This window comes from Lactuca virosa, chromosome 1, assembly GCF_052849685.1.
Source record: "Lactuca virosa cultivar CGN04683 chromosome 1, Lactuca_virosa_CGN04683_v6, whole genome shotgun sequence".
Lineage (NCBI taxonomy): Eukaryota > Viridiplantae > Streptophyta > Magnoliopsida > Asterales > Asteraceae > Lactuca > Lactuca virosa.
This window is the reverse complement of record NC_136426.1, coordinates 172,538,855-172,827,212: the sequence shown is the minus strand read 5'-3', so window position 1 is coordinate 172,827,212 and position 288,358 is coordinate 172,538,855. Positions and strand designations below refer to the sequence as shown.

At 37.7% G+C, this 288,358-nt stretch overlaps 4 protein-coding genes, 2 long non-coding RNA genes, 1 other non-coding gene and 1 pseudogene across 7 annotated transcripts; 5 read left to right on the top strand and 3 right to left on the bottom strand.

The window, feature by feature from the left end:
* Positions 1-53,016: 53,016 nt before the first annotated feature.
* LOC145151793 (small nucleolar RNA R71) lies at positions 53,017-53,123 on the top strand. Its single transcript, XR_013732347.1, has one exon. It is a non-coding gene; the product is annotated as a small nucleolar RNA R71 (small nucleolar RNA).
* Positions 53,124-58,040: 4,917 nt separating this feature from the next.
* On the bottom strand, positions 58,041-62,005 carry LOC145161382 (putative receptor-like protein kinase At5g61350). The gene is made up of 3 exons (XM_079080895.1): positions 61,041-62,005; positions 59,337-60,290; positions 58,041-58,211 (listed from the first exon to the last, which is right to left on the bottom strand). The coding sequence occupies exons 1-3, from the start codon at positions 61,971-61,973 to the stop codon at positions 58,206-58,208; spliced, it is 1,893 nt and encodes a 630-aa protein (XP_078937021.1). The 5' UTR covers positions 61,974-62,005; the 3' UTR covers positions 58,041-58,205.
* Positions 62,006-121,425: 59,420 nt separating this feature from the next.
* On the top strand, positions 121,426-121,930 carry LOC145107430 (uncharacterized). Its single transcript, XR_013707860.1, has 3 exons — positions 121,426-121,528; positions 121,622-121,746; positions 121,838-121,930. It is a non-coding gene; the product is annotated as an uncharacterized LOC145107430 (long non-coding RNA).
* Positions 121,931-137,080: 15,150 nt separating this feature from the next.
* On the top strand, positions 137,081-139,035 carry LOC145124076 (putative receptor-like protein kinase At5g59700). Its single transcript, XM_079059301.1, has 2 exons — positions 137,081-137,998; positions 138,748-139,035. Exons 1-2 carry the CDS (start codon positions 137,081-137,083, stop codon positions 139,033-139,035), a joined length of 1,206 nt encoding a protein of 401 aa, XP_078915427.1.
* A 468-nt stretch (positions 139,036-139,503) lies between these two features.
* Positions 139,504-250,808, top strand: LOC145124065 (respiratory burst oxidase homolog protein C-like; annotated as a pseudogene).
* On the top strand, positions 145,912-148,847 carry LOC145161374 (uncharacterized). Its single transcript, XR_013738485.1, has 3 exons — positions 145,912-146,059; positions 146,144-146,196; positions 148,229-148,847. It is a non-coding gene; the product is annotated as an uncharacterized LOC145161374 (long non-coding RNA).
* Positions 250,809-274,279: 23,471 nt separating the features above from the next.
* LOC145124057 (uncharacterized) lies at positions 274,280-275,984 on the bottom strand. Its single transcript, XM_079059282.1, has 3 exons — positions 275,388-275,984; positions 274,745-275,015; positions 274,280-274,632 (listed from the first exon to the last, which is right to left on the bottom strand). The coding sequence occupies exons 1-3, from the start codon at positions 275,982-275,984 to the stop codon at positions 274,280-274,282; spliced, it is 1,221 nt and encodes a 406-aa protein (XP_078915408.1).
* A 1,616-nt stretch (positions 275,985-277,600) lies between these two features.
* LOC145124042 (uncharacterized) lies at positions 277,601-284,297 on the bottom strand. The gene is made up of 3 exons (XM_079059260.1): positions 283,853-284,297; positions 278,774-279,231; positions 277,601-278,452 (listed from the first exon to the last, which is right to left on the bottom strand). Exons 1-3 carry the CDS (start codon positions 284,295-284,297, stop codon positions 277,601-277,603), a joined length of 1,755 nt encoding a protein of 584 aa, XP_078915386.1.
* Between the last annotated feature and the right edge of the window lie 4,061 nt (positions 284,298-288,358).

Below are 288,358 nucleotides of genomic sequence, written 5' to 3'. Positions count from 1 at the left end.
TTCATTGTGTATATCATTTTGTCGTGAGGGAGCATGCTAATTATTTATCCATTCAAGATCATTCTCTTGACCATTTGAAGGCTTTATAATCACTTTTTTTTATTATAAATCGGGAGAGAATTTGGTATGGTCATTCGAAATTGGATTTGTGACTTTTTCAAATTTGAATATTTTTATAAAGTTTGTGGTAGAATTATGAAGGTAGCTTTTACAGTAGCAGTTCTTCATCGAGCTCTTCTAAAGCTTTTACAGATAAGTATCCTTTACAGTAGCAGTTCTTCATCAATCTCTTCTAAGGATTTGTTATATCTCTGACTTCTAGTATTTTCTCGATCAAGTGGTGTTATGAATCTTAAATTTTGGGTTGTTACATGATAATTTTTGATGGCTTATATCATTAGCTTATTTGAAGATCATTGTGACTTAGAGGGGGAGCTCTTCAAAGACGAGAAGTGATTTGGTTTGTTTGTTCTCAACTGGGTTTTTATGGCGGGTTTGGCTTTATTGAAGATCTTTGGGATTATATTCGAAAATGAAGTGTAAAGACATTACTTCAGTGCTTGGTTTATAAATCCTAGAACCCGTGGTTGAAGACTATCGAAGAATCAAGATTCGTGGATTGCTACAAATATTTCTCGTTGCAAGATCTTTTCTTATTTGCTAGATGCTTGTTTTGGAAGTTAAAGCATTTTCATCAATTCCATACTTTGAGGGGGAGATTGTAGGTTTTCAAAGTACTCTATGGATGATGGCAATGGGCCCCCTTGATGAAGTGTAGGTTAAAAGCCCAAGACTTGTCTTTTCCCTATAAATAGTCATGTATTATTCATAATTAGGGTTAAGAGTGAGGCAAAATGTAGCCGCCACGTTGTGAGGTTTCTTTTAGAGTTCTATTCTTATTCTTAAAGTGTAATATGTTCCTCATAATTGAATAAATCGAGTGATCATTCGACATATCATCATATTTGTGTTTGTTCTTATTTTCCGCATCTTGTTCATCAAATCTCAATTAGGGTTTTAATCCTAACACCTGGCGTCCAGCTTGCATCAGTTCCTGAATCGAATGACACCTTTCCAAGGTGACACCTTCAGGAGAACCATGTCCCTAAACTTAAACTCTAGGTCTAATCGGCGCTTGTCGGAATAGCTCTTATGCCGACTCTGAGTTGTCTGAAGCCTACTTCGAACCTGCTGAATCATCTCGGTGGTCTTGAGTACCACTTCGGTACTCCCTATGACTCGTTGGCCGACCTCGCCCTAGCATATCAGGGTCCTGCATTTCCTCTCGTAGAGCATCTCAAAAGGAGGTCGATCAATACTGGAGTGGTAGCTGTTGTTTTATGAAAATTCTGCTAATGGAAGTTACATATCCCAACTACCGTCAAAGTCCAGAACACACGCCTGCAGCATATGCTCCAATGTCTGGATGGTCTGCTCACTTTGACCATCCACCTGCGGGTGAAAGGCCGTGCTGAAATGCAAACAAGTACCCACCTCCTCGTGAAACCTCTTCCAAAACGTGGAAATAAACCTGCCATCCCTGTCTGAAACCACCAAAATTGGCACCCCATGTCGTGCCTCAACCTCCCTAATATAAATGTCAACCAACTTCTCTACAAAAATACTCTACTGGATCAGAATAAAGGACATGCTCTTGGTCAATCGATCCAGGATGACCTAAATCGAATCCACTTTGCGCGTTGTCCGAGGCAACTTCGTAATCAAGTCCATGGTAATCTCTTCCTATTTCCAAACCTGAATGCCTAACGGCTGAATCTTGCCCCACAAAATGCATCTCGTGCAACAAGAACTCACACTTGGAGAACTTCGAATATACTCTCTCCCTCCTGAGGGTCTCCAACACCTCCCCCAAGTGCTCCTCATGCAACTCCTAGGTCCTGGCATAGATCAGGATGTCATCGATGAATACAATCACAAACTGATCCAACATCAGTCGGTAGACGCAGTTCATGAGGTCCATGAACACGACTGGAGCATTGGTGAGCACGAGGAGCATCACTATGAACTAATGACCATGATAATTCCTGAAGGCCATATTCTGCACTTCGTCCTCTCTGGCCCTCATCTAATGATAACCGGAATGAAGATTAATCTTAGAAAACCAAGATGCAGCCTGAAGTTGGTCAAACATATCATCAATCCTCGGGAGTGGATAACGCTTCTTCACCGTTAGCTTATTCAGCTCCCGGTAATCAATACACATCCGATGAGTCCCATCCTTCTTCTTCGAAAATAGGATTGGTGCACCCCAAGGCGAATTACTCGGTCAGAAGAACCCCTTGTCTAATAGCTCATGTAGCTGTGTAGACAACTCCTACATCTCTGGTGGAGCTAACCGATATGGTGCTTTGGTTGTCGGAGCTGCACCAAGAACCAAGTTAATCTGTAACTCCACCTGCCTCTCCGGAGGCACTTCAAGAAAATCCTCCGAAAACACATACGAGTACTCCCGCACAATCAGCACTTCCTCAAGAGACACCTTACCCTTCTCCCGGGTATCCATAACATATGTGATGAAACTGGAACAACCCTGATGAACATAACGTCTGGCCCTAGCGGCTGAGCATATGACTGGTCCGCGCTGAGCGCTATCTCCATGGATCACCTACTCTCCCCCACTTGGTGTCCGAATATGCACCATCTGATTCTCACAATCAAACAAATCCTCATTAGGGCTCAGCCAATCCATCCCCACTACTCGATGAACATCTCTAGAACACAATCCCAATGAACCCTCGATACCCGAATGGATCGATCATCCATAATCTCAACCTCTAATGGATGATCCAGCTCTCCTGGTGCTCCAACAAAACTCTTTATGAGCATAAGAGACACGAACGATCGGGTAGCACCCAAATCAAATAATATCAAAGCAGAGATTTCATTCATAAGGAACGATCCTAAAACAAAACACACAAATATAAGTAGAGAAATCAACATAAATAAAGAGTTAAGGAGAAGAGACGTACCCGTCACCACATCTCGTGCATCACGCGCCTCCTTGGTAGTTAGTTGAAAAGCCCTGCTCCTCACCACGGCCGCATCTGCCATGCCCCGGCGGCCATCAGTAATTCATGGGGTCACTGGAGCAGGTGCTACTGTTGCCCCTCTTGATGCTAAACATAGGCAATTGGCTATCTTGTGGCCCCTCTGATTTCAACGAAAGCAAATTAGATCCGATGTCTGGGAGGTGGCGATAACAGCAGTGCAATCCTTGCTAAAGTGCCCCGTCTTGCTACACTTATAGTAGCCCAAACCACCTGATCTACAAACCCCATCATGTGACCTGCCGCATTTGCCACAGCAGCTCCGACCTTGTTCGCCCTTCGACCTTAGAGTCAAACCCCTCGGGTTTCTTCGCCAAAACCCTAATGGTTTGTCCATGCTCCGCCTTCCTCTTTCCTATGTGCTCCAAATAAATCTCTCGCTCCCGTGGCTTGGATATCATGTCATCCAAAGTCGGACAGGTAGAGAAAATAATGAACTCCCTGATGTCTGATCTCAGCATATCATGGTACCGGGTCTTCATCATCTCCTCATCAACCGCGTACTGGGGTACCAACAAAGCCCTCTCCCTGAACTTGTCGGTAATCTCCATCACAGTCTTAGTCGCCCTCCTCATGTCAAGAAACTCCCTAGCCAACTGTTTCACCTCGACAACTGGTGCAAACTCTACTCGAAAATGGGTCATAAAATTTGGCCAGGTCATGTCCTCAATGATTGGGGCTCCCAAAGCATAGCCAACAACCTCCCACCAATCTTGAGCTTGCTCCCTCAAATATTTTGCAACAAACCACTCCTTCGACCCCTCGGGGAAGAACTCATCATCTGAGCACACTCAAAGTCAGGTATCCAACGCCTGGCTGCGATGGGATCCTTCACCCCAAAGAAGTCTGGTGCCCCACATCCCTTGAAATCCTTGAAGGAGAGAGTGTGGGCCCCAGACTGCCTAGCGGCCAAATCAGCCCTGAAGACCCGAAGGCAATCCTCCATCTGCTCGATGATACCCTCCTTAATTGACCCGAACATCACCGGGGTCGCATCAAGGATGCCTCTTGTAACATCAGATGCAATGAACTCACGTAGCCTCTCATAAATTGGTTTGGTGCTCGTGCCCGAACTAGATTCAGATCCCAAACCCCTTGCTCCGTGACGTGTCACCAACATACTGAAACATAACCACATAAACGATTAACATACACACAAGAAGGTTCACACTCTTGAGTTCCTTAGATTCATTTTTGTCTTCCATGTCGCAGGTATAAATCCTATGCTTTCAGTAGTACGGACCCAATACTACCTTCCACACCTATTTATACCCTCCTCAAGGACTACACCGACTCCTCCATATCGCTCTTCCCAACTAGTACATTCCTCAAACTATAAGGCATCCTACACACCAAAGCATCTCTTAGGGACTCCATAATACTCCCTTCCTCACCCTCCCTGCTATCAGCTACTGAAGGAACTTCCACAAAGACGACCTAACTACTGCATGAACACTATTACATATTACTAGTACTAGATAATATTTCGAATGACATGTCCCACCGTATAATGGTTGGACTCAAACAAGAGTTGCACAATAGAGTTAAACCTATGCTTCTAAAATTATACAATCACAATAATGTGTAATCCAATGCATTCATCCATTAGTTAGCTAGTACCAACATAATTTCCTAAAGCACATACATGAAGCATTCAATCATCATGCAATTCAATTGAAAACATACCCTATACAAGCCATCCTAATAAGTATTGATATGATACTAGCATGCAAATCTAAAAAGCTTAACAAGTAGGCACATAGAGGCATCTCTGCTAGTATTCTATCATGCAATTCTGAGCAGATCCCTAACCCCTAATCTAGCATGCAATTCTCACATCATATCATAGAACATATAACTTGTATGGGTATTTTATGAAGACTTACTTAAGCTCGGCTGATTGCACGCATCGCACCCCTTTTTCTTTTATTAAAATCCTTAGATTAAAATGTTTCTTTTTATGGAAAAAATCTACCAAAGCCTCGATTTGAGTCCAGGCACACCTGAGAGTATGCCTAAATTCCTCAAACCAAGTCTTTGATACTACCTTGTAACGTCCCAAAATGCTGGTAAATTTTTTGTTTTTAAGTTCATTAAAAACATATGATACTCATATCTAATCAGTCAAAAGTGTATCATGGTAACATATTATCATAGTACAAAATCCCAAAATCTGGAAATACAGGAATCACAGGGTGATGCGGTGCGATCAGGTCGGGCCCTTCCCCTTCGAAGTGGAAGTACCTGAAACATAAACTGAAAACTATAAACACAAAGCTTATTGTGTTCATAAAAATACCTCATACCATACAAACATACAACCAAGCATATATGGGTGCTTGCACTACACTTCTTTCTATTTCAACCTGATACTATCCAACATATCTGGGTGCTTGCATTCCCCTTTGGTGTATTTCAACCGGATATTATCAATCATATCTCGGTGCTTGCAATCCCCTTCCGTCTATTTCAACCGGATATTGGGTCTATTTCACCTCTACCACTACCATATAGTATCATAACAAATAATCTCAAATTCATCAAGTAAACACATGCATAACAGATAGTTGTCACGAAGTCAACCATTATACTACAACATAAACTAGTGGGCCGACATTGGTGCCTTCGCCCCACGAATACAGTGAATGAAATTCACCTCGGACTAAAGGTATCAAATCGCACTCAGTAGATTCCTCACGAAATCTGCTCCCAAAGGCACAAGTATAGAACCCTAATTAGAAATAAGGCCAATATTCTAAACCGACAGTCCAAACCCTCGTTCTTGACGTTAAGGCAAAAAGGGTTTCTTTACCCTTGCCTCATTGGGCCTTTCTCCGACCAAGGTCCAAATCCATACAAGTCCAAGAAGGCATCCAAGCCCAACTACAAGGCCTTTAAGGCCCAATATGGTCCAAGAGTACCCAACATGGCCTAAAGCCCATAAATGCCTTCCTACAATAGGTGGGCCCGAGGCCCATACCTAACCAAGTCAAAAGCCCAACAATACTCGATACCAAAAGTGTTCTAAGTACACACACTGCGTACGCACGACTTACATGGCTCGTACGCCCAACAAACGTTGATGCCTATCTGGAACCAGGGCACCGCCCCAGTACGTGCAACGTACTCTAGAGTACGTCGGACATACTGGCCAGTCAGCCCAAACTTCCACGCATTACTTAATCCATTAATCCTTAACGTCTAAGATTAAGATCCATGTTCATAATAGTGTGTTAAGCCATAAAGTTGCAAACTTTATGCACTTGCATGCCTTAATGGGACTCAAACCATGAATTAAGCCCTCTAACTCTCTTAGGTGGTCACTAACACATGCATGATTAAGTCTTAACCTCCAATATACATTTTTTTTATGAATCCATGCACTCTAAAGAGTCTAAAAGGCTATCTCATATGGCCTGGAGTAGCCCATACTCCAAAAGAGAAAGGTATGGGACCAAAAGATTCTAAAATCATCTCTAAGTCTAGATCTAAGCTTATAATACACAAACTCTGGATCTACAAGCTCGTTTTTCTCCTTAGCTTCTTCTCAAACTTCATTCTTCTTGAAAAACACCAAAGAACACCCAAACACTCAAAGTAAGCTCAAAATTTCACTCAAGATGGCTAGCGGTTCGAGATTAGGACAAAAAGGAAATAGAGGCTGAAAGGGTGACAGACTTGAGGGACTTAAGCACCTTAAATAGGGTGAAAGCGCTAAAAAGTAGGGTTTTCCCTTGGCTTGAGTATGCCCAACGTATATTGGGATCACCCCGATGGCACGCATGCAAATATTACGCCGTGCATACCTAATGTATACCCAACATACTCACAAACCCCTTCACCACCTTTTATTTTAATAACATAGGATAATAGTTTAATCCATACTTGGCACCTCAGGCGCTACAAAGAAGGAGTGGGCAGGGAATATTCCAGACATGGGCTGAGGCCCGGGAAGGGCATTCGAGACTCATGTTGTGGGTTCGGAGGCAATACACACCTATGTTGAGGACCTTGGAGGGGTATTCCAGACATAGGATGTAGGCCCTGTGATCATGATTGTTTACTTCTTCTGCATGTGGTACTTTCGGTGTTGGCGTATCGTTGGAAGTCGGGAGACTCACGAACCAGTTGGTTTGGATAAAGTGAGCAGTTAAGGGTTGTTCGGAGTATCATTCATGCATCAGAAAATATATTGTGGAGTATTTGCAATGTAAATCCCATTTGTTCGAGTATACTTATTAGGGATTCGGCAACCAATAATGGGTATCGGTTATGGAGTCTCGAGTGATGAATTTCATTTTGAATGCCTCGAGTGATTTGCCAGGTGGGTGTACACCTGAGCGGATAAGGGTTGGATGCAATGTGAGAATTATTGGATTGATCATCTTTGCTCGTAGGAGCAGTTGTAACAGCGCAAAAACAAGATAAAACTTCTCATTTTTAATTAGGAATTAAAATCATAATTTATTTCTAAAAATCCATTACATCATATCATGTCAAAATATCAGAGTATAAATATCAAAATATCAGAGTATAAATATCAAAATATCCATAATTTTAATTAGGAATTGAAACGCTAGAGAGTGTATACTCTGCCATCAAGTCGGGCCCTTCCCTTTAGTACCGGAAGTACCTAAAAACACCTAAATAAACTGTAAGCAAAAGCTTAGTGAGTTCCCAAAATATTGTTGGATTAGGTGTCTAAGCCCATAACTATAATTGGTATGTACTTGAATTGATAGTGGCATGGTCCTTTTAGGTTGCCTTCACACTTGCAACTAGATAAGGTAATTAATTCAGGAAAAGGAAGAATTTGTTAATTTGATTAATAAATTGGAATAAATGATTTATTAATATGTTATGGAAATAATATATTAATTAGTCATCATATTATTAATTAATATTTAATCAGAAATTAATTTGGAATTAATTTTGGGATTAAAGGAATTAATTAAAAGTGTAGGGACTAAAAGTGAAATTGTTCAATAGTTGAGCAAAAGGGTCGAGAACCTTCTTATGGAAGGTGGTGGACGAAATTATATATATATATATATATATATATACATATATATATATATATATATATATATATATATATATATATATATATATATATATATATATATATATATATATAAGATTATTCTAGAATTTTTATAATATCTTATCATATATGGATAATCAATGGAGGTGGATGACTACCATATTTGAGATAATGATAACAATAAAGATTAGGGTTATCCATAGAATCCTTTGTGCACTATATAAAGGGTTCTAGACCCTATGACTTTCGGCCAATCATTCCAAGAAGAAGAAACCGAAATATTGTCCTCCTTCCTCCTCTCTCATATCATTCTCTTGGATTGTATGTTTGTGAGCCATGAAAGGTGTTACACTTATGACAATAAGTTCTCAAGCATGAAGATCTACAAGGGAATCATTATTATTGCAATATAAAAGCCAAGGTATGTAACCTAACCTTAGTTTTATGTTGATTTCAAAATTTATAGTTAGATCCTCGGGTTTCTCTTTTTTATATTCAAAGATTGCATGTTCAATTAGAGAAAACCTATATCCAAAGCATTAGAGTGGCATGAACGCATAGGAATTGTTGTTATGATCAAAACCCATCAAATATTACATAACATACAACCACATAATACCGTGCGAAAACCATATAGTTTCCATGGGCTACACCCATGGTCTTTACTTAGAATGTCATGGGCTACCCCCATGGTCTTTACCAGGAATTCAATGGGCTACCCCAAGGTCTGATATCCATGTGGCATCGGCTACCCTCATGGTCTTGATACAATTGCCACGGGATACTCCCGGGGTCTTTAGACAATTAAATCCATAAACAATTGCCAATCCACGTGTCAGGTAAAGGGTCGACATTGGTGCCTTCAACCCATTGATATAGTGAGAAGACTCACCTCAGACTTCTCATAAATAATAACTGACTGGCTACCGGTCTAGAAATCTCACATTGTAAATATACAATTTACCCTAATTAGCATTATGATACAAACCCACTCATGGTCCCAAAATCCCTAAGTCCAACTCTTCAAATAAGACCCACAGGCCTTTCTCCTTTAATGGGCCCAACTGTGACAACCGTCAAAATTCGAGTCGGTTCTAGATTTGACTAAACATAGGTGCACATATAGGCACGACACATACTAGACTTAGTAACTAGATGCTAATTTATAACCCACTAAAACTAGGAAACAATTATAAACGATGGACAGTGTACTTAGATTTCACATTAATATGTGAATTCTACAACTACTTAACTGTAGTGACTATACATATTCGGGTCGCTCTTTGACTCGAACACCTTTTCATGAATCATATACACACATCATGGACTTGACCTAGTAGTAGAAATTAGGTCCGAGTCTCGTAGGAACTTAAGTTAAAGTTGAAAACTATGACTAGTATACTTGGTTCCTCCGTTTCACTTGAATCTCAGAATCACTACATAGAATGCCAATAAACCAATAAAAATAAATTAAAACCATTATTTCTAACTTGAATAAGAGTTATGAAACTCTAAAATAGTTTGAAGTCTCAAAATTTAATTAATTTTGATATCTAAAGACTTACAAACTCCTCAAAACCCTAAAAAGCCCTAAAAACTCAAATTTATAAATTTTAACACCCAAAATTCCATAACATTTGTTATGAACCAGATAATATCAATTTAATATAACTAAATTCAGGAAAAATGAAATCAAGGAAAATAAATTTTTAAGTGATTAACATTCACCCTTAATTTAAAAGTCAAAAATCAAGGTTTCATTAATAAAAAGTAGGTTAGGGTGTATATTTTATAAAAAATTAAATAATTTTATAAAAGAATGGAACTTTTTTATAAAAGTAAAAGAGAAAGAGGGTATTATACCTCAAAAATTTCGGACCTCTCTCCTCTCTCTCTTACTTGAAAACCCTAATACTCTATTTCCCCAAAAATATAAATCATTTCTCCTTTTCTCCACACTTCATTTCTCTCTCACACTCTCACACACATTTTCTCTCTTCCTCCCCCTAAGAACCACGAACTTTTCCAGGAAACAAACCCAAGAACACTCCCCAAACTTGAAATCTTCATCATATTGTGGTGTTCTTGAAGGTACAATCGATTTCTACTTCACTATTCCTTCAGGTTTTACTATTTCTTCTTCTCCATAAACACTTTTCTTTGAGATTATTCACAAGCATGTTCATAACCACGATTTTTATGATTATGGTGATATTATTTCACCCAAAAACCAACATGCATGTGATGATTTTCAAGCTTAGAGGCTTGATCATCAAAGTTTGTTGTTAAAAAGCATTCAAATGGGTTCATAAAGGATTTATTCCCAAATAAATATCTAAAATTTATTTTCTGATCAAATCTGATTTTTCCCAGAATTCCATCAACAAAATGAGATGTTCTACAAATTTGCATAAAATAATTCAGTTCGCTCAAGTTATTATAGTTATTGCAAGAAAATAGGGCAATAATTCATATAAAATACTTTTTGAGGCCTATAGATCCTAGGTAAATTTGTGGATGACCTCTAAGGTGAACGATGACATTTCAGTGAGTTTCATCTATTTTTGTTACTGTTTGCTGTGGTTTTAAATTTTCTTTTTGTTTAATTGAAATAAATCATAAAGCCACTTTAAGTAATGTGAAAAGGATAAATACGATTTATCGCAGATCCTACCTGCTTTGGAGTACTCAGAAAAATATTTGCAGAATTTTTCATAATGAATTCCTATTTTTCCCCGATTTATGTATTTATAATGGACTAATAATGGTAAAAATATTTGTACTCATCCAAAATTCATGAAAATTTACCAAAAGACCTTAAACTGCATTATAACTCTAAATAAAATATTTTGATGATTTTTCTATTCAGTATACTATTTTTCTCTTATTTTCTAAGATTAAATACACTTAAATCCACAAAATCAGATTCCAGTAGATAAAAACCACCTTTGGTATTTTTCCCAGATTATTTACACTGTAGATGGAGTTTACAAAAATTTTGGTAATTTACTTTCACTATTTGGTAATTATTCACCATTTAATGATTATTCAAGAGCATAAAACAAAGAAAACTAGCAAAACTAATCAAAAAATATTTTTTATCTTTTTCACAGCTTCTATATGTATAATAACAGTGTTACAAAAAGTTTGGGAAATTTTGAAAACTATTTTATATTTATTTCAATTTTTTTTGGAATAAATGCACAAAAATCATAAAAATGGGTTAAACAGTTCAGAAATCCATTTTTACATTTTTCCCAGCTTAAGTATGTTCAATAGCAGTAATATAAAAAGTTTGAGAGTTTTTATCATCTGGATACTATTTTTCACGAATTTATATTGTTATGAAGGCTTAAAATTTTGGAAAAATAGTTAATCACATAAAAAATTCAAGGAAAAATTTCTGGATGACCTATACTTTATTTGGAATGAAAATGCAAAGTTTGACAATTTTTGGAAACAGTTTGATAATATTTTGGAAGTTTAGGAGCTAAAGACACATTTAAATATGTTGAAATGCCCTCAATTAATATTATAAAAATCTGGAAATTAATATCCAAAAATTGTCTTAATCACATGAGTTATAAATTTTCACCATTTCAGAAAAATGTTTGTAACTTATCAATATTAAATTTTGACACAATATTGACATAATTCTATTGTAGTAATAAGTATATTAGCATTAGATTTCGACTAGAGACTTACTAGCGTATAACATTGTTGTAGGATCCGGTAGCGGTACAAGTGGAACTTAGATCAAGGCATCATTTGCATCATCTCAATGCATTGTGAGTATTCACGACTCCCCTATTTTCGTTTTTTTAAATGTTTTGGGGTGGAAAAGCATGTCCTAAACTATTTATGTTCATTGTAATTTTTTTGACTCGTATAAACTTGGTTGCTATAATTTGCATATTGTGAGTGTTCACAGCCCCTATTTTACATTTTTAATGTTTTGGGGTGGAAAGCAAGCTACAATTTCTATGAACATTATTTTATGAACTTGTGCTATGAACTATATGATATGAACTTTGTTGTATGAACCTTGTATTATGAACTTGTACTATGAATTTGGTGTTATGAAGTTGTATGATTAAGTCCCCGGAGAACCGATACAACCTATTAACTCATATTCGAGCCGATGGTCTTATGGATAGCGCTATTTGGGGTCGACAACCCCCACTCGCCCGGAACCGCGAGTGCATATTTCCATGAACTGACATCATGGGAACCATGGACATGATGGAATGGGGCAGGAACGGTCATTAGGCTTGGGTTGTGAACTCATGAATGGAAACTTGATGCACATACGAATCTTATATCGTATTTTAGTAACGAAACTTGTATACTCATTTTAGCAACGAAACCTATATACCTATTTTAGCAATGACACATGCATATTTATTTTAGCAACGAAACTTTTATGCTTATTATAGCAATGAACTTTGTTTCTCATTATAGCAAAGGACTTTTATTACTGGAAACTTATATACTTGCTTTAGCAATGAAATTGTTTGCTCCTTGTAATAACGAACTTGTTTGCTCATTGTTTCAACGAAACTTGTTTACTCTTTTTAGTAACGAACTTTATTTCCCCGTGAGAATATGAATGTTGCATCTTATTTGGGCAACATACTTTATCTCTCATGATGACAATGAACTTTGTTTATGTAAACTTATTTACTTATTTTGGCAATATATTTTTGTTCGTGGAAACTTTTATCAAATTTTTTATTTCGATTTATGAAACCAATATTTTTTAAATATGTGAGTACTCACTAACTATTTTTATAGTTGACGCTCGTTTTACATGCTTTTTTAGGAATCATCTAGTAAGAGGCCCGTAGAGACACAACACTTGTAGGAGCATTTGCATGTGTTGACTTTTAAATACATTATAATCTCTTTTAAAAAGTTGTTCAAACTCATTGTAAATTTGTAATGATTTTTAATACTATGGTTGGTGTTGTCTTTAACTTTTGCCATGAGACCATTTATACTGTCACGCCCCATATTTCTGCTTTAGCGGGGTGTGACAGAAATGGTATCAGAGCCGAAGGTTATAGAGAATACCGGTTTTCCTTTGGAGAACCACAACTTTAGCCAAAAATTTTCAAAATGTTTTAAAATACTTCTAACGCCCGCAGATCCGGGCCAGTCAATTTAGAGACAATAAGCATCAAAAATGAGTTTTTGATGGAAGATTATTTAGAAGGATTAATTTTTTTCCAAGTGGTAGTATATGTTACATGGGTTCCGTACATATAAAGAACGTCAAAATCCGAGTTATAACGAAGAAGTTATGGTCCGTCGAAGTTTTACGGTAAAACCGGCACGACACCGGGTAGCGTAAACAGTGAATTTACGATAGAAGACTTTTTGGCCTTAGTGATCTAAACGAAAATCGTAGAATATGTGAAACCGAGAAAATCCATAAAAAGAACGCCCAAATCTGACTACGTATAAGGAAGTTATGAATTTTCTAAGATTCGGCATAGCAATGCACGACCCGAAACTCGAATTTTAGTTCGAGCGGTTTTTGGCCTACGCGACCTAAATAAGAGTTGAATATCTCATTAATAGGAACTCGACGGTAAATATACAGACGAAAACGGAGTCCGTATGAAGGAGTTACGAATTCTTCGCGGTCATTTAACAGTCTAATCTCCTCCTACTGTTAAATTTAAGATCAGTCGAGAATTAGCCGACAAAGTCAAAAGGAAAGTTGTAGATGTTATTTTTACATACGCGTGGATATAAAGAACGTCAAAAACGGAGCTCGTATGCGAAAGTTATGAATTTTTGAAAATCGGCTGATTTCCACCCTATGTGCGATGCCACGTGTCAGCACCAGGCGAAGCCTTGGAGCCTACACAGGTACCACGACGTGGTGGGAGGCACCACGAAGTGGTAACACCCCAGGCAGCCTCTAAATAGAGGTGTCGGGTGAAGCTCATTCCTCACACCTTTACCCACTTCTTTCTCTCTCTAGAACCTCTCTCTAACCCCCCAAACCCCCCCAAAAAGCCTAGGGAACCCCCTAGCACGAGGCAGAATCCCCGGAGCGCCCGACGGCTCCGAAAAGAAGAGCCTTCGGCTCAAAAACTCTGCTTCGGCGAAGCACGATTTTGAGAAAACCCCGCTGTAAGTGAGCTACGCCTACCCTATCTTTAGTATAACTTATGTTTTAATATAGTAATATTATTAGGACCATAAAATAATTATTTGGGCTATTATTATGAGTTATATAGAGTGTTGTTTAATGCTTATATAATAGTAATAATAGCTAGACTATTAATTAGTCGCGGTTAACGTTAGACTAAACCCTAGTGATATTGATACTAGGTTTTGTCAAGGGAAAAATTGTTTTGAGATAACGAAGCGCTGTTCGAGTACCGACTCACCACCTTATCAAGTGAGTGCATAGTTACTTTCATCTTACACATAGATATGAAGTATTTTAATATAAATTACGTGCTATGTGTGCATATTGTCTGATTACTTGCTGTCCATGCTGAATGAAAGATTTTATACATGTTTTAAATGATTTAAACTATATATATATATATTTTATATCTACATAATATGTTGGGTAAAACATGGGTAGATGAAATATGAGTTGGATGATGAGTTGAGAGGTGATATAGACCATGAGGTAAGGGTGAGAGGTGGACGATGTGAGAAGCCTTGTTCCCAAATGCTGGCCCCATCATCTAGCAGAGTATGGATGACAACCACGGACTATTCTAGACAGTCCAGTGGAACACTAGCAGGCTCGCAACCTGTAGGTGTTGTGAACGATGTTCACCGGTGTACTCTAAAAACCCATTGACCTGTATTGCGAGTGGACTCTCGAAAACGATATTGTCAATAAATGAGATAACCCTGGCAGATGTGCCTAAAGGACTCTACCGGCAGAAGCGCCTAATAGAGAACCTCATAACCCCGACAGATGCGCCTAAAGAACTATATCGGCAGGTGCACCCCATAAAGAATGTTACAATTCTGGCAGATGCGCCTAAGTGATAATATTAGCAATTGTGCTTGATAGATGTGTCATTAGCAATGATGGATTTCGTGCCTATTCCTTAGGATAATTCTTAGGAATGAATGAACCAAGAATAGCTGATTCTTAGGGTAGATCCTTAAGAGTAAAGAAGATAATGGGGATGGGTAATTGGGTTGATTGTTTGATGTTTAAACATAATAATTATATTATTGTGGGTTGAAAACCCTATGTACTCACCAGGTTTCCCAACCTGACCCACTCAAGCTTATTTGTATCACAGGTGTCGATATGAAGCTACTTTACACTGAGAGGTTTAAAAGAGATGTAGATCACTAGTGTAAATGAATGTAAGTTTTGTTTATGCTTATGTTTCTGTATTGACGATGACATCCCAAATGTTTTAAAATGAATAAAAATACTTTTCTTCGAAAATGCCTTGATAACGTATTTATCATTTTACTGGGAACAAATTCCGCAACATTTTTATTAAAAGACGTACTCTGATTTTTATAAAGCTCAAACATAATCAGATTTTTCTGGCCGTGAAAATGGGGATGTCACAGTTGGTATCAGAGCATTAGTTTAAGCGAACTAGGAATAAGGATTTATTTCTAGACTTAAACTTAGAATGCTAAGCAATGATTGTGAGGAGTGTATCTAATATATTTTAGGTAGTACACCTAAATAGACACAAGCACTAGCTAATTTAGGGAAAATGCCCAACATGCTTTTATGTGCTAAATGATTTATGATGCTTTATGATGCTAAATGTATGATCGGATGTATGGTCTGTTGCCGACCAGATCTGGAAACTTTATGTGTTCAGATTTCTAAACGTTTAAATACGGTATTAGAACTGGCATGTAACTTTTCGAAGTAATAAGGAGGATTATGCGTCTAAATCTTCTCTATCTATTTTCTCTTCTCGATGCGCTGAACGCATGCTTCCGTGAACGTAACATCATGGTGAAGGCTCGTAGAAAATTGAGTAAATGGAGGAAATGAAAAGGCTTATGATAGTGAATGACACCTATCGGAAGATATCGTAAGAGTGGTATCTTGCCTTTAGAATATGTATGGTAAAATAACAGTGTGTTTAGAATAGTACGGTACGTCCGAAGTACATATTCGATTAGCGGGATGATGGAACGATTGGCATAATTCCTGAAGTTGTCCCATCGTATGGCATTTTCACCACCAACCAAGTTGAAGTAGAATTGATGATTGAAGATACACGTGGAAGACGTCCTAGTAGAGTCTAGGGAAAAAAAATTTGGACACACTTGTATATGTTAAAATGTTTTGTGATTTTAGGACTTGGGGACTGCGAGACAATACTTGGGACGAGTATGAGTAGGTGTGAAAGGTAGTAGATGCATATACTACCAGAAGCACTGGACTCGCACTTGGATCAGGGAAAGTCACAAGGTTACCAAGAAGCTAGTAATTGATTCCATTTTATTCAAGTATGTCGTTACCATCGTTTTGGTAATGACTAAGAAGATGATTGTTATTCCGACCCTATTGGTCATATTAAGTTGAGTCTGACTACGATGAGTATGTTACGTGGTTCAGAGAACCAAGTTCGATGTAGCATCTGACTTAAGCCGGACGATTGAAATAAAAGATAATTAAAGCGATCAGTAGAGGTATCGTGATAGTTGCTTGTAGCTAGAAATTTTACCTTTTAAGATGTGATCAGAACATGAAGGAAAGTATATTCCATTCCGGAATTTGACTCTAAGAGACCTAAGTCTGAGCGTTGCAACATACGATGATAGGTCATTATAATAAGACACATCATTCCATTGTAGTAATAAAAGAACTTATCTTAAGTTCGTATCCAGTGAGGATCGAGATTTTGACTTGAAGGTCATAATTTGGAGTCTAACGTGAGATAGGGAGCAAGTGCAAGATCGAGCACCGCCTGTAGTCAAGGAGTCCAAGAGTTAGATACTCATTCGAAGGAACAAAAGAAGTTACGATTATTACCTAGGGTGAAGAGATAATGTATGGAGTCATTATACTACCCTGTTTCGTTGATGATTCCGGGACGTAATCATCCTAAGGGGTAGATAATTGTAATGCGCGCAGATCCGGGCTAGTCAATTTAGAGATAATAAACATCAAAAATGAGTTTTTGATGGAAGATTATTTAGAAGAATTAATCTTTTCCAAGTGGTAGTATATGTTACAAGGGTTCCGTACATATAAAGAAAGCCGAAATCCGAGTTATAACAAAGAAGTTATGGCCCGTCGAAGTTTTACGGCAAAACCGACACGGCACCAGGAAGCGTAAATAGTAAATTTACGATAGAAGACTTTTTGGCCTTAGTGATCTAAACGAAAGTCGTAGAATATTTTAAACCTAGAACATCCATAAAAAGAACGCCCAAATCTGACTTCGTATGAGGAAGTTATGAATTTTCTAAGATTCGGCATAGCAGGTCTCGACCCGAAACTCGAATTTTAGTTCGAGCAGGTTTTGGCCTAAGCGACCTAAATGAGAGTTGAAGATCTCATTAATAGGAACTCAATGGTAAAAACATAGACGAAAACGGAGTCCGTATGAAGGAGTTACGGATTCTTCGCGGTCATTTAACAGTCTAATCTCCTCCTGCTGTAAAATTTAAGATCGGTCGAGAATTAGCGGACAAAGTCAAAATCAAAGTTGTAGATCTTATTTTTACCTACGCGTGTATATAAAGAACGTCCAAAACGGAGCTCGTATGCGAAAGTTATAAATTTTTGAAAATCGGTTGATTTCCACCCTGTGTGCGATGCCACGTGTCAGCGCCAGGCGAAGCCTTGGAGCCTACGCAGGTACCACGACGTGGTGGGAGGCAGCCTATAAATAGAGGTGCCAGGTGAAGCTCATTCCTCACACCTTTACCCACTTCTTTCTCTCTCTAGAACCTCTCTCTAACCCCACCCCCCCCCCCCCCAAAACCCCCAAAAAGCGTAGGGAACCCCCTAGCATAAGGCGGAAGCCCCGGAGCGCCCGACGGCTCCGACAAGAAGAGCCTTCGGCTCAGAAAATCTGCTTTGGCGGAGCCCGATTTTGAGAAAAACCCGCTGTAAGTGAGCTACGCCTACCCTATCTTTGGTATAACTTATTTTTCAATATAGTAATATTATTAGGACCTTAAAATAATTATTTGGGCTATTATTATGAGTTATATAGAGTGTTGTTTAACGCTTATATAATAGTAATAATAGCTAGAAGATTAATTAGTCGCGGTTAACGTTAGACTAAACCGTAGTGGTATTGATACTAGGTTTTATCAAGGGAAAAATTGTTTTGAGATAACGAAGCGTTGTTCGAGTACCGACTCACCACCTTATCAAGTGAGTGCATAGTTACTTTCATCTTACATATAGATATGAAGTATTTTAATATAAATTACGTGCTATGTGTGCATATTGTTTGAATACTTGCTGTCCATGCTGAATGAAAGATTTTATACATGTTTTAAATGATTTAAACTGTATATGTATTTTATATCTACATAATATGTTGGGTAAAACATGGGTAGATGAAGTATGAGTTAGATGATGAGTTGAGAGGTGATATAGACCATGAGGTAAGGGTCAGAGGTGGACGATGTGAGAAGCCTTGTTCCCAAATGTTGGCCCCGTCATCTAGCAGAGTATGGATGGAACACTAGCAGGCTCGCAACCTGTAGGTGTTGTGAACGATGTGTTCACCGGTGTACTCTAAAAACCCATTGACCTTTATTGCGAGTGGACTCTCGAAAACGATACTGTCAATCAACGAGATAACCCTGGCAGATGCGCTTAAAGGACTCTACCGGCAGAAGCGCCTAATAGAGAACCTCATAACCCCGGCAGATGCGCCTAAAGAACTATATCGGCAGGTGTACCCCATAAAGAATGTCACAATTCTGGCAGATGCGCCTAAGTGATAATATTAGCAGTTGTGCTTGACAGATGTGTCATTAGCAACGATGGATTTCGTGCCTATTCCTTAGGATAATTCTTAGGAATGAATGAACCAGGAATAGCTGATTCTTAGGATAGATCGTTAAAAGTAAAGAATATAATGAGGATGGGTAATTGGGTTGATTGTTTGATGTTTAAACATAATAATTATATTATTGTGGGTTGAAAACCCTATGTACTTACCAGGTTTCCCAACCTGACCCACTCAAGCTTATTTGTATTACAGGTGTTGATATGAAGCTACTTTACATTGAGAGGTTTAAAAGAGATGTAGATCGCTAGTGTAAATGAATGTAAGTTCTGTTTATGCTTATGTTTCTGTATTGACGATGACATCCCAAATATTTTAAAATGAAAAAAAATACTTTTCTTCGAAAATGCCTTGATAACGTATTTATCATGTTTTACTGGGAACAAATTCCGCAACATTTTTAATAAAAGACGTACTCTGATTTTTATAAAGCATAAACATAATCGGTCTTTTCTGGCAGTGAAAATGGGGATGTCACAATACTGTACATACCACTGCTATAACTAATTCGAGTACGGATTATTGGACTTTAATTAAGTGTAGCCTGGCTAACTATGCTTAATTAAGGAAAGGTAATGCGAGGCTGGAAACGGTTATAGTAGAATTATGTTCAAAACAATTTTCAACTTGAACTTTTGAAAAACAAAATTTTTCGGTGTGCGTACGGGCATTGCATATTATAGGCATTCATCTAGGTATACTTAGAAACTATGTGCACTTTTACCGAAATGTCTTAAATATTCTTATCCCTTATCAATTTCTAGGTTAACCAGTAAGGTTATATCACTAGCCACTCTAGGAGCAATCCACTTAGTACTGAGAATGAGTATTCCTCTGTAGCTATTGACTTTAGATGTAAGGTTAGTAGCTAGATAGACACCAGTAACAATCTTATGTCAAAACCTATACCAATTATTCCTCAATACCTCTTCATCGTCTTCGTACTAGAGTTACAAATAGGAAAAGCGTTCCGATACCGACACAGATGAGAATTGGAGCCTCGCGTAAGGAGGTAGACGAGTTGCCACTAAATAATCACTTGGATATCATTGGCGGGCATACCCAATCCGACTCACAAGTAGACACAAAGGTTTAACCCATTGCTACTGATACGCAATGCTTCTCTTCTATGCTACGATTTAGCTCTAGGTTGTTTCCATCTTGAGCTTAAAACTTAACATAGGAAATCCCTTTGACCTCTATAAAAGGGCATAAATTGTAATGACACCAAAAAACATTTTACAAACAATTTTTCTTATCCTTTATCTTGGGGAAAAGACATAGAGACTCACCTTATACTCGCTTTGTACTCGCCTTAGTATTTAGGTACGATCAGTTACACTAATCTACCTATTCCTTACTTCTTAATCTTCCATCGAAAAGTTATTTCGCTTCATCGGTTTTATTAATCATCAATAAAATACTTTGTAACCGCTTCATATAACTTACTAGACCATTCCTAACCATATAAGTCATATTTCTCGCTAAAAACAACCAACTTTACTTTTGACAACTTGCTTTAACTTAACACATTTCTTCGAAACTCAATTTAACCAATGTTGGTTTTAACCTTGCTATTTCAATTTCATTTCAAACTCATTTCAACGGAAAGATGTGCTTTTTAAGGGTATATAAACTATTTTAAACCTTGCTTACCGTTTTGGCACGATCTTGAAAAACTTAGAAACATTTTCTTTTATAAAAGTGTTTAGACTCTATGCTATAAAACTTAAATATATGACATTGAAAGTTCATATTACGTGTAAAAGCTTCACTGGATCTTTAAAACCACTATTGTTTTGGCTCTTTTGACTACTTTCTCATGTAGGCATTGTACTTTACTTAAATGTGTTTTTTTGAAACCCAATATGATATTTCTGCAACTTTCTACTTCACACATGTTTATAAGACATCTGTAATGTTTACATTTCAAAACACACCTTATTTTTTTATTTTATTTCAAATTAGTTTTATAATTTATAAAGTTTCTAGATTTTATTGCATTGTAAACCATGGCGTTCACTTTTAAATTTGCAGTGATACACTCTCAACAATGTATGATTACTCTTCTAACTATACTTATTCTTTACCTTATCCATTTTAACCATTATTGGACTCCAGTCAAAAAGGTATAAATTGTCATATTTTTAATTACCAGTTGTAGTGGTTCTTCTTTTTTCACAAATCGAGTTTAACTTAATAGATCACTCATGATTTTTAGCAAACACTTTAAAAATTCCTCATATCTATTTAATCATCAACATACATCAAAGATTTAAGATTGAAATATATCTAGACCTAGTTTTAAATCTACCTATATGTATTGTTTAAAAAATTTTAACAATAGCAATCATTGCTGCTACCTTCCTTTTCTTTCCACCAAACTTGATTTTTGCTCTCACTCTGATATGAGATCTCGTAAACCCATAATAATAACATAATACATTGTCTAAGTTTGTTCTGTCTATTTTGCTTCTCTTGGTACCATGTTCGTATACATACAGACTAGAAGTCTACCGTTTCGTTTTGAGCGATTAATACATGTATAGTCGTCAGGAGAATTTTTAACTTGGCCAACTTTGAAATGTTCAATTTCGTCTTTTATCATATACATTTTGTGTTTATTCTGAATTCTATTGTAAACAAGTAATCCTTATTTACATTTGCTCTTTCGTTCTAAATTCGGAAACTTGATTTAAAGTGCAATTTTCATTGTATTTTTCCTTATAGATAATACACAAGATGAATACCCTTATGCTTATCATTTTTCTAAAACCGGAAAGTATATATGAAGGATAAATTTTCTTATTTTCTTCTTCTTAAAAACATAAATATATATTTTTATAAAATATTACGATTATCTATCATTCATATGATTGTTTTTGATACAATCACTGAATTGAGAATGCAATATTTTCGATGATCGGTATTCTTACTCACTTCTTAAAATAGCATTCTACTTTTCAATTTTCAATGAGTTCCTAAACTTTCAACCTTGTTTTCATAAATATTCTGACTCGTAAGCTTGAATTTGTCTTGACTTAGACAATTAGACAGTTTTTCAAAAGAGTAATCAAAATATTTATGTATAAATTCCCTTATTGATGACTTAAATCTGTAACCTTAATTAATCTTCATATTATGTTACTACTTCGTTTGATCGCCACACATGTATCTTCATTATCTTGGAATTACTACACATTTTGATCACAATGAGATTAGTTATTATTTCTAAACGCTCAAAATGCTATCTACACAATGTGATTTAATTTATCACAAACTTTCACCGCCTTCATTAGAAACAATGACTCTCTAAATATATATATTCTTTGAATACAATTTTATTGTAGAGAGAGTACTAGTAGTACTAAATATAGCTTTAGAAATCTTTGGCCATTTCGTAATTTCTTTGGTAGACGACACATAAATAGTCTTTACATTTGAGATGTACCAAAACTTCGTTGCCTGCCCTTAGTACGTATCTTTAGGAACTTACCCTCGATCGCTTCCCTTTTATCCGTGCTACCCCTTCTTATTTTAGAATATATCTTTTCCAGATTTAGTAGCCAACCCGGAAGCGAACAAATTGTTCCTAATCTCTTCGTTATTAGGCAGAAAATATGCACGTAGTGATGATTTAGAATGCGACTTAAGGATCACTGCGGATTTAACGCTCAATGCAGTTGGTGCTTCAGCAAAACTTATAACGTTCTTTTAAGTTAGATAATATCTAACTAGATAATCTTTTCAACTAGGTCGCCATGGTCGGATCATGATTTCCATGATCCTAATTTCTCGCAATCTAGACTGTAGAACTCAAATAAAGGAAACATTACTTTGATTATGCTAAAGAATTGGGCTCTTCCCTTGGGGAATTAACCCAAAATAATCAAAGAGCTTTTCAAGTCACCACCTCTCCAACTATACAATTGTATTCAATTTAGTTCTAATAGAATGTGTCACGAAGTGAATTTCAGGACGAAATTCTTTCAATCGGGGGAGACTATGACAACCGTCAAAATTCGAGTCGGTTGTAGATTTGACTAAACTTAGGTGCACATATAGGCGCGACACATACTAGACTTAGTAACTAAATGCTAATTTATAACCTACTAAAAACTAGGAAACAATTATAAACGATGGACAGTGTACTTAGATGTCACATTGATATGTGAATTCTACAACTACTTAACTGTAGTGACTACACATATTCAGGTCGCTATTTGACTCGAACACCTTTTCATGAATCATATACACACATCATGCACTTGACCTAGTAGTAGAAATTAGGTCCGAGTCTCGTAGGAACTTAAGTTAAAGTTGAAAACTATGACTAGTATACGTGGTTCCTCCATTTCACTTGAATCTCAGAATCACTATATAGAATGCCAATAAACCAATAAAAATAAATTACAAACATTATTTCTAACTTGAATAATAGTTATGAAACTCTAAAATAGTTTGAAGCCTAAAAAATTAATTAATTTGATATCTAAAGACTTATAAACTACTCAAAACCCTAAAAAGCCCTAAAAACTCAAATTTATAAATTTTAACACCCAAAATTCCATAAAATTTCTTATGAACCACATATTATCAATTTAATATAACTAAATTCAGGAAAAATGAAATCAAGGAAAATAAAATTTTAAGTCATTAACATTCACCCTTAACTTAAAAGTCAAAAATCAAGGTTTCATGAACAAAAAGTAGGTTAGGGTGTATATTTTATAAAATTTTTAATAATTTTATAAAAGAATGAAATTTTTTATAAAAGTAAAAGAGAAAGAGGGTATTATACCTCAAAAATTTCGGACCTCTCTCCTCTCTCTCTTACTTGAAAACCCTAATACTCTATTTCCCCAAAAAGTATAAATCTTTTCTCCTTTTCTCCACACTTCATTTCTCTCTCACACTCTCACACACATTTTCTCTCTTCCTCCCCATAAGAACCATGAAATTTTCCAGAAAACAAACCCAAGAACACTCCTCAAACTTGAAATCTTCATCATATTGTGGTGTTCTTGAAGGTAAAATCGATTTCTACTTTACTATTCCTTCAAATTTTACTATTTCTTCTTCTCCATAAACACTTTTCTTTGAGATTATTCACAAGCATGTTCATAACCACGATTTTTATGATTATGGTGATATTATTTCACCCAAAAACCAACATGCATGTGATGATCTTCAAGTTCGGAGGGTTGATCATCAAAGTTTGTTGTTAAAAAGCATTCAAATGGGTTCATAAAGGATTTATTCCCAAATAAATATCTACAACTTATTTTATGATCAAATCCGATTTTTCCCAGAATTCCATCAACAAAATGAGATGTTCTACAAATGTTCAGAAAATAATTCAGTTTGCTCGTGGATGACCCTAAGGTGAATGATGACATTACAGTGAGTTTCATCGATTTTTGTTACTGTTTGCTATGATTTTGAATTTACTTTTTATGTAGTTCAAATAAATCATAAAACCACTTTATGTAATGTGAAAAGGCTATATACGATTTTTCACAGATCCTAGCTACTGTGGAGTACTCAGAAAAATATTTGCAGAATTTTTCATAATGAATTCCTATTTTTCCCCGATTTTTGTATTTATAATGGACTAATAATGGTAAAAATAGTTGTACTCATCCAAAATTCATGAAAATTTACCAGTAGACCTTAAATTATATTATAACTATAAATAAAAATTTTGATGATTTTTCTGTTCAGTATACTATTTTTCTCCTATTTTCTAAGATTAAATATACTTAAATCCACAAAATCGGATTCCAGTAGATAAAAACCACCTTTGGTATTCTTCCCAGATTATTTACACTATAGATGGAGTTTAATTTTTTTTTGGTAATTTACTTTAACTATTTGGTAATTATTCACCATTTAATGATTATTCAAGAGCATAAAACAAAGAAAAATAGCAAAACTAATTAAAAAATACATTTTATCTTTTTCACAGCTTCTATATGCATAATAACAGTATTACAAAAAGTTTAGGAAATTTTGTAAACTGTTTTATATTTATTTCAAATTTTATTAGAATAAATGCACAAAAATCATAGAAATGGGTTAAACAGTTCAGAAATCCATTTTTAGATTTTTCCCAGCTTAAGTGTGTTCAATGGCAGTAATATTAAAAGGTTGAGAATTTTTATCATTTGGATACTATTTTTCACGAATTTATATTTTTATGAATGCTTAAAAATTTAGAAAAGTAGTTAATCACATAAAAAATTCAAGGGAAAATTTCTAGAAGACCTATACTTTATTTGGAATGAAAATGCAAAGTTTGACAATTTTTGGAAACAGTTTGATGATATTTTGGATTTTTAGGAGCTAAAAACACCTTTAAATATGTTGAAATGCCCTCAATTAATATTATAAAAATCTGGAAATTAATATCCAAAAATTGTCTTAATCACATGAGTTATAAATTTTAACCATTTCAGAAAAATGTTTGTAACTTATCAATATTAAATTTTGACACAATATTGACATAATTCTATTGTAGTAATAAATATATTAGCATTAGATTTCGACTAGAGACTCACTAGCGTATAACATTGTTGTAGGATCCGGTAGCGGTACAAGTGGAACTTAAATCAAGGCATCATTTACATCATCTCAATGCATTGTGAGTATTCACGACTCCCCTATTTTCGGTTTTTTAAATGTTTTGGGGTGGAAAAGCATGTCCTAAACTATTTATGTTCATTGTAATTTTTTTGACTCGTATAAACTTGGTTGCTATATTTTGCATATTGTGAGTGTTCACAGCCCCTATTTTACGTTTTTAATGTTTTGGGGTGGAAAGGAAGCTACAATTTCTATGAACATTATTTTATGAACTTGTGCTATGAACTATATGATATGAACTTTGTTGTATGAACCTTGTATTATGAACTTGTACTATGAATTTGGTGTTATGAAGTTGTATGATTAAGTCCCCGGAGAACCGATACAACCTATTAACTCATATTCGAGTTGATGGTCTTATTAATAGCGTTATTTGGGGTCGACAACCCCCACTCGCCCGGAACCGCGAGTGCATATTTCCATGAACTGACAAGATGGGAACCATGGACATGATGGAATGGGGCAGGAACGGTCATTAGGCTTGGGTTGTGAAGTAATGAATGGAAACTTGATGCACATACGAATCTTATATCGTATTTTAGTAACGAAACTTGTTTACTCATTTTAGTAACGAAACCTATATACCTATTTTAGCAATGACACTTGCATATTTATTTTAGCAACGAAACTTTTATGCTTATTATAGCAATGAACGTTGTTTCTCATTATAGCAAAGGACTTTTATTACTGGAAACTTATATACTTGCTTTAGCAATGAAATTGTTTGCGCTCCTTGTAACAACAAACTTGTTTGCTCATTGTAGCAACGAAACTTGTTTACTCGTTTTAGTAACGAACTTTATTTCCCCATGAGAATATGAACGTTGCATCTTATTTGGGCAACATACTTTATCTCTCATGATGACAATGAACTTTGTTTATGCAAACTTATTTACTTATTTTGGCAATATATTTTTATTCGTGGAAACTTTTATCAAATTTTTTATTTCGATTTATGAAACCAATATTTTTTTAATATGTGAGTACTCACCAACTACTTTTATAGTTGACGCTCGTTTTGCATGCTTTTTGAGGAATCATCTAGTAAGAGGAACATAGAGACACAACACTTGTAGGAGCATTTGCGTGTGTTGACTTTTTAATACATTATAATCTCTTTTAAAAAGTTGTTCAAACTCATTGTAAATTTGTAATGATTTTTAATACTATGGTTGGTGTTGTCTTTTAACTTTTTCCATGAGACCCTTTGTACTGCTACGCCCCGTGTTTCCGCTTTAGCGGTGTGTGACACCAACTACCCTTGGTCCAAAATAAATTATGGGTCATAAGGCCCAAATGGTCCAACAATGCTCCCTAAGGCGCATTCCATGACACACTAGGCCCACAAAGGAAAACTGAGCCCACCTATCCTAAACGAGCTATGGCCCAACACTAGATAAGGCCCAAGAGACCCAAAAGCCTAAAACTCGCCCCATTAGCCCGTAACACGTACACACAACGTACACCATTAGTACACTTAGCGTACTTGGTCTTAAAGCACTACGCGCAACGTACATCCTAGTATGCCCTGCGTACATGGTTGCGAAGCATAACCAACCATTAAGAGGTTAATCCATGCAACCACTTCATCAAATTCCAGATCTAGGTCATTTTAAAGGTCCTAGGGCGTAAAGTTGGCAACTTTACGCCTTTGCATGCTTCATGGGATCCCAACATCCATTATTAAGATTCACTTTAAGAATTCAAACCCATGCATGGTACCAAAATAACCATCAAGATAGCATTTTTTATGCTTCTAACATGCCAAACGAACTCAGATCTAACATTTCTAACCTCTGGAGTTGCTTAAACTCACAAAAGAGGAACCATGGACCAAAAATGAAGTCACTATCAAACCCTAACTCATACTAGCAAAAGGATTCGCAAGGTCTGAACTTTTTACATCCGAAAGCTGTCTAAGATGATGTAGATGTAGGATCTAGAAGCTCAACCACATCCAAGGCTTGCAGAAAAAAGCTCTTCTTCTTTTCAACTCACTAAAATGGCCACCAAAGACACAATAAAGCTAAAGGATCACACTCACAAGTAAAGTACAATTTAAGGGACGATAACAAGCAATGGAGGCTGATAAGTGTGAGGTACAAACGCCATAAGTGAGCTTTAATTGGGCTCATGCCCTAAGATTAGGGTTTTTTTCTCTGGCCACGTACGCCTTGCGTACCCTTAGTACGTCGAGCGTATGTGGTTGAAGTCCGCGTCCATAACACCCATGTACGCTAAGCGTACACATATGTACGCCCAACGTACGGAGGGGCCTCTCATGCAAAATAAATTTTAACACAAGGGCTAAAAGGTAACATACCATAATTTCGAATGTTACAAATCTCCCCCACTTGAATTAGACTTCTTCCTCGAAGTCTTTTATCGCAAATAATTATGGGTAGTCCTCTCTCATCTTGTCTTCCGGCTGTCACGTCCACTCGGAGCCCCTTTGGTGGTGCCATTGCACCTTCACCAGACTCACCACCTTGTTACACAGAGTCTTAATCTTCATATCAATAAGCACGATGGGCTTCTCCACATAATTCAGGCGCTCATCCACCTGAATATTATCTAATGAGATCACTATAGAATCATCGACTACACATTTCTGCAGCTGAGATACATGGAAAGTGTTATGGATCTGACTGGGCTCATATGGAAAATCCAGCCGATATGCAACCCTGCTAACCCGGGTAGAAATCCTGAATGAACCAATGAAGCGGGGGCCCAACTTGAACCTCTTCCGAAATCGGATGACACCTTTAGCAACACCACGTCTCCCATCTGAAACTCGAGATCCGAACGACGTCGGTCAGCATAACTCTTCTTGTGACTCTAAGCGACCTGTAGCCTGTTGTACATCTGCTAAATCAACTTAGTGGTCTTAAGAACTACCTCTGTGCTCCCCATGACCCGATGCCCGACCTCTCCCCAACAAATTGGGGTCCTACGCCTCCTTCCATACTACACATCGAATGGAGATCGATCAATACTAGCATGATAACTATTATTTTAAGAGAATTCTGCCAATGGATGGTAAGTATCCCAACTCCGTGCAAAATCCAGTACACAAGCCCTAAGCATTTCCTCAAGTGTTTGGATCGTCCGCTCACTGTGACCATCTGTTTGGGGGTGGTATGTTATACTGAAATGCAACTAAGTGCCTAACTCCTCATGGAACTTCCTCTAAAATTTTGAGGTAAAACGAACAACATGATCCGAGACCACAGATATTGGCACCCTATGCCTGACTACCACCTCCCAAACATAAATATCCTCTAACTTTTTTGTGGATATGCTCCCTGTAATCAGATTAAAATGCGTACTCCTGGTCAGTCTATCCATAATAACCCATATAGAATCAACACCCCGCTCCGTCTTTGGTAACTTGGTGATGAAGTCCATATTGATATCCTCCCATTTCCACATAGGGATGGGTAATGGCTGCACCTTGCTGTGAGGTCTCTGATGTTCGGCTTTGACCTTCCTGTAAGTCAAACACCACTCAACAAACCAAGCAACCTACCTCTTCATACAGGGCCACCAATAGCTCAACCTCAAATATCAATACATCTTCGTGGCCCCCGGATGGATATAAGACTTGGAATTGTGCTCCTCTTCCAAAATCGTATGTCTCACACCAACTGATGCCGAGACCCAAACCCTACCACACTAGGTCAATAATCCTTGACTGTCTCTAACAGACAATGAAATATGCCCCTAATCCGCTCAGTCTTTCAATTTTCTTCTTCAATCCTTCTACCCGAGCCTCCTTGATCAAATCCATCAAGAGTGAAGTAATATTCATTCTCAAACAAATATCCTGAAGTGGTGAGCACACTGCCTTATAAATTAAAGCATCGGTCACCACATTGCCCTTCCCGGGATGATACAAAATCTCACAGTCGTAGTCTTTCACCACATCTAACCACCTCCGCTTCCTCATATTCAAATTTGGATGATCCATCAAATACTTCAAGCTTTTGTGATTGGTGTTGATAGTGCATCGGACCCCGTCCAAGTAATGCCTCCAGATTTTGAGGGCAAACACCATCGCCCCCAATTCCAAATCATGTGTGGGATAATTCCCCTCATGAGGATTCAGTTGCCTCAAGGCTTAAGCAATCACATTCCCTCTCCTCATAAGGACAACTCCAATACCCAAAATAGAAGCGTCGCAATAAACCACAAAATCGTCCAATCCCTCGGGTAACGCAAGAATTGGGGCCTCACACAATTTCTGCTTCAAAGTCTTGAAACCCAACTACTTATCCGAACCCAATCGAAAGGTCACATTCTTCTTGGTCAGGCGGGTCAAAGGTACTGCAATCTTGGAGAACTCCTGAATAAATCTACGATTATAGCATGCAATACCCAAGAAAATCCAAATCTCGGATGCATTTTTCGGGACCTCCCAACGCATCACAACCTTGATCTTGGCCGGATCCACCAATATACCACCCTGATTGATAATGTGCCCCAAAAACTACACCTCACGCAACCAAAAATCGCATTTGGAGAATTTGGCATAAAGCCTCTCCCTCCTCAAGGTCTCCAACACCTCTCACAAATGCTGCTCATGTTGCTCCTTGGTCTTGGAGTAGAGCAAAATATCATCAATGAAAATAATCACAAACTTGACTGGTCTATCCAGGCTTGACTAGAACATTTATTAGCAAGCAGACATTGATCTTAAGCATTCACTCAAGGTTTGAGTTTTCAAACCATGTCCCTACGCATCAGTTCTATTTGTTCTCTCAATTGGTATCAGTGCTTGAGTGGTTGTCCTTTGAATCCATAAAATCAGATTATAGTTGGTTTGAAATTACCTTGCTATTTCAACCATTTTTGTGTTAAGGATAAAAGTTCTTCTATATACCACTTTTTCTTGAAGTTATCTTAACTTCAATGGCTGCTTCTAATCCTCAAAAAATGAATTCAATGCAAATCGCCAATAGTTTGGGTGGCCCTACACGTGCCCCATTGCTAGTTGTGGAAGAATATGATCACTGGAAAGTTAGAATGGAAAGATTTTTACTAGCTAAAGAGAAAGGTGAAGATATTTGGAGATCCGTCAAAGAAGGTCCTCATGTTCCATTAAGAACGGTTGTGAGAGATGTTGCTGCTTAGCTTATGGTTCAAGATGAAGTTCGTCCAGCTCCTCTAACTGCAGATGATATTGAGAAGTTGGATGTTGATCAAGTTGCTTTCTTAGAAATGGTGTTTGATGTTCCTCCTTCACTCTTTGAGCACATCAAGTTGTGCAAATCATCTAAATAGATTTGGGACACTCTTTAAGACCTGATTGCAAGTTCAGAAAATATGGAAGACAAGGGTCTCACCTCAGTTGTAAATGATTTTGACACCTTCACTACCACTCCTAGTGAATCAGTAGCCTCATCCTCTAACCGTTACCGAATCGTGGTCAACAACATGACTGATCATGTGATTGTCCGAACTCCTTTGGAGTACAATCTCAAATTCATAAACAGTCTTGGCAAAGGATGGGGAAATGTGAAATCTTGTCTCCAAACTAATGGTTCTTTGAAAAAGTTAAAACTCTATCAACTTTTTGATGAACTTCAAGGACACGATTCTAATGTTGCCTAGACCATAAGGGAGCTCTCCGGAGGTCCTCTTTCTCTTGTCAGTTCCTTTGAACCAAGCATTCTGAACTCATCTATTTCCGACATTTTCAAACCCATTGTTCCATCTGTTCAATCCTCCTTATCTCTCTTACCCATACAAAACTACCCTGCTGATGACTCCGATGCCATGGACTGTGAACTCCGTTTCCAATAGGAGTTTGCTCTACTCTCCATGAAATACAAACATCCTTTCAATCCTTCTTACAAACCATACCAAAATCGATTCAATGCTCCTCACCAAAATAATCCTCAACCGTACTCTGCTCCAGAACCACAACTAACTTCGGAAAATCCTCCCGCATACAAACCAAACGTCACAAAGCCAAACTCTACTCCGGAACCACCGCAAAATCCAAAATCCGACAAACCAAAAATTGTGTGTCACAAGTGTGGACATGGAAACCACTTCGCCAAAGATTGCCTGGCCGAAGCTCTGCAAAAACCAAAGATCAAGGACTCTGCTTACTACGTCCGAAAAGCCCAAGATATGGCATAAAGTGAAAAAGCCTTCGTAACAACTATATCAAGGGATGTTGAAGGATATTGGTCATCCAGAGATAATGATGACATGGTAACTGGAAGAAACATATGCTTCATGGCAAGACAAACTGTTGAATGTGATGAAGGGTATTGGTCATCTAGGTCAGAAGATGAAGATGATGTTGCCGAACCACACTACTGCTACATGGCCACCAATGATCCACCTGGTCGAAGCATCGTTCAGAAGGTAAAATCTATGATTACTGATAATATTTTTGATTTGTCTCTTTGTGAAACTTATCTAACCCAGATCCAAATAGATACGAGCAACATTTATAAAGCCTATGAGTCTGCCATAGAAGCCAGTGAGAAGAAGGAGTGTGAATTAAGTCGTCTTAGGTTACGTTTTGAGGATAAAAAATTGAAAATCGAGTCTTTAGTGCATGAGCTTGTAATGTCAAAAGATGAATGTATCATTTTAAAAGACAAATGTGAAATCACCTATTCTGAAAGAAATGTTTTGATTTCTGATAACAAACGTCTCAATGCTAAGATAGATTCTTTGCATAATGCTATAGATATGCTTGAAGCAAAAGAACGGATGACTCATAATTTTCATCATCCATGGTCTAAAGCACATGGTCTCGGAAGCGAGTTTCTGAAACCAATTGCTCGTCCCTTGAAGGGATTGCAAAATTTGACATTCATGGGAGAGGTTCCGAACATCAAACATTCGGACACCCCTATTTCTCCCTTGTCACCTCTTCATGGGACCATAGACCACTTTGCGTCCTTAATTCCTGAGTTTGAACCAATTGTTGTCAAGTGTCCCGATTTCATGCCTCTTCTGCCTTTGATAAACCTGGACCTTCATCGGACCACAAAATTTCATCACAGTGTTTCAAATTGCGTAGATTACGTTCCTAAGCGTAATCCTCCTAAAAACTGTGTTGTTGAAGAAATCATTTCGGTGACAACTGAAATTGTTACCTCTGAGTTTGTATGGGCATCCTTAGATGATAAAGTTGAAAATTGAAGTTGTTTCTACTCTGATTCTTGCGAACCGGATTCCTTAGTAATCTCAAAAACAAAATTGGTTTCCATTAATCCTAGGTTTAGTAATCTATCTGCAGGACAAACTTCAAAATCTTCATCTCACCCTAAGAGAAAATAAAAAGGAAGTTAAGACTAGACAAAATTCCAGGTTCCTAAAGTACAAGCTCGAAATGAAAATAAAAAGGAAGTTAAGACTAGACAAAATTCCAGGTTCCTTGAAAACTCTAAAAAGAGTGTATCTCAGAATTCTTATTCATTAACCCATAGTCAAAACTCCTTCACACCCACTAAGATCCTCAAGAGACCTTCTGAAAAGTAGTCAGTACTACTCAGCCTAAATCTAGTGTGAATGCCATGACTTTCCAAAACACTTCTTCTCGGACTGTTTCATCTGTTTTCATTGCTAAATCTGATGGCACAATTTTTAAACCCAATCTTTTGAAAGAAAATGTGTCATCAAGCAAATCAAATATTACTGAGAAAACAAATTTTTCAAAATCTTCAAAGCAAAATGTTGTGTGGAAAGTCAAATCTCACATTGATGAAACAACAGTTCTGGAGATTACAACTGTTTCCAACGCTCCGGAAGTCAATGGTCCGAAGAAAATTATTCGCATCCCCCAAGTCATTGAATATGACTATTAGATAGATGAAAAGACATTAACCTTCTGTCTGTTTCCGAAGAACTCAAAAAGCACCACCAGGAAACACAAAGTTGTTCCAAAGTCACAATCAAAGTCCAAAGCCCGTTCCTATGTCCCAAAACCTAACTCGGAGCCTAAAAACTCCATCACTCACTAATTTTGCAGGCACTTTGTGCTTCGGATCAAGAAACAATATGGTATATTGATAGTGCTTTCTCAATGCACATGATGGGGCAGAAAGACTTTCAACGAAATCTCAAGCTTTCTCCAAACGCTGGTTACGTGACGTATGACAACAACTCCAACTCTCAAATTCGTGGTTACGGAATTCTCACTGATTCAAATCGACGTGTGGAATTTTGCAAGAAGTATTGTAATGACTAAAGACCGGAAAGAGTGTTTAATCAAGTCACTTCGCAATAAGAACATGTACCCACTCGACATCAACATGATTATTGGAAAACCGCAACTCTGCCTTCTCTCCAAAGTCGTTCCTGACGTCAGTTGGTTACGGAACTGAAGGCTCTCTCATCTGAACTTTCGGTACATGAATGATCTCGTATCCGGTGAAATGGTGAGAGGTTTACCTCTTCTCAATTTTGAAAATGATCATTTATGTGTTGCTTGTGAGTGTGGAAAGCAATCGTAGAAGGGTCATCATGTTATCATCGAAAAATCAATATCGGAATCATTGGAGCTTCTACATATTGATCTGTGTGGACATCCACTGTAGAAAGTCTTCATCATAATAAATACATTCTTGTGATTGTTGATGACTTTACAAGGTTCACGTGGGTCTTCTTCCTAAGGCTGAAATCCGAAACAGCCTTTGAGCTCATCAATTTCATCAAAGGAATAAAAGTTCTTATCAAACTCCCAGTTAGGAGAATCCCAAGTGACAATGGATCGGAATTCACTAATTCCACCATTGAGAAATTCCTTACCGAGAAAGGAATTGACCACAACTTCTCAGCTCCTTACACTCCACAACAGAACGGTGTAGTTGAAAGACGCAATAGAACTCTTGTTGAAGCTGCTCGATCCATGCTAAACTTCGCAAATCTACCACTCTACCTCTGGGCTGAAACCATATTAACTACCTGCTTCACTCACAATCGGAGTATCATCAATCAACGCCTCAACAGGAATAACTGCGACGCAATAGAACTCTTGTCGGAAGCCAACAATCTCGTTTCTTCATGTTTTCGGATGCAGATGCTTCATCAAGAATAATTGTGATCAGCTTACCAAGTTCTAACCTAAGGCGTATGAAGCCATCTTCCTTGCGTACTCTTCTAAATCAAAGGCTTACAGAGTTCTTAATTGGAGAACTCGTGTTCTGGAAGAAAGCTTTGATGTTACATTCTCTAACAACTTATTTTCAGAATTTTGGCCCAACCCATGTTACAAGTCACATTATGGAGTCCGATGCTCCACCGCCAGGATGTCCGAACCAGCAACAAACTCTTGAAGTCGACTTTGATACTCTCTTTGGACCTTCCGAAACCGCCCTTGATTCCTAATCTCGAAAAAGGCAAATCTCTCCTTCGGAAGCTCTTGTCTCTCAAAATGTCTCCGGTCCTCTCCCCAATCTCTCTCCATTTGATTTTGAACCGTTTCAACCTTCACAGGTTGAGGGGAGAATGATCATCCCTCTCTTGAATCAAACGTGGATGGCTTTCTAGATGCTGCTGCTGATTTTGATGACTTCAATCCTATCAACATTGACGACAACAAAAATTTATTTGAGTTCCCTTCTGACGATGACGTCAACCTCTGTGGTTCAGAAGTGCAAGGGGAGCATCATCCTCATATTCAAACCATTAAAGGGGAGCAACTCAATCCTACTGTTGATATTGGATCGACTGCTGCAGAAAAACTCCCAAGGTTACACGTCTGGACAAAGGTTCATCCTCCGAACTAAGTAATCGGAAACCCAAAAGCTGGTGTACAGACTCGTTCTGCTGCAAGTGTTCAAAATGAATGTCATTTCTCAGCATTTATCTCTATGGTTGAACCCAAATCCATCAAGGAAGCATTAGAGCATGTTGACTGAATTACAACCATGCAAGAAGAATTGGATGAATTCGATAGAAATGAAGTGTGGACTCTCGTGCCTCCTCCTCATAATCATCCCATTGTCGGTACGAGATTGGTATTTCGCAACAAGTTAGATGACGCAGGAGTTATTATTCGAAATAAATAAAGATTGGTGGCAAAAGGATTTACATAGATTGAAGGGCTCGATTATGATGAGACCTTTGCTCCTGTTTCACGTCTTGAAGCCATCAGAATCTTTCTTGCTTATGGTGCTCACAAAGGCTTCAAAGTTTACCAAATGGATGTTAAGAGTGCTTTTATTAATGTTGAACTTGACACTGAAGTATATCTTCAACAGCCCCCCGGTTTTGTTAATCTTTCTTTTCCGAACTACTGTTACAAACTTCGGAAGGCAGTCTATGGCCTTAAGCAAGCTCATCGCGCATAGTACGAGACCCTCACTGACTTTCTCAAGCGCCCCGGTTTCCAAAGAGGTATTCTAGATCCTACCTTGTTCCAAAGATCAAATGGAAATCATTTCACACTGGTTCAAATCTATGTGGATTACATCATTTTTGGATCTACGGATACATCTATGGTTGCTGACTTTACTAAACTAATGATCAATCAATTCCAAATGAGCATGAATCAGGAGTTAAGGTTCTTTCTTGGTCTCCAAGTCAAACAGACTAATAGAGGAATTTTCATTCACCAATAGAAGTACATTTCAGAACTCCTCAAAAAGTACTCAATGGACACCTGTGCCTCAGCCAAGGTACCATTGGGCTTCGGACACAAGATCTTTGCCAACGCTTCGGGTGTAGTAGTTGATGAAAAGAAGTACAGAGGAATGATTGGATCCCTGCTCTATCTCACGGCAAGTCGTCCGGATATCATGTTTTCCACATGTTTGTGTGCTAGATTTCAAGTCAACCGAAAGATGTCTCATCTCTTGGCTGTGAAACAAATTTTCCGATACCTCAAAGGTACAAAGAGTCTCGGAATTTGGTACCCAGCAAATGAGAGCTTCCTACTTCAAGCATATTCAGATTCAAACTATGGTGGTCTTCAACTTGATAGAAAAAGCACATCAGGTGGCTGTTAATTCTTAGGTGGTCGTTTGGTTAGTTGGTCATCCAAGAAACAGAACTGCATTGCACTCTCTACAGCCGAAACCGAATACATTGCTGCTGCCAGCTGTACATCTCAGGTTCTATAGATGAAATCTCAACTTTTGGATTATGGTTACCGCTTTCGACGCATTCCTATCTATTGTGATTCTCAAAGTGCCATTGCAATTTCAAACAATCCAATTCAGCACTCCATGACTAAGTACATTGATATAAGGTACCATTTTATAAAAGATCATGTTTTAAATGGTAACATTGAACTCATTTTTGTTCCATCTAACGATGTGATTGCTGATATCTTTACTAAGGCGTTAGACGAAACCAAATTCAATGGTTTTCTGAACAAGATGGGCATGATGATGCCAGATCCTCATTTCTTTCAAGAGACTTGCTCTTTTTGATAGAAGTATTCAAAAGAAAATTGGTTCTGATATCAAAAGAATTTTTCATCTTGGAACTATTCTCTCCCTGAATACATAGGATCATTTTACTTGTCTTTATTTCTGACCATCACTCGAGTTAAAGCTGTACAGTTCATTCTGATCATTTGTTGTTCTAAGTCCACATAGTCATCTTGATCACATTTTTCATCTTGGAATATACTTCATAATGGCATCCCGGAATTCCATTCCGGAAACGTATTGCATTCTATACTTTGGAACTTTCAAAATTAACTCTGCAAGTTCTCTCAAATCTTGTTCCGGAATGTTTTACAAATCCTTTTCCGAAAATTCTTTCAATCTTTCACTCCGGAACTTAAAATCATCCCTTCAGAATTTTACTCCGGAATCGCAAAATCTTTTTGACTCCGAAATCTTAAGCTTTACTCCTAACTGATCATATTTCGGACCATTTCTTAAAATTTTCATAATCCGGAACTCAACTTTTTACTCTCCGGTTTTCAAACTATCCGGAATCAATCATTCGGAAACCGAAGAGTCAATAAGGTGAAATGTTTTCTTTGTAACGGTAACTTATAAGGATCCTTATCTTCTTTGAAATTTGTGCCACGGTCGCAGGTCTCCAAAAGCAACCATTAAATCGCTGTTTGGGTTTTCCATTTCTAGCTACAAACCACCCTACCTTTCCCTTCCCACGTCAATTCAACCCCCAAACAATGGTTACTCATTTAATGCTACCCAATTTGACTTCGGATCCTCATCATTACCTTTTCTAACCCGAACCGCTTCACTTACCTATATAAACCTTTCTAAAAACCCCTTTACCTCTTTACACACTCAAACCCTCAAAACCTTCAAAATCTCTCTGTGTTCATCGTGTTCTTGAAGCTTTCATACCAACTCATCAATGGCGTCCCAATCTTCAACTCAACAACCTCCCGCCACTGATTCATCACCAAAGAAGGCTGCCACCAAGAAGAAATCATCGAAAGGATCATCATCTTCTCAATCTGCTGAACCATTTCTTAGGGATACAACACAATTGTTTTCGATTGATCCCATGGATTTTGACGAACCAATTCGGAGATTCCGGAATGATTGGAGTGACAGAAGGCTCGGGTTTGTTGGTGATAAGGAGATCGAGAGTGAAGGCATTCCGGAATGGATGTTTATGTCCGGAATGTTTGCTGTTCCGAGATCAAGATTTTGTCTTAGTGCATTTAATGTAATTTGTCTTTTGTTTGATTTAACATGTCATAGGACTTAGATTTATTTGTCAAACACCGTCATTAATTTATTTGTCAAACACCGATATTCAGAGTGTCAGATGTGTAACATGACATAGGAGATTTCAATGTTAAATTAACGACGGATCACTTTCACTCACTTTTAGATATATCCAAGTTACTTATCTTTATGAATATTCTTTCAAACATTCTTCTTGTTCTTCATTTATTAACTTTACTTTGATATTTATTCTCATTCTTCATTTATGGCTTGATCATTTGTTGAATGCATTGACTCAGACTTGACTGGTCTATCCAGGCTTGACTAGAACATTTATTAGCAAGCAGACATTGATCTTAAGCATTCACTTGGGAGCGGGAGGATCAAATGAAACTTAAGTATCCTCATATTTTCCCTTAGTCCATGTGTATTTCTTAGACTCAATTTCGGGACGAAATTCCCTCTAACGGGGGGATGATGTGACAACCCGTAATTTCAATCTTGTAAAAGTCAAACTTGGTCAACTAAAGTCAAACTTATACAATAAAAGTCAAACTTGTGCTTTGTTGTAGCTTAAGGTTAGATTAATAGCCTTTACATGTTAAAACACTTAGTTAAAAGTGTTGTAGAAATTTCAAATTTTGAAACACTTAAAATCCGAGGAGCCTCGTAGGAACCGAAAACCCTTGGCAACCGTAAACGCCTCGCAATCGAGAACCTCGTTCTAGGCTGTGAACTCGCTTCCGACCATAAACCTTTGGTTTGCGGCCGTGAAGTCCTTCGGACCGCAAACTCTACCATATATATATATATATATATATATATATATATATATATATATATATATATATATATATATATATATATATATATATATATATGTTTGACTGAAATATTCCTCACTTCTACACTTCTAGCCGAAAACTCAAGATTTTTCTCTCAAGATCTTCAACCGAAAACCCCTAGTTTTCTATCACCCATCATCCGAAGATCATTTGTTTCACCTTCGGATCTTGATAAGAACATCAAGTGTTCTTCTTTTCATCAATCAAAGACCCTTCATTTCTGGGATTACAACCGTAAACCCTTGAATCTCCTTGGTTTCACCAAGAACACCAAGATCACACACTTGATTTACAGCCGAAAACACTTGAATCTTCAAGTGGCCGTGAACTGTTTACGAACGTAAACACTGAAGCCCAGCCGTGAACTCCAAGCAGTCACTCGATTTCGCTTCTAACACTTCTTTTGTAAGTAATTCATACATCCTAGGTTGTTTCCTTAACACCTTTGAGGTTATATTCACTAATTTCATGTCGATATATCGCGTGAAATGTATTTTACGACTTGTTTTGTCTCGGGATCTAACATACGGAAACAATCATCCTATATCGAACATCCAAACGAATCACTCACACAAGGTGAGTTCATACCCCTGCAATTTACCCTTTTCAATCTTTTTAGGGGGGGGGGGGGGAATACAAGTAGAACACAATAGAATTGTGTTAACATTTACATCTGAAAACAAACAAAGGATTTCTTATGCTTTTATAAGTTGTTAAAATCATTTCAAAAAACTCTTTTAAACTATTTTAGATTTTTGTTTATTATCAAAATCATATTCATTTATATATATTTATGTATAAGTATGTTTAACAGACTTAGGACTATTGCTAAATACCTTGACTCCTGTTCCTTGTCTGGTTGTGGGTTTAGGGTAGGATCACTAGTCCAATTGTCGGCTAAATCATAGTTATGCTTGCTAAATATATACATGAATATTAAAACTCCATTTTCAAAGTACATACTTAACTCAGTTGCAGACATTAGGCAATTGAGTCTATTCTCCAAATCAGTTACAGTTCTAACAAACATACTAGTTAACTATAATAGGTAAAGTTCAGAGGATCAATACATACTATTTACTAGAACAGAGGAACAATACATGAATCAATACATACATACTATTACTATTCATTATTGAGTATACTATTCATTTATAAGAAACTTAAAGGAACTTACATACTATACATGAACAAGATAACTAAAATGTGAGATACTATTTCATGGCATAACAATATTCTTGCTATGTTATGTTTTATAACCAGAGTCTCCTGGAGGGAGAGCGTGAGTTTATGTATAGATCTATACGGGATTGACAATCTCACCCCTTGCTGCTAGCTACAGTGGGACCTGCAGGTCTGCAGGTGACAATTGTCATATCATTTTCGACGCCTGAAGAATGTCGTGTTTTATACTAGTCAATCAAGCATGGTTATAACCTAATCACATTTTAAGCTTAATTAACCAATTCGGTTACAAGGTAGTTAATGCATCAGTAGTGTTTTACATACAATTCTACTGTAAATCTTCATTTTCCGTTACATTCATACAATGATATTCTCACATGTGAAATGCATACTATCTTTCTAGTAAAGATGGTATACAAATATGGAAAACATACATTTTATACTATTTCAATTACAAACATACAATTTACAATATTACAAGAGAACAAACATACAAAACAGTCGGGTCTTGGGTAGAAAACTACTTTTCATTTTTAGAAGAAAATATAGGATTTTCTGGGAAGCATACCAACATGTCACTAAACAAATACAAAATTTTCATGATACAACTACAAACATTTGACACTAAATGCTTATGAACTCACCAACTTAAATGTTGATACTCTCTTTCAAACTAACTTGTATTCTTAGGGAACCAGTAGACAGGTACATTGGATCAGGTTTTGAGAAGACGGAGCATGTTCAAGACTTGTCTTTTATTTTGATGTTACATTTTTGGTGTCTTACAACTATACAAAGAACACACATGTATTAACTATTCTATCAATCAAATGGATATTGTTGCTTGTTTTACTATTGTGCATTGTTATGATACTATACACGACGTCCTCCGCCCCCGAATGTTTCCGCCATCTCGGTTTGGGGGTGCGACATGATTTCAGCTACTAACGATTTAAAAACGAAATTCAATAGCATAGTCATGATTAAACTAAAGAGAAAATCGTAATGAGAAGTTTTATTGCTTTAATGCCTTCAATTTCCAAGCTTCAATTAGTATCTTCACTCCTAAACCTTAGTTCCGCACTTTGGTTTTCAAAATTCGTCAGAAACTTCAGCCAAAACGTACTCCATTCGTAGAAGAATGACTTATATTTATACTTTTCCTGAAATCAGGGCACCACGACGTGTTGAGGCCACCACGTCGTGGTCTTTGTGGATATCTCGTATTCCACAACTCTTCAAAACCAATCGGGAAGCTTTAAAACACCACGTCGTATTAGGGTCACCACGACGTGTTGAATATATTTTTTCATTTTATAAGTCTCTAATCAAATTCCTTAGCTTCCAACTTCTAGCTTCCTGCTTCCAAGCATGTCTTTTATAATTTTGTGTATAAATATGTACATATCAGCTACACCATATCCTTTACCTGGAATGCCATGGTCTGATATCCAAGTGCCATTAGCTGTCCCCCATGGTCATTACATGGAATGCCATGGGCTACCCCCATACTCTGGTATGTAGGTGACATGGGCTACTTCCATCGTCTTCATGTCATTACCATGGGGTATGCCCAAGGTCTTCAGGCAATTAAATCCATAAAGAACTGTCAATCCACATGTCAGGTAATGGGCTGACATTGGTGTCTTCGACCCATTGATATAGTGAGAAGACTCACCTCAGACTTCTGAAAAATAATAACTGCTCGGCTACTGGTACAGAAATCTCAAATTATAAATATACAATTTACCCTAATTAGGATTATGATACAAACTCACTCATTGGCCCAATATCCTTAAGTACAAACTCTTCAAATAAGGCCCAAAGGCCTTTCTCCTTTTAGTTGGTCCAAAATCTGAAATGGGTTATAAGGTCCAAATGGCCCAACAACGCCACATAAGGCCCATTCCATGACACATAAGGCCCACGAAAGAAAAAATGAGCCCACATGTCCTAAACGGCCCATGACCCAACACTAGATAAGGCCCAAGAATCCCAAAAAGCTCAAAACTCGCCCCATTAGCCTAGAGGACGTATGCGTAGCATACACCATCAGTGTAACATCCCAAATTTCAAGACCAAAAATTTCATTTTTAACTTAATAACTATAAAACCATTTGGGGTCTAACCCACCCCTCCTACCACTATCACATAATATCATAACATACTAACACATAAAGCATAACATATAGCTACATACCAGACAATTATCACAAAGACAATCATCTCTACTATAATAAGCTACTAATGGGCAGGCATTGGTGCCTTCGACACACTTCTACTGGAAGGTAACTCACCTCAAATGTTGTAAAGTAGCTGAACGGTCCTCGGTTCTGAAATCAACCCCACTCAAACTCCTACACACAAAATATTTCCTTTAATTACCCTTTTCATACTCATAACCCCTTAAGGGTCAATTTTGGTCAAAGTCAAAGTTAAAGTCAACTTTCTCGTCAAAGTCAACTTTCCTAGTTGACTCAACTAGCCAAGTTGACCCCTTCAATTCGCCGAGCTCCATAAATTATAAAACCCTGAAATCGTCATCCAACTTGTCGAGTTCTTTCATGAACTCGTCGAGTTCCTCCCTATCAACAGAATCGGGACTTCTTCAATCAACCCGTCGAGTCCATCCTTGAACTCGTCGAGTTCTTCCTTTTAAAGAATCGGGACACATCGACCCAACTCGTCGAGTTCCTCTATGAACTCGTCAATTTCTTCAGTCTGTTAAGCTTTCTTAATGTAATAAGCCAATATTCTTCGAATCTAAGTCTCATATTCCGACTTTACCCATTAAGACCCATCCTAGAAGAAATGAGCTCTAACCCTAACCCATAATGGCTTAGATCCAACTCTAAAAGCCATCAAACTTCAAGATAAGCCAAGGGGTCATAGATCTGGACTCTACGGACAGTTTGGTCATGTAGTTCCTGTCTTTACTTGCATGCATGACCTTCCTAGCTCAAAAGACCAAAAAGATGGTCTAAAAGTTGCATGGGACTTCCATGGCCATAAAGTTGGCACCTTTATGCCATGAAGTCCCCTCAAGATGCTAGATCTGAAGGGTTTTCCCATAAGGGACATCCAAATCCCAAAAGCCAACATACATGGACCAAAACATGAAGAAATCATCCTGAAACTAGATATAAGCATGCTATAGACAAGGTAGGAGGTTTATACCTTACATGAACCAGAAATGAAGCCCAACTTCTGGATCTACTCTCCTCCTACACGTCCTTGCTCCTTCTTCAAGCACCTTGTTCTTCAAAATCACAAAGAATGCACAAAAAGTTGGCTCAAAACTCTCAAAAGTGAGTTAAGGTTTCGTTGCTAGGGTTTGGGATAATGGAGGCTGGTAATGAGGCCAACTTATGGGGCTTAATGTGTTTAAATAGGGTGCAAAACCCTGAAAATTAGGGTTTCATTTTTCCAGCCTACTCGTCGAGTTGAGGCTTCTCAACTCGTCGAGTAGACTTCTTAACCCGTGTCCCAATCCATCTCTACTCGACGAGTTTGGGACCTCCAACTCCTCGAGGTTCTATACAAAAATGAATAAATTATGAATTAAATACATACCACGAACCAGGTGTTACAAATCTCCCCCACTTATCTTAGACTTCGTCCTTGAAGTTTGATGCGGCTAGAAATAGCTCTGGGTAGTGCTCCCTCATCTCATCCTCCGGATCCCATGCCATTCTTAGCCCTTCTGGTGTTGACACTGCACCTTCAAAAACTCTACCCTCTTGTTCGTCAGATCCTTCATTTTCCTATCGAGAATGGCTACTGGTCTCTCGATGTAGTTCAGGCTGTCATCCACCTGAATATCATCTAAAGGCACCACTGCAGTGTCGTCCACTAAGCACTTCCGCAAGTGGGAGACATGAAAAGTGTTGTGGATCTAACTAAGCTCGGCTTGTAGATCCTGTCGATACGCAACTCGGCCCACCCGAGCCAAGACCCTAAATGGACCTATGTATTTGGGACCCAACTTGCCCCATTGCCTGAACTGAATGACACCTTTCCAAGGTGACACCTTCAGGAGGACCATATCTCCTACCTGAAACACTAGGTCTGATCGGTGCTTGTTAGCATAGCTTTTCTACCGACTCTGAGCAGTCTGGAGCCTGCTCTAGACCTGCTAGATCCTCTTTGTGGTCTTTAGCACCACCTCAGCGCTCCACACGACTCTCTGCCAACCTCACCCCATCAAATTGGGGTCCTGCACTTCCTCCTGTAAAGCATCTCGCAGGGAGGATGGTCGATGTTGGTGTGGTAGCTGTTATTATAGGAAAACTCTACCAAGGGAAGGTAGGTATCCCAACTACCACCAAACTCTAGTACGCATGCCCGCAACATATCCTCCAAGGTCTGGATGGTCTGCTCGCACTGACCATTCGTTTGCGGGTGAAAATTTGTGCTCAAGTGCAAACGAGTACCCAACTCGTCATGGAATTTCTTCCAGAACCTGGAAGTGAACCGCACATCTCGGTCAGAAAACAAGGAAACTGGCACTCCGTGTCGAGCTACTACCTCGTCGATGTAGATGTCAGCTAGCTTCTCGGCGGAAATTCTCTTCTGAATCGGAATGAAATGGGCACTCTTGGTCAACCGATCCACGATGACCCAAATCGAATCCACTCCCTGCGCAGTTCTGGGAAGCTTCGTGATGAAATCCATAGCAATATCCTCTCATGTACACACAGGGATATCCAACGGTTGCGTCTTGCTGTGAGGCCTCTGGTGCTCGGCCTTGACCTTCCTGTAGGTCAAGCACCTCTCAACGTACAAGACTACATCCCGCTTTGTGACATCCCCTAATTTCTCGGCCAGAAAAGACCGATTTATTTTATGCTTTTTAAAATAAAATCAGAGTAATCCTTTTAAAATATGTTGCAGAATTTGTTCCCAAAACAAAACATGATAAAAATTTATCAATACCTTCCTTTAAGAAATATATATTTTCATTTCATATCAAAACCTCGGGATGTCATGTTCCGATACAGATCAAAAGCATAAACAAGACATTATAAGCCTTACAACAGTTATTTACAACTACTGGCCTATAATCCAAAAATCACTCATCATCATCATCCGACTATGCTCGGGGTCCACTACCTGTAATATAAAAAGCTGAGTGGGTCAGGCTTGGAAGCCTGGTGAGCATATAGGGTTTTCAACCCACAATAAATAAATTTATTATACTTAAACATCAATCAATCAACCAAATTACCCCAACCCCATTATCATATTTATTTCTTAAGGATTTAGCCTAAGATTCAACTATCACTCATTCCTAAGGATTCATCCTAAGGAATAGGCACGAAGTCACATCTTCGCCGGGGTTTATACAACAGGCACTAAGTCCATAGCTGCCAGGGTTTATACAACATGTGCTAAGTCCATAGCTCTTATTTATCGACAATATTATTCACGGGAATCCCCCCTGCATTACATGTCAATGGGTTTTTAGAGTACAACTGATGAACATATAGTTCACACACTTACAGGTTACGAGCCTGCTAGTGTTCCACAAATCATCTAGAATAGTCCATGGTTGTCATCCATACACTACTGAATGAAGGGGGCCACGTTTGGGTAAGTGATTCTCTCATATTTCACCACTCACCCTCATCTCATGATCTATATCACTGATCATCTCATTTATCCAACTCACTTTCATCACACACCCACTATTTCATCTACTCATGTTTTACCCAACATTTTTGTAGATAAAAATACATATACAGTTTAAATTATTTAAAAACCTGTATAAATCATTCCTTTAACATCCATCTCAAATAAACAAACAATATATATTCACACAGCACGTATTTTATGTAAAATATTTCATATCTATGTGTAAGGTGAAAGTAACTACACACTCACTTGATTTAATGATAATCGGGCAGCACTTCGTTTCCTAAAACGATCGTTTCTAATAAAATCGAGAGTTTTATTGAGAAACCGGGTTCTGCGAGGGTCGGGCTTCGAAACCGAAAAGATAAAAATTTTCGGGTCTTCGGGCACTTCGGGGCGTGTTCTGGGCGTTGAAATTAATCTCGGGGCTTTGGGGGAAGTGGAAATAGTGAAAATATTGAAAAAGGGGTGAAAGATGGCAATTTCTTAAAATTACCCGAGAAGGCTCGCAACCTTCTATTTATAGGGCGAGGTCCGAAGTCGGCTAAGAAGGATGAGTCAGCGGCGAGGACACGCGGCAGCAGCAGAGCGAAGGCGCGCAGATGGCTGGCACGTACGAGGGTCCTGGTGTCACCTTCTGATTGGACCGAGGTGTAGGGGGTTCGTGGCACACCTGCGAGGTTCGGACACGTTAGAAGAGGGTACGCGTCGCACTCCCATTGGACCGAACTTCGGATGCGAGGGTAGGCGACACACCTCGCCAGGTGGCTTCGGTGACTCATCAAATTTCGGACACGTGGCACGTTTTGAGCGAGGTTGACGTGGCCGAAGTTGGGCCATGCGAAATTTCTCGAATTATGGTATTTTTCTCGATTTTTGTGCCCCAAACTTCTAAAATCCATAACTTTTGCATACGGGCTCCGTTTTTGACGTTCTTTATATGCATGCGTAGGTAAAATTACGCTCTACAACTTTCGTTTAGACTTCGTCGGTTGATTTTGACTTTAATTTTTATATTATTATTTTTAACAGACCGGGACAGGAAATCCGTTAAAAATTCATAACTTCTTCATCCGACGTCCGTTTTCGTCTGTCTTTTTAGCGTTGTACTACTATTGACGAGACCTTCGATTCTCGTTTAGGTTGTGTCGGCTAAAAATCACTCGATCTAAAATTCGAGTTTTTAGCTGTCTACTGCTAAGCTGAAACTTAGAAAAATCATAAATTCCTCATACGAAGTCAGATTTGGGCGTTCTTTTTATACATACTCTCGGTTTAATGAACACTACGACTTTTGTTTAGATCACTAAGGCTAAAAAGTAGTTTATCAAAAACTCCCTTTTTACGTCATTCGGTACCGTGCCGGTTTTTTTGCGAAACTTCGACATGTCATAACTTCTTCGGTATAACTCGGATTTCGGTATTCTTTATATATCTGTAATCCTTGTCACGACCACTACAACTTTCTTAATAGATATCGGCTTTATCTAATATTTATTTTCGACGCTCATTTTTTATTTTTAATTAATTAACCCTAATAATTAAGCATAAACACATAATTCACATAATATTCACATAATTCCTTTTCATTTCTTCAAAATGAGTTACAAAGGTTAACCTAGACTATCATGTCAATATTAATGCCTAGACTAGAAACACGGGCGTTACACGCTTCATGCAGTGCCACCAGTAATCAGGACGAAGATCTTTATACATATTCGTCGCCTCGGGATGGATGGAAAATATGGATTTGTGCACCTCCTCTATCAGGATTTGGTGCACACCGCTCACATACAGAACCCACACTCTGCGATGGAGTGTCAAAAGCTCGCGACTATCATAGTCGAAGGAGGAAATCTGACCCACAATACGCTCACTCTTTCGGTGCTCCTCCTTCATAGCCTCCAGCTGAGCCTACCGGATCCGTTCCAAAAGCGAAGTCACTACTATCATCCTCAAGCATATGTATCTGATCGGGGATGCGAATACCTTGCAGCTAAGTGCATCGGCCACAACATTAGCCTTCCTCGGGTGGTAGACGATCTCACAGTCATAATCCTTCACCACATCCAACCACCGTCATTGTCTCATGTTTAGATTTGGTTGGTCCATCAGATACCTCAGGCTCTTGTGGTCCGTGTAAATGGTACAACGGACCCCATATAGGTAGTGTCACCAAATCTGAGGGCGAAAATAACCGCCCACAACTCCAGGTCGTGCGTCGGGTAATTCGCCTCGTGAGGCTTCAACTGCCTTGAAGCATAAGAGATGACGTGCCCTCTCTCCCTCGAACTCTCGAACGGTGCATGCTGCTCAGCCCCCAACGAAATACAAAATCCTTCTTTGTCAGCCTAGTCAGGGGTACCGCTATCTTGAAGAAATCCTAAATGAACCTCCGATAATAGCCTGCTAAACCGAGGAAGCTCCGAATCTCAGATGGAGACTTCGGAACCTCCCTTCTAATCACGGCCTCCACCTTGGCCGGTTCGACAAGAATACCGTTCTAGTTGACAATGTGCCCCAGGAACTGCACCTCACGCAACCAGAACTCACACTTGGAGAATTTGGCGTACGTGTTAAGACTTTGACTAGGATCAAGTCTGAGAAGTGGACTTAGTGGCTTAACCATTTAAGCACATAATAAGGAGAATGGGTTGCTGAGGAGTACGTTGGGTGTACCCCACTTGTACAAAGCACATACTGGTCAAGGGTAGCATACGTTGGGCGTACATTGAGTACGCACGACGTACTCAGTCGTTTGACTTCCATCGACTTTTGTTGACTTTCGTGTAGAGGGCTATATTTTGGACTATTAGGCTTTGGGACTTGTTGGGCTAATATTCTTTTGATATTAGGGAATTATAAGTCTTTGGGCCTTCTTGGATTAGGCCCGTGATGGGTTTTGGGCCCAATTAGGAGGTTGAGCCTTATTGGGCCTTTTGACTTGGATTTTGGGGCACATGAGGAGAGGGTAAAATGGAATTTTACCCCGAGGGTTGGACATCGGACATGGATTTCAGTTATGGGTTGTGGAAAATTTATTAATTGGATATTATTTGATGGTGTTAGCATGGGGATTTTTTCAGATCTGCGGACCGAGATTTTATCCAAGAGATTTAGCCGCTTAAGGTGAGTTTTCCTCACCGTACCCATGGATCGAAGGCACCAATGCTGGCCCACTAGATTATATATCCTGGTTAGAGGATAGTTTTATGCTGGTATGTGGCTGAGTAGTAGATATGCATGATTATCTGTATTTGCTGGTTCTATGTGTATGTTTATCTGTCACACATGTCGACATATTGTGTTGGGTTGAGGTTGTACTGCTTTGTAAGGTAGCCAACATACCCAGAGCAAACCAGACATAAGTTGTGCCAACTGAGTACATTCCAGACTTATGTTATGGGCTCGGGAGCAATCCAGACAAAAGTTGTGGGCCCAAGGGCATGCCAAACTTATGATGTGGGCTCAGGAGCAATTCAGATATGACTTGAGGGCCCGATAGGCATGAAACACTCGTACTGTAGGGTCAGGGGTAATCTAGTATTTTTAAGTTGTGGACCCCGTATATGTTGTTATATGTATGCGTGTGTGTGTTGGTACTTTGAGGGAGCTCACTAAGCTTTGACTTACATTTTTAGTTTATTGTTTCAGGTACTTCTAAGGATCATAGGAAAGCAAAGGCGTAACCATGCATATCTTCCTGTTTTATGTCACTCGGTCTTGGGAAAAACTCTGATTTTGAAATAATGTTTTCGAAACAATGACTCCTTTTGTAAACAATATTGGTTAATGGTTGATTTTGAAAATTTTAAATTTCTTTGATTTTGGGGTGTTATATTATTATCATTATATCAAGACTTTAGCTACCAACATCAGACAAGATAATCCATTTTGAGCCTTTTCATTACCAGAAGACTACAATGCATGTATTTGTGTCTAAATTTTCCTAAGAACTTCCCCAATCCTAAATACTGATAATCTTCTTACACACTTGCCTACTTCTTTTGAATAACAGTCGTTTTATGCATCCCCCCCCCAAAAAAAAATCCATCATCATAAAACTTTTTTAACCTCAAGGTATTTTTGTCTAAATCATCGTCCCACACAACGCTAGCAACCTAGATCTCAACATAACAATTTTTTTAAACTAGGTACAATTTTAGATTATTATTTCAAAATATTGTAATAAGTTTTATATCTTAGTCATTTTTAAATTTTATGAAAAAGCTTGCATTCCTATATTCAACCCCTGCCCCACACTTAATTGATGCAATATCCCCATTTCATACTTAAACAATTAAAGAACATAAAAATAAAGAGGAAGAATTGAAACAGACTCCCCTTGGGTAGTAGTAGCGAGATCGAATTCTGAAAATGTGTGGAAAGCTTGGACTTCTCGTACTATTGTTGGAAATAGTACTTATGCACTTTCTTCTTGTTAATTCAAATGTTTTGGATGAGAATAAATTAAAAAACCAAACTTCAAAAGTATGCAAAACCCCTTCCACGTCCTGGGAAAGCACCGTCACGACTTGGTGCAAAGCTGGGAACCGATATAGTCGCAAAAAATAATGTCGCCACGACGTGGTGTAAGGCAGCCACGTCGTGGTGTCTTCTTAGAGAATATTCTAAAATTGAAAAAAGGGCATCAACTCTTTCTGACGTGTAAGACCTTTCCTATCTTCTTTTCAGTAAATATTCTTCACAATGCTCTTCTCTTCGTCGTATGGGAACCCTACGGTTATCAAAAAACTTGTTCTTCAATTATGATCTTTAAAAATTAGCACGAATTCTTATCAATTAAGTTAAAACTAAAAACTAAAAACAAAAAGAAATCAAAATGGAAAGAAAATGAAAACTAGAAATCGGGTTGCCTCCTAAAAAGCGCTTCATTTTGAGGAGTAGTGAGTCGGACTCCTTCCTACTCTACGTTGTTGTGGATGGGGGTGGGATCCCCCTTTGCTCCTTTCGTTTATAAGTTTGAACCCGTATCTTGTAAGCCTTCTTCAAATTCTCCCCTTCTTCTTCTTGTTAGCAATTTCATCATGCTTACGCTGCACCCCTTTTCCTTGCTTCTTTACATTGTTCACCTTTTTGAGATGTTCCCTAGGACCTTCCTCTTCTTTTTCCATTTTCACCAACGTTAGCTCTTTAAATTCTCCATCCATTCCTTCGTCAAGTATTTCCAATTCTTTATATATATCATCATCCATTTCATCAACTTCTTCTTCCACTTGAACCTTTGGTGTAGTAAATGCAATCACCTCACATGTCATGGGAATCGAGGCTCTTGGCTTCAAACGTTTTACTTTTTCGACATTGGGCTCCTTCTAAACTTTCAATTCTTCCATAATCTTCTCAATTGCAACTAGTTCATCAGAATCTTCTTCCATGTCATCCATTTTTGACACTTCATCTTTATGCTCTTCATGATTTTCTTTAGGATTCATCTCAAAGGTAATAACATCATCTTCCACACAAAGTGTGAGATTTGAATCATGGATGTCAACTAGTGCTCTTGCGGTACTCCAAAATGGTCTTCCTAAAATAATTAGCAGTTCTTCGTCCCCCTTCATGTCGAGAACCACAAAATCGACCGGAAAAATAAATTTTCCCACCTTAACTAGTTAGTTTTCAATTATTCCTCGTCGGTATGTTGTTGAGTGATCCGCTATCCGAATGGTCATCCTTTTGTCATGGAGTTTTGAGAATTCGAGCTATTGATATTAAGAGTATAGCATGAGATTAGCTCTTGCCCCCGAATCGGCTAGAGCATTAATAGAAGTCGAATTACCAAATTCACAAGGTAACGTGAGTTGATCTGGATCTCCCATATTTATTGGTAATCTCTTAATAATTGAGGTTGAACACAACTCATTAAGAACTATAGTTGAAGCCTTTTCAAACTCTTTTCAATTATTGATTACATCCTTTGCAAAATTTGAGGAATGGGCGTTTATTGAAAGTGAAAGCACTTGTTACATATATTTTCTTGGTTCGGGCTCTAGAGAATGTTTGATTGCTCGAGATGGGAATGGTAATGATGGATGAAATGCTCGAAGAAGAGAAAAAATTTCTTCTGATCGAGACCACAACGTGGTGAGCTCAACACGATGTGGTGAAGCTTCAGAGAATACTTCAATTTTTGATCTTTTGACTTCGATCTTCTCTTCTTCCACACAAGACTTGGGATGACTTGTAGCTGCTTCATGGGTCACTTTTTGCTCATAATGAACCACTTCTTCGGTGTAGATTGTCATGACATGAGATTGTAGTTTTTGATCTTGGTTTTTAGGTGGTAACCTTTCATTGAAAAGTGTGGTCAATTGCCCAAGTTGAGTTTCTATATTCTTTATGGAAGCTTGATGATTTCTCACATTGTCAACAATAGTATCATGCCTCTTTTCAGATGCTTCCATAAATCTATGGAGGAGCATCTCGAAATCTATCTTCTTTTCGGGTGATCATTGCTCTTTTTGATAAAAACCTCTTCCGATTTGTCTATAATTTTCATCTTTCTGTTTCTTGTGCTCTTCATAAGGTAACCGCTCCTTAGGCTTTCTCCAATCTTCATCAAACTTGGCACCTCTTAAATAGAACACTTACGCCTTCTTATTCCCATTTTCATCTAAATCACAATCCTTTCTCAAGTGTGGACCACCACAATTATCATAACCAACACTTATGGCATGGATTGATTGATCTAACTTTTTCATTTTCTTATCCATATAGCCTAGCTTAGCTATGACTACATCCATATTCTCATTCCCTCCATCTCTGTTTCCTCTTGTAACATCATCTGGTGGATTGTGGTACTCTCGTGAGTGCTTTGCAAACTCTTCAATCAATTATTTAATAGTTATCGGCTCCTTCTTTTTCATGGGCCCTTGTGAGGCAAGAAGTTGTCTAGTAGTTACATTCACTCCATCGTAAAAGATAGAAACTTCATGTTGAACATTCAAATCATGTTGAAGGCAACTTCTTAGCAAGCCCTTGTATCTCTCTTAAGCTCCATACAATGACTCTCCCACATCTTGTTGCAAATTAGTTATCTTATTTTTTAGCTTTAAGATCTTCGAAGGTGGAATAAATTGCTCAATGAAAGCATCAGGAAGATTAGCCCATGTAGTGATGGATCCGGGTGCAAGAGATTTCAACCACACCTTAGCTTCATCGGTAACTGTGACTGGAAGCATCGTTAGTAAAACGGATTTCCTTGGCATGTTAGGAACATGAAAGTAATTGGAAATGTTTTTAATTTCATCAATGTGCTTGAAAGCATCTTCACACTCTTTCCCGAAGAAAGGTATGTCCTTGAGCATAGATAGAATGTGCCCTTTGAGCTCAAAAATTATCTCGGGTGGAGCTAGACCGGGTACATGTCCTCTGAGCTCAAAAATTCTCTTCTTGTAGTCTCCCATCGTCATTTTCATAATATCCTCCATCTCTTCATCCTCAACTTTTATCTCTTCTTCTTCTTATCTCTCTTTAGTAAGTATTGCTCGTATCATAGCCCCTACTTATCAAGTGTCTTCTCAAAAAGCTCTAATTTTTCTGATTTGGAAGTATTGCTCGATTCGCCAATTTTGTCTTTCTTCAAGTGAAAATCGGATTATGGATCTTCTAGTGGAGGAACAATTGGATTTTTAGATCCTCAGGTCATAAATCAATAAACTAAAACTTATCTGAAGCGAGACCACAACGTGGTGGATATAACCACGCCATGGTTGCGTCTCAGAGAAAAATTAAAATAAACAAACACAACCAAAGTAACTTATTTTGGTTTTTTACCCTACAAAATGGATCGAATAACCAAAAGCAATTAAAATATAAATCAAATAAGTCGTTCCCCGGCAACGGCGCCAAATACTTTGATGTGCGCAAAAGTACCTATTTAGTTTTAAATTTATAACCTAATAAACTTTTACTAACTATGAACCTATAGGTAGTGTACCTAGTTAGATTATAGCATTGTTCAGGTAAGTCGGGTGTCGATCACAGGGAACGAAATTCAATTAATGAAGTTAACTACCTCTTATTAAACTATGAAACAAGCTATAATTAGGGGGGGTACTGATTTTGCAAAATCAGAATAACTTACTATCAACAAGAAAAAAAGTAACAATGATAACAAAGCAACTTCAAGAATTAAAGAATACTTCTATATAGATTCGATTTCACTTTCTCCTATGGTTGATTTCTAGTGGATAGATTATATTGATTACCAATTATCTAGCTCTTATGGTCAAATTACTAGGCCTATCGATTTATGTATGACAAGGCAATGGTCTTGCTCGAATTAAACACTAAATTGATAATAGCACAATTGGACTATGAATGATATTAGTTACTCTTCCGTGGTCAAGTTGAGCAACCAATCACAAAATTAATACTAATTATGCTTTCTAACACAATTAAAGTTAATAACTTTAATTACTTTTAACTAAGATGATTAATACTATTTAATGGTCATAAACAATTTGGAGATACATTAATACAATTAATATGGTTAATTAACACACAAAATCTGATTTATAAGTAATATAAACTAAAACCAAAACATGCTAGGGTTTATCTATATCAAACACAAGTAAAACCAATAACAATCATCCAATATTGAAATCAACACATATGTATCAAGCCCATCTTCACCAAACAAAAGTAAAAGGTTATTAGCCTCTCATTATAGCATGAAAAAACATTAAATCTAAGTAGAATAAGCTACACATAAGTTCAAATAGCAAACCAACTAGATCAATGTTGAATATCTTCAAAATCTTCTTTAGTCCTAGAGCTTCTCTTGAATTTCGACTCCCTCTGGATTTTTAAGGGTTAATTACTCGCAAATAACCTCAGAGAACCGAATGCAACCTCTCAAATTCGAACTAATGACCGGGATTTTATATTTGTGAAAATCTGACCACCACGTCATCGTTGACCGCCACCACGACATGGTCTTCGAGTAAATCCCATAATTGCCACGTCAGCATCAAGGTCGCTATTCTTCCAATCACCACGTCACTTTTAAGTCACCAGAACGTGGTCTTCGGACCTTTTCTTCTCTTCTTTTGTGTTTTACTCTCATTTCCTGCTTCCAGCTCCTCGTATGCTTCCTTTTTGTCCTGAACAAGTCTTTGCAGCTAAAAACCACAATTTAAAGCATATTAAGTGTCTTTTGTTCCATATAAAGCATAATTATAGCTAAAAGTATTACAAATATGCATTAGATATATAATTAATTAGGCACATATCATCCAAATAAAAGAAAAATAAGAATAAAAATATTCCAATTAAAATTTCATATAGATTTATACAATTTTAGGCGATTCCAAACATATTTACACAAAATCATTCCAATTCCAATTTCATATAGATTCATATAGATTTAAACAAATACAAGTTTCATAAATATTATAGAATCAAAACACCCAACAACTACACATATTAATCACTTTCAAACAAAAAAATTAAACATCCAAAAATTAACATATTTCAAACACATATCAATTAGTAAAGTAGCATATGAATATGAGTTTAAGCATCATTAGAAGCACAATTTTCCTTTTGGCAGAATATAAATGCATAAACCATCACCAAACTAGATTAAAATCATAACAAAGCAACCACTCAACATAAATAATTAACCTAATCAAAGACATAAGTAATACAAAGGCTAGAAAACATACCTGGTGGTCCTATTGTCGTGGCCGAAATTTGGTGGTTTCTAGAATCAACTATAGAGGTTGGTGGTCCTCCGATAGTTGCTGGTAGTCACCAGAAAGGTAACCCAAAATTAGAAAAAAAAAGGAGAACAGAAATTAGAAAACAAGACACCAACTGGCGTCATCCCTATGGTGGCGTGGTTACGGGGAAAAAGAAACAAAATAAACTGGAAAATGGTGATTGGGCTGAAAAATCAGAAAAGAAAAAGGGGCCTCGAAGCTTACCGAATATCGATGGTGAATGTGGTAGTCGCAATAGAGTTATTCGTTGAATTCAAAGTGGCCTAGTGAACCATTGATCGAGACAGAGCAAAATATATGAGATGAGGAGCTGTGAAAAAAGGAGGTTGAGACCTGATATTGAAGTGATATTGAAGATACAACCTTATAGCAACGACATATCTTTGCTATAACCCATACCATAACATTATTGTTTCTTTTATTTAATATAAATATGAAAATAAATATAATTAAATTCGACATGTACCGGCGACATGTTGTCGCTATAGCCATCCCATGATCAATGCGTCTCTATAACGACGTTGCTATAACATACCCAATGACCGATGCATCACGACAAGTCATTAACATATATTTTAGAAACCCGGATAAAAGGTTTTCGTATCCCGCCTTACCTATTGCGAACACATGTCATCGGTGAAGACTTTGAGGCCAAAAGATTATGGTCACCCTGTAGCGATGACATGTCGTTGTCAATATAGCCCGATATGTAATGAAGACACCTGTCGATGTAGGTGTCGACTACAGAGGGATAAATGCATGTAGGGTTTATAGGTAAGATACAATTAGTGCCAGTGCCATCAGTGCCATCGCTGAGGAGATAGGTGGCTAAAAATTTGTTTAAGTACATAAGAATTAGGTGCTGTTTGATTTTCTGAAGCAAAAATTCATTAAGTCTGCGGACCACCTCTGCAACCTCTGCGGTGCGGTAGAAGAGGTGGACCAAACGGCTGCAAACTATAATAAAAAGCGTGTTTGTTTTTTTAACATCTGCATACTGCTGCATATATTAAAAAATTAAAATAAACTAATTTTATAAACCGAAAAAAAAAAATTTAATACGTAAAACATAATAATGTATAACATTTCGACAAGAATTAATGATATTTCAGTAAAAAATAATGATATTTCAACAAAAAAATAATGATATTTCATCAAGAAATTATAATTATTGAATATAAAAAAACGAAAAAAAAATCAACAACAATAAACAAAAAAAAACGAAATAAAATGTGATAAAATTTCAACATTTAATCAAAATTTCAGAAAGAAAAAAAAGAAGAAAAAAATGTTGGAAGAGACAGTACAAGTGCTGCGCCAAACAGAGCACACGCATAAGTTTTTGATTCCGAAGACTTCTAAAAAACAAACAGCTGCGAGATGAAAGTGTTGTGCGCGTGCTGCGCAGCAATAAGAGGTCTGAACAGGTTTTTTCCAAAAAACAAACAGCACCTTACTAAAGGAAGTTAATTTTCGTACAAATCAGTTGCTAATGGCCGATAGCAACAAACTAGCGATTAATTAGCAAGGTACTTAGCCACTGAATTAACGATGTATAGATTTCTGCAAAAGACCTTGTAATCAGGTTCTGTCGCTAATTACTCGCTTCTGTCGCTAATTACTGGTATTGATTATTTTTAAATGAACAATTTTTTTTGTTTTCAATCATAGTTAATAATATAGTTAGAAACTATTAGGTATCGAATCGTATTGTATTATTAATTAGTTTTGCATATAAATAAAATATTACATTTAAGTGTATATTTTTGTTTTGGCACAAAGCTAAGGTCAATAAGTCAATAGACCGACCTGACTAGAATTAAAAACTTTCATTATTACTCTTCTTTGGTTTGGGTTTTCATTATGATGCTGGCTTTGTGGTATACTTGACACAACTCAACATATGGTTTCATCACCATAATATTATTAACTCTCATTTCACATGAATCACGGATATAATAACCACGAATCCAAAATTCTTAGTTTTTCTTTTCTTTAAACGCACCCTTGTTTAATTTTTTTGGATAAACTGCATAATGGATTACACATCAATGTGACTTCTATGGATGTAGTTTTCAAAATAATTGAATTTACCATACAAAAAGGCTTAGCGGCGCAACTTTTTGCTCATTGTCATGTTAGTCGTTGTATGATGATAACTAAGTTGTGATTTGAAATATCATATACTCGACAGTCCTGATTTGAATTAAAAAAAAAAAAGATATCATACAAATCACACGGTCAAAAGAATTATTTTTTTCTTTAATCATACATTTTTTTGACATGTCCAATTGTTCATAGAGAAGCAAACAAGGTTTATGTAGTTTTTTTAAAATTCATATACCCTTTGCATAAACAACCACTTGCCATATCTTTCCTTGGGAATATTTTTATGATGATAGGCTTCTAGTACTGCAGAACACAAAAAAAAAAAGAATTATATTAGAATAATAAAAAAAGAGAATAATGAAATAGATAAAATCATCAACATGTTTGGGATATAATCGTATAAAATTTTCCTGTAACAGAGAAAAATAATATGATACAGTTTACATTTTCATATGACTAAAAATCTGGTTAAGACCTTCAAAGCAACATCAATATTGAATACTCAACATAATTTTATTTTTTCATTATAATTCTCATGAATAAGTGAACTAATTTTTAATTCATAGATTGATAAGAAATCAAATAACTCATAATATATTGTGTAAAGCAACTTATATTTTACTAGTTTATAATCCTGTGAAAACCACGAGTTATAAAATTAATTAAACTTTCATAATAATTTTTTTTAATTATTAATGAACTATTTTAAATAAGTTATTAATTAAGAGATATATCAAAATTTTAAAGTTATTATAACTTCAAATCCCTATTCTAATAAATGAACAATTTTAATCTTCTTTTTCCAAATTTCACTCTAATATAACTCGTCATTAATATAATGTCATGTGTCATGTATATATATTATTCAACTAATTTCAAAATTCAAATTTACATCTTCTAATTATATGTTAAATTTGAAGTTATAATAGCTTTAAATTTTTCATATATCTCTTAATTAATAATTTATTTAAAATGGTTTATTTAAAGTAATTGATTAATAATTATAAATTTTTATTATAAATGTTTAATTAATTTTATAACCCGTGGTTACCACGGGATTAAACTAGTTTAAAATATAATTAGAAAATGTAAATTTGAATTTTGAAATGAATTGTCTAATATATCTACATAACACGTATCATAATATTAATAATTAGTTGTATTAGAGTAACACTTGTCAAAATAAGATGAAAACTATTTATTAATTAGAATACACAAAATATTAAAAATATATATGTAACCCTTTTTTAAAAATTAAAAAACATGATCATAATTTGAAAATTAACCATAATATATGTCATGAAAAATGAGCGTCTGAAATATATATATATATATATATATATATATATATATATATATATATATATATATATATATATATAATCGATGATAGTTTTCATTAATAATTATATAATTAAGAGGACTTACTTGAAAGTGTATTGCATCCTCAATCATCTTGATAATTGTATCCATAGTAGGGCGTTCCTTTGAATTGTATCTTATGCACTTATAAGCAAGTTCTTTATACACTTGTAAAGAACGGTCATCAATTTGATAACGTATAGTCGAATCAATTATTTTTTCGAGTCCATCGCTTTTGACGAGACTTATTAGAGGTTGTGGATTAGTACTATCTCCGAATCTACTTAACTTATCAACCAGCATTCCAGTCAACATTTCTAATAGCACCACGCCAAATGAATACACGTCCGAATTTTCATCAAGGATACCACTATCATGGTAAACGGGATCCAAGTACAAGTTTGTACCTGCAATTTCTGTACTTATTTGCGTATAATGCTGATTTCTAGGACCTTGTTGAGACATACCAAAATCACAAATTTTGGCTTCTAGATTTTGATCTAGCAATATTTTTGTACTCCTGATGTTTCCATGTATAACTCTGTGATCATTCCCTCGACCTGAATGAAGGTATTTGAGTCCTTTTGCTGTCCCTAAGCAAATCTTAAGGCGTTGTCCCCAAGTAAGGCTACGCCTCGTATTCAAGTCTTCGAAATGACGATCAAGGCTATGATTGCTAGCATACTCATAAACAATAATCATCTCATTACCTTCATCACAGTAACCAATGAAATGGATGATATTTTCATGGTGGAAGCTGGAAACTAACTTAAGCTGGTTATGAAATTGGTTCTCTCCTTCGTATTCTCTCGGATCATGGCGTTTTATGGCAACTTTGCGGTTTTGCCAGCTTTGAGAAAGATGTCCTTTGAAGACTGCACCATTTCCATCACCTTTGATTCGGGAATCAGGACTGAAGTCTCCTGTTGCCAATTTGATCTCCTTAAGTGGAATTCGAAAACTTTCAAGGTTTTGGGGCTGGATGCTTCGTATGGTTACAGTTGAAGCAGCTTTGTTGTTCTGTAAATATAATAAAAAACAGAAGCAAGTTTTCTTAATTAGAGGCGTCTACTAATTCTGCTATCGACATAACCAATTGATTAAAAAAGTCCTTAAAGACTTTCCGCTATTTCTTGCTTATGTTAATGGAAGTCGTATGTCTAGAATAATGCAGGGCATTTAAATAATTTAATATAATAGTTTTGATGTTTAAGTTATCTTAAGACATTGTTTTAACACGTAACCGAATCTTATTAGAAAAGGAAGCATTAATTAAGCAAAAAAAAAAAAAAATACAAAATAAGTTTGGACACGCAATCATATTAGTATTTTTATTCCATACTCTATTTTTTTTTTTATATATATTGTTCTGATTTAGCCATATAATCTTTAAATAATAATCAAATAATTTGATGATATGAAAAAAAACTTTACACTTTTTTCGTCCGTTTTATCGGTAACATGACTACATATTTTTAGATTCACAAACAAATTTAAGAGTTTAATTACTAAAAAAAATTCAAAAAAGTAATTGATAATTTAAAAAAAGTAAACTAGCTTTCTGGTTCTACCTTTATAAACGTACACAGTTTCAATATCTCCAGATCTTATTGCAATTTTGACAAATTAATGGTTCGGTTTTGAACGAAGGAATCGACATATTAATGTTATAATGTTTGTGGTACAAGCGAACCATGCATGCGCATTGGCAAAAACAACATTGAAATAGTTTTAAATTTCCTCAGAAACGTTAAAAAGAAAAAAACTTACTTGAATATTCAATGCTTCTTCGATGCTACCGATGATCCTATCCGTTGTAGGACGTTCCTTTAACTTGAAGCTAATGCACTGATGTGCAATTTTGTTAAACGTATGAAAAGATCTCATATCAATATCACCTCTTATATCGGGATCAATTAACTTGTTGACTCCATCAACCAGTTCTTGGTCATCATAGTGGCTTCGGACTAGATCCATCAGATATTGTTCGTTAGCATCTCCAAAGAACCTTGGCTGGTAAGCCAGCATCCCACTCGAAATTTCAAATAGCACCACTCCAAATGAGTATATGTCTGACTCTTTCGCAAGCCTGCCTCTTTCATTGTAGAGGGGATCGATGTAAAATCTTGTACCCGAAGCCTTTGTAATAACGTGCGTTTCTGCTTGATTTCTTGGACCAAATCTTGACAAACCAAAATCACAAATTTTGGCTTCCATATTGTCATCCAACAATATATTCGCGCTCTTCACGTCTCTATGAATTACTCTGAGCTTATGACCAAGTCCCGAGTGAAGGTACTTGAGTCCTCTTGCTGCCCCTAAACAAATCTTCAGTCGTTGTGCCCAGGTTATTAAACGCCTCTTCTCTGGGTTGTGAAGATGACGATCAAGGCTTGTATTGATAGCATATTCATAAACTATGATCATCTCATTGTCATCATCACAGTATCCTATGAATGGAATGATGTTTGGATGCTGGAAACTGGAAACCATATGGAGTTCGTTACGAAACTCATCATTTCCTTGATAATTATTCCTATTGAGGCGTTTGATGGCTACTGTGTGATCACCGAGTTCTGCTTTGTGGACCATACCAAATCCACCATCTCCCACGAGAGTTTCTGAACCGAAGTTATTTGTTGCCCGAATGATCTCCTCCAGTGGAATTCGATATTTTTCTAAGTTTAGCCCTGAAGAAGACATTGTTTTTGATATTGGTATTATCTGTGGTCGTGGTGGACGCACCTCTGATTCTGTAAATATAAATAGAACCTAGTTCGTTTTTTGGCGCCTACCTGGATTGCCCTTGGTTTAAAGAATATTATTATGTTGACTGGAATGAAGTTTTCATAAATTAAATACCCACTACACATCATACACTAAATCGTTTCTTTTTTAATTTATAAAAAATAAAACAAATGCAAGTGTGGCAATAAAACAAATAACAAAATTGGGGCAAGAATTGTCTTTGGAGCAAAATTATAATAAGAGTGTACCTATGAATTATATCCGTGAATATATTGATAGATAATAACATATAGAGAATAAATATGCCCTAAGGGCCTTGGGCCTACAATGTAGTTAACCTTACTAACTAACATCCCCACAGTTTAATAGTTTAATCGGAAGGAGACGATTAACTTATTTGAAAACCAAAACATAAAACATAAAGTAGAGATGAAGATAAAAAGCAGAAACTAGATGCAATTGTGGTGGAGAAGAACTTATGCTTTGGCGAAGTCAACGTCAAAAGTAGTACAGTTTTCTTTAGGAGGAGAAGCAGAAGATTTGAGACGGGGGTGGGGTGAGGGGGTGACGTGATTGGATAAAGAATGCACCTAGTTCTAACCACTAAAGAAGGTTATCGGAGTTGGAGGCTGATAACCAAGGGTTGTTGTTAACAGCAGAGGGTTTAATCTAAAGCTCCGACCTGCAAGATTACACACATGATTACACAAATGACAATTACATAAGAATATATAAATAAAATACCTAAACCTTAAGGGACTTCAACTTAAACCCTAACCTTACAAACTAACATATATGACATTCATGTCATAAAGAGCTAAATAATTAATACACTTAGTGTATGTGTAACATCCTAAAATTTAAGACAGGGTTCTTCAATTAACAAAGTAAATAAATGAAAGATGGTTTATGAAGATAAATCACCAAAGGATAATTATATATTTAATTCATATAAAGTTTAGAAAATTATAAATGAAAATAATAACATGTTAAAAGTTAAAGGGCCAACCGTGCTAATCAAGTGAAACTTAGGTTTGAATAGATATTTGACCAACTTACTAACTTGAACTAATTTTGTGAAGATTAGGATGGAGAGGGACCATTTTTGAAGTTAGTTGAAGCTTCTAAGTTAGTTGGGAGTTACTTTGAAAGAGTTTTTGCAAGGAGGGACCAAAAGTGGTAAGTTGGAAAAGTTTAAAGCTAGTAATAGGTCTTCTCTCCTATTTTCTTGAGAAAAACGTGATCAGGAGAAAGGGGGAGAGAAATGGTGATTTCTTCACTCTTGGGTATATAGGGTTTGATTCAAGTGGAGCTGTGAAGCATTCAAGCAAAGATGAGAAGTAATTCAAGGGTAACAATGTATAAATCCTTCCCCTCTAGCTCTATTTTTGAGTTCATTGTTTAGGTTTGCACCCTAATGTCGAATTTAACTTTAATAAATGATGAGGGTTGGGTTTTCTAACCTCCCTTGAGTGGTTTCCATGGTTCTAATCTCAATCCAATCATTCTAATGATGGATTTAATGATTTGGGTAAAAAGCTCCATGAACCCTAGAAAACCCAAATTAAGGATAGTGCAAGTGATGAGGAAACTGGTTTGTATTCTATGACCTAGGTGATGTTTAGAAGCAATAAATCCAATTGGAATGTTCAAATTCATCCATGATGGTAGAATCAAGTATAAACATTTGTTTTAGATGATTTTGGGGTAAGTGGTGATGAAATCCATGGAACCCTTGGAATGTGAGCATTTGATGAGTATATGATGCTCATAAACATGATTTGATACTAATAACATGATTTGAATGCAAGAACATGAAGGCTTGAGTGATCTATAGTAGAATTTATGGAATAATTGGCCATAAGGGCATTTTGGGAAATCTAAGGATAAGTACATGTTGATTGACATCTAAGAAGTGAATGACATTCATGAACATGAATTGACACTATAAAGATGATAGTGAAACATAAATATGAAGGAATGTTAGCAAAGATCTAACTCTAGTGATTGTTATGGCCCAAGGGAAAATTTTAGAACATGGAATGGAATTGAGGAATCCATAGTTAGATTAGGCATTTACAATAAGATTAATGGTGATTTTACATGCTTGACAACTTACATAGGAGTGTTCAAGAAGTTGGGAATAAACTGTGATAACCCGAAATTTCTATCTGGTAAAGCCAATCAACCCAATCAAATGTCAGACTTGTTTCTGCTATCTTTTAGCATTGTTAGGGGTCTGTTTCATTGGGTTGCAATCGAGCCGGAAACTCCATCACAAGGAGTTTACGGCCGTAAACTCTAGGTAGCCGTGAACCACTTCCCTTAAGTATTAATTTCCTTCATTTCTTCAACACTTCTCACATCTTCAAGGCTGAAGCTCGATTCTCTCTCAAGTATCATCAAGAACACTTCATTTTCTTCAATATTGTAAGTGTTTCTTCCGTTTGTTTCTTGATATCCTTCTTGATCTTGTGAAACCCTATGATTTCATCAATGAATTCAACTTTTTTGGGTTAGATCTTCAAATCATCAACCTTTTCATCAAGAACACCAAGAACACCAATAACACCTACTTGTTCTTGCGCTATAAACACCCTAAAGACCTCCAAAGTGTGAGTATCTCTTCTATCATCTAGTTATCCATAAGAAACACTTGATTCCTAGCCATGAAACAAACCATAAGTACCTGATCTTCAAGAGTTTACGGCCGTAAACTCTTCCTATGGCCATAAACCCTTCATAAGATCATGATTTTGGCCGTAAACCCTTCTTAGATCAAGTTTTGGCCGTAAACACTTAAGCATCTTTGGCCGTAAACTCTTCCTTGGCCGTAAACACACTTTGTGTGGCCGTGAACTCCCTTTTATCAATCACATTTGATTGTAACACTTCATTTCAAGTGTTTCCTAGTCCCTAAGGTTGTTTCCCTTCATATTAGTGGTGTTAAACACTAATAATATACATATATGTTTCAATATATGTCATTTAGGACTCGTTTGTGCCTCGGGACTTCATTCGTGGAACTTCTCATCCTTACGCGAATCTTCAATTGAATCACCCACATAAGGTGAGTTCATACCCCTATAATCAATATTTTCAATGTTTTAAATGATTTTAAGGGGGAAATACAAGTTGAACATAATGAATATTGTATAAATATTTACATGTGATAATCATCATATTAAAAGATTTCTTATGCTTTTGTAAGTGATCAAAGCGATTCAAATTTTTTTTTAAAGTATTAGTTTGATTGTTTGTAAAACTTCATTCTTAAAGTACATGCTTAAGTCAGTAGATAAATGAGTCTTTTCTTCAAATCAGTAACAGTTCAAGTAAACATACTAGTAACTATAATAGGTATAGTTTAGGGGTTCAGTTCATACTATAACTAGTACGGGGAGGAGCATACTATAACTAGTACAGGGAGGAACATACTATAATTAGAACAGAAGAACAAATCATGATTTACATACTTATACCTTACACACCTAGTAACCTAGGAAGGGAACGTATCATTAACTCATTGTTCTAAACAAAAGATGATAATAAACATGGTATAAGGTTATATATATGTGGTGCATCTACAAATGTGTCAGGTTATATATATGGGGTACATCTACAAAGTACCGGAGTTAGATATTGAGTACATGTACACATTACCAGACTTTATTTAAAAAGGGTACATCTACAAAGTACCAAACAATAATAAATAAAACATGTTAATATATACAAAACTCACAACAGTATCGACTGAGGCGTTAAGAGTGCATGATTTCATTACTTCTAGTAGTTGTCCTAACAATAGAACAACGCCACATAACTTACTCGTAACATGAACATTTAGTTAAAAGGGGGCCTATAATGTTAACTTTATGATTCCCCGGTAGATACACCAGGGATATATATTAATCGGATCCGACAAGCAGTAGGATGTGTGCTTTCCGCTTCATTTCATGTTCCTTGTTTGGTTGTGAGCTTAGAGCAGATTCACACAATCTACTATCTATTCGATCTTATATATATATATATACATATATATATATATATATATATATATATATATATATATATATATATATATATATATATATATATATATTCTGTATACAGCAAGTAATCATAGGGAGTAACAGGTATGGGTCAGGTCATAGCATACAAATTCAGTAAACCGTTTTCTAGTACAAAACATACTTTTCAGATAGAACATTAGGTTGGCTAAACTATAAACTTATTTATAAAAGGTTTAAATCATTTTATTAAACCAGTATAACTTAAAGGACCTTTAGTGGTTAATTCTATATTACCTTAGTTTATACATTAGGGTTACATATAATTAATATTCGATAGGCAGTTTAATGTGTGACTTCCGCCTTACTTCATGTTCCTTGTTTGGTTGTGGGCTTAGGGCAGATTCACACAATTAACTATCTGTTCGATATTAGATTATATATAGCTAGTATAAACTAAGTGATTATAGAAGAAACTATTGTGGTTACCATTTTTACTAAAGGAAATATATGATTTTCTTAAAGAATGCTTTCATCAAATAACGGAATTATTACAGTTAACTCCGTGAGTACCGAATGAATACGTCAGGGTTATATACAATGAAGATCTAACAAACAATGGGATGTGTGACTTCCGCCTCATTTCATGTTCCTTGTTTAGTTGTGGGCTTAGGGGATATTCACATAATCGATTGTCTGTTTACTCTAGGTTTTATATAGCTTGTATCCATTTAGTACTCATAGAAGGGATTGTAGAGTCATTTTTACTTATCTTAATCATATCAGAAAATATAGGATTTTCTGGAGGAACAGGCAAACTTTTCTAAAAGAACTTGCAACCTACTTTTCATCACTAAAATACTTATGAACTCACGAGCTTAAATGCTGATTTACTCTTTCAAAATAACTTGTATTTTCAGGAAACTAGTAGACAGGTACGCGCACTGGGATTCAGTCGATGGAGCATAGTAGCTTCATGTCTTGTTTTGTTATTTACTTTTGGAGTCTATCTTTTGTGAAGAACATACTTTGTAAACAATTTCATATTAATGAAATGGTTGTTTGTTACTTTGATTACTATGATGCATGTGTTGTTATACTAAACATGACGTCCTCCGCCCCCGAACGTTTCTATCGTTCCGGTTTGAGGGTGTGACAGATTGGTATCGGAGCATTGTTTATAGTGAACTAAGTATATAAACCTATAAAAGATATACAACTATAAATGCAATGGGGCCTTAGTGCTCTGAATAAAAGTATATTTTAAAAATATAGAAATATTCTTATAAAAAGATACATATCTTGATACCTATATACCTACTAGAACAAGTATCCCAAGAAGAACAAAACATAAGTATTTAAAGGTTGAACACTGCGGTCAAACCTGGACAGTTATGTAATCATACATGGGATCAATATAGCCTGATCAACTATATTCATTTGATATATGACCGACATGATGGGTTTTGAGCATTCTAACACTTCCTAAGTGTACATGCAACCCTAATAACCTTGGATCTATGTTTGTCTAATTATCATGCAAAGTTGAATCCCAAGGTTATATTCTTATCTAGCATACATGGGGAACATTTTTAACTTGAATGAAAGATAGAATGACTTACCTTGTTGTTGATTATGATCCTTGAAACCTTGTGAGCCGAGCACCCCAAGTGTGATGCCTCAAATGCTTCACACAACACCAAATGCAAAGAAGTAAACTTTGAGAGAATCTTACACTTGCAAAATCGGCTCTAGCCCTCTTGATTCTTCTGTGCCACCGATTTTGGTGGAGCATGGGTTCTTTATTTGGTGTTGACACATCTAGGGTTGCACCATGTAAACCCTAATGTGTCATGACTCTTCATTTCCATGACCCATGGGTTTGTAACTCCCATGGAGCATCCATGGAGCATCCTATGAGTTTAACCCAACTTGATAATCCATGGAGCCTCTTAGCCCACTATACAAGTTATGCATAATTTACATAATCAACCCATATATTTAATTAGTTATCTTTTGATCACTTAATTAATTCTTGATCAAACTAATTAAATAATATTATTAATATATTAGAACTTATAATATATTAATAAACCATAAGTGTTATTTCTCTCATTTTAGTTTATCCAATTGCATGGTGCCAAGTAACCCAAATGGACCATGCCGGGTCGGTTCAAGTACATACCAAAAATAGTTATGGACTTAGACACCTTATCCAACAGTCTCCCACTTGGATAAGTCAAATAACTATAACTGCAAGTATGACTTCAGGAACCGATCAGCAATCGTAGCTCTTTCAAGGTCTCTCGGAACTGAGAAGATGATGATACGCCATTTAAGATAAGTGATCATATAATCCTCTGTTCTAGATATCAGCCGGACAAATACATGGAACAATGTCTTACTTATTGTCCAGCTGTTTGTTTCCCGATTTCCGATTTGTTTGACAAAGAACTTAATTGAACACATCAACTTAGTTCTGACCGGGCCCGGTACATAGGTCAAAACAAAATCAACGAGGGGCCCAGATATCAGCTTCTAATCCAAGAAGGAACAGATAAACTTCGACTCATATGTTTGTTCTACTACTCATTGAATTATACACAAGTGCACGTTTTATAACATCGAGTTACCAATGTGTTTTCGTACAATCAATGCATAACCAACTCATAAGTAACAAATCATATATCTAGGTTTGAAGACTTATATGATATTACCGTCTCACGATCACTCGAGATAAATTCCATGAAGTGATTCCAGTGAGCGTGGGTTGAGTCCAATGCTCAGAACTTATGAGCACTCATGAGTGTTGTAGCCATGTCCAACAACTTAGACCTCTGCAACCAATCATGACAGTCTTGATTCATACCTACTTCCGACATATGACCGACTGTGGAGGTTCGAATAATATGATATACCAAACATAATTATTCTGGAAGTCAAAACATGCAAAAGAAATATAGTAAACGATCGACAAGAGATAGCAACACTTTACTCATAAATAAAACACCTTTTATTCATCATCTAATGTCAATTACACTTTACAAATTTCAAGGTTATCTAACTACTAAATCTAATATCATCCTTCAGCCCTATGCTCCGAGCATGCTGGAGATGCTTAACTCGAGTCAGTCCCTTCGTGAGGGGATCTGCTGGATTCTCATCCGATGATACCCTCTTTGCCACGAGGAGTCCTTCTTCTATTCGATGTCTGATGAAATGGTATTTTCTGTCGATGTGTCTGGATCTCCCGTGATCCCTTGGTTCCTTGGCTAAGGCAACTGCACTTTCACTATCACAGAAAATTTCCATTGGCTCTTTAATAGCTGGTACAACTCCAAGGTCTCCAATGAAGTTCTTCAGCCATATCGCCTCCTTTGCTGCCTCGCTAGCTGCTATATACTCTGATTCGCAAGTTGAATCAGCCACTGTCTCTTGCTTGGAACTCTTCCAAGAAATTGCTCCTCCGTTTAAGGTAAAGACCCAGCCTGACTGAGAGTGGAAATTATCCCTATCAGTCTGAAAGCTAGCATCACTATACCCTACAACTCTCAAGTCTTCACTCCCACCGAGGGTAAGGACCCAGTCCTTAGTCCTCCGTAGGTACTTGAGGATATTCTTTACCGCAGTCCAGTGTGCCTTGCCAGGGTTCCCCTGATACCTGCTAACCATGCTCAAAGCAAAGGCTACATCAGGTCGAGTACACGTCATAGCATACATGATCGATCCTACAGCCGAAGCATAAGGTATTCGACTCATTTCTGCTATCTCAGCCTCAGTACTAGGGCTCTGTGTCTTACTCAATCTGGTGTTACTCTGGATGGGTAACTCTCCTTTCTTGGAGGCCTGCATGCCGAATCTCTTCAGCACCTTATCCAAGTAGGTACTCTGACTAAGTCCAATTAGTCTTTTACTCCGGTCTCTCAAGATCCTTATCCCTAGAATGTAGGCAGCTTCTCCTAGGTCCTTCATAGAGAAACACTTCCCAAGCCAGGACTTAACTTCCTGCAGAGTTGGGATGTCATTTCCTATGAGTAGTATGTCATCCACATACAATACCAAAAAACTAACTATACTCCCACTAGCCTTGACATATACACAAGATTCATCTTCACTCCTAGAAAAGCCAAATTCTTTGACTTTCTCATCAAAGCAAACATTCCATCTGCGAGGTGCTTGCTTTAACCCATAAATGGATTTCTCAAGCTTACACACTCTATTAGGGTACTCTGTATTGACAAAACCCTCTGGCTGACTCATGTAAACATCCTCAGCCAACTTTCCATTAAGGAAAGCGGTTTTGAAATCCATTTGCCATATTTCATAGTCATGAAATGTAGCTATGGCTAGCAGAACCCTAATAGACTTAATCTTGGCCACTGGAGAAAAGGTCTCATCATAATCAACTCCCGGAGTTTGTGAGAAACCCTTTGCAACCAGTCGTGCCTTATAAGTGTGTACATTACCATCCATGTCGGTCTTCTTCTTGAAGATCCATTTGCACCCTACAGTCTTACGACCTGGTACATTCTCAACCAAGTTCCAAACTTGATTGTCATACATGGACTGTATCTCGCTATCCATTGCCTCTTTCCACTTGGCTGACTCAGGGCCTGCCATGGCTTCCGCGTAACTGTTAGGTTCATCCAGACCTATCAGTGTCTCATCACTGATAAGTGTATCACCTTCCGCAGTAATATGGAATCCATAGTAATGCTCAGGTGCATTCCTCACCCTTGTGGAACGCCTCAGAGGTACAGACTTGTCAATTGGCTCAACAGGAGTTTCCTCCTCAAGTTGAGTGCTAGGGTTTGAAGTTCCTTCACCACTTGACTCTTAAATTTCTTCAAGGTTAACTTGCCTCCCACTGTCTCCTTGGCTTATGAACTCTCTCTCTAGAAAGAAAGCCCTCCTAGCTACAAAGACCACATTCTCACTAGGTCTGTAGAAGAGGTAACCAAAGGATTTCTGTGGGTAGCCGATGAAAATACACCTCTCACTTCGAGGTTCGAGCTTATCATGAGTCTCGCGTCTCACGGAAGCCTCGCAACCCCAAATCTTAATGTGGTCTAGTTTGGGTACTTTACCAGTCCACATCTCATGAGGAGTTTTGGCAACTTTCTTTGTAGGGACTAGATTAAGGATATGGGCGGCAGTCTCTAAGGCATACCCCAAAAATGAGATTGGTAGCGAAGCTCGACTCATCATGGAACGAACCATATCCAACAAGGTTCGATTACGCCTTTCAGCTACACCGTTCAACTGCGGTGTCCTGGGAGGTGTCAATTGTGAGACAATCCCACATTCCCTAAGATAGTCGAGGAACTCTGAACTAAGATACTCACCACCTCGATCGGATCGAAGCATCTTAATGTTCCTGCCCAATTGATTCTCGACTTCCTGTTTAAATTCTTTAAACCTTTCAAAAGTCTCTGACTTATGCTTGATTAAGTAGACATATCCATATCTACTGTAATCATCAGTAAAAGTCAAATAATAACGATTAGCATCCCTTATGGCATGTTTGAAGGGCCCACACACATCCATGTGTATAAGATCCAACAAACCTTCACCCCTCTCACAAGAACCTGTGAAGGGTGACTTTGTCATTTTTCCAAGTAAGCATGATTCGCAACTATCATCTGACTTTAGGTCAAATGACTCCAAGACTCCATTCTTTTGGAGTTGGCCTATGCGTTTCTTGCTTATATGTCCAAGACGACAATGCCATAATGATGCTTTATCCAAGTTATTATCATTAACAGAATCAATACACAATACATTATTTCCTAAGTTATCAACCACAGATACAGTTTCATATACACCATCACAAGGTAATGCTTTAAAATAAAGAACATTATTAAAGAAAGCATTAATCGAACCAACTTCATTATCAAATGAAAAGGTGAAACCTTGTTTATACAATGCATGAAAGGAAATAATATTTCTTGGCATTTCTAGCGAATAACAACATTTATTCAAATCTAAACTAAACCCACTACTTAGTGATAAAGTATAAACTCCAATCTTGGTGACAGGTAAAGCTTTCCTATTCCCCATGATTAAGTTTATTCTTCCATGCTCCACATTCTCACTTCTTCTTAGTCCCTGCAAATCAGAACAGATATGAATACCACAACCGGTATTAAGGACCCAAGAGTTAGAATGGGGTGAGTTATTAGATAAGATAGTGTAAATACCTGCATGGTTGGGTTTAACTTTCCCATCCTTCACATCTTGCTGGTACTTTGGGCAGTTCCGCTTCCAATGTGACTTTTCATGGCAATAGAAGCATTCAGCCTCTTCAGGGTCAGAAGAAGGAGTGACGAAACCTTTCTTGGTTCCACTTGAAGAAGAGCCATCAAGCGTCCTAGCCTTGGTACCCTTCGAAGAGCTCTTACTCTTCTTCCCTCGACCTTTCCCGATAGACAAAACCGGGGTGGAGTTTGGAGTAGGAGTGTTAACAACCGACTTACCCTTAAGACCTGTTTCTGTGGTCTTGAGGAGTCCCTGAAGTTTGCTGAGTGTGACCTCTTCCTTATTCATGTGATATGTCATGCGGAACTGATCATAGCACGATGGTAAGGAGTGCAAAATGATATCTATTGCAAGCTCCTCATGGAAGTTCACATTAAGCTTCAGCAACCGATCCACATACCTTTGCATTTTCTGCATGTGGCTCCTGACGGATTCCCCGTCCTTCATCATGGTTGTTATGATAGAGCATATGATTTCATACCTCTCTTGTCGTGCACTTTGATGGTATCTTTCCATCAGATCTTGGTGCATTTCAAAAGGGTAGAAGTCCTCATAGGACTTTTGGAGTTCCGCTGTCATGGTGGCCAACATGATGCATGCCACTTTTGTAGCATCCCTTTCATGTGCCCGGAAGTCAGCGATCTCCTGGGGAGTTGTAGTGGTCTCATCAATCTCCTTAAGCTCCTTGTCAAGGACATATTCTTTGTCCTCGTAGCGGGTAGTCATCCTGATGTTTCTGATCCATTCATTGAAGTTGGATCCATCAAAAGTGACTTTCCCACACAAGTTCATAAGGGTAAAGGAGCCATTAGGATTAGAGCCAGAAGCAGCATTGTTTGAAGACATCTGAAAGAAGAGGACAAGATTAGTTTAGATATTAAGAGAGTCCTTAATAAAACACCTAAATGTAATATTAAGGCTAGGATCCAATCACAATATATTATAACTTAGAAGAGGTATGCCGTAATCCAAGCTATAACATATTTGAAAGGTAGGTGAATGATGATTCACCAATTTCCACCATGAAAAACGAAATATAAATATTAGGTTTTTAATTGGTTCTTAGAAATTCCTAGATTCTTTTGAGATTCAATGAACTTTTCAAAGGCTTGTTTCAATCTCGAGTGTGCCCTCCAAGTTTTGTGACTGGGATACCGAGGATCACAAAACGAGGTGTGAAGTAACCATGCAAATCACTTGGTACCCTCAAAGTTTATCACTCAATGGATGTGCCGGTAAACCACACACGCTCCACCGATGCTATGGTAAACCTTAAGTCACCCTTTACCTACCTTGTTAAGTCCAAGTTAGTGTGCCGGTTAACCACACACGCTCCACCAACGACTTAAACAAAGTGTAAAGTGTAATTTCATGGATTAGCACCTTATTCACATTTTTCCTAAAGTAACTAAAATTGGGAATTTAATAAAAGCATTTAGTTACTTTATAATATTCAACATACTTTTAATGAGAATTTATAAGTCCTTGTCCTACCCGTTCGGCTAACGACCCTCCACCGATCAAGGAAGCGGTGGGTGAGAGTGGACACCCATTAAGTTGCCATTTTATAGGCAACAACCTTATACCCCCCTTATAGACCGGCTTCGTGAATGAGGCGTACTAGCGGTAAGACGACTTGATCTTATACATATATATATTAGTAACTTATAATATTATAAAGTATAAGGGTTGAATTTTAACTTTTTAAAATTCTAAGGGTTAGAACTAAAGTTTTAATCAAGACTTTACTTGTTCCAAAACTTGAGGGCAAGTTTTGTAAACTTCAAAAGCTTTTCATTTCTTATAACTTATGAATTAATTGAGTAATAAAAATGAAGACTCTTCATTTTTATAACTCTTGTGTTCTTTTAATGGCTTTAATAAAAGTGAGACTTTTGGTTTTCCATAACTTGAGAACAAGTTATGGACTCCATTAAAACACATTATGATCATGAATTAAACTACCATGAAAGTTACAAACAATTCCTATGATCATCTAATCTTCATAAGTTCAAGAACATGAATATGAACACTTTCAAGAATCAAAAATTACACTTAAAAAAAACTTGTAATTTTGATAATTGCCATTGTAAATGGATTAGCATAAACATTACACCATCTAAAACAAGTTTTAAAACATCAAAACAGTTTAGGGTAATGTTTCTAGTCTATTTCCAGCAACAAATGTGCAAACTTTCATACGAGCAGAAAACAGAAAAACAATTTTTTTCAAGCAGTTTGCACAAAAAAAAAACAACAAACAAACCTAGGCTCTGATACCACTGATGGGTTTTGAGCATTCTAACACTTCCTAAGTGTACATGCAACCCTAATAACCTTGGATCTATGTTTGTCTAATTATCATGCAAAGTTGAATTCCAAGGTTATATTCCTATCTAGCATACATGGGGAACATTTTTAACTTGAATGAAAGATAGAATAACTTACCTTGTTGTTGATTATGATCCTTGAAACCTTGTGAGCCTAGCACCCCAAGTGTGATGCCTCAAATGCTTCACACAACACCAAATGCAAAGAAGTAAACTTTGAGAGAATCTTACACTTGCAAAATCGGCTCTAGCCCTCTTGATTCTTGTGTGCCACCGATTTTGGTGGAGCATGGGTTCTTTATATAGTGTTGACACATCTAGGGTTACACCATGTAAACCCTAATGTGTCATGACTCTTCATTTCCATGACCCATGGGTTTGTAACTCCCATGGAGCATCCATGAAGCATCCTATGGGTTTAACCCAACTTGATAATCCATGGAGCCTCTTAGCCCACTATACAGGTTATGCATAATTTACATAATCAACCCATATATTTAATTAGTTATCTTTTGATCACTTAATTAATTCTAACTTAATTCTTGATCAAACTAATTAAATAATATTATTAATATATTAGAACTTATAATATATTAATAAACCATAAGTGTTATTTCTCTCATTTTAGTTTATCCAGTTGCATGGTGCCATGCAACCCAAATGGACAATGTCGGGTCGGTTCAAGTACATACCAGAAATAGTTATGGACTTAGACACCTTATCCAACACGACATGTGTTTGGGAGTGATGTGGTGTTGCAACAGTCTTAAAACTTACCTAACTCTATACACAACGAATTTCTAGATCAGAACATAAAGTTAAAATACTATAGAAGTATTTTATGATACTATAAGACAACAACAAGTTTAAAACATACCAAGCTCATTACATTAAAAAACTATAGGAGTATTTTAGGCACTATAAATAACTTATGTAAAAATTTAAAAGAACCTTCTAGTAGGTCTATAATTCTGGAGTGTATACTCCCAAGATTTTATATAATTGAGATTTTATAGACTTAGAATTTGTGATCTATGCTCCACTTCCTGTTCCTTGTTTGGTTGTGGTTTTGGAGTAGGATCACTTATTTGAAGGTCTATTTAACCTTAAATTATATACAACTTGTATACATTGCGCAATTATAGGAGGACCTAGTAAGGATCACCCCATAATGTTTCACTTAATCTCATAGATTCTTTCGGCACTTCCATGCTCGCACGACAAACCCAGATAGTGTTGGATTAGTGTCTAAGCCCATAACTATATTTGGTATGTACTTAACCCGACTTGGCATGGTCCATTTGGGTTGCACTTCACCGGAACAATTATTTATGGATAGTCTTTTGAGAATAGTATGTTTGTGATTTATATTAATATATTATCAGTTCTAATATATTAATATGGAACCATATTATTTAATTATTATTGATCAAGAATTAATTTAGAATTAATTTAGTGATCAAAAGGAACTAATTAAATATGGACTCTTGTATATAGTATGGGCCAAGTTCATTTAGGTTGGGCTAAGCTTGCATGGATAGTCCATGGAGTTTTTAACCCATGGATCCTATGGAAATGAAAGGTCATGGGTATTAGGGTTTACATGGATGAAACACTAATCTTGCATACTATATAAAGAGGTCCTTGGCACTTGAAATTGGCACTAGTGTGTGAGAACAAAGGGTGGACCGATTTGTAGAAGTGCTAGCTATTCTCTCAAGTTTTCGAAGGTGTTTTTGGTGATTTGTGATTCCACTTGAGGCTTCTACACTATTGGGGCTAAGCTCTTAAAGACCAAGACTTCAAGCTCCAACAGAATGTTTGTCATCTAACTAGGCTTTTGTAGTATAGTTGCTTCCTATCATGCTAATTAGGATGAAACCTTGGAATATTGAATATTTTCACGTATAATAGAGAAAACATAGATCCAAGGTTTATAGGGTTTCCTGTACACCATAGGAGTGTTAGAATGCTCAAAACCCTTCAGTGGTATCAGATCCTAGGCTTGTTTTCTTTTATACTTGATGCAAATTGCTGAAAATCGAAGTTTATATGTTGTCTGGTCAACTAACTCGACGAGTCCAGTAAGGGACTCGACGAGTCCAGTAAGGGACTCGACGAGTCCATGCCTAAATTCATTCAACTCGGCGAGTTGGTTCATGCACTCGACGAGTTGGACCCCCTGATAGCATATATTCAAGTTTTAAGGCTGGAATTTGTCTAGAATCATTACCTTAAACTGTTTTGGACCTATAAAACCTGTTTTTGATGTGGTAATGATTATGGCAAACCAATTTCAAAGTTGTTATCAAAATTTCAAGCTTTATGTGTGTTTATGTAATTCTTGAAATTGTTGATATGATTGTTCATACACTTATGAGTTTTCGTAGATCATAGGAATTATTTGCAAAAATTGTTTGTTAGTTAATTCTTGATATAAATGTGTTTTAATGGAGACCATAATTTGTCCTCAAGTTATGGATTACCAAAATTCATTTCTTTTAAAGATCCATTAAAATGCATAGGTTACAAAATTGAAGAGTCTTTTTGTTTTATGAACTCCATAACTTGTCCTCAAGTTATGGATGTTCAAGAGTCTCTTCATTAAAGTTTTTAAAAACCTTAATTAAACTCATAAGTTATAAAAACCAAAAGTTTTTGAATAGTTCAAAACTTGCCCTCAAGTTTTGGAATTTGTAAAGTCTCACACACACTTTAATTCCAAACCCTAGAGTTTTAAATGTTAAAATTCAACCCTTATACTTTATAATATTATAAGTTAATAATCTATATATATATATATATATATATATATATATATATATATATATATATATATATAAGAGCAAGTCAGTGTTACCATTATAGTATTATAAGTTAATAATATATATATATATATATATATATATATATATATATATATATATATATATATATATAAGAGCAAGTCAGTCTTACCGTTAGTAGGCCTCATTCACGAAGCCGGTCTATAAGGGGGGTATAAGGTTGTTGCCTATAAAATGGCAGCTTAATGGGTGTCCACTCTCACCTACCGCTTTCTTGACTGGTGGAGGGTCGTTAGCCGAACGGGTAGGAGAAGGACTATGATTGTCCCTTCATTAAAAGTATTAGTGATAGATACTAAGTAATTAAACTCTTATATATTACCACTCTTAGTTACTTAGGAAAATGTGAATTTGGTGCTAGCCCATGAAATTACACTTTGCACTTTGCTTAAGTCGTTAATGGAGCGCGTGTGGTTAACCGGCACAATAACCTGGATTTAACAAGGTGGGGAAAGGGTAACTTAATGTTTATCATAGGATCGGTGGAGCGCGTGTGGTTAACCGGCACATCGATTAAGTGATAAATATTAAGGGTACCAAGTATATTTGCATGGTTATTCACACCTTGTTTTGTGATCCTTGGCATCCCAGTCATAAAACTTGAGAGGGCACAATCGATATTAAAACATGCCATTAAAAAGTTCAATGAAACTCAAAAGATCTAGGAGTTTCAAATCCAATTAAAACCTAATATTTATATTTTGTTTTTCATGGTGGAAACTGGTGAATCGTCATTCGCCTACCTTCAAATATTTTATAGCTTGGATTACGGCATCCCTCTTCCAAGTTCTAAAAGTATTGTGTTGGGTCCTAGCCTTAATATTTCATATTGGGTGTTATATTAAGAACTTAAATCAACTAACTTGAATATCTTCCATTGTAGATGTTTGGTTCAGACAACTATGATATTCCCAAATCTCTAGGAACAAGTTTCCTAATGAAGATGATGTCCCGTGGTTGGCTCATGGAAATGATACTTCACTTCGTCCACCTCCTCCAATTATTCTCCCTAACCTACAAGTTCTTGAATAGTTCAAGGTCACTCAAGCCCTATTGGCAAGCAAGGTCTATGTGTGCTCACATCTTGGAGATGAAGTCACATATTGACAAGCCAGGAGAGTTGGGTGTCAAAGTCTTGAGAAAGTTGGTTGTTTAATCACTTTCTAAGTCATATAGTGAGTTTCCTTTGGGACTACTATGAAACAGACTATAACATGACCTTTAATGATCTTATCTATTTTTTAGGTACTTCTGAATCAAAAATGATTTGGAGCACTGGTAAATCAGATTTGATTAGAAGAACAACTTCCCAAACTTCCATGGACATTGACAATGGTAACATTGAAAATCCAGAAAAGCTTTCTCTTCCCAATGGAAGGGGATCATCCATAGTCAACTCGGTTGACCAAATGGTAAAGAGATAGGCTAAGTATGAGACAGTCTCGTGTACCATTCCCAAAGAGTCCATATGTTTATATGGTCAAAGGAAGGGGCAGTGGTTGCAAAGCTGCCCTATTACCTAAAAGATCATAAGGTTGGTCAAGTCAAAAAGTTTGACTTTACTTCAGGTAAGTCCACTATCTAACTCTATTAAGTTCCTATTTGGAGATTCTTATTATATGATGTGACTGGGTCACATGTTGAAGTTTTAAGAATCAAAGAAAGAAGAGGAAGCTTAAAGAAGAGTAAGCTGATTCTGATCGCGTAGATGGATTTCGATCGCAGAGTTCGGTGATCAGAATTTTTGAGCTGCTGCTTAAGAGTTGTGATAGATTGCATAGGAATAGATAACAACATAGTTTTTCATACGCATTTGCATTGTAAGGATAAGTTTTTCCGTAAGTTTTAAATAAAAGAAAAGTTTTGTTTTTATTTATTTTAAGTATCCTTACAAGGGCATTTGTGAAAAATTATTGTTTATATGATTCCATTGATAGCAACATTGGAAAATTGATTTGATTATGTCGTTTGTGGAAGTGTCATAATTTACCAAATAAGGAAAGATTCTCATCACCCAAGTTTCAGTTGGATAGAAACTTGGAATTATGCAAGTTGTATTGTATATTGAATGAGAATTTTCATCTTTGGAAAATTAAGACTAGTTCCTTGTTCACATGTATATGTGAGTCAAGTGAAGGACTAAGGGATCGAGTACACATTCTTCTGCACTAGTCAAGTCCACCACAAAGATCGATAAGACTATTCGTCATGATTTACAAAACTTTAGTAAATATGGTTATACTTACAAGTTTATGTATAATTCTGTTACATTGGAAAAGTTTCAGTGTATGGCAGAACGAATGAGAAGAATCAAATTAGGCAGAAAGATAAAAAATTTCTCAAATCTGAAAAGATGGGATAGTATTTTAGTATCATGTTTTACGATCATCTTAATGATTGTGAGACCATATCACAATTCATCCTCTAGGGACATCTTAGTGCATTCTTATGGCTAAGAAGAGGAGTCATGAATTGTTGAAGTGGTTAAATAAAGAAGATGAGTCATACTTCGTTCAAAAACAAGTCTTAGAGTCATACTCCAAGATTGTAACTTGAGTGACATAATCTTAAGAAGGTTTATAACACTTGTCAAATGTAAGAGTAAAATGTGTTCTACTCTTGTACATTTGAAATTGGTAAGTTCTGATGTTTTGGATAAAACAAAGACCAACTAAGGCCAATTGTGTGAAGTGTTTGTCTTGATAAGAATTCGCACTATCTCTTGAATATTTGTTTTGTCAAGGAATGGTTTTTGGCAAGAGAGTCTTATATGTCAAGAGGACAGTGGGAGTCTAGAAGATCCTGAAAGAGTTTCAAGATCTAATCAAGAATAAAATATGTAGTTTATCACTAGTGCGCAACTTGAGGTTTATAACCTAACATGTTGACATATTCCATTTCTATGCCCATTCTAGTTAAAGTTGGCTTTGCATATGAGTTCTGAGAGTTCTCAATCGGGTGCATAACAACTTGGAAGCAATGACAGGCCCTTGTGCTGCCAGGTGGCAAGAATTTAAGATTGCACAAGTTCAATCCATATGAGTTTAGATTTGTCACTAACCTTGTCGTGTGATTATGGTTTTGACAAATTCACATGGATAGGAACACATACACCATAAAATCTAAGTTTCATAAGGTTTCTCTCCGATTCATGATAATGATGGTGAGGAAACACTTTCACTAAGTAGATTTTAAGTAGATAGAAATTGAGATATTTGCATTCTCAAAGTCGTTAGTGGAGCGTGTGTGGTTAACCGGCACACTAACATGGACTTGTGAGAAGTGACAAAGGTCTAAACAATTGAGACTATGATTACAGCATCTATTTTCATAGTTCTGAAATTGTTTAGACACACATGTGTGCTATCTAAGGAAAGGTGTATGATTTTGATGAAGTTTTATCAAAGCATCTCATATCAGAAATCTGAACTTTGGTAAGAAAGTCAATAAAGTATTGATTTCTAGAAGTCCAACTGATTTCTGAGTACATGTCAAAGCTAGGGGGAGCATAAGTGTTATGCAAATAATCGTCATGTTAGTGGGAGCATGATAATTATGATAAGTGTTGCAAGTTAGCAATGTTAATTATAGAAAAACAAAAGTTCAATTGGGAAAAGTTGTTTTGCTATAATTAAGGGAGAAGAAATTATACTTCATTTCAATTCTAAAAGCTTAGATTGAGATTTTAATCAAATTTAGTCAAGTATATATATGAATGTTATGTTGGAATGGTTCAACATAAGGAACTTCTATATATGGGAACAATATTTGCGTTCTAAAATTCGATTATAATTACGACATCCCTTTTCATAATCTGAATTGTGAGAACATGGCAAATAGAAATAGAAATATTATAGCAAAAGACTGGTCCAGTATCATGTCTTTATGTGAGACATCATGAATCGTGTCCCATATGCTTCAGATATAGGGTCAATTGCATGTGCTATAATATTTATCATTTCTAAATTTTTCCAAATGCTTAGGGCATTAAGAGGGGAAAAGTCTAGAATTGGATATGACTAAAATGATTAAGCAATGGTAGAGGACAATCTAAGGTTTACCAAATATTGGTTGCTCAGGGACAGTTAGAAGTATGGTGTAAATTTTTGAGAGGACCATATTGACATATTCTGAAAAGAGACAACTATTATTCAGTAGTGATAGTCAAAATGAGAATATGAAAATATTCTCATATATGGAAGTCATTCATTAAATCTGTGTAAGATTAGGAAACTTAATTCAAGAAGGATGTTCAAAGCAATGTACTTTGAATTTGAGACTTCGTTTCCATGGAATGATCTCCATTGGAATACTCTATAATGATTGTTGACAAGTCTTTGTGACTTTGTGCATAATCATTACAAGAGGATCAGTACATATAAGTTTAAAATCTAACAAGATTTCGGTAAATGGCAGGAATTTAGAATTCTTGCATGTGATGTAAGGATTTGGGATTGTGAAATGAGAATCATTGGAATTATGTTCAATCGATCTATTTCACAAAGTAAAAGATCATAGACAAAGTTAGTGTGCATACTTGGTGTATGGTATAACTAATGTTTGGACAAACATAGTGTGCATATTTGGTGTATGGCGTGACTATTGTTTGGATAAACATAATGTGCATGCTTGGAGCATGGCATGACTATTGTTTTGATTCAAGTATAAAGTTGATAATTTGAAACAGTATGCAATGAATAATGTGTAATCAATATGGTGATAAATAAAAGGTGTTCTATTTATATTCATAAGTTCTAAGACCATATTGGATTCTATTACTGTTGTGTTTCACTTTGCATGTTTTGACTTCCAGAATAACTAGGTCGTTCTTCCTGAATGACTAAGTTATTCAAACCATCCACAGTCGATAATACGTTGGAAGTAGGTATTAAGGAAAGACTATCATGAAGCTGGTTTGTAGATGTCCAAGGTAGTGCACATAGCAAGAGTTACTACAACATTCATGAGTGCTCATAAGTTCTGAGTATTGGATTAAACCCATGCTCATTTGACTCACTTCATGGATTTTATCACGAGTGTTCATGAGACGATAATATCTTATATTCTTCAAACCTAGAGATATGATTTGTTGCCTATGACTTGGTTATATATTGATTGCACGAAAACGCATTGGTAACTCGATGTTATAAAACGTGCCTTTGTGTATGATTCAACAAGTAGTAGAACAAGCATATGAGTCGAATTTTATCAATTCCTTTTACGCTTAAAGGGATAAAAGTGATATATGTGGGCCCCTCGATGATTTAGTGATGACACCCCGAAGTGCTTCGCCAAGCCTAGACTGATTTGATTTGTTCAATTAGTCGGTCGTCATAAATCGGAAATCGGGAAACAACAAATTGACAGAGAGAATGATTATAATCCATGTCTCAGTCCATATGATATCCATAATGGAGGAATATATTATCCCTTATCTAATGGAAGCGTCATTGATTTGTTCAGAGTTTGACAACGACTTTAAGAGCTACGATTGTTAGTCGGGTTTTGGAGTCATACGCAATAATAGTTTTAGACTTATCCAAGTGGGATACTGTTGCATTAGTGTCTAAGCCCATAACTATATTTGGTATGTAATTGACTCGACTTGGCATGGTCCATTTGGGTTGCACTTCACCGGAACAATTATTTATGGATAGTCTTTTGAGAATAGTATGTTTGTGATTTATATTAATATATTATAAGTTATAATATATTAATATGGAACCATGTTATTTAATTATTATTGATCAAGAATTAATTTAGAATTAATTTAGTGATCAAAAGGAACTAATTAAATATGGACTCTTATATATAGTATGGGCCAAGTTCATTTAGGTTGGGCTAAGCTTGCATGGATAGTCCATGGAGTTTTTAACCCATGGATCCTATGGAAATGAAAGGTCATGGGTATTAGGGTTTACATGGATGAAACCCTAATCCTCCATACTATATAAAGATGTCCTTGGCACTTGAAATTGGCACTAGTGTGTGAGAACAAAGGGTGGGCCGATTTCTAGAAGTGCTAGCTATTCTCTCAAGTTTTCCAATGTGTTTTTGGTGATTTGTGATTCCACTTGAGGCTTCCACACTATTGGGGCTAAGCACTTAAAGACCAAGACTTCAAGCTCCAACAAAAGGTATGTCATCTAACTAGGCTTTAGTAGTATAGTTGCTTCCTATCATACTAGTTAGGATGAAACCTTGGAATATTGAATATTTGCATGTATAATAGAGAAAACATAGATCCAAGGTTTATAGGATTGCATGTACACCATACGAGTGTTAGAATGCTCAAAACCCTTCCGATAGATGTAACCACTTCCTCATAGCACTCAGCAGAAGAGTCAAGGAGGAACACGAAGAAGTTCATGTAGAGTTTTTCAAAGGAGGAATTAGCCGAAGAAACAAAACGTCTTATGTGTCACACTAATAAATAATAACCTCGATTGACTTAGTGAGTTAGTGATTTCACTACTCACACTATGTGTTAGGATTATTTCTTTTCATGCAACCAATATCGGATATTCAATTCATAGAAATTCAATTGAGGATAGCCACTTCTGATTCATAAAGTTTATTTTATATAGACTCCTTTATGAATTGTTTCCAGAACCCTATGAAAGTCAGAACCAGATACACTCAGAAATAACTGTCACAACCCAAAACCGGAACGGCGGAAACGTTCGGGGGTGGAGGACGTCATGTTCAGTATCACAACAATGCAAAGTAGTAAACAAGCAACAACATCATCCATTGCATTAATAATATAATTTCATACAAGTGTGTTCTGTCAAGTTACATAGACACCAAAAATATACATCAAATATAAAAGATGAGTCTTGAACGAGCTCCATCTTCTAAAAACCTGGCACCGGTACCTGTCTACTGATGACCTGAGAATACAAGTTATTTTGAAAGAGTTTATCAGCTTTAAAGCTGGTGAGATCATAAGTATATTAGTGTCTGTGTTTGTATGAAAGCGTTTGTAAGCCTGTAATTGTATAAGTTTGTAAAAGTTTGTAATTGTTTGAACTCCCCTAGAAAACCCTATGTTTCCTACTAAAAGTAGCCTTCTACCAAGGCATCTAGTATCTGCGTGTGTCTCTTGTAAGAGTGTGTATTTTCCCAAATCCGACTATCATTAACCAAAAATATAGTTTTTACATTATTGTTTATTGTGTGAATATCACAAAGTAAATGTAATGGGAAAATGAAATAGTACTGTAGTGTTGTATTAAGTAACTACTGCTGTACTAACTACTTTAAACCAATTGTTATTTAAAGTACCATGTGATCGGCCTGTATCCTGCTACCGACTCTAGTAAAACGACGATGTAAGACGTCGTAAGAAGTAAAGTTTGGCACCCGTAGACTTGCAAGTCCCACTGTAGCGAGCAGCAAGGTGTAGGAAAGTCAATGCAGTTTAGATCTATACACAAACTCATACGCTCCCCAATTAAGGAGATCCTGCATACAAAACGGTCATGACAGGTAGTGCCATGCCCCGTTACGTGGCTCACATAACTGTAGTAATGTTCTAGTATATGTATGTGCTAGCTGTATTGTGTGGTCTCTCCCTGTCTAGCATGTATGTATGTTCTAGTGTATGTATGTGCTAGCTGTATTGTGTGTTCTCTCCCTGCCTAGCATGTATGTATGTTCTAGTATATGTATGTGCTAGTTGTATTGTGTGTTCTCTCCTTGCCTAGCATGTATTGTTTGTTTCTCATCATAGTATTCTATTGTTTGTTATTGACTCATGTATGAACTGACTCATTGTATGTCTCATTGTTCTAGTAATAGTATTAGTATCTCCCTAAACTATACCTATTATAGTTTACTAGTAATGTTGTTTGTGTATATGAACATGTGTGTATACCTCTGCTACCCAAAGGTATTGAACTAAATGAAAGAAGTAACCTTTTATATCTATATACATATACATGATATATAACTAGGATTCAAACGACCTTCGGACAAATAACCTTGATACCCTAAGTCCACAACCAAACAAGGAACAGGAAGTAAGGTAGGCTATCAGTCCTAAGTCCTTTCAATCATACTTAGATAACTATATCTATATAGATACACATTTAACAGAATATAAGTTTAAAAGAGTTTAAGTATAAGCATTTGGTATATAAAAGAGTTTGTAAAACAGTTTGAAGTAAAACAGTTTGGTAACACAGTTTGAAAAGTAAGAAATCCACTTGTTTAGTAGTTATTAATCACATGTGATTGATATAATAACTATAATAGTTCAACTTGTATCCCCCCCCCCTAATAAAAGCATTTAAAAACATTTAAAAGGTTAATTAAGAGGTATGAACTCAGCTGTAGTGAGTGGTTTGGATGAACGGAATGTATAGGATGCTAGGTGTCAAGTGAAGACTTGTACACACACAATGATCCTAGTTAACATATAATAACACATATATGTATCCAGTTAGTCTTTAAACAACTAATTAACAAAGTTAAGACATCCTAGGACATGTAAAACACCTTATTTAAGTGCCATAAGTGTTGAGGATTGCATCTAAGTGTTGTAGGACATTGCTATTGAGTTTAGGGTTCAAGGGTAAACTCCCTTGGAGTTTACGGTTTTGTGACCATAACTCATTGAGTTTACGGTCGTAAACCCATGATTTTACGGCCGTAAACTCATGGTACATTGACCATTTTGTGTTTTGAAGCCTTAAAGATCATAAGAAGCATTCACACTTCATGTTTAAGCCTTAGGAAGTGTTTAGGGCACCATTTCACTCCTTTGTGGAGTTTACGGTCCTTGGACCATTTGTCTTTGGGTTTACGGCCGTAAACCCAAATGGTTTATGGTCTTTTTGATGTTTTCAAGTACTAAGCACATCAAGGAAGGGGTCTAGGCTAGTTTCCAAGGCTTGGTAAGGGACTAGGGCCACTTTGGCCCCTTTGTTAGGGTTTACGGTCCAAGGTGTTCTTGGACCGTAAACACCTTTGATCTTGTGTTTCTTTGGTGTTTTCTTGATGTTTAGAAGTGTAACAAGTCTTATAATACACTAGGGTAAGATTACTTACTAGGTAGAAGCTTGAAAAGGTGCTAAAAGTCCAAGAACACTAGTGTGTGTTCTTGGTGTTCTTGGTGAAACTTGAAGATCTACACTTTTGGAATGATTTCACGGATGGAATCATGTAAGATCACTAGATTAAGTAAGATATCAACTTTTTACGGATAGAAACACTTACAAAGTTGAAGATCAAGAAGAAAAGTTGGATGATACTTGAGAGGATTTGAGTTTGGATCTTGAAAATGTGAAAAAGTGGTAAATAATGACTAAGTGTCATATTTATACCCCCTTTTAGGGTTTATGGCCGTAAACACCTTTGTTTAGGCCGTAAACTCCAAACTCTTGGAGTTTTGGGACATTATTGCTACAAAATAAACCCTAGGGCATCCCCTCTCCTGATATCTCCTGAAGTACTAACTTTAAAACACTCAAACTTATTCCAAAATGCTTGAAAGTTAGCAGAAACTATTCTGACTTCTATTGAATTGAATGGTTGTACAGAATAGAAATTTCGGGTTGTCACATCATCCCCCCGTTAGAAGGAATTTCGTCCCGAAATTAGAGTTTAAGCAAATAAGTAGTTACAAATAACTAAGTAAAAAGACGAGGATATTTCAGTTTCATCTGATCCTCTCGTTCCCAAGTGAATTCAGGTCCTCGCTTAGCGTTCCAGCAAACCTTCACTATCGGGATACGGCTTTGTTTCGTTTGCTTGACATCCCGGTCCATGATCTCTACTGGTTCTTCCACGAAGTTGAGGCTCTCGTTGATCTCGATCTCGTCGAGTGGGATTACAAGAGTCTCGTCGGACAGACACTTTTTCAAGTTCGAGATGTGGAAAGTAGAATGTAAGTTACCGAGTTCGCGTGGTAAGTTAAGTTTGTAAGCTACAGGGCCGATTCTTGCGAGAATCTCGAAAGGCCCTATGTACCTTGGATTTAGCTTTCCATGCTTTCCGAAGCGTATCAAGCCCTTCCAGGGTGAGACCTTCAATAGAACACGGTCGCCCACCTGGAATTCCAACGGTTTCCTTCGTTTATCAGCGTAGCTTTTCTGTCGGTCTCTAGAGGCTTTCAATCGTTCACGAATCTGAACGATCTTCTCCGTCGTTTCCCGAATGATCTCCGGACCCGTGACAGTGCTTTCAGGAACTCGTCCTTTAGCTAACTGGGTATCACCCACCTCAGCCCAGCACAGAGGGGATCTGCACTTTCGGCCATAGAGGGCCTCGAATGGAGCAGCCTTTATGCTCGTGTGATAACTGTTGTTGTAGGAAAATTCTACAAGGGGTAAATGAGTATCCCATGCTTTCCCAAAGTCGATCACACAGACTCGCAACATATCTTCCAAGGTTTGGACAGTCCTCTCACTTTGCCCGTCTGTCTGTGGATGGTAGGCTGTACTCATGTCCAGCCTAGTTCCTAAGGAACTTTGTAGCGACTGCCAGAACCTCGAAGTGAATCTACTATCTCTGTCCGAGATAATGGATATGGGAACACCATGCAGTCGTACTATCTCCCGAATGTAAGTTCTTGTAAGCTTCTCCATCTTGTCTGTTTCCTTGATAGGTAGGAAGTGTGCGGACTTGGTCAAGCTATCGACGATGACCCATATGGTATCAAGTCCACCCGTTGTCTTGGGCAACTTGGTTATGAAGTCCATAGTGATCCGCTCCCACTTCCATTCAGGTATCTCCGGTTGCTGGAGTAATCCTGACGGTTTCTGGTATTCGACCTTGACCTTGGCGTAAGTAAGGCATTTACTCACGAAGGTAGCAATCTCTGCTTTCATGTTAGGCCACCAGTATAGCTTTTTAAGATCCATATACATCTTATCTGAACCTGGGTGGACGGAATAACGAGTGTTGTGCGCCTCATTCATGACCAAGTCTCTGAAACCACCGAGTTTCGGGGTCCAGATCTGATCCATGAAATAATAATCTCTGCCACCCTTGACCTCCAAGTTCTTATCCATCCCTCTCAGGGATTCACCCGCCACATTTTCAGGTTTCACAGCGTCAAGCTGAGCCTCCTTAATTTGTGTGGACAAGTGTGAATGGATAGTCATAGTCAATGATTTGACTCTACGACCAGAATATTCTTTCCGACTTAGGGCGTCAGCTACTACGTTGGCTTTACCCGGATGATAACGAATTTCGCATTCGTAATCACTGAGTAGTTCGACCCACCGTCGTTGTCTCATGTTGAGCTCCTTCTGGTCGAATATATGTTGTAGGCTTTTGTGGTCTGTAAAGATAGTGCTTTTTGTTCCATACAGGTAGTGTCTCCAGATCTTCAGAGCAAACATAACTGCTCCTAGCTCAAGATCGTGTGTGGTGTAGTTGACCTCGTGTGTCTTTAGCTGTCTCGAGGCATAGGCGATGACCTTACCTCGTTGTATCAGAACACATCCGAGCCCTTGATTCGACGCATCACAATAGACAACGAAGTCTTCTATCCCTTCGGGGAGGGATAGTATTGGTGCGGTGCACAAGGCTCGCTTGAGCGTTTGGAACACTCTCTCCTGCTTCTCTTCCCAGTCAAAGGCCACGCCTATCTGGGTCAGTGTTGTAAGAGGTTTCGCAATGCGGGAGAAGTTCTGAATGAACCTGCGATAGTAGCCAGCGAGGCCTAGAAATTGACGAATTTCTATAGGCGTCTTCGGTGCTGACCAGTTCTCAATGGCTTTAATTTTGGAAGGGTCCACGTGTATTCCCTCTTCGCTAACCACGTGCCCTAAGAATTCGACTCTTCGGATCCAAAATTTGCATTTCGAGAACTTCGCATAGAGCTTCTCCGAACGCAATGTTTCTAAGACTAGTCGAAGATGTTGACTATGTTCTTCCTTACTACGAGAGTAGATAAGTATGTCATCGATGAAGACGATGACGAACTGATCCAAGTAAGGATGACACACCCTATTCATTAAATCCATGAATACTGCGGGCGCGTTTGTTAATCTGAACGGCATCACTACGAATTCGTAGTGCCCATAACTAGTTCGGAAGGCTGTATTCGGAACATCCTCCCCTAGCACTCGTAGTTGGTGATATCCGGATCTTAAGTCGATTTTTGAAAAGAAATTCGCCCCTTGAAGTTGGTCAAATAAATCGTCAATACGAGGCAGAGGGTAACGATTCTTGACGGTCAGTTTGTTGAGCTCCCTGTAGTCGATGCACATACGAAACGATCCGTCTTTCTTCTTGACGAACAAGACTGGAGCTCCCCAGGGTGAGAGGCTTGGTCTTATAAAGCCCTTGCTGAGCAGTTCGTTAAGTTGACAGGATAGTTCTTGCATCTCTGCAGGTGCTAGACGATAGGGCGATTTGGCTATGGGAGTAGCCCCTGGGACTAAGTCGATTCTGAACTCGACTTGACGTTGCAGAGGTAATCCTGGGAGTTCTTCTGGAAAGATATCGGGAAAGTCGCGTGCTACTGGAATGTTCTGAATGTCTTTCGTTTCTTGGCTCACATCGACCACATGAGCAAGGAATGCGCGACATTCCTTTCGCAAGAATTTCTGAGCTTGAATGCTCGAGATGATACGAAGGTTCGTGTCGGGTTTGTCGCCATATACTACTAGAGTTTCGCCAGACGACAGATTAAGGCGTACAGCCTTTTCGTAACACATGATGTCGGCATGATGAAGACTCAACCAATCCATGCCGATAATGACGTCGAAACTTTTAATTGAGACCGGCATGAGGTCGATCGAAAATGAATGGCTATCTAATGTTAGGGTACACCCTATGAATATACTGCTAGTGCTCTCCGTCTTCCCATTAGCCATTTTTACAGTGAACGATTCTTTAAGTGCTCGTGATTTTTTCTTAAGTAAATGAGCAAACTTTTGGTTCACAAAACTCCTCTCCGCTCCACTATGAAATAGTATGCATGCATAAGAGTTATCGAGGAGAAACGTACCAGTGACCACAGTGGGGTCGGCAACCACTTCCTCGTGGCCTATGGCCAGAACTCTTCCCACTTTACCGGCATTCCCTGCCTTTGGGCAGTCCCTCTTGTAGTGGCCCACCTCGCCACAACCGTAGCAAGCTTGGCCCACACCAGCGCCGGGGACTTGGGTGATTGGCCTCGCTGGAGCTTTGCAGAAACGGGCAGTGTGCCGCTTCCTGTTGCAGTTCAAACACTGCATTTCTCGGTAGGCTCATGCGTGATGGAAGTTGCACTTGTTGCACTTGGGCAAACTTCCAGCGTACTGCTTTACCGGAGCAGCAGCAGTGGTAGGTGCTATCGCAGCATGTACTGCCACGATCTGCTGTATTTTAGCAGCCTTCTTCTTTTTCTTGTCATCCCAGAACTTCCGCTTGGAATCAGCGGTTCTGGCGGGTTCTGAGATGGCCAGGGTTGTTGTTGCGGCCGGGGTACGAACCCCGTGATCTATAAGCCGCTGTGCCAATCGCTTGGCACTATCGAATGTAGTGGGGTTTGAAGCCAAAACATTTCCCTGGAATAGAGGCACCTGCCCCCATATGTATCTTTGAATCTTCTTTCCCTCTGTATGAACCATGTTGGGATAGAGGGCCACCAATTCACAGAACCTGGCGGTGTAGGAGACTATGTCGGAGCCCTTCATGGTTAGGCTCCACAGTTCCTTTTCCAGCTTTTGGATCTCGCCCCTCGGGCAGTACTCCTCAATCATGAGGTCTTTCAAAGTTTCCCAGCCCATAGCATTAGCCACTATTATAGATAGTGACTTGACATGGCTATTCCACCATGTTAGGGCTTTATCCTCAAAGGTGCAAGCAGCGAACTTGACCTTGCTCCCTTCAGGACTGGAGCAGATTTCGAAAACTGAATTCGGTTTTCTCGAACCATTGCGAGAGGCCAATGACTCCGCCAGTCCCTCTAAAGGACTTGGGCTTGCAGTTAGTGAAGTCCTTGTAGGAGCACTCTCTCAAGTGCACAGGGATTTCACCATGAGTAGATAGGACAGGGTTTCCTCCTCCAGTGGAACCAGAAAAAATGATATTGAGCCATGGCTGTAGCCACAACCGCAGCTACAACAGCATTTAGAGTTGTCGTATCGATTTGAGGAGCAGGTGGTGTCGGTGCAGGAGGATCGCATCTTGTTGATTTACGAGGAGGCATCTTTCAACTATAAGTTTACAAATATGAACATATTGATAAGAATTTAATAGGAAAATTGATGAAAATGACTCATGGACTAACTCTCCATAGCCCAACAGCACAATTGAATAATACGATTGAAGGATGATCTAGTACTAACAGATGATAGCATTTGGATAATAATTTCCATCAGATTAGATATTTGTCAATAATACTGGAATTACAGATGTAATGAGTTCGGGAAAAATGACCTAGATGTAGGTCTTACATCAACCAAGATGGGAAAATTTTGACAGAACTACGACCTAATCAAGACCTATCGGGTCTAAGATTTACCAAGATAGGAAATTAGACTAGAGTTTTTACACAAACTAGGTTATATCCAAAAGAGAAATCGATGAGACTCTAACGGCGACGAGAACTACTAGAGTGAGTTCTTGAATCCGACAGAAGACGTTCTATGTCCCTCACGCGCCTATCTGATCTTGCTTGTTGAGCTCGAAGTTCCCTGACTTCAGCTTGGGTTTCAGCAAGTTCTCTTTGCAGAACTGTATTTCGGACCTGAGTCCTTTCATGAGCAGACTCTAGTTGGCGAATGCGGACTGTGTTAACGCCAGAGTTGGCGTCAATCTCCACGACTCGATCGATAGTCGCTCGACCCTGTACAGTGTTCCGAGAAATCCTACGAACCATGATGGGTAGGACCCTATCAGCTGAACCTCCCTCGGAGAGGTTGTAGAAGCTTCTGTCTCCATTGTAGGGAATGGGTTAACCCTGTTCCTGACTCCATCTATTCAAGTTTGTGGCCCACAGAGGTGTGGGTCCTTGAAATGCTGGACGAGGATTCAGGTTTGGGTCTTGAGCAGCTGGGGGTAGGTTGTTGACTTCTGGCTCTGAGTCAGAACCATCAGAAAAACCTTCAGCTTCGTGATCATCCAAAGGGATTGGGTGATCATCTTCTGGCTCATCTCCCATCCATCCTGCATTGCCGTTGTTGAGGTAGTATGGGTCTCCGGGGATATGGAATCCAGCCATGATATCTACGCGAGAAAAGGGATAAAGAAATAACTAAATAGACGAACTAATTAGATAATTATAAAATGATCTTTATCAGTTACTTCAACATTTGTGTAGTGCATACCAGTCATATGTAACCAAGACAGGATAGACCTTCAAATAAGTGACCCTAACTCTAAGCCCACAACCCAACAAGGAACATGAAGTAAAGCAAAGATCACAGATTCTAAGTCAATGATATCCTAGATACATATAACTTTAGCGTATCCACTCAACAACTATTGACATACTAATAAAGACCTTTAATTCTCAGATAAGTAATTAATAGTAACACAAAATACTCCTATAGTATTTTAAGTTTATGTTTTGTTCTACTGTTCTCATTGTAGTAGTGTTGGTAAGTTTTTAGACTTGTTGCAACCTCACAACCACACTTAGGCACATGCTAGTCAACCCTCGGATAATATAGTTGATCAGGCTATATCTTCCCAGCTTTGACTATATGTCTCTAAGTCTACTTGTGCTGTCCAACAATCGTAATACTTTTGTTCTGTCCTAGTGACACTGATTTTAGTATGAATACAGGTATGTATACTTGGTTAAATATTTTATTATTTAAAAGTATAAACTCTTTATCAGCGTATTTTAATCCCGCTGTGTTTATAGTTCGTATATCTTTTATGGGTTGATACACTCGATTCACTATAAACAATGCTCTGATACCAATCTGTCACACCGCAAAACCGGAACGACGGAAACGTTCGGGGGTGGAGGACGTCATGTTCAGTATCACAACAATGCAAAGTAGTAAACAAGCAACAACATCATCCATTGCATTAATAATATAATTTCATACAAGTGTGTTCTGCCAAGTTATATAGACACCAAAAATATACATCAAATATAAAAGATGAGTCTTGAAGGAGCTCCATCTTCTCAAAACCTGGCACCGGTACCTGTCTACTGGTGACCTGAGAATACAAGTTATTTTGAAAGAGTTTATCAGCTTTAAAGCTGGTGAGATCATAAGTATATTAGTGTCTGTGTTTGTATGAAAGCGTTTGTAAGCCTGTAATTGTATAAGTTTGTAAAAGTTTTTAATTGTTTGAACTCCCCTAGAAAACCCTATGTTTCCTACTAAAAGTAGCCTTCTACCAAGGCATCTAGTATCTGTGTGTGTCTCTTGTAAGAGTGTGTATTTTCCCAAATCCGACTATCATTAACCAAAAATATAGTTTTTACATTATTGTTTATTGTGTGAATATCACAAAGTAAATGTAATGGGAAAATGAAATAGTACTGTAGTGTTGTATTAAGTAACTACTGCTGTACTAACTACTTTAAACCAATTGTTATTTAAAGTACCATCTGATCGGCCTGTATCCTGCTACCGACTCTAGTAAAACGACGATGTAAGACGTCGTAAGAAATGACGTTTGGCACCCGTAGACTTGCAAGTCCCACTGTAGCGAGCATCAAGGTGTAGGATAGTCAATCCAGTATAGATCTATACACAAACTCATACGCTCCCCAATTAAGGAGATTCTGCATACAAAACGGTCATGACAGGTAGTGCCATGCCCCGTTACATGGCTCACATAACTGTAGTAATGTTCTAGTATATATATGTGCTAGCTGTATTGTGTGTTCTCTCCCTGTCTAGCATGTATGTATGTTCTAGTATATGTATGTGCTAGCTGTATTGTGTGTTCTCTCCCTGCCTAGCATGTATGTATGTTCTAGTATATGTATGTGCTAGTTGTATTGTGTGTTCTCTCCTTGCCTAGCATGTATTGTTTGTTTCTCATCATAGTATTCTATTGTTTGTTATTGACTCATGTATGAACTGACTCATTGTATGTCTCATTGTTCTAGTAAAAGTATTAGTATCTCCCTAAACTATACATATTATAGTTTACTAGTAATGTTGTTTGTGTATATGAACATGTGTGTATACCTCTGCTACCCAAAGGTATTGAACTGAATAAAAGAAGTAACCTTTTATATCTATATACATATACATGATATATAACTAGGATTCAAACGACCTTCGGACAAATAACCTTGATACCCTAAGTCCACAACCAAACAAGGAACAGGAAGTAAGGTAGGTTATCAGTCCTAAGTCCTTTCACTCCTACTTATATAACTATATCTATATAGATACACATTTAACAGAATATAAGTTTAAAAGAGTTTAAGTATAAGCATTTGGTATATAAAAGAGTTTGTAAAACCGTTTGGTAACACAGTTTGAAAAGTAAGAAATCCACTTGTTTGGTAGTTATTAATCACATGTGATTGATATAATAACTATAATAGTTCAACTTGTATCCCCCCCCCCCCCCCCCCCCGTAAAAGCATTTAAAAACATTTAAAAGGTTAATTAAGGGGTATGAACTCACCTGTAGTGAGTGGTTTGGATGAACGGAATGTATAGGATGCTAGGTGTCAAGTGAAGACTTGTACACACACAATGATCCTAGTTAACATATAATAACACATATATGTATCCAATTAGTCTTTAAACAACTAATTAACAAAGTTAAGACATCCTAGGACATGTAAAACACCTTATTTAAGTGCTATAAGTGCTAAGGATTGCATCTAAGTGTTGTAGGACATTGCTATTGAGTTTAGGGTTCAAGGGTAAACTCCCTTGGAGTTTACGGTTTTGTGACCATAACTCATTGAGTTTACGGTCGTAAACCCATGAGTTTACGGCCGTAAACTCATGTTACTTTGACCATTTTGTGTTTTGAAGCCTTAAAGATCATAAGAAGCATTCCCACTTCATGTTTAAGCCTTAGGAAGTGTTTAGGGCACCATTTCACTCCTTTGTGGAGTTTACGGTCCTTGAACCATTTGTCTTTGGGTTTACGGCCGTAAACCCAAATGGTTTATGGTCTTTTTGATGTTTTCAAGTACTAAGCACATCAAGGAAGGGGTCTAGGCTAGTTTCCAAGGCTTGGTAAGGGACTAGGGCCACTTTGGCCCTTTTGTTAGGGTTTACGGTCCAAGGTGTTCTTGGACCGTAAACACCTTTGATCTTGTGTTTCTTTGGTGTTTTCTTGATGTTTAGAAGTGTAACAAGTCTTATAATACACTAGGGTAAGAGTACTTACTAGGTAGAAGCTTGAAAAGGTGCTAAAAGTCCAAGAACACTAGTGTGTGTTCTTGGTGTTCTTGGTGAAACTTGAAGATCTACACTTTTGGAATGATTTCACGGATGGAATCATGTAAGATCACTAGATTAAGTAAGATATAAACTTTTTAGGGATAGAAACACTTACAAAGTTGAAGATCAAGAAGAAAAGTTGGATGATACTTGAGAGGATTTGAGTTTGGATCTTGAAAATGTGAAAAAGTGGTAAATAATGACTAAGTGTCATATTTATACGCCCTTTTTAGTGTTTACGGCCGTAAACACCTTTGTTTAGGCCGTAAACTCCAAACTCTTGGAGTTTTGGGACATTATTGCTACACAATAAACCCTAGGGCATCCCCTCTCCTGATATCTCCCAAAGTACTAACTTTAAAACACTCAAACTTATTCCAAAAAGCTTCAAAGTTAGCAGAAACTGTTTTGACTTCTATTGAATTGAAAGGTTGTACAGAATAGAAATTTCGGGTTGTCACAATAACTTTGTCATTCAGCTTTCGGCTTATAACCACTGTTATAGACTTATTTCCATCTCATCTTTTTATTCTTTTTAGAAAGATGCTTCCTCGTAGATCAAACAGACGCACTACTCCGATAACTCCAGCTCAAACACCACTACCTCCTCCATAATTCGATCCGACAGCTATTCACACTGCAGTGGCTGCGGCTGTTACGGCAGCCCAAGCTCCATTCAACAAGACCGGTACTAGCGGGAGTGGATCGGGTGTTAACTACACCCAAGGTGGTAGTCACGGACACCCTAGGGAGTGTTCGTATAAGGACTTCATGAATTGCAAACCCAAATCCTTTAATGGAAATGGGGGAGTCATTGCTCTGATGCGATGGTTCGAGAAAATAGATTCGGTCTTTCAAATCTGTCTGTGCCCAGAAGGGAGCAAGGTGAAGTTTGTTGCCTGCAATTTCTCCTGCAGAGCCCTAACATGGTGGAATAGCCATGTTAAGTCACTGACCCTATCAGTGGCTAACTCAATAGGTTGGGAGAACCAAAAAGAGATGATGTTGGAAGAATACTGTCACAACTAGCATTTTTAGCTAGGTAATTCTATTCTCATGTAAACATCATCTATTGTAAGGCTTGTACTCTAAGTGAAAATCATACTATATGCTAAAATGAAATCATCTATTTAAAACTAAACTCCTGAGTGAAGTTCAAAATCTAATACAATACATCTCACATGTTCAACAATGGGTTGAAAACCCTAAAAACCCTGATTCAAGTTCATTATGGACTAGGATCCTCATTTGGGCCCTAATTGGACCCACATTCACTAAGTAATTGATTTTGGGCCACAAAACTCTCCATGGGCCTTATTGGGCCATAAACATTATTGTGAACCTTAGTGGGCCGAAAACCCATATCTTTGCCCTTTTTTGGCCGTAAACACATATGTGGGCCCACAATGATCAAAAATCCCTAATGGACCAATGCAATATCAAGCCCAAAAACCATATTTTTCTTTCTTTCCTTCTCATTCTCGGTTATATATATATATATATATATATATATATATATATATATATATATATATATATATATATATATATATATATATATATATAATAATAATAATAATAATAATAATAATAATAATAATAAAATAAAAATAAATGAAGGGTGGACAAGGGATTGACACATCATTTTTATATAATGGTAATTTATGCATTAACCACCATGTAATAGCCACACTAATCCTTCCCTCCTCCCCCATAAACTCTCGGCCCTTCCACCCCTCCTCACTTCATCCATTTTTCAAACCCTAAATCCTCTCCAAACTTCCAAGAAGTCTTTCACTTTTCCTCCTAAAAATCATGAATTGGTGTGTGCTTCAAGGGATCCACTTCAAGCTTCTCATCAACTTGGTAAGTTATTGTAAAGCCCTATAGCTTTTAATCCAAGTTTACACAAGAAATCCTCCTCAAATCACTCTATTTTTGTGTTCATGCTCCTAGTACCATATTGGATTCGAAAACTCTCCTCAAGAAGCAAACTAGGCCGAAATCTTCTTCAATCTTCTCACCAAAACCGATCCATCAACCAAAGTGAGTTCATACACCCCTATTTTCGATTTTTTACATTGTTTTGGGGGAGAATACAAGTTGTGTTGTGTAGATCTATCTGTGTATGCATGATTTTGTGTGTTTTCATGATCTATGTTGTTATATGTGTCTTACTTTTGGGAGTTTTACATGAGCTTGAAGTTTAGCATTTGGATCTTCATAAAAACCTTGAGAAAAGTATGTGTTATTACATATATTACATGTAAACTTGTAGATCTGTGAGTTATACACTTAAAATAGCAAAAATAAGTGTTGTGTACAAAAATGGATAACTTAAACTCAAAAATCATCCTTTGACAGAAACGTTTTGGTCTAATCTCGGACTGTTTTGACCACCTTAATGATAATATTTTTAAAAACTATTTTACATAAAAAAAAGGTTCAGGTTCATACCTTTAAAATGACTACTCTCACGTTTTCATACGATTTTTCTACAATTTTTGGCTAATTTTACAAAACTGCCTATCATATTTGAAATAATCTCGGACCAGTCTGTGAAGGTGAGCAATTCCACAGTGGTTTGAGGCCATTAAAGATTTTGAGAAAAATTGTGAAAAAAGTAGACAAAATTTCCAAACTTCCAGAGTTTACGGAACCAAATTTCGACTTACGATGATTTTTCTACAAATTTTCCAACAATCGGGTCAGAAAAGTCGAAAACCAGAAAAATTGTTTTTAACTTACTAAAACTGTTTAAACTTGTGTTGGATGCCAGACTTCGCCTTTAAAAGGCCCTAAAATGTTCTTCTTACTGAAATTGGACCTTAAGTGTAAATTTTTGGCTCAATCGGCCAAGAGTAACATTTTTACAAAAAGTGGACCTTTTATATAATTTTAGTAAATAATTGAGCTAAAACTAGCAATATAATAACAAATGGGCTAATTAGGTCACTTTTATGTTTATTGGCCTTAGTAACCCATTAATATGTTTGATAGGTCCTGAATACTATTTATATGTTTATTGGGCCTTATTGACCCATTAACATGCGCGAGGGACCTTGGATACTATTTGCGTGGTATTTGGGCCTGTAAATACCTTTCATATGAAATTGGCCTTAGTTGTCATTTTACATGTATTTTGGGCCCATGTTATATAATCTCATTTCTTTCGGACCTGAAAATGACTTACGTGTTCAGTGAGACTCAGTGGTCCGCAGACATTGTTCATTGGGCCCGGAATGAGTTTATATGTTTCTCTTCGCGTAAAATTTGATTAAGGATCTAGTGAGATTTGTCGGTTGACACCTATTGAGTGTACGATCGTAGCCTGTAGTTATAACCAGAGTATATTGGAGGGAGAGCGGGGTTTTGTGTATAGATCTATACAGGGATGACACCCCACACCTGAGTTGTTCGCTACAGTTAGACTACATCAGTCTAGGGTGACGATAACCTTATTCTATTTTTCCATCGGCGTTCACAAATGCCAAGACAGGCGAATTTGTCATTAATTAGTATGGTTATGACGGCTCACTTAGAGTAATTAACGTTATAAATTTACGGGAGACCATTCTTTTCTTTTCTTCTTTGGATTACTCAGGAACATACTCGTACTGGTACTCAACCTCGGGGGTTGGTATGGCAGCATTCTCTTTTACAGACAACATAGGGTTGTCTGAGGGCATTCTCTTTACATTCCCTTTACCATTTCTACATTATCTTTATACATTCTAATAAACAATAACACACATGCATTAATAAAAGATCTGACAAAAACATACTAAACTGTTTTCAGAAAATATAGGATTTTCTGGTGGTTTCGAAGTTGAACAAATCATTTTTCACAAACATACTAATCTGTTTTCAGAAAATATAGGATTTTCTGGTGGTTTCAAAGTTGTACAAATCATTTTCACAACCATGCTTATGAACTCACCAACATTTTTATTTTGACATTTTTAAATTAACTTGTATTCTCAGGAAACCGTTGAAGGAGGTTGAGCGGAACTAACTAATGGATATTTTGTTATATTTTGTTTCATCATACGCTGACTATTTTGGCATGTAATATTCAAATACAATACTCGATGTAAACAATTAATGTTGTTATATTACATGTGTGATGATGATGATGTTATGTTTCAATTATATACTCTGTGATGATACTACAACAATGGAGTCATGCTCAAGCCCCCGGACGTTTCCGCCGTCTGGTTCGGGGATGTGACAGATTGGTATCAGAGCATTGTTTATAGTGAACTAGCATATCTAATCATACAAGATATGCAACTATAAATACAATAGGACTAAATAACTTTGAACATAATAATTAAAATACATACCTATGTGTGCATTTTAGAGTAATAACACAACAAGAACAGTAAAAGTCTTTGGAGGATTTGAACATCGCGATCAAACTCGGGCAGTCATGTAGTCGTATTGGGGGTGAATGTAGCCTGGTCAACTACATTCATTCAAAATACGACCAACATGTGTTCAGGAGTAATCGTGATTGACAATGAATCAAAAACTTACGATCTAATTATCCAAAGAGCTTATAGAACCAAGCGTAAACAATATTAAAATACTATAGGAGTATTTGGTGTGCTATTTGTTCCTAGTATTTATACATTTTCGTGCAGACACCATGGCCGGGTATCATTAGCCAGGAGACCCCTATTTCCCTAATCAGGGGAATGCAAGGTGGCTTAATCCAGAGGAAGACCCAGAAGAAGACTCAGAGGAAGAACCAGAGGCGGAACATGAAGTAGAACTTGAAGATGGACCCGCCGAGCCAGTGGTGGACCTCGAAGAAGAAGAGATCGAGGGCATTGGCGATGATGACTCAGATGCAGAGTCTGAGGTCATCAATCCTCCATACATGGCCAAAGTACCGACTTATCATATGGGCCCCGATGGCCCCATGCCCCCATGGGCACATGATATTTGGAGATGGAGTCACCAGAAGGGGATACGACCACCCTACGGTATGAACCGAGGTTTCTTCGATCTCAGTCATGGAGGACCAGTTGACCGGGCCCTCCCAGTCACGGTTCGACGCACCCGTGACTTTCGCAACCAAGCACAGGACACCCCAAATCAAATGGACCAAATGGGGGCTGCGGTTGAGGGAGATGAGAGACAAACACACGAAGTGACCGGAGACTTCCAAGCGAGACAGTCAGTTTGAGAGGCACGACTACGAGACACCGAGCGACAAGTGGCTCATCTCCAGGGTGCATCCACTTCATCAGCACCACCACCAGACACTTTCTGCCACGGTTAGGATCAGCTTTTTCCCCCACTACTATCCGTTATGACTCTTTTTTATGTGCTAAGATGGTACTCACTAATGAAACAACTAATTGTTATTCTTATTTCGTGTTATTGCATGAGTTAACTTATATGCACAACCGAACCCTCGAAACCGCTAGATACTCAAGGATCTCGAAACCAAAATCACTTATATACTCTAGGGATAGACTTAACATTCATGCAAAAATCTACGATCTCTTACCACCATAATTACATCTTAGGGATGTAGGTTGAAACAATGAGAATCATACAACAAAACGCGAAATGAACAATCGTTACTTACAAGCTTGCTTATCATCATGCAGCAGAAAATGTCATCCCGCAGAAATAACAAGCACACCCGTGAGACACCAATCCTGCAGATGGACTTTGCTACATTCCAAGCTACTGTAACGGCTTCCGTAACTGCTTCTATGGCGCAACTCAATGCAAACAACACCAACAGAGATGAAGATAACCTCGACAACTCCGGCCGAAGTAACGACCGCGGAAACCAAGGAGTGACAGCTTATCAAGGCACTCCAAAACTCAAACTTAAGGGCAGGAAGCGAGAGTCTAGGAGTAAGAGGAAGGGACAACTAACTCAAGGGTCCTCGAAGAAACAACATGTCGTTGCTATCTATGCGGCCATGACACCTATTACATCAACACCAGCAAGACCATATGCTGGAAGTCTTCCAAAATGAAACAAGTGCAATTTCCATCATAAATGAGCCTGTCGGAAGCCGTATTGCAATATATGCACCAAGAAAGGACACACCACCCGATACTGCAGATCTCAACCACAACAGAACCAACAGCCAATCTACAACAACAACAACAACAACAACAACCACAACAACAATAACGTTGAGGCTAGTTATACTTGTAACAGATGTGGAGGAACCGGCCATTTCAGACGTAATTGACCCAAAGCCAACAACCAAGGGGCTGGGGGAAATCAGGAGGGATCTTGATTTTGGGTCAAGGTGAGACAAATCAAGACCCGACGGTTGTTACTGGTACGTTCCCATATAACAACACTTACGTATGTATCTTATTCGATAGTGGAGCTGAGCGAAGCTTCGTTAGTAACAAGTTCAAACACTTACTAAATCAACAACTCCAGAAGCTCAACGAAGCCTTCATGGTGGAAATGGCTAATGGGAAAACCGAAAAAACCAAAGATGTTCATGTAGGATTCTCGTTAACACTAAACAATCATTCGTTTCAAATAGATATGATGCCAGTAAATATTAGGGGTTTTGATGTGATAATCGGCATGGATTGGTTAAGCCCCCATCATGCTGATATTATGTGTCGTGAGAAGGCCATTCGCCTTCATCTCCCCAATCACGAAACCCTAATAATCTATGGTGATAAAACTGGAGCCAATCTTCGTCTTATCTCGTGCATTAAGGCACAAAAGTGCCTGCATAAGAAAAACTACGCTTTCCTCGCTCACATTGTGGATAAAACCAGAGAAGGAGTAAACATTAAAGACATCCCAGTGGAATGTGACTTCCCAGATGTATTTCCAGAAGACCTTCCGGGAATACCCCCAAAAAGACAGGTTGAATTTCGAATCGACCTCATACCATGAGCCACATCAATTGCCAACTCACCCTATAGGTTAGCTTCAGCCGTAATGCAGAAGTTATCCAATCAATTAAGCGAATCGTGGAGCAAAGGATTCACCAGACCAAGCTTCTCACCCTGGGGAGCTCCAGTCTTGTTCGTCAAGAAGAAAGACGGATCCTTCAGAATGTTCATCGATTATAGAGAATTGAATAAGCTCACCGTCAAAAACCGATACCCACTTCCTCGGATTGATGACCTATTTAACCAGCTCCAAGGGGCTAGTTACTTCTTCAAAAATAGATCTAAGATCCGGTTATCATCAGCTCCGAGTCAGAGAAGAGGACATTCCAAAAATTTCTTTCCAAACTCGATACGATCACTTTGAATTCGTTATTATGCTCTTTTGTCTGACGAATACCCCCGCGGTATTCATGGACCCCACGAATCGAGTTTTCCGCCCATTCCTAGTCAACTTTGTAACTATTTTCATCAATAACATACTCGCCTGCTCTTGAAACAAGGACAAATGTAGTCAACACCTACGATCGCCTCGGAGGCATCAAAGCAGGAGAATACCACAAAGGAAGCACTGCGTGAAATGGATAAAAATCTCGAAGCCAAAAAGACGAAGCTTATTACTGCATAAGATGGATCTAGACCCCCAAGATTTGGAGGATTCGGAGACATAATCATGAACGAGGCTCATAAGACGCGATAATCTGTCCGTCCAGGTTCGGATAAGATGTAGCTGGACATATGGGGGCAAGTGTCTCACTTGCGCCAAGGTTAAAGTGGAAAAAGCAGAAGCCCTCGGGAATGCTACAACAACCTAAAATTCCCAAGTGGAAATGGGAAAAGATTATTATGGACTTCATAACCAAATTACCTAAGACAACAGATGGTTTGGATGCTATTTGCGTGATTGTCGATAGATTAACTAAATCTGCCCATTTCCTACCAATAAAAGAATCGTACAAGATAGAAAGATTAACACGAATCTATATAAAAGAGACCGTGAGACTTCATGGTGGTACCAGTGTCTATTATCTCGGACCGAGATAGTAGATTTACTTCACGATTTTGGCAGTAGCTTCAGAAGGCAGTGGGAACACAACTAGACGTAATCACTGCTTACCCCCCCCCCCCTCAAACCGATGGCCAGAATGAGCAAACTATCCAAACAATTTAAGACATACTCCGAGCCTGTGTAATCGATTTTGGCAAGTCATGGGATACCCACTTGCCTTTGATTGATTTCTCTTACAACAACAGCTATCATAAGAGCATAAAGGTTGCTCCTTTTGAGGCTTTTTATGGTCGCAAAATCAGATCGCCTCTCTGTTGGGCTGAGGTGGGTGACACCCAGCTGGCAAAAAGGGCAAACATCAAATGGCACTCTTACAGGACCAGAGATCATTCGGGAAATGACATAGAAAATAATCCAAATCAAGGCACGACTCCAAGCATCGCGTGACTGACAAAAGAGCTATGTTGATAAACGGCGAAAGCCTCTGGAATTCCAAGTCGGGGACCGGGTGCTATTGAATGTCTCTCCCTGGAAAGGAATGATCCGTTTTGGGAAACAGGGAAAATTGAACCCGCGATACATCAGACCGTTCGAGATCCTTGACTGAATTGGTTCGGTAACTTATAAGTTATAGCTACCTTCAGAGCTCAGCAACGTACACCCCGTGTTCCACATCTGGAATTTGAAAAAGTGCTTATCATTACTCTAGAAGAAATCGAAATAAACGAGAATATCATGTTCGTCGAAGAACCAGTCGAGGTTATGAACCGAGAAGTGAAGCGTACGAAGCAGAGCCGCATTCCGATTGTGAAGGTTCGTTGGAACGCAAAGCGTGGACCGGAATTCACATGGGAACGCGAAGGCGAAATGAAGCAGAAGTACCCTCACTTATTCTCTCATTTATAATCCTATCTTTCGAAAGAATTTCGGGACGAAATTCCCTCTAACGGGGGGATTATATCACAACTAGCATTCTTAGCTAGGAAATTCTATTCTCATGTAAACATCATCTACTGTAAGGCTTGTACTCTAAGTGAAAATCATACTATATGCTAAAATGAAATCGTCTATTTAAAACTAAACTCGTGAGTGAAGTTCAAAACCTAATACAATACATCTCACATGTTCAACTATGGGTTGAAAACCCTAAAAACCCCGATTCAAGTTCATTATGGACTAGGATCCTCATTTGGGCCCTAATTGGACCCACCTTCACTAAGTAATTGATTTTGGGCCACAAAACTCTCCATGGGCCTTATTGGGACATACACATTATTGTGAACATCAGTGGGCCGAAAACCCATATCTTTGCTCTTGCCGTAAACACATATGCGGGCCCACATGGATTAAAAAATCCCTAATGGGCCAATGCAATATCAAGCCCAAAAACCATATTTTTCTTTCCTTCCTTCTCATTCTCGGTTATATATATATATATATATATATATATATATATATATATATATATATATATATATATATATATATATATATATATAATAGAAAAAATAAAAATAAATGAAGGGTGGACAAGGGAATGACACATCATTTTTATATAATGGTAATCTATGCATTAACCACCATGTAATAACCACACTAATCCTTCCCTCCCCCCCCCCCCCCCCCTCTAAACTCTCGGCCCTTCCACCCCTCCTCACTTCATCCATTTTTCAAACCCTAAATCCTCTCTAAACTTCCAAGAAGTCTTTCACTTTTCCTCCTAAAAATTGTGAATTGGTGTGTACTTCAAGGCTTCTCATCAACTTGGTAACTTATTGGAAAGCCCTATAGCTTTTAATCCAAGTTTACACAAGAAATCCTCCTCAAATCACTCTATTTTTGAGTTCATGCTCCTAGTACCATATTGGATTCGAAAACTCTCCTCAAGAAGCAAACTAGGCCGAAATCTCCTTCAATCTTCTCACCAAAACCGATCCAATAACCAAAGTGAGTTCATACCCCCCCTATTTTCGATTTTTACTTTGTTTTGGGGGAGAATACAATTTGTGTTGTGTAGATCTATATGTGTATGCATGATTTTGTGTGTTTTCATGATATATGTTGTGATATGTGTCTTACTTTTGGGAGTTTTACTTGAGCTTGAAATTTAGCATTTGGATCTTCATAGAAACCTTGAGAAAAGTATGTGTTATCACATATACTACATGTAAACTTGTATATCTGGGAGTTATACACTTAAAATAGCAAAAGAAAAAGTGTTTTGTACACACATGGATAACTTAAACTAAAAAATCAGCCTTTAACAGAAACGTTTTGGTCTAATCTCGGACTGTTTTGACCACCTTAATGGTAATATTTTTTAAAACTGTTTTACACGCAAAATGTTCATGTTTATACCTTTAAAATGACTACTCTCACGTTTTCATACGATTTTTCTACAATTTTTGACGAATTTTACAAAACTGCCTATCATATTTGAAATAATCTCGGACCAATCTGTGCAGGTGAGCAATTCCACACTGGTTTAAGGCCATTAAAGATTTTGAAAAACATTGTGAACAAAGTAGACACAATTTCCAAACTTTTAGAGTTTACGGATCCAAATTTCGACTTACGATGATTTTTCTACAAATTTTCCAACAAACGGGTCAGAACAGTCAAAAACCAGAAAAATTGTTTTTAACTTACTAAAAGTGTTTAAACTTGTGTTGGATGCAAGACTTGGCCTTTAAAAGGCCCTAAAATGTTATTCTTACTAAAATTGGACCTTAAGTGTAAATTTTTGGCTTAATGGGCGAAGAGTGTCATTTTTAAAAAATTGGGCCTTTTATAACATTTTAGTAAATAATTGAGCTAAAACTAGCAATATAATAACAAATGGGCTAATTAGGTCACTTTTATGTTTATTGGACCTTAGCAACCCATTAATATGTTTGATAGGTCCTGAATACTATTCATATGTTTATTGGGCCTTATTGACCCATTAACATGCGCGAGAGACCTTGGATACTGTTTGCGTGCTATTTGGGCCTGTAAATACATTTCATGTGAAATGGGCCTTAGTTGTCCTTTTACATGTATTTTGGGCCCATGTTATATAATCTCATTTCTTTCGGACCTGAAAATGACTTACGTGTTCAGTAAGACTCAGTGGTCCGCATACATTGTTCATTGGGCCTGGAATGAGTTTATATGTTTCTCTTCGCGTAAAATTCGATTAAGGATCTAATGAGATTTGTCGGTTGACACCTATTGAGTGTACGATCGTAGCATGTAGTTATAACCAGAGTCTCTTACAGGGAGAGCGGGGTTTTGTGTATATATCTATACGGGGATGACACCCCACACCTGAGTTGTTCGCTACAGTTAGACTACATCAGTCTAGGGTGACGATAACCTTATTCTATTTTTCCATCGGCGTTCACAATTTCCAAGACAGGCGAATTTGTCATTAATTAGTATGGTTATGACGACTCACTTAGAGGATTTAACGTTATAAATTTACGGGAGACCATTCTTTTCTTTTCTTCTTTGAATTACTCAGAAACATACTTGTACTGGTACTCAACCTCGGGGGTTGTTATGGCAGCAGTCTCTTTTACAGACAACATAGGGTTGTCTGGGGGCATTCTCTTTGCATTCTCTTTATCATTTCTACATTATCTTCATACATTATAATAAACAATAACACACATGCATTAATACAAGATCTGACACAAACATACTAAACTGTTGAGAGAGATGAGAGACAAACACAGGACGTGATTGGAGACTTCCAAACGAGACAGTAAGTTTGGGAGGCATGACTACGAGACACCGAGCGACAAGTAGCTCATCTCCAGGGTGCATCCACTTCATCAGCATCACCACCAGACACTTTCTGCCACGATTAGGATCAGATTTTTCCCCCACTACTATCCGTTATGACTCTCTTTCGTGTTCTAAGATGGTACTCACTAATGAAACAACTAATTGTTCTTCTTATTTCGTGTTATTCCATGAGTTCACTTATATGCACAGCCGAACCCCCGAAACCGCTAGATACTCAAGGATCTCGAAACCAAAATCACTTATATACTCTAGGGATAGACTTAACATTCGTGCAAAAATCTACGATCTCTTACCACCATAATTACATCTTAGGGATGTAGGTTGAAACAATGAGAATCATACAACAAAACACGAAATGACCAATCGTTACTTACAAGCTTGCTTATCATCATGCAACAGAAAATGTCATCCCACAGAAATAACAAGCACACCCGTGAGATACCAATCCTGAAGATGGACTTTGCTACATTCCAAGCTGCTGTAACGGCTGCCGTAACTGCTTCTATGGCACAACTCAATGCAAACAACACCAACAGAGATGGAGATAACCTCGAAAACTCCGGCTGAAGTAATGACCGTGGAAACCAAGGAGTGACAGCTTATCAAGGCACTCCAAAACTCAAACTTAAGGGCAGGAAGCGAGAGTCAGGGAGTAAGAGGAAGGGACATCTAACTCAAGGGTCCTCGAAGAAACAACATGTCGTTGCTGTCCATGCGGCCATGGCACCTATTACATCAACACCAGCAAGACCATATGCTGGAAGTCTTCTAAAATGAAACAAGTGCAATTTCCATCATAAAGGAGCCTGCCGGAAGCCGTATTGAAATAGATGAAACAAGAAAGGATACACCACCCGATACTGCAGATCTCAACCACAGCAGAACCAACAGCCAAACTACAACAACAACAACAACAACAACAACCACAACAACAATAACAACAACAATAACGTTGAGGCTAGTTATACTTGTCACAGATGTGGAGGAACCGGCCATTTCAGACGTAATTGACCCAAAGCCAACAACCAAGAGGCAGGGGGAAATCAGGAGGGATCTTGATTTTGGGTCAAGGTGAGACAAATCAAGACCCGACGGTTGTTACTGGTATGTTCCCATATAACAACACTTACGCATGTATCTTATTCGATAGTGGAGCTGAGCGAAGCTTCGTTAGTAACAAGTTGAAACACTTACTAAATCTACAACCCCAGAAGCTCAACGAAGCCTTCACGGTGGAAATGGCTAATGTGAAAACCGAAAAAACCAAAGATATTTATGTAGGATGCTCATTAACACTAAACAATCATTCGTTTCAAATAGATATGATGCCAGTAATTATTAGGGGTTTTGATGTGATAATCGGCATGGATTGGTTAAGCCCCCATCATGCTAATATTATGTGTCGCGAGAAGGTCATTCGCCTTCATCTCCCCAATCAAGAAACCCTAATAATCTATGGTTATAAAACTGGAGCCAATCTTCGTCTTATCTCGTGCATTAAGGCACAAAAGTGCCTGCATAAGAAAAACTACGCTTTCCTCGCTCATATTATGGATAAAACCAGAGAAGGAGTAAACATTAAAGACATCCCAGTGGCATGTGACTTCCCGGATGTATTTCCAGAAGACCTTCTGGGAATACGCCCAGAAAGACAGGTTGAATTTCGAATCGACCTCATACCAGGAGCCACATCAATTGCCAACTCACCCTACATGTTAACTTCAGCTATAATGCAGGAGTTATCCAATTAATTAAGCGAATCGTTGACCTTTTTAAATTAACTTGTATTATCATGAAATCGTTGAAGCAGGTTGAGCGGAACAAACTAATGGATATTTTGTTATATTTTGTTTCATCATACTATGACTATTTTGGCATGTAATATTCAAATACAATACTCGATGTAAACAATGAATGCTGTTATATTACATGTGTGATGATGATGATGTTATGTTGCAATTATATACTCGGTGATGATACTACAACAATTGAGTCACGCTCAAGCCCCTGGACGTTTCCGCCGTCTGGTTCGGGGGTGTGACAAATACTGCCCGAGGGGCGAAGTTCAAAGGCTGGAACAAGAACTATGGGAGCACACCATGGTCGGCTCGGACATAGTGACCTACACTGACAAGTTTAGCGACATGGCATCACTGTGCCCCGGGATGGTTACCCCGGAGAGTAAGAAGATCGAAAGGTACATCTGGGGTTTAACTACCCCGATTCAAGGGGACGTACTGTCTTCATAAGAGAACTAAAGATCCGTACAGGTGAGCTATGATGGCTTAGTATGTACATCAGAGTTGTGCATAGCTAAGATTTTTGCAGACTTAGAGTGAGTGATTCCGCCTTAACTCCTGTTCCTTGTTTGGTTGTGGATTTGGGGCAGAGTCACTCAGTCGACCGTCTTATTCATCTTAATTATACATAACTTGTATATGCCAGGCGATCATAGAGATACCGAGGAGGATCATAATATAAAGTATCGACACTACTTATCAAAGCACTTTTACTGTTACTACTCGCTCATCGCGGTATGATTTGTGGCAGTGGTAATATCAAGGAGGAATCTGAAAGCACTAGAAAGTCTACCCAAAGTACATTGTCGAGAACACTCGGAATACACCATCGTATAACAAACGCTTCTTTCAAATCGGCCTAACTTTTGTTTCTGTAAAGAGTCTGTTGTTATCATTCGTCATGGATTGGCATGGTCCTCACCATACTAAGTTCATATGTTTTGAAAATTCTATCGCCTTAACCGACAAATTCACGAAACCCTCGTCATTCATAATGACAACCCGACCAAGACCTCAGTTTTGTCTCTTGTATTCTAGACCCCGAAGTACTCATGCGAGGAATACCTTTCCCTCCGAAACCTTGCCACCGTATACTCAACAGACCTTCCCGAACTACCACTCGTCCAATATATCAAGTTCAAGCACAAAGGCTAAGGACGAATACAACCCACCTATCACTATTAAGTGTATACGCGAGAGTGGTATATAATTATGATTATGCAGATTTAGTATGTGTGTTTCCGCCCTCTCTCCTATTCCTTGTTTGGTTGTGAACCTGGGGCAGAGTCGCACATCTGACTGTCTTACTAATCTTAATTATATACGACTTGTATACACGAGGTGATGATAGATGGAACAAGTATGAGCCTTATCATGAGCGTCAGGGCAAAGTTGCTCGGGTCTACAAGTGGGTATTCTGCCATTCAAAGAAGCACAACCCCAGGAGTACTCATAGGAAAGCTAATTTCGGGACGAAATTCCATCTAACGGGGGGATGATGTGACAACCCGAAATTTCTATCTGGTAAAGCGAATTAACCCATTCAAATGTCATACTTGTTTTTGCTATCTTTTAGCATTATTAGGGGTCTGTTTGAGGGTTCTAAGCCTAGTGCACTTAAGGATTGTGTGTAGGGATGTGTTAGCTAAATTTCATTGGGTTGCAATCGAGCCGGACACTCCATCACAAGGAGTTTACGACCGCAAAATAGAGTTACGGCCGTAAACTCTAGGCAGCCGTGAAACCCTTCTCTTAAGTATCAATTTCCTTCATTTCTTCAACACTTCTCACATCTTCAAGGCTGAAACTCGATTATCTCTCAAGTATCATCAAGAACACTTCATTTTCTTCAATATTGTAAGTGTTTCTTCCGTTTGCTTCTTGATCTTGTGAAACCCTATGATTTCATCCATGAATTCAACTCTTTTGGGTTAGATCTTCAAATCATCATAATTTTCATCAAAAACACCAAGAACACCAAGAACACCTACTTGTTCTTGGGCCGTAAACACCCTAAAGACCTCCAAAGTGTGAGAATCTCTTCTATCATCTATTTATCCATAAGAAACACGTGATTCCTAGCCATGAAACAAACCATAAGTGCCTGATCTTGAAGAGTTTACGGCCGTAAACCCTTCATAAGATCATGATTTTGGCCGTAAACCCTTCTTAGATCAAGCTTTGGCCGTAAACACTTAAGCATCTTTGGCCATAAACACACTTTGTGTGGCCGTGAACTTCGTTTTATCAATCACATGTGATTGTAACACTTCATTTCAAGTGTTTCCTAGTCCCTAAGGTTGTTTCCCTTCATATTAGTGGTGTTAAACACTAATAATATACATATATGTATCAATATACGCCAATTAGGACTCGTTTGTGCCTCGGGACTTCATTCGTGGAACTTCTCATCCTTACGTGAATCTTCAATTAAATCACCCATGTAAGGTGAGTTCATACCCCTATAATCAATCTTTTAAATGTTTTAAATGCTTTTAAGGGGGGAATACAAGTTGAACATAATGAATATTGTGTAAATATTTACATGTGATAATCATCACATTAAAAGATTTCTTATGCTTTTGTTAGTGATCAAAGCGATTCAAAAACTCTTTTTAAAGTATTAGTTTGATTGTTTGTAAAACTTCATTCTTAAAGTACATGCTTAACTCAGTAGATAAATGAGTCTTTTCTTCAAGTCAGTAACAGTTCAAGTAAACATACTAGTAAACTATAATAGGTGTAGTTTAGGGGTTCAGTTCATAGTATAACTAGTACAGGGAGGAACATACTATAACTAGAACAGAAGAACAAATCATGATTTACTTACTTATACCTTACACATCTACTAACCTAGTAAGGGAACGTATCATTAACTCATTGTTCTAAACAAAAGATGATAATAAACATGGTATAAGGGTATATATATATATATATATATATATATATATATATATATATATATATATATATATATATATATATATGGTGCGTCTACAAATGTGCCAGGTTATATATATGGGGTACATCTACAAAGTACCAGACAATAATAAATAAAACATGTTAATATATACAAAACTCACAACAGTATCGACTGAGGCGTTAAGAATGCAGGATTTCATTACTTCTAGTAGTCGTCCTAACAATAGAACAACGCCAAATAACTTACTCGTAACATGAACATTTAGTTAGAAGGGGGCCTATAATGTTAATTTACGATTCCCCGGTAGATACATCAGGGATATATATTAATCGGATCCGACAGGCAGTAGGATGTGTGCTTTCCGCTTCATTTCTTGTTCCTTGTTTGCTTGTGGGCTTAGAGCAGATTCACACAATCTACTATCTATTCGATCTTAGCTATATATATATATATATATATATATATATATATATATATATATATATATATATATATATATGCTGTATACACCAAGTAATCATAGGGAGTAACAGGTATGGGTCAGGTCATAGCATACAAATTCAGTAAACCGTTTTCTAGTACAAAACATACTTTTCAGATAGAACATTAAGTTGGATAAACTAGAAACTTATCTATAAAAGGTTTAAATCATTTTATTAAACCAGTATAACTTAAACGACCTTTAGTGGTTAATTCTATAATACCTTAGTTTATACATCAGGGTTACATATAATTAATATCCGATAGGCAGTTAATGTGTGACTTCCGCCTTACTTCCTGTTCCTTGTTTGGTTGTGGGCTTAGGGCAGATTCACACAATTAACTATTCGTTCGATATTAGATTATATATAGCTAGTATAAACTAAGTAATTATAGAAGGAACTATTGTGATTACCATTTTTACTAAAGGAAATATATGATTTTCTTAAAGAATGTTTTCATCAAATAAATGAACTATTACAGTTAACTCCGTGATTATCGAATGAATACGCCAGGGTTATATACAATGAAGATCTAACAGACAATGGGATGTATGACTTCCGCGTCATTTCCTGTTCCTTGTTTGGTTGTGGGCTTAAGGCAGATTCACACAATCGATTGTCTGTTTACTCTGGGTTTTATATAACTTATATCTATTTAGCACTCATAGAAGGGATTGTAGAATTATTTTTACTTATCTTCATCATATCAGAAAATATAGGATTTTCTGGAGGAACAGGCAAACTTTTCTAAAAGAACTTGCAACTTACTTTTCATCACTAAAATACTTATGAACTCGCCAGCTTAAATGCTGATCTACTCTTTCAAAATAACTTGTATTCTCAGGAAACTAGTAGACAGGTACGCGCACTAGGATTCAGAAGATGGAGCATAGTAGCTTCATGTCTTGTTTTGTTATTTACTTTTGGAGTCTATCTTTTGTGAACCACATACTTTGTAAACACTTTCATATTAATGAAATGGTTGTTTGTTACTTTGATTACTATGATGCATGTGTTGTGATACTAAACATGACGTCCTCCGCCCCCGAACATTTCCGCCGTTCCGGTTTGGGGGTGTGACATAAACCTTATGATTTTTGGAATGCTCAATTGAAAAATTAGATACTTAACCTTTCTTATGGAATTTGAGAACCAATATGTTCTTAAATTGTTTCAATTAGCACTTAATGGATTAAGTGGGGTGTGTTTGTAGGATAAAACACCTTCTAATCATGCGTGAGAACCTAAATAAATGGTACAAAGTGATTTAAAAAAGGGTCTTCAACAACTATGCAAAGAAGGGTGTTATTTTGAGAAAAATCGAGTTTTGGCTGTGTCCAGACATGAAAACACAGCCCATAGAAGTCCCTGATTGAAGATTATCTTGTTTTCTTCATAGCTTTTGCATACGGATTCGGTTAACGCGCGGTTTTCTCCTACATTCATATTTTTCATGAGGAATAGTTTAAACAATAAAATTTAGTAATGGAACCCTTGAGGGGTATTTTGGTCATTTTAATGACTTATGTCCATATATGGTGTAGGTAGTATTTGAAGAGGATTGTTCTAGGGAAAGGAACTAGAAGAGGATTAGATAACCTTCGTGTGACTAAGGTGAGTACGTGTTGGAATTTTACCACTTTAGGATACATGGCAAAATTATTTTACGATAAATGAAATGCAATGCTTTGATATATGAAATGTTTTGATATTGAAAGTGTTAAATGGTTTGGAAAGAATGTTTTGAAAGAATGTCTTGAAAGAAAGGATGTTTTTGATTGAAAAGAATGTTTTGATAACGTGTTTGAAATGTTTTGAAATATAAATGCTTTACTTTTGAAATAAGTATTTTGATACTATTGTATGAAATACATAAAGCATGGAAAGAATGTAAAGAAATAGAATGTAATGAACAGATCGGAAAGAATTGGAAAGTAATGAAAAGAATATATTGCCCGAGCCATGATACCTCGTAAGAGGCACTAGAGCAATTTATCAGGGTGGCGCATCCCCTTCACGAGATAGATGTCCTAATGGAAATGATGCCTTGGTGGATTGATTTGTTCTTTCCACCTTGGTCTAGACTTGTGAGTGGTTCCTTTATTGGACGTAGACCCTAAGTACAAAAATAGGAACGATTTAATACCGGAATGAGCCCTTAATGATAAAATAAAATGGAATATGGAAATATGTCTTTTGGAATGAAATGATAAGATATGAAATGAAAGGAAATGAAATGAAATGATATTTATGATGTGTACGAAACGAGTGTTTCTTGAAAATGTTTGAAACTGATTTATGGTCTAAAACTATGTTTTGTAAAGATGAAACGTTTTTGATGAAAATGTGATAAACGTTTTGGGTCTCAAACCCACGTAGCTAACGACACATTCTTATCTTACGTATCTATTTTTAATTTCATGTATCTCAGGTTACACTTAAGGGGAGAGGATGATAGATGAAAGTTAGAAGTGTTACGTCGTAATTTCTTAATCAATATTTTCATTTCAAAACACAATAAAACTCATTTTTCAATCTCAAATTCACAAGTGTCTAAAATGTCAACAATCCACAATATAAATCACAATCCCAGAATCATAAAATTTTATCTCGCCAGTGTGTACAATCATGCCGGTGCCTTCCCGCGATCCTCAGAACTACCTGAAACACATAACACATAACATGGTAAGCACAAAGCTTAGTGAGTTCCCCAAAATACCACACACAACTTGTTAGACATTCGAGGCTCAAACTCAATAAGACCCTCTGGTCAATGTGTCTCAGTGGGGCCCTCCGGTCCCACAACACAGTTGGACCCACTGGTCCCTCAACTCAACAACTCGATACAAAACACATTATGCATATCAGAAAACATATTGCATGATAGCTCAATACACAGATAAACACATAAGATATCTCAGTCACACGAAATTACCACTCATGGTAAAGCATAGTGAGAAGACTCACCTCGTAAGCTAGCAAGTGAAAATCTCGTACTCGGAAATCTCGAAGTTTAACCACCGGTCTAGCCTCGTAAGCTAGACTAACCCTTCTACATACTCACATAAGGGTAAAAGACTATTTTACCCCTCCATAGGCTTAATAGTCCAACTCTCTACGCTGGGCGTACTCGGCTGCCATGCAGGCATCGGGGATGCTCGACCCCTACGTTGCGCGTACTCGGATTACACCCATCGTACGTCCTAGTTTCACTCTACTCATATATTTGGTCTTAATCAGTTAAGAACCTTGGCTCATATCACAGATCTGGACTCCCTAATATCTCTTAATCCATAAAGTCAGTGACTTTAAACCTTTGCATGGCTGATTAGGTCACAACCGCTCAAAACACTCATCATCTTTCCTCATCAAGATCATATCTCATGCATGGCTCACTTCTCACGTCCAAGATTAGATTTTTATGACTTTACTCCACAAAATACACTAAAAGGGGGTAGATCAAGGTCTCTGGAGCTCATTGACTCATAAAGTCTCCATCTTTTGGGACAAAACCCTAAAATACTCCATAAATATGCACAAATCAAAAGAGTGAGAAAGCTTGAAGCTTTATACCTCTATGTGAAGCTTTCCACACAACTAATCTCAGATCCAAAAGCCTGGACTCTCACTCCTTCTCCAAGGCTTCTTCTCCACTTCAAGAACACAAGATCACACTCACAACCTCTCAAATGCACTGACAGGCTATAAGAACAAAGATTTAGGGTTAAGAGGGTTTGGTGTCTGGGAATGGTGGCCAAGAATGAGGCCATCATATCCTTTATATAGGGTCACACCCCAAATTAGGGTTTCCACTCTGGGCCTAGTATGCCCAGCGTACTCTCCGGTACGCCCAGCGTACTAGGTGGTCTCCGCGTCAAAAGCACGCTCATGAGTACGATGAGCGTACACTCTAGTACGCCCCGCGTACTCATTTACCACCTTTTCTCCAAAAGGGGCCAAAATGGACAAATGCTCAAAAGACCAAAGTTTTCAAGGTATACCTGGACTCGGGATGTTACAAGAAGTCAGGTGATAGAGAATGGAGTGGAACTTGATAAGTTCCTTGTTAATTGTATTGATGTAATTTTTATTTGATTGCTATGATTGTATTGATGGTTAATGGTAACATTCAATGTTTTAAATTTGTAAATGTTTTTGTGGAACAGATTTTTGTTAAATATGTGTTATCATCGGAATGTTTTTAAAACCATAACATTTTAAAGTTTAAAAAATTTTGAAATTTTTTTTGAGGTGTTACATATCTTTCTCAAACTAGCCTAAAGCTGAAATCAACTAACATAATTACATAAAATTTCAAAAGTTAACGGAATCTCAAACCCCACTCTAAATCGTGTTTCTACGCCAAAATTATGTAGAAACTCCACTTGCACCATTTTAATATATCAATACAATAATATAACATCAAATTTGGTTTTGTATTATTTATTTGAATGTAATGATTGTTTCTTACAATATTAACTTATATAATAAATTGATATTTAATATAGTCATAATATAAAAATTAATTTTTATGTTTTCAATTTATGTAATAGTTATAACACATTAGATTAAAAAAAACAAAACAAAAAAAACCATAGCATATTTTACAAAAGAAAAAGGTTATAGTCATTAAAACCCCCAAAATTTCACAAAATATATGATTATGTACGATATCAGTTTTTTGGTGCATTAGTGTCTCAAAGGACACGAAAATTTGTTCATTTTCGTCATTTAGCCAAATTTTACATTCTAAGGCTAGCCATCTTAGATGACTTGGACGAAGTGGGAGCTGAAATGCACATGGCTGGCTTCCTTCAATAGAAAAAACGCAATGGGTGACAAAATAAGGCTGGCGAATTTCAAACCAGGGTCTCTCAATCTTGAGGCAAGTAGGGTGAGCAAAAAACCGCACCGCAACTAAAATTAAATGTAAAAACCGCATAAACCATAACCGATTAACTGTAACCACAATAAAAACCAATGATGAGGTTTTCTGTTTTTCAAAAACCGCAAATTTGCGGTGCGGTGCGGTTATTAGTTTTTGAAAACCGCACAACACCGCATATATTATATATAATTTTTTTTTATTAATTATTAATATATTAAATATTAAAAATAAAACAAGTTTAATGGATGAAAGAAAGATAAAATTCTAGAAGACAAAAGTGTCTTTAACTTTGAAAAATGATGAAATTTGTCAATTTTAAGATATTTGTTGTTAATTACTAGTGATTTAACGTTTTTAAGATATTAGTTGTTTGTAATTTAAGTTAATTGTCTTATATTTTATGGTTTTTTATTATTACAAGTAATATGTTTAAACTTTTAAAGTTGTTTGAACTCTAAAGTGCGGTTAAAAACCACACAAAATAACCGCACCAAATTTATGCAGTTAATAACCGAAACACAAAAAAACAAAATCGCACCGCAAAAATAACCGCCTAACGGCACCGCAAAAATAACCGCACCAAGCGGTTTTGAAAATGGATAAACCGCATTTGCGGTTAGTAGTGAGGTTTTGGCCAATAACCGCACCGAACCGCACCGCGCTCACCCCTACAGGCAAGTGCTTCAACGACTAATCTCGACGGAGTTTTGTATTTTAATGCCTAACTTAATATATTTTATGTATATTAAGTTGGAACATTTAAATATTATGTGTCGTCGTCGTTGTCGTCGTCCTTATTATTACTATTATTATTATTATTATTATTATTATTATTATTATTTTATAAATTTATACATACATATTTATACGTATAAAAACCGTATTTATATACTTAAAATTGTACGTATAATTTTAAAAATATATAAAGAAGTTTCAAAATGCATAAATAAGTTTGCAAATTCATATAAATATGTATAAAATCCATATATATATATATATATATATATATATATATATATATATATATATATATATATATATATATATACTATTTTATAATGAATGTATAATAAGAAGCATAAAAGTTTTAATACCAAGTCTTAAACTAAGGAGCTTAAATCTTGATCATTAATTTTATATCAAATACTTTTAATGATCTAAAATGATGATCCTTATTAAATAAAAATAATCAATCAAAAACAACATTTAAAGCAATGACCACTTTTACCGCAATATAAAAGACGGCACTTGGTTATTTACCCAAATGTGCAAAACACTTTTTTCTTTTACAACCTTCATTTGAAAACTATCACCAGACTATCATTGTGACACCGAGAAAAGAACAATGCACCCCCAACTCACCTATTGCTGCACCATCGGAGGCTCCTCTTTGCTACTTTAATCTTTTATGCTTGCCTTCGATCTGGAATCGACAATGCCACCGCCACCATCGCCTTCATTACTAACGTTCAGATCTACCACCACTGTCTTTATCCTTTTTTTTTACTGTGTTTTTATTTTTAATATTTTTTATCTCGTATATGTTGTTTTTATCATTACAAATCTATTCATCTTCATTTTTTTGTAGACCATGTGTATCTTTTTTGGTTTTAAATGATTGACCCACAAAAAATGGTGTAACATGAACTACCCCATAAGAACAAGAACCTTCTTGTTCAAGTTTTTTAACATTCTCTTACTTAGGTCTTCCTCATATCCTGCACTTTCAAACTCATCATTGTTGATCACACCTAATCATCATCTTGGTTTAAATCTAATTCTATGTTTAGTCCTTGTCCAAACCATTCAACCTCATCCATGCAACTGCTAAACTCTCTCATATCAACCTCCAAGTAATCTAAAATAGCCTTTGGGTCAACAATGTAGTCAGAATCATCCTCTTCTTCTATATGCTCTTCTGAATCATCTTTTGAATCCTCTGCATGCCCTTGTTCATCCTCTTCATCCTGTAATTCTTCAACTTCAACCTCTCTTTCAAACCCACCCACATTATGATATCCATCACTGCTAAAAGGCTCAAAATCATCTAGTATTTCCCTATGATCCTGGTAATTAATATCCACTATAATTTCTTGCATTGTATGAGTTTCTTTTGGTACAAGGAAATACAAATCATCCTTAAACTCATTAACCACATCTTGTTTGTTTGGCTTAAAAGGAACTAGGGACATGGAAAAATCATACACACCATCTTCTATCTGTGCTTGATTAGCCAATTCTTTAAGTAGGACATTTATGTCTAATTTCTTGCTACAAGAACGAATTCCCTTCTTCTTAGGCCTAATCCTATTAAGTTTAGGAGAAAGATCATCATCCAGTTGCTCAATAACAACTTTACTTGGAGACATGAAGTAAGTGTGAAGTCTTGTAGAACCATGTTCAACGTACACATTAAGCACTCTGTTTTGAGGGACGTATTGAGCCATAGATAAAACATCTTGATCATTTCCTAGAGCCTTTAATCTAAAATCTAAGTCTAGATTAGGAATTCTATAATGATAGTACATTGTGTCATCCGCAGAATACCCTATCTCACGAATCATGTCATTTAGATCATGAACTGAAAAAAAGATCAGTATCAACAAAGTCAAAGAATGCCAACCTTCCTTCAACATACTTTCTTCCTGAGAACCTTGTAAAAAATCAACCACGATGTATCTTTAAAGTGAAGAAATTTGCGTGACCATCTGAAAAGGAAAAATCAATGAGCTTTGAATATAAAACCAAGAAACACCAAACAAAAAATTAAACAACTTACTGTAATTTTATCAAGGTCGGGTGCAATCGTACGAGGACCACGTAAATTCCACATACACAGTACCATTTTTTAGTTGATAAAAACTAAAATCGGATGCGAGGGATGAAGGATGAAGATCGTGAAGATGATCAGTAAGATAAGGTGAAGTGGAGATGAATGAGAGTTTCTTGGACTCTGGTTAATCAGAGGATAGGTTAATGACGTATCACTGCCTAATCACATCTTAAATGAGCGCCAAACATGAAAAGACGAATATACCCCCACATTAATGACCCCAAACAGCTATAAACTGACGGAGTTTTGAAAAAGGACCTCCAGTGCAATTTTTGCATACCACAAAGGTCAAACGCATCAAAAAAAATTAGTAGGGATTAACTTTGTTATTTTTGGCAAACCACAGAGACCATTTCTATAATTTTGTATAAAAAATATGAAATCTAAATGGCTTTGGATATTTTTAAATGTTTATAATAAATTTACCCTTTCGGTGTATGTAATTCAATAATAATATTTGGTGTAAAATACAAATTTATATGACAATGATATATATCATCTAAAAAGCTTAAAAGTTAAATTTTAAAGATAAAAAAAAAAGTTTGATCATTGTTAGATAGTTTATTTTGTTGCTAATAACTAATGGAATATTATCATCGTTAGAACTAATTATTATTATATATATATATATATATATATATATATATATATATATATATATATATATATATATATTAAAATTGTGGAGGAAAAGAACAGTAAAATTGGCATAGTTTGTCCACCTTTGGTCCCTTGAATTACATATATGGTCCTTGTACTTCTTTAATTAATTTATTCATACCCTTTTGTTTGTGGGCCTCGATCTTCCAGATCATTCCCACCGCCAGGGTGGGTTTAATTCCTTAACCATGGTCACCGCTTCATTTGGATCCTTCCAAATATCGGTTTGCCGGTCATTAGGGAATCGATCCTTCCACTTTCTTCTTTCCACCGTCCTTATCCAAACCTTCTGCTTAAAACCACCGTTTTTTCCACATGTTTTCGCCGTTGCTTTCTTTCGCTCCTCTGCAAATCCACCGCCTCCATAAATGGACTTCTGCCTTCCAGTTCCTTCCACGGTTTGATGCTCTTCCAAGCGACGGCTTTCCCCACCCGACCTCCACCTCCACCTGGTAAGGTAATTTCTTTCATCTACGGCTTAACGATTCTCGATGTTTAATTTAGTTTTCGCTCCCCAAGGTCTTCTGCTCAAGTTCTGTCTTCTTCACAGATCTTCCCAACATCACCACCGTTCATGGCTATAATCGCCACCTCACCTAAAACCCTTCCGCTCCAGTTTATCTCCAACTCAGGTGACCGCCATAGAAGACACCACCATCGCCTTCTGCTTCTCAGGTATCGAATCAATTTTGTAATACCTCAAATCGATTTCATTCTCAGACGTACAGAGGTTATAAGGTATTGATGCATCATCGGTGCCGTCCAGGAAGATTCCGCCGGCTTCTTCGATGTTGTGGGCCCGTAACCTCCGTAATTTCGTCGAATCTGGTGTTTGTCTTGGCTCTGAAGCTTTAATGGGTAAAATTAATTAGTTTCCCCCAAATCTGTCTCTTCTATTACTGTTCACTTATGAATACGTTTATGTGCTAAGATCTTTGTTCGGGTTCCCTATCTTCTTTTATCTATTCCAACTGCTTCCCACAGTCTGTAAATTGATTTCAGCCTCCGTTTTGACAAATTTGTTTTCGCATTGATCTTAGGAATGTTTTCAGGATTTTGAAATCCCCAGCGTTGGTGGGTAGAGCACAACACACCGCCTCCCTTCTTCCAATCAGGTGGTGTTCTGCTGCTCGCTTCCTTTTCTTCTGCCTCCGGTTTTTTGATCTCGGATCAGGTAACTAATAATGTCTAATTCTTTGTGATTTTTGTGACAACCCGAAATTTCCAATTGTTTTAACTCCGCAGTCAAGCACTTCAAAAATTAGCCAAATTCATCTCAAAAACATTTTTGGCCGGTTTTAAGTCCATTTGAGTATTTTATTTTAATTTTTCGTCAAACGAGCAAATAAATGGATGTGTCCGTTAGGTGTGTTCTGTAACGAGATAAACAATAAACACCTTGACTAGGTGTTTATGGCCAAACAAGGGGTTTGCACCGTAAACTCCTTTTGACATGAACTCATGCATATAGCATGAGTTTACACTCCATTTCCCACTTTTCCACTTCCCACTAAAGAACACCAAGCCTTTTTCCTCTCAAGTATCATCACACACTTCTTCCAAATCCACCAAAAATGTAAGTTTTCCTTCCTAAATGCGTTCATACAACACTTAATCTAGTGTTTGTGCATCATTTCATCCATGAATTCTTCATTTTTAACTCGATCTTCAAGTGTTCTTCAAAACACCAACAACACCAAGAACACACACTAGTGTTTTTGGGTCCTAAACACTCCTACAAGCTTCATATAAGTAAGTACACTCCTCCTAGCTAGTTGATAGCTTGGTGTACTTGTTAATCCATGGAATGAACACCAAAAATCCCCAAGAACATGTGTTTACGGTTTGGGGATCTCCCAAAACCGTAAACACCTCCAAAAGGTGTTTAGATGCCCCTAATGCCTTCTAATGTTTGTTTAAAGGAGTAGAACCTTGCATGCATGAACTAGAAACCCCAAAAACATGAAAGGAATAGACAAACATGAAATTACGATTTGGGAATGTCTCCCAAAACCGTAACCACCTTCCAAGGGTGTTTAACTGCCCTTAACACCTCCTATGGCTTGTATAAGTGACTAGAACCTTGCATGCATAAGATAGAAACACCAAAACACGAAAGAAGAGGATAAACATGAGTTTACGGCCGTAAACCCATGTGTTTACGACCTTAAACTCCCAAGGAGTGGTCCAAGGACCGTAAACTCCACCAAGGGTCCATTTGGAGCCCTAGTCACTTCCTAAGCCCTTGATTCGAGCCTAGCTCACTTCCTTGAGTAGTATAAGACCTTAAAACATCCAATGGCACCATTCCCATGAGTTTACGGCCGTAAACTCATGGGGGAAGTGGTCCAGAAACCGTAAACACCCCTAAGGGGCACCATTTGAAGTGTAAACTCCATAGTGAGGTCATACACTCCTTATATACAACCCTGAGTACTCTTAGCACTTGTAGCAAAGTGTTTTCATGTATTAGGGTGTCCTAACTCACTTAATTAGTTATTAAATGACTAATTAGATACATAAATGTATCATTGCATGATCAATAGGATCCGAGTGTGCGGTCAAGTCCTCACTTGACACATAGCATCCTATACCATCCGTCCATCCGAATCACCCACGACAGGTGAGTTCATACCCCTATACGTTTCCGAGTTTTTCATGTTTTCAGGGGGGGGAATACAAGCAAAAGTACAAGGAAACTTGTGCTCCATTTATCTCTTTTTGTATAAAATGATTTCATGTTCAGCATGCTTTTAACTCAGAAAATTGTTTTACAAATCAATTAAGAAATCAACTCGTAGTAATAATTTCCAAATCTAAAGCAAGGAACTCGTGAACCTTATCATAATATGTATTATTTCATAAAGGATTCATGAAAATCATAAAAGGATTTTTGTATTATCACTTGTAAATTCGTTAGGCTAAGTTTGAGACATGTCCTCGGCAACACTCCCCCGGATTCGTGAGTGGAGGGACATGACTTATAACCATAATCTCTTGGAGGGAGAGCGTGACTATTGTGTATAGATCTATATGAGACTGACTATCTCACACCCTCGCTGCTAGCTACAGTGGAACTCTTTGGTTCAGGGGTGACAAAGTCATAAATGATACTGGCCCATTTATGTGCCTTATCCAGTCGTAGTAGGGTTATGGCACTCACAACTTAGGTAGCGAGAATTTACTCTTCTAATATAATCCTCTGGGTGTAACCAGAACTTCTAATATAATCCTCTAGGTGTAACCAGAGCTTCTAATATAATCCTCTGGGTGTAACCAGAACTTCGAATATAATCCTCTGGGTGTGACCAGAGCTTCTAATATAATCCTCTGGGTGTAACCAGAGCTTCAAAAAAGAAAACTGCCGTCCAAGTATGATAAATACTCGCGTATAGATAACCAACTTTCAACCTTTAAGAAAATATGGGATTTTCTGGGATAACCAAATCTTTCATAAATAGTCTGCTTTATGTGTAACTAATGGATAATCAAAACCTCTTTCATAAGAAAATATAGGATTTTCTTGGGAAAACAACTTTTCAAAGAATCAAAGAAACATGTCTTTTACCAGAATTAACAGCTTATATACTCACCAGCTTTATGCTGATATTTTAAAACTGCTTGTATTCTCAGGGCATCAATAGACAGGTACTCCTGCCAACTTTTTTAGAAGACGGAGCTTATCGGATTCACGTCTTTTACTTTTGCTATATACTGATATGTATAATCTTTGTATTAAGACAATGTAAATCTTTTCACGTATGTATTCAATGTTTGGATTGTGTTTACTATGCTTACTATGATACAACTGTTGTGATACTACGCATGACGTCGCTCCGCCCCGGAACGTTTCCGCCTTCGGTTTCGGGGTGTGACAGATTGGTATCAGAGCTATTGTTTATAGTGAACTAAGTATACCGAACCTTACATGGTATACAACTATAAACACTAAGGGGCCTAAGTGCTCTAAACTAAAAATATACTTTCGAAATATAAGTATTTTTACAAAAAAAAGTATACAAGTATACCCGTATTCCAGGAACCGTGCCATAAGTAGAACAAAACAAAAGTATTTTGGATGTTGAACACTGCGGTTAAACCTGGGCAGTTATGTAATCATGTCTAGGGTCAATATAGCCTGATCAACTATATTTATTCGAGACATGACCAACATGTGCTTGGGAGTGACTTTGGTGTTGCAACAGGCCTAAAACTTACCCCGTATCCATATAACTTAAAATATTATAGGAGTATTTTAGTCAGAGCCGAATACTTCGTAGAAATTCATTCCAAGTGTTGCTACTCATTCCTGTTAGCGATAGCTTACTTGCATCAGTAATCTTTCTTTGCTTATCGCTTAGTAGAACACTCTAATCATCATATTGAGATACATCTTGATTTATATCTCTTGATTCAATTCAGAGGACTTACCATCCTCTTCTTCCCGATTGTTTCTAGAACAAGATGCCTCCCCGTAAAAGACCTAGCAGAAGGAATGAAGACACTCCACCACCACCACCTCCCTCTCAGTTCGATCCCGTTATGTTCCAAGCAGCTGTTACTGCTGCTGTGGCAGCCGCGATGTCACAAATGAATTCTGGCGGATCTGGTGGACAGGGAAGTGGTACGCATCCCTAAAATCATGAAGGTAGTCAGGGACACCAGAAGGAGTGTTCCTATAAGGACTTCATGAGCGCGAAACCCACATCTTTCGACGGCACTGGAGGTGTCATTGTCCTGACTCAATGGATCGAGAAAATTGAGTCCATTTTCGAAATTTGTTCCTGTTCGGAGGTCAACAAAGTAAAGTTCGCCGCTTGCACTTTCGCCAACAGGGCGTTGACCTGGTGGAATGGTCGGGTCAAATCCCTAACCCTACCAGTGGCAAACGCTATGGGTTGGAAAAGCTTAAAGGAACTCATGATAGCTGAATACTGCCCACGGGGCGAAATGCAGAAGCTAGAACACGAACTCTGGAATCTAAAGATGAAGGAATCCGACATTGCTGCTTACACATCTAGGTTTGAAGACCTAGCGCTCCTCTGTCCGGGGATGGTCACCCCGGAAAGCAAAAAGATCAAAAGATACATTTGGGGACTGACCCAGCCGACCAAAGGAAATGTCCTGGCTGCTAGGCCAAACACTTTCGACAGCGCTAAGTGTCTGGCGCAGACTCTCATAGATCATGGAGTCGATCTCGACGAAGTGACAGCCACTCCTGAACCGGCTAAGGAGAGTGGTGAGAAAAGAAAGTCCTGGAAACAGAAAAAGGGCCAGTCTTTGCAGGAGCCCTCAAAGAAGCAACACACGGTAGCAGTCCACGCTGCTACTACTCCTGCTGCTACTCCTGCAACTTAAGCACCTACCAGTAGGTATACTGGTAATTTTCCTTGGTGCGGTAAGTGCAGTTATCATCATCGCATCCCTGGCCCATGTCGTGAAATGCTCTGCAACAACTGTGGCAAGAAGGGCCACCTGACTCGAGACTGCAGAACACCAGTTCAACCAACCCATCAGGCCCCTGGAGCAGGTATTGGTCAAGCCTGCTATGGATGTGGAGAAGTCGAGAACTACAAGAGAAACTGCCCCAAGGCAACAACAACTGGAGGCACAGGGAGAGTACTAGCAATGAACCAGGGGGAAGCAGTTGTTGATCCTACAGTTGTTCCAGGTACGTTCCTCCTCGACAACTCTTATGCATGCATTCTTTTCGATTCTGGTGCTAAAAGAAATTTTGTTAGCCATGTATTCAAACATCTTCTTAAGCATAAACCTCAACCATTGACTGAAATATTTACCGTCGAGATGGCTAACGGTGAGAAAGAGAGCACTAATGATATTTAGGTAGGTTGTACTCTCACCTTAAACGATCATTCTTTTCCCATCAACCTTACGCCAATTTCCATAAAAAGCTTCGATGTCATTTTTTACATGGATTAAATGAGTCCCAATCATGTTGATATCCTTTGTTACTAAAAAGCTATCCGTCTTAACCTTTCCTCCGATGAAACTCTCGTAATTTACGGCGATAAACCCAGTTCGAACCTCCGTATCATGTCATGCATCCAAGCCCAGAAACTCCTGTGAAGGGAGTGTTATGCATTTCTAGCCCATGTTATTAACGAGAAGCAGGAAGTTAAAGACCTCGAGAGCATCCCTGAAGTCTGCAACTTTCCCGATGTTTAGTCCGAAGATCTCCCGAGAATCCCTCCCGAACGCCAAGTCGAGTTTCGCATCAACTTAATCCCCGGAGCTACCCTCATAGCTAAATCCCCATATCGCCTAGCTCCAGCAGAAATGCAGGAGTTATCTAGTCAGCTCAATGAGCTGCTCAACAAAGGATTCATCAGACCATGTCCCTCGCCCTGGGGAGCCCCGATCTTGATAATGAAAAAGAAGGATGGATCCTTTTGGATGTGCATTGACTATCGAGAGCTGAACAAGCTCACAGTCAAAAACCGTTACCCTCTTCCTCAAATCGACGATCTCTTCGATCAACTTCAAGGAGCCCGTTACTTTTCTAAAATAGACCTAAGATCATGGTACAATCAGCTGCAAGTCCATGAGAGGGATGTTCCTAAGACAGCCTTTCGGACTCGATATGGTCACTACGAGTTCGTAGTGATGCCCTTTGGTCTAACCTACGCACCGGCAGTGTTCATGGACTTCATGAACCGAGTGTGCCATCCTTCCCTAGACAAGTTCGTCATCGTGTTCATCGACAATATGCTTGTCTATTCTAGAAGCGAGGAAGGCATACACGTGGACCCCTCCAAAATCAAAGCAATAGAGAATTAGTCAGCACCGAAGACGACCTGAGCCTTCTAAGAACCAAACCGGGGAATACACCCCCCCCCCCCCAGTGAGAAAGAACTTTTGGAACTTCAGAATGGCAATCACGCCAAGTGATGATCTAACCATGGAAATACATTATGTTCTAAGTACCGAAACATTCTATTTTATCAAAAGCTTAGGACCATCAGGAATTCTTGTTAAGAATTAGTCCAATCCCCGTCAGACCTCAACTACTTTTGGAATTCCATAAATTCCACCCAAATCTATCCCTGTCTTAGACTCGAAAGAGTGCTTGTCCGACGCGACTCTCGAAATCCCACTCGCCAAGATCGAAATCAATGAGAGCCCCAACTTCGTGTAGGAACCTGTAAAGGTCATGGACCGAAGAGTCAAGTGAAACGAAACAAATCCGCATCCTAACTGTGGAGGTCAGCTGGAGCGCCAAGCAAGTACCGGAGTTCACTTGGGAGTGCGAAGAGAATTTGAAACCTGAACGTCCCCATCTCTTTGCTTAGTTATTTCGCGATAACTAGGTGGCTCGAACTCTAATTTCGGGACGAAATTCCCTCTAACGGGGGGATGATGTTTTTGGATTAATGTCTAAGTCCATAACCATAATTGGTAAGAGTTGACCCGACCCGGCATGGTCCATTTGGGTTGCATGGCATCGGGACAATTGGATAGACAAGATGAGGAAAAAGGATACTAGTGATTTATATTAATATATTATAAGTTCTAATATATTAATATATAATCATATTATTTAATTTGTATTGATCAAGAATTAATTTATAATTAATTAAGTGATCAAAAGGAACTAATTAAATATGGACTCTAAGATATATGTGTGTGATGGGCCAAGTTCATTTAGGTTGGGCTAAGCTTTCATGGATAGTCCATGGAGTGTTTAACCCATGGATCATATGAAATGAAAGGTCATGGGTATTAGGGTTTAACCCTAATCTCCACACTATATAAAGATGTCCTTGGTTGGTGAAATGGGCACTAGTGTGTGTACACAAAAGGGCAAGGCCGATTTCACTAGAGAGAACCAAAGTATCCTTATTCTCAAGGTTATTCCAAGTGTTCATGGTGTTGTGTGAACCATTTGAGTTGTCACACTTGGGGCACTAGGCACTCAAGCTTCATGAAGACAAGTTACATAAAAAAAAAGGTATGTATTCTATCTATTTTATTACCCAAGTATATGATATTTGTATGCTAGTATAGGGTAATATCTTGGAAACTTCATATTTGCATGACCTTGGATTTGTGCCAGCCATAAAGGATCCTATGGAGATTTTCTGCGATAATGAAGGAGTGGTTGCCTTGACTAAGGAACCGAGGTATCATGGTAGATCTCGACATATTGATAGGAAAAATTACTTTATTAGACATTGGGTGGAAGAGGGACTCCTCGTAGTGAAGAGGGTATCGTCAAAGGATAACCCAGCAGATCCCCTTACGAAGGGACTCAGTAGCGTTAAGCACTTGCAGCACGCTAGGAGCATTGGGCTGAAGGACGATATTAGTTTAGATTAGATAGCTTCGAAACGTGTAATAGATAAATTGTATTAACATTTGATGATTAAATAAAAGAGTATTATTTATAAGTAAAGTTATTGTCTTGTGTTAATCATTTACCTATTGTTTCACTTTGCATGTTTTGACTTCCTGAATAAAAAGATTATTCGAACAGTCCACAGTCGCTCATACTTTGGAAGTAGGTATGAAAGAAGACTGTCATGCATTGGTTGTAGACTGTCTAAAGTGTATTAGACATACCAAAAGTTTGCTACAACGTTCATGAGTGCTTATGAATTAAGAGTTGCGCATTGGATTAAACCCACACTTGCTGGTATCACTTCATGGAATTTATCACGAGCGATCGCAAGACGATAATATCATATAGTCTTTAAACCTAGATATATGGTTTATTGTTTGCTAGTTGGTTGTGCATTGATAATGCGTAAACGCATAGTAACTTGATGTTATAAAACGCATTGTTGTGCATGATTTGATGAGTGAATAGTAAATGCATATCAGTCGAAGTTTATCTGTTCCTTTTATCCTAAGAGGGTAAAATAGATATATGGGCCCCTCGATGATTTGGTTTGACTTATGTGTCGGGCCCGGTCAGGACTAAATTGATGTGTTCAATTAAGTTCTATGTCAGACAAATCCGATATCGAGAAACAAACAGCTGGACAATAAGTATGACTATGTTCCATGTATTTGAACCCACGATATCTTGAGAACGGAGGATTATACGATCCCTTGTCTAGAGGACGAGTCAGAGTTCGACAGCGGCTTTTGAGAGCTACGATTGTTAATCGGATCCTGAAGTCGTACTTGCATTAATAGTTATTAGACTTATCTAAGTGGGAAACTGTTGGATTAGTGTCTAAGTCCATAACTATATTTGGTATGTACTTGACCCGGTTGTAGCATGGTCCTTTTGGTTTGCCTTCACCAAAGCATTTGGACAGGACGATTTATGGAGAGAGAGGATATTATGGTTTATTAATATATTATATGAATAATATATTAAAGGAGAAATCATATTGTTTAATTAATATTTGTCAAGAATTAATTAATAATTAGATTTGTGGCTGAAAGAGATTAATTAAATAAAGGGGACTAGAATTGTCAATTATAAGATAAATGAATTTGGGTTGTGGATCTTGTGGATTAAGGGAGTGGACGATTTTAAGGTGGGAGCCCACTTAGAAATCGTCCAAGGGACCTATTCCAGAAGGTTCTTGGAGCTGCTTAGGGCCTAAGCTATCCAATCAGGGTTTTGACTGAAACCCTAGCAGCTCAGCTATTTAAGGACCCCTAGGGCTGCATATTTTGGTTACCAGAATAAACCCTAGAGTTCCTATAGCCGAAATTGTGCCTCCATTCCCTCTCTTCTAGATCATCTTCTTGCCTTGGTGTTTGTAAGCCATTATAGGTATTACACTTGTGATACTAGGCCCTCAAAGCTTGAAGATTCTTGCAACAATCAAAAGGTAAACATCTAAACCTGTTTTTATGTTATTTTGATTTTTCTATGCTAGATCTAGGGTTTGTAAGCTTTGGTTAAATTTGCATGTACAATAGAGAAACCTAGATCCAAAGCTTTAGGGTTTTGCATGTGCACATAGGAATGTTCTTTTGCTCAAAACCCATCAAGATCTTGCGATATTTGGCCCTTTTTCTCATGACTACTATAGAGTTTATAAAACTGTATAAGCTACAAAGCTCTTTCATTTACCATACTCAAGTGCTGTCGGATCTTTGATGTATTCTATGATTTGCACGCGCGCTGATTTGGCTTATGTTGTTAGCATGGTTAGTAGATATATGGCGAACCCGGGAAAAGAACATTGCAAAGCAATGTAGTGGATCTTTTGTTATTTGCGTGGTACATCTTCTATGTGTTTACACTTTGGTAAATCTGGCACCAGGTTGCATGGATATGTTGATTCAAATTATGGAAAAGACTTGGATAGAAGAACATCGATTATAGGGTATATGTTTACTTTTCATGGTTGTGCTATTAGTTGGAAAGCCCAGTTGCAGTCTACAGTTGCTTTGTCATTTACTAAGGCAGAGTATATGGTGATTACAGAAGCAGTTAAGGAAGTCATCTGGTTGAGGGGTTTATTTAGTGAACTCGATTATAGATTGAAGTTTCCCACGATATTCTGTGACAATCAAAGTGCAATCTTCCGAGTAAAGATCCAATGTTTCATGACCAAACAAAGCACATTGATATCCGTTTATATTTAAGTAAATTACACGAATGGTCCTTAGGATCTGGGATAATTTGCTTGTTTGGTCTCTAACTTATATTTTTAAATCGGACGGTCCCTACTATTTCTTTTTATTACGCGCTTGGTCCCTGTCTTACCTAAAAAGACTATGTTTCCCTTCATTTTTTAATTTATTTAAATAAACACACCCCCAACCTCACTTCCGTCTCACATTACCTTACCTTACCTACCCTACATTATTTTAAAAAATTAAAAAACCAAGAGAAAAATAGTCTTTTTAGGTAAGATATGGACCAAGCGCACAACAAAAACAAACTGTAGGGACCTTTCTAGTTAAAAAAAATAAGTTAGGGACCAAACGTGCAAATTGCCTCAAACCATAGGGACCGTTAGTGTAATAAACTCTTTTTATTTTGTGCGAAATATCATTAAAAAAAGGTGATTGTTTCGCAGACAAGAATCATACAGATTATAATCCCAGTGATATGTTCATTAAGAGTCTTCCTATAACCAAGTTCAAATTATGTTTGGAATTGATCAGTGTTTTTGATCGCAATTGAGCCTTATAGGCTCGTTGGTGGAGGAAGTATTTTATCTTTTCGGAATAAATTTTTCCATAAATGGTGATTGCAGGTTCTTATGGAGTTTTGGGGTTTGATGAGCTATTAGTGTTTAATGTTCTTGGGTGATTGTTGGGCAAGTTGCAATTTTCATTGTCTATTTTGAAGTCAAGGTGGAGATTGTGGAAATATGTCTTCCAAAATTTACAAGTTCTGTTTATTTCAAGGGCTATTTTATATTTTCAGCAATTCAGGTCTAATCAATGTTTTAAAAACCGGTTTTTTAGTTGAACCGGTATGGTGACAGATTCCCGGTTTAACCGGTTCGACCGCCAGGTCAACCGGTTTCTATAATTTTCATATTTTTTCGTATTTTTCTACACATACATACATATATAAATCATGAATTTGACGTTTACTAGTTCAAACATTAAAAATATACATAGAAAATAAGTTGTAGATTAATCTAAATACATTAAAATAACACATAACCATAAGTTTTAGTATTTTACATCAATCCATATTCGTCAAAAAGAAAATATAATATAATACCGAAACAAAATATAGTTTTAGAGGAATACAAACACATCAAAAAACATTATAACATTTACCATACGTTTTTATTTAGAGAAAACTAAATAGATTTGAAAAAAATCATCAAAGTTTATTATGCAAATAGTTTTTTTCCATGTGTTTTATTCGGTTTAACTGGTTTATTTTGACCGGTTGAACCGGGGTTTCCTAAAAACCGGCCGGTTCAATCCGGTTCAGAAATCGACATAAAACCGGTGATAGTTGAATCGCTCTCTCCCCGGTTCCCGGTCCAACCGGTTCGACCGGCCGATTCAAACCGGTTTTTAAAACATTGGGTCTAATTTGGTTGTTGTGGGTCTAAAAATGGAACAAGGTCTAAAATGGTTGTTTCAGGTCTAAAAGGGGCGCCATAGTCTAAAAAGGGTGTTTTCAGGTCTAAAAAGGGCTTCTTCCTGAAATGCAAATATTCCATTCTTGAAGGACCAAATTTTTCCAAATTGGTCAAACCCTTTTCTCCTTTAATCTCAATGAACACAAATTTCTTTTAAGAGATAGAGTTTTGAAGACATCTTCTTGTACATCCTTTCTTGAACGACATTTTTTTTAGCATTTTTCTCTTTTGTCAGCAAATCATTATAGCTCATTGTAATATCTTTGATCAAGCTTTTTAAACACTTTAATATTTTAGTGGATTGCTTCTCGTCTTCCTCCGCTCGTGGTTTTTCTTGATTTGGGTTTTCCACGTAAATCTCTGTGTCTCTTTTGATTTACTTTTTCTTGGTATTTTTTATTGCATGTGATTGATTCTGGTTTGATATCTTAGTCCTATTCCGCTTGAACAAATATTGTTCTCATGATTCAGCTTTCTGGGTTGTTTGATTCATTAGGGCTATTTCGTTTTAGTGAATCTTGGCTTCTTTGTTTACTACATGTACCTCCCCCAAGCAAGAACACCGAACTAGTTGTTGAGGAATGGTCCTCCTTGTTGGCTATCCAACTTGCATCCTAATGACCTTCTAAGAACGAAGGACTTCCCAATAACTCAACCCCTAATGCATGGGACCCTTGAGATACATAAATACTCTAGTAACTATTTGACAATGTTGACCACTAGGATTACTAGTGTACCTGCTCAACTTTCCCACTATATAAGCAATATTAGGTATGGTACTTTTCATTGCATACATCAAGCTACAGATAGCCTTAAAGTATTCTAATTATGAAATAGGAATGCTAGTGTTAGGCATTATTTTCACACTTGAATCCATATGAGTGCTCACAGGAGAACAATTACTAAAAATGACCCGTCTGAGAATTTTCTCAACATTATGACTTTGAGTCATTACTAATCCTTTGTTCGTCATCTTAATCCTTATACAAAGAATTACATCAGCCTCTCTAAGTTTTTGATGGAGAATTTAGATAACAATAGTTGCCTTGTTTGATCGATTTAATCTTGGTCAGTACCAAAAATCAACATGTCATCTATATATAAGCAAATGAGCACTCCTAAACTAGTAGCATCATTAAATATATTATAAGCACATTTGTCACATTGGTTTAACTTGAAATTAAAGGAAAAAATAACTTCATCAAACTTTTTATGCCATTGTTTAGGAGCTTGTTTCACGTGATAAAGAGATTTTACAAGTTTACATACAATATTCTCTTTACCGGGCATAACGAAACCTTTTGATTGTTTCATTTAAACATCTTCATCAGGTTCACCATTTAAAAGTTGTTTTAACATCCATTTAATGAACAATTAGAAGGGAAAAATCAAAAAACGTCTTTATTAAGAGGTAAATTAAAATATATTTAATTTTATTAGAAGGAAAATCAAAATCAATTAACATATTTTATATCAAATGAAAATTTAGTTAAATAATCATAGGTAAATCAAGTATTTATCGGAAACAAAAACAGATTATTTATCATAATTATTTCTCTTCATATTATATTTCAATATTTTGTATTTTAAGAAATTTTAATAAAAAAGTTTATGTTCTTCTCTATAATATATAATTTGTGCAGATAATAAAAATTACATGTGTGTAAAACCTAATTGTACGTATTAGTGGCACATAACTAATAAGAATTAATTAAATGAAAGTTTAATAATAAAAAAATAGGCACCTATTTAACTTTTATATAGTGGGAGAATATAAATAAATTTGTATTAAAATAATATATAATTATGCAACCTTCAAAAATAAAGGTTGCTTTTTAAATTTTAACAATGCAACCCTTCTAGCAAAAGTTGCCGTTTTCACAAAAATTTGCAACTTTTCAAGAAAAATGTAGCATCAAATCTTTTAATGCAACCATTATGTTGAACAAAGTTGTTTTATAACCAAATGCAACTAATGCTAAAAGGGTTGCTAGTGAAAGGTTGCATTCGGCTTATTTTGTAGTAGTGTACGTTTCGTTACATCGCTAGTTTGGGACAATTTTACTCGTTTACGTTTAATTTGTACAGATTTATGTAAGCAGGTAATGAAATTATTGAGCACCAATAAAAGTCACATGGAAGGCCTTACAACCACGACTGAAGTCCAGGAACAACATCCACAATAAAACAATAAAACGAAGCAATTTGAAGATGTTTTGGAAATTTGGCAGCAATGTGCAGTCTTCATAAAGTGGCCGGATCAAAGGGTAAATGTGGTCGGAGAGAGCTGAAATTTTACACAGGTCTTCCTAACTTGTACATCTTTAAAGTAAATGGTGGAGATTGGATTTGGATTACGTTTGATGCACTATAGAATCTGTCAAAAATCTGATTTAGCAGCCAACCTTATGCCTATTAAAAAGCAAGCATTTAATCTGATTTTGTTGATATTTTCACGAAAGCACTTCCAAAATAACTATTTAATGCTTGCAAGCAGAAATGGGAATGAAGGATGCAAGAGATCTAAGCTTAAGGTTAGTTTTGGTCCATATGGGCCTCAGACCAGTTGCCACTTGAGTGCAGATAAATTAGCAGCAGTTAATTATTTAATGTTGTTGTATGTGTTTATCATGTTTTTAGGACCCTAGCAGTAATGCAACATCTGTAAACCTTATCTTTCATTTTGGTGTTTTTAGGCGTGTAATCAGACAAGTAGTAGGGGTGAAAGAAGTACAATCAAGTTTTATGCCCAAGAAAAGTCTATGTTTCCTCTGTTTTGCACACACACACACACAATTAAATTTATGTAATCTTAGCTAATACATCTAATATAAAAGGAAAAATAAATACAGTGCCCAAGAAGTACCCGACATTATTAACAAAATAAATATCTTCTATACAAAGTAAAAAGAATATAACATGTAGTGCCCAAGAAGTACCCGACATTATTAACAAAATAAAGATCTTCTATACAAAGCAAAAAGAATCGAACATGTGATTCAGTGTATTGATACCTAAAGTCAATGGTTCGGGTTCCCTTAAAATTTTACAAATAACAGCTTGCATACATAATTTAAAATAAATCTGGTGATTATTTTGGTGTAGCTGTTTGCAGGCACCTCTGTCGTTGACTTTTTGCATGGCACATTATTTATATATTCGAATTGTATGACTAAATTGTGCAATTTCTTTATTGGGTTAATTTCTTTTGATAATATTTGTGGCAATACTTGTTAATAGATAATGTATTCATTTATGCTGCCCATCTGGAACTATACAAGTATATTAGTTTGCAACATTATTTTGAATAAAAATTCTGAAAAACCCATTCACACATTCTATTACATATTACATTCCCTATTACCGTATATGGAAGAAGATAACCATGTGTAAATAGACCTCACTATCACATGGAGTGCTCCTTCCTTTGTGCCAACAAGAAAGAACAATACGCCCATGTAAATTGTGGAAAGACATTTATAAGAAAATCCCAAAAGAAGTTGAGTGTGAATAAAAATAAACATAAATTTATTTTGTATGGAAATATATATTATTAACTGAAGTCGATTTGTACAAATAATTAAAATACAATACCTACAAAGTTATTGACATCTCTATAATTTGATTCAATATATTATATTTTGTTTCTATCTATACTGTAATCTGATCATAATTTAACATAGAAATATGATAAAAGCCAGTTGGCTGATTCTTCGTGTTGATATATAGATTTTTATATATGTTTTCTTTCTTAGATGAGAGTATATATTTTCACTCTAAACCTCAGCAATACGGTTTACCTTCTGCCACCACCTACAGAAACTGGCATCTGCTACTGCCCTCCTATCATCACATTGGTGACACTCTCTGTGTGCCAAGAACCACCAAGAACAGCCCAGCCCCTGCGCTGTTAATCTGTACACCCAGAAATTATCATATCCATAGAACTTCAGCAATATCAAATGACAATGTCCTCCTCAGGGGTAAACCTTCAAAATTATCTAATTCCACTCGAGGAGATTATCCGTGCCACCGATAATTTCAGTCAGCAAAGATTTATTGGGAGTGGCGGATTTGGTGCAGTCTATAAAGGACAACTCTCTGAACATTGGAAAAACCTAACAGTTGCTATCAAACGACTGGGTAAGGATAGCCATCAAGGAGAGCGTGAGTTCCGCAACGAGGTTGAGATGATATCACAATTCCACCATGAAAATATCATCTGTTTCATTGGGTATTGTGATGAAGGCGAAGAGATGATTATAGTTTATGAGTATCCCATAAATGGAAGCCTTGATCATCATCTACAAGACCCATACAAGATGCGTTGCATGTCATGGATACAACGCCTGATGATTTGTGTTGGGGCTGCAAGAGGACTGAATTACCTTCACTCGGGTCTTTTGGAGCACCACAGAGACGTGAAGAGTTCTAACATATTGTTAGATGACAATTTGGTTGCAAAAGTTTGTGATTTTGGCTTGTCAAAATTGGGACCTAGAAATCTGCCAGATACCCAACTCCATACAAGGGTTGCGGGTACCCAATTTTACTTGGATCCTACTTACCATGAAAGTCGTATCCTCAGAAAAGAATCTGATGTATATTCGTTTGGCGCTGTACTTTTTGAAATCCTGAGTGGAATGTTGGTTTATCATGAGATGATCACCAGAGACGATGAGCGGCAATTTCTCATGACTTCAGTCCGACGATACTGTAAGAAGGAGCCACACAACATAATTGATCCCCATATAAGTGATCAAATTGATAGTAGTTCTTATCATATATTCCAAGAAATTGCATATCAATGCATTAGTTTCAATTTAAGGGAACGCCCTAGGATGGACAAGGTCATTGAGAGGATTGAGGGAGCATTAACTATTCAAGTAAGTCTTTTCAAATGATTATTTTGAAGAAAAATTAGTTTCATATGCAAAAAGAAAGTACTTTTGGATGATACAACATTTGGATGATACAACATGATAAATTTTCGTAAAATTATTTTAATCAATTACGTTTTTCTCCAAAATTAGAGAGTTATTTTTGCTTACTTAATGTTGCACCATTGTCCTTTGAGGCATTAATGTTCAAAACGAACAAAAATACACCGACGGATCACATATCTACATCTCAGCTTTTGTATGGGAACAATTAGTAACTGAACTTACAAAACCGTTGATCGGTAAAAAAGAATATATCTTTACATATCATAGGGATCAGATGAATTATAATCAAACCATCGTGATTGAAAATGTTTCTCGTGTGTATTTTCATATAGATATGACAAGTTTTATTTGGTCAAAAAGATTAAATTTTGTTGTGTTTTTTACCTACCATATTGAACTAGTGGGAAGCCTAAAATAGAAAACTACATGGTTGATTAATATTTTTTAGAAAATTATCTATAAAAATTCAAAAAATTTATGGATAAAGTTGGTCCCTAAAAAAATTCTATAGGACTTTTAGATAAACTGAAAAATTAGGTGGGTCCCATGACCCACCTTGCTTATAGCTAACCTTGCCTTGCCCCTGTATTCGAACCATATCTAATATTATCTGTCTAACGAGTTTCCAACATGATAGTTTAATTTCGGTCACCTTTCCCTATATATTAAATAGTTTTGCATTTTTGTAGATACAAAGTGTTCTTGATAAACTAAACACCACCAGTCCTGACGGCCTATCCGCTGCTGAAATCCAACTCCTAAGAAAAATAATGGAGGATAACCGTGTCGCCATCCGTATTTACACATACCAACTTATGATGCCGAATTCCCAGACAGAGGAACAGGCAATCCATAATGTAAAGGTTTGCAGATTTTCTAACTCCTCGGATGACCACAGAACCTTCCTTGAAAATATGGAGTTTCCCGTCTTTGCCAACAAACTCGTAACCTTTCTTCTCGAAAGTACCGAGACTTAGTAAATTTCGCCTAAGACCGGATACGTGCTTCACATCTTGAATCGTTCGAACAACGCCATCGAACATGCGGAACCTGAGTGTACCCCGTCCAATAATACGACACGAAGTGTCGTTACCCATTAGAACGTGGCCTTCGTTAACCTTTTCATATGAATGAAAAACGCTTCGGTTGGAGCTCATATGAAAGTACACGCTGAATCAAGTACCCACTCACTCGTGGTCATTAAACCGTAGTCTGAAACGAATAGAAGCTCGCCATCGGAACCAGTTTCGGCAACATCGGCTTCAACGGTGTTATTGGTTGTTTTTCCCTTTGCGATTGCCTTTGCTTTTTCCTTGTTCTTTAATTTGAAACATTCATCGATCAGATGTCCCTTCTTGTGGCAATAATTGCAATACTTGCGATTGGCTTTGGACTTAGATCTAGATCGGTTTTGTGAAGAGCTACTTCTCTCGTTAGGTCTCCCTCTGATGTTGAGACCTTCGGCTTTAGAATCGCTGCTACTGTTCCCAACTATCTGCTTCATCTTTTCCTTTGAATCAAGAGCAGTCATTACCTCTCAAGGACAAGAGTGTCCCGAGAATAGATAATGGTGTCACGAAAGTGATCGTAGGAGTCTGGGAGAGAAGATAATAAAAATAACGCCAAGTCTTCATCTTCGTATTTGACGTCCATATTCTCCAGATTTCCTACAAGCTCTTTAAAGGTAGAGAGGTGATCAGACAAAGAACTACCTTCACCCATCTTTAGGTTAAAAAGTCGTTGCTTCAAGTGTAGCTTGTTGGGCAAGCTTTTCGTCATAAGTAGCTGCTCGAGTTTTAGCCAGAGAGCCGCTGCGGATGTCTATTTCAACACATCTTGGAGAACGTCGTTAGAAAGATGCAGACGGATCTGCGACGATGCCTTCAGATCTTTCATCTCCTTTTCCTCAGTCGACCAAGTTGCCGGCATTTTCTCCATTCCTAATAGTGCTTTGTGGAGATCCATTTGGATCAACACATCTTTCATCTTTACTTGCCAGAGAGGGAATCTTGTGTTTCTGTCAAGTAAAGGAATATCGTACTTCATCGATGACATGGTTGAAAATAGTTTTTACGAATCGTTATCGGAAAACCCGGATAGCTCTGATACCAATTGTAGACAAATCGACTACAATAAATAATCGATAACTTCAAGATCGAAGTATAAAACCCAAATATCACGATAGCGATTCAACGGAATATAAAACTATTTGAATAATCAACCAAGAATAAATCGAACGATAAAAAGAAAAAACACGCGATATTTACGTGGAAACCCAAATCGGGAAAAACCACGGGCGGAGGAAGCCGAGAACCAATTTACTATAATATTCAGTGTTTACAGAGATAGAGGAAAGAAAAACAAATATATCAAATATATATTTGTATGAATATGAGAGAAAGATGAAGATGTAATTTGAGGTGTGGTGTTTTTAATAAGCTTGGTTTCATTTCCTTTTATAGGCAAATGAATGTATGAATTCAATTGTCTATTACCATCCAAGCTTGACAAACATGCTACCATCCATTCTTGACAAACATGCTACCACCCATTCTTGACAAATTAAAACCACATGTGTAGAATGGTATTCTAGAAATCATCCAATGTTGAAGAAAACAAAGGCTTCATAGTCTCTTGCGGGGCTGTCCCAGGAATTGTTCTTGTGCTGAAGGTAGGTAGAATGGAAGCGTGTGAGAATGCAGCTGATACCATTTCAAGCGTCTGTGTAACTGACGAAAACAGGGCAATCATTGGTGCTGAAGGAGCTATCCCACCTCTGGTATTACTGTTGAGTACAGGTACTCAGAAAGGGAAGAAGGTCGCAATTATTGCTTTGTTTAATTTATGTTTAGATCGGGATAACAAAGGAAGGGCGGTGAAGGCGGGTGTAGTCCCCATTTTGATGGAGCTTCTGACCGAACCACAGGGTGTGTTGAAGGAGGAAGCATTATCCATTCTAGCCATACTCTCAAGCCACGAAGAAGGGAAGTTGGCTATTGGTACGGCAGAGGTTGTGCCTGTTCTGGTTGAGGTTATTGGGAGTGGATCGCCGACAAACAAAGAGTATGCAGCTGCAGTTTTGGAGGAACTGAAGGATTTACTACAACATGGAGTCGTGGAGAAATTGATGGATTTACTACAACATGGTACGGATATGGAAAAAAGAAAAGCCAAACAGTTACTAGAAAAGATAGAAGACCACCGCCGCACTACTGTGAAGTCGAACGATGATGAGTATGTTGAAATCACTTTGGACGTCCGTGACGACTCGATGTCTGTGTTCAGTGTGAAAACGGGTGACAAAGCTGACGTGGAAGATCCACAACTGAATTTGTTACCTAAAGGGTTGGAAAAGAGGTCTCATGTGGGTCAAAATATGTCGACGAGGATGCGGCAGGTGTCTAAAGAATTGAAACCGTTTGCCAACCGCAGGCAGTTTTAATTATTGGACTAAATCCGCTGCAACTTATGTTCTTGGAGACGCGTTTTGATGATTTTCCCAATTCCCCCAATTGGTTGCTTCAAGGGCCGGACTTCTTGGAATGCATTTCCAATTAATCCAAAGCTCTAGGTTAGTAGGTTTCACGTTTATTAATTTATTTTACATATTTTATTTAACCGGAGATAAATTGAGCATCCAGAAAAATATGTCCATATGAATTCTAGGAAGGTTATTTATAAGAAAGCCAAACTATGTCGATTGTGCACAAAAAAACACATAATTCTCTATTGTATGCAAAGATATATTAATAATCTACCTACCCATGTCAAATGGTGACATGTGTCACATTTAATCAAACTAAAAATATTTTAATATGTATGTCACAGTTTCAGTATGAGTAGAAGGATACGTAGGAAGAAAATATAGGAGTATTATCGTTCAGACTCTAGATCACGATTTCTTCAATTGTGAGGTGGTGAAGGGTTTATGGATTGGCTTCTGGGGTGGGCTGCGGTATTCAAGAAACCTTCTGATTTGTGGAAGGATCTTTTGGAGATGTTGAATTCTAAGGCTAGTGACAAAAAAGTTCAAAAGCTTAAGTTGAAGATCACGTTTTCCACCTTAAGTTGGTGTTGATATTTCCATTAGCACATATAATTGAATTTAATTTAGTTCCAATATATGTTATCTTGATTGGTCGATTTGGTGTACGTCTCCTTTTACGAATGTTCTCCTATATCCGGTTAGACTCTTTGTTTTTAGCTTAAGCTTCTTGCCTGAGTCTTTTTGATTTGTGCTAAAAATGTTATTCGCCATTCGAAAAAAAGGATATTTAATTTCTCATTAATAATTGAAGTCCCTTTCTATCAATTTCTAAAAATTACAATACCCGATCCGATGATAATTTATGATAGAAATGTGATAAATGTTGTTCTAAGTTATTGACTCCTTTATAATGTAATTCAATATATTATATTCAGTTTGTTTCTATATTGCAATCTCCTGATCTACTTTATTAAAAAAGATTGAAACATGCACACTCTTTATCATTTTTCTACATGTCATTTTGTGATTATTTTAAATAAAATTTTTTCTATATTTCATTTTATGGTTTTTTTTCCCATTTTATTAAATTTCACATTGTAATTAAATGTAATAATTGTAATAAATGTAATAATAAATAGATATCAATATCATTAGTGCAACTTTCCTTCTCATTTCAAATTTCTTAAATTAAAACCCAATTATTTCTTTAGTTTATTTGTTTTACTTTAAAAGTGAAATGAACACTTTAATTTCAATAATTTAATATTTTTCTTATTTTCTTCATAAATTCAAACTCTTAAATTTGTAAACCCTCATATTTGACCTATGTTTTTTTTAATAAACTCATATAGTATACGGGTCTCACAACTACTAATTTAACAAATAACCTACAGTCTGTGTTGACCCTTTTGACTTTTTGACTTTTAACCTTTCACCCTTGACCTTTGACCTTTGACCAAGTTTGACTTAAGGCCATTTTGGATAATTTGAGTAGTAGTTTGAATTTAGGTCACTATTTATTGTATGGTGACCGATAGAGATAGCTTTTGGGGCAGTGATCTGCCTAGCTAAATTTCAAACTGTGAGGTGAGTTTTCGTCACTGTACTTATCGGTCGATGATACCAATGTCGGCCTACTAGATTATGTATCCTAGTAAATTGGATGATATTATGTTGCTTATTGGATAGAATGGTACATTTGTATGATTACTTGTATTTTTTGGCTATTAAATGTTACTGTATATGTCGACGTGTTATTGTCATTGTTGGATTGAGGTGGTCGTGCTTCGTGTTGAAGGCCAAGATACTCGGGGAAGTCTTGCTTTGTGCTGAAGGCCAAGATACCAAGAGTGGTCTGAATAGACTATAGCCCTGTTAGGCGGTCCACTTAGGCAGTAGGCCGGATAGCGTTCCGGATAAGTTGTAGGCCCTACGATGTAACAACCCAAAAATCAATGGTAGAAATTTTATTTTTAATATAGCTAAAACATTGATACCATTTATTTCAAACACCTCAAGTCATCATTAAGTAAAACATTTATCAGAGTTCATCCCAAAATCAATAATTGCGGAAATCATAGGTGTGTGCACTGCGATCAATCCGAGCCCTTCTTTTCCAAATCGATGATACCTGGGACCATAAACAAACTTTAAGCACGAAGCTTAGTGAGTTTCCCAGAGCATACCACACACACAATCCACATATCACATATCCTGTTAGCTATAAAAGCTACCTATATCACATAAGCCATGCATACATAAACCTAGGAATGTCATGGGCTACCCCGCATGGTCTTACATCCAACGTGTCATGGGCTGCTCCACATGGTCTTCACCTAGGAATGTCGTGGGCTACCCCACATGGTCTTACATCCAATTGCCATGGGCTCCCCCCGGAGTCTTCCATGCAAGTATCACAAAGACATTTAGCATATCACATAGCATATAATCATTAGCATACCATTTAGCATACAACTATCTATCATACCACATATCCCTACTACAGCTAGTGTACCACATAACATAACATGGGCCGGCCTTGGTGCCTTAGACTCATTGGTATGGTGAGAAGACTCACCTCGCACTGCTGAAGTCCCGTGGTTGCCACTCCAGTGGTTGGTTGACTGATTCCCGAACTGCCAACATCAAACAATACCCAATTAATAATTGGGTACCAAGCCCAAGGTCCAAATCACACTCCAAAGGCCCAAAAGCCAAGTAATGGGCCAAAGCCCAACATATGGCCCAATTTTCCAAAATAGGCCCACACCTCTACATGGACTCATTTTAAGGCCCAACCAATCATTCTAGTCCAAACATTGGGCATTCCCACAGCCCAAACTCTCATAATCCTCAAGTCCCAGTTGTGGCCCACTTATGGCCTAATTTTCCAAATTGGGCCTAAGCCTCTCTAACGGGTCCTATCCTAAGGCCCAATGATTTCCTCAGTCCATAACATGTTCCCAATTGGCCCAATAAGAACCCAAATCCAATTTAGGGTTTCTCACATAAAATATCGATTAGGGTTAAGTGTTCCTACTTAACCCATTAAGGACTTAATCTATTAAGTCCAATATTGTCTTTAGGTTAATTTGCCACTTATTGTTAATTAATAATTTAAGTTTATTACATAATTCCCGAGCATGTCCCGATCAACCCCAAAATTAGGGTTTCATGACATTAGGGTTTTTCAAACCCTAATTAGGGTTTCCAACCCATCTTAGCCCAATAGGCCCAATAGCTAGGTCATTTGATCAATTAGAGTTCATTAGGCCCATTAGGGTTTAGTCCCTTATCCAAACATCCCATACGAGTCTCAATACCAACGAGGCAGACCGCCACCCGACACATCGGCCGGTGGCGGCAGCCACCACCTCACGGTGGTGGTTAGGGTTCCTTTCTTTCATTATTCCATTTTCTATTACATTTTACAAGGCTTTAGTCCTAAAATGACACACACACACACACATATAACCACCTGGTGGTGGCCGACGGTGGCGAGTGGTGGCAGTGTGGTCTTTCATTCGGGTTTCCGGCCAAGCGTCAATCCAGCAGCCTCATACTTACATCACGATCGAACATAACCACCACAATCACTTCGGGCCGTGAACGAGTCCGGCCGTGAACAGGAACGGAGGGGCGTTTATGGTGGGAGAACGGTGGCAATCCACCCCAAAAATAATAATCACAGCAACAGCGCAAGACGGCGGTTCACCTCGGAGGCGTCATCTCAATTGGCGGTACTGGTGATATGGCTGACGATGCACAGAAAAGGAAGGAGAGGTTGATTACGGCGGGGAGGCAGTGAGGGTACACAACCGTAAATGAACGCCGCGACAGTCGGGACGCTTCCTTGGCGTCTTTCTTCGTCGGTAATTTGAATCAACAACAACGTCGGATGATCCGGTGCTTCCCGGTGGCTGGTGACTTGCACTCCGGCTTCAACAGGCAAGGGAACACAACTGGTGGTGGGGGTCGGGAGGCTTGCGGCCGCAAACGGGAGAGCGGCAGCCAATCACCCTTAGGTTTAGGGTTTCATACGCTTATATACCTGGTACACAAACATATTGCCATAATGGCAGAATCGGTCCCTCCCCGTAAACACTTTTGCAACCAAGGCCCAAAATTTACTCTTTATACCCCCGCTCCCCCAATTCCTTTGATTTTAAGTCCGAAATTTCCCTTTTTAATCCAGGCTCCTGAAATCCTTTACAATTTAAGTCTAATACTTACCAAATAGTCCCTTGGCCTCCAAAATATTTTCAAAATAAATTCCAAAATTACTTTTTAGCCCCTGAATGATCCGATTTATAACATTTGGCTTCTTAAAACCCATTCCCCATTAAATAATACGGATTTAGGGCAACTATTCGTTCATCAATTTTATCTATTTATTTATTAATTAAACAAAATTTTACATACGAGGTGGTTCGGTTAGGCCGAAGGCTTGGAGAGCAGTCCAAATAGAAGGCAGTCCCTGTGAGGCAGTCTAGTAATGCTGAAGGCTCATAAATGTATGTTGTTATCTGTTTGCACAAGCGTGGTACTTTGGGCGAACTCACAAAGCTTTATCTTACTATTTGATTTTATGGTTTTAGGTACTTAAGTGGATAGGGAAAGGTGAAGGCGCGATCGTACTCATCCTTCAGTGGTATGTTTTCGAGATTTTATCATACTCCGATTTTGGCATAATTTTATCTGATACTTGGCTTGATGACTTAGGTTCTTATTGAAACAATGATATTTACTTAAATTGAAAATGAAAATTTTAACGTGATTTTTTGTATGATACAAGTTGCTATAAGAGCCATGGTTTGAGAGAATTGGATGAGCATTTGTTGTAATCCAGACTCAAAATAAGGATTTTTTTTTTCAAAATTGTTTTCAAAAGTAACCAAGGAAGGATGAGATGTGTACGATCAGTCGGAGCAAGAAAGTATACCCCAAGTTAGCCCCACTTTTATTTGTTTATGATGATTATGGTAGGAAAACATGTTAGTAGTAGGCTAGGATCTTCAGGAAATGCATGATAAAATTGTCTTATATATGATGCATGATAGCCTAGAAGAACTTCTTGTATGTTAGAGGAAACTGACATCATTACTGTAGTTGTTTAGTTTGTGCATCATAGTTGTACATAACCAAGATTTTATAGCCAAAGAATGTTTGATTTAGCCTTATTTCCTGTTCCTTGTCTCATTGTTGGCTTAGTATAGAATCAAGTATTTGGTTGTCTATAGAATCCAACGTTATGTAGAATTAGTATGTGCGTGTGGTTATAGGGTTGGTGGAAGTTCTATGAGTGTATGTGATGGTAATAGGCCAACTTGAGGGATGATTAGCCACTCTCGACAGAGTGTGTATAGGATGTATGTGTATCCTAGTCATGGGGTTTTGTATTCGAGTGGTCTGTGACGATCTATTGAAACAAATATAGGTAGATGTGGAAGATAGTATGGGCACGTACTACTTGAAGCACAAGACATATAATGACATTCGCGAGTTAATCTCCACTGAGGTAGTTGCGGTTGTTCGGGTGCCATCCCAGAGGTTTTTGGGTCTATCTTGACAACGATGATTGAGCTGTTTGATGAGCAGTAATCTGTTGTGGCGGCTGAGTCTATTTTTGTTGTGGCTACTATAGTTATGGTTGTTGTGGTGGTACAGGGGAGAGGATCATTCCATTATCAGGACTTCAGGAACAAAATAAATATATTCTATAAAAAGTTAAAAGAATCCAACATGTGACTCGGTGTATTGGTACCTAAAGTCAATGGTTCGGGTTCCATTAAAATAGGGATAATGAATTGACAGGGTAACAAACTTTCAACTTTGGTCACATTTAGTCACTGAATTTTGTTTCGTGCTTGATTTACCCTTGAGTTATTTGAAATTGTTCACATTTTACCTTAATGACCGATAACAACCGGTCATAAACATAAAATGTGAACAGTTTCAAATAATTCAGGGGTAAATCAAGCACAAAAAAAAAATCAGTGACTAAATATAAACAAAGTAGAAAGTTTGGTACCCTTTTAAGTCATTTTCCATTTTTGTAATAAAATGTTAATTTAATTTGCCTACCGATCGCAAATAGTTAAATTAATAATTTTGATTTTAGTCACTACGATTTGCTTTGTGTTATGTTTGTAAAGAGTATTACAGAATAGAATACGTGCCCACATAACCATGTTTTAGTTCATGACTTTAAATCCCAGTTCATAAGATAAACGTTTAACTAGAGTTTTTTTATTCACCTATAAGTGAAAAACCAACCCACCAAGAAGAAATATTCAGTAGAGTTTCACAAAGACAAAAAGACACATATAGGAACAATAAACTTGAAAATAAGATCGAAAATCAAAAGGAGTACAAATGAGAAGTAAATATAGAACCAACATACAAATAGAAAAGGTAGATACAAGTAATAACTAGGAAGATAAGTATCGATCTATAACTATTATCTCTACCATCTGGAGTGAAAGTCGTTGCTTATGTCCTAACTATATGTCTGAAACCACCATAATTTTTTCCTTCAGTTTCTATGTGACTGAAGTCGATTCTGTTGTTGATAGATGCCATTTTATGCATCTTTTGGGTAGTATTTATTAGGATTTAGCATCATATTTTGCACATTTGCAAGTAATTTGTTTAAATAATGTTCAACTCATTTCTTTTATCAGAATTCTCGTACTGCAAGCATTTTGTGTGAATTTCAGATAGTTCGAGTGGAGTAGTACTTTGGGAGCAGCTAGTTACATATTTGGAGCCTAAATCGAGTTGGAACTGAAGGAGGATGTTGAGGAATGCTTAGAAGATGGTTTGGCCAAGAAAATTTTGATCAAATTAATCATACAAAGACAAATTGCTACAATTTGAAGTTAAAAGATATTGCTGGCAGCTTTGACCCTAGTCAGTATTTTGACCATATCTCATTAACCGTAACTCCGATTAACAAGATTCAAAATGTTCTGGAAACTAGACGAAATTTCAGACCACATAGGCCAAAAATGCGACCGCAGGTTGGGATTATGTGATCGCAGGTTGTGATTGCAGGTTGTCTTCGAGGTTTTTTCGTGCCAAAAATTCATCTGAGGAAAAAAAATCAAAAAGATACGATCGTATAAACAAAAACCTGCAATCGCAGGATTGCCAAAAAGTCCCAAAAGAGCAATGTACATCATTAAATCGGACCGATACGCGTTTTTATGAAAATATGTGATCGCATATAACCAACCTCCGATTAAATTTTTCATTTTTTTTCTCCGGAAGTTTCCGTCAAGCATATAAATACTACCCTCATTATCTTATTCAGGGTTTAGACGATTCCAGACGGCATAATACTCTTCTGAAGACGATTTATGATACCTTTCAACGATTTCTGAAGATCTGAAGGCTGCTAATCATCTATTTCGGTTAGCTTAGAAGAATTATTTGGTTAATGTTTCTTTTATCTAGTTTAGTTTCATTTTTAGCCATATCTGGCTATACTTTAGTTTACAGTTATGCATACACTAGTACATTTCAAGTGATTAGTTTTTAGATCTTGTTTTAGTTTCGTGTTTCTATCTAGATTTTTCCGTTTTGAACTTAATGAATGTTTGGTTTTAATTCTTATTAGTCTCATCACCTAGCTAGGTTTTTATCATTCCAGTTAATCAGTTAATAGAATCCATAATTGTTCTTGTCAACTGGTAAAAGTAACAAGTATCAGATTGGTTCCGTGTTGGGATTTAACTCTGGTATAAACAGTAAAAATCATACTTTTACGCTTCCGAGCTTGTGTGAAGTATTGGGTATTGTTGGGAATTTTACATAGAACTTAAAGTAACTTTTCTGATTTAATTAAGAGCTAGTTTAATTGAACAATAAAAAGTTTGGGTTAATTCAAAAAGCTTGTTTTGATTAACTAATTTAGGTAAAAGATATTTTACTAGAGCTTGTTAGGTTTTCTCAGTATTAGCTTAGATAGAATGCATTCTGAATAACTAGTCATGAACTAATTGCATGATTAGGAAAGTTGCAGCAGAACTGAAATCGTTTTTATTATTGATTTTCGTTTAATTTAATATCACTGCAATTTTAGTTTTTAGTTTAATTCAAAAACCCCCTTTTTAATAATATATGTTTTAAATAGAATGTGCCTGATGAAAAAATGCATTGACCGTTAGGCTGTGTCCTTGAAGATTCGACCATGCTTCCCTGTGTTATACTTTTAGTGCAACCAACAGTGATAAATTTATTTTTTTAAATTGGATGTGACTATCGGTTTAACGGTTGTATTTCTAAGTGTTATTTTTGGTACCTTATACAATAAATGCATATCACACAATTACTATAACATCCCCACTTTTATGACCTTCATATTCTGCTTAAGCTTATTCTTCATAACATTTAGAATCATTTACGGGATAATGACTTGAAAGGGTAACAAACTTTCAATTTTTTTCATATTTAATCGTTGAACATTTCGTACTCGATTTACCCCTGAATTATTTGAAATTGTTCATATATTACCCTTGTGACCGGTAATAACCGGTCATAAGGGTAAAATGTGAACAATTCAAATAATTTAAGACTAAATCAAGCATAAAAAAAATCAATGGCTAAATGTAACCAAAGTTGAAAGTTCGTTATGCTCTGAGGTCATTATTCCGTTAAAATATTACAAATAACAGCTTGCATACATAATTTTAAAAAAATCTAGTGATTATTTTGGTGCAGTTGTTTGCCGGCATCTCTCTCGTTGACTTTTTGGCACATTATTTATATATTCGAATTGTATGATTAAATTGTGAAATTTCTGTATTAGGTTAATATTTTTTGAATTATAATATTTGTGGCAATACTTGTTAATAGATAATGTATTCATTTATGCTGCCCACGTGGAACTATACGAGTATATTAGTTTGCAACATTATTTTGAATAAAAATTCTGAAAAACCGAATCACATATTCTATTACATATTAGCTTCCCTGTTACCGCATGGAAGAAAATAACCATGTGTAAATAGACCTCACTATATACCCATGTAAATTGTGGAAAGAAATTTATAAGAAAACACCAAAAGAAGTAGAGTGTGAAAAAAATAAACATAAATTTTGTATGGAAATATATATTAATAACTGAAGTCGCTTTGTACAAATAATTAATACAATACCCAACTTGGACAATAGTATAATGTAAATTTGATGATAATTTGACATAGAAGTGGGATAAAAGTCCTACAAAGTTATTGACATCCCTATAATGTGATTCAATATATTATATTTAGTTTGTTTCTATAATGTAATCTGATCATAATTTAACATAGAAATATGATAAAAGCCAGTTGGCTGATTCTTCGTGTTGGTATATAGATTTTTATTTATGTTTTCTTTCTTAGATGAGAGTATATATTTTCACTCTAGACCTTAGCAATACGGTTTACCTTCTGCCGCCACCTACAGAAACTGGCAGCTGCTACCACTACTAGAAACTGGCAATACAGTTTACCTTCTGCCGCCACCTACAGAAACTGCATCTGCTACCACTACTAGAAACAGATGTATCAGTGACGGAAAATTCCGTCGCTAAAGACTATGAACGATGAATTAGCGACGGAGCTTGACGGTCAAAAAAAACCCTTGTCGCTAGTTATCAGCGACGGATTCCTGACGACAAAAATTGTTCAAGGAACCTCTGGATTCCGTTGGTAATCCGTCACAGATTAGCTTAGGGTAGCCACAGATTATGTTGTTTATTTTGCATTAGCAACATAATATTTGTTGCTAGGTGTGGTTGGTAGTCATTTGTAGATTTGTCAGTTGGCTACAATCAAATCTTCGATATTCTGTAACCAAATGCACATATGAAATTGAAATCATATATTGCAAAACCAAAATTCATTGTGTTATGTTCTATTCATGTACAAAAACTACAAAAACTAAAATACAAAATAACAAAATCAAAGGACATATGTTAAAAGTATCAAAATTGGTGGATTGTTTAAAATATTAAAGTCTGAGGTGGATGGGTTGCTTTTTAGGCAAATTAACTTCTATATTTTTTATACAACTTCTCGATTTCTTATCTTTTGGCCTCCATTTCTTTATGATAAACTGCAAATATGAAAACAATAGTATAATTATCAAACAATAGATATAAAATTCTATAATGGGTGGTATGACATAATAAACAAAGTAAAGCAAAAAGTAAAAAAGATATGGAATACAAACCAAGATTAATTTTGCATTTAAGACGTTATTAAGTACCTTATATGTCTCTTATATGTTTTGCCACCTCAAGCTCGAAAATTTACACATTCCTTACGGTTACATTGCTCATTAACTGTCCCTATGAAAATATAATACCAATGTTTTTCATATAACATGGACTATTTGACAACCCGAAATTTCTATCTTGTACAACTATTCAACTCAATCAAAGGCAGACTTGTTTCTGCTATCTATTAGCACTGTTTAGAGTCTGTTTGAGCATTCTGAGCCTAGTGCGTCAAAGGATTAAGTGTTAGGATATGTCAACTGAAGTTCAAAACCAACAAACAAGCCATAAACCCCTTTATGAGGAGTTCACGGCCAGGGCACATGAGTTTACGGCCGTAAACTCATGGTGGCCGTAAACTCTTGGCTATATAGGTAAAACTTGGCCATTTTCCAACACTTTTACCATTTTCAAGTCTAGAAACCGATTTCTCTCTCAAGTATCATTGGATCTTCATTTTATTCTTCAAAAATGTAAGTGTTTCATCCCTTGATTTGTTGATACATCTTCTTATCTAGCATAACCCATTGATTCCATCCATTAACATCATCTTTAGGGTTAGATCTTCAAGAACACCAAGAACACACACTAGTGTTTTGGTCCAAAATCAACCTTTTTAGCTTCTATATCGTAAGTATAACTTCCCTATACTCGATATCTAGTTGAAACACATGTTAAACACCTTGAAAACGTCCATTTTCCCCAAGAACAAGAGGTGTTTACGGCCAAGAGCATCTCCCTTGGCCGTAAACCCTAGTTAGAGGTGCATTTGAACCATAAATCCATCCTAAAGACTTCTAAACTCTTGAGTACCTTCCTATGTGTAGTAATTACTAGTTATGCTACTTGAAATCATCCAATATCCAAGATCAAAGAGAGTTTACGGCCAAGAGCATCTCCCTTGGCCGTAAACCCTTATTAATGGTGCAAATGTGGTCATAACTCTTCCTAAGGCTTGGATTTAGGGCTAGAACACTTCCTTGTGGATTGTAAGACCTTAAAACACCTTTTGACACAAATCATCATGAGTTTACGACCGTAAACTCATCAGGCCGTGAACACATGGCCGTGAACTCTTGTGGCCGTGAACACATGGCTGTAAACACCATACTGTGGCCTTAAACTCCTTAGATGCAACCCTTTGTACTTCTAGCACTTGAATCTAAGTGTTTACTAAGTTCTAGGGTATTTTCCTTGAATAATTAGTTGTTTAAACACTAATTATATACATATATGTGTCATTATATGGTAAATAGGATCCGTGTGTGTGTGCTCAAGTCTTCACTTGACACTTAGCATCCTATACCACTCTTTCATCGGAACTACTCACTGCAGGTGAGTTCATACCCCTTAACTTATCTTTTAAATGATTTTAAATGCTTTTATGGGGGGGGGGGGGGGAATACAAGTTGAACTATTATAGTTATTATATCAATCACATGTGATTAATAACTATCAGACATATGGATTTTGTTACATTTCAAACTGTGTTATCAAACGAACTGCTTCAAATCGTTTTATACACTCTTTTACATGTTAAATTCTTTCTATTAAACTCTTTTAAGCTTATATTTTGTCAAAAGCATATCTATATAGATATAGTTCTATAACTAAGATTGAAAGGACTTAGGACTGATAGCTCGCCTTACTTCCTGTTCCTTGTTTGGTTGTGGACTTAGGGTATCAGTTATTTGTCTGAAGGTCGTTTAAACCTTAGTTATATATTATGTGTATGTATATAGATATAAAAGTTATTCTATTAGTTCAAGACCTTTGGGTAGCAAAGGTATGCAAACATGTTTATTCATACAAACAACATTGCTAGTAAACTATAATAGGTATAGTTTAGGAAGTCACTAATACTATTGCTAGAACAACGAAACATACTAAAGAGTCAGTTCATACATGAGTTAGAGAACACTATAACGAGAAAAAATACATACTACACACTATACACTAGAGAACATACTACATACTAGAAGGAGAGAACATACACTACACTAGTACATACTATACAAATACAAGAATACTATAACATTAATGTGAGATACTACTTCATGGCTCGGCATATACTGCTGTGTCACATTTTGTACCCAGAGTCTCCAAGAGGGAGAGTGTGAATTTGTGTATAGATCTATACGGGACTGACCGTCCTACACCTTGCTGCTACCTACAGTGGGACCTGCAGGTCTGCGGGTGACGAATGTCATATCATTTCGACGTCTCAAACGTGTGTTATACTGGTCAATCGAGTATGGTTACAATCATATCACATTTTACCTTAATTAACTAACAAGTTTAAAGGTAGTTAGTACATTAGTAGTTACCTAGATAAAACTATAGTACATCTTTATTTTTCCCAATTCATTCACATTGTGATCTTCTCACATAAACGGTAATGAGAAACTATATTTTGGTAATGATAGTCATACTTTGGGAAAACTCACACTTTTACAAAAGAACAAAAATAGAGAACAGTTGGGTCTTGGTAGAAGACCACTTTAGTAGAAAATATAGGATTTTCTAGGAAGTTTACAAAGAATTACATCAAATACTTACAAACTTTTACATCAAACATTTACAAGTACATTCTTCAAACTTATACAAACAATGACACTAAAATACTTATGAACTCACCAGCTTTAATGCTGATCTACGCTTTCAAAATAACTTGTATTCTCAGGTCACCAGTAGACAGGTACCGATGGCCAGGTTTTTGAGAAGATGGAGCACATTCAAGACTCATCTTTTATTTTGATTATACTTTTTTGTGTCTTATAAACTTCAGAACACATTTGTATTAAAATTATTACTATTAATGTAATGGATGATGTTGTTGCTTGTTTACTATTGTGCATTGTTGTGATACTGTACATGACGTCCTCCGCCCCCGAACGTTTCCGCCGTTCAGGTTTTGGGGTGTGACAGATTGGTATCAGAGCTCCGTTTATAGTGAATTGAGTATATCAACCCATAAAAGATATACAACTATAAACACAACGGGATTAAAATACTCTGACCAAGAGTTTATACTTTTAAATAATAAAACATTTAACCAAAGTATACATACCTGCATTCATACTAAAATCAGTGTCACTAGGACAGAACAAAAGTATTACGATTGTTGGACAGCACAAGTAGACTTGGGGACATATAATCAGATCTGGGAGTGATATAGCCTGATCAACTATATCTTTCCGAGAAGTGATTGCACGTGCCTAGGAATGGTTGTGATGTTGCAGCAAGTCTAAAAACTTACCAACACTACTACAATGAAAACATTAGAACATAACATAAGCTTAAAATACTATAGGAGTATTTTGTGTTACTATAATTACTTATGTGCAAACTAAAAAGGTCTTTAGTAGTATGCCAATACTTTCTGAGTGGATACACTAAGGTTATATGTGAATAGGGTGCTATCGACTTAGAATTTGTGATCTTTGCTTTACTCCCTGTTCCTTGTTTGGTTGTGGGCTTAGAGTTAGGACCACTTATTCGAAGGTCTATCCTGTTTTGGTTGCATATGACTGGTATACACTACACAATTGTTGGAGTAACTAGTAAGGATCATCTTATAATTATATTAATTAGTACGTCTATTAATTATTTCTTTACCCCTTTTCTCGCTTAGATAACATGGCTGGATTCCATATCCCCGGAGACCCGTACTTCCCCAACCAAAATAACGGAGGATGGCTCGATGTCGAGCCGGAAGAAGAACCTGCAATCCTATTGGACGATGACTTTGCTGAGAACTTCCCGGAGGATTCTAACTCCGAGCCAGAAGTCAATGACCTACCTCTGGTGGCTCAAAACCCAAATCCAAAACCAACGTCCGACTTTTCAAGGCCCGACGCCTCTGTGGGTGGAGAGTCTGGAGACATGGAGCCAAGAACAAGGTCAACCCATCTCGTTCAATGGAGACTGAAGTTTCTACAACGTGAGCGAAAGAGGCTCAGCGGACAGGGTCCTGCCTATCTTGGTTCACCGGGTTGCTCGTAACGAAATTCAGGGAAGGACAACCGTCCAAAGTATTGCGGAACTTGATGCCAATACAGGGATCAACAATGTTCACATTCGTCGGCTGGAAAATGCTAGTGAGAGAGCTGAAAGGGACCGTGAGTCTCTACTTCAAGCGCTAACTGAGACTAGGGTTGAGGTCATAGAGCATCACGTGCGCCAGCCAGTGTACGAGCGATGCCTTCTGGAAATGGAACGTTTGATGGATGATTTAAGGGTTCGCCCAAGGGGTTCTCGTCGTCAATACGGGATACTCTGCTCATCCCTTTTCTTTTGGATATAACTTAGGCCTATGTAAAAACTATAGTTTTAGTTTCCTGTCTATGATAAGACCTTAAACTTTTGGTCGATAGGTCTTTATTCTGTCAAAATTTTCTCATCTTGGTTTGATGTAAGACCTACTCTTAGGTCATTTTCTTGAACTTGTTACATATGTAATACCAGTATTATTGGCAGATATCTAATCTCACGGAAATTATTATCCAAATGCTTACATCTTTCTAGTACTAGATTTCTATTCAATCATACTCTCATTTGTGTTGTTGGACTATGGAGAGTCAGTTCATGAGTCACTCTCATCATACTCACTATTAAATTCTTACCAATACCTTCAACTCTGTGATCTTATAGCTACAAGATGCCTCCACGCCGAGTAACGAGACGCACTGCTCAGAATCAAACACCTCCTCCTCCTCCTCCTCAATACAACCCAGTAGCTATCCAAGCTGCTGTGAATGCGGCTGTTACGGCAGCTCTAGCACAATTCACCACTACCGGTACTAGCGAGAGTGGAACTAATGTGCCTCCCTCTGTTGCTGAAGCTCCAGTGCGCTCTAGGGAGTGCTCATATAAAGACTTCACTAGCTGCAAACCCAGGGCCTTCAATGGAACTGGCGGAATCATTGCCCTCTCGCAACGGTTAGAGAAGACGTAGTCGATCTTTGAGATCTGATCCTGTCTGGAAGGGAGCAAAGTAAAATTTGCCGCTTGCACCTTCGCGGACCGAGCTCTGACGTGGTGGAACAACCATGTCAAGTCACTATCTCTTATAGTGGCAAATGTCATCGGCTGGGAAGCTCTTAAAGAGCTTATGATCGAGGAATACTGCCCGAGGGGCGAAGTTCAAAAGTTAGAGCAGGAGCTCTGTAGCCTAACCATGAAGGGCTCCGACATAGTCTCCTACACTGCCAGATTCAGCGATCTGGTAGCGCCATGTCCGGGAATGGTCCTTTTTGAAGGAAAGAAGGTGGAAAGGTATATCTGGGGGCTGGTGCCTCCATTTCAGGGGAATATCCTAGCTTCCAACCCCACTACCTTCGATTGTGCCAAGCGATTGGCAGAAAGGCTCATTGACCATGGGGTCCGAACCCCATCAATAACAACCCTAGCCATCTCAGAACCCTCCAAAGCCGCTGATAACAAGCAGAAATTCTGGGATGACAAGAAGAAGAAAGCTTCCAAAAAGCAGCAGGTCGTAGCAGTTCATGCTGCGATAGCACCTACCGCTGCTGCTCCGGTAAAGCAGTACGCGGGAAACTTGCCGAAGTGCAATAAATGCAGCTTCCACCACAATGGACCCTGCCGGGAAATGTAGTGCTCTAATTGCAACAGGAAGGGGCACTGAAAGAACCCCTTTCTATACTTTCATATTTCTGAAAGACCCAAACTTTCATATTTGACAATTGTTATTCCGAAACATGCTACATGCATATTCATAAAACAATATTTTATATTGATAAAACGGTTACAAACTACTGGATACAAACCCACTATCTCATAGTGTTATATAGTACATAACTTCCCAGGATTCTATAGATTTATACATATGGGAGTGCAAAATACAATAGTTTCAAACTATTCGAAAATTTGCTACCAGTATATAACTATACTGGATGCTTATCTCCTGCAAATTAGTTAAACATTGAGAGGGGTAAGCGGTGGCGCTTAGTGAGTTCAATAATAGATACAATATAACGTTATGCCATATATATACTGTAATATGCCAGAAGCAAAGAGGAACAAGGAACAACAAATGCATAATGCGAAAAGCTTTCCATATTAATCAATGAGACATAACAAATTCCATACTTGATATAAAATCAATAAAGTTTCAGCACAAATGGCACAGTAAATACTCAAGAATATCATTTTGCTAGAATATTTAGGCTTTCAACCTTATCTTAGCATACTACCGAAACCAAAGTGATGCCTATGTCATACACTTCATGGTCAACGGTTCATACCAATACCCAAGTGATGCTTATGTCATACACTTCAAGTCAGAGGTACAGCCTTGCTATAAAGTAGCAGATACAGCAACTCGAGATGATAACATGGAAAAGCACATAGCACATATAACACATAACATACAATTGTTCCTATATATTAAACTCACCGAGAAATAACCGGGGGTCAAAATAGTAATTTGGGCAGCACTTCGGCTTTAAATATGACTTTCTTCGTTGAAAACCGGGAGTTTTCTTGAAAACCGGGCTCTGCGAAGGTAGAGCTTCGAAACCGAAAAGATAAATTTTTCGGGCTTCTCGGGAATCTCGGGAATCTCGGGGTGCGCTTCGGGGTTTGGAATAAGTATCGGGGCTTCGGGGAAAGTCGGAATGTAAGAAAATGTTGAAAAGGGGTGAAAAAGACCAAAATTCAAACATGTAACCGGGAGGTCTCGCACCCTTTATATAGGTGCGAGCCTTGGATCCGAAGCGAGGAGAGGAGGGCATGTGTGCGAGGCTCGGAACACGCGGCAGCAGGGCGAAGCTTCGGCCGGAGAGCTGGCTGCTTCGAATTGGGTCGGCTGCTTCGGTCCAATGGGAGGAGGACACGAGGGTCGGATCACGTGTTGCATGCGAGGATCACGTGTGGCATGCGAGGATCACGTGCTTCTTCGGACACCTGTGCGACACGCGTCGCTTCTCGGACATGCCACGCAGCAGCTTCGGACACGTGGCCAACTCCGAGCGAGGGTGACGTGGCAATCACTATTCATGTGAAATTTCTCGAAAAATGTGCCCAATCTTGTAAAATCCATAACTTTCTCATACGGACTCCGTTTTTGACGTTCTTTATATGCACGCGTAGAGAAAATTATGCTCTACAACTTTCGTTTAGACATCGTCGGAAAATTTTGACTTTATTTTTATATTATTATTTTTAACAGACCGGGACTGGTAAATCCGTTAAAAATTCATAACTTCTTCATCCGACGTCCGTTTTCGTCAGACTTTTTACCGTTGTACTACTAATGACGAGACCTTCGATTCTCGTTTAGGTTGTGTCGGCTAAAAATCACTCGATCTAAAATTCGAGTTTTTAGCTGTCTAGTATTAAGCTGAAACTTGTAAAAATCATAACTTCCTCATACGAAGTCAGATTTTGGCGTTCTTTTTATCGAACTTCTCGGTTTAACGAATACTACGACTTTCATTTAGATCACTAAGGCTAAAAAGTAGTTTATCAAAAACTTACTTTTTACGTCATTCGGCACCGTGTCAGTTTTATCGCGGATCTTCGATTGGTCATAACTTCTTCGTTATAAGTCGGATTTCGACGAGGTTTTCGCCTACGTGTTTCTAACAAGATTATCTACAACTTTCAACAATAAATTTTTACTTATTTCAAGTTTTATATTTTCGCTAAATTTCACTATTTAGCTTTTAATTGGAATCTCATAAGACTTCCAATAATTTATGAGTGATTCTAAACATAGTTTTACCTTATTTCTAGTAAAAACTATCTGTTAGAACTCAGTACTCAATATCACATAATATTTCATAATATTATTTATATAAAACACGATCTCAAAACGTGTATGTTACAGGCACACTACCCGTTTCTGCAAGGCTCCGGCAAGGCCAATCACCCAAGTCCCTGGCGCTGGTGTGGGCTAGACTTGCTATGGATGTGGTGAGGCGGGCCACTACAAGAGGAACTGCCCGAAGGCAGGGAATGTCGACGGAGTGGGAAGAGTTTTGGCTATAGGCCAGGAGGAAGCGGTTGCCGACCCTACAATGGTCACTGGTACGTTTCTCCTTAATAACTCATATGCATGCATTCTGTTTGGTAGTGGAGCGGAGAGGAGTTTCGTGAACCAAAAATTTGCTCACTTGCTTAAGCATAAGTCGCATGCACTTAGAGAACCGTTCAGCGTAGAAATGGCTAAGGGAAAGACAGAGAGCACTAGCTGCATATACATAGGTTGTACACTAACACTAGATAGCCATTCATTTCCAATCGACCTCATGCCTGTCTCAATTAAAAGTTTCGACATCATAATCGGCATGGATTGGTTGAATCCTCATCGTGCCGACATTATGTGTTACGAAAAGGTTGTTCGCCTTAAACTGCCTTCTAGCGAAACTCTAGTGATCTACGGCGACAAACCCGACACGAACCTTTGCATCATCTCGAGCATCCAAGGCCAGAAATTCTTGCGAAAGGAATGTTGCGCATTCCTTGCTCATGTTGTCGATGTGAGCCAAGAGTCCAAAGACATAAAGAACATTCCAGTAGTACGCGATTTTCCCGACATCTTTCCAGAAGAACTCCCAGGATTAACTCCGCAACGTCAAGTCGAGTTCAGAATCGACTTAGTTCATGGGGCCACCCCCGTAGCCAAATCGCCCTATCGTCTAGCACCAGCTGGGATGCAGGAGCTATCCAGTCAACTTAATGAACTGCTCAGTAAGGGCTTTATTAGACCAAGCTTCTCAGCCTGGGGAGCATCGGTCTTGTTCGCCAAGAAGAAAGACGGATCGTTCCGTATGTGCATCGACTATAGAGAACTTAACAAGCTAACCGTAAAAAATCGTTACCGTTTGCCTCGCATTGACGATTTGTTTGATCAACTTCAAGGGGCGAACTTCTTTTCAAAGATAGACCTGAGGTCCGGGTATCACCAATTACGAGTGCTTGGGGAGAATGTTCCGAAGACAGCCTTCCGAACTCGTTATGGACACTACAAGTTTGTAGTGATGTCGTTCGGATTGACCAATGCGCCCGCAGTATTCATGGATTTAATGAATCGGGTTTGCCGTCCTTACTTGGATCAGTTTGTCATCGTCTTCATCGATGACATACTTATCTACTCTCGTAGTAAGGAGGAGCATTGTCAACATCTGCGACAGGTCTTAGAAACACTGCGATCAGAGAAGCTTTATGCAAAGTTCTCAAAATGCGAATTTTGGATCCGAAGAGTCGAATTCTTAGGGCACGTGGTTAGCGAAGATGGAATACACGTGGACCCTTCCAAAATCAAATCCATTGAGAACTAGTCAGCACTGAAGACGCCTACAGAAAGTCCACAATTTCTAGGCCTCGCTGGCTAGTACCGCAGGTTCATTCAGAACTTCTCTCGAATTGCGAAACCTCTTACAACATTGACCCAGAAGGGTGTGGCCTTTAACTGGGAAGAGAAGCAAGAGAAAGCGTTCCAAACGCTAAAGCGATGCGTCCCTCCCAGAAGGGATAGAAGACTTCGTGGTCTATTGCGATGCGTCCAATCAAGGGCTCGACTGTGTTCTGATACAACGAGGTAAGGTTATCGCCTATGCCTCAAGGCACTTGAAGACACATGAGGTCAACTACACCGCGCATAATCTTGAATTAGGAGCAATAATGTTTGCTCTGAAGATCTGGAGACACTACCTGTATCGTACAAAAAGCACTATCTTTACTGACCACAAAATACTACAACACATATTCAACCAGAAGGAGCTCAACATGAGACAACGACGGTGGGTCGAGCTACTCAGTGATTACGAATGCAAAATTCATTATCATCCCGGCAAGGCCAACGTAGTAGCTGACGCCCTGAGTCGGAAAGAATATTTTGGTCGTAGAGTCAAATCATTGACTATGATTATCGATTCACACTTATCCACACAAATTAAGGACGCTCAGCTTGAAGCTTTGAAACCTGAAAATGTGGCGGGTGAATCCCTAAGAGGAATGGATAAGAACTTGGTGGTCAAGGGTGGTGGAGCCTTATATCTCATGGATTGGATCTGGACACCGAAACACGGTGGTTTCAGAGACTTGGTCATGACCGAAGCTCACAACACTCGATATGCCGTCCACCCGGGTTCGGATAAGATGTATCTGGATCTTAAAAAGTTATACTGGTGGCCTAACATGAAAGCAGAGATTGCTACCTTCGTGAGTAAATGCCTTACTTGCGCCAATGTTAAGGTCGAATACCAGAACCATCAGGTTTACTTCAGCAACCGGAGATACCTGAATGGAAGTGGGAGCGGATCACGATGGACTTCATAACCAAATTGCCCAAGACATCGGGTGGTCTCAATACCATATGGGTGATCGTAGACAGGCTAACAAAGTCCGCACACTTCCTACCGATCAAAGAGACTGACAAGATGGAGAAACTAACAAGAACATACATTAGGGATATCGTACGACTGCATGGTGTTCCCATATCCATTATCTCTGATAGAGATAGTAGGTTCACTTCGAGGTTCTGGCAGTCGCTACAAAGTTCCTTAGGAACTAGGCTGGACATGAGTATAGTCTACCATCCACAAACCGATGGACAAAGTGAGAGGACTATTCAGACTTTGGAAGATATGTTGCTAGCCTGCGTGATAGACTTTGGGAAGGCATGGGATACTCATGTACCCCTTGTCGAGTTTTCCTACAACAATAGTTATCACACGAGCATAAAGGCTGCTCCATTTGAAGCCCTCTATGGCTGTAAGTACAGATCCCCTCTGTGTTAGGCTGAGGTGGGCGACACGCAGTTAGCTAAAGGATGAGTTCCTGACAGCATTCTCACAGTTTCGGAAATCATTTGGGAAACGACAGAGAAGATCGTTCATATTCGTGATCGATTGAAAGCCTCTAGAGACCGACAGAAAAGCTATGCAGACTGGAGAAGGAAACCGTTGGAATTCCAGGTGCACGACCGTGTTCTATTGAAGGTCTCACCCTGGAAGGGCTTGATACGCTTCGGAAAGCGTGGCAAGCTAAATCCAAGATATGTAGGGCCTTTTGATATTCTCGCTAGAATCGGTCCTGTAGCTTACAAACTCAAACTACCTCATGAACTCAGTAACGTACATTCGACTTTCCACGTCTCGAACTTGAAAATGTGTCTGTCCGACGAGACTCTTGTAATCCCACTCGACGAGATCGAGATCAACAAGAGCCTCAACTTTGTGGAAGAACCTGTAGAGATCATGGACTGAGAGGTCAAGCAAATGAAGCAAAGCCGTATCCTGATAGTGAAGGTTCGCTGGAATGCCAAGCGAGGACCTGAGTTCACTTGGGAGCGCAAGGATCAAATGAAACTGAATTATCCTCATCTTTTCTCTTAGTTATTTGTAACTTCTTATTTGCTTAAACTCTAATTTCGGGACGAAATTCTCTCTAACGGGGGGATGATGTGACAACTCGAAATTTCTATCTTGTACAACTATTCAACTCAATCAAAGTCAGACTTGTTTCCGCTATCTATTAGCACTGTTTAGAGTCTGTTTGAGCATTCTGAGCCTAGTGCATCAAGGGATTAAGTGTCAGGATATGTCAACTGAAGTTCAAAACCAACAAACAAGCCATAAACCCCTTTATGAGGAGCTCACGGCCAGGGCACATGAGTTTACGGTCGTAAACTCATGGTGGCCATAAACTCTTGGCTATATAGGTAAAACTTGGCCATTTTCCAACACTTTTACCATTTTCAAGTCTAGAAACCGATTTTTCCCTCAAGTATCATTAGATCTTCATTTTATTCTTCCAAAATGTAAGTGTTTCATCCCTTGATTTGTTGATACATCTTCTTATCTAGCATAACCCATTGATTCAATCCATTAACATCATCTTTTGGGTTAGATCTTCAAGAACACCAAGAACACCAAGAACACACACTAGTGTTTTAGTGCAAAGTCAACCTTTTTAGCTTCTATATCGTAAGTATTACTTCCCTATACTCAATATCTAGTTGAAACACATGTTAAACACCTTGAAAACGTCCATTTCCCCCAAGAACAAGAGGTGTTTACGGCCAAGAGCATCTCCCTTGGCCATAAACCCTAGTTAGAGGTGCATTTGAACCATAAATCCATCCTAAAGACTTCTAAACTCTTGAGTACCTTCCTATGTGTAGTACTTACTAGTTATGCTACTTGAAATCATCCAATATCCAAGATCAAAGAGAGTTTACGGCCAAGAGCAGCTCCCTTGGCCGTAAACCCTTATTAATGGTGCAAATGTGGTCATAACTCTTCCTAAGGCTTGGATTTAGGGCTAGAACACTTCCTTGTGGATTGTAAGACCTTAAAACACCTTTTGACACAAATCATCATGAGTTTACGACCGTAAACTCATCAGGCCGTGAACACATGGCCGTGAACTCTTATGGCTGTGAACACATGGCTGTAAACACCATACTATGGCCTTAATCTCCTTAGATGCAACCCTTTGTACTTCTAGCACTTGAATCTAAGTGTTTACTAAGTTCTAGTGTATTTTCCTTGAATAATTAGTTGTTTAAACACTAATTATATACATATATGTGTCATTATATGTTAAATAGGATCCGTGTGTGTGTGCTCAAGTCTTCACTTGACACTTAGCATCATATACCACTCTTTCATCCGAACTACTCACTGCAGGTGAGTTCATACCCCTTAACTTATCTTTTAAATGATTTTAAATGCTTTTATGGGGGGGGGAATACAATTTGAACTATTATAGTTATTATATCAATCACATGTGATTAATAACTATCAAACATATGGATTTTGTTACATTTCAAACTGTGTTATCAAACAAACTGCTTCAAATCGTTTTATAAACTCTTTTACATGTTAAATTCTTTCTATTAAACTCTTTTAAGCTTATATTTTGTCAAAAGCATATCTATATAGATATAGTTATATAAGTAGGATTGAAAGAACTTAGGACTGATAGCTCGCCTTACTTCCTGTTCCTTGTTTGGTTGTGGACTTAGATTATTTGTTATTTGTCCGAAGGTCGTTTGAACCTTAGTTATATATTATGTGTATGTATATAGATATAAAAGTTATTCTATTAGTTCAAGACCTTTGGGTAGCAAAGGTATGCAAACATGTTCATTCATACAAACAACATTGCTAGTAAACTAAAATAGGTATAGTTTAGGAAGTCACTAATACTATTGCTAGAACAACGAAACATACTAAAGAGTCAGTTCATACATGAGTTAGACAACACTATAAGGAGAAACAATACATACTACACACTATACACTAGAGAACATACTACATACTAGACGGAGAGAACATACACTACACTAGTACATACTATACAAATACAAGAATACTATAACATTAATGTGATATACTACTTTATGGCTCGGCATATACTGATGTGTCACATTTTGTACCCAGAGTCTCCTGGAGGGAGAGCGTGAATTTGTGTATAGATCTATACAGGACTGACCGTCCTACACCTTGCTGCTACCTACAGTGAGACCTGCAGGTCTGCGGGTGACGAATGTCATATCATTTCGACGTCTCGAACGTCGTGTTATACTGGTCAATCGAGTATGGTTATAATCATATCACATTTTACCTTAATTAACTAACAAGTTTAAAGGTAGTTAGTACATTAGTAGTTACCTATATAAAACTACAATACATCTTTATTTTTCCCAATTCATTCACATTGTGATCTTCTCACATAAATGGTAATGAGAAACTCTACTTTGGTAATGATAGTCATACTTTGGGAAAACTCACACTTTTACAAAAGAACAAACATAGAGAACAGTTGGGTCCTGGTAGAAGTCTACTTTAGTAGAAAATACAGGATTTTCTAGGAAGTTTACAAACATTTACATCAAATACTTACAAACTTTTACATCAAGCATTTACAAGTACATTCTTCAAACTTATACAAACAATGACACTAAAATACTTATGAACTCACCAGCTTTAATGCTGATCTACGCTTTCAAAATAATTTGTATTCTCAGGTCACCAGTAGACAGGTACCGAAGGCCTGGTTTTTGAGAAGATGGAGCACATTCAAGACTCACCTTTTATTTGGATTATACATTTTGGTGTCTTATAAACTTCAGAACACATTTGTATGAAAATTATTACTATTAATGCAATGGATGATGTTGTTGCTTGTTTACTATTGTGCATTGTTATGATACTGTACATGACGTCGTCCGCCCCCGAACGTTTCCGCCGTTCAGGTTTTCGGGTGTGACAAACTATGATAATAATAATAATAAAAATAATAATAATAATAATAATAATAATAATAATAATAATAATAATAATAATAATAATAATAATAATAATAAATAATAATCAGTCGCTGATATGATTTAACGAGTTCATTATTTTTGTTTTAGCAGACGACCACGTCGTGGTGGGTGTTCAGTGGGTTTTTCTTGACTTATTTGTTCTTTTTCCTGTGCAACTTTTGGTTTCTTGTTAGTGATTGGAGTCAAATAAGTAACAATTTTTTCACTCCTTATTGTAATGGCCTGGAAGTGGGGTCCTCTTGGGTTTTGTTCGGTGTTGCTTAGAAGTGGGCGCGATAATCTTTTGTTGAATTGCTATGTGGGTTGCCCGATTTGCTTCTCGATATTCAAGATTACGGCTTGCTGAATTCTGCGTACTGTATCGGTATCATCATGTCTCTTCTTGGATGCGGTTGTAAAGTGAGCAAGCATTGCTTCGAAATCGGGTTTCTTCTTGGGAGCCATTTCCTCTTTTTGATAGAAGCCACTTCCTTTTTGTTCATATTTTTCTTATTTGGCTCTCTTGTATTCGTCATAAGGTAAATAATTCTTTTTGGGCTTTCTCCAGTCTTGGTCATAACGATCACCGCTCGAATCGAAAGCTTGGGCCTCTCGGTTGCCATTTTGATTAAGATCGCAGTCCTTAATCAAATGCGACCCACTACAATTGTCACACCCTACCCGTTTTGCATGGATGGTTTGATCCATTTTTGTCATTCTTTAATCCATGCTATTCAACTTTTCCAAAACTGTAGCCATGTCATATGAAGCTGCATTGACGATTCCCCTTGTTACGTCTTGTCGAGGGTTATGGTATTCTCTCGAATATTTGGAGAATTATTCATTTAGTTCCTTTACTATAGTCGGTGCTTTATTTGTGAGTGGCCTTTGAGAATCAAGAAGTTGCCTAGTTTTCACATTTACCCCCATCGTAGAGGATTAATACTTCTTGTTGCACATTTAGATCGTTTTGGGGGCTGTTTCTCAGTAATTCTTTATAGCGCTCCCATGCCTCCTATAATGATTCTCCCGTGTTTTTCTTAAAAGTTTTGGATAGCCTTATTCATGTAACACCCCAAATATTAGATGGGAAATTTAAGAGTTATAATGCACCTTGGGGGACCTACTTGACGAGTTGGTTGGTCCCGACTCGTCGTATAGGGGCTGAGCTGGCCACTTGAATTATGAAGCCTACTCGTCGAGTCGAAGGGTTGGACTCGACGAGTTGAGTCTGTATTGAGAAAAACCTAATTTTAGGGCTTACGCCCTATTTAAAGACCCTTAAGCCCTCATTTCCGCCTCCCTGACCATTTAGACACACTGAGAGAAACCCTAGACGAACTGTAGTCGTTATGAGAGAGAGAAAGGCTAAAGATCTTGTGTTCAAGTGCATTTTTAGAAGCGAAATGAAGAGCAAGAAGGTTTGGAATGAGAAGAAGCTTTGGGTCCAATGTTCTTTCGGTGCTAGCTGTCAATTGGAGGTTAAAAGCTATCCCCTTGATCATTCCTTTTGTTAGATCTCTTTCTAGAGAGTTTTAGGGATTTATCCCATCTATGTTTGGATTTGGAATTGTTGAGCTGGTCATGGGAGTTGAGACTACAGATCTGAGCTATATGAGTCCCTATGAGCCCAAAGATTCGAGCTTTATCAAGCTTTGGGCAAGTCTCCAAACATAAAGACCTTTATGGAGCTTGTTTTGGCATTTTGAGCCCTATATGCCATGCATGAACGTAAAGCTTGCAGCTTTACGTGATGATTCAGCCTTAGGAGGCTAGATCTAGAGTATGAGACATTATTCCTGTCCAAAATCGTCTGAATGAGGAAATAGAATTAAGGGACTCGATGAGTTGATGAGACAACTCGATAAGTCGGTTAGGGTTTACCCCCGGTGGTCTGGACGCGTTGCAGACTCCGCGAGTTGGTGAGACAACTCGACAAGGTGAGAGGGTTTTAACCATCTTTGGATTCAGAATGTGCTCGATGAGTTTATGAGACAACTCGACGAGTAGACAGGATTTTTCCTGGTGTTCTGGACGCTGCGTGGACTCGACGAGTTGGCTAGCAACTCGGCGAGTTGACTCGAGTCTTCGCGATGTACTAAGTTTTGAGAGACACGGCGAGCATATGAACTGTACTTGGCGAGTTGATTCAACTTGGACTGTTGACTTAAGTGTTGACTTCCATTGAACTTTAGAGTCGGGTCAGTTTTGACTGTTGACTTCCGTTGACTTTAGGGTTTTGGTCGACTATGGATTCTGGAGGCTATGGAGGGGCGGAGACTAGACCAGCAGCTCGAGTGTGGGATACATTGGTTTACTCTGCAAGGTGATTCTTCTCACTATACTTACCTTAGTGGTACTTACTGTGTGACCAGAGGGTCTTATTCGTGTTATTGACCGTAGGGTCTTGTTTACATTATTGGCCGGAGGGTCTTAGTACATTATTGACCGGAGGGTCTTAGTACACTATTGAATGGAGGGTCTTATTTGTTTATATTGTGATGTGTGTTACCATGAATACTGTCTTTGTGACTTATTCCGTTATATTATTCTGTGTATATGTTGATCTTATGAGCTTATACTGAGATATGTGATATCATGCATTCTGTCTTGTGATTGTGCTGTCCAATATCCTGTGCATTATTGAGATAGGACCAGAGGGTTCAACCCGAGCCGTGAGACCGGAGGGTCATCACTGTGACACATGACCAGAGCGTCCTTATCGAGATATATCCATGAGAGGCTAATTATCTATGAGCAGTATTTTGGGGGACTCGCTAAGCTTCGTGCTTACCGTGTTGTGTGATATGTGTTTCAGGTACTCCTGTAGATTTCAGGAAGGCGAAGGCTCGATTGTACAAACATGTCGGCTTATAGAGATTTGAGGATTTTGGGATACTCTGATGTTGTCTTAAATATTAAATTACAATTATTTGTGATGATGTGGATTTATGAGTAATATTTTGAGAATTAAAAATGAAAAATTTATTTGAAAAAGTCAGAGCGTTACAACTTGGTATCAGAGCCTTGGTTTGAGGGATTCAGATGTACTCTTGGGTATGTCCGGACTCAAACTGAGGATTTGAGAAATTTTTCAGAAAAAAAAATGATTTTTCTAAAAACGAGTAAGAGTTTAAAGAGAAAACGAGGCAGAGCAGTGTGTACAATCAGCCAGAGCCCGAACGGTGATTTCCCAAAATACCCTTACTTGTTTTTTGTTATGAGATATTCATGAGATATTAGGGATGCATGCTAGAGGATAGGCTACGTATTTCATATTTTAGGGCTAGAGTTGCCTGATTTGTGATGCCTTAGCCTAGGAGTTGTTGCTATGTGTTATTTGCCCTGAATATATGTTGACTAGGAGTATCTAACAGGAATCTTTTACAGAGAGCTTCGAGTAGAGGAGTAATCTAGGAGAGACACCTAGATGTACATTTGAGGAATCTACTGAGAGAGTAGTTAGATACCCACGAGAGGTAGGGTTGCTTGAGTTCAGTGATGCCTTTGGGAGTTGCAGATTGAGCGAGTGGAGTTGTATGCTATAGTGGTTTTATGTGTTGGTGGAGGTGATTCAATGCACGAATGCTGCTTGCTTTGTGATTTGTGGAACTCTTGATGATGGGAGACAGCTACTAAGTGAATATGACGATATTCAGGAGGTAGATGGATGCCATCATGAGGTGTTCTTCAGCAGCTGATGGAAGAGAAGCATGAGAACCTAGGAAAAGCCTAGGGAGTGACTTTAGTCAGATGAGTACGCTGACAGAGGAGAGTATTCGCTGGAGAGCAAACATGTGTAACAGGAGTGGTGATCAAGAAGTTTAAGCAGCTATTTTGGCAGTCTGGGACGATCCGTGTGGAATGTATGGGTAGATGTGGCAGGTAGTATGGGCCCATACTACTGAAAGAAGAGGACCCATACTCAAAACAGGGAGGATTCCAGAGGTTCTAAATAGCAAGTTGCCAGGAGATAACTTGGTTCGGGTACCAAGATTCGTAGCAGAGGGTGTTTCGATCTTTACCAGTTATTCGACGATGGTTGTTCAGACTAAGAATGGATATGGTAAACTGTGGGGCCAGAGGGCCATGATGGTTGAGCTTCGATAGAGTGTACCTTGTGAGGGAATTGAGTTTAGATCCCGACGAGTTGACTGGTGGGCTGCTAGTTGGAGTTGCAGAACTTGAGGAAAATGGGAGGTGATACGCTGAGGAGGATCGCGGTCTGGGTTGAGTGATCGACTGATGGTTGAGATGTCACATCCTGTGACGAGAATTACACTATTTCCGCTTCTCGTGTGGAGTGAAAGGGATAATGAGCTTCCGGTTTCATAGTTTGGAGGTAAACCCCGTGGGGTAGCATATAGTTGCGATATTTTCATCAGAGTAATTGTGGTATGTTTGCTGCGAGGTATTTCTTATGTCGTGAGAGAGTCATCAGTGGGGACTGAGATGGATGAGGATAAGGAGATGCCTTAGCTGAGTAAGGCATACTTTTTAGTAGCAGATCCAAGTGATCAAGAGGAGTATGACGAGGCGGCAGCCCTCGTTGCCTACATTGTGTATCGACGGTGAGAGTGAGGTCTCTTGCTTCTATGATGATCTACGTGATGGAATGTTGGTTGAGGGGTCGGAAATGAGGTGTGCGATAGTGCATTATTTCCATATTGAGAGTTGCGACTAATTCAGGACAGTTGAGAGGTCCGGTAGTGTGTCGGTATGAGATTTTGGGTGACTAGACGCAGTCACATTGGGAGGATTCTGAGGTTTTCATGTGAGATTCGGGGTACTTGGAGTTATTTGATCATTATTTGGGAGGTCATTGAGTGTTGCGTGGTATGTTCCATAAGTCGGGAATGGTACATCCGGAGAGCCAGCATGTAGTGTGGTTGTTTGGGTATGCCAATTGGCGATGGTTCGAACCCTAAGTGGGGGGAACTGGGTATTCTTTTGTGAGGATCAGCAAGCTGTCCAAGTTGCAGTTCAGAGGGCGGGATTATGGGGATCTACGGTACGGGCGTATGAGACTTGGGTCTAATGGTGAACAAGGCAATATACAGCGCGATAGGATGCATGTTGCACATGCTTATGAGAGAATGAGTGTCTTCACGGCAGGTGGCCATGGGACAGGAATCTGATTGTGGGCTGTGTTCTTCTGGTTTTCCAATGTTGAGTTTCGAGACAGATGGGTTGCTGAGGTCAGGATTCGAACGTCGAAAGGTTGATAGATCCACGTATGGATTGTTATCTGTACTCCGGGAAGGGCAGCAGTTGATTGTCAATCAACTTCAGAGTCGGAATTAGTATTTTTGCATGGGTTTTGATCAGTAGAGGATGGGGTTTCGGATTGTCTTCAACGTGTTCTCAATCATTGACGATTCCTCCGTGTTTCAAATTGTGAGTTGGAGTATTTCGAGGTTACGAGTTGTGTGAGAGGAAGTTCAGTGGTCGTAGCAAGACATTGTGGGATTCTGTGATGGAGTATCGTGGTGTCCGAGTATGATACCGTGAGTGGAAGATCAGTGGTTGAGGCAAGACATCATGAGATTCTGTGAAGGTGTATCGAGGTATTTGAGTATGATGCCCTGAATCGTTGGACTGCTATGAGACTTGGGTTTGTGAGACGGTAAGTGGAGTATCGAGAGACTATTGTTCCAGTGGGAACCCAACACCTAATTGTCATCGGACGGGATTGTCCAAGAATGTGGATTATATTGAGGAAAAGTGCTTTGTTGCGACGATTATCGTCAGGGGTTGTGATGGTTAATCTGGGTGGGTGTGTGCACCTTTCCATGATGGATTACGGAGCATGAGTTAGTGGTGAAGACTTGATGAGGAGATTGTGGGGTGATAAAAGAGTGGGTGGATTCGGGTGGGAGTAATCAACTAGCACAGTAGGGAAAAACGGTGGGATAAGTCCACGGCGAGTGAGAGGTGGTTGTAAGACTACGGAGAGCCGTAGCATTCATGAGAAAGTGAGAAAGAGTATCGTATGACTACGAAGAGTCGTAGCATTCACGAGTCAATGAGAGAGTGTCGTATGACTACGGAGAGCCATAGCATTCACAAGTCAGTGAGTGAGTGTTGTAAGCCTGCGTGGAGCCGTAGCATTCACGAGTTAGTGAGAGAGTGTCGTAAGCCTGCGGGGAGCCGTAGCATTCACGAGTCAGTGAGGGAGTGTCGTAAGCCTGTGGGGAGCCGTAGCATTCATGATTTAGTGAGGGGGAGTCTCAAGAATGAGGGAAGCTGTAGCACTCGCTAGTTAATAAGAGAGAGTGTTGTAAACTGCGGGGAGCCATAGTATTCACTAGTCAAAGCGTGACGCGGAGGGGATTCTTAGGCTTGGGTAGCCTTGATGATTGAGTACTTGGGAGCCTGGTGGCCAGACCAGGAGCGAAACTAGGGTCTCCGTGATGGTCGGGAACCATTATATCTCGAGGTAGGTAGGGGTTATTGCAATCGGAAGGAGTTGGAGAAGTGATGTACGCGTAGATTTGTGGATCACGGGTCATGAGTTGAGTATCATGTTGGAGATGAGTGGTTCCAATCCTGCTATTGAATCAAACTCTTGAGCTTGAGCTTTTCTTTATTGTGTATTGAGTAGGCAGGATGAGATTTTGGATTTTCGGATGGGTTTCATTTTGAGAGGTAAGGGTTTTTGTGACAACCGCCAATTTCTGGTCAAGTCAAAGTCAAATAAAGTCAACGGGCCAAACCGGTTCACTCAACTAGCACTTCTATGTTAGGGCTTACTTTAAAAATTATAGTGAACAATTCTTGATGTTAATACAAAGTATCATTTAGAGGTTTCATATGTTCAGGAAATCTAAACCCTAAACAGGGTATGTGGTGTAACGACTCGATAAAACACTATTACATACCCTTCGGGGGCGTATAACACTCATAGCGAGGCATAATGAGGTTTACAAACCTTGCATTACAAGGCTAAACACTAACGAAGGTCACAAACAAAGTCTCTCTCAATCTCTCTCCCTCTATCTCTGTCTCCCAAATCTCTCCCAAATCCCTCCCAAATCTCTCTCAAAATATCTTTTAACTTTTTATAATCACTCGGGGCATCCCGACCCTTAACTTAGTCAAAAACCACTCGAAACGGGAAGATTACTTGAAAGACAGCCATATAGGGCCGAAGCCCCTCTTAGAACTGAACCCTTTTAGAACCGAACCCTCTTAGAACCGAACCTGACCTTCGGTCCGAGACCCACTTTCGGTTCAGACCACCTACGGTCCTTGGGTCATCTCGCTTTCGGTTCCCACTCGACAAGGTTTGCTTCACCTTGACAAGCTTCGCCTACGAGCCTTCTCGGACCGAACCTTAGCTTCTGACCCTCGGAACTTCGCAGGTTCGCCTCTTCATCCCGGTTTTCGACCACTTTCGCTTTTTAAGCTCCTTTTTGGTGATTTTGACGGGGGATTTTCATGCAAACTCATATTTTAACATATTAGACCCCAAAAATTCATATTTTAATCATATTTTGGGGAAATCTTTACTATAGATAATATCTTTTGTACAAGACATTATCTAAGAGTGGTTCACTTTTCCCATAAAGTTATGACAACTTCAAGTCACTATTCATGCTTTATGTCACTATTCCCATAGTACCTAGTCAAATCCACTCATTAGATCTTCACTCTTCACCTATAAAACCCAATCACATCCTCCAAAATCACACGTTTCCTCCCTCCCACCTTTCCCTCTGGAACTCGAGATTTTCCCCAAGAAACACTTTGCTTCTACTTCACTCTTGGTAAGTTCTTCATTATTACTCTTGAATATTCTACACTCCTTAACTCAAATCAAGGATTTCTTATACAAATATCGTCATATTTGTTCTTAGGATCTTCGACCTCTTAAGCATTCTTCAAGTGTTCTTGACTTGGAAACCTCTTTTCTTCAACATCCATCTCAGGGAATCACTCAAGGTGAGTTCATAACTCCTTCTTTTCATATTTTCACCTAGTTTTATGGGGGGAGAATACAAGTTACAACATCAAAACATGCTTAAACTTAAATGACGGCTTTCAACAGAAAAGTTATGGCTCAATCACAAACTGTTTTGACCATCTTAAAATCCATAACATTAAAAACGGTTCAATATTAAAATAATTTAGGTTTTTACCTTTAAAATGACTACTTGCACATGTTCATACGATTTTTCTACAATTTATCGTGATTTTTACAAACTGTCTATCACAGTAGCAAAGATTTCGGACCAGTCAGTGAAAATGGTCATTTTGACACTAGTTAGGAATCATTAAAAATAATAATAATAATTTTGAGTATACTAGACACATTTTCTGAACTCACGGAGTTTACGGATTTAGATTTTGACTCACAATAATTTTTCTGTGATTTTTACAAAAACAGTGAAAGAAAAGTAAAACTAGATACAAACAGTTTACAAGTTATTAACACTTTGTGATGTGTTGAGAAAAGTGTTTATCCATGATGACTAAATTATTTACTTGTGTTTTCGGCTAAGTTACACTTAAATAACATAAATACTCATTCATTATAAGGGTTACTAGTCATTACGAACATACAAGATGAACAATAATAAGTACAGTTTATGATTTGTTAAATTACTATACACTATGAAAAGGGTACAATTCTCACTACAAACGGGTTTTTTTTCATTACTACGTACATTCATGATAAGCTATAATAGGTATAGTTTATGTTACATTAACTCTATGACCTTCCTAAGGAAGGTTATACTCCTACTACAAAAAGGTTTTCAATTACACTACACGTAAACTCGTTAAATCCGGTTGTGAGGCACCACTTCATTGTACTCTTAGAGTACCAGTTAAAATCCTGTAGTTATAATCAAAGTCTCTTGTTGGGAGATCGTGATACTTGTATATAGATCTATATTGGGATTGATAACCCACACCTTAGCTGCATGCAACCGCTAGACCGGCAGGTCTGGGGTGACAAATGTCATAACATTCCGACACCTGAAGAACATCGTCACAGGTTACTATGTCAATCAGTATGGTTATAATAACTCACATAGGGAGACAACGACACATATAGTTTACGGGGAATTATTACACTCAAAAAGGGTTTTATTCATTTAAAACTACATACTTTCAAAAGGGCTTTATTCATTTAAAACTACATACATTCAAAATGGGTTTTATTTAGTTAAGACTACATATATTATTATAAGTATGGAAAATACATGTACCTTTCGGTCTTTGGGTTTTAAGAATACAATTCATTTTATAAGGAAAATATTGGATTTTTCTTGAACTTACACTACATTTGCAAAGAAAGATTTTCAACTATGCATACAAAAGCTTATGCACTCACCAACTTAATCGTTGACACTATTTCAAAATTACTTATATTATCTGGTAATCAATGAAATCAGGTAACTACAAGCTTTTGAGGATGGAACGCTACGGCGTTTGACAAACTATTTTTGATATCATATTGTAATCAATTTTGAAATATGTAACATTTGAAACCATGCAACCTTTTCGATTATATTTATGATTGGTTGTATGTACTGTGTTCACTATTATACTCGTTGTTATGATACTATACATGAAGTCCTCCACCCCCGGACGTTTCTGCCATCCTTAGTTTGGGGGTGTGACAGATTGGTATCAGAGCATTGTTTATAGTGAACTAAGTATATCGAACCACATAAGATATACCAACTATAAACGCAATGGGACTAAAACTCTCTGATTAAACATTCTTCATACAACTATACTTTTAGAGATAAAATATTATTTTTCTTTAAGTATAAGTACATGCATACATGCTAGTATAGTGTTGTAACTAGGAAAAACACAAAAAGTAAAAAAAAATGGATGAGTTGTAAACTATGATTATGGCTAGGGACATGTAATCAAGTCTGGGAGGAATATAGCCTGATCAACTATATTTTTCCAAGAAGTGACTCGCATATACTGGGGGATAGTCGTAGTGGACAACAAGTCTAATAACCTAACATCACCATACAAGAAACGCGCTAAGAATCAAATACAACCTTTAAAATACTATAAGAGTATTTTATGTTGCTTTAGCGCAATATTTCTAGATTCATTATGTGCCTCTTACACCCCTATTCTTGCACATACATCATGGCAGGAATTCCACTTACCAGGAGACCCCTACTTTCCGAACCAAGGAAACGGAGGATGGATAGAAGAGGAACCAGAAGAAAATCCCGAGGAGGTGTTCAAGGAGGAACCAAAAGAAGACCCCGAAGAAGCCGAAGAGGAAGAACCCGAAGAAGATGAAATTGAAGAGGAAATGGAGGAAGATGAAGATGAAGAGGAGTCGGAAGAGGAGCCGGAGGTCATCAACCCTTCTTATATAGCCAGGGTTCCCGCGAACCGTTTTGACTACAACGGACCTGCGCCCCGTTGGGCAACAGAGATCGAGAGGTGGAGTCATCACCAGCGACAACGTTCTCCATTTGGCGAACAACGAGGTTACTATGACCTCAACCATGGAGGACCGGCTGACAAAGCCCTCCCAGTTTTGATCCATCAAATCACGAACCTCGGAGATCAAAATAGGGAAACAGCAAACCGAGTTCGGGAGCTGAGCGCTACTGCGGAAGCAACAGATGCGCGTACTCGAGACCTGGAGAGAGACTATTATCCCATTGATCAACTCATTGAGGACCTTACCACCGCTCGGACGGAGGTAAGGGAGTATCAGGAAAGACACTCGGCTCTCGAGGAGAGGGTAATCGCAGCCGAGCGTTGGTTAGGTGAACTTCAGGGCGCCTCGACTTCGTCTCAGGGACCGCAAGGGACTGGTCGCCGTGAGTAGAGTTCATACCACTCACAAATCTTTATAGATTAGGATTATGAGTATGTGTTGGTGCTACTCTTCTCTGTGTGTAGATTCAATCCCGCGATTAAGTGATTACACTAGCCAAAGGATTGTATTACTATCAAAATTTTCCTTACATTGATGTGATGTAGACCTGCTTCAAGGTCAAATTTTCCAAACACTATGTACTAAATCATATCAATGAAATTGGCATGCATATTATATTTCATGGGGAGCACTACCACTAAATTTATAACAGTGTATATCGTTACTTATGGTGAATCTGCGATAACTTACTATATGTAGTAACGTTGTATGTAATTATGATTCTATCGGTTTAGAAATGGTGGTTCCGCTTTAGGTCCTGTTCCTTGTTTGGTTGTGGGCCTAGGGAAAATTCGTTAGAATCAACGATCTATTCGATCTTAGTTACATATAACAAGCATACACTAAGCGATTGTAGAAGGACCTAACATGGATCAAGTCACAAGATTTCACTAAGACATTAATATTAAATTCATAAGTTCAATCATATGGACTTCCATTATGAATTGCTTGCAAATACTTTAAAGTCGGGACATAATTCAGATAATCTAGTACAATAATAACCGACTTATCACTACTATAAAAGGCTTACCATCACTTTGTCTTTAAAAACTTATGGCAGAATTATGTCACCACGGAGAAATCCCAGGCGTTCCAACAACGCACCACCACCACCATAGTTTGATCCCGCAATGTTCCAAGCTGGTGTAGCAGCAGTCGTGGCAGCCGCAATGTCACAGATCGGTACAAATGGTACTGGTGGTTCGGGAAGTGGAGCCACAAAATCTAACCAAGGAGACAGCCAGGGACGCGCAAAAGAATGTTCCTACAAGGATTTTACTAATGGCAAACCCAAATCCTTTGACTGAAGCGGGGGCGTCATCACTCTAATGCAATGGTTCGGGAAGACTGAATCAGTCTTCGATATTTGTGCCTGTCCGGAAGCTAGCAAAGTCAAATTCACAGCTTGTACTTTCACTGACCGAGCCTTTACCTGGTGGAACGGTCGCGTAAAGTCATTAACTCTTCCGGTGGCGAATGCAATGGGCTGGGAAGATTTGAAGGCCCTAATGCTAACCGAGTACTGCCCAAGGGGCGAGATTCAGAAACTAGAACAAGAGCTCTGGGGCCTCAGGATGACCGACTCTGACATCGCATCTTACACAGCCAGGTTCAGCGATCTGGCCATACTAGGTCTCTGTTTGGTCACCCCGGAGAGTAAGAAGGTGGAGAAATACATCTGGGGACTGACCCCCCATATTCAAGGAAGCGTGTTGGTCTCAAGACTAACTACCATTGATAGTGCCAAGGAGTTAGCACAACAACTCATCGACCATAGGGCCAGCCATGGCACTGTGGCAGCCACCCCTGAGCAAGCAAAAGGAGGAAACAAAAAAAGGAAATTCTGGAACAACAAGAAGAGCCAGCCGTCCCAGGATTCTGCGAAGAAACAACAAATAGTGGCGGTTCGCGCTGCCACTACTTCTGCCGCTCCAACACCACTAAGGCAGTATGCTGGAAACCTCCCCAAATGTAACAAGTGTAACTTCCACCATACCAGCCCTTGCTGAGAGATGCACTGCCGCAACTACAACAAGAAAGGGAACACCGCTCGTTTCTACAAGTTACCAATCCAACAAACCACCTCGGCCGCCAACGTCGGGGCAAGCCGAGCCTGCTACGGCTCTGGGGAGACCGGACACCTCAAAAGAGATTGCCCAAAGGCAATGAACACAAATGTCACACCCCCAAACCAAGGATGGCGGAAACGTCCGGGGGTGGAGGACTTCATGTAAAGTATCACAACAACGAGTATAATAGTGCTCAAAGTAAATACAACCATCATAAATGTAATAGAAAAGGGCACACCATAGTATATGTTTACATGTTTCAAAATCAATTACATTATGGTGACAAAATAACTGTTTGACGATTTAACGTCCCATCCTCAAAGTGCTGATGTTTTCCTGTTTCACTGATTTCCTGAGAATACAAGTAGTTTTGAAAAGTGTCAACAATTAAGTTGGTGAGTTCATAAGAGTTTTGTTTGAGGAAGAAACCGTTTTCCTTGTAAAAGCGATAGAGTTTGATTTCCAGAAAATCCAATATTTTCTTAGTTAAGTGTGGAATGAATGCTCCTATGTTATGCAATAAGGAACCCTAGAAGGACCCGTAGATTCCTTCTATAATCGTCCAGCGTATATAAGTTATATCAAATTTAAGTTAAATAAATTGTCGAATATAATGGGTCTGCCCTAGGTCCACAACCAAACAAAGAACAGGAGATAAGGCGGGCCCACCAATTCTAAATCGATTATGACTAGATTCTTATATAACTCTAGCATATACACTTAGCAATCATAGCTGAAGTCTAACAATTCTAGATGAAATAGTTTTAATAGAAATATGTTTCCAAATAAAATCCAATATTTTCTTAGTTAAGTGAGAAATGAATGCTCCTATGTTATCCGATAATGAACCCTACAAAGACCCATAGATTCCTTCTATAATCGACCAGCGTATACAAGTTATATAAAATTTAAGTTAAATAAACTGTTGAATATAATGGGTCTTTCCTAGGTCCACAACCAAACAAGGAACAGGAGATAAGGCGGGCCCACCAATTCTAAGTCGATTGTGACTAGATTCTTATACAACCCTACCATATACACTTAGCAATTATAGCTGAAGTCTAACAATTCTAGATGAGATGTAGTTTTAATATCATAAAAACCATTTTTGTGTGAACCTGGTACTTTGTATTTGTAGCCCTTTTCGTATGAAAACCTGGTACTTTGTATTTTTACCCCTTTTCGTATGAAAACCTGGTACTTTGTATTTGTACCCTTTTTGTATGAAAACTTGGTACTTTGTATTTGTACCCCTTTTTGTATGAAAACCTGGTACTTTGTATTTGTACCCCTTTTTGTATAAAACCGGTAATTTGTATTTGTACCCCTTTTTGTTTAAAAACCTTTTTGGAATGAATTCGTAATGTAAATGAATCATAAACTATACCTATTATAATTTATCAAAATGTTTGTAATGTATATGCAACCTAACTATACCTATTATAGTTTAGTCTGTTTGTTTGTGGTGTATAAGAACCCTTTTCTATGTAAGTCGAATGTATAGCAAAATATAACTATGTTTATCATGCCTTGTTTTGTACTATTGGTAATGATGGAGGATTCTTACAATTTAGCGAGTATTTTCTGTTATATAATTATACCACAACAAGAAACACATGTAAAATATGAAATCCTCAAAGATTAACACTTTGCTCAACAAGTTACAAAGTGTGATGAATGTTATAAACTGTTATCTAGATTTTTACCTTCCTATGCTGTTTTAGAAAAATCATAGAAAAATCATACGAAGTCGAAAACTGAATCCGTAAATTCTGAGAGTTCACAAAATGTGTCTAGTTTATTCATAATTTTTATTATGATGTTTGGAAGTCTTTAACTTGTGTTAAAATGTTCATATTCACAGACTGGTCCGAATTCGTTTCTGAAATGATAGGCAGTTTTGTAAAAATCACCATAAATTGTAGAAAAATCGTATGGAGATGTGCAAGTACTCATTTTAAAGGTATGAACCTGAACTATGTGCACCTCATACAGTTTTGAAAACTAAAATTTTTAAGTTGACCAACACAATCCGTGAATGGAGTTTAACGTTTCTGATGAAAGCTGTTAAATGAGTTTAGTTGTGTTCTTGGTGTTTTAACTTGTATCCCCCCCCCCTCTAAAACTTAAGAAAAACATGAAAAGATAGGGGTATGAACTCACCTTGTGTGTTCTTAGTGGATGGATGTTGAAGAAAAGAAGTGTTCTACTCAAGAACACTAAGAATATGTCTTGAAGGTTCGAAGATCTAACATGAATGTGATGATGTTTATGTAAGATATCTATGATTTGAGTAGAAGGAAGTGAAATAATCTTGTGGAGGATGATAATACTTACCAATAGTAGAAGAAAAGCTTGGAGAATGGTCTTGAATCTCGAAATCTAGACAGAGAATTGAGAGAGAATGATGTTTGTCTTTTGGAGGAAAAATGAGACAAATGAGAGGAAAGTGAGGAGAGATAGGAGTTTTCAGCCTTTGACCAAGAGTGTGGCTGGTCAAATGGTGGGGAAAGTACTCTTGAATGACCAGGTATGGTGGAAGGACAAGGGTGGTTAATGGAGTGGGCATGGGGGTTGCTTGTGTCATACACTAAAGCAAAGTCAACACTCCACCAATAATATATCACCCACTCTTCTTGGATAAGGATTATGCCCCAAAACGTGATTAATTATGAAATAAGGGGTTTTATATGTTAAAATATGATTTTGGGTGAAAATTCCGCGTTAAAATCGCGAAAAACGGGCTCAAAACGCTAAAAATATTGGAAACCGGGAAAAAACTGTCAAATTCCGAAGTTCAGGCCGAGGATGCGAAGGTCGGCTCCTTAGGAGCTTAGAACCGAAGGCGAGGCACGGTTGTGCATGGGAACAGAGAGTAGAAGAGGAACCGAGAGTGGAGGTTCGGCTGCGCGGGTCGCTTCTCGGACCGAAGATCAAGTCCTCTCGGACCTAAGGTCAAGCCCTCTCGGGCCGAAGGTGGGAAGGGGAGAGTCTCGGTTCGGATTTGTCAAGGGACCGAAATAGACCGAGCACTCGGTCCATTTCGGTTGAGAGGGTCTCAGCTCCTAAGGAGGTTTCGGTTCCTAAGAGGTTTTGGTTCCTAAGAGGGTTCGACTCCTTAAGTCCGTTTTTCGCGTAGACTTCCGTTTTTGGGCTGTTTTCGTCAAATATGAGGGTCGGGATGCCCCGAGTGATTATAAAAAGTTGAGAGAGATTTTGAGAGAGATTTAGGAGAGATTTGACATTCTTGGAGAGATTTCTCATACAGAGAGAGATTTGGGAGAGATTCACATTCTTGGAGAGATTTCTCATACAGAGAGAGATTTGGGAGAGATTTCACATTCTTGGAGAGATTTCTCATACAGAGAGAGTTTTGGGAGAGATTTCACACACTTGGAGAGATTTCTCATACTTAGAGAGTTTTGGGAGAGATTTCACACACTTGGAGAGATTTCTCATACTTAGAGAGTTTTGGGAGAGATTTCACACACTTGGACAGATTTCTCATACTTAGAGAGTTTTGGGAGAGTTAGAGTGAAAGAGATTGGGAGAGACTTCTTTTGTGACCTTTTTGAGTGTTTGGCTTCGGAATGCAAGGTTCTTACACTCTATTAAGCCTTGTTATGAGTGTTATACGCTCTCGAGGGGTATGGAATAATGTCCTATCAAGTAGATTCATCACGTACGCTGATTAGGGTTTAGAATTTCCGAACACATGAAAACTCTAAGTGACACTTTATATTAAGATTGCGAGTAGGTACAATAAGAGTCATGATGGAAACCCTAATATACAAGGGTTAGATGAGTTGACCGGTTTGACCTGTTGACTTTAGTTGACTTTGACTTGGCCAAAAATTGACGGTTGTCACATCATCCCCCCGTTAGAAAGAATTTCGTCCCGAAATTAGTGTTTCGATTGGGACTTCAAGAATTTGGAGGAAAGATGTGAGAACTTTTCGTAGTGTAAGGAATTGATATGGTGGGGAACAACCCGCTTGATGTTAAATGACAACCTCGGAATTTCTTATTGTAACTTGAGCTGAGTCGATTTAAAGGAGTTATTGTTTTGGAATGATAGTGTATTTTACGTGTGCCTTTATTCTCTCCGCTTTATACTTGGTATTACCACTATGAATATTTTATAATGTAATTTGTGAGTACTAGCATTACGAATGCTTTATAAATTGTGACGAAATTTGCATCATAAGTCCTACCAGTTCTTCTATAATCGCTTGGTGTAAACTAGTCGTATATCATTAAGATTGCAAGGGCATTCGGATGGGTGACCCCGCCTTAAGCCCACAACCAAACAAGGAACAGGAAATGAGGCGGAATCACACATCCTATGTCCATAGAATCTTAATGATGTATGAACATAATGTTTACACTAGCCATCATAGATTCACCAGTAAAAACCTTGTGTTTTTATATAGAAGATAAGACTTATTCGGGTTTTGCCGTGTTCTCGAGATGCTTTCAGCCTTTCTCGAACTTGTGCTAAGTCATAAGTGATAACTTCTCTTTGGAGCGTCGCATAGGGCCTGCTTTAGTATTTCTCGTTTGATTAGATCGGTAGGGAACATATGGGTTCTGTTTACACGACTAGACTTATTCGGATGATAGGGCGTTCACTTGCACTCCTGGGTAACCTGGTCCCGAAGTTCATGGCAGGACTCGTACCTGGTCCATCTATCATTAACTTGCGCATATAGGTCGTATGTACTTAAGGTTGGCAAGACAGTTGGATGGGTGACTCTGCCCCAAGTCCACAACCAGACAAGGAACAGGAAATAGGGCGGAAGCACACATCCAATGTCCGTAGAATCTTAATTATACATTATCCTCGCGTATATACGTAGTAGTGGTAGGCTAACCGTATTCGTCCCAAGCTTCTGTGCTAGAACTGTATCTGCTGCGTGAAGGGTCTCCTAGAAACACTTTTGGTAAGGTTTCGGAAGGTATAATACTCCTCTGGTGAGTGTTTTGGGGTTTCACAGCGAGAGATGACCCGGAAGTCCGTGCTGGATGTGTTTACGGGAGACGAAGGTTTCGATATTCGGGTGGTTAGGTGAAGGGTCCTTTCGTAGCCGTTAAATCAGGAAGGTGAGGAGAGTTGTCGACCTCTGATTCTACCTTCGACTTTTATCCTCATCGCTCACTAACTCTCCAGGTTCGGAAAGTAGGGGTCTCCTGGTACGTAAGATCTTGTCGTGACGTCCGTGCGAGAATAGGGGTGGAAGAGATAATTAATAGACGTCTAATCCTATAATTACTTATAGGGGGTGATCCTTATCAGTCACGTCTATAATCACATAGTGCATACCAGTTATACATAATCTGAGATAGAATAGACCTTCGAATAAATGACTCTACTCTAAGTCCACAACCAAACAAGGAACAGGAAGTAGAGCAATAGTCATAGATTCTGAGTCTATAATATCTTTAATTATGTATAACCTTGGCGTATGCACTCAGACATTATAGACTTACTAATAGGGGTCTTTAGTTTTGAAATAATTTGATTATAGTATCACCAAATACTCCTATAGTATTTTAATGTTTATGTTTTTCAATGTTTGTTTGTAGATAGAGTTGGCAAGTTTTTAGACTTGTTGCAACGCCACAACCATTCCCGGGCATATGCTGATCACTTCTGGGTCAGACATAGTTGATCAGGCTATGTCATTCCCAGACCTGACCATACATCCCCAAGCCTACTTGTGCCATTCAACAATCACGACTTTTGTTTTGTTCTAGTATGATGCTGACCTTAGTATGTATGCATGCATGTATACTTTTAACAAGAAACTATTTATTTCTAAAAGTATAGTTATTTGAAAATGTTACATCAGAGACCTTAGTCCCAATGCATTTATAGTTTGTATATCTTATGTGGTTCGATATACTTAGTTCGGGGGTGGAGGAATTCATATAAAGTATCACAACAACGAGTATAATAGTATCACAACAACGAGTATAATAGTACTCAAAGTAAATACAACCATCATAAATATAATTGAAAAGGGTACACCATAGTATATGTTTACATGTTTCAAAATCAATTACATTATGATGACAAAATAACTGTTTGACGATTTAACGTCCCATCCTCAAAGTGCTGATATTTTCCTGTTTCACTGATTTCCTGAGAATACAAGTAGTTTTGAAAAGTGTTAACAATTAAGTTGGTGAGTTCATAAGAGTTTTGTTTGAGGAAGAAACCGTTTTCCTTGTAAAAGCGATAAAGTTTGATTTCCAGAAAATCCAATATTTTCTTAGTTAAGTGTGGAATGAATGCTCCTATGTTATGCGATAAGGAACCCTAGAAGGACCCATAGATTCCTTCTATAATCGTCCAGCGTATATAAGTTATATAAAATTTAAGTTAAATAAACCGTCGAATATAATGGGTCTTCCCTAGGTCCACAACCAAACAAGGAACAGGAGATAAGGCGGGCCCACCAATTCTAAGTCGATTATGTCTAGATTCTTATATAACTCTAGCATATACACTTAGCAATCATAGCTGAAGTCTAACAATTCTAGATGAAATAGTTTTAATAGAAATATGTTTCCAAAGAAAATCCAATATTTTCTTAGTTAAGTGAGAAATGAATGCTCCTATGTTATGCGATAATGAACCCTAGAAAGACCCATAAATTCCTTCTATAATCGACCAGCGTATACAAGTTATATAAAATTTAAGTTAAATAAATTATTGAATATAATGGGTCTGCCCTAGGTCCACAACCAAACAAGGAACAGGAGATAAGGCGGGCCCACCAATTCTAAGTCGATTGTGACTAGATTCTTATACAACCCTAGCATATACACTTAGCAATTATAGCTGAAGTCTAACAATTCTAGATGAGATGTAGTTTTAATATCATAAAAACCATTTTTGTGTGAACCTGGTACTTTGTATTTGTACCCCTTTTCGTATGAAAACCTGGTACTTTGTATTTGTACCCCTTTTCGTATGAAAACCTGGTTCTTTGTATTTGTACCCCTTTTTTTATGAAAACCTGGTACTTTTTATTTGTACCTCTTTTTGTTTAAAAACCTTTTTGTAATGAATTCGTAATGTAAATGAATCATAAACTATACCTATTATAATTTATCAAAATGTTTGTAATGTATATGCAACCTAACTATACCTATTATAGTTTAGTATGTTTGTTTGTGGTGTATAAGAACCCTTTTCTATGTAAGTCGAATGTATAGCAAAATATAACTATGTTTATCATGCCTTGTTTTGTACTATTGGTAATGATGGAGGATTCTTACAATTCAGCGAGTATTTTCTATTATATAATTATACCACAACAAGAAACACATGTAAAATATGAAATCCTCAAAGATTAACACTTTGCTCAACAAGTTACAAAGTGTGATGAAAGTTATAAACTGTTATCTACATTTTTACCTTCCTACACTGCTTTAGAAAAATCATAGAAAAATCATACGAAGTCGAAAACTGAATCCATAAATTCTGAGAGTTCGCAAAATGTGTCTAGTTTATTCATAATTTTTATTATGATTTTTGGAAGTCTTTAACTTCTGTTAAAATGTTCATATTCACAGACTGGTCCGAATTCGTTTCTGAAATGATAGGCAGTTTTATAAAAATCACCATAAATTGTAGAAAAATCGTATGGAGATGTGAAAGTAGTCATTTTATAGGTATGAACCTGAACTATGTGCACCTCATACAGTTTTGGAAAATAAAATTTTTTAGTTGACCAAAACAGTCCGTGAATGGAGTTTAACTTTTCTGATGAAAGCTGTTAAATGAGTTTAGTTGTGTTCTTGGTGTTTTAACTTGTATTCCCCCCCCCCCCCCCCTTAAAACTTAAAAAACATGAAAGGATAGGGGTATGAACTCACCTTGTGTGTTCTTAGTGGATGGATGTTGAAGAAAAGAAGTGTTCTACTCAAGAACACTAAGAATATGCCTTGAAGGTTCGAAGATCTAACATGAATGTGATGATGTTTATGTAAGATATGTATGATTTGAGTAGAAAGAAGTGAAATAATCTTGTGGAGGATGATAATACTTACCAATAGTAGAAGAAAAGCTTGGAGAATGGTCTTGAATCTCGAAATCTAGAGAGAGAATTGAGAGAGAATGATGTTTGTCTTTTGGAGGAAAAATGAGACAAATGCGAGGAAAGTGAGGAGAGATAGGAGTTTTCAACCTTTGACCAAGAGTGTGGCTGGTCAAATGGTGGGGAAAGTACTCTTGAATGACCAGGTATGGTGGAAGGACAAGGGTGGTTAATAGAGTGGGCATTGGGGTTGCTTGTGTCATACACTAAAGCAAAGTCAACACTCCACCAATAATATCTCACCCACTCTTCTTGGATAAGGATTATGCCCCAAAACGTGATTAATTATGAAATAAGGGGTTTTATATGTTAAAATATGATTTTGGGTGAAAATTTCGCGTTAAAATCGCGAAAAACGGGCTCAAAACGCTAAAAATATTGGAAACCGGGCAAAAACTGTCAAATTCCGAAGTTCAGGCCGAGGATGCGAAGGTTCGGCTCCTTAGGAGCTCAGAACCGAAGGCGAGGCACGGTTGTGCATGGGAACCGAGAGTAGAAGAGGAACCGAGAGTGGAGGTTCGGCTGCGCGGGTCGCTTCTCGGACCGAAGATCAAGTCCTCTCAGACCGAAGGTCAAGCCCTCTCGGGCCGAAGGTCGGAAGGGGAGAGTCTCGGTTCGGATTTGTCAAGGGACCGAAATAGACCGAGCACTCGGTCCATTTCGGTTGAGAGGGTCTCGGCTCCTAAGGAGGTTTCGGTTCCTAAGAGGTTTCGGTTCCTGAGAGGGTTCGGCTCCTTAAGTCCGTTTTTCGCGTAGACTTCCGTTTTTGGACTGTTTTCGTCAAATTCAAGGGTCGGGATGCCCCAAGTGATTATAAAAAGTTGAGAGAGTTTTTGAGAGATATTTGGGAGAGATTTGTCATACTTGGAGTGATTTGGCATACTTAGAGAGATTTCGGAGAGATTTCACATACTTAGAGAGATTTGGGAGAGATTTGACATTCTTGGAGAGATTTCTCATACAGAGAGAGATTTGGGAGATATTTCACATTCTTGGAGAGATTTCTCATACAGAGAGAGATTTGAGAGAGATTTCACATTCTTGGAGAGATTTCTCATACAGAGAGAGTTTTGGGAGAGATTTCACACACTTGGAGAGATTTCTCATACTTAGAGAGTTTTGGGAGAGATTTGACACACTTTGAGAGATTTCTCATACTTAGAGAGTTTTGGGAGAGATTTCACACACTTGGAGAGATTTCTCATACTTAGAGTTTTGGGAGAGATTTCACACACTTGGAGAGATTTCTCATACTTAGAGAGTTTTGGGAGAGATTTCACACACTTGGTGAGATTTCTCATACTTAGAGAGTTTTGGGAGAGTTAGAGTGAAAGAGATTGGGAGAGACTTCTTTTGTGACCTTTTTGAGTGTTTAGCTTCGCAATGCAAGGTTCTTACACTCTGTTAAGCCTTGTTATGAGTGTTAGACGCTCTCGAGGGGTATGGAATAATGTCATATCGAGTAGATTCATCACTTACCCTAATTAGGGTTTAGAATTTCCGAGCACGTGAAAACTCTAAGTGACACTTTATATTAAGATTGCGAGTAGGTACAATAAGAGTCATGATGGAAACCCTAATATACAAGGGTTAGATTAGTTGACCGGTTTGACCTGTTGACTTTAGTTGACTTTGACTTGGCCAAAAATTGACGGTTGTCACAACAAATGGCGGTGTCGGAAGGGTCTTGGCCTTAGAGCAAGGGTAAGCTATGGAAGATCCCACGGTGGTTACTGGTACGTTTCTCCTCAATAACTCATATGCATGCATGTTATTCGATAGTGGAGCGGAGAGGAGTTTCGTTAGTCACAGATTTAAACCATTACTAAAACAAAATCCCCAATCACTAAAAGATACATACGTCGTAGAAATGGAAAATGGAAAGGCAGAGAGCACTAACGATATGTACACAGGTTGTACCCTCATTCTAGACAACCATTCATTCAAAATCGATCTAATGTCGGTTTCAATAAAAAGCTTCGACATCATCATTCGCATGGATTGGCTAAGTTCTAATCGTGCCGACATTCTATGTTACGAAAGGGCCGTTCACCTTAATCTTCCAAATGGAAAAAATTTCGTCGTTTATGGCGACAAACCTAGTACGAACCTTCAAATCATCTCTTGTGTTAAAGCCCAAATGTATCTCCGCAAGGAATACCACGCCTTCTTAGCCCATGTAGTGAATTAGAAGCAAGAGGTGAAAGACATCAAGGACATTCCGGAGGTCTGTAAATTCCCTAACGTATTCCCAAAAGACCTTCCCGGAGTTCCAACCGCACGACAGGTCGAACTCTGAATCGACCTAATTCCCGGAGCTACCCCCGTAGCCAAAGCGCAATACCACTTAGTGCCAGCCGAGATGCAAGAACTATCCAGCCAACTAAATGAGCTGCTAAGCAAAGGGTTCATCAAACCGAGATTCTCGCCTTGGGGAGCACCAGTTCTCTTTGTGAAAAAGAAGGACGAATCTTTCCGTATGTGCATCGACTACTATGAGCTAAATAAGCTTACCATCAAAAACTGATACCCTCTACCCTAAATCGACGACCTTTTCGACCAACTCCAAGGAGAAACTTACTTCTCAAAAATCGACCTGAGGTCGGGATACCATCAACTACGGGTCCAGGAGGAGGATGTTCCTAAAATAGGATTCAGGACCTGGTACGGTCACTACGAGTTTGTAGTGATGCTCTTCGGATTAACAAACGCGCCTGCGGTGTTCATGGACCTGATGAACCAGGTATACCGGCCCTACTTAGATAAGTTTGTGATTGTCTTGATAGACGACATACTAGTCTATTCCAGGAGAAAGGAAGAGTACAGCCAACACTACGACAAGTACTAGAGACACTAAGGGCGGAGAAGTTATACGCAAAATTCTCAAAGTGCGAATTTTGGATTCGAGAAGTGGGATTTCTTGTACATGTGATTAGCAAGGATGGGATACACGTGGATCCTTCCAAAATCAAGGCGATTGAGATCTGGTCAGCACCGAGGACGCCTACAGAAATCCGTCAATTCTTAGGCCTCGCTGGCTTCTACCGGAGATTCATACAAAACTTCTCTAAAATCGCTAAACCCCTCACCACCTTGAATCAGAAGGGTATGGTGTTTAATTGGGAGGACAAACAAGAAGCTGCCTTTCAAACGTTAAAACCAGCCCTATGCAGCGCACTTATCCTGTCTCTCCCGGAAGGAACTGAAGACCTTGTAGTTTACTGCGATGCTTCGAATCAAGGTCTTGGATGTGTACTCATGAAAAGAAGAAAGGTCATCGCCTATGCTTCAAGACAACTTAAGACACACAAATTCAACTACACCACTCATGATCTCGAACTAGGAGCAGTGTTGTTCGCCCTAAAGATCTGGAGGCACTACCTCTACGGCACAAAATGCACTATATGTACCGATCATAAAAGCCTTCATCATATCCTCAATCAAAAAGAACATAATATGAGACAGAGACGTTGGGTAGACCTACAAAATGATTACGAATGTGAGATTCGTTATCACCCAGGCAAGGCCAACGTAGTAGCTGACGCCCTAAGCCGAAAAGAATACTCGGGTCGCTGGGTAATGTCATTAACCATGACAATACATTCGCACCTGTCCACACAAATCAAAGAGGCCCAACTGGAAGCTTTAAAAACCGGAAAATGTGACAGGTGACGCTTCACGAGGAATGGAAAAGAGTCTGAAAGTCAAGGACGATGGAGCTCGTTCACTCATGAATCGAATCTGGACACCGAAGTTCGGTGGGTTCCGTACATCCCGGTTCAAACAAGATGTATCTGGACCTTAAGAAGCTTTATTGGTGGCCGAACATGAAAGCTGACATCGCCACCTACGTGAGCAAGTGTCTGACTTGTGCCAAAGTCAAGGTAGAGTACCAAAAGCCTTTGGGTTTACAACAACAACCGGTGATACCCGAATGGAAGTGGGAGAGGATAACCATGGACTTCATAACTAAGTTACCCAAGACAACGAGTGGTCTCGATACCATTTGGGTTATCGTGGACAGATTGACCAAATCCGCGTATTTTTTGCCGATTAAGGAAACCGACAAGATGGAAAAATTGACTAGAACGTACATTAAAGAGATTGTGCGACTGCATGGCGTACCAATATCCATTATCTCTGACAGGGATAGTCGATTTACCTCATAGTTCTGGCAGCCACTTCAAAAATCCCTGGGAACTAGGTTGGACATGAGTACAGCCTACCACCCACAAACCGACGGACAGAGTGAGAGAACCATACAAACGCTGGAAGATATGTTAAGAGCTTGTGTGATAGATTTTTGTAAGGCATGGGATACCCATTTACCACTTATCGAATTCTCATACAATAACAGCTATCAAACTAGCATCAAGGTCGCGCCATTTGAAGCCCTCTATCGCCGCAAGTGCAGATCGTCGTTGTGTTGGGCTGAAGTGGGAGACACGCAACTAGCTAAGGGTCAAGTTCCTAACAGCACTCTCACTGGCCCGTAAATCATAAGAGAAATGACTGAGAAGATTGTTCAAATTCGAGAACGATTAAAAGCTTCTAGAGACAGACAAAAGAGCTATGTCGATAACAAACGGAAGCCCTTGGAATTCCAGTTCGGAGATCGGGTTCTGTTAAAGGTCTCACCCTGGAAGGGGTTGATACGTTTTGGAAAACATGGGAAACGCAATCCAAGGTATATCGGGCCGTTCGAGATCCTCGCTAGGATTGGCCCGGTAGCATACAAGCTTCGATTACCACAAGAACTCAATAATGTACATCATGTCTTTCATGTGTCCAAATTAAAGAAGGGTTTGTCCGATGAGACTCTTGTCATCCCTCTTGACGAAATTGAAATTGATGAGAGTCTCCACATCGTAGAAGAACCGGTAGAAATCATGGATCGTGAGATCAAAAGAACGAAACAAAGTCGTATTCCCATTGTGAAGGTCCAATGGAACGCTAAACGCGGGCCCGAGTTCACCTAGGATTGAGAAGATTAGATGAAACAAAAACACCCTCATCTTTTCCCCAACTCTTGAAGTCCCAGTCGAAACGCTAATTTCGGGACGAAATTCCTTTTAACGGGGGGATGATGTGACAACCGCCAATTTTTGGTCAAGTCAAGGTCAAATAAAGTCAACGGGTCAAACCGTATCACTCAACTAGCTCTTGTATGTTAGGGCTTACTTTAAAAATTCTAGTGAACAATTCTTGATGTTAATACAAAGTATCATTTAGAGGTTTCATATGTTCAGGAAATCTAAACCCTAAACAGGGTAAGTGGTGTAACGACTCGATAAAACACTAGTACATACCCTTCGGGGGCGTATAACACTCATAGCGAGGCATAATGAGATTTACAAACCTTGCATTACTAGGCTAAATACTAACGAAGGTCACAAACAAAGTCTCTCTCAATCTCTCTCTCTCCCAAATCTCTCCCAAATTCCTCCCAAATCTCTCCCAAATCTCTCTCAAAATCTCTTTTAAATTTTTATAATCACTCCGGGCATCCCGACCCTTAACTTAGTCAAAAACCACTCGAAACGGGAAGATTACTTGAAAGACAGCCATATAGGGCAGAAGCCCCTCTTAGAACTGAACCCTCTTAGAAACGAACCTGACCTTAGGTCCGAGACCCACTTTCGGTTCAGACCACCTCCGGTCCTCGTGTCATCTCGCTTTCGGTTCCCACTCGACAAGGTTCGCTTTGCCTCGAGAAGCTTCGCCTGCAGCCTTCTCGGACCGAACCTACCTTCGGGTCTCAGCCTCATGGACCGAACCTTTGCTTCTGACCCTCGGAACTTCGCAGGTTCGCCTCTTCTTCCCGGTTTTTGACCACTTTTGCTTTTTAAGCTCGTTTTTTATTATTTTGACGGGGGATTTGCACCCAAACTCATATCTTAACATATTAGACCCCATAAATCCATATTTTAATCATATTTTCGGGAAATCTTTACTATAGATAATATCTTTTGTACAAGACATAATCTAAGAGTGGTTGACTTTTCCCATAAAGTTATGACAACTTCAAGTCACTATTCATGCTTTATGTCACTATTCCCATAGTACCTAGTCAAATGAAGATCTTTTCCCCAACACTCCACCAGATTTTCTTACTCAAATCCACTCATTAGATCTTCACTCTGCACCTATAAAACCCAATCACATCCTCCAAAATCACACTTTTCCTCCTCCCACCTTTCCCTCTAGAACTCGATATTTTCCCCAGGAAACACTTTGCTTGTACTTCACTCTTGGTAAGTTCTTCATCATTACTCTTGAATATTCTACACTCCTTCACTCAAATCGTGGATTTCTTATACAAATATCGTCATATTTGTTCTTAGGATCTTCGAACTCTTAAGCATTCTCCAAGTGTTCTTGACTTGGAAACCTCTTTTCTTCAACATCCATCTCAGGGAATCACTCAAGGTGAGTTCATACCCCACTCTTTTCACTTTTTCATCTAGTTTTATGGGGGAGAATACAAGTTACAACATCAAAACATGCTTAAACTCAAATAACGGCTTTCAACAGAAAAGTTATGGCTCAATCACGAACTGTTTTTACCATCTTAAACTCCATAACCTTCAAAACAGTTCAATATGCAAATATTTCATGCTTTTACCTATAAAATGACTACTTGCACATGTTCATACGATTTTTCTACAATTTATGGTGGTTTTTACAAAACTGTCTATCACAGTAGCAAAGATTTCGGACCAGTCCGTGAAAATGGTCATTTTGACACTAGTTAGAAATCATAAAAAATCATAATAAAAATTATGAGTATACTAGACACATTTTCTGAACTCCCGGAGTTTACGGATTTAGATTTCGACTCACAATGAGTTTTCTGTCTTTTTACAAAAACAGTGACAGAAAAGTAAAACTAGATACAAACAGTTTACAAGTTATTAACACTTTGTAATGTGTTGAGCAAAGTGTTTATCCTTGATGACTAAATTATTTACTTGTGTTGTTACACTTAAATAACAGAAATACTCATTCATTATAAGGGTTACTAGTCATTACGAATATACAAGATGAACTATAATAAGTGTAAGTCCCTAATCTGCTTGTGTATAAATCAGATCCGTTTGATGGTGCGGAATCCCAATCAAACGGATGATGTCAGATCAAATAGAAGAGAAGGAGGAGAGGAAGATGATGAATCTTGTATGTATTGATATGAATGAAGATCCGGATACAAGATTCACTTTCTCTCTCTAGAACACACCTTAGAATACACACACTTAAGCTCCTTGTCCTCTCTCTACTATTCTCACATTCTCTCTCTAGAACACCTTTGGTTTCACACACTTAAGTTATCCACCTTTTTACAATTATGCACTCCTCACCCTATATATAGTAGACATGGGTCGTGAATGGGTTTACGGTCGTAAATTTGTTCACGGCCGTAAACACAACCGTAAACACGAATACGTCCGTAAACACCAAGCCGTTTACGGTCCAAGACACAAAAATACATTTTCCTAGAAAAGTAAAGTATAAACCATATTTTTGACCCAACAATCTCCCCCTTGGTTTATAGCTTTCTTTTCTTAATTGACCCAACAAGCTCCCCCTAAAAAGTAGCTGGCTTTTCTTATTAATCTTCATTGGGAGCTTTGGCTTCAGCTTTAATCTTCGATATCTTCATGACTTTAAGATGAACATATGCATCTTCAATGAATGACTTCATCTTGAGCAGTTGGGCTTTTCTTTAGAATTTGGCTTTGAACGCACGTCGGGCGAGGAGGCTTGATGAACTGATTCTTGAAAGATATCGCTTTTAGCTTGAGAATCTTCAGAGAGAACAACAGAGTGAAAAAATCTTCTGGATCACTTCAGCAGGTTCAAGATAGCAGCAGACTGATTGAGGAGGCTTCAATGCAATCCGTCACATAATCTTCAATTGCTTGACCTTGCTACTAGGGTTGAAAGAATAATCTTCATTTCTTGCTCCTTCGAATGAGAATTCTTCGATGATCACGGATGAAGCCTTGGCTCAGAAATCTTCAACACAAACTTCATGAGTTTCATCTTCATGAGTTTCATCTTCACCTGAATTCACTTTTCAAGACAAAACAAAACTAAAAGAAAATTTAGCACACAATATTTTTGGTTTTTCATATTTTCTGAAAAAAATAAAACATAAACAAAAATATTTTTGGATTTTTGATTTTTTTTAATTAATTAATTTTTTTGTTTTTTTTAATTCTCCCCTAATATTTAAATTAGAAGAAAACTATGAACAAATTTAACAAAAAATAAAAATGATATCTAACTTTAAGAGTGATTTGGGATCAAAGTTTTTAGACATCCTTTATCCGTTTATCAGTACCTCTCCCTTCATGAGTAGATCTGGTCAATCGCCGGTATTGTGGTCCACTTAAACACGAGAGATTGTGACAAAATTAGGACATACTATAAGTGACAAGACAATGTGATCCTAAGTTCCTAGATAATATTTCTTAAGGACCATTCAGCTGACGACGACCAAAGATATTGTTGTCCACCTAAATTGAGCAGCGAGATCTATAGAAAATCTCTAAGTGTTCAATTTTAATTGTACTAGAAAATGTTTCCCGCTTCCTGACATACCCCAATAATCAGGAACTTCCAAAGTACTCCTTACTTTAGGTGAGCAGACAATTATTATGAGAGAAATAAGATTTAGAGTGCATATGCTATACACCCAGGTCGAATCTCTTCCAATCTCGTAGAGGGTGAAACATATGACTAACCAGATTTAGAGCGATTGAGAAGTAGAATGGTGCATATGATGTGTACCAGGTCGGATGTATTTCAATCACGCAAAGGAGACAGCATATGACTAACAGACAGGAAGAATTTGCATAGATAGAAGATGCAGAGAAATAGAATTGCATATGTTGCAGTCCAGGTCGGATGTATTTCAATCACGTAGAGGAGGCAACATATGACTAATAGAAAGAAAGCAAGAAAATAATTTCCTACAGACCTACTTTATCGGAATTCCCCAGTCGCCCCATCAATATCGGAATTAAGGACAAAGTTCGTACATCGAGGAAGAGTTAAACCACGGTTCTAGATACAGATTATTTTAGTGTGACCGGTGAATTATCATGTATATCTCCCTGCTCAACCTATCTGAGCGTCATATTTTCAGGCAAAATGGATCTATCTAGGTCAAGATTTTTCAAGTCTCTAGATTCCTTAAGTTCATTAATGCCTAGTCAAGTCCATTTTAATCTTTCGTGCCTACCAGCACATCGAACACAGAGCCTAGACAATTCAGATTCAGTCCCTTACACAGATTCAGATTGCCTGTTATCACATGATTATATCACTTCCCGAAACATCTCCCTCAAGCACATTTCATTAACACCATATATATATATATATATATATATATATATATATATATATATATATATATATATATTTAACTTTTCTAATTTTTCTTTTGTTTTTATTTCTCCCCCTAAATTTGTACATAGGAGAGAAACGAAAGTAAATGCGCAAATTTAAACTATCTTAAAACAAAAATTAGTCTTTAAAGCGAATCAGCTTAAGAAAAACTCAGGAGTATAGAGAAGAAAACTCAAACTGTAAGTCACCGATTGGATTTGCATTCAGAAGGTCTGAGAACAGCACGCGTAATCTCATAACAGATCCAAAAATTCTTCACATCGTTAAGCACTAACCCCATGAGTGATCCCTTCTTTTCTTCCTTTCCCGCAAAGGCCACATACTCCCAAACAAAGTTATGAATGTTGTACAGTTGAGAGATGTCCCCTATCATGTGCCTGGAACAACCACTACCAACAAACCGAAGTACGATGATGTGCCTCCATAGCTGCTCCGACACAGAGCAGGATCAGTTGGTCTTTGGAACCCAGTCCATTTTGAAACTGGGTCGACCTTTGTCATCTTTGCAAGGAACATTCTCCCATGACATGTCCTGTTTATCACAAACAGAAGATGTAGAAATATTAGAGTCATTAGGTGATTTGGGAGATTGAGCTTTCGGAACCCATTTATAGTTGGGTTTAACCCATTTCTTGTTGGATCGGATAGCTGCCTCGGCACTTGATTTTGATCTTGATGTCGGCCGTTGAGATGACTTTGACCTAATCGGTCTTTGTTTCACTGGAGCATCTCTTGGATTGGGCTTCTTAGCCGACATTACCTTCTTGCCCTTGGGATTTGGATTCTTGGACTTGTGGGTTTGATTCTTGGCCTTCTGCGCGTTCCAGTCACCATTGTCTGAACGTGACCTTGAGGGGTTTTTTTTGGAGTATCTCCCTCTTGGCGCGTTCTGCCACCCTTGTGCATAGTAGGGAACGTATGCGCGATTAGGACAATTTATGGCAATGTGTCCAGGTGTTCCACAGTGAAAACATGTCTTTTTCTTCATTGTGAAGTTGTTTCTTCCTGCCCCTGGTGGTGTATCCTTCCCTTGTCTCTGATTTTTCCCACATGCACACTTGCAACAAGCATTCTGATTTGCTTGTTTTGGTAGCCTGTATTTACCAACAGCAGGTTGTGTGACTGGTGAGGGTGGAGGTGAAGTGGATGTGCTTGAATCAGGAACATCAGAATTGTCAAACAAAAAATCAAACACATCAAAGAAATTTGAGTTATCAGTCTTTGACACAGAATCATCAGAATTTGCAGAACTAGAATTAGTTATGTTCTCCTTATCCTCATCCTTTACTACTTTACCTGCACATGAAGTAGATGTGCTAGAAACAGGAACATCAGTATTTTCAAACAAATCATCAAATGTGTCAAAAAAATTTAACTCAACATGATCTGATGCAGAAACATCACAAGATGTATCATCAATTTTAACATCGGAAACAAAAGAGTTATCATTTGAAACAGAAACAGCAGGTTCAGAAACATTTTTATTTTCAGAAACATATCCTTCAGCTTCTTGCTTTGATTGTTTTAAGGATTGATCTGCAGAGGAAGTAGAAACAATAGTACTTTCAACATTAATAAATCCTCCTGAAACCAAACCAGATGGCTTTCCATAAACCATGAATGGTTCGTTGGCAATCTCCTCTTTAGACAAAGGTTGATACTGATATGTATGATTAAAAGGAGGAGGTACATTATCGTATCCTAAGCCCTTTTGATGGTTTCGTTTGAACTGCAGGCAATGGTCAATCATGTTGGCAACTACCTCGCTTGATACATCAAACCTTTTAAAATCAAAATTTGCAGTTTCAATTGTCTCTTTAATGTATCAAGCTCAGTAATTAACTCATCATTCTGTCTCTTGACATAATTATAATATTCACATTTTTCACTATAGGTTTCCTGAATTCTTTTAAAGTCCTTAATTTTTGTTTGTAACTGAGCCTTTAGGGGTTTCTGTCCTTTCCTGATTTGATAGCCCTCATATCTCAGGTCCTCAACTTCTCTTTTTAATAAATCAATTTGTTCCCGAAGAAACTTAATCGTAGTTTCACAAGATGGATTACATGAAACTTCATTGACTGGAACGTTTGAAGAACTCATTTTTTTTAAAAATATGCCCTTTGACTAAAAACTCAAAATTCAACCTCAAAAGTCAAATTTAAAAAGTCAAACTCAAAAGTCAAACTTGAAAAGTCAAACTTAAAAGTCAAACCAAAAAGCTAAATTTGAAAATTTAAAAGTTAAACGAGAAAGTCAAAGTTTAAAGTCAAAGGTCAAACTTTAAAAGTCAAAGTCAAAATTTTAAGATCAAAAGTCAAAAATAAAAATCAAAAATTAAAAACTAAAATTTTGGATGAAAATGGAATTTTAAAATAAAAGAAATTGAATTTTTGGGCTAAAAGTGCTAAAAATGTGAAAATTGGGTTGCAGCAGCGAAGCCTTTTGAATTAAGTCGCGAAGGATTTGCACAAGTTGCTAGCTAGTTGGGTTGGTAAGGCGCTGAAGTGAGGAATCAGAGGTCGCGAGTTCGAAAAACGACAGCCCGAAAAACGATTCCCTTTTTTTTAATGAAAGCACGATGTGCGAACTTCGGACCTTATGCGAGGACGTACGAGGATCAACTCCGAAGCGAAGACCGAGGCTGCTAGACCGCAAACTCCGAGGACCGGCCGTAAACTCCGGTCGGCCGCAAACTCGCCGGCCGTAAACTGTTTCCGGCCGTAAACACCGGCGGAACCCTAGCCCTAAACGTCGTCGCCGCCTCGCTGGTTACGACCAAAAACAACGATTTTTGCCCCTTTTTGCTCCAAAACTCGATCAAAAACCCGTTTTTATCAAAAACGCGAAGAACAAACCCCCCCTAATTTTCAGAGATTTATCCAAAAACACAGAAATATTTCAAAAATAAGATCAAATAAGCTCCAAATCTGACAAAATTGACTGATACAATCCAAGCTTTGATAATAATTGTAAGTCCCTAATCTGCTTGTGTATAAATCAGATCCGTTTGATGGTGCGGAATCCCAATCAAACGGATGATGTCAGATCAAATAGAAGAGAAGGAGAAGAGGAAGATGATGAATCTTGTATGTATTGATATGAATGAAGATCCGGATACAAGATTCACTTTCTCTCTCTAGAACACACCTTAGAATACACACACTTAAGCTCCTTGTCCTCTCTCTACTATTCTCATGTTCTCTCTCTAGAACACCTTTGGTTTCACACACTTAAGTTCTCCACCTTTTTACAATTATGCACTCCTCACCCTATATATAGTAGACATGGGCCGTGAATGGGTTTACGGCCGTAAACCTGTTCACGGCCGTAAACACAACCGTAAACACGTATACGGTCGTAAACACCAAGCTATTTACTGTCCAAGACACAAAAATACATTTTCCTAGAAAAGTAAAGTATAAACCATATTTTTGACCCAACAATAAGTATAATTTATGATTTGTTAAATTACTATACACTATGAAAAGGGTACAATTCTCACTACAAACGGGTTTTTTTCATTACTACGTACATTCATGATAAGCTATAATAGGTATAGTTTATGTTACATTAAGTCTATGAACTTCCTAAGGAAGGTTATACTCCTACTACAAAAAGGTTTTCAATTACACTACACGTAAACTCATTAAATCCGGTTGTGAGGCACTACTTCATTGTACCCTTAGAGTACCGGTTAAAATCATGTAGTTATAATAAGAGTCTCTTGTTGGGAGATCGTGATACTTGTATATAGATCTATATTGGGATTGACAACCCACACCTTAGCTGCATGCAACAACTAGACCGGCAGGTATGGGGTGACAAATGTCATAACATTCCGACGCCTGAAGAACATCATCATAGGTTACTATGTCAATCAGTATGGTTATAATAACTCACACAGGGAGACAACGACACATATAGTTTACGGGGAATTATTACACTCAAAAGGGGTTTTATTCATTTAAAACTACATACTTTCAAAAGAGGCTTTATTCATTTAAAACTACATACATTCAAAAGGGGTTTTATTTAGTTAAGACTACATATATTATTATAAGTATGGAACATACATGTACCTTTCGGTCTTTGGGTTTTAAGACTACAATTCATTTTATAAGGAAAATATTGGATTTTTCTTGAACTTACACTACATTTGCAAAGAAAGAATTTCAACTTTACATACAAAAGCTTATGAACTCACCAACTTAATCGTTGACGCTCTTTCAAAATTACTTGTATTCTCAGGTAATCAATAAAATCAGGCAACTACAAGCGTTTGAGGATGGAACGCTACGTCGTTTGACAAACTATTTTTGATATGATATTGTAATCGATTTTGAAACATGTAATATTTGAAACCATGTAACCTTTTCGATTATATTTATGATTGGTTGTATGTACTGTGTTCACTATTATACTCATTATTATGATACTATACATTAAGTCCTCCACCCTCGGACGTTTCCGCCATCCTTGGTTTGGGGGTGTGACAGTTTCCATCTGAGGTTTTAGACTTGAGTGGGTCGGTTTGTTGGTTTGGGAAGGACCACGTGACGCACGGAACTAGTAAGTGGTAGACAACAGAGGTCAGAGGTGAGACAACTTCAGAGAGGTTGTAGTATTCTCTTGGGTTAAAGCGAACTTCGTGAAATGGTGTGCCGTATGAGGGGTTGAGATAGCCTTTGAGAGATGGAAGGTTGTAGAGTCGTTTCACTGGGTGTGAAAGGGGTAGCATTTTGAGGTTCAACTGTTAGGTCGGGAGATAACTTGGTGCTCAATGTTGAAAGGGACATTTGAGAGGAAGCTGAGGCTTATGATTATAGACGTCAGAGGATAGTTCCGAACGGGCGTGATCATTTTTCTTGTGTTTGAGGACAGAGTATTGAGGATCATTTTCAGATGGTTTCTGAGAGCAGTACAAGTGGTGGGTCCCTCGTGAGATGTGACCCTTCCGTACCTTTTGAGCTATGATCTGGATCGATTAGTATGTCTCACATGAGTAAACAGTAGCAAATTATTAGTCAACGACTTGTTCCCATCAGTCGCAACAAGATAACCAGAGTTGGAAGTGTGTTATCAGGATCTGTTATTCGATGAGCAATTAACATGATGATATTTTGCATGGACGGTCTGGTTGGGAGACAGACCACTAGAGTTTCAAGGTTCTGGAGAGTCAGAACTGGTACCGCAACGACAGAGGGGTCCGTCTTATTTCGGGATTGGGAGTTCCTGATTAGGTTCGGGTGTCTTAGGAGGGAGATTGTTGTATGATATGGGATTTTCGGTGGTGCTTCTCGGGTTATTGGTTTCGAGCTATGTGTTGTTAAGGAGCAATTTCGAGGGTGAAATCTAATTCAAGCGGGGGATAATTGTTATACCCCGAATATTGGATGAGAATTTAACAGTTATAATGCACCTTGGGGGACCTACTCGACGATTTGGTTGGTCCCGACTCGTCGTGTAGGGGATGAGCTGGCCATGCGAATTATGAAGCCTACTCATCCAGTCGAAGGGTTGGACTCGACGAGTTGAGTCTGTATTGAGAAAAACCTAATTTTAGGGCTTGCACCCTATTTAAAGACCCTTAAGCCCTCATTTCCGCCTCCCTAACCATTTAGACACACTGAGAGAAACCCTATACAATTTGTAGTCATTATGAGAGAGAGAGAGAGAAAGGCTAAAGATCTTGTGTTCAAGTGCATTTTTAGAAGAGGAATGAAGAGCAAGAAGGATTGGAACGAGAAGAAGCTTTGGGTCCGGTGTTCTTTCGGTGCTAGTTGTCAATTGGAGGTTAAAAGCTATCCCCTTTATCATTCCTTTTGTTAGATCTCTTTCTAGAGAGTTTTAGGGCTTTATCCCATCTATGTTTGGATTTGGAGTTGTTGAGCTGGTCATGGGAGTTGAGACTACATATCTGAGCTATATGAGTCCCTATGAGCCCAAAGATTCGAGCTTTATCAAGATTTGGGCAAGTCTTTAAGCATAAAGACCTTTATGGAGCTTGTTTTGGCATTTTGAGCCCTATATGCCATGCATGAACGTAAAGCTTGTAGCTTTACATGATGATTCAGCCTTAGGAGGCTAGAGTATGAGACCTTATTCCTGTCCAAAATTGTCTGAATAAGGAAATAGACTTAAGGAACTCGACGAGTTGATGAGACAACTCGATGAGTCGGTTAGGGTTTACCCGCGATGGTCTGGACACGTTGCAGACTCGGCGAGTTGGTGAGACAACTTGACGAGTTGAGAGGGTTTTACTCGACTTTGGATTCACAATGGGCTTGACGAGTTGATGAGACAACTCGACGAGTAGATGGGGTTTTTCCTGGTGTTCTGGACGCTGCATGGACTCGACGAGTTTGTTAGCAACTCGGTGAGTTGACTCGGGTCTTCGCGATGTACTGAGTTTGAGAGACACGACGAGCTTATGAATTGTACTCAACGAGTTGAGTCAACTTGGACTGTTGACTTGAGTGTTGACTTCCATTGACTTTTAGAGTCGGGTCAGTTTTGACTGTTGACTTCCGTTGACTTTAGGGTTTTGGTCAACTATGGATTCTGGAGGCCATGGAGGGGCGGAGACTAGACCAGCAGCTCGAGTGTGGGATACATTTCTTAACTCTGCAAGGTGAGTCTTCTCATTATACTTACCTGAGTGGTACTTACTGTGTGACCGGAGGATCTTATTCGTGTTATTGACCGGAGGGTCTTGTTTACATTATTGACCAGAGGGTCTTAGTACATTATTGACTGGAGGGTCTTATTCGTGTTATTGACCGGAGGGTCTCGTTTACATTATTGATCAGAGGGTCTTAGTGATGGGTTTCGAGCAATACAGCATTCCTATGGTGTACATGGAAACCCTAATAGCTTTTGGATCTAGTTTGTCTAATGAACATGCAATTGAATATCCAAAGCTATAAACCCTAGATCTATCAAATAAGAACTGAAATAAGAGTTTAGTAATTACCTTTGATTGTTATATAGCAATAACAATCAATCCTTGCTTTGATTGGCTTGAGAAAGCTTAGTGCCTCAAGTGTTGCACCTCTAATGGAGTCACAAACACCACTAAGCAACTTGTATGAAGAGGGAGGAGAGAGAAGGCACCAAAAACGGCTGGAAACCCTAAAGGATTACTTGTCCACGTTTTTGGGGCTTAAGGTTCCTTTATATACATGTAGGCTATTAGGGTTTACAACTAGGAAACCCTAATCTGGCTGCTTAAGCCCTAAGCAGCCCATGGACTCCTTTAACATATCTCTTGGACGAATTCCTTATGGGCTTCCCATAGAATTCGTCCAATGTATATTATTTAGGTAATTCATAGCCCAATTGCAATTATCTTATAATTACAAATCTAGTCCCCTAAGTTTAATTAATCTCTTTTAGCCACTAAATTAATTCTTAATTAATTCTTGACTAATATTAATTAAACAATATGATTTCTCCTTTAAAATATTATTCTTATAATATATTAATAAATCATAATTAAACCTTTCTCTCCTTAATTCATCCTACATATTGCTATGGTGAAGGCAACCCAAAAGGACCATGCTCAAAATCGGGTCAAGTACATACCAAAATAGTTATGGACTTAGACACTAATCCAACAGTCTCCCACTTGGATAAGTCTAATAACTATTCTGTATAACTTCAGAACCTAATCAGCAATCGTAGCTTTCAAAAGCCGTTGTCAACTCTGATCTTATCAGATACGCGTGTCCTTTAGATAAGGGATTATATATTCCTCCATTCTACAAGATATCGTATAGACACAAGACATGGATTTAAATCATTCTCTCTGTCTATGTATTCTTTCCCGACTTCCGATTCATGACGACTAACAACAGACTACAATTGAACACATCAACTTTGTCCCGGCTTGGCCAAGCGCTTAGGGTGTCATCATTAAATCATCGAGAGGCCCACATATATCGCTTTTATCCCACTTTGGGTAAAAGGAATGGATAAACTTCGACTCAAATGCTCGCTTGCATTTACTGATCGAATCACACACAACAATGAGTTTTATAACACCAAGTTACTGGTGCGTTTACTTATTATCAATGTTTAACCGACCAACAAATAACAACTCACACGTCTCGGTTTCAAGAATATACAATATTATCGACTCACAATCACTCGCGATAAAATCCATGAAGTGATTCACGTGAGCGTGGGTTTAATCCAATACTCTAATCTTATCAAAGTACTCCTGAATTCTGCAGCAAACTTGTGCTATGTCTAAACACTTTAGACAATCTACATACAGATTCATGACAGTCTTCCTTCATACCTACTTCCAACGTATGACCGACCGTGGAGGTTCGAATAACCCAGTTATTCTGGAAGTCAAAACATGCAAAGTGAAACGCAATAACAATATTAATCCTATATGGCCCCAAAGCTTTTGAGCATAAATAAAAACACTTTTATTTAAACATCATATTGATTACTCATTATTCATTGCTTACTGTTTCAGAAAATCAACTTATTACTCGAATTATAACCACAATTGTCCCATGCTCCAAGCATGCACACTTTGGTTTCCTATGGTCCATACTTTGTGAAATAGATCAATTGAAAAACTTTTCCAATGAAACTCATTTCACAATTCCCAATCCTTATTATTAGTATAAGAATACCAAATTCTTACCACTTTTAAAATATGTCAGATTCTAACATTTTATGCAATGATTCTTTCGTAATGTCACAGCACGAAAGTCACCAAGACCCGGCTAATGAAATTACAAGGTATTCTATCGGAAATTGTTACAAGACAATTCCATAGACGTGAAGCCTCACATTCAAAGTACATTCCTTTGAACATCCTTCTCTCATAAAAGTTTCTAATCTAGACATATTTCTTAATATCCAACTCCCATTAATGGAAACATTTCGATATTTGCCATATGACAACTCATTCTTAATAGAATCTAATCTATTCATAATAATGTCAATATAGTCCATCCAGTACTATACTTCCAACTACTCACAAGCGACAAATCCTCAGTGAACCTCAGCTCGTCCTTTAATAGTTGTTTAATTATTTTAGTCAAAACCAGTTCTAGTCCCTTTTGCCTCTTAATGCCCTAGGCATTTGGAAAATTTTAGAATGGTCAAATATTATAGCATATGCAATCGATCCTATACCCGAAGCATATTGGACACGATGCATAATGTCTCACATAAAGACGTGATACGTTATCAACCTTCTGCCATAATATTTTATGTGCCCTGTTCCCACAATTCGAACTATGAAGAGGGATGCCGTAATCATAATCAAATTTTGAGAATGCACTGTGTATCCTTGACTAAATTTATTAACATTTCTTGATCTAAGCTTTAGAATTTTGAAACGAAGTATAATATTCTCTCCCTTAATTATAGCAAAACAACTTTTTAATCCTTGCAACTTTGCAAAGTGAATCTTTGTTTTCTATAATTAATTTTGCTAACTCGCAATACTTGAAATAATAATCATGCTCCCACTAACACGATGATTATTACAATACAAGCATAACACTTATGATCCCACTAGCTTTGACTTGTATTCAGAAAACAGCTGAACTTCTAGAAGACAATGCTTATTGAATTCCTTAAGTTCATATTTCTAACACTTGATGCTTTGATAGGCCTTTATCTAAGCTTTTTAAGCTCATACATCTTTGCCTTAGATATCTCACATGTGTGTCTAAACAATTCAGAATTTATGTTACTAAGTCCCAAATGTTCAGACCAATTTCCAAATCTCACAATTCGAACTATGAAAAGGGATGTCGTAATCATAATCGAATTTGAGAATACAATTTTCATAATTGCTATCTTCTTAAAATCTCTCTTAGTGAAAGCATTTCCTCACAATCATTTTCATGAAGGAGGCAAACCTTATGTCACTTAGATTTTATGGTGTATGTGTTCCTATCCATGTGAATTTGCCAAAACGAAGGTTTGCGACAAATCCAAAACCATATGGACTGAACTTGTTCAATCCTGATCTTGCCTCATGGTAACGCGAGTGCCCACCATGTCTTCCAAGTGGTTTACCCTTACAAATCAATGTACTTTCCATTGATCAAGGTGCTTTGTCTTTATGCATTCAAATGAGAACTCATAGAACTCACATACATATTTAGCTTAATTGGAATGGCACAGAAACAAAATAATGTCAACACGATAGGTTATAAACCTCAAGTCGTGTGCTAGTGATGATTAACTAGGTTTACTCTTGATTTTGTTCTTGAAACTTTTCAAGACCATTTAGACTCCCACTGACTCCTTGACATATAAGATTCTCTTGTCAAGAAACATTCCTCGACAAAACAAATATTCAAGAGTTAGTGTAGTTTTTATCAAGACTATCACTTCACATAATTAGTTCTAGTTGGTCTTTGTCTTATCCAAGACATCACAACTTACCAATCTCAAATGTGCAGGAATAAGAAGAATTTTTTCAATTCCACATTTGTTGAGTGTTATAAACCTACTAAAGACTTGTGACTCAATTCACAATCTTGGAATATAACTCTAAGACTTGATATTGGAACGAAGTATGATTGACTTCTTGATTTTAACCATTTCTATAATTCTCGATTCCTCTTCTTAGACATACAAATGCACTAAGACTCACTTGGAGGATCAATTGAGATATGGTTCTTAATCATTAAGACTTATCATAAAACACAATAAAAGGTACTCTTCCTTCTTCTTAGAATAGAGAAAATTTTATCTTTCTGCCTACTTCATTCTTCTTATTCGTTCTGCTATTGATTGAAACTCTTTCAATTAACTCAGAATTATACTTAATCTTATAAGTATAACCATATTTACTAAACTTTAGTAAATCATGACGAATATCTTTATCACTCTTGTGGTGGACTTGATCAATGCATAACCTAGTGTACTCGATCTCCTAGTCCTTCTCTTGACACTTTGTCAAAGAATTAGTCTAATTTCCAAATATGAAGTTTCTCATTCATCACGCAACCAAGTTGCATGACTCCAAGTTTCTGTTCAACTGAAACTTGGGCGATGAGAATCTTCCCTTATTTGGCAAATTCTCGACATTTCCACAAATAACATAATAAAGAATCCATTATTGCTAACAATAGAAACAATCAAACATCAATTTTTCATACACACCATTGCAAGGATAAATAAATAAGACAAAATCAAAATTTATTTTATTGCAGAAAATTTTTGTCCTTACAATGCAATTCAACGGAAAAACTATGCTATTTTATATTTCTTATCATTCTATCCTAACTCTAGCGTAGCAGCTAAAAAATCTTATCCTCGAATCCATGCGATCGAAATCCATTTCTTCATGATCAGATTCAGCACGCTTCTTCCTTAAGCTTCCTCTTTTTTCTTCGATCCTGCAAAAACATCAAAATGTAATCTTATCACATCATGTATTAAGAATCAAAGAATAGGAACTTATAGAGTTAGTTAATAGATTTTACCTGAAGTAGAGCCATACGTCTTGACTCTCCCATCTCTTAGATCTGTCAGGTAAACAGGGCAGCTTCGTCTCCAATGCCCCTTCTCTTGGATTAAGAAGCTGATGGACTCTTTTTGGAATGGCACAAGGAACTATCTCAGAATTTACCTTTTCTGGATTTCAAATGTCACCATTTTCAATGTCCATTGAAGTTTGGGAGTTTGATTTGCCAGACAAATTTGCTCGATCAGCACGCCAAATCATTTCTGATTCAGCAACTATAAGCAAATAGGTCAAATCAATGAGGGTCACGTCATGGTCCATCATATAGTACTCTCTAACGAACTCACTATATGATTCAGGAAGTGACTGAAGAACCCAGTCAACAGCCAACAACCCATCATCCTTAACCTATCAATGTGTGACTTCATCTCTAAGATGTGTGCACACACAGGTTTCCCATCTTCGTGTTTACTTGCCAAAAGTGATTGAGTGAGCTTGAACTTTTCAAGCCTTTGAACTTGTGGGTTAGGGAGATTAATTGGAGGAGGTGGAGGAAGTGAAGCATGACTCTCATTTCCTTGATCGTATCGTGGAACGTCATCTTCATTTGGAAAGCTTGTTCCAAGGGACTTGGGAAGACCATTGTAAGATTTAGACATCTACAAAACGGGAGAAAATTCAAGTTAGTTGATAAGAATCCTTGATGTAACACCCAAATGAAACACCAAGGCTAGGATCCATCACAACATTCTACAACCTAGAAGAGGGATGCCGTAATCTAGTTGCAGAATATTTGAAGGTAGGTAAATGACGATTTACCAATTCCCACCATGAAAAACAAAAAAAAAAGTTTAAGTTTTAAATGAATTGAAACTCCTAGATCTTTTGAGATTCATTGAACTTTTCAATGGCATGTTTAATCTCGATTATGCCCTTCTATTTGTGACTGGAATGCCGAGGATCACAAACAAGGTGTGAATAACCATACGAATCACGTGGTGCACCCAATTGCTACTATCACCTAATCAATGTGCCGGTTAGCCACACACGCTCCATTGATCTATGATAAACATCGAGCCACCCTTCGCCACCAATGCCAAACCCAAATTAGTGTGCCGGTTAACCACACACGCTCCACTAACGTTTCGACAAGGGTACAAAGTGTAATTCCATGGATTAGCATACAATTCCACATTTTCCTAAAGTAACTATGATTTGGGAATTTGTAAAAGCATGTAGTTACTTGGTACTTCATTATACTTATAATGGAAGGTTTCGTCCTATCCTACCCGTTCGGCTAACGACCCTCCACTAGTCAAGAGTGCGGTGGGTAAGAGTGGATACCCATTCAATCGCCATTTTATAGGCAATTTCCTTAAACACCCCTTATAGACCAGCTTCGTGAATGAGGCCTACTAACGGTAAGGCTGACTCTTTACTCATATATATAATATTAGACTTTTAATGTTACATATATATAGTATAGGGTGTATTTTACACTTTTAAAATACTAGGTGGTTCAATTTAATAAATTATACTTTTAACTTAATCAAATGTAAACCAAAACATTATGGATTTATTAACTCTCTTTTAATTATACACTTTAATTAATTAACAAAACCATAAGGGTGTAATTTGAACTTTTCAAAATGCGAGGGATTTAGAATTTAACATTTCAAAATCAAACTTTTAATCAACTTTTAAATTCCAAAACTTGAGGGCAAGTTTTGAAACTTTTCAAAACATTTGGGATTAGAATTTAAATATTTCAAAATTAACTTTTAATCAAAAAATTTTAATTCCAAAACTTGAGGGCAAGTTTTGAAACTTTTCAAAACATTAGGGTTTAACTATTTAAATTTCAAAAACAGAACATTTAAGTTCAAATTTAAACTATAAAACCTAAAGGGGAAAATTGAAACATTTTCATAAGATAATTCAAATCTAAATTACAAATAATCAATCTTTATCTAATAAAACAAAAGATTATCTAAATTTTGACAATTATCTTCTATTTTGGAAAGGATATCACCCAATATCAATAAAAATCGGATCTTATGAATTAAAAACGTTTATGGTAAGTATCCCAAGCCAAAACAGCAAGAAAATCGCCAAAAAACGCTGCCAGACTCGCTGACTCGTTGAGTCAGCACTGGACTCGTCGAGTACCCAGTGGCCTCGGCGAGTTCAGTCATGGACTCGGCAAGTCCAGCCACAAAATTCAAAAAAAATCGTTTTTCAGCCAATTTTAGATCAAGCAAGCATCAAATTCACTAACAAACAACCTTAGGATCTGATACCACTGATGGGTTTCGAGCAATACATCATTCCTATGGTGTACATGCAAACCCTAATAGCTTTTGGATCTAGTTTGTGTAATGAACATGCAATTGAATATCCAAAGCTATAAACCATAGATCTATCAAATAAGAACTGAAATAAGAGTTTAGTAATTACCTTTGATTGTTATATAGCAATAACAATCAATCCTTGCTTTGATTGGCTTCGGAAAGCTTAGTGCCTCAAGTGTTGCACCTCTAATGGAGTCACAAACACCACTAAGCAACTTGGATGAAGAGGGAGGAGAGAGAAGGCACCAAAAACGGCTGGAAACCCTAAAGGATTACTTGTCCACGTTTTTGGGGCTTAAGGGTCCTTTATATACATGTAGGCTATTAGGGTTTAGAACTAGGAAACCCTAATCTGGCTGCTTAAGCCCTAAGCAGCCCATGGACTCCTTTAACATATCTCTTGGACAAATTCCTTATGGGCTTCCCATAGAATTCGTCCAACCTATATTATTTAGGTAATCCATAGCCCAATTGCAATTATCTTATAATTACAAATCCAGTCCCCTAAGTTTAATTAATCTCTTTTAGCCACTAAATTAATTCTTAATTAATTCTTGACTAATATTAATTAAAAAATATGATTTCTCCTTTAATATATTATTCTTATAATATATTAATAAATCATAATTAAACCTTTCTCTCCTTAATTCATCTTACATATTGCTATGGTGAAGGCAACCCAAAAGGACCATGCTCATAATCGGGTCAAGTACATACCAAAATAGTTATGGACTTAGACACTAATCCAATACTTAGTACATTATTGACCGGAGGGTCTTATTACACTATTGACTGGAGGGTCGTATTTATTTATAGTGTGATATGTGTTACCATGCATACTGTCTTTGTAACATATGTCGTTATATTATTTTGTGTATGTGTTGATGTTATGCGCTTGTAGTGAGATATGTGATCTCATGCATTCTGTCTTGTGATTGTGTTGTCCATTATCATGTGTAGTATTGAGATAGGACCAAAGGGTCCAACCTGAGACGTGAGACCGTTGGGTCATCACTAAGACATATGACCAGAGGGTCCTTATCGAGAGATAGCCATGAGAGGCTAATTATTTGTGAGCAGTATTTTGGGGGACTCACTAAGCTTCGTGCTTACCGTGTTGTGTGATATGCGTTTCAGGTACTCCTATAGATTTCGGGATGACGAAGGCTCGATTGTACACACCTGTCGGCTTATGGAGATTTCAGGATTTTGGGATACTCTGATGTTGTCTTAAATATTAAATTACAATTTATGTGATGATGTGGATTTATGAGTAATATTTTGAGAATTTAAAATGAAAAATTTATTTGAAAAAGTCAAAGCGTTACACTTCAATTTTGCAACCATTGATGGTGGGAAAAGTTTTTGTATGAACTATTCACATATCTTCACCCATGTTGTTTTTTTCTCCCGGTGGAAGTGCTTTTAGCCAGTCTTTTGTCGCACCCTTAAAAGTAACAGGGAGCATTCTTGTAGTGACATAAAGAACATAGTTTGGCATGCGGAATTAAAGTTTGCACAATGAACATGGTGATTTGGGTGTTCAAGAGATGTATTGATTGTATATGGTGTTACACAAAAAGGATCTAGATCTAGACTACATAAATAACACACACTTACACACTCAACTTTTACATCTCTCAAGTACACCTCTACAAGTGGACTAAACCCACCTTATATAGAGGTGTTTACATGTCTCTCTCTCACTCTTTATCTCTCATGTGTCATAAGGCTAATACTCCACATGCAAGTGGGTTTTACAAAAGTCAAACATTACAAAGTCATTCATGGAAAACTTTGTACCCCAACATTCTCCCCCTCAAAGTTAGGAATGAATTACCCACTTCAAATCTTCCAAAATCGAGCAACTACGCGATCCGAGCCTCAAGGGTGACACATGTCGAAACGAACTTCAATCTTCAATTCTTCCATGATTCTTCAATTTGGGCTCTAGGATGTGAAACCGTACAAACCGAGCATCAACGAATGATCACGAGCTTCTCAAACTCCAAATTGATCACCAAAAGTTGAGCATAAAGCACACCCCAAAAATCATCAATAAAACCAAACCCATTTCGAATACATCACTTCCGAAATTCCAATTTCATCATTTCATATACTTCAAAAATCAAGGTCACTTCGGTCTTCAAATCCGCGTAATATGAAAAATTCAAGTTCGAATTTCCATATAAATTTCTCCCCCTTTTTATAATCGAAATTTGATTATAAAACTTTCAAGGAAAGAGAACGTGCTCTATTCGAAATTTTTCGTGTCAAAACTCCCCCTTAACATGTGGCATAAACTTTGTGCTTCAATCCGGAAAATCCAAAAAATATTGAATTTTTAGCTTCGTTCACGGATCGCCTTTGACAAAATTTCTCAAAAATGGGTAGAAATTGTCAATTTCAAAATTCTGCAGTGACCCGGTGCGCCCAAAACAGCAAAATATGCAAAACTCTCCCCTTTTTCCAAAGCTGGGTAGAAAGCGTCAATTTGCACAAACTGCAGGGGCTTGAAATGCATTTTCTTCAATTTTCAGCAAAAACAGTCCTTTTTCGAATTTGGGTACAAACTGCCAAACATTCGAAGCCTCAGGGACTATTTTCGAAAATTCTGCCTTTTTTGCTCCAAACGTACGAAAAGTTGACCAAACATTCAAAGCTTCATTTAATTTTCAAAGTGCCAAATATTCGAAGGTTCAGGGGCTGAATTTGAAAATTTGTCATTTGTTCTTCGATTCATACGAAGCTAAACATACGAAGGGTTTAATCTTTGTCAAATAGTCGAAATTATAAGGACCATATTCGAAAATTTGATTTTTCTTCTTTCCCATTCATACGAAATCACTGTATCTTCTTAGTACCCAATCACCGTTTTCCTTCGTATGAAATTAGCTTCCCTTCGAATATTCATCAGTTTAGATATCTCACCCAAATAATCTTTCGTATAATTCCCCAATAACCCCTTCGTTCAAACAAACACCATTTTACCCTCTTCGTATGAAACTTCATCTTCCCCAATCAAACGAAAAATTCTCAGCATACGAAGCATACGAAGCCTTACCCAGTGAACAGTAACCTCTTAATCATCCAACCTCTGAATCGACTGTAGAATCAACATACCAACATCAATAATCAACCCATCGTATCTTCAAAATCCAAACACAGGGACCCTTCGTACATTAACCCATTTCTTTCCTAATTCATACGAATCCACAGCAAAGCTTTGTTACATTTATTCCTCAACATCAAATACTTCAAACCAAACCCAATTTCGTTTTCAAGCAAAAGATGTTCGTCATCAATCATTGGCAAACAACCAATAGTTCGCACATCGACCAACAGAATGTCGAATCTAAAATCTTCAAACACCGACTCAAAAATATGTGAACCCAACAATGGACTCCAACAAAAATCAAATTTTGGCATCTACAATCAATCGTCGACCATTGTTCCAAAAACCTTTGAAATTAAGATCCCGTCTCTTATTCTTGACTCCAATCAATAACCTAGATTTCTTCAAAATCCTTTTATCATCAACCCCAAATTAAGTTCGATTCCAGTTCATTATCATACCCAAACCAAATCTTTCCCAGTTCGTTCTTCGTATCCCATCAACAAGTCTCAAAATTAACACTTCACCAATTTATTTTGACTTTTTAGTTGACCCCGACGAACAACAAAAACATTCAATCAATTCCTGTTTTGATGAAATGTGCTTTGGATTTTATTTCAATATTCTCAATCATCAACCATTGCCTTTTACAACAACAATTAGAACTTGATTTTGACTTTGAATCTAATCAAAAATCAACATCTTGATCAGAATCGATTTTAGAAATCAATGGATTTAAAGAAAATCGATTCACAAGATATAAAAATCAGAAATTACTAGTCGATTTTGAGAAACAAAGAAACAAAATCAGAAGTCAAGAACACCGATTACGACGAAAGACATGAATCATGACAATAGATTCAATCATCAACCGATTTCAACAACTGAGATAACGAGGTTGAAGAATCAAGAGCCATCTTTCAACAGATGAATTGAATGTACAAGTGATATATGCGTATGTATAGTTAAACTAAACAACAGGATTTTTAAGCGAATCGTTCACATATATCGGATTACTTAAATGAATAATTGGGCTCAAGGTAAACTGTCTATGAACAGTATTGGATCCACTCATTTGGTTTAAATATTCAAATCAAATTCAATAGCATTTTTGGGCTTCGAATAAATCGGATGTAAAGTAATCAGATCACGATATGGATTTAAAATCAATTATGAACAGTACCGAATTTAAAATTTTGTTTTTGGTTGGATTTGATCTTAAAAAAATTATTGGATCATCAATGACGTTTTTCAAGAAAAATTTGATCCAATGAGTCAAACGATCATGAATAAAAAAAAACGCTACACACGATTTAACACGATTAAGAGAGATCATAGAAAGAGACTCACCAAAAATGCTTCAATTGCGACAAAAATTGCCAAACCGAGAATCGTTCTTCAAAAATCACCTTGATCTTGAAGACCAGCTCTAATACCAATTGTAGTGACATAAAGAACATAGTTTGGCATGCGGAATTAAAGTTTGCACAATGAACATGGTGATTTGGGTGTTCAAGAGATGTATTGATTGTATATGGTGTTACACAAAAAGGATCTAGATCTAGACTACATAAATAACACACACTTACACACTCAACTTTTACATCTCTCAAGCACACCTCTACAAGTGGACTAAACCCACCTTATATAGAGGTGTTTACATGTCTCTCTCTCACTCTCTATCTCTCATGTGTCATAAGGCTAATACTCCACATGCAAGTGGGTTTTACAAAAGTAAAACATTACAAAGTCATTCATTGAAAACTTTGTACCCCAACAATTCTGAGTAACACCGTCTTGCCTGGTATGTTGGGAATATTGAAGTATTCCTCGATATCATTGACATTGTCAATGTTCTTGTAAGCGTCCTCGTGATCCTTCCCATAAAATGGTATGTCTTTCAATAGAGCACGTATGTGTCCTTTTAACTCAAAGTTGGCTGTTTCAAGAATTGCAGGTTGCACAAGACCTGATTCGTTGTCATCACACATCCGTCTCTTTTGCTCCTCCATCGTCATGTCTGCAATGTCTGCCATGCCGTTTTTGGGCTCATCTTCGGGTTCGCTTTCTCTTTCTGATTCTGTTTCGGGCTCGTAACTAGCTTCCTTTTTGTTAGGAGTCTTCTCAAAGCTTTCGAACTTGATTTCGTCTACCGGTTTGTTGCTTGATTCCCCAATGAGTTTGTCCTTCTTTTTATGGAACGTTGACTTCGGATCTTCAAATGGTGGTGTCAATGATAATTTTGATCCACGAGTCATATACTAGCTGCAATAAAACAGAAAATAAAACGTAAAAGAAACAAAAACAAAAAATTGTCTGAACAGATACCACATTGTGGTCAAGAAGGACCACGTTGTGGTAAACTAAAAGAAACAACAAAACATAATTTGAAAAATAGATAACTTTGAATGAAATAAATTCCAAACAAAGGGTCGATAACAAATAGCAGAAAATAAATTAACTAATTATTGATACGTAATTTATATACTAGTTTTAGCCAACTAATTTAATTAACTATTACACTTAAGACAATGTACTTAATCGCAGATACAATAGCCCAAATAGTCGAGTATCGAATACAAGGATCGAAATTAATAGCTAATTTTATCTACTAAGGTTAATTAAATAGCGATTAATTAAAAATGGGTTTTTTCTGTAGTTTTGCAAGTCTAGAAACTTAAACATTCAATTAACACTTAAAAAGAAAACAATTACCATCATAAGAAAAACTAGGAGAACAAGAAATGATTTTTACCAAGATAATTAAGAGACTTTCGTTTAGATTCAATATACTTGCTTTTATGGTTGATTTACTGGAAGTGCAATGGATTAGTACTTCATTGATTACCGGTTCTTAAGGTGACTAGATTAATGTTCACTAACCTAATCCTTTAGCAAATAAGTTCATTATTACAATGATCAAGTGGATAAACTAACAAATTTACTAGTGTTCGGTTCGAGTTATGTGAGACTTATAATGAATTGATCTATTAGGTTAATTAAATCAATACAATAGATGATTGGTCTTCATATACTAGCTCCTACATTCTCTTACCCACTTTCTGTTTAACCCTTGGTTTTTGGTCAAGACACTTGTCCTACATTTTTTCCAGTCACAAGATCATAAGATTCAAGCCAATTAAGAATGATAAATCATGCAAAGTTAATTAAACTCAACAATAAATAGAAAAGTAGTTATCATAAATATAAAACGGTTCTTTAATAAGCTAACATAACAAATAGTTAACTAGCATAACTCAATCCATAAAATCACATCATAATAATGTAAGCAATCTAGTCTAAAAGAAGGTTAGGGTGTATAGTCCTTAACTTCAGCATACAAACATGTAAAATCAAGATTCACTTTCATGGTCATGATCAAAACAAAGTAAAACAAGTAAATAGGAGTAATGTTGCCTTATATCACTTGAAAATTAAGCTAATAACTGAAATTTGCACTCCAAAGCTTCCAAGGAATGTCTCTGGCCTCCAAAAGTCAATAATTGCTTCCAGCATCCCCAGGTTTGAGAGAAAAGTTGATCTATATATAGTTTTCGAAAATCGATGAACCACGTCGTGGTAAATGGCCACAATGTCGTGGTTGGTGGGTGAATCGTGTATCCGACAAGGCATAATCTCATTGGGATTCCTCATTTTACCATGTCGTGGTTCTTCAGCTTTCCTTCTTCTTCTTGCCTTAGTCCAAATTCCTAGCTTCCAGTTCCAAATTTGCTTCATTTTTTTCCTGAACGCGTCTTTTACTGCTACAACACAAAATATAACAACTTAAGCATCGTTTGTCCTAATAATAATCATAAATATGGACAAAAATATTAAGATAAGATTATATATATATATATATATATATATATATATATATATATATATATATATATATATATATATGCACATATGACAGTCTCAAAATCAACAACAATAGAGTGTATCAATATCATCAAGACTAAAATAGCCATAAATACAGAATCGTGAGGGGATGTTGTGCGCTCATTTCGGGCCCTACATAACACATAACACATTCCAGCGGGCCGATATTGGTGCCTTCAACCCACAAGTATAATGAGAAGACTCATTACAATCAATGGCTAGATAAAACCCACACTCGAGCTACTGCTACAAAAGCTCCTCATACTAAACATATCCAAAAAGAACCCTAATTAGCAACTAGGGAAAAAATCATATTTTCCTAACAAACTTGTCACATTTGTTTTAAATGGCCACTTAATTTTTTTTATACATTAAGTGAATAAAGTCACATTTAACCGTTTTAAAATGTCCTTATATGACCAGATACTGGCTTAATAGGTAATATAGGTTCCATGTGGAATTTTGGTCAAAACTAAACACATTATCAAACTCCCCTTTACCTTGCCTTCATCCCTACATCCTCCGTGTCGTTTTGATTTCCTATACTAAGTCGTAGAACCATTGACATCAGCTGCCTGCGTATCCGCTGAAAAACCTAATTTGATGATGTCTTCTACTCCTCCCTCTTTGCTGCTCCTAATTGACATATCTACATGTAATTGACCAAAATCAACAAAACTTACATATACACAAAATCGATCATGGATGCGGTAACTACATGGAAATCGAGAAAAAAAATATGCAATGTCTTTAAAGTTCAAGAACCTATCCTCTTTCAACCCAACTCCATGGTTTCATCTACTTGTCTAGACAACCTCTCACGCAAACATATGGTTCAGTAACACAACTGATAGCCATTTTGAGGTTCTAAGAATATGCAGAAAAGGAAATTTCTCCAGGTTTTCCCTCTTCCCCACATAGGTCAAGGTTGTGAACAAAAGACAACGATGACTAGAGGTTCTCATGAATCTGATTGCGATTTCCAGGTGGTATCAGATTTGAAGAACATGGGTGATAGAGAGGGTGGGTGGAGGTGGTTGTGTCTGACGTGGTGTTGTGAACTGTAAATGCAAACCAACAATGATCCGATAATGATGAAGCTAATTTCAAACGATAACCTTGAATCTTGACATTGTGATTCTCGTTCCACTTTCACCTTCCCAAGCTGACTTCCACCACCTTTGTGGTTCTCGTTCCCATTTCTCATCATTGGGGAGTATCCACCACATAGAATAACAGAGTTGTTGCCTGCCGTTTTCCACCTGGAGGAGATTTCCTATCCATCGCTGATTCCCCTCTTGAATCTTCATCACAGCCAGCTCTTGAATCTCATAAGGATCTTATAAACCCTATTCTCTCTCGACTTTAAAGGTCAAAACTTTCTAAAAAATCAAAGATAAAAAATCAAACCTGTTGGATGAAACACATATGGCACTGAATCCGGCTATTCTAAGTAAAGTGACCAAATTAGCAGGTTATTTTGAACTTATTTCCCTTAATGTATAAAAAAAATTAAGTGGCCTTTTAGAAAAAACATGATAAGTTCGTTGGGCTAATATGACATTTTCCTAGCAACTAAGGTGATGCTCTATTATCAAGGGTCCACTACATACACACACACACACTCTCTCTCTCTCTCTCTCTCTCTCTCTCTCTCTAGGGTAAAAAACCATTTTACCCTTTCAAGGCTAGACCTTTCCAAACATGACCTGATATCCTAAAGTGACCACATATGAAATTGTGGATAAACAAAGCTACGCTGGGCGTAGCCTATTTTACGCACTGCATGGACGTTGATAAGTCCTTTTTCAATTTAGCTCTTAATCCATTAAGATAACCCATATAAATCTCATTGAAGGTTTAAAGTGATAAGCTTCATCACTTTATGCGTTTGCATGGCTTTATGGAGCTCAAGACCAAACCCTAGTTTAATAACATCCTCTAATGTCCTCAAATTCTTGCATGGGTGAAATGTAATTGTCAAAATCCCATATCTATGTTATAAGATCTTGAAAACAACAAGAAATGATAAGTTTAAGCTCTGGAGTAGTTCCTACTCTCAAGAACCAATCTCATGGGACTAGAAGCATGCAAACTAACAAGCTAACCTAGATCTGGCCTAATGAATCATAAAGGTGGGAACTTTATACCTTCTGGAGTTAAAAAATGAGTTGACTACTCTGGATCTTCAAGCTTGATCCACACCAATCCTCAATGATAAACTTCTCCTTCTTCAAAACGCACCAAAACACTCCAATACACTTAAAAAGCTCAAAAGAAGCTCACAAAGGATTAGGGTTTTGAAATGATTGTTTGGGAGAGTGCAGGCTCAGGTTAAGAGAGAGGCCCTAAAGGAGTTAAGGTCCTTAAATATGGCTACAACCCTAAAAATTTAGGTTTTGGGTAAAACACTCCTACATCTTGCGTAGGGATTGGTATGCCCTGCATAGGCCTTTAAGCCCCCGTGTCCTTAATCTATCTACGCCCTGCCAAGGAAGCAACCCTACGACCTGCGTAGGACCATTTTTGCGAAAAAAATTTATTATTTAATTTAAAAGATAAATACGATGAAAAACATATCATGTTACAATATACAATTTTATGGCACTTTGTATAGTAGCCCCCCACTTCCCCATTTCATTAAATAAATAGTCAACAATCGCTACCTCTTATTTATTTTTATTTAAATAAAAATAAACAGAAGGCTAATTTACTAAAAAAAAATATGTTAACTTCAAAAAAATAAAAAGAAAAATAAAATTAAGATTAATCAATTATAAAACAATTCACTAACTGAAAGTTAAAATAAATAAATAAATAAATAAACCTTCTAATTATTGTGAGAAACCTCATCGAATTCTTATGTGCGTTTCTTAAATATGTTTTATTAATTTTTCTCACTATCTATTGTACCAATTTCTACTCATTTATATGATTGTAATTTCTTTTATTATTATTGTGACATATTGTACTTACTTCATGATGCTAATACTTTATATTTGACTCGATCTCATAAACATGTTTATGTCTTGCTTTTAACTATTATTTACTCTCTTCATGTGACTATTTTATAGGTATCGGATGCACTACAAGAAATGTTGCCATTAGCGGCGACACATGGAATTAGCGGCGACATGTAATTGACGCGTTACATGTCGCCGCTAATGCCATGTGTCGCCGCTAATGGAAACCTAATAGCGATCCGTGTCAAACGAACCCCATCCGTTCGATTTGTTTTCAATCCAATGGTCGTAAAGGAACGAAAAAACGCCCCGTCAGCTTATTTTTCTGTGTTGTGTTACTTAGTTTCCTTTGTATCTGTTTATCGCGCACGTCACCTATGAAATATTCGAGTCGGCGACCTAGCTACAATCGACCATCCACAGTCCCCGGCCGCAAGATCGCCTGGCCTCCGATTGAACCTCCATTACCGGTGACTTAGAGCTCGATTAGCGGCAACTTATTGCAATTCCGAAATTTTAACGATTGAAGGTCGAATTCCTCCCTATTTTTCTATTATTCTTCTGTTTTGGTGCTAATTTTGGTGATAAATCGGTAGTATAATTTTCAAATTTTGTTTGGTTGAGTGATTATATTTGTATTTTGAGATATGGAAATATTTATGCATTTTGTGGGATTATATATGTTTTTTCAGATTTATGCAACATTTTTTATATGCTTTTCAGATTTATGTTTATGCTCAATGTGGTGTAATGGCTTACAAATGAAATTTGGCATGAAATTAAAATTGGATGTATACATTTGTTTGATTTTGTATTTAGATGTATACATTTGAATGAAATTGAAATTGGATGTATACATTTGTCTTGAAATTGTGTGCTTAATTGTATGAAATTGGAATATAAAAGTTGTATTGTATGTCTAAAATGAAATGAAAATTGGAATTGAATGTATTGTATACATGTATGATTATGTGATATTTAGGATTAATTGTTTGGTGTATATAAGATGAAGTGATAAAGTTTTTAATTGATAAGTTATAGTTTTTGTATTTAGATCTTATTGTTTGTATTGTAAAGTGTTAATTGATAAGTTAAAAGTTTGATAAGTTGAAGTGTTTGTACTTACATGTATCATTGTATTGGATGTTTATTATGTTTTTATTTTCTTGTTAATATGGTTTCAAAGTGCTTAATTTTGTTAGTGACTTAATGTTGGTCATTACAACATTAGCTTAATTAGGTTATTAATAGCAATGTACTTCTAGTAATTTTAAATTAATTATAAAATAAAGTTAAATTAATTTTACAAAAATCAATAAAAAAATAATAAATTAATTGTAAAATCAAATTAAGTTAGTTTTAAAAGCAAATTAATATTAATATTATAATAAAATAAAAATAGTTTAAAAAATTAAACTAATAACAAAAAAAAATATTAAATTAATTAGAAAATCAAATTAAGTTAAGTTTAGAATCAAATTAAATTAATTATAAAATCAAATTAATATTAATATTAAAATAAAATAAATTTAATTATAAAATCAAATTAATCTAATGTTAAAAAAACTAATAACAAAAAAGAAAATATTAAATTAATTATAAAATAAAATTAAGTTATTTTTAAAATCGAAGTGCTTAATTTTGTTAGTGACTTAATGTTAGTCATTACAACTTTTGCTTAATTAGGTTATTAATAGCAACGTACTTCTCGTAATTTTAAATTAATTATAAATAAAGTTAAATTAATTTTAAAAAATCAATAAAAAATACTAAATTAATTGTAAAATCAAATTAAATTAGTTTTAAAACAAAAGTATGATGTTATAATTAACAAAATTATGATACTTTTGTTAATTATAACATCATACTTTTGTTTATTTTCTATCATAACATCGTACTTTAGTTTAAGTTTCTTCTTCATAATCATCAAGAGCCTAGAAATACACGCCTGAAAGTGATTTAGAAAGTAATTCCGGGCTGTCCCCCACTTTGGGACTGCTTGTTGAATACTTTATCTCATTTAGGATGTGAACATGTATTACATGATTGTTTATTTAAGAATGATTTGGTTGTCATTTCCTCTTTGCTCCTCGGGTATATATATACTTGGGAGGTAAGGGGAATTGCTGCCGAATTTTTCTTAAAAATACAATCATGTAATACACGTTCATATATGAGATAAGGTATTCAAAAAGTGGGTTTAGAAGCCTACCTTTGTGAATACTCTATCCATTTCTGATTATTTGTTCATGTGTTCCCGTGTTGGGCATACTTTTTGAATCATCGACTTTATGAATACTCTACTTGATTTTTGTTTCCCATAGAGTAAACCGTAAACACTAAACTATGTTTCAGTTGCATCATGTCTATTGATAATAGTTGGACTACTAATCCACATCGTCAATCTCCCGAGTTCCAGTTAGGACTTGACTCTTTTGTCAAGAGATCCATGTTACACCTAGATTGTAAAGGTGAAACCAGATGTCCGAAGGGGAAATGTGATAATCGTTATTTCATGGATCCGAAAGCAATAAAACGTCATGTTCGTATATATGGTTTCAGTCGATCATACAAAATGTGGATATATCACACTGAACCTTTAGTTCCTATTCTTGTTGATGTCTTATCGCCAAGTAACGAGATGGTTGATGTTATTGATGATGTTATGTGGGAGTCCAGAGAAAATGATACCAACCTCGATGAAGGAACCTCGAATACAGGGGGTAGCGGTGTCGATGATGATCTTGAACAGTTGTTAGAGGCAGTCGAAAGAAAGTTATATCCTTGTTGTATGTTTTCTTTCCTTGATTTTTTAGCAAAGCTGATGCATATCAAGGTCAACAACAAATGGATTGATAGTTCATTTGATCAACTCCTTAAGTTGTTGCATTCATCATTTCCACCAGACTACAAGGTTCCCCGTTCATATTATTTAGCCAAAAAGAAAAACTGAAGAAGTTAGGTTTGGGGTACGAGTCAATACATGTGTGCAAAAACGATTGTTTTCTCTTCTAGAAGGAACACAAGTCATTGCAAATTTGTCCCGTTTGTAAAGAGAGTTGGTGGATTGATAAAAACACCAAGGGTAAGGTGGCTCATAAGGTGTTACGGTACTTTCCAGTAACCCCTAGACTACGCCATTTGTATTGTTCAAGGTACACTTCCAAAAATATGATATGACATAGTACCGGGAGATCAGAAGATGGTGTGATATGTCATCCTGTTGATGGAGAGTCTTGGCAAAAATTTGATGTAGATTACCCAGAATTCTCAAGTGAACCTCGCACCATACGCCTAGGGTTGGCAACTGGTGGCTTTAATCCATTTGGTAACATGTGTAATCCACATAGTACGTGCCCGGTTGTACTCACCACATACAATCTGCCACCATGGCTTTGTATGAAAGTGCGACAACCAAAAGTCAGACTTATTTTTATTGCCTTTTAGCCTTTTGAAGGGTCATTCTAATGAGTTCTAAGCCTAGTACACTTAAGGATTGAGTGTTTTGAAGTATTAGCTCGAGATCAGACTGTTGTACCCGATTACGGCCGTGAACACTCTTCTGGCCGTGATCCATCCTCCATATATAAGAGATTGCTTCATTTTTCTTCATTTCTCCAAGCTCCAGCCGTGAACTATCCATTCTCTCTCAAGTATCATCAAGTGAAGGCTCACTTTTCACTCCAAAACGACTTATTTGTGCCTCGGGACTTTATTCGTGGAACTTCTCATCCTTACTCGAATCTTCAATTGAATCACCCACATAAGGTGAGTTCATACCCCTATAATCAATCTTTTAAATGTTTTTAAATGCTTTTAAGGGGGGGATACAAGTTGAACACAATGATATTGTGTTAATATTTTACCTGTGATAACCACCACATTAAACGATTTCTTATGCTTTTGGTAAGTGATCAAATCTATTCAACAACTCTTTTAAAAAGATGTTAGTTTATTGTTTATAAAACTCCATTTTAAGGTACATGCTTAACTCAGTAGATAATTGAGTCTTTTCTTCAAGTCAGTAACAGTTCAAACAAGCATACTAGTAAACTATAATAGGTATAGTTTAGGGTTTCAGTTCATACTATAACTAGAACAGGAAGGAACATATTATATTCTAGAACAGAAGAACAAATCATGATTCATGAACTTATCATTAACTCATTGTTTATAACAAAATATGATAATATATAAGGTATAAGGATATATATGGGGTACATCTACAAAGTACCAGGTTAATATGGGGTACATCTATAAAGTACCAGAGTTATATATGGGGGTACATCTATAAAGTACCAGATTTTATTTATAAAGGGTACATCTACAAAGTACCAGACAATAATAAATAAAACATAGCAATATATATAAAACTCACAACAGTACCAACTGAGGCGTTTAGAGTGCAGGATTTCATTACTCCTAGTAGTCTTCATAACAAATAGAACAGCGCCACATAAACTCCTAGTAACACGAACATTCAGTAAAAAGGGGGCATATAATGCTAATTTTATGATTCCTTAGTGGATAAATTAGGGATATGTATTAATCGGATCCGATAGACAGTAGGATTTGTGCTTTCCGCTTCATTTCCTGTTCCTTGTTTGGTTGTGGGCTTAGAGCAGATTCACACAGTCTACTATCTATTCGATCTTAGCTATATATATATATATATATATATATATATATATATATATATATATATATATATATATATATATATATATATATATATATATATCTTGTATACACCAAGTGATTATAAGGAGTATCAGGTATGGGTCAGGTCATAGCATACAAATTCAGTATACCGTTTTCTAGTACAAAAACATACTTTTCAGAGAGAACATTTAGTAAGCTAAACTAGAAACTTATCAGTAAAAGGTTTAATTCATTTTATTAAACCAGTATAACTTAAAGGACCTTTAGTGGTTGATTCTATAATACCTTAGCTTATACATCAGAGTTGTATATAATTAGTATCTGATAGGCAGTGGAATGTGTGCTTTCCGCCTCAGTTCCTGTTCCTTGTTTGGTTGTGGACTTAGGGCAAATTCATACAATTAACTGTCCGTTCGATATTAGATTATATATAGCTAGTATAAACCAAGTGATTATAGAAGGAACTATTGTGGTTACCATTTTTACAAAAGGAAATATATGATTTTCTTAAAGAATGTTTTCATGAAATATAAAGGAACTATTACAGTTAACCCCATAAGTACCAAATGAATACGCCAGGGTTGTGTACAATGAAGATCTAACAAACAATGGGATGTGTGCTTTCCGCCTCATTTCCTGTTCCTTGTTTGGTTGTGGGCTTAGGGCAGATTCACACAATTGATTGTCTGTTTACTCTAGATTGTATATATAACTTGTATCCATTTAGTACTCATAGAAGGAATTATAGAGTCATTTTTACTTATCATTCACCCAATCAGAAAATATAGGATTTTCTGGAGGAACAGGCGAACTTTTGTAAAGAACTTACTTTTCATCACTTAAATACTTATGAACTCACCAGCTTAAATGTTGATCTACTCTTTCAAAATAACTTGTGTTCTTAGGAAACTAGTAGACAGGTACGCGCATTGGGATTCAGAAGATGGAGTTTAGTAGCTTCATGTCATGTTTTGTTATTTACTTTTGGATTCAAACTTTTGTAAATCACATATTTTGTAAACACTTTAATATTAATGCAATGGTTGTTTGTTACTTTGATTACTATGATGCATGTGTTGTGATACTACATACGAAGTCCTCCGCCCCTGAGTGTTTCCGCCGTTCCGGTTTGGGGGTGTGACAGAAAGAGTCATCATTCATGTTGGCCTTGTTGATTCCTGACCCTAAAGCGCCTGGAAAGGACATAGATGTTTTCCTTAGGCTGTTAGTGGAAGAGCTTAAGTTTTTGTGGCACAAAGGCGTACGTATTATAGACGCAGCGACAAACACATTCTTCATGATGAAAGCTATGTTGTTATGGACAATAAACGACTTTCCAACTCGTAGTAGTTTATCAGTTTGGAGCGGACAAGGGTATAGAGCATGCCCGACTTGAAATGAAGACACTCCCTCGTACCGTGCAGTAAAGAAAGTCATTTATATCGTTCATCATCAGTTCTTAGATGCTGATGATCCATTAAGGATGAGTTTGAAATTTAACGGGCAACCCGAGACAAGACCCGCTCCGAGACACGTTACTGATGAAGACATACAAGAGCAACTAGGTTATGTACTACTTCGTAAACTGGGTAAACATCCTACCACTCTCAAGGAAAACATGGATCGGCAAGGATTAAAGTTGAACTGGTCGAAACATAGCATATTTTTCGAGCTCGAGTATTGGTCTTCTCTGCAGCTGAAGCACAACTTTGATGTGATGCATGTCGAGAAAAATGTGGGTGAGAGTCTTTTAGGTACTTCTATGATGATTGTTAATAGTAAAGACACATCAAACGCATGTGGGAATTGAAAATTTTGAATATCCGACGTAATCAATGGTTGCAAAAAAAGGGTAACAAGTTCACTAGACCACTTGCAAGCTACTCATTCAAGAAACCTGACCGCAAAATATTTTGTCAATTTATAATAGATGTTAAATTGCCAGATGGGTTTGGATCTAACATCAGTAAGAAAGTGGTAGATAATGATACTAACATTATTGGGTTGAAATCTCATGACTATCACATTCTTATGCAACTTATGATACTGACTGGAGTTAAAGCGTTATTGGACAAAGAAACTTCTACACCAATTGTAGATCCTTGTTCGTTTTTCAAGCAAATTTGCTCTAGAACACTAAAGGTGGAGGATATAACGAAAGCAAAAGAACACATTATTAGAATCTTGTGTAAGTTAGAGTTGAATTATCCTCCAGCGTTTTTTGAAATTATGATTCATTTAGTTTTGCATTTAACTGATGAAGCGATTGCCGGAGCCCGGTATGTATGAGATGGATGTATCCATTCGAAAGGTATATGAAAAAACTAAAAAACAATATTAGAAATAAGGCGAGGCCGAAAGTTTGTATAGCTGAAGGTTATGTTGCCGAAGAAGCTTTGTCATTTTGTTCGATGTACCTTCCAGATGTGAAGACTCAATCCAATCGCTCTGAAAGAAACGAGGACGTTGTCATTGAAAAAACAAAGTTTTGGATGTTTGAGCCCAAGTGTCGACCGACCAGCGCAACACAAATCAAAGATCTTGATATAAGGGAAAAACGTAATATAGAATGGTTTATATTAAATAGCTGTCAAGAAGTCAGACAATACATCGAGTAAGTGTTCTTATTTTTATTTATCTTTCATTATTTAATGTTACTTTTTTCCATTCATCAATTACATATATATATATATATATATATATATATATATATATATATATATATATATATATATATATATATATATATATATATATATATATGTTTTTGTCATCAATATAGAAAATTCAAATATGAACATCCTGAAAGTGACGAAAAGACCGAATTTCCCAACTGGTTTCTTGAAAAGGTAATAATAATTAACAAACAAATATATTTGATCAATATAACGAATCAAGAATACATAACACATCAACATATGTTTAATAGGTTTTTTAGATGGAAAAAGAAAATTCTCCAGAATTCCACAAAGAGTTGTCGGCCCTTTCAATGGGTTCACGAATGGATGTTTATACTTACACCGCATGCATAGTCAACGGTGTTAGGTTAATGGTAATTAGTCGTGATGCACAACGAAAACTCAAAACGCTAGGGATCTAGCGGTGGGAGAGAATGGAGAGAAATATTATGTCCAGTTGGAAGAGATTATGGAGGTGCAATATCCATATGATTATTCGACTGTAATATTTTGGTGCAAGTGGTTCGATACAAGAGATATTCATGATGATAATTTCATAAGTATCAACACAGAACACGAAGCATACCAAGATGATCAACTCATATATGCTTCACAAGCCAAACAAGTGTTCTACATCCGCGAGCCTGTTAATATCGAAGAAACCAAAACAACAACCCTCGTTGTGTCGTCGAGCATGTTAATCATCGAAGTATTTGGGATCTACCATTCGACAATGCTTGTGTCCAAAATGCTTACAATGACTCTGTCCAAAATGTCGACAATGTGGAGGCCGAAAATGTTGACGTAGTTCAAAACAACTATTCATCTGGAGCTAGACTTTTTATCGACTTGTCACGATACTTTCAAAATAATGTTGATGTAGCTCAAACCAATGTTTATTATGATGATGAGGCGATACTGAAGTATCTCCGCAAACTGGTAGAGTCGATAATGTTTCCGATGAAGAGACTGATTATGATGATGACGATTCTCATTATGATACTGATGAAGAAGACATTGAAGTATATGATGGAGGTTCTGATTAAAAAAATCAAATATGCTTTTTTTTGTAATAGAAACTTTATTTTAAGTCTAACTTTTATTCATATTGTTTGTTTAACTTTTGTTTATGTTGTTTGTCTATATTGCATATCTTATAATTTTGCAGGGTAACTAATTTTTATTCATATTGTATTTCTATATTGTACATCTTGTAATTTTACAGGCTACAAATGAGGTTTACGTGGGTGATATTCTTTGTTATTATGGCCGATATTATGGGCCTTGGTCATGGAGGTGATGGAGCTGGGGATCCACCGCCTCCAGGAGGCTTTGGTCGCGGGCAGCATGAACAAGAAGGTAAGTTTTATTATGATATATTTATTAGCTATTTTTATTAATTTATTATAAGTTATCATGGCTAACATTATTAATTGTATTTTTTCAGTCGAGCTTCCAAAGAAAAGAAGGGGCTTGTCAAAGAATATAGAGCTAGGAAAGTGGATACAGGAAAACAAGGGAAAGCCTGTGGATTTGGATTTCGATAGGGAGATTGCATATTCCCCTGTCGGGGAGCCTGGCAATTGGTTCACACATGAAATTAGGAGGTATTTGTGGAACAACGTCACTTTCAACGTATCTGGTTGGGACAATGTTTCCCCTGCGTTAAGGAATGCGATAGTTGTGCATCTAAAGGTAACTTGGATAATATTTTAAGTTTAGTTGTGATTGTTATTTAATTAACTAACTTTTTGTATTTGTATAATAAGTTTGATCTGGATAAGGCTAACTTGGATTTGGAGCGTGCACAATTGTTGCAGAGCATCGATTCGAGTCTTGCAAAAGTTTACAGAGACCGAAAAAGTAAAACCCATTCTTATTTTAAGCAAATCGGGGGCCTACAGATATCCCAATGGCACTAAACAACCCCCCCCCCCTCGGAAGGGTATGCCATCTAAAAATTGGGCGAAGGCAGTCGAACATTTTCAAACGCCCGAATTTTTAAGGCGTTCGACGTCAAACAAAGAAGTCCATGCAAAACAACTAGTTGTAAACAGAGGGGGGTCGAGCTCGTACAACAATATATGGTTCAAAGAAGTAGGTTATGATATATTTAAATGTCTATTTAAAATATAATTAGTCTCATTTTTAATATTAAATAGGATATCACTCGAATCGAAGTATTTCGTAAGGCTAATTCCAATCGCCAAGGGGTATTTTATAGTACTGCAGTCGAGCAACAATACGTAAGTGGTTAATTTCTATTTTCATATAAGTTTTTATATCGTCAAGGGTATTTATTAATCTAATTTTTATGATGTTATCATTTTTTGAAAATACAAAATGCTTTACTCCAAGAGATCAATCAACAAACCCAAGCTTCTTCTTCAGCAAGCGGTCTAACGCCAAGTGATACAAGAAAATGTTTTGAAAAAATATTTGGTGTTCGACGCGGACATATATATGGTATTTGGCATAAACCTCCTACCATTGTGTCTATGTACGATCATGAACAACCGATGACATAAGAACCACCACAATCACAGATAATTGTTTGTTTAAGTTGAAAAGTATAATGCTATAATGGAAAAACGAAAAAAAGTAGGATGCTATAATGATATGCTAGTAATTGTTTGTTTAGTATATAGTACAATGTTATAATGGAAAGTAGAATGCTATAATGGTATGTTGGTTATGGTTTGGTATGTTGATATTTTGTAGTTTGGTAATTTTTGGAAAATAGAATGCTATAATGATATGTTGGTTATAGTTTGATATGTTGATATTTTGTAGTTTGGTAATTTTTGGAAAGTAGAATGATATAATGATATGTTGGTTATGGTTTGATATGTTAATATTTTGTAGTTTGGTAATTTTCGGAAAGTAGAATGCTATAATGGTATGATGGTTATGGTTTGATATGTTGATATTTTGTAGTTTGTTAAATTTTGGAAAGTAAAATGCTATAATGTTATGTTGGTTATAGTTAGATATGTTGGTATTTTTTTTATTTTGGTAATTTTTGAAAAGTATAATACTATTATGATATGTTTAATATATTTTGTTTTCTTTGTAATTGGAAATGTTGCAAACGATACTGAAGGACCCTGCATGTTCTGAGGCATTGGAAGAGTGGTTTCGTTCATTGCTACCCCCAAATAATGAAGGAAATGATGAGAGTGATGACGACGACTAGGAATTTTAGGATTTTATGAAATGTTTGTTTAGAAGAATACTTTAGGTTGTATTGACTAATATTTTGGATTGTGCATTAATATTTTATAAATGTTATAATGCTTTTTGGTTGTGTATGGGTTAATATTTCTATAAAATTGTAACAGATTTTATAAATGTTATATTGTTTTTTATAATTTTAACATTAAATAAAGAAAAAAAAATGAAAAGAATTTTTGCGGCGACGCGTTTAGCGGCGACACAGAAGTATTAGCGGCGACTCTTTTTAGCGGCAACAGATAAGTATTAGCGGTGACAAGCCAATAGCGGCGACAAGTTCATATTAGCGGCGACTAACAGGGCATTAGCAACGAAACATTAGCGGCGACGTTTTTGCAGCGACATGTCGCCGCTAATACCTTTAGCGGCGACATCCCCTATCTTTTGCGGCGACAGTCGTCGCCGCAAATGCCCGCATTTCTTGTAGTGATGTCATCCTAGTAACACGATCGCTCATTCCCATTTGGAGGCACAATTGTTCACATCTAACTCCCACCATCCCATTTTAATGGGACATTTAGGGTCGGTTGCAAGGTATTATTGCTGTTTCAAAGCAAATAAAATAAAGTTATTTTCCTTTTGACAAATAATACATTTAAATAGACAATTATACAAATATAAATTTCATTTTTACTAAATCCCATTATAAGTAAAAATTATTTTTGTCTCTTACGATTTTTAATTTTTGTAATGAAACATAGTTATACAAAATTTCTAAAGTTTGAAAATTATAGTTTAGACAATTATATTTTCATCATTATATGTTTCATTTCTTGTTTTTATAAGGATATTTTTATATATAATTTTATAAAATTGAAAAGTTTATCAATTATTTTTTTGGAATATTTTAATATATAAATAATAACTACAGTTGTCTACTAATTTTACGAAACAAGCTCTTTTAAATTAGGCAGAAATAAGAATAAGCCCATGTGAATTTTGGAAAAATATCCGTAAAGAAGTCCTGAACGAAATTGAAATCAATTTCTCCAGCTATTTTTATAATACAATACCCAATAACGTGTTTGATAGTTGAATATTAAACTCAGTTATAAGTTTATCTGTTGCCACCCTCACCCAGCACCTGCTCACACCGTCATCTCCGATCGGCTTCTCCTCTCCGCAGGCTCGTTAAACCTTTTTTGAACAAAACCGGCAACAACCACGCCTGCCGCATCTTCTCCAGTCGCCTCCCATCTTCCTTTCCTTTGACCACCACCAGCTCTCACCATCCCAGTTCGAGCCCGGCTCTCAACCTATCCCTCGGCCCCTCACACTAACATATTCATACGTCTTTACCAATATCAAATTAAAGACGATGTCTTCTTCACGGTTAAACCTTGAGAATTATCAAATTGCTCTGGAGGAGATCAAAATTGCCACCGAAATCTTCAGTCGGCAAAGATGTATAGGTGACGGTGGATTCGGTGAAGTCTACAAAGGAAAACTCTGGAAACGTGGGCGAAACCGCACAGTTGCTATCAAGCGACTGGGTAAAGACAGCCACCAAGGAGAGCATGAGTTCCGCAACGAGCTTGAGATGATTCGCAGATTCGACCATGAGAACATCATCTCTTTCATTGGCTACTGTGACGAAGACAATGAAATGATTATAGTTTATGAGTATGAAGCCTCGATCATCATCTCGGCGACCCAAATAAGATCTGTCACATAACATGGATGCAACGCCTGAATATTTGCATAGGGGCAGCAAAAGGACTCAATTACCTCCACTCTAGTCTTGGGGAGCACAACAGAGTAATACACAGAGACCTCAAGAGTGCTAACATATTGTTAGATAACAATTTTGTGGCAAAAATTTGCGATTTTGGTTTGTCGAAATCGGGTCCCAGAAATCAGCCAGATACCAAACTCTATACAAAGGTTGCGGGTACACAGTTTTACTTAGATCCCACCTACCATGAAAGCCGCATACTCCAAAAAGAATCAGATGTATACTCGTTTGGCGTGGTACTCTTTGAAGTCCTGAGTGGGATGCTGGTTTATAATGGAAGGAGCATTGGAGATCAGCGACAGTTTCTGATGAATTTGGTCCGACGATAAAAAGATAATGAACCACATAAGCTAATTGATCCAGATATAAGAGATCAAATTGATAGTCGTTCTTTTGATACTTACAAAGAAATAGCATACCAGTGCGTAAGCTATAATTTAAAGGATCGCCCCACGATGGATGCTGTCATTATGAGGATAGAGGAAGCATTAACTATGCAAGTAAGTCTTTTCATCTCGTTCTTTTTAAGTAGATCTAGTTTGATCTGTTCTTCCAAAAAAAAAAAAAAATCTAGTTTCATGTGTATGAATGAAAACTATCATGGATCCTAGAATATGATAAGTTACCTTAATCATTTTCTATCATCTGACATCTTCATACAATTAAACTAATTTTGGTTGATTACCTGTTTCTCCCAAACTTTGTAAATTGATTTTTGTTTCAATGATGTACCTTTAACAGGCAAATCACTGCTTCCGTATATAGTACACAAGCTAAACTGTTGAATGTTGTAGAATAACAACCTGCCTTTTTATGATGCGATTTACTAATAATAGGCTTAATGAATTGTTTAAACTTTATTGATGCTAATATACTAAGGCCATGTGTTATACCTCCACCGCACCTTGCGGGGTGCCTACTTGACTAATAGGTCCTGCTGACAGCAACATGGTGAAGTCCTGCCGCAGTGGCGTCTCTCCTCCCTTTCAACATTTTTATTTTTGCGAATGCCATCTAAAAGGGTATTAATGCTAAGGGATGCGTTTCATCCACTAATTAGCTCTTCATGTCAATGATATTAATGGTTTAAATCTTAATGGCTCGTCTTTATTGATGTCAATTCTGACATTCGCATTGGACGACTATGCGTCGTTTTAGATGTTTTGGTTCTTTTTGAAAGAACCATTCGTAAACTTTTCAGAAGTTTCGACGTCTTGCCAATTTTTGACAATTGCACAATATTCCAAACACGTAGAAATTTGAAATTCGCCCATTTTTTACTCTGGTATAGTGCAAGAGCTTTTTGCAAAATTCTTTCGTCATTTGCACAACATTGTCATTGCCATTTGACACTTGAAAACACCGTATTAAACTCTGTCACAACCTTGTTGACATTTTTCCACTTCGAGTAATTTCGTCATTTTTCCTGTAGTCTCCAAGATTCATTTACACAAGAAAACGCCTTGTACTTTTCCAGAAAAAAGTAGGAGAATCTTGGTTCTTTCTGACCACCGGATCTTCAGAAAGATCCACCCACGTACGTGTCAATGCGGTTTCTTTAGCCGTAGTCCTTTGCCTTGGAGCTGCCTTTCCATTTTTTTTCTTGAGTTGTGATCGAATCCCATCCGCCTCCGAACCCGTTTCGTGGACGACTTCAGGTTCTCCTTAAGTTTGGAATTGGGTTTAGATAATGATTGGGGCGAGGGGAAGATGGTCAAATGGGTTGAAGTCATTTTCCATTTATGATTGGAGTTGGGATGAAAAGTTCAATGGTGATTGGTTTTGAAATTGAGGTTGGTTTTGAAATCGATGATGATTTTGAAATTGATATGTGAAATAACACCACCAAAGTGTAAATTTGGAGGTGAATAAATAGGCCTATAACTTTGGCTTTGGACGAAATTGTGTTAAGAAGGTGAGATTGAGTTTGTGTTTTGAGTGTTTCTTTTGGTATTTTTTGGAGTTTTTGGGTTGGAAGTAGAAGCCATTTTTCACAAAAATGAGGTTGTTTAAAGAAAAAATTGAACAATGTAAAGTGAGATGAAATATGGCATATAGAAGTATTAATATAAGTTAAAAAGGTGGTAATTTTGAAAAAAAGAACAATCACTTTTGACCCAAAAAAACGGTCACAATTTTAGAATACCCAAACCCCCACAATCTCTCTCATCGGTAACAATCACTTTTGACCCAAAAAACTGTCACACTCAAAATATTTCATATTACGCAAGACTAATAAATAAATAAATAATAGCATCATCATTCCACTAGATTTAATCTCTAATTAAATAATATTTTCAATGGTTAATATATTCCAATAATTTAATTAACTATTTAACTAATCTATCACTATCTATCTAAAATGTTTTATAAAATTCTCTTTATTTAAGTACTCATTTTCTTAAAAGAACATCATATTTTATAAAAATTTTTATAAATACCAACCATTAATATAAAATATGTTTTTATAAAGAAGCCATTAATATGAAATACTTAAATTATATATGTACATTTTACTTTTGTTTATCGGTTTATAACCAATACCTACAATTAAAGACATTAAAATAGTTATTATATGACGTGAAAAATTATTTTTATATCAAAACAAAAGAAATAACTTATTAATATAAAATTCGTTAAGAAAGTCTACAATATTTCAATGTTCAAATTGGCTGCTCAATATGTACACCGAAACATATTTTTATCGAAAAAGTATTGTAATTATTATACGAGTCAAAAACTATTACCCATAATTGCAAGTACCCTCTTTTAAAAGAATCTCTCAGCAAATATAAGAAAGCATAAATGCATAATTTTAGTTGTGACACATATATAAAAAAATGAAAAACAATTTACCATATGAATGAATCATCGAACTAACTACAAAATCAAACTTCTAAATAGAGTTATCAAGTTCAGAGAAACTAGGCCACTACCATGTAAAAGAAAGTTAAATAAATTGTATAATATCATCATCTTTCATTTATTTACACATAAAGAATGTCTCGTCTATCTTAACAAAATTGTTCACATATTTATTTTATTCAAGCATTATAGATTTACAAGAAAATCGTAAAACTCTGTAAAATAATAATTTTTTTTAGATTAACTGATTAGAAATTATGATTTTTAACTATTAATATTCGTTTACTTTTATAAACGTAGTTCCCACATATTAGAACCTACAGTGTGTGTGTATATATATATATATATATATATATATATACACACACACTGAGAGAGAGAGGTCAATGAAAAAATAAATAAGCTATTTGCTCTAATGAGATTGAATATTTAATAAAAAAAAGGTACATGGGTCTAGTATGTAGCATGATGTAGTACGGTATCCCTCAAAATTTCCCCGTCACATTTAATTTAGAAATTTTTTATCGAAATCCATCACAAATCCATCATAAATCTATGGGAAATCCATCACAACGTATGATAAGTGTGAATTTAGAGTAAATTCCTTGGTTTAGTAATAATTTTATGGCCAGATAGATTCTCTAAGGATTTTTGTGAAACACCGAAAAAGTTGTGCAATCCCAAAGTTTTCATTGCGGCACCACCAATAGATTCTCTAAGGATTTTTGTGATTTAAAACAAAATTAGTGGCAATTATGATGATTACCCCGGTTAGTATGGTAGCAAAATAAAATAATTTTGGAATTATGTATTAGTTCAGGAGTAGATTATAATATTTATATTTGTCGGTCAAAAAAAAAAAACTATATTTGCTACCGTACTTATAGAATTTTTTTTGTACAAACCACAACCGGGTATGGTACATGATTTGAGGAAATAAATTAGTATTATATCATATTCACCTGCAATTTTAAGGAATAGCCATCTCTAAGTTAATGAATTATCAAAAACTATCGTTGATGTTATTTTTATTATTCAATTACTTTTTATATTTATATTTTTAATTAATGGTGCTTTTTGATTAGTCTTTTATATATATATATATATATATATATATATATATATATATATATATATATATATATATATATATATATATATATATATATATTTGACTTAGGAAGTTAACTCTTTAAAATCAAGAACTATTATTTCTTTTAAAAGTGTAAAAATGAAATGTGAAAGAGAAGTATATTATTGGTATAAATATTAAATGACATGTGATAACGTGGCAATGAAAGATAACATGGTAAAATTGGTGTTAAATGAGTCACCTTTTTCATTTTGCAGGCATGTGGTTTAATAAATATTTTTGTATTTTGGTAGATGTCCGAGCATTTTGCGTCCAACCTCGCAGATCATTCCATGATAGAAAGTGTCATTCATGAGCTCAATTCCATGAGACCTTATGACCACTGGATTGCCACCGGTGAAATCTCACGCCTGACAAAAAGAAGCCCCGAAAACCGTGTTGCCTTTGCCCAAGCTGGGGCAATCCCTTTGCTGATAGACTTCCTCAAATCAACCGATTCATGAACACAGGAAAACGCAGTGACTGCTCTTCTTAATCTCTCGATTTATGAAGACAACAAAGGCATCATAGTGTCCTCTGGAGCTATCCCGGGGATTGTTCATGTGTTGAGTAAAGGTAGCATGGTAGCACGTGAGAATTCAGCGGCTACTCTTTTCAGCCTCTCTGTAATTGACGAAAAGGAATTGATGATCGGCTCTGCTAAAGCGATTTCACCTCTTGTTTTCCTGTTGAGTGAAGGTACTGAGAGAGCAAAGAGGATGGCAACCAATGCGTTGTTTAACTTATGCATATATGAATCTAACAAAAAGAGGGCAGTGAGGGCGGGTGTAGTCCCCATGTTAATGAAGCTTCTTAAGGAACCACATGGTCTTTTGAAAGATAAGGCCATAGCCATTCTAGCAATATTGTCAATGCACCTTAAAGGGAGGTTGGCTATTGGTAAAGCAGAGGCTATGCCCATTCTGATTCAAATTTTTAGGAGTGGATCCCCGATGAACAAAGAGAATGCAGTTATAGTTTTGGTGGAACTTTGCTTGGAAGACCAAAAATATTTGGTTAAGGTTCAAGAATTTGGAGCTATGGATAAAATAATACATTTACTAGAGCATGGTACATATAGAGGAAAAGATGAAAGAGTTGGAATAATTTTTGTGATATGGCCTAATGACCATTTTTATTTACATAATGTGATTGTAACTATGTAATTTTATTTTATAAGAAAATTATTCATGTTCGATTTTTAGTCATAAAAAGTTTTACATAGACATAGCTGGTAAAAACACAACATGTTGCGTCGATACACCTTTTTGGATAGCAAAAAATAATTCTTTTAAAAATAAAATCCATAGATCTTGGGATCATAACATTACTATGCGTGAGCCGTTGAACCCTAATGAGGAGCTCTACAACACCCGCCGCAAGAAAACTAAATGTATCAAATGAAAAAGATATAAACGTGTGTTGATTTTCCATGTATGCTTTCTCATGTTTTGCCACTTTGCATGAGGCAGTTTTTAAAGCATGTTGCCCCATAGTAAAAAAATCCATTCCCCATGCATACAAAAGGGAAAATCTTGTTAGATCCATACACGCATGCTTTCCTAAACACGTGCATCTTTTTTGGTAGAAACCCAACACGTCTAAATATGTCGAAAAGAACATTCATATATAGATCCTGTCAATACTTGAAACCCAGGAGTTCTATAAAATGAACTTCATGCTCCCAAAGTTGTCCAAGAATGGCTTGTGACAAACAGGGTGTTATTATGGCAAACTCTAGGCGCATTTTTAGCTCTACTGCCAAAGGATCTTGGTCTAATAAGCGTTTGGGAGTCCACTCTGCATAAGAATGACAAGTGCTAGGTCAGACAGCCATACCGAGGGTTAGACCCCAGTATTGCTCTTCGATGCCTAAGTTAGATTGCGAATAAAATACTACGATGTTGTGCATGAAGGTTATTGCTTCCCCTTTTTCTTATATTAGAGTATCATATTTCCGATGTATTTGTAGGCTATTCGTGGTTCCACAGGTTTATAGTTTTGTCCGGCCCTTTGCCGATTGCTCAGTTTATTAATGGTCTCACCTTTTGTCCTTTTTATTATTTTATTGCTCCATATATTCACTTTTGCAAGTTTCCTGGGATGTGGTTCTGAGATTCGTGCATAGTTACTTGAGCTTAGACTTGTTTGTGACAGGCTATAACTCCCCACACTCGGCCATGTAAGTACCAGGCCAGTTTTGGGTTTCATCAAATTACCAGCCCGGGTACACCATTAAGCATCCCAGTCTGTAGGGTAAAAGAATATTGACAACATATTTTTTCCATTTAGACTTGAAGATCTACCTTGGGTACTAGGATATCCTTCACATGGAGCGCATTAAATGCTTGCTCCGTCGGACATCATTTCTTATGTGTCAACTAGATTGCCCTTACTAAACGATTTAACCGGTTTTTCCTGTTACCGCACACATAAATAATTAGACTCTCATGGCTATACTCGATAAGGACCCTCCGGTCATGTGTCTCAGTGAAGGCCCTCTGGTCTCACAGCTCGGGGACCCTCCAATCCGGTATCTCAGTGAAGACCCTCCGGTCTCACAACTCGGGTTGGACCCTCCAATCCTATATCTCAGTGAGGATCCACCAGTCTCACAGCACGGTTTGGATCCTCTGGTCCTAACCCAATAAGGCACAAAATAATATGCATCATAAATCACAAAGACAGATGGCATAATATATCACATAATTCAGTATAATCACATAACACCCTCTGGTCAAGAACTCAGATAAGACCCTCCGGTTGCATAGTAATTACCACTCAGATAAGTATAGTGAGAAGACTCACTTCGCCTAGTAAAACAATATATCCCAGCATGACCAAAACCCTAAAGTCAACAGTCAAAGCTGACCCTACTCGTCGAGTGCAACTCATGAACTCGTCGATTTCCTCAGTGCTCAGTAAATCACGAAAACCCGAGTCAACTCGCCGTGTTGCTAGCCCACTCGTCGAGTCCATGTAGAGTCCAGAAGATCGGGGAAAAACCCTAACCACTCGTCCAGTTCACTCTGAATCCAAAAACGGGAAAACTCGACTCAGCTCGTCGAGTTGGATGCCCAACTAGTCGTGTTCTTTAGCCATTTCACATTTAACTCATTCCAGTCGATTCTAACGCTCCAAACTGCAGATCCAACCTCCTAGGATGAAGTTACCACGTAAAGTTGCTAACTTTACAATCATGCAAGGCCTCGCAAGGCTAAAACATCCAATACTAAGATCAAGAAGGTCAAAGCTTCATAAAGCTTGAGACTTTAGGCCTAAAGGGCTTAGTAGTGTCCAGATCTGAGGTCTCAGCTCCATAGCATGCTCACAACCATTAATGACTCAAGGAGAGGCTAGAAAGGGCCATAAACTCTCTAATGGAGAGATATAACAAACAAGTCATCAAGGTAATGACTTTTTACCTTTAAATGTCTGCTACCACAAAGATGATGTCGGATCCAAAGACTCCTTCTTGTTCTAAGCCTTCTACTCTTCAAGGAATGCACCAAAACACACCCAGCATTAGCTCTAAACACTCTCAAATGGAAGGTACTTGATTAAGGTTTGTCTCAGGGTGATAAAGTGATGAGGGGGGGGGGGTGGTAAAGGAGTTAAAGTCCTTTAAATAGGGTGCAATCCCGAATAATCAGGGTTTCATCAAACAGACTCAACTCGTCGAGTTCAGTCCTTTGACTCGACGAGTAGACTTCATATTCCACACGTCCTGAGAAACTCCTACACGACAAGTTGGGATAAACCAACTCGTCGAGTAGGTCCTCTAATGTGAATAAAATTCTCAAGTTCCACATCCAGGAAATCGAGGTGTTACAGAGAAATCGGCCAAGGTCAAAAAGTTTGACCGTAAAAGAAAGGCCAAGTCTGAGATAGTTTCACGTATCACTCCTAAAGAGTCCATTTGTCTCTATTGCCAACTGAAGGGGAATTAGAAGCGAAGCTGCCCAGACTACCTGAGAGATCATAGAGATGGTAAAGTCAAATTGTATGACTCTACTTTAGGTACATCTACTATCTAACTCTTTTAAGTTCATATTTATAGATTCTTATTACATGATGTGGTAATCAAATTTTGATGTTTTGTAGGATCGAAGAAAATGAAGGAAGCTTAAGAGGAAGTAAAAGGTTGATTCTGATATGAAGAAATAGATTTCAGTCGCATGGTTCGAAGATCAGAATTTTGAGCTGCTTAAGAGTTATGACAGATTGATAGGAATATTTAGAAACATACTTTTCATGTGAATTCGCATTGTAAGGACAAGTTTTCCGCACATTATCAATAAAGTAAATTTTGGTTTTATTTGCTTTATGATTATTTGCAATGACATTTGTGAAAATTGGTGTTTATATTTCTATTATTAGCAATGTTGAAAATAGATTTGATTCTTAGTTATATACCTTATGGTAGTGTTATAATTTACCAAGTGAGGAATGATTCTCATCACCCAAGTTTCAATTGGACAAAAACTTGGAATCGTATGATTTGAATTGTGTGATGAATGAGAATCTTGATCCTTGGAAAATTAGGACTAATTCCTTATTCACACATATATGTGAGTCAAGTGAAGGGTTAAAGGATCTGGTTCACATTGATGTGAACTAGTCAAATCCACCACAAAGGACGATAAAGTCTATTCGTCATGTTTTACTGTTGATTCAGTAAATACGGTTATGCTTACAAGATTAAGTGTAATTCTCATTCCTTGAAAAGTTTCAAAGTATAGCAGAACAAATAAGAAAAATCCATTAGGCGGAAAGATAAAAGTTTCTCAAATCTGAAAGGAAAGGAGAGTACTTTAGTATCATGTTTTATGATCATCCTAATGATTATGGAACCATGTCACATTTGATCCTCTAATGACACCTTAGTGCATATATATGACTAAGAAGAGGAATCAGGAATTGTTGAAATGGTTAAATCAAGAAGATGAGTCATACTTCGTTCCAAAATTGAGTTTTAGGATTGTACTCTAGTTACTCCAAGTTGTACCCTGAGTAACATGTTCTAGCAGGTTTATAACACCTCATGAAATGTGGAGTAGACATGTTTTCTCACTCTTGCACATTTCAAATTGGTAGTTGTGATGTTTTGGCTAAAACAAAGACCAACTAAGACCAATTATATGAAGTGTTATCTTGATAATAATCCGCACTAACTCTTGAATATTTGTTTGTCAAGGAATGTTCTTTGACAGAGAATCATATATGTCAAGAAGTCAGTGGGAGTCTAATTGATATTGAAAAGTTTTAGGAGACAATCGAGAATAAACCTTTTAGTAATCGCTAGCACATGACCTAAGTTTGATAACCTATCGTGTTGACATATTCTAGTTTCCGTGCCCATTCCAGTTAAGTTGACTATGTGTATGAGTTCTGTGAGTTCTCATTTGATTGTATAAGGCAAAACACCTTGATCAGTGAAGGTTCATTGATTTGTATGGGTGAGCTGCTCAATAACTTGGAAGCACTGGTAGGCTCTTGTGCTACCGGATGACAAGAAATTAAGATTAAGCAAATTCGGTCCATATAAGTTTGAATTTCTCATAATCCTTGTCTTATTATAGCAGTTGGAAATGACAAGCTCACATGGATAGGAACACATACACCATAAAATCTTAGTGATAAGAGGTTTCTCTCTACTTCATAAAAAATAATTGTGAGGAAACACTTTCGCTAGTAGATTTTAAAGTATTAATTAATATCATTAGAGTTAGCAGTTGTGATACTTACATTCTCAAATTTGAATATGATTACGACATCCCTTTTCATAGTTTGAATTATGAGAAATGGCAAGAAATAGTTTGAACATTCGGGACTTATTGTTATAAGTTCTGAAAGGGTTTAGACACACACATAAGTTGTCTAATGAAAGGTGTATGAGCTTGAGAAGTCCAGATAAAGACTTGTCGAAGCACCACGTATCAAAAATCTAAACTTTGGTAACAAAGTCAATAAGTATTGATTTTTATAAGTCCAGTTGATTTCTGGATACATGTCAAAGCTAGTGGGAGCATAATTGTTATGCTGGTAAGAACATAATTTTTATGCTACTGGGAGCGTGATTATTATGTTAGGTGTTGCAAGTTAGCAACGCTAGTTATTGGAAACAAAGGTTACAAATTTGCAAAGTTCCTGAATTTGGAAATTGTTTCGCTATAGGAAGTTATAGGAGGGAGGGAATTTATACTTCATTTTGAATCTAAAACTATATATTGAAATTTTAATAGAACTTAGTCATGAACGTATATGAATGTCAAAATGTTTCAACAAAGGAAATTCTATATATGGAAATATTTTACCAAGAGGATGATCAAGTATCATGTCTTTATGTAAGACATTATGAATTGTATCCCATATGCTTCGGGTATAGGATCGATTGCATATGCTATAATATTCGTCTGTTCTGATTTTTCCAAATTCCTAACGCATTAAGAGGGAAAAAGGACTAGAACTGGATATGACCGAAGTTGGTAAACAATTGTTAAGGACAATCTGAGGTTTACCAAAGATTGGTTGCTTGTGGACAGTTGGAAGTATAGTATTAATTTTGATGGACCATATTGACATGTTCTGAATAGAGGTAACTCTTGTTCATAATTGATAGTCATATGGAAATATGGAAATGTTTCCATTATGGGAGTTGGATATTGAGATATATGTGAAAGTTAGGAACTTTAATGTAAGAAGGATGTTCAAGGAATACTCTTTGAATGTGAGACTTCATTTCCATGGAATTGTTTTTGTAACAAATCTCGAATGGAATACTTTGTAATATCATTGGCAAAGTTTGTGACTTTGGTGTCTTGACATTACAAAAGGATCATTTGATGTAAGTTTAGATTCTAACAGATTCTATTAAGAATTTTGTATTCTTACACTAGTATTAAGGATTTGGAGTTGTGAAATGAGCATCATTGGAAATGTGTTTAATTGATCTGTTTCACAAAGAAAGGACCATAGATAAACATAGTGTGCGTGTTTTGTGCATGGCATGACTAATGTTCTAATTCAAGTATTAAGTTGATTGGTCAAAACATTATACAATGAATAAGGTCTAATTAATATGGTGATTAAATAATAAGTGTTTTATTTATATTCAAAAGTTTTGAGACCATATTGAATTAGGTTATTCTTGTGGTTCACTTCGTATGTTTTACTTCCCGAATAACTCGGTTATTCAAATATCCACAGTCACTCATATTTTTGGAAGTAAGTACTGAATTAAGACTGTAATGAATCCGAATATTGATTGTCTAAGTACTTAGGCATAGCAAATATTTGCTGCAGTGTTGATGAGTACTCCTGAAATAAAAATTTGAGTATTAGATAAAGCCACGCTCAAGAATTACTTCATGGATTTTATCACGAGTTATTTTGAGATGATAATATCTTATATTCTTGAAACGGAGATAATTGAGTTGTTGTTTACAAGTCGGTTGTGCATTGATAATACGTAAACGCATCAGTAACTTGATGTTATAAAACATATTGTTGTGTGTGATTTGATGAGTAAATAGTACAAGCATATGAGTCGAAGTTTATTCGTTCCATTTACCCTAAATGAGATAAAAGCGATATTTCTGGGCCCCTCGATGATTTAGTGATGACACCCTAAGCGCTTGGCCAAGCCTGGACTAAGTTGATGTGTTCAATTGTAGTGTGCGTCAGTTGTCATAAATCGGAAGTCGGGAAACAAACCTTGGAAGGAGAGAATGATTAAAATCTATGTCTCATGTCCATACAATATCTTGTAGAACAGTGGGATATTTGATCACTTATCTAAAGGACGCGTCATTGATTAGATTAAAGTTCGACAACAGCTTGCAATCATAGTTATTAGACTTATCCAAGTGGGAGACTGTTGGATTAGGTGTCTAAGCCCATAACTATAATTGATATGTACTTGATTTGATAATAGCATGGTCCTTTTGGGTTGCCTTCACTCATGCAACTTGACAGGATGACTAGCGGAGAGATAGTAGAATTTATTATGTGAAATAATAATTTGGTACTCAAAATGATTTTATTAATATATTATAAGATTAATATATTATTTGGAAATTATATTATTAGTTGGTATTTAATCAAAAATTAATTTGATATTAATTTTGGGATTAAAGGAACTAATTAATAATGGAGGAGCTGTTTTGCAAATCATTGATAGTTGCAGAATTGGGCTATTGGACACCTTAATTAGGAGTGGACGAAATTCTATAGGGAGGACCTATAGATTTCATCCAAGGCATCATAAGGAGGAGTCCATGGGCTGCTTAAGCCTTAAGCAGGAATTATGGTTTCCTCTAGAAACCCTAGCAGCCTACAACTATTTAAAGAATCCCACCACATGGGTGTTTGTGACTCCATCAGAGGTGCAACACTTGGGACACTAAAATTTTAAAAGTCAAAGATCTTCAAGAATTGTCTTGTTATTACTATATAACAAGTGAGGTAATATTCAAACCCTATTTTTTACATGAATTTCGAAAATTGTATGCTAGTCTTAGGCTTATTGCTTTGGTGTTCTATTTGCATGTTCAATTAGTGAAAAACTTAGATCCAAAGCAATTAGGGTTGATGATCACATAGGAATGTAGATATGCTCATAACCCAACAAGTATATCATATCTTAAACATATGTATGTGTTTAGTATTATATGTGTTTAATCATTTCTAGGTTCCTCTATGTATCTGTGTGTTATGAATCAGATTTATGTTTATGTTTTCTTTATAGGATATATGGTTTTTTTTATGTGTTCATTTGTGTCACATTTCTGATTTTTATATGTGTGTATGTGTGTGTGGTTTTCATCGGAACTAGGTAAACTTTCTGGTGACTGGAGTTTTTTTAGATGTTTCCGACAATTAAAGTCTCTGAGGTGTATAGAGATAGAGGGTCATTTTATTTTTCTATTTCTTGTATTTATAGAAATGTAAAAAGAAAAGGAAAATGAAAATAGTACGGCCGTAACTGTCATTGTAATTACTTTTAAAAAATATTGGACTAAAACCATAATAAATGTTCTATTTTGGACTAGTGGTGGTAGTCAAAAGCTTTTGGGAAAAGTGGCAATTTTCGGAAACACATGGACAATTTTTGCAATTTTGTCTTTAATCTACTTTTTTAATCAAAATTAAACAAAAATAGAGATAAAAGAAGTTAGAAAGGGATAAATGTTGCTTAGAGATTGGGTGTGTTAGCCCTAATATTTCCGAATGAGAAATTAAATATCCTTCTGTGTTTTCTCCCTAATTATTTTCCTATATATGTGAAATGACGACAAATATCATATTTTAATAAAATCCATAATTTTTTAAGACACTTATCATTATCTCATATGGGTGGGAATATAAGTAAGAAGAATAAATTATCTTGGATATTTAATGTCTCTTCTGGAATTGGTACAAGTATTAAAAACCACATACATTATTTGTGCAAGTTTTAAAATCCGAAGGACCATGTTCATAAAAAAAAATATTAATAGAAACTATATTGTAACCTTTGGTAAACTAGATCACCATTTATATATAACTTTTTCAAAAAATAAAATCCCCACAAATTAGCGATTCTCTGTCATATTCGTCTCTCTCCTTCAAGGTTCCGACTTCTGACTTTTCCATATTCAAGGTCGTCGTTGCCGTCTGTCATTTTTAGGCATTCAAATATGTGATCTGCCTTGAACCTTACCTAGGATATTCAGAGTTTTCAAGTTTTCTTTCTCTGCAAGCCGCATTTCTTTCTTTTTCTTTTTTTATTGAAGATTATCGTAAGTTTATCGTCAACGCTAACTGGAAATTCGTAAGTATATCTCATCTCAGTCATTGCTATCAATCAAGCACATAAAAAAGATTATGTGTTTTAGTTTATCATTTTGATTTAATCAGAAACGTTTTTTTATCAATTTTATTATTTTCTAATCATAAGATTTCGTTTTCACTGTATTGACTACTTCTAAAAGTCCCAAACCGCATTCAATTTGTCTGAAACTGCATAAATCTTTTTACTTATTACTCATTTATTTAATTAGTACAAAAAATCTAAGTCTGAAACCGCATAGTATTTGTCAATTAGTTGGTTAGTGGTTAGTATCAAGTTACTTAAATTCGCCAATGCCCGGAATAGAACCCATGAGCTCCAATCTAAGAGACAAGTCTCTACCGAGTGAGCTAGTCCCAAATTGGCAATTATAATTTTGATGGAAACAATTTTGTCAATCATCTGGTTCTTTTTGTGATTTTTATCTAATAATATAATAACATTTGGTTTTTTTAAATGCCTCTTTTTAGTTTTTCGAAAAGGGAGGCTGATTTGACATCTGCATAGGACTAGGAATGTGATTAGATATATGCAATTTATGAACTAGAAGATGATATGATAAACATAACCATATCTGCACATACGAAATCGCACAAAGATTGAAACGCACAATTTGAACTCTAGATTGTCATCTCGCAACCAGGTAGGAAACCAAAACTGTTACCAATTCTTTTGTGTTTGAAATTTTAATTAAAGGCACCTATCTGTTTGTGTTGTGAAGCTCTCGCAGGTGTTTGAATATTTTTTGTGGTGTGCAGCCGCTCCTTTTTTGTTTCTAGAAAACCAAAAGCCTAGGTCCCTTTATATTATGATTTTGGTTTTTGTTAATTTAATTTGGAGACAAACAGATAAACATTTAGCAGAAGGTATGGATCTCTGTCTTGGTCTCCTTATTTATGTGTGAAATACTCAACACACAAAAAAAGAATTTATTGAAATCCTGTCAATGCCCTACAATCGAGTTGCAAAAGGATCCCGTTTTCTTATGCCCCTCTACTAAGACTGGTTTTTTGATTAGGTCGTACATAAATAACTATGTGTAAAGAAGTCAAATTCCAACTGGTTTAATTTGTTGTTAGGTTGTACTTAAATATCATGTACTTAAACTACAACGCATGAAGAAGATATAATTATTTGTGGGTAGGTTCTACTTAAGCAAGGATTTTCAAAAATGGTTTGGAAATATAAAGTGTTGTTAAGGTAATATGTTAAACACATGGGTAATTTGTTTAGATTTCCAAAAAGGTTTGGTAAAATGGTAACTTGTTAATGTAAGCAAGGATTGGCTTGTTCATGTAAGCATGGTTTATTTTTTAGTAACAAACATGTTAAGATTTGGAATATAAAGTGTTGTTTTATTTTGGCAGACACCATTATACCCATAAATGTAAGTAAATGACCATTTTACCATTATTTTTAAACATGTTTTAAATGGTCGTTTATCTAGATTCAGAAATTTCATACCCAAAAAAGAAGCAATCATTATGTATACGTCAGTTTATTCAGGAAGACATATTATCCATACAATACTTAACGGCGGAAAAAAGAAACAAGACCCTAGTGGCTTCAGCTATCAAATGGGTGTCCTTTACATTAATTGGTGGTTCCATATTGGTTGTATTTTTTTTCATAGCAACATGCTTATTTTTTTTACCAATATTGGCATCATTACTTTATTTTTTACCATTAATAATAACACACTTATTTATGACTACCGATATGGGTAATGTACTTTATTTTTACCAATAGTAGCATGATACTTTATATTTTACCATTAATAGCTACATACTTAATTTTTTGCCCGATAATAGCAGCATGCTTATGCTTTTTACTGATATTAGCAACATTACTTTATATCTTTTACCAATAATAGGTATGTACTTATGTTTGACTACCAATGTGGGTAATGTATTTTATTTGTTACATATTGCTATTTTCGGTAAAGAATTGTAAAAATGTTGCTGTTGTTAAGGAGTTATAAATACATTGATATTTATGTGTAAAGAAATGAAAGTACATTGCCACTTTCATTGATCATACTTGTGAGTTTGCTTAGTAAAATAGTAATGTAATTTGTTAGCATAATATCAAAATCTAGTTTTTTTAGTAAAAAAATGTTATTACGTGTAAATGATTAAATGGCCCTCTCTAGCAACTTACATGTTAACTGTTACTTTCACGTTCCTTACATTCATCTCTGTGGCTTTTCAGATTTCAACCGGTATCCTCTAAGTTGCATTATATATTATTCACCTTGAGATTTTTGCTTTTACTAAATGATATATATCTTGATGCTTCTATCTTATGATGTTCTCATTTGCATTTGATGGTATGCATTGTTTATATCGAAAGCCGTTTTATATCTTTGACAACAACATTCAAAAAAAGAAACTTAATCATAACAATGAACATCCAATAATATACTTACCGGTTAATAATGATACTAATCATAATAGTGAAGAAAGTAATAGGCATGGAAATTGATTTCTTTTTAAGTAGTAACTCTTTTGTTTCACAAAAGTTGTTGCTTAAACTTAAACTCCCACCTCGTTCTTCACATTTCTCTCTGTTGTGATTTTCAATTTGGTTAATTTGTTTTGGAAGCAAATGCATAAAATGGATAACCAGAAAAACGCTCCCGGGAGTAGCAGTGTTAACGTGAACTCTGAAATTGACGACTACATTGAATCACTTTGGAGGTTGGTGAAATGGATTACTTGCAGGGCCCAGGATCCACCAACAAGACATCCACCGACAATTGTCTGAAGAGTTAAAACGGTTGACTAACTTGTCGAAACGGAAATCCATGAGGACTAAATCTGTCACTCCCAAAGGGCTCAAGTTCATAAGCAAGGAAGACGAAAATATGGCGTGGGCCCCCTTGGAGAAGCGATTTGAGGATCTCACCAAGTACACCAATGGTTTACTTCCAAGGTCGTGTTTCTGGGAAGTCCAGTCCAATCCAACCATGCTCTTTATATTATCAATAATTATGGTTCGCTTTATTTAATTTAATATACCAGGGATGAATAAAGATTCCCAAGAGTTCGCTGAGGAGTTGTTTGATTTATTGACCCTAAGGAGGAACATAATAGGTGACTCGATTGATAAAGAACAAATGAAGCACTTTTGGGGCCAAATTTCTGGTCAGAGTTTTGATTCAAGGCTACAGACTTTCTTTGACATGTGAGGACTTATTATTTAGTTTAATCACTATTTATTTCTGTTAGGTGGGAATCTTATATATGTAATAAATGCAGGATTGATAAAGACGAAGATGGTAGGATCACACAAGACGATGTCAGAAAGGTCTAGATTATGTATTTAGTTTTTTGGATCCAAAGCAAGATCATGATGAAAAAGAAGTTTAAGGGTGGTAGATTAGAAGATTTTGCCCAAATAAATATTGATTATCTATATGTTATGCAGATTATTAGCCTTAGTGCTTCAATCAACAAGTTATCAAATATTAAAAACCAAGCAGATGAATATGCCGCGTCTATCATGGAAGAGTTAGATCCAAATGACCTCGGTTACATCATGGTAAAATTAAACACAACTAAATTATGTATATATATGGTAATGGTGGGAAAGTGTTTAATTAATGAGAAAATGTTAGAACAGATTGACGATTTAGAGATGTTATTGTTGCAAGCACCAAAACATGACGTGAGTCCAGAAAGCAAAAACCTAAGCCATATGTTGAGCCAACAGCTGAAAACAACTCAAAGTGGTAATCCTATAAGAAGATGGTATGAAGATTTTAGGTACTATTTACAAGATAATCGAAAGAGATGTTGGTTTTTCACATGGAAGCACATTCAGTACATGGACATGTACCGAGCACTCTGTGTTGCATGTGGATATAAATCCTAATATTCTTTAACTAACAACATATACCAAATACTTTGGGAACATTTTTCATGTATGACTATGAATAGTTGATACTTTGTTTTGACAGCTTCCCAAAAGTTTTAATCAATGGTCCATATGGAGGAGCAGCAGCACAATACTACAAGAAATACGAGGTGGTGTTACTAGTGGGGTCAGGAACCCCAATCATCAATATTGTGAAAGATATTTTGAATAACATTAAAGCCAAAGATGATGAAGAGAATGCCTTGGAAAACGGTAGCACTGGCAAACTACAAAAGAAAAAGTCAGGGCGAACAAACTTTAAAACAACAAGAGCTTACTTCTATTGGGTGACAAGCGAACAGGGTTCGTTTGACATGGTTAAAGACATTATGAATGAGGCTGCTGAAATGGATGAATATGGTGTCATTGAAATGCATGCTTATTGCACCAGTGTTTTTGAGGAAGATGACGCTCGGTCTGCCTTTATTACTATTCTGCAGTCACTTTATCATGCTAGAAATGGTATTGATGTTGTATCAGGGACCCGTGTTAAGTCTCGTTTTTCTGAACCCAATTGGCGTGACGTGTATAAACAGATCACTCTTAATCACATTGGTTCCGGAATAGGTCAGTCCCTCTGTGTTAAATCTTTCACAATGTTCATTTTTTAAAATAAGCTTGTAGATTGTGATAAAGGCATATCTGGTGGTGACCTAAAACGTTATGCATACTTTTTGTCAAGAAAAGAAAAAACAATACAAATTAGAGACTATTATAGAATGCAGTGTTGTTTTCTAACGTTTGTCTATGAAACTCACAGGGGTGTTCTATTTTGGAGAGCCAGCACCAGCAAAAGAGCTGAAACAGCTAGTTCATGATTTCTCACAGAAAACAGCAACCAAGTTTGACTTCCACAAACAGAACTTCTGAAAATGTTATTTATTTGTTTATTGTTATTAATTATTTATTTGTTTATTATTTTTTAGACCTCGACGCTTTTTGGTTCGGCTCCTCATACATACACCTGCAGACCTGCTTGTGATTTCGATAAAACATGTAAGTACATTGTTATATAGGTAAAATAATATAAGTATGTTGCAAGTAGTATTAATACATACATTAATAAATAATACAATTACAATACACTCTAAAAATGTAAACCATATGCATATATGCACATGTAAAATGTTGTATACCTTGATTAACAAATAAGAAAAAATGATAGCTTGTCACTACAGTATACTGTTTTTTGGTTTTGGTCTTGAGTGAAATGGTGATTTTAAGAAAATTGACAGCTATGCTATGCTATTAACTTAGATGAGAAAAGAACCAACGTTGTTGGGAAAAATCAAAATATGGACCAAGTTTGAAACAGAGCTTTTGTGGACGAAAATTGAAAAAGTCAGCTATAACCGGGGACCAAAAAAGCAGTCTAAATAACTGAGCTCATAATCAAGCAAATCAGCAAAAGAAATGTGTTTTATTTAACCTCTGAAGAATACAAAGGCAATTTCAAATCATTAGCTAATGTCATTACACTTGGGAGCACGAAATTTGCATGATGTGTTTTATTTAACCTGAACTGAATCCTAGCAATGAACAATAATAAGAAAGCTAAAATGATTAAGCCCTTAAAATTTACAGATGAGGGTAAAGATGCTTCACAAATGGGAATATTTGACTAAAACGCAACAGGAGTTAAAATACAAAAAAATAACATACTTCATTTTCAATGTACTTAATCACTTATCACTCAAAAGAAATATAAGTAGACTCCTAGGGGGTGTTTGGGAATGCTTTTTGAATTAGAAAAGTGTTTTTAGATAAAAGTGCTTATTTGCTTATAGTGGTGGTAAAATGAGTTTTTAAAAAAGTGTTTCGATAAGCTTTTATAGTGAAAAAACCAATAAGTCAATAAGTTAAAAAGTGTTTGACTTAAAAAATGTTTTTCAAAGTTATTTTGGATGAAAAGCCATAAACAGTTTCAAAAAGCCACGTTTTACATGCTTATTAAAAAGTGTTTATTGAAGCTTATGGAAAAGTTATTCTGAAAAGTGCTTTTAAGTTTGTCAAACACTTTTTTTTGACTTATTAGCTTTTTAAAAGGCCAATAAGCAAATAAGCACTTTTCAAACGCAATGCCAAACACCCCCTAGTGTGGACAAGAATTAATCTACTTACATTTCCTTATCCATGAAAGCAACAATGTATTCTTTGTTTATCCATCGGTTGATCATGGCGACATTCTACCTTTTCTTTACTAGCTGCTTCACAAACTGCTTTGTTAATTTCTTCCAACCTGTAACTGTATCTCTATTTTTCTTTTGACTAAAAAGATAATTATAAATTAATTAATATCACCAATATTTGTAGCTGAGAGTCGCCTAAAATTAAACTCGATTGTTTTCTATACAACATGATACAGAGGGATTAACCCTTTTCTTACAATCAACCATTACTACATTAGTAAAAATGTGGTGCAAATGGAATATCAAATTTATTCAGTTGATTAGTTGGCTTTTTGGACGGATTTAATTTCGGTTATGAAGTTAAATTTTAGAAGACACAAGATCTCGGGGCTAAACATCGTTTGGATATGGGAAGCTAATTCGGAAGTTATCAAAACCGAAGTTTTTGATTTTTTCAAAGTCAAATTCCAAGAAAGTAACCCCCATCATCCCGAAGACCTCAATAACTAGCCGTAATTTGTTCATAGTAAACACCAAGAGGGCCTATAGTGTGACATCCCGGAATTTAGGGCAAAAATTATAATCGGCCATTTAACCATGAATCTCGTGAAAATCTGATTTATTGAGTTTTAGTGCATCCAAAGTAAAATATATAATATTATTTCAATTATTATATGATATCAGATGATACCTTACTTCCAAAAGTGTAATCACGTAAAACCGAATCGATCCGTTGAGGGACTTCCACACATCAAATGGTAATTCCGAAAACATTTTTTGACTCAGACTATAGCCTAATAATTAAATTTATATTTGAAATATTTTTGATAAAAATGTTTATAAAAAAATGAAAAATCAGACGTTTTCAAATTTATTAATCGTGAAACTTTAAACGCGAATTCCCGGAGTTCTATAACTTGAAAAATTAATCTGTTTGGATTTTTGAAATACTTGAATTAAACTCTATCATTCACCAATTTTAGAAAAATGTTTAAAATTGAGATCAATAACACACAAATTAAGAAAAACTGTTTTATAACATTTTAAATGTCACAATTATGACATTACCGATTATTGGTGTCACACCCCAAAACCAGAATGGTGGAAACGTTCTGGGGTGGAGGACGTCATGTGTAGCATCACAACCAATGAGTAATAGCAATCATAGAAACACAACCATTACAGTGAATACTTATATGAGAATGTTTACATCAGTTTGAAACTTTGTCTGATACTTGTTTGAATTACATCAACTAGCTTTGTAAAGTATAAACATAAAACTCTTATTGCTCCGGCTTCTCAAAAATCCAGCAAGTACCTGTCTACTGATTTCCTGAGAATACAAGCAGTTTGAAAATATCAGCATAAAGCTGGTGAGTTCATAAGCGGTGGTTTGTAATGAAAATCATTGATGAGTTCGTAAAAGTGTTTTGTATAGATTCAAGAAAATCCGATATTTTCTTTAGTGAAAATGTAGTGTTCTCAATTCTGTATGATATCGTGAATGTTTGTTACTGAAAACTGTAGTGATGCGCGAGAGTAATACTTCATGTGACTAGCAAATGCTAATCATGATGTATAAGTATTTCGTACCTGAAGCCATTGTATGTTCTGTTCTGTTTGTAAACTCTGAAAGTTTTCCAGTTGTAGTGTGTATTAGTTCTATTTAGTATAAATAAAACTGTTGAAGAGTGTCAAGTTGTAAACTAAAGGTGATTTATACATAATGTGAGTCGTATAACCATGCTTGATATGACTAGAGACCTTTCCAATGTTCTTCAGGCGTCAAGTTAAATGACATTTGTACACCCCAGGCATGCCCGCCTAACTGTAGCTAGCAGTTCAGATGTGGGATTGTCAGTCCTGAATAGATCTATTCACAAATCTCACGCTCTCCCTCCAGAAGACTCTGGTATACTATGATAGGATTTATCCCTGTACACCTAAGGGTACAGTATTGAAGTAGCGTCTCACAGTATCGTACAATCTTGTTTACATGTAGTGTAGTAGCGTTCTACCGTAGTGAAAATCCGTATGTATACCGTATGTAGTGATAATTACGGTTATGAAAACCATGATAAAGTAGTGATGTAACTGTAAACTATTTCTATCTTAGTGCATATGTTTAGTAGTGAAAGTTTCTGTACTCGTTATGTTTAGAAAATCCCAAACTATACCGATTATAGTTTGCATGTATAGTGAATAGCGTGTCCGGAAAACTATGTAATCTTAGTGAAAACCTCCCTTATGCTCAACACAGTACAAAAGGGTTAAAGTATGAGATTTGCATAAGTTTTGAAAACATTTATGTTTAGCTTGTATTCCCCCCTGAAAACATTAAAAATACGGAAAATGTAGGGGTATGAACTCACAGTTGTTGTGTGAAAGCGCTGACTGAAATGAAGATCCTCGAGTTGTTGCACGTGACACTTAACGGAATCCTATTATCAAATAAATACATATATGTATCTAAATTAGCGATTTCATTAGATTAAGTGTTAGAAGAACACTTGTGTTCGGTTAAGGAATGTTACCGGGACTTGATCGAATCGAGGAAAGTGGGTTTTCAGCCAAAAGCACCACTTAAAAAGGTGTTTACGGACGTGAACAAGGGTTTACGGTTGACAGACAGTTTACGACCGTGAACAGGATTTATAGCCGTGAACAGGGGTTTACGGTCTTTGAAGGCTTAGTGAGTTTACGGTCGTAAACTCAAGAACAGGGTTTACGGTCTTTGAAGGTGGACCGTAAAATCAAGAACATGGTTTACGGTCTTTGAAGGTGGACCGTAAACTCAAGAACAATGGTGCTGATTTCGAAGAGATAAGTGCTCCAGACGTCCCGAAGTGACTTCAAACGGTGTTTCTCGATGTTTTCCTGAAGATTGAAGGTGTTTTTAGGTGTTTACGGTCAAGCTTTTAGAGAGAGAAAAAGAGAGTTTTCGGCCAACAGTGTTCAAATGAGGGTGGGGGTCTCATATTTATAGGGGTTTTGTGGTCGGTGGTGGGGGGTCCACCCTTTGCTGGCCGTAAACGGGTATACGACCGTAAACGAGTTTGCGGTCGTAAACAAGTTTACGGTCGTAAACTCACTTAGGTCGGAATTGTTTCATTTTTCGAGATATTCGGGTTTCCGCGCGATTTTTGGTTCCGACTAGTAAATAATTTAATTATATATAACTAGATTATTTTCTAAACCAAGAAGTTTGACGAACAAGTTAATGAATTCGAAATTTTATTTACGGAAATCGCGTAACGGAAACGGACAAAATTTCGGGTTGTCACAGTTGGTACCATAACTTATACGTTTTGACTCAAATATTCCACCATGTATTATTGCTTAAACATCAATTTGGGTATAGCAACTTCATCTTCGTGTATATTTTGAATCATCATGAAATGATAGTAAGAATCAAGTTGGGTTATTTTAAATTAAGACGACTGCAATAACGTAATTTTTATAAAAACATATATATGTTATTTACTCTTGCAAATACCCGAATACATGTATGATATATAATTGTATTTATATATGAAAACTTAAATACATATACACATAAGATTATGTATTGTGTATAATTTCAAAACACCAAATACATTATATAAATTCATACATAAATACATCTATTTAATCCACCAAATACAAATAAGTAAACAAACAAACAAATAAATAAATAATAAATACAAATAAATAATAAATAAATAAATACAAATAAATAAAGACAGCTATTAAAAGACCTCATATCCGTTTACATTCTTCATTCCTGTCAATGAATATCCAACCAAACACTCAAACACAGTCATCTTCTACAAAGCTTCACACAAAAGCTTATACTCAAGCACACTCATGCCCACATGCTCCACCCTTGCAAGTTAACACTCTCACTGATAATTCTTGATCACACATGCAAAGATCTAGAGGAAGGATGTAAAACCTACACAAGATCATCAATAGATTGATTTTTTTAATTTATTTAACTAAGACCTCAATCAAAATGAAACATCAAAGAAAACATCATCACCTTTAAAGCAACCATACACCCTCTGAAAATCACTGTTGTTGCTATACCCGTTTCTCATTGTTTTCTGCCAAGAACACCATTAGGTATGAGCTATTTTCGATGAACAAGAGTGTAGCAACCCTCTTCTATTTTACTGTGTATTATCAACTTCACAGCAAACCCAAACACCCCCTAATCAGAGCATCAAACCTCTATAGTTCTTCCTCATTCCTTTTCATGTCAAAAGTCAAAATCAAACACCAATTCACCCCAATGATTATTATCAAACAAAACAAGAACAAAAGAAAAAAAACAATGAAGAATGAAGGAGCTGCAGAAGCAGCCCCCCCCCCCCCCCCCCCCCGCTCACTTGTTTCACCACTACATCAATGGTGCTTCTTCTCACCCATGGATCAACCAACAAGCGGATTTTGCTTTCCTCCCTTAGCAACAGTTCTTGACTCTATCAGTCGAAGACAAGAAGAGAGAAATGGAGACTTTGAACTCACCAAACGAAATAACACACCATAAATGTCGACTACTACTATAACTGTTTGTTCTTCGATCCTAGTTGTCGGCATCGAGAAAGAAACCCACGAAGGGGCTCGTCGGAGGGAACTGTCCCCCTCACTGCACCTACAAAGTTATCAACCGATTCTGCTACCTTCATATCACTTTTCTTCATGATTTCGTTTCCATATTCCCCTGGGTCGATAGATCGATCTTCACGAAACCATCTTCTGCTTGTTTCCGCATTTCCTTCTTCTCAGGACCGAAGTCATTTCCCCCTTTTCTGGTACATATGGTTGATTTCGATCAAGCACCTTCTCAATCAGTCGAAAACTGATGCCCTATCATGACATTCTTTGAACAAGTTCCTTCCGTTATCGATTTGATGTAGATGGCGAACCCCCGATCGAACATTTGGAAATCTCATGTGTATAATTGTAGTATGTGTACTAAGTAATATTTATCATATTTCATGTGTATTTTATATGATAAATATTACTTAGTACACGTACTACCATTATACAGACGAGGGCCAGAAATGAAACACCGGAGGGCAGGATTGTAACGCCCCGACTCTCAGGTACTAATTTTTACAGTTTTATTTTCATATTGGAAGGTCTACTCGACGAGTTGATGCCCTGACTCGTCGAGTAAGAACTTTTGGGCCACGTGTTTTAAATGACCAACTCGCCGAGTCGGAGTCATGACTCGACGAGTTGGAGCTGGAGGATGAAACCCTAGTTTCCGGGGTTTTGCACCCTATTTAAAGGGTCATTAGCCTCCCTTAGCATCCCTTACAGCCTCTTGAGCGTCCAGAAACCCTAACTCATTTGTGTACTCCATTCTTGTGTGATTTTCAAGCTTGGAAGGTGTTTTGCAAGGAGAAGACTTGAAGTACAAGAGGAGTAGTGCAAGAGGAGCTAGTGGATATGAATCTTCTGCTTCTTAACATCAGTTTGAAGGTAACAAGTCGTTACCTTGACCTTCTTTCCTTCTAGATCTCATTTTGTTGAAGATTAAGGCTTTTCTAGCATCTTTATGTAGCCATTCTTGGGTATGGGCTAGGACCTGAAGTTGCAACTTCAGATCTAAACTTATCTTTGTCGCGAGGTCTATAAAGTTTCCAGCTTTAGTAAGTATGAACCCTTCCTTATGAGTTAAACCCCATTTCAAGCTTGGATTTGACATTCTAAGTCTTTAGAGCCTTGCATGCACGTAAAGTTTACAACTCTACGTGATAAACATGCCTTGGGAAGCTTGATTTGCAATATGGAGCCTTGGAATGGCTTAAAAAGCATCCAAATGGAGAAAGGACTGAAAGGACTCGATGAGTTGCATGGCCAGCTCGGCGAGTCCAATGAAGATTGTCGTGCAAGGACTTCTGCATGGACTCGGTGAGTCAGTAGAGTGACTCAGCGAGTCAGCTAGGGTTTCCCCGACATTTGGACATGCATGAACTCGGCGAGTTCAGGGAAACTCGACGAGTCAACTGGGGATTTCACGACTTCTCGAGTTCAAGAAGGAGTCGACGAGTCAATGAACGGCACTCGAAGAGTCGGGTCAACAGGGACTGTTGACCTTGACTATTGACTTGGACTTTGACCAAGGGTTGACTAGTTGACTTCTGGGGTATTTTGGTAAATTGGAAATTCATGGAAAAGGTCTTATGGTAAATATAGGTGGTGGAGTTCGTGGCCGTGGTTCGAGAGTTTGAGTTATCGCTTCGATTCGACAGTTGAGAGGTGAGTTCTCATCACTATACTAAGGGGTCTAAGGCACCAAGGGCGACCCATTGGATATGATATCCTAGCAGATAGTATTATGTTGGGTATGAGTTAGTTTTGCATGCTGGTTGCTATGCCATTTTAGTAGATCGGTTGGACCACCTGTATTGTTATGTGATTATCTGTATGTGCATTAGTTGTGTTATATGTCGACATATTAGGTGGGTTGGGTTGAGGTTATACTGCTCCGTGCGGTAACCAACAAATGCTGGAGTATACCAGATATGAGCTGAGGGCTGGATGGGGCATGCCAGACTCATACTGAGGACTCAGGAGCATTCCAGGTATGAGCTGAGGGCCGGGCGGGGCATGCCAAACTCGTACTGTGGGCTCGGGAGCATTCCAGATACAAGCTGAGGGTCGGTTAGGGCATACCAGACTCGTACCGTGGGCTCGGTGGCAATACAGATGTGAGTTGTGGGCTCGGAAGGTAATCCAGACTCACACTATGGGCCCAGGGGTAAACCAGTCTGTAAAGTTGTAGACCCAGTACATGCTGTTAGTTGTATATGTGTTATGTGCAGTGTATCGGTATTTTAGAGGAACTCACTAAGCCTCGGGCTTAAAGTTTTAGTTTATTGTTTCAGGTACATCAGATGATCGCGTAAAGTCAAAGGCGTGATCGTACAACTCCTCATGTTTATGACTTGTTTCTGGGATACTCTGATATTATAATATTTTGAAAACAAGTTTTGTAATAATGAATGGTTTTGAAATGTTTTGAAAACTTTAAATTTGGCATGTTTTCTATGGGTGTTACAAGTTGGTATTAGAGCCTTGGTTCGAGTGAATTAGAGGAACACTTGTGTGAATCCAGTCTCAAACCAAGGAAAAGATTTTCAAAATGAATTTTTTCAAAAAGTTTTTCAAAATATCAAAGGAGGATGCAGGGTGTACGATCAGTCGGAGCCAGTAAGTAGGCCCCAAAACACCATACGGTTATTTGATATTATGATATGTTAGAACAACATGTTAGTACTAGGCTAGGGATCTTTAGGAATTGCATGATAGAATTTCCTGATTACATGATGCCTGATAGCCTTTCCTTATATGAAATTGACATCATTATTGTAGTTGCTTGTGTATGCATCACGGCTGTACATAATTAAGATCTTATAGCCTGAGAATGTCTAGTTTTGGCCTTATTTCCTCTTCTTGTTTGATGAAGGGCTTAGGGTAGGATCAGGTATTTGAAAGTCTATACGTTCCAGCGTTATGTATGGTTAGCATACATAAGTGCTGGAGGGTTGGTGGAAGTTTCATGGGTGGGTTGTGTGAGGTTGGTAGGTCAGTTATGGGATAGTTAGCTTTCCTTTAAGGGTGAGGAATAAGCGACCACCATGCATACTTCTATTGTTAGGGTGTTGTGGTGATACTTGAGACAAATATGGGTAGGTGTAGAAGGTAGTATGGCCCCGTACTACTAAAGGCACAAGACCCATACGCGTACCAAGGAAGTCACAACCCCTAGGGTTTAGTTGGGAGTTGGTCCCCTGTTATTATGCGGATTATATGATATCTTCATGGTATGTTTTCAGAAAGGTGGTTACGAGATGCTTTGTGACAGGATCCGGGTCAGGATCAGGATCAGGAGATGGAGGACAGGAGGGGCCAGCAGCACCCGAGTCTGTGGTGCAGATGGGGACAGATGAGCTAAACACTAGGATTTGAGAGATCCTGCATGATGAGGTTGCCGCTATGTTCCGAGAAAAGCTACCGGAGATGTTTGGGTCTATTAAGACTGCCATGGTCGAGTATTTCGACGAGCGTTACGCAGCCCTTGTAGAGACGGTTGCCGCTGCAGTTGCATCGGCGGTAACAACGGCAGGAGGAGGAGCCAGTCAGGGCTTCCAGTACTGGGAATTCGATAACACGAAGCCCCCGACATTTGACGGTACCCAGGATCCGATTAGAGCCATGAGGTGGATGTCTGACGTGGAGGGCTGTTTCTTAACGTGCTCATGTCCTACTGACCAGAAGGTCAGATGTGCCCTGAACATGCTGAGGCTCAGGGCCAAGGACTGGAGGAGATTGACGACTGGATCGTACACTGATGATCAGAGAGCTGCTGTTACTTGGGAGCACTTCAGGGATATGTTCTGCGCTCGTTACATTCTATGGGTCGAGTGGGAATGTTTGGCTCAGGAGTTTTTGAGTTTGAGATAGGATGGGGAGTCTATGACGGAGATCACCCGCATGTTCACGGAGAGGGCAATGTTCTGCCCGTAGTTTGCTTCTGAGCAAGCCCAGATGACACGTTATATGAGCATGTTCAAGACTGACATTCGTCAGTTTGTTGCCACCCAGCGATGTGATACTCTAGTGGATTTACAGGAGGCCGCTAGGCGGCGTAAGTTGGAGATTGAACTGCAGTTGAGGGAGCAGCGACAGGCCCCGACATAGTCACAACCAGCGTCGAAGCGGTCTAAGACCGCTGATTCTAGGACCGGGGGTCAACAGAGTCGCACTTGTGGAAAGTGCCGCAAGGGTCAGTCTAGGGTTTGTCGAGCTGGTAGTGGGTGCCACAGGTGTGGCAAGGAGGAGCATTATGCAAAGGATTTTCGCCAGCCCACCTCTGTTCGGAGTATGAGGTTATGTTATCACTGTGATCAGGTTGGCCACTTGCAGGCCAACTGTCCGTTGCTTGCCGCTAAGCCGGCACAGGCTCCCGTGCCAGATACATTGAGGATTATGGACGGGAGGTTAGGTAGAGCAGAGCCCCGGAAGGCTCAGGGGCGTGCCTTCCAGCTCACCGCAGAGGAGGCCAGGGCAGCACCAGATGTGGTTGCTGTTATGTTTCTATCCCTTATCTTACTGATTTTTTATGCTTTATGCTTATCTGTTTGTACCTGTGATTAGGTACGTTTTTAGTGAACTTCTTACCTGCATTGGTTTTATTTGACTCGGGGGCGAGTCGGTCATTTGTATCTCAAACATTTATTAGGGAGTTCAGTGTACCGGTAGAAGAGCTAGAGTCTGCGTTGCAAGTCTCTATCGCCAACGAACACGGGGTTTCTGCTTCGTCAGTCTACCGAGGATGTGAGTTGGTGATCTTCGGGATGTCCTTCTCGATAGACTTGATTCCGATTCACATGGGCCGTGTGTGTGTGATTGTGGGGATGGACTGGCTTAGTCGATTTGGTGCCATGATCGACTGCGAGGGTCAGCGGGTAGTGGTTCGGACCCCAAGTGGGGGAGAGTTGATTGTCTATGGTGAGGGTACCAGAGTGGGATCAGGGTTTTGTTCAGCCGCCAGGGCTCGACAGTATATTCAGCACGGGTGTGCGGGTTATCTAGCGTATGTGGTGGATACGCGAGTTAGGGATCCGATTTCAGTCTCATAGGTTCCAGTGGTCAGGGAGTGTGTTGACGTGTTCCCGGAGGAGTTACCAGGGATACCTCCGGAGAGACAGGTCGAGTTTCGGATCGACATGGTGCCAGGTGTGGCCCCTATCGCCAAGGCGCCGTACCTATTTGCGCCACCAGAGATGCAAGAGCTGTCATCATAGCTGCAGGAACTACTGGGCAAGCAGTTCATTCGTTCAATCAGTTCCCCGTGGGGAGCGTTGATACTCTTCGTCAGGAAGAAGGACGGTTTTGCACCGGATGTGTATCGATTACAGGGAGTTGAACAAGTTGACGGTGAAGAACCGTTATCCACTCCCGAGGATAGATGATCTCTTTGATCAGTTACAGGGTGCATCTTGGTTTCCCAAGATAGACTTGAGATCTGGGTATCATCAGGTCAGGGTTAGAGAGAAGGACGTGGAGAAGAACGTGTTTCAGACTCGTTATGGACATTACAAGTTCGTGGTGATGCCGTTTGGGCTCACCAATGCGCCGACAGTATTTATGGACCTATTGAATCGGGTCTGCAGACCGATGCTTGATCGCTCGGTCATAGTATTCATAGATGATATCTTGGTATACTCCAAGACCCGAGAGCAGCATCAGGAGCACCTATGGGAGTTACTGGGAGTTCTGAGGCGGGAACGGCTTTATGGTAAGTTCTCGAAGTGTGAGTTTTGGTTACGAGAGGTCCAGTTCCTCGGACATCTCATTACCCAGGAGGGGATTTTGGTCGACCCAGCCAAAATCGAGGCAGTCATGAAGTGGGAGGTTCCGAAATCTCCCTCAGACATCAGGAGTTTTCCAGGATTGGTAGGGTACTACCGAAGATTCATACAGGATTTATCCAATATTGCAGTACCCCTCACTCGTCTGACGAGGAAGGGGGTGGATTTCAGGTGGGGCCCTGAGCAGCAGAGGGCGTTTGAGATCCTCCGTCAGTGTTTGTGCGAGGCTCCAGTATTGACTCTACCAGAGGGAGTCGACGATTTTATGGTGTTCTGTGATGCATCCATCACAGGACTGAGGGTGGTCCTCATGCAGAGAGGACGGGTGATAGCCTACGCATCGCGGCAACTGAAGCCGCATGAGATGAGATACCCTACTCATGATGTGTAGTTGGGAGCGGTGGTATTCGCTCTCAAGATTTGGAGACATTACCTCTATGGGGTCCGTTGTACCATATATACGGATCACAAGAGCCTGAGACACATCATGGATCAGCGGAACCTGAACATGAGACAGCGCAGGTGGCTAGATGTAGTCAAGGACTACGACTGTGAGATCCTTTACCACCCAGGTAAAGCGAACGTGGTGGAGGACGCTCTGAGCCGCAAGACAGTTGGGTCTTCCATACCAGCAATATATATGAGGATATCGGTGGATTCTCCACTCATGAGCTTGATTAAAGATGCTCAGGCTGAGGGCATGGTACCAGAGAACTGGAAACTAGAGAGGATCAGTGGCGAAAACGCCCGGTTTGTGCAGGATAGCCGGGGATTATCGACCCGATCCGGTCACTTATGGGTTCCGATGTCTGGTAGGTCAGACAGACGGTTATGGAAGAGGCTCACAAGTCTCACTTCTCTATTCACCCGGGGGGCACCAAGATGTACCGGGACTTGAGTTTGAGTTACTGGTGGCCGTGCATGAAGCGAGAAATTGCTTGGTACGTCGAGAGGTGCTTTACATGTAGGATGGTCAAGGCCGAGCTTCAGAGGCCGCATGGCAAGATGCAGCCTCTAGAGATTCCCATGTGGAAATGGGAATAGATCACGATGGACTTCATTACCAAGTTGCAGAGGACGGCAAAGGGATATGATGGTATATGGGTCATGGTGGATCGATTGACCAAGAGTGCCCATTTCTTGGCTATACGGGAAAGTTCATCAGCCGAGAAGTTGGTCGACGTGTATGTCCGTGAGATCGTTGCTCGCCGCGGAGTTCCGGTCTCCATTGTTTCTGACCGAGATTAGATTCACCTCCCGTTTCTGGCAGAAGTTCCACGAGGAACTAGGCACGTGGCTGCATTTTAGCACAACATATCATCCGCAGACCGACGGTCAAAGCGAGCGGACCATTCAGACCCTCGAGGACATGTTGAGGGCATGCGTCATTGAATTCGATGGTGTCACACCCCCAAACTGGAACGGCGGAAACGTTCGGGGGTGGATGACGTCATATATAGTATCACAACAATTGCATCATAGTAATCATAGTAAACACAACCATTACATTATATACATATATGAAAAGGTTTTTACATCTGTTTGATTTTTGTTTTTATACATCAAAAGTATAATCAAAAGAAAAAGACGTGACTCTATACGCTCCATCTTCTCAAAACTCCAGGAGGTACCTTTTTACTGATTTCCTAAGAATACAAGCAGTTTTGAAAGATTATCAGCATAAAGTTGGTGAGTTCATAAGTGATGTTTTTGTAAGAAAACCTGTTGACGACTCTGTAATATATTTACATGTTTCCAAGAAAATCCACTATTTTCTTTAGTAAAAGTGTGATAATATTAGTTCTATCTATGACTACTTAGTTCATGCTAGCCATGTATAAACCAATACCGAATAGACAGCTGACTATGTGGATCTGCCCTAAGCCCACAACCAAACAAGGAACAAGAAATGAGGCGGAAACCACACATTCCACAGTCTATCGAATATTCTCCATACATGGCCCTGATGCCTAAACTAAGTAATTATAGAATTAACTATGAATATTTGATACTGTGTCCTGTTGTAGTATAGGAAAAACATTATTTTGTATGCCTGGTTACTAACAATTGTAATATGTGTCTATTCTGGTATAAAAACCTTTGTATAGTATGTGCTTATTTGAAAACCCCGAATATCACTAGTACGTATAGTAGTTTCATTACTTAAAATAAAACTAATGAAGAATGAAATCCTTTAAAAAATTGGTTAGTTCATACTATTGTGAGTCGTATAACCATGCTTGATATGACCTAGTGACCTTTACGACGTTCTTCAAGTGTCGGTTAAATGATATTTGTCACCCCAGGCATGCCTGCCTAACTGTAGCTAGCAGTTCAGGTGTGGGATTGTCAGTCCCGAATAGATCTATTCACAAATCTCACGCTCTCCCTCCAGGAGACTCTGGTTACACTATGATAGGATTTAATTCAGTAAACCTAAGGGTACAATTTTGAAGTAGAGTCTCACAATTTTGTATAATCTAGTTTCTGTAGTGTTCTCTTGTATTTGAATCCATTGTATACTGTATAAGGTAATAATTATACTTAAATAATTATTAAATGTTGTACTCTTGTAGTGATGTATATCATAAACTAAATTTGTCATAGTTTATATGTTTACCCATGTATGTAAATCTGAATCGGTAAAAGCTGTGTAATGAATTCCCCAAACTATACCCATTATAGTTTGCTTGAAATGCTATGTACTTGGTTCGTAAATTGTTCTGAAAACTATGCAATTAGGTTTCCAAGATAAAAATGGCCCTTATGCTCAACGTAGTACAAATGGGATAAATGATCTAAATATTTTATAAAACATGGAAATCGTTTGACTGTATCAATTGCATAACTTTTGAACTTGTTAAAATCATTTATGTTTGGCTTGTATCCCCCCCCCACCCCGAAAACATTAAAAATCATAAAAGCGTAGGGTTATGAACTCACTGTTAGTTGTGCACAAGTGTCGAATCAACGAATTGGAATGAAGACCCTCGAGTTGTAGTGTGGCACTAAACAGAATCGTAATAATAATTAAATACATATATGTATCTAAATTAGAGATTTCGTTAGGTAAAGTGTTAGAAAAACACTTGCTTTCGGTTAAGGAATGTTACCGGGACTTGATTGAATCGAGAAAAGTGGGTTTTCAGTCTAATACACCACTTAGGAAGTGTGTACGGCCGTGAATGGGGGTTTACGGCCGTGAACAGCCTCTTGAAGGGTTTACGGCCTTTGAAGGTTTGAAGCGTGTACGGCCGTAAACTGGTGTACGGTCAATGAAGATTTGCAGACTTGAAGGGTGTACATCCATACACTCAAGAACCAGGATGCTGGATTCGACGAAAAACGTGTTCTAGATGCTCCGAAATGACTCCCAATGACGATTCTTGATGATTTTCGGAAGGATAAGAGTGTTTTAGGGGTGTATGGCCACGAGTTTAGAGAGAGAAGGAGTGAGTGTTCGGCCAGAAGAGTGTAAATGAGGGGTAGGGTATCGTATTTATAGGGGTTTTCGAGGTCGGTGGTGGGGTCCACCCAATGCTGGCCGTAAACGAGTGTACGGTCGTACACGGGTTTACGACCATAAACTCAGTCAGGCCGAAAACCGACGTTTTGATCGAAGGATAATTTCAAGATTTCGTGAAGTTTTGGTTCCGACTCATATAAAAATTTAATTATATAAAACTAGATGGTTTTCTAAACCAAGAAGTTTGATGTAAACTTAATAAAATTCAAATTTATTAACGGAAATCGTATAACAGAAACGAAAAAAGTTTCGGGTTGTCACATATGGGAGCTGGGATTCCCACCTACCCCTTGCAGAGTTCGCCTACAACAATAGCTATCGTTCCAGTATTGGTGCCCCACCTTTTGAGTTGTAGTACGGGCGGGGATGTTGCACCCCGGTCTGTTCGGGTGAGGTTGGTCACCGAGTGATGGGGCGGACAGAGGTAGTTTTGCAAAATTGTATGTTTTCCCAGAAAATCCAATATTTTATGTTTATAAAAGTGTTGTGGCCTTAAACCCTAAGACCGAGTATCGGTATATGTATATTTTTGTATCATCAAAATGGTATATGAATTCCAAAATTTTATAATGGAGTTATTCTCTACGTGAGGCGTTATAACCATACTTGATAATGACTGGTCCGCCTGTCTTGACGTTTTTCAGGCGCCGACTTGTTTAAGGTAAGGTTTGTCACCCTAGACTGGCCTAGTCTAATTGTAGCAAACAACTCAGGTGTGGGGGAGACTATGGTTATAACTACAGACTACGGTTGTACACCCGATTGGTGTCAAACGAAATGTCTCACAAGAGCCTTAACTGAAGTTACGCGAATATTGAATTGCACAGTGTATATTGTTTCCGTGTATGTTTTAGTTTATTAGGCCCAACAAGCATGTAAATGGGCCACAAAGGCCCAAACAACATGTAATGTATTTTCCAGGCCCAAATAAACATGTAATTGGACCACAAGGGCCCAATAGACATGCAGTGTGTGTTCTAGGCCAACTTAAACATGCAAATGGGCCACTAAGGCCCAATAAGCATGTGAGGTATTGTTAGGCATGTCAAACCCAACAAATAAAGGGGGTGTTTGAATGCAGTGATTAAATAAACAAATTAAAAACACAAGTAATTAGCTAAATGAGTGAATTAAATTCAGATTGTGTAAGGACTCCAGCTTCATGTATGACAACTTAGCAATGTTATTAAAAGGTGACACAATATTTGTTCAGTTCTATCTAAGTTGGTACTTGAAAGTGTTAACAAGCTCTAACACTTCCCATTCACCACACTAATTAACCAAAACAAGATCTTTGATTAACCCTAACCTTACTAACCTAATCTAAACAAGCTCTTAGAATTAGACTAAAAGATTGCATTAAGCTTGATGTGAATGTTCCCAACAACACCCAATACTCCTCACAAGCTCGGGAGTGTAAAAGTGTGTGAAATGATTTAGACTAAATCTATTCAAAAGAATTCAATTTAGTGTTTGTTACTTGTTCAATTTCACAAAACAATTACGGATTTTGCAAAATAGATAACTTGAATGACCTAACCCTAGTTCAAATGGCCAATAAGAATCACAATTAGAATCAAACATTCGATTAAAGCAAAATCAAATTCACTAGATACAAATTGGACACAAACATCATGTCATATGATTGAAATCACTACCAAGAAGTCAAAACATGAAATTGGAGAAACTAGGGTTCTAGCCACACATGACTAGAACAAGATCACAAGTTTAAAATATGGAAATAATGTGCAATTACAACTTACAAATAAGAGAAATAATGTTTCCAAATGCTAAACGATCAAACCCTTGCAAAAACCTTCGAAATCCCTTCTCAAAATATGCTCTGATATGTTGTTTCTTTCTCAAAATGACCCTAATCCCGAGATATGAAAAATAGGAAAAACTGCCAAAAGGCAGTTTCTGGGTCGAACATGGCCCGTGTCAAAATAGATCAAATCAACACGGGTCGTGTTGAATGGAAAATGGTCTTCAATCCTCAATTCCAACTCCAAAGTTCGATGCTCAAAACTGCTCGCAAGGCCAACACGACTCGTGTCAAATTAGGCTAAACTGACATTGGTCGTGTTTAGTGATGTCAACAGCTCCCATTTTGGTCAACACGGCCCGTGCCCATTCTGCAGTGTAAATCCAACACGGGCCGTGTACTCCTCTGACTCCGAATCCAAACTTGATTTTTCCAACTTTTTCGTTCTTCACCCAATCATCCCGAAATCTTCACCCATGCTCTCCGGCACCTCCCAAAGCGCATTCCAACCTCCGGTTTACCTGAAAAAGACATGAAAGTGTGCAAATAAGGTTGTTCTAGAGACTAACATGAATATGAAATGCAAGACAAATGAAGAACAGTTGTGCTAAATAGATGCATAAAAGGGTTAAAAGGTGTGCAAAAAGGTGCACAAAATGCACCTAACATGTATATTCCGACCCAATAAAAAGTGTAAGTGACGTATTTGTTTTGTTTGTTATTACGTTGATCATTTAAGCTCGATTGTTTACCAAAATGACATAAAAGGCCCACTATTTGTAAAAAGACATTTTTGGTCCATAAAACCCAAAATTTACAATTAAGGCACATTTTTAGTAAAAATGACACTTTAGGTCCCTTAAGACCAAAAGTTTACATTTAAGGGCTTGTATCAAATAAAATAACATTTTCGGCCCAATTTTATGAAAATTTACATTTTCGGCCCAAAGCATATAAATTATCTTTTTCGTCCCAACTTCAATAAAATTGTCATTTTCAGCCCATATATCCGAAAAATAGCATTTTTGGCTCAATTTTGTACAAAATGACCATTAAGTCCACAAAATTTTCCAAAAGTAGCCCATGAAGTCGTGAAGGCCCAAATTGAGGCCCATTTGTGAAAATTTACACTTTTAGCCCTTTTAAAACCATAATATCATCAGGATCCATTTTTATTTAAATAACCCTTTTTGGTCCCCTCAAAAACTGTGAGTTACATAAGAACCTTACTTTTGTTTATTTTGTCAATTTTGGTCCCTTACACGGTTTTTATTTGATTCAAACATCCTTAAAATGTTTTTAATCCTTTCATTTTCATGATAAGTTGCATCAATTGTTTTATTTTACAAATATCATCATGTTTTAGTATATCTTTTGAGTTTATGAAGTTTCCGACACATAATCACAACACATTTATGAAAAACACACATAAACATGCATAAACACATAGATCTACACAAATGCAACTTGTATCCTCCCCCAAAACATAGTAAAAACCAAAACTTGGGGGGGTATGAACTCACATTGGGTTGATGAGTTCGGTTTTGAAGAAGTTGGAGGAGTTTTCGGCCTAGCACACCTCTTGAAGAGATCTTCAAATTTTAGGAGATTTTATGAGCATGGATCATGAAATGGAGTGTTAAAGAGTGAAGGATTTATCATAAAATGAAGTTAATCATCTTGTTTAGAGAGTATCTTACCCAAAAGTGATGATCTTTGATGAAGTGTTCTTAAACACCACACAAGCACACACAAATTTTGGAGAGGGAAATGAGATTTTCTTGAGAGCTCTAGAGAGAATTTTAAGGTGAGTTTAAGGGTAAAAATGAAGGTGGTGGGGTGGTGGTTTTGGCCGAGACTAGAAGAAGAGAGGGGGTGAGAGAAGATTAGGTAATACTTAGTGGTTAATTGTTATCTTGCTTAGATATTTGTGGGGCAAAATGCATGTTTACATGCAAAACAATATGGAGGCGTCACAATTCTAGCCATCTCCACATTTTCTTTTTTCTTTTTTTTTCTTTATAGAACCGAGAATGGGAAGAAAGGGTGAAAGAAACGAGTGTTTTGGGCTTATATTGAGTGTTCTTGAAATTATAATGCCCAATATGAAAATTTTCAGCCCATTGGGCCGTCTTTATGGGCTTACGGCCCAAAAATGATGAAGAAATTGGGTTTACGGACCAATAAGGTTCAAGAAAGTTGTTTACGGCCTAATAATACCCATGAAAGCATAGTGAGACATTTTAGGCCCAATAAGGCCCATAAAGTCTTATGGCCCAAAATGTTATAGTTTAATGAATGTGGGTCCAATTAGGGCCCAAATGAGGATCCTTAGCCCAAAAGAGTCAAGTGGAGAGTTTATTGGTCTATTACGCCCAATAAATGATTCCTGGCCCAATAAATGTTTGAACCGGGAAAAATTAGGGTTACAACCCATAGTTGAGTGAGTGTAGTATATTGAAATTGAACAGCTCCCATTTTGGTCAACACGGCCCGTACCCATTCTGCAGCGTAAATCCAACACGGGTCGTGTACTCCTCTGACTCTGAATCCAAACTTGATTTTTCCAACTTTTTCGTTCTTCGTCCGATCATCCCGAAATCTTCACCATTGCTCTCCGGCACCTCTCAAAGCGCATTCCAACCTCCGGTTTACCTGAAAAAGACATGAAAGTGTGCAAATAAGGTTGTTCTAGAGACTAACATGAATATGATGAAATGCAAGACAAATGAAGAACAATTGTGCTAAATAGATGCATAAAAGGGTTAAAAAATGTGCAAAAAGGTGCACAAAATGCACCTAACAAATCTCCCCAAGCTTAGACCTTTCTTGTCGTCAACAAAGAACAAGAATCAGACGAAACAGGACGATTTCTAGATGGAAAAAAGAAACACAGAGCAAAGAGGGACAAAAGATCATAAAGGCTAAGAATGAATGCATGCAATGAAAACCATGAAAAAGAAAAATATTTACAAAAGCACTAAAGAAACAAAATGAACCAAAGAGAAATTTAAGCACACAAGTAATTTATCTATGTAAGTACGATCAGACTTTACATCAATGTGGCTCCAATCATTAATACCTAGACAAACATCCTGTTTCCTTCCACATATCATAGACTCCCAAAATGAAGAAGACCCGAAACGGTGTAACCCAATAATCCAACCATAGTTTTATTTAAACTTCATACCTTAATTGGCTTTATGGGCAAAAATAACACAGTCCGGATCTCATGTCCTTAAGACTAGATAGCCAAGAATCAGAATCGACGTATCCTTAAGAACCCGTCACGGCGAATCAGCTTTCGCTGAAATAGTGAGCCCAACCGAAGGGGCCAGCTCCTATGCTTTCACTTTTTCGAGAGCCACAAGTATCATATCCCACAGTTCTTCATTCACCATATTTGACTTTGAGGCGGCTTTTGATTTTGATTGAACTTAGATTTGTATCTTCATTTTGAGCTTTGAATTCTTCAATCAACTTTTGAGTTTCTGAAAGTTTCTTCGATTAAGTGCTTGAAATTTTCGATTTGGGTACTGGATACGACAGTTGTACCCGTTCTTCCTTCTTGACTGTGTGGATCTGATACTTAAGCTCTCTGTTACCGCGAGGGTAACGTGTGTCAACAAATAGGTCCGCGTTCTGTGGGTCCAGAGTTACCGATAAAGATTCTTTTTAAACATTCAGATGCAAATCATTGTAAAGTTGTTATTACCGCCCATAAAACGTTTCAGTATGTAAATTTTATTTTATTTTCTAAGGCTGGGGTCTCGAATTACGGTGTTTGGGCCCCCTAGTTATGACAGCTGATTCTACACTTCCGGTAACTATCCGGTCGCCTCGGCATTTTTTTTTCATTTGAGTTCTCGTTTTCCCACTTCATGGAACTATTGTATGTAAAGAGTGTCATCATCTCGTACATTTTTTTTTGATGGTGCATGAAAATGATGGAATGAAAAAACTTGAAATAAAAATATTTTTGGGTTTTATAAATGCAGGATGCAAGGAAAATGAAAATAAGAAAGGTAATTTTTTTTTATTTTGAAAATGCATGCATGAATATGAATATGAACATGAAATTCACGAATATGAATATGAACATGAAAATGCACCTAATGTACAACTCTACCCCTCCCCAAGCTTAAAGATAAGCATGGTCCCCGATGCTTGGAGAGGGCGGAACAACCTATTGCGGAGGAGGAGGATAATACCTGGAGTTTCGGGTCCAAGCAAAAAAGTCCTCTTCATGTTTGCACGGACACTCTTGATCCCGAGTGTATTGGGTGGTGAAGGAGGAAAAACTTTGGTTTAGGCTCGTGAGATCTTGATGGTAAGTGTCGAGGATCGATTGGAATTGATCCATATATTGCTGGTTATATGATGGGTGCCCAGCATGATGGGATGAGCTAGCTCCACCCATGGGAGGAGAATTTGGTGGTGCCGCCCCGTCACTCTCATCAGCCTCGTCATTGTCTCCACCTTCCTCATCTTCCTCCTCAGAGAAGGAGACAGGGAAAAGATAAGGCTTGATTTGGCAGTCGGTGAAGCTAGTAGGCCATCTGAGGGCAAGGATGTCCCGGTTTTCGAGAGTGATGAGGAGCCTTGGGTCGTGGTTTTGGCCCACGGTCCAATTGTGGTTCCCGTCCTCCGTCCGAAACATCCTCATGCTCTCTAGTGCTGTCGTGGTGAGGTAAGGGTCATCGGGCAAAGGTTGGTGAATTCCGGGAAATGGGGCTCGGACTGGAGCACTTTTAGCAAACAAACTGACAATACCGCCACAATAAATTTTTCCGGACCGTAATGTGCTGAGGCGGGTGAGCTTGTTGCAAAGGAATGAGCCATAGTGAGGAACTAGGTTATCGTCCGGGTGGGCCATCGCATAGAGTATTTTGAGCTCAAGAGCGCTAATGGTTCTTCTTTCTTCTCTAGGGACGACAAGTGAAGTAATAATCCTATGAGCCACCTTCATCACAGGGTGGATGAGAGATGACGCTTTAGCAGAACTTGAGACATAGGGAAGTTGACGCGTAAGGTCAGTCTACCAGGTAAGGTCACTGTATCTTGGGAGTGGGTCATTGGGGCCAAAGGTGTTTTATGTGGGGGCCCCAACTATGGCATTGATTTGGTCTAGGGACAAGGCATGATCTTGGTTCATAAGCCGGAAATTTAGGACACCTTGGTCCAAAGAGAGTGAAGATTAAAACTCGGTTGTTGAGACTTTATAACTGAGCTCGTGGACGTGTAACAACCCTTGCCATCCAATGTTCCGGAACAAGGTGTGGACTTGATTATAGATGTGCAACTCACGGAGAGATGGCACATGCGCAAATTGTTGGGTAGTATGCGCGCGCTGGAGAAAGGCCTCAAGTTTGGCGACTTTATTGGGCCAAGACAAACCACACCACCACGTGCCGTATTGGGTGGAGATGGAGGCGGGGGTGACGGGTACCTACGACAACGGGCCGACGACTTAGTGTGTCTGGGTCGTTTAGAATGCTCGCCTTCCATATGCAAAATTTGGGGCAAATTCAAAAAGTCAAATGGTCAACGGGTCAAAAATTCAACTGTTGACGGGTCCAGTCAACACGAATTTGACCACCAAAATTTCGCGGGAAACTAGGTTGTTAGTGATTTCCAAGTGATTGTCAAGTCCAATATGACTACAAATGCATGCAATTGACCTTACAAACACAAAATCCATAAGTGAAGAGTTGGAAAGATTTTACTGAATCGTTAGTGGAACTGTGTTGTTGTTGGTGAGAAAGACCTTCTTCAACCTCCCCAAGCTTGCCTACATGAAGATTTAAGCACAAAAACACCAAAATTCTTATAAATTTTCGGACCTAGAGTTTGTCAAAACCCCCAAATCCACCATGAAAGTGCAAGAAAATGGTGTATTAGATGTAGGAGATGAAGCGGGGAAGATGAAAATCAAACCACTTTGAAGATTTAATCCAAAATCGTGAAGAATAAAGGGATTTTTGATGAAAATCGGACCTTGGGGTTTTCTTGGGAGAGAGAGGCTGTTTTGGAATGAGTGTGTGGAAGAATGGGGCAAAAGACCGATTTTAAGCATTAAAAACCACTAGGTCTGCTGCGCGAACACGACCCGTGTTCCCACAGGCTAAATTGACACGGCCCGTGTTAGGGTCAAAGTTCCTGAGAAATGTTGAACACGACCCGTGTTCAGTATAAGGCAAAAATGAACATGGGCCGTGTACCCCTCTGTTTGGCAAAAATATGTTTCATCGATTGAATACGACCCGTGTTCAATATAAGGCACAAATGAACACGGGCCGTGTACGGCTCTGTTTGCCACTCCTCATTTTTTGAACCCAAAAATCCCCTCTCATTCAAACGGAATGTTTTTGCATCCCGAGGTCCGTTTGGTGATTTTAAATGATGTTTAAATGCATTTGCAACATTGAAAACCAAAAACTCAAAGAAATGGAAATTGTTTTTAAAGAAAAAGACAGAAATACCCCCGGGTTGCCTCCCGATTAGCTTCCCTTGTTTTAAGTCGTTGGCTCGACTTTGCCCCCGAGTATGCTTCAGTCTTGGTACGTGGGGTTCCCAACAACTTCTATGTCATCATTCTTCACCTCGAATCCTTCATAAAACGGCTTCAATCTATGACCATGGACTTTGAATGTTTTTCTAGTTTGTTTTCTTGTGATTTCCACCGCACCATGGTCGAATACTTTTGTGACTACGAAAGGACCAACCCATCTTGATCTTACTTTCCCTGAAATCAACTTGAACCTCGAGTGATAAAGAAGCACCTTTTGTCCTTGTGCAAAAGTCTTCCGGGAGATCATTTTTTCATGATACGCCTTTGTCTTTTCTTTGTAGATCGTGTCACTTTCATATGCATCATTTCGGATCTCCTCTAGCTCTTGGATGTCTATCCTCATCTCCATTCAAGTTGAATTTCTTTATGGCCCAAAAAGCTTTGTGCTCGAGCTCAACCGAGAGGTGACATGCTTTTCCAAATACTAGCTTATATGGGGACATACGTATAGGCATTTTGAAAGCAGTATGGTATGCCCATAAGGCATCATCCAGCCTTATGCTCCAGTCTTTGCGGTTTGGATTGACTGTTTTCTCCAAAATGCTTTTGATTTGCCTATTGGAGACCTCCGCTTGCCCATTGGTTTGGGGGTGATAGGATATTGAGACTTTATGAGTCACCCCATACTTCTTCAGGGCAGCTTCAAGCATCCGGTTGCAAAAGTGAGTACCACGGTCACTTATGAGAGCCTTTGGAGTGCCAATCCGGGAGAAAATCTGTGTTTTAAGAAAATCCACCACAACTTTGGAATCATTAGTACGGGTGGCTTTGGCCTCCACCCATTTGGACACATAGTCCACCGCCAACAAGATATATGAACAACCAAAAGAGGGCGTAAATGGTCACAAAAAGTCAATACCCCATACATCAAAGATCTCACATACTAAAATGGGGGTAAGGGGCATTTGATTCCTAGAGCTTAAGGAGCCGGACCTTTGGCACTTATCACAATGTGCACATAGCACATAAGAATCGTGAAAAATAGTAGGCCAAAAGAATCCGCTATCTAAGACTTTTGTAGCTGTCCTTTGGGGTCCAAAGTGACCTCCACAAGCATAGGAATAACAAAAGTTAAGGATAGATTGTACCACTTTTTGCTCAACACACCTTCGGATCATTTGGTCTGCATAATACTTCCAAAGGTAAGGCTCATCCCATACGTATCGCTTGGCCTCCTTCTTGATTTTATCCTTTTGCCAACGGGTGGAATTCGGGGGAAATTGATTTGTGACCAAGTAATTGACGATATCTGCATACCATGGTGCTTCTTTGGCTACAAATAAGTGCTCGTCTGGAAATGTGTCACAGATTGGTATACCATCTTCGGGTGATACAATGCGGCTTAGATGATCCGAAACTAAATTCTCCTTCCCACTTTTGTCCTTGATTTCAATATCGAACTCTTGAAAAAGAAACATCCACCATATTAACCTCGTCTTCGAATCTTTCTTGGTAAGTAAATGCTTTATAGCTGCATGGTCCGAATATATGATCACTTTGGTTCCGAGGAGGTACTGCCGGAACTTCCCTAATGCAAAGACAATAGCAAGCAACTCTTTCTCGGTTGTGGTGTAGTTGCTTTGTGAACTATCAAGGGTCTTGGATGCATAGTAAATGACATGATGAGCTCGGTCCACCTTTTGTCCCAAAACCGCCCCAATCGCGGTATTGCTAGCATCGCACATGATCTCGAATGGAAGATCCTAATTTGGTGGTTGAATGATGGGGGCGGATGTCAACAGGTCCTTCAAACGATCAAATTCACTTTTACATGCATCACCAAACTCAAAATCGGCCTCCTTTTGTAAAAGTTGACACATCGGCACAGTGATTTTGGAAAAATCCTTGATGAACCGCCGATAGAAACCTGCATGACAAAGAAAAGAACGCACTTCCCGAACATTTTTTGGGTAAGGTAAGCTCTTAATAACATCAATTTTGGCCTTGTCAACTTCTAAACCTTTTTGTGACACCACATGTCCAAGTATCAAGCCCTTGTCAACCATAAAGTGACATTTTTCATAATTAAGGACTAAGTTCGTGTCAATGCACCTTTGTAAGATTTTGGTGAGATTTTGCAAACATTCATCAAAAGAATTTCCATAAACAGTAAAATCGTCCATGAAAACCTCTATGATATTTTCGACATATTCTGAAAATATGCTCACCATACATCTTTGGAAGGTCGCGGGTGCATTGCACAAGCCGAAGGGCATGCATCTATACACAAAGGTGCCAAAAGGACATGTGAATGTGTTTTTCTATTGGTCTTCCGGGGCAACCGGAATTTGGTGAAAACCAGAAAAACCATCAAGGCAACAATAGTGAGATTTCCCAGCCAATCTTTCTAACATTTGATCGATGAATGGCAAAGGGAAGTGGTCTTTGCGGGTGGAAGCATTCAACTTCCTATAATCAATACAAACCCTCCACCCGTTTTGCACACGGGTGGGTACCAATTCCCCTTCGGAGTTTTTGACAACGGTGACTCCAGATTTTTTCGGGACAACTTGCACGGGACTTACCCACTTACTATCAGAAATGGGGTAGATTACACCTGTATTCAACAGCCTCATGGTCTCCGTTTTTACCACCTCTATCATAGGTGGATTCAATCTCCTTTGGGCTTCGCGGGTCGGCTTAAAGTCCTCTTCCATCAATATTTTATGCATGCATAATGATGGACTCAACCCCTTTATGTCCGCAATGGTTCAACCAATAGCCTCCTTGTACTTTTTCAAAATTCCAACCAACTCTTTTTCTTCTTCTTTTGCTAGCTTGGTTGAAATTATCACTGGTAATGTCTCTTCCTCTCCAAGATAGGCATACTTGAGATGGTCGGGAAGAGTCTTCAAGTCAAAACTCGGTGGTTGTACTATGGATGGAAGGAATTTCGGATCAGAATTTTTTTTGTGATTCATGCGGGGTGGTTCAACTCTCATAGGTTGTGCTTTTTCCAAGGAGTTGATTGCTTCAATCAACTCATCCTCCAAAGTGTACTTGTCAGCCAGATTCTTGATCCCTGCCTCATTAAAATGCTTGCTGAAGATGATGGTTAGCACATCTTGGCTTGACAACTCAAAACAATCATTAGTACATGAATCAATAACATCTATGAAGTTTAAAGAACGAATATCACTAGGATAATGCATAGCTTCAAAGATATTAAAATTAATCACCTCACCATCGAACTCCATAGACAAAGTACCATTTGCTACACCTATTTTTGTTTTTGCGGGACTCATAAAAGGTCTCCCCAAAAGGATGGAGCTCGATTGTGGGGTGATTTCATCACCCATATCTAAAACATAAAAATGAGCGGGAAATACAAGTTCGTTGACTTGCACACCAAAGACCGGTCGGGAAGTTGAATGATGACTTTGGTTTTTGATAAAGGTCCAATTCCCATTGTTTTATAGCTTGAACAGGGTAAGACATTAATTGATGCCCTAAGGTCTAGCACGGCACGTGGTACAAAAAGATTTACCATTTTACAAGGAACCGTGAATACACCTGGATCGTTGCATTTTTTTGGTAGCCGTTTCTGTAACAGGGCTGAAACGTTTTCCCCAACTTTCATAGTTTGATTTCCTTTAAGCTTTTTCTTAGATGTGCAAAGTTCCTTTAGAAACTTAGCATATCTAGGAATCTGTGTAATAGCATCTAAAAGAGGGATATTGATTTCAACCTTTCGAAACATTGCCATGATTTCGTCATCTTCCCGTTCTCTCTTTGTGCTTGTTAGCCTTGAAGGAAATGGATCTAGTTTGACTTTCACTTCGGTCTCTATTGGCTTCTTTGATTTTGAAGTATTTTTCCTTTCCTCTTCTTTGACAGCTTCTTCTACCTCAATCTCTTTTTCTTCCTCTTCTTCATCCGGCATCCTTGGACCTTCATAGCTTTTCCCACCTCTTAAGGTGATGGCACATGCATTGTGTTTCGGGTTCTTCTCAGTTTGAGATGGTAGTTTGCCTTGTGATTCCATCTTACTCACGGATTGAGCCAGTTGTGACACTTGTTGCTCCAAGCTTTTTATGCTTGCCTTGGTTTCTTGTTGGAAGCTTTGAGTGCTAGTGGCAAGGCTTTTGACAATATCTTCTAGTGACATGCTTGATGAACCCGCTTGTGGAGGTGGTTGTGGTGGATGCCTTAGCTAGAAATTTTGAGGTTGAAATGGTGGTCTTTGTTGATTTTGAGGAAATGGTGGTCTTTGTTGGTATTGATGTGGTTGATTTGGTTGATAATTTCCTTGTTGATTTCCTCCCCAACCTTGATTGTTGTTCCATCTTTGGTCATTCCATGGATGCTCAAATCCCCTTTGGTTTGACCCGAAATATCCTCCTAAAGCATTTGCTTCCACATAATCCTCGTCTTGAAGTTGTGGGCACATATCGGTTGGATGCCCCACTTGAGTGCAAATACCGCACGGGCGGGGTGTGGGCTGCACACCTTTGTCTTTGGCTAGCATCATTACCACTTTCGTAAGCTCGGATAATTGAGCTTCAGTTTGCGGAGTTTGGATCTCTTTTACACCGCGGGGTGCATCCGTGTACCATTCTTCATCATGGCTTGAATGTTTAGAATCTTCATCCATGTTCTTGATTAGGCTGCAAATTTCGGTTGGAGTCTTGTCGGGTAAAGATCCTCCACTTGAAGCATTAAGAAGCCTTCTTTCCATTGGAGTCATGCCCTCAATGAAGTATTGGAGGAGCTGGTATTTGGTGATTCCTTGCTTTGGACAACGAGCACAAAGTTTCTTGAATCTCTCCCAATATGTGTGAAAAACCTCTCTTTTATGTTGCTTGATTCCAATGATTTCCCTCCATAGGGTTGTAGCTTTCATCTCGGGAAAGTATTTATCCAAAAATAATCGTGCAAGATCTACCCAAGTAGTAACCATCCCCGGTGGGAGGTCATAAAGCCAATCTTTTGCTGCATCTTGCACCGCAAAGGGGAATGCCCTAAGCTTGATTTGATCCTCTGTGACATTGTGTGGTTTCATGCCCACAAAAACAACATGGAACTCAGTGAGGAACTTCTGAGGATCTTCAGTCTCCAGGCCTCTAACGGTTGGAAGTAAGTGGATGAGCCTGAATTTCAGTTCTAGGTTGGTGGCTGTCGGATATGTGATGCAAAGAGGTTGTTGAGTAACCTCTTGCCTCGACCATTGACGGAGAGTTTGCTCGGGTGATGGATTTGGAGGTGGATTCCCTCCATGGTTATCTCCCATGGTGTGAGTAGTGCTTGAAGTTTCTGTGGGGGTAGTGTTTGGTATATTATAAGTAGGTGAAGATGGTGGAGTGGTATTTTTGGGTGAGAATGGTTGAGATGAGAGTGATAGGCTTTCTGTTTCTGATGTGGATACACTTGAGAGGGGTATGTCCTCCTAAATGTTAATGACTGGAGGGGTGGATGATGAAGATGTCCCGGAAACCGGTTGCCTCTTACGAAGCTTGGCTTACTTTCGTATCCTCTTTGCAGTCCTCTCTATCTCCGAGTCAATTGGCAATGGTGTACCTGTACGGAAAGATCTAGGCATAAACAATTAGTAACACCATGTCCCCGGAAACGACGCCAATTTGTTAGGCGTGTCAAACCCAACAAATAAGGGGGGGGGGGATTTGAACGCAGTGATTAAATAAACAAATTAAAAACACAAGTAATTAGCTAAATGAGTGAATTAAATTCAGATTGTGTAAGGACTCCAGCTTCATGTATGACAACTTAGAAATGTGATTCAAAGGTGACACAATATTTGTTCAGTTCTATCTAAGTTGGTACTTGAAAGTGTTAACAAGCTCTAACACTTCCCATTCACCACATTAATTAACCAAAACAAGCTCTTTGATTAACCCTAACCTTACTAACCTAATCTAAACAAGCTCTTAGAATTAGATTAAAAGATTGAATTAAGCTTGATGTGAATGTTCCCAAAAACACCCAATACTCATCACAAGCTCGGGAGTGTAAAAGTGTGTGAAATGATTTACACTAAATCTATTCAAAAGAATTTTCCTTAGTGATTGTTACGTGTTCAATTTCACAAAACAATTACAGATTTTGCAAAATAGATAACTTGAATGACCTAACCCTAATTCAAACGGCCAATAAGAATCACAATTAGAATCAAACTTTCGATTAAAGCAAAATCAAATTCACTAGATAGAAATTGAAAACAAACATCAAGTCATATGATTGAAATCACTACCAAGAAGTCAAAACATGAAATTGGAGAAACTAGGGTTCTAGCCACACATGGCTAGAACAAGATTACAAGTTTAAAAGATGGAAATAATGTGCAATTACAACTTAAAAATAAGAGAAATAATGTTTCCAAATGCTAAACGATAAAACCCTTGCAAAAACCTTCGAAATTTCTTCTCAAAATATGGTCTGATATGTTGTTTCTTTCTCAAAATGTCCCTAATCCGGAGATATGAAAAATAGGAAAAACTGCCAAAAGGCAGTTTCTGGGTCGAACACGGCCCGTGTCAAAATAGAGCAAATCAACACGGGTCGTGTTGAATGGAAAATGGTCTTCAATCCTCAATTCCAACTCTAAAGTTCGATGCTCAAAACTGCTCAGCAAGGCCAACACGACCCGTGTCAAATTAGGCTAAACTGACACGGGTCGTGTTTAGTGAAGTCAACAGCTCCTATTTTGGTCAACACGGCCCATGCCCATTCTGCAGTGTAAATCCAACACAGGCCGTGTACTCCTCTGACTCCGAATCCAAACTTGATTTTTCCAACTTTTTCGTACTTCGCCCGATCATCCCGAAATCTTCACCCATCCTCCCCGGCACCTCCCAAAGCGCATTCCAACCTCCGGTTTACCTGAAAAAGACATGAAAGTGTGCAAATAAGGTTGTTCTAGAGACTAACATGAATATGATGAAATGCAAGACAAGTGAAGAACAATTGTGCTAAGTAGATGCATAAAAGGGTTAAAAGATGTGCAAAAAGGTGCACAAAATGCACCTAACAGGTATATTCCGGCCCAATAAAAAGTGTAAGTGACGTATTTGTTCTGTTTGTTATTACGTTGATCATTTAAGCTCAATTGTTTACCAAAATGACGCAAAAGGCCCACTATTTGTAAAAAGACATTTTTGGTCCATAAAACCCAAAATTAACAATTAAGGCACATTTTTGGTAAAAATGACACTTTAGGTCCCTTAAGACCAAAAGTTTACATTTAAGGGCTTGTATCAAATAAAATAACATTTTTAGCCAACTTTTGTCAAAATAACATTTTCGGCCCAATTTTATGAAAATTTACATTTTCGGCCCAAATGCATATAAATTATCTTTTTTGGCCCAACTTCAATAAAATTGTCATTTTCAGCCCATATATCCGAAAAATAGCATTTTTGGCTCAATTTTGTACAAAATGACCATTAAGTCCACAAAATTTTCCAAAAGTAGCCCATGAAGCCGTGAAGGCCCAAATTGAGGCCCATTTGTGAAAATTTACTCTTTTAGCCCTTTTAAAACCATAATATCATCAGGATCCATTTTTATTTAAAATAAACCTTTTTGGTCCCCCTAAAAAACCATGAGTTACATAAGAACCTTACTTTTGTTTATTTTGTCAATTTTGGTCCCTTACACGGTTTTTATTTGATTCAAACATCTTTAAAATGTTTTTAATCCTTTCATTTTCATGATAAGTTGCATCAAGTGTTTTATTTCAAAATATCATCATGTTTTAGTATATCTTTTGAGTTTATGAAGTTTTCAACACATAATCACAACACATTTATGAAAAACACACATAAACATGCATAAACACATAGATCTACACAAATGCAACTTGTATCCTCTCCCAAAACATTGTAAAAACCAAAAATTGGGGGGAGGGGGGTGTATGAACTCACATTGGGTTGATGAGTTCGGTTTTTGAAGAAGGCTGAGGAGTTTTCGGCGTAGCACACCTTGTTAGAACAAAGTTCTAGTAGGATCAATAGATTCTAATCAGATTAACAATTAGAGATGTAATTATGAACACAGGAATGGCTTTAAAGATGTCGTATGATAAAACTTTAACACCTCAGAACAGCTCGACAAAGAACTTCGACTGTAGAGGTGTTTAGGGTTACAAAACAATAATCGTAATAATCAAGAGCGTATCTAATGCATACATGCATGCACTATTTATAGTCTAACCCTACTAGATAATCACGGATGGACAAGCCCAATCCAGATATAGAAAAAACAAGCCCATGACGCAACAGAATAATACCCAACAATCTCCCCCTTTGCATCAATGGAGCCGAAAGCTCACTTCGGTTGAGCTGCAGAAGACTTCTTGACTGTCTTGAACACCTTCGGTATGATGGCCAATAGATGATGACGGAAAGTAATGTACCACCGAAGCATGTCCGTGAAGTTCTTCTTATCTGCTTGCACCGATGAATAATACTGATAATGTGCTCTAAGCAGTCTGTTGAGAACATATGTTTATCAACAAGAGCAAACAGAAAACGATTGGCTTCGCCTCTTGTGAACATCACAGTAAGATGTGTTGAATCAATCTGACCCATCCTCATTTTATTCACATCTCCTGGTTTCGCTGTTGGCTTCACAGTCGGTTCCTTATTCATCACTTTCGCTATCTTTTGATCCATTGCAGCTACTTCATGGATATAGGAGGCCAACATCCTCTTCAAATGATCCAGTATCGGCTCATATTATTTGGGATTGGAGAGAAGAATGTTAAACAATAGGATCCAGTCATGAGGATTCAAATTTGGAAGGTCTGCCAGGGAAATAACCGAAACCGAGTTTGCTGATCCTCGGGTGATTTTGAAACTAACATTTATGAACTTCCCGGCAGGCGAAGGTTTTAGTACCTTAACTGTGACAATCTTCTGTGCACTCCACGTCAAGTACTGAGGCTGACCGAACTTCAAATAGAAATCAATTAGTTCGCGATCAACTTTCGGTTGAGGGAAAGGAACTTCAACAGTCGAATCAAAACAATGAAACGTGAATGCATTTCGTGTTATCGGCATATCGAACTGTGAATCCTTAGAATTGTCATAATCAAAAGAAGCGACAGGTTCAAGCCAGTTGACGCTAGGAAAATCTATTGCCTCCTTGATGAGTGTGTCTCTTGTCCAGAGAGGAAACAAGGCCTTCTTGCAATTTAAGGCATCCTGTTATTCCTTGTTCCTCCTTTCCCTTTCTTCAGCCTCCTTCGCAACCCGAAGGGTTTCATCTAATTCTCTGTCCCTCTTCTTTCTTTTTAGGGCCTCAGCAATAGTCTCTTCTTCTTCATCACTGTCATCATCAATCCCCTTCTTTTTAGATTTGGCACCAGAACCCGAAGCTTCATTACCCTTCGGTTCGGTTTTAACTGTGACTTTCGGTTGAGCACCTTCTCCCCCTTGTTTTGGAGGTATGAATCTCTACGAAATACCCTTCATCTCATGTAACAATGCTAGGGCAGGAAGAAGTTTTGAAGTCAGATGATTCCTGATGGTGAGAGTAAGGATAGGATCATGAGCACCAAGAAGGTTGGTAAGCATATCCTTGACATCCCCAGCACAGCTTCTGAATACTGCGCGCTCAGTCTTCAATAATGAGATCTCTTTTTCAGCCTGAGCCAACTGCACCTTCTGAACTTCAATTGTCAAGGCTTGGCGTGCAAGATCTTCCTTGAGAGCAGTCTCCTTTGCTAGATCAGCTTGAAGAGATTCAAGCCTAGAGTTCACAGAGCTGATAAGTGAAGTGTTCTCTGCTTGAATTGAAGAACGAACAACCTCAAACTTAGTTTGCTCCTCTTGAAGTGATTTGGATAAGGAATCTACTGAAGCATTCACTTTGGCTGCATTTGTATCAGCATGGCCTTTGAGTGATTCAACAAATATCTGAGTGCTGTGAACAAGTTCTGTAACCTCAGTAGTGGCTTTCTTGCAAGAAGAAGTGGAAGTGTTAACAGCCTTCATCGATGTATCAATGGCCTCAGTATATTGCTCAAGAGCAGTGTCCATAAAGGCTTTGAGCACAACATCTTTGTATGATTTGTTAGCATCAAGCAACTTATCAAGTTTCTCATTAATGCTCTGCAGTTGTTGTCGTGTGACTGGAGCTTCATCATCATCATCTGTAGGAAGCCGATAGGGACTGTAGTAGGTTGAATCAAATTCATCATTATCACCACCGAGAGTGGCTCCGGAATCGGTTGAAGGTAAGGGTGAAAGAGGTTTAGAAGTAACTAGAGGTTCGGTCTCAGTATTCGCCCCCGTATCAGATACGTTGACTCTTACTGTCGGTTCAGGGGTAGTGGTGGTAGTGGATTGGGAAATAATAGGAGGTGGTAAAGGAGTTGTAGAAATTGGGATTGTACTAACAGGTGGTGGTGGAATAGGAGCAACCGAAATTGGAACAATTGTTTTTGGTGGAGATGGAGGAGGTGTTGGAACCTTATCATTAATAGGTTCGGTTGGAGTTGGGGATCGAGGAGGTGTGTTACCTCCCGGTGATTCATGATGAATTTCCTCTTCTTCATTCTCCTCATCATTGTCTGAACTGGAAGGAGAAGGACTCTTGGATTTCTTCGCCATCTTCTTAATCTTCTTTGTCTTAGAAGAATCCCCTTTTTCAGACTTTCGCTTCCTAGACTTGGAAGGCTTAGACTTATCATCCTCAGTTGTCCCTTTCTTGGTAGTAGCCCTCTTTCCACGGTTTGCAGGCTTCTCCACAGCATCCAAGGCAGCCTGCTGTTCAGGAGATAGTACTCTCGGTTCCTTGGGAGGAAGCTTGCGGTAATCAGCCATCACATTACTCTCGGTTGATACATATCGGTACATCGTCTCAGGAATTGAACCAATGTGAGAGAATTTTGAGGCATCGGAGAAGATGATCTTCTTTGTGTGAAAAGTAGCCACAGACGAGACCAGGGCATCCTTCATTACTGGAATTTGCAAAGTATCAATTGCCCTACGTGTGATGAGAGTTCAGAAGCGACCACACGAAATTTCAGAGTGCCTCATTGAAGTGTTGAGGCTTTGCAACACCTGTGACTAGATAATCGACCCATAGTCGAGATTTAGGCCATTGTAAAGCCCATACAAAATACTCAGAAAACCCTTGCTGGTACCATCAGACCCAACACTCATTTCTGCCAAACTCTTGATGAGAAGAGTTAGTAATCCATTCCATTGTGGTGGTAAGCATGACTTCTTAACCTTCGTAACCGTGGTAAGCACATCAGTGTAGCCCATCTCGTAGAGCATCAAGAACAGGTGAGTAGTGGTGATGAAGTCCGGTGAGATCACAAACGAATCCACAGCAAGTTGTAACAGGGAACAAAATCTCCCTTTTGAAATCGAAGCCTTGTGAGAGAAGATTTGGAAGTAGATCCTCTCCTTGTTCTTGTCATATGAGGCAGTAGTGTAGACTTGCGATAGGAGTGACATTGGAACGGATTCAACCTGTGTTAGGGCTAGAACCAGAGGAGAATACTTCAAGCATTCAACCACTTGTAGCATGTATGAATCGTACAGAAAAGGGTTGAGTTGAATGATCATGTTCTGGTTTGGCTTAATCACGAGCAATGTAGAGGATGCACTTTGATCTTGAACAGATGAAGAAGTCGCCATTGTTGAGTTAAGGAAGAAGATGAATAGTTGCAAATCGCCTTGTAGATTGAGAGAATTTGTTGCTGGTAAAAGACAAATAATATTAGAAACCCTTTATATACCGTTGCCAGGAGAGAGAAATAATCTTCATGATAATGACGCGGTCACTGAAACGTCGCCTGAAAAAGCGCGATGTGACAGGTTGGTTTCTCCCAGGTATACGTCAGCACGCGTGGATTTAGGAACCGTTCAAATTCACGCGCCCAAAAGCTTATCCTCAATTCGTCGTTTGAAATTCTGCTTCGCTCCAAAATTTAGGATAACCATAGTTGCTTCAAAATTGAAAGAATAAACGAACCAACAACAACCAGAATGTTGGAAAATAAAAAATTTCGTGCAATAGAGTGACAAATGATAAAGAAATAAAGCAAAATGTGTATAGAATGTGAGTGATGTCTATTAGAAGACATAAAGCAGATGATTCCGGGCATGAATCTCTTCCTTCAAAGTCAAGAGAGACTTGAAGTGCTTGTGTGGTGTCCCGAGAAAATACGATCGAGTGCTTGTTAAGAAACACCGAAAGGCTTTTTTTAATTAAAAGGCTAAGGGTGCCTTATCTTCAACCGAACGTCGATTCTTAACATAAGACCGAACGTTGGAAGAAGTACTTGTGAGACCGATGTGATCTGTTGAACAAGTAGGTTGGATATAATTGATAGCGACTAAAGATTTGATAGAAATCTCAAAAACAAAAAGAAACTGGATCTTTTTGGGAAGAAAAGCCTTGGTGTTAGACAATTTCATAAAAGACCACTCAAAAAATAAAATGAGATTTCATTAGGTAACTAGTAAGATCTTGAATACAATGATTCACCGTCAATTCCGTTGTTGGTGTTGGATTTTGGGTTTCACTCAGCACGTGGTGTACGTATCTAAGATCATAAACACAGATTTTATGTAACCATAAACCTCAGTGGTAAGGACTGAGAGTCTCAAGGGTTACAGTGGTGAACCGAAAGTTGATGGAGAATATAAGGAGGGTGGTTAGAGAAACCGAAAGTACCTCTGCTATATAAACATGACAAAGTAGAAAACTCTTAACTCATGTGAGAAGAGTAAGGTAGCTCTTGACTTGAGTTGATTTTAACAGCCTGATTGGGAAGAAACGATAGGTATAGATCGAATCATTAAGGCCTTGCTCTCAGTCTTAGAAGCTTCGGTCGACATGCAGCAACATGCTTCTAGGGACTCTTAACTAGTTCGTATGGAAAGAATCATACATGCCTTAGCTCCAAATGATGTTTCACTGAAGTACTTGGGACCTAATTAAAAGAACAGACAAACAAACACACTACACAAACGAAGCAAACAAACAAATAAACAAAACAAAAAAACAACGTTTAGAAAAATATTTTTGGAGTTTTGAGATTTTCTGGAAAATAATAAAAACAGAAAAAGAAAATATTTTTGGATTTTTGAGGTTTTCTGAAAAATAATAAAAGTAGAAAAAGAAAATAAATTTACCCAAAACACTCTTAAAAAAAATTAAAATAGAGTGAGAAAATAAACTTAAGAAAATAAACAAAATGTACAACCGAAACCCAATCTTAAAAGAATGAAGCGAAATAAGCCGAGCGTTCGGTTCATTTCGGTTCCTTAAAATTCCGGAGCCGAAATAGACCGACCCTTCGGTTCATTTCGGTTCCCGAAAATTATGGAGCCGAAATAGACCGAGCGTTCGGTTCATTTCGGTTCCCGGAAAATCCGGAACCGAAATAGACCGAGCGTTCGCTCTATTTCGCTTGTGTAATTTTTAGAGAGAGATTTGTGGATTCGGTACCGACTCTGCTTCCATCATTCCCAAGCCTTGTAAAATTTTATAGAAGCTTGCTTCAGGTAAGGCTTTAGTGAATATATCAGCCAGTTGATCAGAGGACCAAACGAAATGTACTTCCACGTTCCCATCTTCTACATGGTCCTTGATAAAATGATATCTTAGTGCAATATGCTTTGTCTTTGAGTGTTGCACTGGATTGTGATATATTCTTATCGCACTTTCTGAGTCATAATAGAGAGGTATTTTCTTCATACTTAGCCCATAGTCTCTTAGTTGACTTTGTATCCATATTACTTGAGAGGTACAGGATGTTGCAGCTATGTACTCAGCTTCGGCTGTTGAAAGTGACACACATGTTTGCTTCTTGGACTGCCATATACAAGTTTACCGTCAAGGAATTGGCATCCACCAGTTGAGCTCTTTCGGTCCATACCACATCCTCCAAGATCAGCATCAGAAAAAGCCTGAATAAAAAGTCCAGATCTAGCAGGGTACCAGAGACCGAGAGACGAGGTTCGCTTCAGGTAACGGAAAATATTTTTCACTGCCACCATGTGAGGTTCTCTTGGATTTGCTTGAAACCTGGCACAATAACAAACGGAAAACCTAATGTCCGGTCTACTAGCTGTAAGAT

Coding starts and splice junctions, on each gene's coding strand:
- LOC145161382 (XM_079080895.1), bottom strand. CDS start 61,973: ATGTCTTCTTCAGGGCTAAACTTAGAAAAATATCGAATTCCACTGGAG. Junction 60,291..61,040: donor AAGAAGCATTGAATATTCAA/GTAAGTTTTTTT, acceptor TTATATTTACAG/AACAACAAAGCTGCTTCAAC.
- LOC145124076 (XM_079059301.1), top strand. CDS start 137,081: ATGTCCTCCTCAGGGGTAAACCTTCAAAATTATCTAATTCCACTCGAG. Junction 137,999..138,747: donor AGGGAGCATTAACTATTCAA/GTAAGTCTTTTC, acceptor GCATTTTTGTAG/ATACAAAGTGTTCTTGATAA.
- LOC145124057 (XM_079059282.1), bottom strand. CDS start 275,984: ATGTGCGATGCTAGCAATACCGCGATTGGGGCGGTTTTGGGACAAAAG. Junction 275,016..275,387: donor GGTGTGTTGAGCAAAAAGTG/GTACAATCTATC, acceptor CTTAAAACACAG/ATTTTCTCCCGGATTGGCAC. Junction 274,633..274,744: donor TGCTTTCAAAATGCCTATAC/GTATGTCCCCAT, acceptor AGATGAGGATAG/ACATCCAAGAGCTAGAGGAG.
- LOC145124042 (XM_079059260.1), bottom strand. CDS start 284,297: ATGGACACTGCTCTTGAGCAATATACTGAGGCCATTGATACATCGATG. Junction 279,232..283,852: donor GCGCGCAGTATTCAGAAGCT/GTGCTGGGGATG, acceptor TGCAAGATGCAG/CAAAAGATTGGCTTTATGAC. Junction 278,453..278,773: donor TATCCGAGCTTACGAAAGTG/GTAATGATGCTA, acceptor CAAAATTTCTAG/CTAAGGCATCCACCACAACC.